This window comes from Lynx rufus, unplaced genomic scaffold (assembly GCF_022079265.1).
Source record: "Lynx rufus isolate CCGP_SWC_20201006 ecotype Redwood Valley unplaced genomic scaffold, mLynRuf1.p SCAF_5, whole genome shotgun sequence".
NCBI lineage: Eukaryota > Metazoa > Chordata > Mammalia > Carnivora > Felidae > Lynx > Lynx rufus.
Window position 1 is genome coordinate 149,690,944 of NW_025814867.1, and position 277,536 is coordinate 149,968,479.

At 44.4% G+C, this 277,536-nt stretch overlaps 7 protein-coding genes and 7 pseudogenes across 8 annotated transcripts; 13 read left to right on the forward strand and 1 right to left on the reverse strand.

Annotated features, from left to right (window-relative positions):
- Positions 1-15,269: 15,269 nt before the first annotated feature.
- Positions 15,270-47,771, reverse strand: SETD4 (SET domain containing 4). Of its 2 annotated transcripts, XM_047099872.1 has the most exons (12): positions 47,489-47,771; positions 44,705-44,873; positions 40,205-40,300; positions 36,329-36,366; positions 33,906-33,994; positions 31,930-32,359; positions 29,684-29,858; positions 27,964-28,045; positions 26,996-27,076; positions 24,377-24,500; positions 23,621-23,751; positions 15,270-15,348 (listed from the first exon to the last, which is right to left on the reverse strand). In XM_047099872.1, the coding sequence occupies exons 2-12, from the start codon at positions 44,775-44,777 to the stop codon at positions 15,270-15,272; spliced, it is 1,398 nt and encodes a 465-aa protein (XP_046955828.1). In that variant the 5' UTR covers positions 44,778-44,873; positions 47,489-47,771. The 2 variants fall into 2 exon arrangements, with proteins under 2 accessions (XP_046955828.1, XP_046955829.1); XM_047099873.1 differs by lacking the exon at positions 15,270-15,348 and having other exon boundaries at positions 23,493-23,751; positions 47,489-47,768.
- A 5,145-nt stretch (positions 47,772-52,916) lies between these two features.
- On the forward strand, positions 52,917-56,679 carry LOC124526450 (carbonyl reductase [NADPH] 1). Its single transcript, XM_047099462.1, has 3 exons — positions 52,917-53,268; positions 53,838-53,945; positions 56,026-56,679. The coding sequence occupies exons 1-3, from the start codon at positions 52,980-52,982 to the stop codon at positions 56,460-56,462; spliced, it is 834 nt and encodes a 277-aa protein (XP_046955418.1). The 5' UTR covers positions 52,917-52,979; the 3' UTR covers positions 56,463-56,679.
- Positions 56,680-58,085: 1,406 nt separating this feature from the next.
- Positions 58,086-65,590, forward strand: LOC124527312 (carbonyl reductase [NADPH] 1-like; annotated as a pseudogene).
- Positions 65,591-77,961: 12,371 nt separating this feature from the next.
- LOC124526890 (carbonyl reductase [NADPH] 1-like) lies at positions 77,962-85,842 on the forward strand. The gene is made up of 3 exons (XM_047100091.1): positions 77,962-78,250; positions 79,040-79,147; positions 85,361-85,842. The coding sequence occupies exons 1-3, from the start codon at positions 77,962-77,964 to the stop codon at positions 85,840-85,842; spliced, it is 879 nt and encodes a 292-aa protein (XP_046956047.1).
- Positions 85,843-88,387: 2,545 nt separating this feature from the next.
- On the forward strand, positions 88,388-124,266 carry LOC124527313 (carbonyl reductase [NADPH] 1-like; annotated as a pseudogene).
- On the forward strand, positions 90,800-91,767 carry LOC124527060 (phosphoribosyl pyrophosphate synthase-associated protein 1-like; annotated as a pseudogene).
- Positions 124,267-126,582: 2,316 nt separating the features above from the next.
- On the forward strand, positions 126,583-134,315 carry LOC124526871 (carbonyl reductase [NADPH] 1-like). The gene is made up of 3 exons (XM_047100058.1): positions 126,583-126,871; positions 127,438-127,545; positions 133,834-134,315. Exons 1-3 carry the CDS (start codon positions 126,583-126,585, stop codon positions 134,313-134,315), a joined length of 879 nt encoding a protein of 292 aa, XP_046956014.1.
- A 2,548-nt stretch (positions 134,316-136,863) lies between these two features.
- On the forward strand, positions 136,864-172,514 carry LOC124527314 (carbonyl reductase [NADPH] 1-like; annotated as a pseudogene).
- Positions 139,158-140,011, forward strand: LOC124527070 (phosphoribosyl pyrophosphate synthase-associated protein 1-like; annotated as a pseudogene).
- A 2,316-nt stretch (positions 172,515-174,830) lies between the features above and the next one.
- LOC124526872 (carbonyl reductase [NADPH] 1-like) lies at positions 174,831-182,567 on the forward strand. The gene is made up of 3 exons (XM_047100059.1): positions 174,831-175,119; positions 175,684-175,791; positions 182,086-182,567. Exons 1-3 carry the CDS (start codon positions 174,831-174,833, stop codon positions 182,565-182,567), a joined length of 879 nt encoding a protein of 292 aa, XP_046956015.1.
- Positions 182,568-185,123: 2,556 nt separating this feature from the next.
- On the forward strand, positions 185,124-221,031 carry LOC124527315 (carbonyl reductase [NADPH] 1-like; annotated as a pseudogene).
- On the forward strand, positions 187,645-188,498 carry LOC124526462 (phosphoribosyl pyrophosphate synthase-associated protein 1-like; annotated as a pseudogene).
- Positions 221,032-223,347: 2,316 nt separating the features above from the next.
- LOC124526858 (carbonyl reductase [NADPH] 1-like) lies at positions 223,348-231,080 on the forward strand. The gene is made up of 3 exons (XM_047100041.1): positions 223,348-223,636; positions 224,200-224,307; positions 230,599-231,080. The coding sequence occupies exons 1-3, from the start codon at positions 223,348-223,350 to the stop codon at positions 231,078-231,080; spliced, it is 879 nt and encodes a 292-aa protein (XP_046955997.1).
- A 35,749-nt stretch (positions 231,081-266,829) lies between these two features.
- Positions 266,830-274,670, forward strand: LOC124526435 (carbonyl reductase [NADPH] 3). Its single transcript, XM_047099428.1, has 3 exons — positions 266,830-267,229; positions 268,992-269,099; positions 274,013-274,670. Exons 1-3 carry the CDS (start codon positions 266,941-266,943, stop codon positions 274,447-274,449), a joined length of 834 nt encoding a protein of 277 aa, XP_046955384.1. The 5' UTR covers positions 266,830-266,940; the 3' UTR covers positions 274,450-274,670.
- The last annotated feature ends 2,866 nt before the right edge of the window (positions 274,671-277,536 follow it).

Below are 277,536 nucleotides of genomic sequence, written 5' to 3' on the forward strand. Positions count from 1 at the left end.
ACCGAGGGTATTGTCTTGGGATGACTCCCTTCCTAGTCGCAAAGAGGCTGCCATAGCTCCAGGCATCACACAGAGATGACATCAACAACATCTAGAAGCACAAAGGTACTATTCCTTCTCAGTTGCCTCTTTTTACATTACAAAAGAGAGCATGAGGAGACCTACATTATGCTACAAAATACAATGAAAAACACCAATACTTCACAAACTCTTCCAAAGAAAAGAAGAGGAAACACTTCCAAACTTTTTTCATGAGGTGAGATTACCTAATCACCCTAATACCAAGACAAAGATATTATAAGAAAACTATAGACCAATATCTTCTATGAAGATAGAAAAATCATCAACAACATCTTAATAAACCCAATCCAGCAACATTTAAAAAGGATTATGACCAAATGGGATTTATCCCAAGAATGCAAAGTTGGCTGATATGAAAATCACTTTATAAGGGGAAAACAGCCTTAGACAATTGGTAAACAAATAGATATGGCTGTGTTACAATAAAACTTTATTTACACACTTCTAGGTATACACCCAAAGAAATTGAAAGCTGCAACTCAAACAGATATTTGTACATCCATGTTCAGAGCAGCATTATTCACAATAAGCAAGAGATAGAAACATCCCACGTGTCCAGCAACTGATGAACAGATAACAAAATATGTTATATACATACAGGGGAATATTATTCAGCCACAAAAAAGACGGAAATCCTGTCACATGCTACAAACTGGATAAACCTTAAGGACATTATGCTAAGTGTAATAAGCAAGTCACAAAAGGACACATACTACATGAGCCCACACCTAGGAGGTAGCTAAAGGAGTCAAGCTCTTAGAAACAAAAAGTAGAACTGTAATTCCCAGGGGGAGAGGGGAGAAGGAAAAGGGGAGGTGTCATTCAATGGGTATAGAGTTTCAGTTTCACAAGAGAAAAGAGTTCTACAGATCTGTTGTACAATGACATGAATACTGAACTGCACATCTGAAAATGGTTAAGATGATTAAGTTTTATGTTATGTGTTTTTCTCACAATAAAAAAAAAGCAGTGATGCAAGTTGAATAAGTTCTGGAGACCTAATGTACAATGCTGTGACTATAGTTAACAATATTATATTGTACATCCGGAATTTGCTAAGAGGGCAGATCGTAAGTGTCCTCGCCACAAAGGGAAAAAAAGATATGGTAAATATGTGAGGTGATGGATATGTTAATTAGCTCGATTGTGGTGATTATTTCATAATGCACAAATGTGACAAATCATCCAGTTGTACACCTTAAACATATGCAATGCTTAAGTCTCAATTAAACCTCAACAAAGAAGAAGAAAAGGAACAATGAAATGCTGATTCACGCCACATCACGGATGAACCTCAGAAACATGATGCCAAGTTAAATGAACCAGACACAAAAGGACACACAGTGTATGACTGCACTGGATGAAATATCTCAAATAGGCAAATTATAGAGACAAAAGGTACATTAGAGACTACCAGGGGCAGAGGTGGGAGGGGAGTTACTGTTTAATGGATACAGAGCTTCCGTTTGGGGTGATGAAGTTTTGGAAACAGGCCGTGGTGATGGTTGCACAGCACTATACTCAATGCCACTAAATTGTACACTTAAAAATGGTTAGAAGGATACCTGGGTGGCCCAGTGGGCTCAGCATCCAATTTTCGGTCTCAGCTCAGGTCATGATCTCACGGTTGGTGGGTTCGAGCTCCACACTGGGTTCTGTGCTGACACCACAGAGCCTGCTTAGGATTATCTGTCTCCCTCTCTCTCTGCCCCTCAACCCCGCCTCTTAAATAAATAAATACACATTAAAAAAATGATTAACTGGGGCGCCTGGGTGGCTCAGTCGGTTAAGCGTGCGACTTCAGCTCAGGTCACGAACCACAATTTTTTTAAGTTTGTATTTAGGAAAAAAACAAACTTCAGTTCCAAAAATAGGGACTGGCAGTTCACTGGCCCCTGATCTAGAGTCTCTATAACACTGAGAGGACTGTTGGTATATCTTTTTGCTCCAGAACTACCCCAGTGTAGGAGATATAAGGTGATACGTACTTGCCATGAACTCTGACGTCCTGTGTCCTTTCCTTACGAGGACGCACGTATACACGTCCGGAACAGGGAGGAAGGTGTCCTTCTATTAGGCTATGTGGCTTTAAAAAGCCTCCACACCCTGTCGTGGAGGCTGTACTGTGTCCCTGGAAAAGAAAACACAGAGGGACTGTCTGGGCAGAGTGCTCAGACCAGCTGTTCAGGACACCCGGGCACGGCTCACCCCAGCACTGTCACGCACGCACTTGTGCTCACGACCTCAGTTGGATCTGCCGGTTCTAATTTGCTGGCTCGATGACACCCTACTTAGGAAAGCATGTCGCTTACAAACGAGACCAAGTGAGGGGGGCATCGCGCATTTGGTGGATGGCTGCCGCCGTCCTTAGGCGTATTTTCAACCAGAAGCAGAAACAGCCTGGTAGAAGCAGACATGAAACGCGAGGCCTGAAGTCATAATTCAATGTAGAACAACCTGCGGGCCGGCGCAGGTTTATTAGATGGCTAATAAAAATAAATCATGGACGTGTTTTTAAAATGACTCCCCATGTGTTGTGGTTACTTCTCAGGCATACTGTAAATTACCTGTGAAGTGCTACTTCCTACAGGGATTTTTTTTTTCTCTCTCTCTCTCAAATACAAAGGGGTTATAAGGCTAAAGAATGCAGACATGCATCACGTCTGCAGAAATCATAAAAAAAGATCAAATGTAATATTTTCTTTCAACATGGATGACTGCTTTGAGATTTTCCATTCAAGCAGCCTTGAACACAGCCTCCAGCGTTTGCCAATTACTCCTGACAAATACCATTTGGGCCTGAGTGATGTTGTAAGTGAAATAAAACAGTGGGAGGGAAAGACCAGAACATGATAAAAGGCATTTTTTTTTTTTTTTGGTCTGCTGAGAACTTACTGTAAGTTATACATTCACGAGGGAAGGCCTTGCTTCCTGCCAGTGATAGACCCCATGTGATTTTGAGTTCTAAGGTGACTTTTGTTTGACAGTTAAGAGGAAGGGAAGACAAAACTCAGTTTTCATGTCCCTTAAAAGGGAGTCGGCTCTGTTTTCCTCCTACACAAAGGAAAAACTGTATATAAACAAAAGAAGGGACACCGGGCACTGTTCCTCATCATTCCACACAAATATAAGCTCATGTGTGAGAATAATGCCGTGAAATCAGCTGTCGGCACGTCCGCCTGGCACCATCTGCGAGCTGGAGCATGTCAGAACCCATCGCAGGTAACCAAAGCCACAAGACAGGAAAGGCACAGCCGGGGTCCAGAGTGCAGTTGTCTGTCCCCCCGCCTCACACACCAGGAACCCCCGGATGGCCCACTTCCTCATTCTTTGAGATTCCAACCAAACTCAGCCCTACTCTTGATCACAGCGCTGCAGAGAATCGGGGAGCGGCCCACAGAAGTGACCGGAAAGAAGCTGCGTGGGGATGAAGCCCATGTGGCATCAAGCGGACCAGGGCCGTGTGCAGCGCAGCCTGCCCTCTTGGGCAAGGAAGGGACTTTGCCTCGTGACCCACTGAGCTGGGCTTTCTTCATCCTTCAGACAGAGAATACGGCACGGCAAGGATGGAATCAGTCCATGCATGGCACCCATCTGGTCCCGCGCTGGCCCCTAGAAGCTAGGCAGACCCCGGAAATAGGTAAACCAGGTAAACACACGGCCAGGCTAAAAGTCCCCGGACTCTCCCGGTCAAGGCCCACCGGTGTTACCCGTGTTAATGCCTCCGCAGTGGCTTGTTGATTTCATGACAACACTGCTGCATTAGTATCTACTGTTTCCCTGTGAATGTGAACCTCAGAAACGTGTGTCAGGGAGACTGGGGTTCCATGGCCAACTGCCCAGCAGCTCCCCAGCATGGGGGGCAGGTGAGAAACTGGCAGCCTCTGTCGGGCTACTCACCTGGCACTGCGGGGGCAACTGCGAACAACCATGCCCCACAGTAAAAGGGGCAAAACCATGATCATTGCTGCGATAAGCTGGCCTTGTGAGTCCTTGTGAGTCCTGCCCGAAGAGTCCGCAGCCCCGCCCCACTCTCTGTAGATGAGCCAGCTCCCAGGGCACCTCGCATCAAGGACCAGCATCCCCCATCTGTGCTAAACGGGTTGCTGATGGTCAGACTGGCCCAGGAGACTGGGAAGGCTCGACCAAACACAATCCCCGGGGCTAGCCGTACTCCTGAGTTACCGCTTTCCTAACTTTTGCAGACACACACATCCTGTTACAGTGCAGATTTCTTTCTTTCTTTCTTTCTTTCTTTCTTTCTTTCTTTCTTTCAATATAATTTGTTGTCAAGTTAACTAGCATACAGCATATACATCGTGCTCTTGGCTTCAGGAATAGATTCCCATGACTCATCGCTCACATACAACACCCGGTGCTCATCCCAACAAGTGCCCTCCTCAATGCCCACCACCCATTTTTCTCTCCCCCTCCACCCCTCCCCCATCAACCCTCACTTTGTTGAGACTCTGCATTTCTAACAAACCCCCAATACTGGTGGTCTGCGTATCAGCCTTTGAGGAGCAGGGTTCTGGGTGACCCCAATAAAAGATGCTGACAGCACTTAGCTTCCTGAGGGATGGTTTCTGGTGGCAGTGGCCTCCGTTATAGACCCCTGCCACTAGCAAAACATAAAGGAAAGAGGGTGGGCTCTAACAGTTGTCCACTGCCAGGACTCGGGCCTACTGGTACCAGAGACGCTGCCTTCTCAATAAAGAAACAGAAGATTTCATCTTTCACACAATCTCTGCTGACGTTCGTGTCCACACGAGCCATGATTCCCAACCTCAGCTGTGCTGCGGCTACCTGCTCTGAGTCTTGACCCACAACGGTCAGAAAGAGCTGGTTACCCCAACATGAATACTCTGGAGCAAGATCTCTTTCCCAAACAGACAGCTGCCACCAGCAAGGCGACTCCAGTCAGATAAAACGGTCATCTGCAGATTTCTCTTGCCCCTCAATTAAGGGGGAAAAAATCCAATATGGTAGTAAGGGGCCTTGTCCAGGCCTTGCCAGCACACCTTAGTTGAAATGCCAAAGAGAAAACAAGCATCCAGTCAGGGCAACTCCAGAATGTGTATCAATAGCGAGAGGTGTAAAAGGAGAAGGGTAATCAAAAGGAAAGAGGTGTGATAGGACCTCCCTGATCTGCAAGGTGAGTTAGTCTTGATCTAAGGACAGATGAATGCAGAAAGTCAGGCGGACCAAAGAAGTCATTTCAGGTGAGGCTGCCTGCGTGGCCACTCTGGGATGCTGTGCTAGGTCACTCAGTTCACATCGCCAGCGGTCTGATCCGGAAGCTGTCGTCCACCTGTGGACAGGGAAGCCCAAGGACATGCTGGTGTTTCCACTCTACCTTGAAGCTCTGTCTTCAGATCAAACGCACACCTCTAACAACAGATGGGCCAGCTCTCCCATCAGTCAGAAGAAACAGCTCCTCTCTAGCTCTCCACAAAATTAGCCCCATTTTCTAATTCCAGAAACATCTGGCAGAAGTGGAGTCACAGGAATACACCCTTTTCTTTGTGTGGGTGGTCAGTTTAAACTCCTTAAAAGCTCCCTGTCCTCTGTTTGCCTGTGTGTCAGTCAGGACCTGAGTCTACCTGCTATCGATGATGTTAGAAATGAAAACCTGCTATCTGCTGTGAGAAACTGTTTCTTTCTCAAAAGTAAGTGCTAAATATCAGCATTTATTTATGGCTTGTCTGAACGCAGGGACAGGGCAGTTTCTGTGTCTTATCAGACCCCTCCCCCATCCCAGCCCCTTCCTCTGAGCACAACGCACCTGGCTAGGCCCCCTATCTGGCAGCTGTCACCTTGAACTAATGTTTATCTGCCTGTGTTTCTCACCCAAGGAGATCCAACACCCCACAGACAATAGGAACCTCTGCATTTCATCCCAGTAGCAACACACGGAGTTGTTTTTGCCTTGTCTGGATCCTACTAACATCTGGAAAAAAAAAAAAAAAAAGATACTCTGTTGCCTCAATTCCACAGAGCCTTGGTGAATGGGAGTCAGCATCCCCAGCCTGGCGGTCTTCTGGTGCCACCTAGTGTACGAAAATGGAAGTGTCTCAAGCTCAGAGCAAAGTCCCACAAAGATTCACAGATCCAGTGTGTATTTTTCAGGCATCAGTCCAAACACTTGGGACTCTTACAGGTGTGACTTGTTTTTAAAAAGTGTTTCAAGAAAATAACTAAAATGCTCTGAACACCTGTTGTGATCTGGCCACTCACACTTAAGCACACTCACTGAACCAAATGTTAAAGCATTTGAGCTTTGGATGAATCTGTTCTCAATATGGATTGGCACCATTTAAAAGGTTATTTCAGCATCATAAATGTGTGTAGTCATATAGCAATGGGCACTCTGTCTCCTGCCTCCCAAACTATTGTCATTGGAGGCATTAAAGTAATACCAGAGTATTCCAGCTAGGACAAGTTAAAGCAGCTTGTTCCTCTAGTGCAGAGGCTCAGAAAGGGAACTATGGCATATACTAGAGTCACCTGGGAGCTTTCAGTTCCCCGATATGTTGGCACATCTAAGACCAATTAAATCAGAGCCTCCAGGTGGGACCCGGGCTCAGCAGTTTTTAAAGCCCTGCCATGTGCAAGAGGGGTAATATCAGTCAGCCAGGAGGGCCAGGGGATCCCAATCTCATCTCGCCCACAGAAACAACAAAAACTGTAAATAAACAATTACAGACCAATGAAAATAACTCAGGGAAAGCTCTGGACTACAACAAAAAAGCAGCAAAACTCCTGCAGAGCTTAAAACCCAAGGGTGGTCACATAGAAAAGCACAGGAAGCATTTTGCCCACATCTCCCCCTCCTCAGGTCAAGAGCAGCGTGGTGCACGGGGATCCACTCAGAGGAAGCTCCTCACGGGGTAAATGAAAGCAGAAGAACCCCAGCAAGCCACACCACTGTGGATGTTTGCAGCCTTTACTACCATGGCCTCCCACAGTCTACACCATTGCTGATCCCAGCTCATGGAGCTGTCCAGCCTCCCCACCACCAAGCCCCTCCTCACAGCTGGGGCTGTCGGTGCAGTAAGATGTGGGGTCCTGCCACTGCTGTGTCCAGCTCTTTGGGATCGAGACTTCGCCCCACCACCTACAAGATGGGTGCTACTACTGCCCTGAGCCCTGCCCTCAACTTTGTCCCATTACAGGGGCTGCTGTGAGCCCCACCCCCAGGTCCCAGGTCAAGGCTGGGAACCTTCATTGATTAGGCTGTGTGGCCACTGCTCTGACCCCCACCCTTCAGGTCCCAGGTGGCTGCTCTGAATCATTATTGCCAGGTCACACTACCTCTGCTCTGATCCCTGTCCCTGGGTTCCAGGTCAAAGCCCTGAACTGTCATTGGCAGGGGCACTGCTATGCCCTGAGTCCTGACATGCTCCCTGGATCCTAACATGTGGCTTTCAGAGGCCATCACTAGGGATGTGCTTCTGCTTTCCTGCAACCTTCCCTGAGGCCAAAGTTGGGGCTTTGACCCACCACCATCCACAGGCTGTACTACTGGCCTCTGCCCCCTGCCCCCCTGGGCCCAAGCTACCGCTGTACCTGCCATCCCAGGGCCTGTGCCACTGCTGCGTCACCCACCTGGCCAGAATCATTGCAAGACCCAGAGACCCACACCCTGGTTTCACAGAGTTCCACGTACACCCACCTTAGACATCAGCGTCACTGCCACGGGCAAATGCATGTGTGCCTCAAGACCCAGGAACAGTGGTAGCTCCACATGGCTCTGATCCCAGGACTCCGAGTGCCAGCATGCCAGACTATATGCCAAGAGGGATCCCCCCTCTGCTAGAACTTTCTCCCATGGGCAAAAATAGGAGAACAGAAGATCCTAGCAATCTTCACCTCTGAATATCCCAAAAGCCTTAGTTACCACTGTCATCCAGTCTTGGCCACAGAAGACCCCCCACAAGTCTGCGCCTACACTGACCTCAAGCTGATGAAGTTGCATGGAGACTACGCTGCTGTGCCTTCCAAGAACCAAAGATGCTGCGTCCCACCCAGCTGGCACCCTTGCAGCCACCTTTTGGTGAAAGTTTTGCCCCACCAAAGCCAATTCAAATGGCTGGAAGAGGTGAATGCACTCCCAAATGTGCAAACATCAACACAAAGTCATCAGAAGCACGAAAAAGCAAACATGGCACCATGAAACGAACATGATTTTCCAGTAACCAGTTCCAAAGAAATGCAGATCTGTGAGTTACCTGAAAAAGAATTTACAATAATCATTTTCAGGAAGCTCTGTGAGCTTCAAGAGAATACAATTTAACGAACTCAGGAAAACAACACATGAACAAAATGAGAAGTTCAACAGAGATATAAATCATTGAAAAAAAGAACCTAACAGAGACTCTGAGTTGAAAGAATACAGTGAATGAAATAAAAAATGCAATAGAAGTCTTCAACATTAGGCTCAATCAGGCAGAAAAAAAGAATCTGGAAACTTGAGGACAGATCAAATTGAAATTATGTAGTCAGAGGAGAAAAAAGAAATTGGAATGAAAAAAAAGTGAGGAAAACCTATGTGAATTATGGAATACATCCAATAAAATAATATCTGCACTATGGGTGACCCAGAAGGAGAAGAGACAGAGAAAGGGACAGAAAATTTACCTAAAGAATGGCTGAACACCCCAAATCTGGGGAAAGTTTGGCCATCCAAGTACATCAAGCTCAAAGGTCCCCAAATAGATACAACCCAAAGAGATCTTCGCCAAGACACAAAATCAAAGACAAAAAGAGAATTTTGAAAACAGCAAGAGACAAAAGATTAATCACATACACATCCAGGGGAATCTCAATAAGTCTATCAGCAGATTTATCAGCAGAAGCCTTGCAGGCCAGGAGAGGAGATAATATATTCAAAGTGCTCAAGGAAAAAAAACTGTCAACCAAAAATATTTTACCCAGCAAAGTTATCCTTGAGCAATGAAGGAGAAATAAAAACTTTCCCAAACAAACAAAAGTTGAGGGACTTTATCACCACCATACCTGCTAAACAAGAAATGCTAAAAGGAGTTTTGAGGCTGAAACAAAAAGACACTAATTAGTAACATGAAAACAAATGAAAATATAAATTCACTAGTAAAGGAAAACATATCATCAAATTCAAAATACTCTAATACTGCAAAGGTTGTGTGTAAATCACTTTGAACTCCAGCATACAGGTTAAGAAACAAAAATGATATGGGGCACCTGGGTGGCTCAGTCAGTTAAGTGTCCGACTTCAGCTCAGGTCATAATCTCACAGTCTGTGAGTTTGAGCCCTGTGTCGGGCTCTGTGCTGACAGCTCAGAGCCTGGAGCCTGCTTCAGTATCTGTGTCTCCCTCTCTCTCTGCCCCTCTCCTGCTCATGCTATGTCTCTCTCTGTCTCAAAAATAAATAAAAACATTAAAAAGAATTTTAAAAAAAAGAAAAAAAGTGATTAAAAAAAAAAAAAAAACTATAGAGGGGCACCTGGGTGGCTCACTTGGTTGAGCACCCAACTTTGGCTCAGGTCATGATCTCACTGTTCATGGGTTCAAGCCCCATGTTGGGCTCTGTGCTGACAGCTCAGAGCCTGGAGCCTGCTTCAGATTCTGTGTCTCCTTCTCTCTCTGCCTCTCCCTTACTCACTCTCTCTCTCTCTCTCTCTCTCTCTCTCTCAAGAATAAATAAACATTAAAAAAAGAAAAAAACCTATAGAAGCAATATTTTGTTAATGGATAGATAATATAAAAAGAGGTAAATTGGTACATGAACAACATAAACTGTGAGTACAAGGAAGTAAACGTGTATAACATTTTTATGCAATTGAAGTTGTCAGTTCAAAATAGTTATAATTATAAGGTGTATTATGAAAGCTTCATGATTACCATAAAGCAAAAAAATCTATAATAGATACACGAATAAAAAAGAGAATGGAAGCAAAGCATACCACTGTAAAAAAAAATCATCAGCTCACAAAGAAACACAGCAAGAGAGGAAGAATGGAACAAAGTAACCACAAAACAATAGAAAGCAATTAACAAAATGGTGATAGTCTTCACCTATCAGTAATCACTCTAAATGTAAATGGTTTAAATTCTATAATTAAAGGCAAAGAATGAATAGACAAAAAATGGATTAAAAAAACAAAACCCAACTAAATGCTGTTCACAAGAAACTCATTTGAGCTTTAAGGACACTTGCAGGCTTAAAGTAAATGGTGGAAAAAGATATTCTGTGCAAATGAAAATCAAAAGACAGCAGGGATAGCTATACTTACATCAGATAAAACAGACTTTAAGTCAAAAACTGTAACAGAGACAAAGAAAATCATTATATAATGCTAAAGGGGTCGATTCACCAAAAGGATATAATTACTGTAAACATCTATGTACTCAATATTGGAAAACTTAAATATATTAATTATTAATAGATCTGAAAGCAAAAATAGACAGCAATGTAGTAATAGTAGGGAACTTCAATACCTTACTTTTAACAGTGGGTAGATCATCCAAAGAAAAAAAATCAGTAAGAAAATAACAGACTGGAATGACACTTTAAACCAAATGTACCTAATAGACATATATAGAACATTCCATCCAACTGCAGCAGAAAACACATTCTTCTCAAGCACAAATAAAACATTGCCAGAATAAATCATATTTTAGGTCACAAAATTAGGATTAAGAAATTTAATAACATTGAAATCATATGAAATATCTTTTCCAACTGCAATGGTTTGAGACTGGAAATCAGTAACAAGAAGAAACCTGGAAAGTTTACAAATATGTGAAATTTCAACAACACACTTCTTAACAACCAATGGGTGAAAGAAATCAAAAAATATCTAGAGGCAAACAAAAATGGAATCACAACACACCAAAACTTATGGGATGCATCCAACCCATAGACAACCTATCGTTACACCTCAGGGAACCAGAAAAAGAAAAACAAATTAAGCCCAAAGTTAGCAGAAGGAAGGAAATAATAAATATTAGAACAGAAATAGATGACATGAGAACTAGAGAAACAATAGAAAATATCAACAAAACTAAGGGTTGGCTTTTTGAAAAGATAAACAATTGACAAACATTTAGGTAGACTAAGAAAAAAAAGAGAGACCTCAATAAAATTGTAAGTGAAAGAAAGACATTATAACTGATACAACAGAAATTCTAAAGATCATAAGAGACAACTGTGATCAATTATATGCCAATAAATTACATAATTTATAAGAAATTGATAAATTCCTAGAAACGCACAACTTACCAAGACTGAATCATGAAGTCATAGAAAATTTGAACAGACCCATAAGAAGCAAGGAGATTGAATTAGTAATCAAAAATCTCCCAACAAATAAAAGCCCAGGACCAGATGGCTTCACAGGTGAATTCTACCAAAATTTAATGAAAAATTAATACCAATCCTTTTCAAACTCTTCTAGAAAATTACAGAGGAAGGAACACTTCCAAACTCATTCTATGAAGCCAGCATGACTGTGATACTGAAGGATACCACAAGCAAAGAAAATTAAAGGCCAATATCCCTGATGAATGCAAAAATCCTCAACAAAATACTAGCAAATCAAATGCAAGAACACATTAAAATGATCACAGGGATTAAAATGATCAAGAGGGATTCATCCATGGGATGCAAAGATGGTTGAACATAAGCAAATCAATAAATGTGATACACCACATGAATAGAATGAAGGATAACAATCATATGATCATTTTAAAAGATGCAGAAAAAGCATCTGACAAAATTCAACATCATTTCATAAAAAAAAAAAAAACCTGTCAACAAATTAAGTATAGAGGAAGTGTTCCTCAGCATAATAGAAGTCATATATGATGAGCCCACAGCTATATCGTATACAGTGATGAAAAGTTAAAAATCTTTTCCTGTAAGATCAGGAATAGACAGCGATGCTTACTCTCACCATTTCCATTTAACATAGTACTGGAAGTCCCAGCCATAGCATTTAGGCAAGAAAAAGAAGTAAAGACATGAAATCAGAAAGGAAGATGTAAAATCACCTGTTTGCAGATGACATGAGCTTATATATAGAAAACCCTAAAGACTCCACCAAAAATCTGTTAGGATGAATAAATAAGTTCAGTAAAGAAGCAGAATATAAAATCAACGTACAGAAATCCATTGTATTTCTATACATTAACAACAAACTATCTGAAAGATGAATTTAAAAAGCAATCCCACTTATAACAGCATCAAAAACAATAAAATACATAGGAATAAATTTAACCAAGGAGATGAAGGACCTGTACACTTAGAACTCTAAGACACTGATGAAAGATATTAAAGAAGATACAAATAAATGAAAAGATATCCCATGTTCATGGATTAGAAGACTTAATACTGTGAAGATGTTCATACTACCCAAATTATCTACAGATTCAATGCAATACTTATCAAAATCCTAATGGTATCATTCACAGAAACAGAAAAAAGTATACAAAAATTTGTAGGGAACTACAAAACGCCCTAAATAGCCAAGGAGATCCTGAAAAAAAAGAAGGAAGAAGAAGAAGAAGAAGAAGAAGAAGAAGAAGAAGAAGAAGAAGAAGAAGAAGGAGAGGAGAAGGAGGAGGAGGAGGGGGAGGAGGGGGGGAGAAGAAGAAGAAGAAGAAGGAAGAGGAGAAGGAGGAGAAGGAGGAGGAGGAGGAGGAGAAGCAAGAGAAGCAGGAGGAGGAGGAGGAGGAGGAGAAGGAAGAGGAGGAGGAGGAGGAGAAGCGGGAGAAGCAGGAGAAGCAGGAGGAGGAGGAGAAGGAGGAGGAGGAGGAGAAGGAGGAGGAGGAGAAGGAAGAGGAGGAGGAGGAGGAGAAGCGGGAGAAGCAGAAGAAGCAGGAGGAGGAGGAGAAGGAGGAGGAGGAAGAGAAGGAAGAGGAGGAGGAGAACAACAACAACAGCAACAACAACAACAAAGTTGGAGGTATCACACTTTCTGATTTCAAGCTATATTACAAGCTATAGTGTGGTACTGGCATAAGAAACCATCATATAAACCAGTGGAAGAGAATAGAGAGCCCAGACAAAAACCCACACATACATGGTCCACTAAATTTTGACAAGGGCACCAAGAACACACAATGGGGAAATGATATTCTCTTCAATAAATGGTGCTGGGAAAACCTGATATCCACATGCAAAGGAGTATAACTGGACCCCTGTCTTACACCACTCACAAAAATTAACTCAAAATAGATCAAAGATTTAAATGTAAGACCTGAAACCATAAAACTCCTAGAGGAAAACATAGCAGAAAAGATCCTTGACATAGGTCTTGGCAACAATTTCTTGGATAAAACATCAAAAGTACAGGCACAAAAACTAAAATAAACAAGTGAGACAGCATCAAACTAAAGAGTTTCTGCATAGCAAGGAAACAGTCAATGAATTGAAAAGGCAACCTACAGGATGGGTGAAAATATTTGCAAACCATATATATGATAAGGGGTTTATATCCAAAACATACAAAGAATTCATACAATAGCAAAAAAGCAGATAATACAATTTAAAAATGGGCACAGGACCTGAACAGACATTCCCCCCACCACAAAAAAAAGACATACAAAAGGTATTTGAAAGGTGCTTAACATCACTAATCATCAGAAAAATGCAAATCAAAACCACAATGAGATATCATCTAATAGGATGGCTATTATCAAAAAGACAAAAGATATCAATGATGGTGAAGATGTGGAGAAGAAGGACACTTATATGCTGTTAGTGGTAACGTATATTGGTATGGCCATTATGGAAAACAGTATGATTCCTTAAAAAATTTTAAATTGAACTACCATACCATCCAGCAATCCCAGTCCTGGGTATATATATCCAAAGGAATTGAAATCAGTATCTTAAAGAGATATCTGCACACCCACCTTCATTACAGCATTATTCAAAATAACCAAGATGAGGAAACAAGGTAAAGTGTGCTTCAACTGATGAATGGGTAAAGAAAATGGAGTATTATTCAGCCACAGAAAGGAAGGAAATCTTGCCGTTTGCAACTACATGGATCAACCTGGAAGGCATTTTGCTAAGTGAAATAAGCCAGACTGAGAAAGACAAATACTGTATGATATCACTTACATGTGGAATATTAAGGGGGGGGGCAGTTTCACAGAAACAGAGAATAGAACGGTGGTTGCAAGGGCCAGGGGAAAATGGGAGCGGCATACATCCAAAAGTACAATTTTTCAGATTAGGAACAGTAAGTGCAGAGGAACTAACATACAGCATGTTGGCTAATTAATGCTATGGTATTGTTTACTTGAAAGTCACTGAGAGCAGATCTTAAGCATTCCCACCACAGAAAGAAAACAAAGTTAACTGTTGACTGTGAGCTGATGGATGTGTTCATTATCTTGCTCTTGGTGATTGTTCTGTAATGTGTACATATATCAAATCATCACGTGTACACTTTAAGTCTGTACAAATGTACTTGTTAATTATTCCTCAATAGAGTTTTTAAAAACGCTGCACATGTGGTTCCCAGGGACTTCAAACGGCTGCTGCGACCCTTACTGTCTGAGGCTTGGGAGGACCCGAGAAGCAAAGATCTATGCTGCCTGTGACAAACACACCCTTAGACTTGACCCTCCCCCCACTCCCCGGGTCAGTGACATCCTGAATTCCCTTTTATCTTGAGCACTTTGAAGTCTCCCTTTGTGACAAGGGCAAAGTTAGAACGGGAATTATTTACTGTCCTAATAATTGCTACATAGACCTTGCACAGTCTTGGTTTTTGCCTTATCTTCTGGCACTAGCAGAAGGCTTCTAAACGCCCATCACCACAGCTGCATAACCAGACAGGGACCCTTGAGATCAAAAGGAGGGCCCCACCCCCAGGACAGAGTTTCTCTGAAATGGGAGAAGGCTGCCTTGCAGGATCACTCACCCCTTCTCGCCCCTCCGCCTTTTGTGGGATGTGGGTGTCACAGTGACAGGGAGGGGGCTGTAAAACTGAAAACCACAGGGAGAGGGCTTGGCCCACAGGGACCTCTGGGGAGGCCCTCTTTCTCCTCGCACCTGGGTGCTGCCTGGCTCCTTGTCGCCAGTCTGCCCAGTGAGGTCGATGAAGTTGCCTACTAGAACATGCAAACAAGGGGCGCCTGGGTGGCTCAGTCAGTTAAGCATCCGATTCTTGGTTTGGGCTCAGGTCATGATCTCACAGTTCGTGGGTTTGAGCCCCTGCTTCGGATCCTCTGTCTCCTTCTCTCTCTACTCCTCCCCAGCTTGCACTCTCTCTAAAAAATAAATAAACATTAAAAAAAAAATTGTCTTAAAGAACATGCAAACAAACCAAGACAAAACAAACCACTTTAAGTTTAAGGGGGTCTCTCCCCACCCTGCACTGGAGGCTGCCCATCTTTGGAGGCAGAAACAAGGTGTAACTGACAAGTGACAGACTTGAATTCAGACTCCTGGGTTCTAATTCCAACTGTTTGATGAGACAGGTCACGTGACCCCTCTATGCCTCAGGTTCTTCATCTATAAAACATGTAACACCTGCCTCATAGAGCTATTGTGAAATTAGATGGGAAAATCCAATGAGAACAAGAAGGCTGGAGCAGGGTGGGGTCTCTGCTCCTGTTCCTTCTCCACCTCTTCCTGGGCTGGGCTACCCCTTCCCTTTCTCCTCCAACTGCCTCACTCCCCACTCTGATTCTTTTCTAGAAGAATATAGTTGGGGAGTCCGTTTGAGAGAATGTCTAGATCTTACACTATGGAAAGAGAATGCAGGACAGTGAAAGGTCTACCAGAATCAGAAAGAAAATCTGGATTCTGATGCTAAATCCAAAGTCCAGAGCAAGCTCCTCAACCTCTTGCGCTGCAACCACAAAATAAGGGGTCTGAGTGGATCAGCTCAAGGACCTCTTGTCACCCCAACCCTCGGACAGTGCATGTATTCAGAGGCCCAGCCTTGGATTCATGTGATCTGGGGTCTGCCTAACAATTGACATCAAGAGTCATGAAAGGACCGACTAAAACCTTGGAACCAGCACCTGAGAGTGGAGGGTGAGGGGGCACAGGCCTCTCCCATTGGAATCTCTACATCCATGGTTCACAAACAGTGGGCACTCAAATCACCTGGGGGCTCACTGAAAATACATATTCCTGGACCTACCCCTAGAGATTCTGATTCTGTGGCTATGGGATGTGCTTGTACAACCTGGCAGTTTCTGATGCCAAAGTCAGGGCACCACATCCTGACAAGCATGCTCTTTGTTTTTGTTTTTATTTATTTAAATTCAAGTTAGTTGACATACAGTAGTTTCAGGAGTAGAACCCAGTGATTCATCACTTACATGGGACACCCAGTTCCCATCCCAACAAGTGCCCTCCTTAATTAATGCCCATCACCCCTTTAGCCCATCCCCCTACCCACCTCCCCTCCAGCAGTCCTCAGTTTGTTCTCTGTATTTAAGAGTCTCTTATGGTTTGCCTCCCTCTGTTTTTATCTCATTTTTCCTTCCCTTCCTCTACGTTCATCTGTCGTGTTTCCCAAATTCCACATGAGCGAAATCATATTTGTCTCTTATTTCATTCAGTATAATACACTCTAGTTTCATCCACCTTGTTGCAAATGGCAAGATTTCATCTTTTTGATTGTTGAGTAGTATTATTCCGTTGTATACATATATACCACATCTTCTTTATCCATTCATCAGTCGATAGACATTTGGGTTCTTTCCAAAGCACACCTGTATCCCTTGGATAAATACCTAGTAGTGCAATTGCTGGGTCGTAGGATAGTTCGATTTTTAATTTTTTCAATTTTAATTTCCATACTGTTTTTCAGAGTGGCTGCAACAGTTTACATTCCCAGCAGCAGTGCAAAAGGGTTCCTCTTTCTCCACATCCTCACCAACATCTGTTGTTGCCCGAGGTGTTCATTTTAGCCATTCTGAAAGGTGTGAGGTGGTATCTCATTGTGGTTTTGATTTGTATTTCCCTGATGAGTGGTATTGAGCACTCTCATGTGTCTGTTAGTCATCTGGATGTCTTCTTTGGAAAAGTGTCTATTCGTGTCTTCTGCGCATCAAGCATGCTCTTAATAAAGGCTTCAACTATGTGTGATGGAAGGTAGCCCCACCCCCACCCCACATGGCTCTGCACTCACCTGCTGAATACCTTTGGCCATGTTACCTCCCTTCTCTGAACCTGTCTGCTCTTCTATAAAGTGTGGTTAATAACACCTCCTCTCAGGGAATGAGTTGTCATTTTTGAAGACAGGTTCCCTGGGCCATGAGTCTGCTCTTCCATATATATACTGAGGAGTCTCTTTGCATATCAAAAGTAGATGCCAGGAGAGAGAGGAGTGATTGATTGATTGATTGAATGATTCATTCATTCATTCATTCATTCAAGAGAACAAATCTACACCTCTATTTACTTTTCAGTCAGTTTAAATCCTTGAGGGGTACAGCATCACACGGATTCTGTGGCCAATGGCTTTAGCATGAAGGTTACTTCGGAATTTGGCACGGACCATGCCATTGTTTCCATGAGCGTGAGGTACCATTTCCCAGATTACTCTGGTTTTATTTGGTTTGCCACCAGGAGTGTTGTTGTTCTTTGCTTTGTACACATAAGCACCTCTCTTGCCTAGATAGAATTCAGTTTCATCTCGAGCATAAACACCTTTTAAGAAGACATGTGTGATCCCTCTGGTTCCAGAGACCCCACTTACAGCCAGCAAAAAATGGCTGTGGACCACAGCCTTCCAGGAGCCCTGTTCCCAGAAGGCCTCCACAGGTTCCAAGATGGCAGAAAGAGAAAGGCCCAGGAGAGAGGGGATTTAAATAGGCAGGACTGTAGCATCTCAGCCCTCCAAATGTTCTTCCAAGGCTGGCTGATCCAGCCACACTTTAATTTTACAAAGTCCTGATCAGGTGAGAGCAGGTGCCTCCCTAAGCCCGGGGGCATCTTTCACAGACACGGTCTTTGCTGTATGAACCCTACAAGCGTGGCATCTAGAGGCCGACCGAGGTTTGAACCCTAGCTCTGCCACTCAGCAGCTGTGTGACCTCAGCAATAACTTTCCCTTTACATTTACAGAATCAGGAAAATATGAACTCAACCGGTCGTGGTAAGGATAAACAAGGTGATCAGTGCAGTGCATGGGTAGAAGGTCTAATGCTATCAGACCATTACTGTCATTGTCAGATTGGCAGACTCTGGACCTTCCTGGAAAACGCATGAGCTGTGAGAAGAGGGGTAGAATCCTCACCAATTAGGCACTAACCTTATTTCTTTAAAAAAGAGCTTTATTGTCGTGTAACTCACAGGCTACACCACTGACCCATTTTAGATGTATGACACAATGGCCACCACCCAATCCCTCCAGCACCCTGGCCCACCCACGGCAGCCACTAATCTACTTCCCATTGCTCTAGATTTGCCCTTTCTGCACATTTCATATAAGTACAATTTTATTTCAAATATTTATTTGAGAAAGAGAGCATACACGCATGAGAGGGGGAGGGGAGGAGAGAGAGGGACAGAGGATCTGAAGCGGGCTCTGCACTGTCAGCACAGAGCCCGACATGAACTCATGAACCATGAGATCACGATCTGAGCCAAAGTGGGACGTTCAACCGACTGAGCCACCCAGGCACCCCTCATACAAATACAATTATATGTGGTCTTTTGTGACGGGGTTCTTTCATTTACCATGTTTTAAGTCTCATCCATGTTGCAGCATGTATGTACTTTGTTCCCTTCTGTGCCTGAACAATATTTCATTTTATGGCAAAATCTCATTTTATTTATCCATTCATCTGCGGATAAACATTTGGGTTGGAGCTGTTATGAATAATGCTGTGACAAACACTGCTATACAAGTGCTATGAACATTCATGTTCACGCTTTTGTGTGGACATGTGTTTTTAGTTCTTGGGAGAGAGGGGAGTTGCTAAGTCAGAAAGACACTGTGCTAAAACTTTTAGGAATTGCCAGACTGGGTTTCCAAGCAGCCACACCGTCTTACTTTCCATCAGCAGTGCCACAGGGTTCCGATTTCCCCGCATCCTCAACACGTTATCTTTTTTATTACAGGTGTCCCAGTGGGTGTGAATGGTAACCTTGCATTTTTATTAAATTCTACTATCTTTTTGTGAGTTTTTACAAATGTACTCGCAGCCTAATGTTAAAACTACGGAATAGTTTATAGAAGGAAAGTAAATGAAATATCCCCTCAAGGAATAGTTGTAACAGGAAAGGAAAGGTTGTAACAGAACAAAGAGAGGGAGCTGCTCTCTGAAAGGTGAAACAGAACAGCCCCAGAGAGAGCACATGGCACTGAAGAATGTGGCACACGGGGAGGTTGTACGTGGCACACTGGCAGGCTTATAGAAAAATGCTTCAGGCCTGCTTGTTCCCTCTTAATGTTCCATTCCCTTTAATTCACAAATGACTTTCTGGATCTGTAAAAAAAAACAAACGGGCCCTTTTTCAACAGGGTGGCATTCCTGACAAAACTCTATATTCAAATGTCAGCTGACTGGGGCGCCTGGGTGGCTCAGTCGGTTAAGCGTCCGACTTGGGCTCAGGTCATGATCTCGCGGTCGGTGAATTCAAGCCCCGCATCGGGCTCTGTGCCGACAGCTCAGTCTGAAACCTGCTTTGGATTCTGTGTCTCCCTCTCTCTCTGACCCTCCCCTGTTCATGCTCTGTCTCTCTCTGTCTCAAAAATAAATAAACGTTAAAAAAATCTTGAAAAAACAAAGAAATGTCAGCTGACAAACCAATTTGGGTTTTATTATTCTTTGCTCCTCCAGATAAGACCTACTACCCAACATTAATCTATCACACAGAATGTGGCTGCTGTTTGCCAACTGAAGAGCTAAAATAAATTCCCTATTTCTGTGCCTTGATGGGCCCTCTCAGGACGTGTCTAGGTGGTTCAGTGAGAGCCATTTTCACAGAATTACAGCTCTGATTGCCTAGGTCATTACCAGTCTCCACCTTCAGGCAGAAGCACTTAAAGTGCCCCAGTCAGAGGAGTGCATCTGCTGTTTTTAGCTTGAAAGATAAGGACAAATAGTTCTTAACTTCTCAATGTCTGTCCCCTCAGGCCAAGTCGGCCAGTGGGAGGCTTACCACCCACAAACTCTGTAACCAGATACCGATGAGGAGAAGGTGTGTTAGTAAGTGACCTCAGGCATGCCTGAGGAGTAAACAGAAAAGTGAGGAGCAAACAGAAAAGGAGGAAGAAGAAAATGGGGGGGTGGGCGTGTAAACTAAGAAGGAAGAAAATCATGCCACTGGGAAAGAGCCTGGCTTTGCCGGCCCTCAAAGGCAGCTGTGTGTCACAGTCAACAGTGGTTTACCCTGTGGGCCAGACTGCCCCACAAGGAGCCACAGGCTCTGCAGACTTTGCAAGAAGTCTGCGGCACACATATGCCCAGCATGGTCTGTAAATGGAAAAGTCTTATTCTGCAGTTTTCCAAATACACATAGATCTGGTGTGGATGATGAAATACTTCTCATTTGTAAATGCGTGAGTAACGATTTTTCTCATTGTCTATTGTTTTTCTAATCACTGGACAACTAGAGCACAACAATGTTCATGTTAAAGGGTGGCTTTGTTTTTGAAAGGTGTAAAAGCACCTTCACGTAGCAGTTCATACGTATGTGTGTGTAAATATATTAATATATATAGGTCCTAAATGTCCACTAATAGGGGACAGGAAAAATAAGTATGGTATAGCACAGGGGTCAGCAAACTATGGCCCAAGACCTGTCTTTGTAAATAGTCTTACTGGAACGCAGCCATTCAACTTGTTTGCATATTGTCGACACGCTGTGCAATAGTCGGGACAAAGGCTGTATGGCTCAGAAAGCTTAAAATGTCTACTATTTGCCCCCGTTAATGTTTGCGGACTCCTGGTATAGCACATCCTGAAACACACTGCAGCGTGCAGGTGCATGCGAGTGAACAGGGAAGGGGGTGGGGGGGGGAGAGAGAGAGAGAGAGAGAGAGAGAGAGAATCCCAAGCAGGCTCCATACTGTCAGCACAGAATCCACCGCATAGCTTGATCCCACGAACCATGAGATCATGACCTAAGCCGAAATCCAGAGTCAGACACTTAACCAACTGAACCACCAGGTGCTCCCCACTGCAGCTACTTAAAAATAAAGTCAACACCAACTGCATATAAGAACAAGGAAAGACGTCCAGACACTGTCTCCTGAGGTGAGTGGGTCCCATTTGTTTGGGTTGCACTCAAGGATAGGAATTCCAGTGCTGGGGAAGCACAAGACCTGGGAGGGAAAACCGAACTCTGGGCACCGATGCCTGAGAGGGGCAGCCCCTACACCATCCGGCCCCAGTCCGTCCCCAACCTTGGAGAGGCCTGGCGGTCCCCCCACAGCTCCAGCCCCTGAAAGACTTCTCCACGTGTCCGTCCCCTGGGGCCAAGGACTGTTGAGGGCTGTGGAGGGAACATCCCCTCTTCCCTCCCTGGTTCTGAAAAGGATAAACAGGGAAAAGAGTAAGGATGGAAGCTCACATATGACCATGGCTTTAGGTCAGTTTGCCCACACTGAGCCCCAGAATCCAGCAGACGTCCCCGCTGAGGTAGAGCTGCGCCAGAAGGCCCGGGCCTCCCGAATGGCATGTTGACGCCCACTGACGTGGAGGCGGCAGGCCCACGCGCATTAACTCCATCCCCACAGCAGGACACAGTAAATCCCGGACACGAACACACCCACGCTGTGGACCCTGACCCCTCCGAGGGCAGGGTGAGTGGGCATTTTTTCTGTAGCACACTAAGTGTGCATTTCTTAGGCAATTTCTTCCCCTTTCTATTCATGACACAGGGTAACCGTGAGGCTTAAAACTCTGCATACCAAGGCCTGAGCACAGCACCTCGCATCTAGCAATGCTAATATTTAGTAAATGTTATTGTCTTATGTTCCGATGGCAGTCCAGTTTTTATAGTAAGGGCATATTTTGCTCCTGTGACCGATGATAGAACACCTGCTCCGACTCCCTCCCAGTGGTTCTGACTGTTGACTGACAGGCAGGAAACCGCTATGAAAAGTGTAAATCCTGAGCCAAACTCTGAGTACTAAAAAAGTACTAATTAGTACACACTTTACATACAAACCATAGTCAGAGGAAAGTCAATAGCCTAAAATGCTTTTATAATTAAGAAAGAAAGAAAGAGAGAAGGAGAGAAGGAGAGAAGGAAGGAAGGAAGGAAGGAAGGAAGGAAGGAAGGAAGGAAGGAAAGAAAGAAAGAAAGAAAGAAAGAAAGAAAGAAAGAAAGAAAGAAAGGACTCTTAATTCAAAATGACCAACTGAGCACAAAAATTCATCTCCTATACCTCCCAAGCCCCCATAAAAATGATAGAAAAGCAGCAGAATAAAAGTGTTAAACACCAGGGCGCCTGGGTGGCTCAGCTGGTTAAGCATCTGACTTCAGCTCAGGTCGTGATCTCACAGTTTGTAAGTTCAAGCCCCGCATCAGGCTCTGTGTTGACAGCTCAGAACCTGGAGCCTGCTTTGGTTTCTGGGTCTCCCTCTCTCTCTGCCCCTCCCCCACTTGAATACACTCTCTCTCTCTCTCTTTCAAAAATAAATATACATTAAAAAAAAAAAAAGTTAAACACCTACCACAAAGAGACTGGGAAAGGAACATGTCTGACAAGAGACTTAAACACATTCTGGAAAACCACAGAGGGAGGTCTGCTGAGGCAGGCCCTACTCTCTCCTATATTTAATGACTGAACTTCCATTCAATCAAACTCACAGAAGGTGCCCCGACTGTCCATCCTATAGCCAGCTCCCTGGTTCCTGGTGAGCAAGGGCAAGAAAGCGAAAGGTGGCAGGCATCCCCTGGGCCTCTACCCAACACGAGTCCCAGTCCCTGGCCCTTCTACATAGGGGGTCCACAATCTCCTTTTCAAATTGGAAATCAGAAGGGAAAATGCAAAGTGATTTGCTCAAGTTCAGTGCAGCTGGGGGCCAAGCCCGGCTGGGACTGGGGCCTGCCCCACACCACCTACCCCATTTCCCACCCGAAGCCACCCACCACCAGCACATCTCTAAACCAAAGTATCAGAGCAGAATAAAAGCACAACTTCTTGCCCTTTTACAGCTGCTGAGTCAGCGGGGAAGTGGGACACCCAGGGAAAGGCCACACACAGAGCCCCTCAGGCCCCCTCTCTCCTTACAGAGCAGTGCTTTCCTCCCACTTCTTTCTACAAAACTGGGGTCTGTTTTGAGAATATTTTTTGAGGTGCTGGGAAGACGACACATCCATCATCACTTACACTCTAGAATCCACAGAGCCTGCCCTGCCCCCTGCAGATGTCCTGCATGTCTGAGAAGCGGCCACCGCTCCATCCCACAAACAAAGAAAAGCAGAAGGAACAAGAGAAGTATACAATGGTTTAATAGAAACCACTCGGTGACTGTAAATGATTCTATACAAAATAAACCTTTAAAACTGGTTACGAAGTCACACCCACCACAGGAGGTGATCAAACGCATTAGGTGAAGTTACCTAAAAGGTGTTTGCAAACTGTTTAGAATCAGAGCAGAGGCCTGCAGAATCTTTAGCTCTTCTGTCCACAATGTTTCTACCAAAGTTAGTTGGTTTACCGAAGCCACTTCTTCATCTTTCATATGAGAAACCTGGAAAGCATTTTAAAATTATTTTTTTCTTGCAGTAAAATATACATAAACATAAAAGTGACCATTCTGACCACTTTTCAGTGTATACTTCAACGGTACTAGGTACACTCACAATGTTATGTGAGCATCGCCACCACCCACCCCACAAGTTTTCCATCGTCTCTAACGGAAATTCTGTACCCTATTAACACTAACTCCCCAGCCCCTGGTAACTTCTACTCTACTTTCTGTAGACTCTGAATTTGCCCATTCTAGATAACTCATATAAGTGGAATCACACAGTATGTGTCTTTTTGTATTCTAGTTTATTTCACCTAGCATAAGGTCTTGAAGATTCATTAAAATTATTTTTCAATCCCAGTAATGTTTTCATTAAAATGAGTTGATTTCTCATTTAATTAAAACATTTGCTAAATAAAAATATTTTTTAAAAAAAAGAGTACTTGAAAATTTATCCAATATAAACACAATGCTAACAGTCAAAAAAACCCCAGAAATTACACCAGTGTTCATCTATTTAAGCATCAAACAATGCCCGAATAAGGTGTAACAACAAGTACAAAATAGGTAACTTCTTAATCAAAACACTTCTTTAGCAGAAGAATGCGATATTCTAGAAGCATACCTTTTGAAGCACTGCATTGGTCTCCTCTATGAAATAATGGCATATTTTCTGGGCTATGTCCAAACTTCTCTTCTCATTTGTATCTGAAATGATTTCTCCAAGAAGTATTTTTTTCCAGCATGTACTAGAACCAAATTGTTCAGTAACATAATGTCAGCAGGCTCTCAAAAAGTAAAGAAGGCTTTTACACCTCAACACAACACACAAACTCTTCTCCTGTTTTTCTAGAAGCATAATAAAACTCACGAACCTCCCTAACCTCCCCCCACAGATTCCCTAACCTCCCCCCACATGCAGCTCCTGTGTTGAAGCAGACAAGGTACAGAAGCAAGAAGGAGGAACAAGCGAGAATAAGAATCAAGGCAACTGCCGCTCTTTTGAGGGCAGGCACTGAACTGTATTGTCATCGCAATCCTGTGTCTGGCACGTAGTTAAGTGGAGTCATGTCCACCAGCCACGGAAACGGAGCAGATGACAGAACAGGAAGGTGAGTTCCAGCCAAAAGGACTAAGGACTAAGGAAAAAGGTAGAAGAAGTTTCCTTCTCTTCAAGTGACTTTCCTAAACTATGGTAAACTGGACAGAACATGTTTCACAAAGTAAAATGCTCTCAAGATGGAAGGAGGAATCTGCGATGAAGCCTTCCCGTACACACAGGTCATTCCCATTTTATAATCCAAATATATGTAGGAAAAGGGGTTGAGGGGGCAAGTGGGGCCAACTTTCTGCAGGCAGAGGAACGTAAGTGCTTCAGGGTAAGCAAGAGGGAGCCACAGCAAGATCTGAACCAGAAGGTGGCAGAGCCAAAACTACATGCTAGAAAGCAGCACCAAGCAGAGAGGAAGAGAGTGGAGGAAGAGATTCTGGATGCAGAGAATCTGAAGTGGAATGGCTTAGGAAGGGAAAAGTAAGGTGACAAGTGTCACATCAGAGCTGAAGTATACACAAGTCACTTAGAAATTCAGAACAGCTGGCAACCCACACAGGGAATAAAGTCTTAAAGGTCTTGAGCTCTAGAGATTACAACTGAAACCTCAGGAGTAGCTAAGTTTTCAAGGAAGGTAGGAAGGATGGATGGATGGATGGATGGATGGATGAATGGAAGGAAGGAAGGAAAGAAGGAAGGAAGGAAGGAAGGAAGGAAGGAAGGAAGGAAGGAAGATATGCTATATGCTATTCCATATATTCACTAGATGCTAGGCACAGTGTTTCATATAAAACAATCATCTAATTGAATTTTCACAATTACCTAGCAAAGAAAGCATTATTATCCCCACGTTAGACACAAAGCAACTGAGAACTGGGAACAGTAAAGAACCCACCCTAAGTGACAAAGCTCAGGAGAGGTAGAAACAGCATGCAAACGCAGAGCCGGCAGAATCCCGGCCTTGGGCTTCTTCTGCCACACCACTCCAGACCATTAGGAGTAAGTCAGAGGGAGGAAAAGCGGTCCAAGGGTGACCTTTGGGAAACAGCCTGTTGTTTTATTTAATTTGAGGTATGTGCCTAAGGACTTATACCTTTTTCCAAGAAGGACTTAAAGACCCTTAACATGAGCACACAGGAGATGAAACAGGTGAGATGAATGCACAGGAAAACAAGACAAAGGAATATCAAGGAAGAAGGAGAAGATACAACCAGGATACACTGCATGCCTTAAAATGCTACACATTTGAAGGAACCACAGACTTGCCTCTGAGTTTTCTAGCAAACAATAAAGAGAAAGAAAGGTATCAGACACAGAATCTACAATGACTGTAAAATAAAAACACCCCATCTGCTGAGAATGAACACAACTCTTTCTGCTGTTGAGACCGGGGAGTAAGTTTTCTCCCTGAGTCCCTACAGAAAAAGAGGTAAGCCATATCTTAACAGCTGCCATTGAATGAGTACCAGCTACTTGGAGGCACAATGCTAAGGGTTATCTCTACGCATCAATTCATTTAGTCCTCCCAACTGCTCAAGGACCGGGTCACCTTCTTCAGCAAGTCCTCTTTTCAAGTGGTTTCTCTCACCTGAGCTTTTGCCAAGTAGTGGACCCGGGCTGAAGGAGCTGCCTGGACCAGGCAACACGCAGCCACGTAAGCGGACAGTCCTTTCCATGCTGGGGGAGGGACTGGCAGCCTGAAGGTAATGTTAAGGAGCTGAACCAGGACGTGTGTCTACACGGGGGGCTCCTCTACCTGCCTCCCCCATGGAAAGGCCTCTCCTTTAGCAGGGGTCTGGATCTGCCCCCGGGGAGGATATAGCTCCCCAAGAAGCGATTTGTCCCCAGGGGAAAACTCGGTACTCAAGAGGCTTCCCCCTGAACAGTGACGATGCATTTTTTTAAAAATATTTCCTCTAAACAATGCAGGTCACCAGGGAAAAATACCTGAGAATAAAAAGTTCTCAGGGCCACGTACTCTGATTATGACTCTAAAACCAGAATTCCAGAAATGGCAAAAACTTAGAAGTGAAACACTCACCACGCGGGCAAGTTCCATAAAGAATAAGCCACCCAGTACACAATGGCATATCTTCCTCCTCCCGGGCTGACTGTTTGAACTTAAGCTAAAAGAAGCCCCTGGGTTATGTCCAGGTTTAAGTTCTGCTCATGACCGACACACGTGAAACTTACAATTCTTCAGCTTCCAGACATAACAACTTAAGCGCTGTGAGTAACCTCCAAGATGGTCCGTCCCATCCAAATGTCAAATTTCTAAAGCATAAGAACAAACAATGACACACCTGTCATTTCAGTACCTCATGACACCGTGGCAATGGCTGAAGAGCCAAACATTTTCTGAAGGGGCTGAACATTATGTAACATTACGTATGGCATCTTGGTCACAATAGTAAAAGAGAAAACTAAGTCCTCAAATACGTAAGAAGAAAGCCAGAGTCAAAACAAAACAAAACAAACAAAAAAACCCCACAAAACTCTTTCTTTAAAAAAAAAAAAAAAAGGTAAAAAACAACCTTCCAACAGATTGTGATAAGGAGCTGAGCCTGGCCAGAGCAAGAGGTCACATGCCACAGGCCCCAGAGATGAAAGGTGAAGAATGTGCATCACCCCAGGCATCAGACAAATGGCAACCACCACAGCCAGACTGCTCTCACACTGCTACTGGATCATTTCAAACTTGGTTTCATTTACAGGAGAAAATCTGAAAGGAGAGCCTCGAACCCTGTGTATCCCACTTGGCGTGGAATCACCTAGCCGCCCCCGCCAGCCCTGCTCCCTGAATGCCTGCAGCACGCCGCAGGGTGACTGAGGGCCAGCGAGGCCTGCGGCAGCCCGATGCCATCCCACCTGACCACGTGCTGAAGGCATGTCGGTCTCCCACCCGATATAAACAGGGCTTTCTTTTGGTTCGATCATTTAATACTTCAAATTTGTATCTTATATTCCCAAATAATCTTCTTGAAAAGCATCTTACACTCTCGTGTGCCCACATCAAACACAATTTAGTACACATAGTAAATGCTCAGCAAATACCTACCTGTCAACTGGAACAAGTCAGGAGGTATCTCAGACCTACAGAAACCCTACCCTCCATTTTCTCATCAAAGTTTCCTGAAGGAATAATGTTAAGAAACACTCACTCTATAAAGTCATGATCCTTTAAAATGGAAATCTTCTTGTTCATCTGTTTATCTGTTGATGGAAGATATTTAACAAGTATATCTATATAAAATAAAAAGATCAAAATGAAATTTAGGGTGTCATTTGACAGACATGCGCGCCTTCTAAAGTTATTCTACCTTCTCAATAATCAAGACGTGTGTGAACAGTTTTACCTAATTCACATCGAAAAGCTCCAGTGGAGTCCAAGTCAATGAATCTTTATTTGGCCCCTGAAAAGCTACAAGAATTCCAGGGCAAGGGACCAAATATCCACAGTCTCAACGCATGTTCCCACTAAGCCAATGAACCCACAAAACCAGGTCGTTAGGACAGTGGCAGGATGCTGGGAAGTTACACTGACCAGAAACACAGGAGCTGTACAAACATGAGGAATTGTTTGGAACATAAAGGTTTCAAGAGCCAGAATTCAAAATTGGATATTTGTGATTGTGATCATAAGCAATAACATGCAAAAATTAAAGTTTTTTGGGGTAACAGGGTAATGCCTGATTTTTCTGTTTTTAAAATTTCTCTTTTGGGGTGTCTGGGTGGCTCAGTCAGTTAAGCGTCAGACTTCAGCGCAGGTCATGACCTCGTGGTCTGTGAGTTCAAGCCCCGCATTGGGCTCTGTACTGACAGCTCGGAGCCTGGAGCCTGCTTTGGATTCTGTGTCTCCCTCTCTCTCTGCCCCTCCCCAGCTTGCTCGCTCTCTCTCTCTCAAAAATAAACATTAAAACCTTTTTTTAATTTTCCCTTCATATTTGTATGCTTTTATTTTTCAATGTAAAAAAACTAAAATGTAAACTTTGTTCAAAACTGACAAATTAATATTTCATGGTCATCAATATTAAAGCTATTCTGATAACAGGAGGTTAATCTCAAAGCTAGTTTTCTAAGAGACCCAGCAAGGCCCAGTTTTTGCTTTTTTAGTTCTATTTTGAGAAATAATATTATTATTCTGCCTACAGGATGGAGTTGTTTTGCCTTGAACAAAAGTTTCCATTTCCATCAGAACTTGTTTTAAAATTATCCCAAATTATGCATTCAGTAAACCTCTGGCCATATTTCTTCATAGCCTAGAAAACTATTTCTCTGCTGCATCAAGAGAAGGGAAGAAATCAATTTTCTATGTACTGTTATTAATATTACATTTGGAATTTCCACAGCATAAATTTAATTGCTCAATTATTTCTTTTAAATAGTAATACCAATGATGGCTAGTTAGTAGGCCGCAAAAAATAGAAATGAAATCAAGATTTCATCATGACATTAAACACCCCAAAATAAGGACTGTGTAAAAGATTTATTCCTGTGATCACCACAGTGCCTCACGCAGTAGGTGCCTAAATAAATTTTTATGTTTTGCTCTCCAATCTATCTTGTACTTAGTGACAGTGACAATGTCTCAGTACAAACATTTCTATTTCTTCTCATCTTTTCAATATTATATTCATTTCCTCAGCGGTTTTCCTTTTCTTCTGTTCTACTGTCCGACCTAACCCAACACAACTTTTCTCAGTTCTTCCTATCCTCGATATCGATGAAGGCTTTGTTGTTTCACTGGCCCTATCTAAGGGAAGATAAATGGTATATATTTTAAGGTTTTGCCATTTTTACTAAAACTTAAAAAAACTATATCCCAAGATGGGGAGGAAAAAAGAGTTATATCATCTTAGTAAGAACAAAGTTGATTCCAACCTTCTGAGACATAAACACAAGCGTGAGGATTATGGATGGAAACGAATCCATACTCCAGGAGCAGTCGCTGATTATCATGAGGGCCATAGCAGATGAACACCTCTTCATGTTTCCTACAGCTTGAAGCTGTTCTAATTTCATAACAGCGAGTTTCCTCATTAAATGCTGCTTCTACCTAGAAAGGAAAATTGTTCAAGTTTTTTTAAAGCCAAGCATACAACTAAAAATATTAAGTTATTGTATTAATTTACGGCAGATGCAGCTTTCAAACACTCATCACTGAATTTAACCACCCGTGGAAAAAGCCACACCTGCACCAGGGCCTCTTGTTTGCCTCCACGTCACCCCTCTGTAAGAGAGGGGGTCCTGCCCAAGGATTCTCGGGATGGCTGCACGCATGACACCTGACAATGGACAGGTAAGACTGACAGCTGTTTACCAGTCACATATACAGCAATAAGGACACACCAGCCACACAGGGCTAACCGGGGGCTATACTCAGGAGCAGTGTGACCAGCAGGGGCCATGGGGAGCAGGATTTGGAGTAATGGGAGGTGACCCCCTGGCTCTCATGGGAAGATGTGATTGCTTGCTTGAATAGTTTCAAGGGCTGGCGGGAAGGTGAAACCCGTTAGGTTGAGGCCAGGTGGGGTGCGCTAGTCTAGCTGATGGGGCCACCGCGGGGGGTGGGGTGCATATCCAGCGAGAGCTGCGAAATCAGCCTAGCCTCTGGGGGCCCTGTGAGACCCAAAGACATCAAGGCAGCACATGAATTTCAGGTTTTACAATTCACAGCCTTTGAGCAGCAGGATATCGGTTGACACAATCACGTGGATTTTGTGACAATTCTGTTAATAGATGAGAAAGGAAAAGTTGACCTACCTGCTCTCCACAATAAGGAGTGGGTACAGGCACGGAGGCCTCCATACTAAGCAGTAAATCCCAGTGAGGGCAAGGACCAGCAACAGGCTGAAATTGCCAGCTTGCCGCACAACAGATGAGGGCTATGGTCTCGAGTTATGGGCCAAAAGCCAGCTGCAACTCTTTAGACCAAGGACCCGCCATCTTTTTTCCATAGAGGGCCAGAGGGCAAATATTTCAGGCTTTGCCAGAGCCCTGGGGCCACATGCCCACAGGCCGTAGTTTGTGATGCCCCTACACTTGGCTGTGAAATAACTAGTTTACAGCACAAATGCACTAACAGCCCAATACAAATAAAGTCACGCCAATGAGGACTCAGTCCCTGTGTCCAGCATCCTATTACACCGCAGGCCCCCAACATTATTTCACTGACATCAATCACAGACACACCCATCTAACCTCCACCTCCTCTGCTTAACACTGCCAGAAACGCATATTTCTACAAAAGAACAAGCAGACAGGCAAAGAGACTGCCTCGGCCTAAGAAAGCACAGTACAGGCCTCCCTGCGCTCTCCTCTCACTGGCATGTGGGCTAACCAGATGCCATCGATCTTCTCCATATGGGGTAGAGTATGAAGAGAACAGCATGGGCAAGGGCCCAGCCAGTGTATCTCAAGTGTACCCTGAGCAGGTTACAGGTAAGCTGACACGTGGCTACCTCTGCCCTCGAAGCCAGGCACTTAACCCCAGCAAGCCTACAAACATCATCATCTCCATTATGTGCCACAGGGGGAAAGGGCTGGGGACGAGATCTAGGACTACCTCCCAAAGAGGGTTTCTTTAATATTTCCCCAACTCCATTTCCCCACAGATATCCATCCATTCAGTAAAGGTTTATCGAATGCCCACTAGGTGCCCGGCCCCGCAACGAGCCCTCTGGTTACAGGGCAAAACAAGGCATAGTCCCCGTCCTCACACAGCTCATGGAGGGGGTCGTAAGTCAGTCAGTGATCGTGGCAAAGGTCAATGCTGACAGCAATGCCACCACACGTGAGAGAGAACAGGGCAGCAATCTGGACCTCAGCCCCCACGCTGGCAGGAGAAGGAGGACGCTGCACCAGAGGTGAGCGTGGGGGGCTGCTGGTTAAGGTCATCCAGGGGACACAGCACTGAGCGCTGTGGGTGAAAACACAGCAAAAAAAAAAAAAAAAAAAGGGACGCCACGAAGGGAAACGGGGCTGGGAGAAAGGACAGAAAATTAGCTGGTGGCAGGCAGGTTTACCTAGTGCCAACAACACCTCTCTCTATGGTTTCAAAGTCACAGGTTCTACACGTCAGAGTCCCTCCTGTCCGAACAGAACGTGCACCCTCGTCAACTGCTCACCTGCACACGGGGGCTGTGGTTCAGCAGATCCAGGTACGGGGCGAGCGCACAGGTGTCTGGCTCCGCGGAAAAGCAGCGCCTCCGCCTGGGCTTCACATACACGGCCCTGGTGTTGACCGTACACCAGGCCCACAGGAGGGCACGGTAGCTAAAGATGCTCCCGACGGCCTCGGAAAACAGAGGCTGCAGGGAAGAGAAAAAGCCTCTGGAGGAAGAAAAGAACTCTCGCACACGGGCTCTCTGCTCTTCGGCCTTTGCTCTCAAGGGTTTGGGAAAAAGATTCACCACTTCTGGCTCCAAGCAAACGGGGCAGGTGTAGGCCTTTGGTAAAATCTCTAGGTAAGGTTTCCAGACGGACTGGTCCCCAGCATGCTTTTCTGAAACCAGAAAGGTACACAGAGCCAGCAGAGGAGACGGAGGAGGCCGCCATCTGTTAAAATGAGAAGTCAAACATAATTTAAATTATTAAATTATTAAAAGGCAGATTAAAAGAATTGCTTTTATTCAAAATATGGAAGGAGCTAGAGACACAGATATCCCAGTGGTGTTTTCTGCTCCCAGAGGAACTGTAGCCAAACTGTGACTACACTCGGAGTTTATTTGACGCACCCGACAGGGGGTCTCTTGCCTCCTCAAACTTTCCTCTCCAGATGGCACCCTGATGTAAGTGCCCCAAAGAAGTCACACTGATAAGCGACAACTGACTCACTAACCCAAAGTTCCAGCTTTGTTTTTAGGGATTCCTTTTTGTAAACAGCTTCTCTGCTTCCAACTTGGTTCTCCAGTTTTAAAGCTTTTGCTCCGTTTCACTTAATTCACTTGGCTAAGCGTATCAAACACGGTAGGGAAAAAAATGGGTGGAAAGAATCTAGACCTGCCCCATCCAATACAGTAACCACTGAGTACTTATAGCTATTTCAGTTTTAGTTTTTTTAATTAAACGTAGCGTTTAAAATTCAATTCCTCAATCATGTAAGCCACATATCAAGCACTCAATAGCCATATGTGGGTAACGGCCACCATACTACACCAGGCAGAGCGAAACACCCATTTCTATCACTGCAAAGCTCTACTGCATGATACTAACCCAGACAGAAATTCAAGAAACTCATTATATATTTGCTAACGTTTTAATTCCTAAATTTACCCACTCTATTACCAATTATACCTTGCAGTATTTTTATTTGCTACCAATAAAAAGATCTTATGTTGCATGAATGTATTTAGAAAAGTTTTCATTAATCTCACAGTCCAGATTCTACACTGCCAATTATCCTACTCAAAATTTCAGAATGATACAGAAAATGTTAATACAAAGAGTATCCTTGCTTCTACTCAGGTCAATAAAGATACATTTGCCTTCAGAAAAACATGTGGAGGAGATTAAAAGTCCAGAATTTACCCTGGATTAAGAAGCAACATAATCTTTCAACCCTCATAATTTAGAAACCCCTTCTGCTAAGGATCTTGCTCACTCTGTCCTCATAAAAGTCCCCCAAAATAAAGGCCCCCTATAACAAAAGCCAGAAAACAGTTCTCAGCTCCTTTTTTGGCCTTCTCTCTTCTCTGCTAAACAAAACTAACTCATAATGTCAACAGCTCTTCATAGTTGAAAGAGAATTCAACCATGTACAGTAAGGGAAAAATAAGAGTAACATTTGTTAAGACCTACTACAATAGAGGAGAACAGGCTACGAGGAGTCAAGGTACTCAGAATGATTTACATCTATTCTTCCATCTTATCTTCATTTTCTGTAAGTAATAGATCAGGATTCAAACCCACATCCAAGGCAGCCTATTAAAAACCTTAAAAATGCAGTTTAAAATGAATCAAGAACAAACTTCAGAGAACAAACATGTATGAGGTGTACGAAGGGGTGGTCCTAACGAACTAGGCCTTAGTTGACATATTTGCTGATGCTGTGGACTTGAGAGGATAAGCACTTGAGCAGACAATCATGTGTGCGGTCACTTACTTAGCGATGTACGCCCCTAAGTAGCTTCTAATCACTGTGTCCGTGGTGAGCAGGCAACTCTCAGGCAACGAAATAATCACCTGTCCCTCCTTACCAAAAAGAAAGTAAAGTTTAGAACACCCACGCTTTGAGAAGGACCTGTGAGTACAAGTTCTGTGAAGTCCTTGAGTCCATGATCACCTCCTAAGAACCCAGCAAAACCCAACCACAGACACCAGAACCCACCGGCGGTCTGGCTCCCACGTCCCTGGGTCAGCGGATGCAGGCGAGACTGCTCCAATGGCAGGGACCGCAACCCCAACAACAATCAAAGGTGACTCATTTGACTGACATCCACTAGCAGTCAGCCTTTCACCAGCGCATATGGAAACACTTTCACAACTCACATCGCATCGTTCCTTCACTTTCTTACACCAGGGAACAGTGCTAGCTGTGGGAAACGACAGAAACCATTCCATCTGGCGAAATGTGTGCATCCAGTGACTGCTCCCAGCAATGGCCTACTCTCCATACCACCTGTGCCAACTAGATAAAGAAAAGGCAGCCCGCCTGCACAAGGATCGCATTTTACTACCTGCAAAAGTGTAGTTTGCATTTCCTCCCACTGAGACAGGAATACAGAAAGAAAAATTAAGATGTCAAGTAACAGACACCAGGAAGAAATAAAGCATTAAGAAGGCTGATGTTAATTAAGATCCTGGCTTTCATTATAACTGGCATCTAAGTTGGTTAAAAGTCTCAGCCAAAAATCTTCTGGGTTCAATTTCTGGTTTCAATATATGTAAATCAAGATCAAGTTGGACGGTCCCTAGAGTCCCCTCCTACTCCAACAGCCCACAATTTCAAAAAGCCACTTAATAAAATGCTCTGTATCTTGACTGGAATAAGTCTCATCATCATCAACACTTAAGAAACTAGACACTTAAAATCTGTGCATTTCACTATGTGTAAAATACACCCCTAATATTCAAAAAGTTTAACGGAAAGCCATATTTGAAAGCAGATGTGAAGCAACTGCCAATCATCATTTCAGAATCTAAACAAAGATGACCTATATTTACTGCTTTATACGTGAGGCGTATTTCTCCTCCGGAAATAGAGCACAGTCAATTATATGTTCTCTCAAAAAATACAAATACTGTGAGCTGCCTAAGTGGCTCAGTCAGTTAAGCATCCGACTCTTGACTTTGGCTCAGGTCATGGTCCCAGCGTTGTGAGATCAAGTCCCAAGTAGGGTTCCATCCTGGGCGTGGAACCTGCTTAGGATTCTCTCTCTCCCTCTCTCTCTGCCCCTCCCCCACTTGTTCTGTCTCTCAAAAAAATAAATAAAAATATTGTACAACAATGTGACTGTACTTAATATTATTGAACCGTACACTTAAAAATGGCTAAAATGGTAAATTCTGTCATATATATTTTACCACAATGTAAAACTTTAAAGTTAAAAAAAATGAAAGTACCATAATAGAGTTATACATTAAATGGTACCACTCTTTAGGCTAAACACGTGTACACAGCTGGATTTTATAAGTAAGGAACTAAAAATAAATTAAGGAATTAACTTCTAGCCTTACAGAAAATCGTGCATTGGATGTCCTTTAAATAGAACAGAAAGAACTAAAATGGACCTGGGGGATCACCTACGTCATCTACCTTGTTTTCCAGGTGAGGAAACAAGCTGGGGGGCTAGGGGTTGGGGGCCTTGAGCTGAAGGCCACCCTGCACCCTGGGACCAGCTCCGAGGCTCTGCCCTCTGCTTCCTCAGGCGGCACTCATATACCACACACAACCTCTCAGATAAGTGTGGCTTCCTCCCCTGGCACATTTAAAATATGACCTGCTTTATACAATTTGCTGTGGCCAGAGATGGCTAGCTGCCAACCTAATGTGCCTTCTCCCCTCCTGCCATTAATGCAATCGTATCTGGAGGTGCCAGGGAAAGGACACGTCTCTCATCCCTCGAAGCCAGCCGGGGCTGTGCACCCAGTCACTGTGGATGCAATGGGGCTGGAATTTCCTTAAAAGAAGGAAGCCTGCCCTTCCTCACCCCCTGGCTCCATGCTGCTGCTCAAGCTCCAAGAGCTAGACCGTGGACCTGAGGGTGTAGGGCTTCCTCTAGGATGTGCACAGAGAGCTGGAAGGAGCCTGGACCTCTAACGGCCTGGGACCACCACACGTGCCCAGGTCTGCCTATCCAGGCTTGCTTACTTGAGAGCAAAATAAACTTCTACTTTGTTTAAGCACTGTTACTTTGGGTTTGTCTCTTATATGCAGCAAACTTAATCCTGACACAATTATATTCAAACCTATTATTAGGTAAAAAATGGCTGTGTGTCTGAAATGTCTTTAATTCACTTGATCTAAACCACAAAAACAAAGCAGCAAAATCTATACTAGGCGTCAAGGAAAAGAGAAATTCTCACCTGCAAGGATGTTTTGCTCATCAGCCCTCTTCCTGTACCTAAGACACAAAAAGAAAAAAAAGGGTAAATCCTACGATATCTTCAAGATCTCAGGGATATCATTTTGAATAACAAAAATGCAATTGAACTTCAAAATTACACAAAGCTGAAGCTGGGCACCTCTCATCCTTTGGCTCCCAGGGGAGAGAGAGGATCAAGGAGCTGTTCTGGGAAATGTCCTGACCTCCTTTTGCATTTATAATCCTTGAAGAGCAAAGAGTCAAGACCTAAAGATAATCGACTTTACACACATCTGCTGAGGTGTCTCTTACAGGACCCTCTGAACTGGACCCTCTCTCCGGGGACCTACCAGCCATGCTGGGGGCCCGCTCTTGATGCCCACCCAAGCTGAGAGGCTGGACCCTCAACCACTTTTACCCACTACCAGCACCAGCTTTCCGGCGATGATCTTGAGACCTCTTTGACTGGCTGGCCAGTAAAACCCACTCAGGTCCCACAAAGACTGCAGACGACACCCTCCCCTCCCCGACCACGAAAGCCATTAGACTCTCCTTGACCAGGTGAGCTCAGCAGGCGCAATCCAGGACCAGCTCCTCCCTGTGAACCAAGGCCTTGGCCAGAGCAGTCACAGCAAGTAATCTCACCAGCTGCACTGTCAACACCACCAACACCCAGAAATTAACCCTTCCAAGCCAAAGGCTGCCTTCCCGTAACAGTCGGACAGCAGCTTTTCTGCCAGGCCTACGTACACTGTGACCTATAATTATTATGAGGTCCAGAACGTTCATCTTTTCAAATTCATACTTCCTCATCTTTTTCTCTCCACTCGGAGGGACTATAATTCAGCAAAGGTCAATCCCTGCAGGACTACTAGGAGCTCCTACTTCATGGATGGATCTTCTTCCTCAAGTCCCGGATCAGGGGTCTGCCAAGTCTGATTTGACGAGTCATAACTCATCTCCCCACCCAGAAGCATACTGTCTGTTCAGTATTTGGTTTTAAGAACTTATTTAAATATCTTCTGTATGTCCCACAGCAGAGTTAATCACCCCTGTGGGCCAGAACCCTTCCTGGAACCAATTACTAATGGGAGGATTTTTTTTCTACAAGGTCATCCTTTAAAAGACCCGCATACTGGGGCGCCTGGGTGGCGCAGTCGGTTAAGCGTCCGACTTCTGCCAGGTCACGATCTCGCGGTCCGTGAGTTCGAGCCCCGTGTCGGGCTCTGGGCTGATGGCTCAGAGCCTGGAGCCTGTTTCCGATTCTGTGTCTCCCTCTCTCTCTGCCCCTCGCCCGTTCATGCTCTGTCTCTCTCTGTCCCAAAAATAAATAAACGTTGGAAAAAAAAATAATAAAATAAAAGACCCGCATACTAATCTAAGTGGAAATTTCTCTTCAAATATGTATACGAACAGAACCTGGCATATGAAATAAATCTGGGAGATACTTCGCCTGTATTTCTACAACATAGTGTTCAATATCAGAAATCTGCACTTACTAAGGCAAGGTAGGAGGTGGCCATTAGGATCTTATAAAAGTAAAGCTTATTACAGACTTCCCAGCACCTTAAAATTTCTGCAATCATAAATCTAACTGGGAGACCCAGATTGGCCAGTGCTTTTGGTGGCAAAAGGAAATAGTAGGGTCAGTACTCAAATCAGGTGAGAGTCTAAAGACTGAATCCTGCTTGCAACCGAGGAGTCTTGCCTTGCCCCTCCACAAACCAAGATTAAGTCCCCAGAATTTTGTACACTTGGACAGACTCCCACAAATGTTCCCTCCCATCAGATTAAGAGCTAAAAATATATAAAGCATTTAGAAAAGATATGTTGAAATCCCAACCCACAATGTGAGGACGTTAGGAAGTGTGGCCTTCGATAAGTGATTAGGTCATAAGGATGGAGTCCTCATGAATGGGACTTGGTGCCTATGGCAGCAGTAGGAAGAGACCAGAAAGCTTGTCTAGCTCCCTGCTCTCCAACACGTGAGGGCCCAGCACGAAGATGGCAATTTGTAAACCCGGAATCAGTCCTCACCAGACACTCAATCTGCCCATGCCATGATCTTGGACTTCCCAGCCCCAAAACCGTGAGAACGAAATTGTTGTTTAAGCTACCCAGTCTATGGTAATTTGCTACAGCAGCCCAAACTGACTAAGACAGAAGGTTCTTTGCCCCCTAGAAATGTAAGTAGTGGGCTCTGATCATTACCAAACCGTTTTGCTTTAGCTTCTCTGTGACCACGAATCTGGAGGTGGGCCCAGAGACAGTTGTTCCCACTAAAAACGGTAACTCTTTACCGCTCTAAATTATAGTTAGATTACTTATTTTCAGGCTTCCCATTTAAGCATATGCCAATCCCTGCTTGGTAATTTTAATCCTATCCTTCTTAAGGCAAAGAGACATCTGAGGCATAGACAGGCCAAAGGCACAAGTCCATGCCTGACACTATGTCCTCTTGATCATCTTGTGAAGAACTCCATCCAGTCAAATCTAAGAGCATGGCTTTTACTATTTTTTGTGCTTGACACACAAAAACAGAAAGTTCAACATTCCGTTAGAGCCTGACAAAAAAAGGTTTACCGTCTTAAATAGGAGTAGTCCTAACAGATAATGGCAAGTATTTTAGCCCAAAGTCACCATGTGTAACTGACGCACAGGGAATAACTACACACATCACCTCATTCAACCAGGCCCACACGTGGTTAATTATTTATCTTGGTGATATATAAGGAAGTTAATCCGTTCAAAGTTAAATTATGTAATGGCTACTGAATCATCTCAGTGGCCAAAAGGAGCACTCAAGAGGCATACGATTTAATTTTCTGTAAGGTAAGTGTGCTGTACCTGCCCTGATGGCACAGCAGTCTCTATGCTACACCAGACCCAGAATCCTTCCGAAAAGCATCTTGGTCCTCTCCACGGACACCTCAAGCCCACTTCTGGATGGAATTGGTGGTATGCAGGCACACACCCAGAGCAAGCTGCCAACTTCTATGAGAGAATGTTCCAGAAGAAAATGCTAATCCAAACTCCACATCAAGCTCCTGAACTTCAGAAAATTACGTTAATTGGCCTCTGCTTAGGTGACTGTTAAAGCTACGGCCACACAGAAGGCACACAGAGGGCTCCTCCTCTAACACTTGGGGAGCACAGCCACAAGCCAGCTGAGGCCTTCCTAAGGACTCCTCTCCTCGAGCCACACCACCAAAGAATGAGCACCTCCACTGGTTGTTTGGAACCTCCTCCTCTTAGAAAACTGTTTTAACTCACCTGGGCTATGGAATAATCCCATCAGCCTGCATGGCTTGAAAACTCCCATGAAACCACCATAAGCATGATGATAAGGACACCAGGTACATTACATAAATGTCTTCCCTATGAAGACCCAGCAAAGACATTTCCTTCAGGTCTCTTCCAGGAATACCTGCACTTCTGCCACGTAAACGATTTAATTTTCTTTACAGAACACAAAGACTCAGGTGTTGATCATATAAAGTGTCTGGCCACTGGAAAGACAAGTCAAATTTGTGGCTCACCTCCCAGGTGTACAATAAGATTTTAGAATCAGGGCTTTTATGTATTTTCTTATCCCTGCCTTCACCTTATTTTTCTATGCTCATTTTCCTTTTATAATTTTTGATATTATTTCACCACTTGGGAACTTCTCCCCATAAGCCACTTCAACTTATTTTTAAAAGAAGGCGAAGGATAAATAAATATGACAGCTACAAAGTAGGAAGCCTGACACACAACAGAAGATGTGCTCCCAGACAGAATACAGACCACCTTGAAGAACTACACGTGTTTTCCTATCACCTGGGCCCACACGTCTCTCATGTGAAAAAAGTCATGAGACTTGAATAACAGGCCTTACCTGGAAAACAAGCAGGTATTAAGTTTGTATCTTCAAACTTTCTATCTTTCAGCCACTTCTTAAGCTCTATAAATTCAGGCTTGTAGCTCTCATTCACTAATCAAGAGAGAAAAGAAAAAATGGAGAATAAGATCAATATGTAATCAGATCACCATTTAAGAAGTAATGGTCTCACACAGTCCTATTATAAAAGAGAATAAATTTTAAAATATGACTAAATAACGTGAACTAGAAAAGAAAAACCATGGTCACCTCAAAGATTCAGGAAAAACATTTGATAAAATCTAACATTCATTCCTGTAAATAATGCCAACAAGGCAAGGATAAAATTTCCTGAATCTGATGAAGACTATCTAACAAAAAACCTACACACCTGATAAAAAATCAGAAAGCAGAATGGTTGTTGCTAGGGGCTAGGGAAGAGTGAAGAATGAGGAGTTACTACTTAATGGGTATAGACTCTCAGTTCTATAAGATGAAAAGAGTTCTGGAGATTCATCACACAACAATACGAATGTACTTAACATTCTTGGAGTATACTTAAAAATGGTTACAATGGTAAATTTTAAGTTATGTGTATTTTATCACAATTAAAAATAATTTTTTAAAAGATCTCAAGTCAGTAACATGAATAAATGGAGAAATATACCTTGTTTATGGATTAGAAGACTCAATATTGTTAAAATGTCAAATTGTCCCCAAAGTGATCTATAGATTCAATATGACCCAATCAAAATTCAAGCAGACATTTTGTATAAATTGACAAAATGATTCTAAAAGCCATATGAAAATGCAAAGGACCTACAATAGTCAAAACCACTTTGAAATACTGATTTCAAAACTTATTATAAGCTATAGTAACCAAGATTATGTAATACTGTCATCAAGACTAATAAAGAAATCAATGGAACAGAAAAGAAAATCCAAAAACAGACTCACAAATATACGAAGAGATGATTTTTTACAAAGGTGCAAAAGCAATTCAGTGGAAAAGGACAGTTTTCTCAATAAATGTTGCTGAAAGAACTGGATCTACATAAGCAAAAAAGGATGCACTTATTCCTATCTTGCACCATCTATAAAAATTAACTCAAAATTAATCACAGACTTAAATATAAAGCCTGAAACTACAAAACTACTACTAGAAAACATGCCAGAAAATCTTTGCAACCCAGGGTTATATAAATTTCTTAGGTACACCGCCAAAAGGAAGATCTCTAAAACAACAAATTGATAAAGAGGACTTTATTAAAATTTTAAATTTCTGTTCTTCAAAAGAAAGACACTGTTAAAAGCATGTAAAGAAATGCCACAGAATAATTGAAAACACTTGCACAACACCTATCTGATCAAAGACTTGTATCCAGAATATCTAAAGAACTCTCAGTAGTCAAGAAAAAGAAAACAAGACATTTTTCCAAAGAAGACATCCAGATGGCCAACATACACATGAGAAGATGCTCAACATCACTCATCATCAGGGAAATGCAAATCAATACCACAATGAGATATTACCTCACACCTGTGATTTTAGAATGGATAAAATCAAAAGCACAATAAACAAAACAAGTATGAGTGAGTATGTGGAGAAAAAGGAATACTTATGCACTGTTGGTAGGAATGTTAACTGGTGCAGCCACTGACAAAGACAGTAAGAAGCTTCCTCAAAAATTTTTTAAAAATAGGATTACCATATGACTCAGTAATTCCACTACTGGGTATTTACCCAAAGAATACAAAAACACTAATTCCAAAAGATATGTGCACCCCTGTGTTTACTGCAGCCTTATTTACAATAGCCAAATTATGAAAGCAGCTCGAGTGGCCACTGACAAGATGAATGGATAAAGAAGAGGTGGTATACACACACACACACACACACACACACACACACACTGCAATACTACTCGACCAAAAAAAAAAAAAAAAAAAGAATGAAATCTTGCTATTTACAACAAAATGGATGGATCTAGAGAGTATAATGCTAAGTGAAATAAGTCATTCAGAGAAAGACAAATACCATATGATTCCACTCATACATGGAATTTAAAAAATAAACAAAGAAAAAAAGATAAAAAAACAGACTCTTAAATATAGAGAACAAACGATGGTTATAGAGGGGAGGTGGGCGGGGGGGAGGGGAAATAGTTGATGGGGATTAAGAGTGCACTTATGATGAACACTGAGTAATGTACAGAATTGTGCAATCACTGTATTGTACACGTGAAATTAGTATAATACTCTACATTAGTTGTACTGGAATTTTAAAAATTAAATAAGCTATAAATAAGTAAAAATTATCATTTTCAGCTCAAAAAACAATAAAAGAATAGTGCAAAAAGATAGATAGAAGAGAATTTACCAACACAGTGTCATAAAAAATCAAGGTGTAGAAATCAACAGCCATCACAAGTACAAATAAGAGCCAGATAGAAGATGTAATGGAAGAGAATGCCTTTCTTACCATAACCAGAAAACAAAATAAAAAAAAGAAGATGAAAAAGAAAACAACCTAATAAAAACATGGGCAAAAGATCTAAACAGTTTACCAAAGAATGCCTATGTAAATAGCAAATAAGCTCACCAGTCATTAGGAAAATACACATCAAAACCACAATATGACAGCACTTCTACCTGTTAGGACGGCTATAATCAAAAAGACAATAAGAAATGTCGGCAAAAATGTGGAGCAACTGGAACTCTCACTAACTGCTGGTGGAAATTATACAACCACACTGAAAAACTGCTTGACAGTTTCTTTTTCTTTAAAAGCTGAACATATATCATATGATCCAGTCTTTCTACTCCTAGGTATTGACCCAAGAGAAGAGAAATCATGTGTCCATGCAAAAGCAAAGACTGTACACAAATGTTCATTAACAGCTTTATTTTTAACAGGCAAGAAAAAAAAATGAAAACAATCCAAATGTACATCAAGAAGACAAACAAATCATGGAATGTATTCAGCAATAAAAAACAATAAATATTGATAAACACAATTATCTCAAAATAACTATGCTAAGTAAAAGAAGCCAAATACTATATATTATTATATGACATACTATATGGTTATATGAAAACATAAAATGCAAATAAATCAATAGTGACAGAAAGCAGATCAGTGGTGGCCTGGATGGGGCTGTTGTTAAAGAGGGGCAAAAGGAAAGGATTACAAGGGTAAACGAGGAAACTTCTTGAGATGGATGGATATGTCCATTATCTTGATATGCGGCATTCACTATATGTCAATTATACTTCAATAAAACTTTTCTAAAAACCCCATCCAAAATATAAGGCTTCCAAAATATGTTACCATAAACTAGAGAATAGATTTTACAGTAAGAGCATTTAATCAGTGAGCATTTAATGAGCAACTACTATATACAGAGCACTATGTTAGAAACAGTGGGGAATGTTCAACATGTTCTTCAACCTCAAAAGTTGACAGCTTAGTTGGGAAATAAGACCTCCATGAGAAACAACTAAAAAACCAGTAAGTAGGCCTTTAAGAATAACACCCAATAAGCATCTTAGCAAAGGGTGACATTAGTAAAAAGTGAAATGGCATTGCCAAAAAAATAAGACCTCAGCTCAGTCTTAAAGGCTGGAGAAAAGCTGAATAAGCAAGGAGAAGGAAAACAGCTGTTCTAGACTGAAGAAGGATTCAGAGGAACAGCAGAGGCAGACATATGTGGGGTGTGTCCAGGGAGCGGCGAGTGGAGAACATACTTCTGGTACATGCAATAGCAGGGTGAAGCCCCCTCGTAAGGAAGGTAATGTTAGGCAGGAGGAGTTCATCTATCATGCAAAACGGAACGAGGATCCCTGGAAGCTTTTAAACCAAAAAGGCAACATGAGAATAGTCCCTTAGGAAAGTCAGACTGAGAGTAACAAATGGAAAAATAAGCAGGGAAGAAAAACAAGGGTGTAGTTAACCCAGCAAAGAACAAGCTGCAATCATCTTTCGGTAGTAGAAGGGAGAGGGGGAAGCTACCTAACAAAAACTAGACAAGATTCAGTAGGACACTAGCTAGAGAGAGAGCAAAGAAAGAAATTGGAAAAGATTGCCTGAGATGGTGCTGACAGGCTTGGGATCAAGTAGGAAAAGTTTTATTAATTTTTATCAAAAATAACAACTGCATTTGTTGGCCAAGCAGTTCCACATACAATGTCTTGCTCAGACTCAGTTATGCTGAATCTGAAATGATGAATTTACATCCAAACGCTGATATTCTACAGGTAGTCTAGGTCAAGAGAAAGGTCAGGACTGGAAACAGAAACCTGGAGTCATTCCCAGAGAAGACACAGGTGAAGCAATGAGAAATACACTGACATTCCCACAAGAGTTTAAAAGAACATAATGGTATTCCTAAAAAGAGTATTAATATTCTCTTTGAACATTGCCCATGGGCCTCTGAGAAAAGCTACATGTGTCTGTTAATACCAATCAACAAAAGATTCCTTTTCTTCATCACTGGCACCAAAAGATCAAAACTGTACCTCCTCTTGATACAGAACTTCTGAAGACTTTCCGTCTTCTGATCCGGCTTGTTCTTCCTCTTCCCATCTTCATATCAAAACTGCAGTTTCTGTTCAGGTGCCCAATCTAATATAAAAGCTTTTTCTTTGCCTTTCTTTCCAGTTGTATGATAAGCACTGTTCTTTGTACCTACAAGGATTTGAATACACAAGCTTATATTATTTGCTAAACCATTTCTCTAGTGTTTTTGTACACAAACCGTTTATACTGTAAGCTAAATCATCATTCCTTATGCAGTAAGGGACTGCCCATTATACTGCTCCCTCTGAAACAGTTTTATGTTAAGGTCCTGCTAAATGCTGATTAATCGTCAAAATCCTCAACTATTTCACCACTGTGTGCTTTGGTGACTTATGTATCTCAATTCAAATCAACATTTACTAAGCACCAACCTAACATACTTGGAAAAAACAACGGCCATAAAGCTTCTATAAGCTAAGTCTTAGAGGAAAAAAACATTCTGGGATGCCTGGGTGGCTCACTTGGTTGAGTCTGACCCTTGATTTCAGCTTACATCATAATCTCACAATTCATGAGCCCTGCTGCGCTGACAGCCAAGAGCCTCCTTGGGACTCTCTGCCCCTCTCTCTCTACTCCTTCCCCACTCGCACACACATGCTCCCTCTCTCTAAGCAGTTTTGTTTTTCTTTAAATGCTCTTTCAATGTGAAGTAAATAATTTGTTCTTAGAACTAGGATCCTGAAATCAATAGAAGTAAATGGGAGTTTGCAACAAATTACAGAGGAAATGACCACCAAGAAGGCAGACAAAACAAAGAAATGATCGTGAAATCTACACTGACTATTGGAATATTACTCAGCACTCAAAAAGAATGAAATCTTGGGGCACCTGGGTGGCTCAGCTGGTTAAGCATCCGACCTCAGCTCAGGTCATGATCTCACAGTCTGTGGGTTCTAGCCCCACATCAGGCTGTGCTGACAGCTCAGAGTCTGGAGCCTGCTTTGGATTCTGTGTCTCCATTATTCTCCGCCTCTCCCCTGCTCACACTCTGTCTCTGTCTCTCTCACTCTCTCAAAAATAAATAAATGTTAAAAAAAATTTTTTTTTAAAGAATGAAGTCTTGCCAATTGCAACAATGATTTCCATATGTGGAATTTGTTTATTTATTTTTGAGAAAGGGGGAGAGGGGCGGAGAGAGAGAGGGAGACTCGGAATCCCAAGCAGGGTCCAGGCTCTGAGCTGTCAGCACAGACCCGACCCAAGGCTCAAACTCAAGAACCCTGAGATCATGACCTAAGGTGAAGTGTGATGCTTAACCAACTGAGCCAGTTAGGTGCCCCAACATATGTGGAATTTAAGAAAGCAGATGGGGACACCTGGGCAGCTCAGTTAAGAGTCTAACTTCAGCTCAGGTCATGATCTCCTGGCTCATGGGTTCGATCCCCGCATCAGGCTATGTACTGACAGCTCAGACACTGGAACCTGCTTCGGAGTCTGTGTCTCCCTCTCTCTCTGCCCCTCCCCTGCTTGCATTCTGTCTCTCTCTCTCTGTCTCTCAAAAATAAACAAACATTAAAAAAAATTTTTTTAATAAAAAGAAACAAAGCAGTGAACATCGGGGGAGGGAGGGAAAAACACAGGATAATAACAGAGAGGGAAGCAAACCATAAGAGATTCTTAAAGACAGAGAACAAACTGAGGGTTGGTGGAGGGGAGGTGGACAGCGGGATGAGCTAAATGGGTGATAAGCATTAAGGAGGGAACCTGCTGGGTGTTACTGTATCATTAAATTATCAATCATTAAATTCTCCTGAAACCAGTACACTCTATGTTAATTAACGTGAATTTAAATTTTAAAAAATGGTATTTTCCTGCTAAAAAATGACCACTGCAGTTTCTACATGGTACTTCTTTGGAAGCATAAAAAATGAAATCCATTAAGCACACCAGCATGATACAGACAATGCAGTGGAGTATTATGCAGCCATTAATAAGAGGAAGGTATGCACTGTGTTCAAGATACATTAAGTTAAAAAAAAATTAAGCTGCAGAATATTCAAAGATCTCTGGGGTTGGCTTTTGACGCATCCTGTACGTTTATAAAACAAGAGGATTTAAGGAAGGTTATTCCAAAGACGTGCCCGGGCAGGGGGCCTTTACTATTACTTTGGCAGCCTCCTGTTCTCTGCCTTACATATGTCTCAACACGTAAGTGACACAACAGGAATATTCCTTAGGGGCGGGCATATGTATGCAGCGTAACCACACGACTGCTTTTAAACTCTTCGACTCCTAAACACCGGACGGAAACGAGGAAGAAGTCCTGGCGCTACGGCGACCCCACCCCCGCGGGGGAAGGCTCGCCCATCTGCCCAAAGTCCCGAGGCCGACCGCGGCCCGTCCCCTCCGGTGCCCAGCGCTCCGCCCGCACCCGGACGCCGGGTGACAGCGCGACGAACGCCACGGGCCTCGCTCCCACAGGCACGGACTCGCACGGGAGGCCGGGTCTCGGCCCCGGCGGTACGAACTCCCGGCCGCAGGCTCCCGCGCACCCCCAGCGCGACTCGACCGCGGTTGAAGGGGCTACACCCGCTGAGGGATGGCCAGGTGACGGGGGTGACGGCCGTCGCAGCGTAACGCCAGGCCTGGTGGGGGTCTGCGAGCTGAGCTGTTCTCTTCACCCCCAACAGTGAAAACATACGGAGAGCTCCAGCGCTCCCGGATCCCGGGACCGGGACCCCGGGGTCACCGCTTTCCGTCTCCCCGTCGGCCTTCCGGCTCACCTCGCGGCGGCGGCGCCGGGCACACCGCACGAGGAAACCAAAATCAGCGCCCCAGAGAAACGTGGGTTAAGGCAAGAGCCCGAGCGTCACACGGAGAGGTCGAGCTGCCGCGCCCGCTTCGAGTCCTGACCAACCCAAGTCCTCAGGCGACCCGCGGAGGTCTAGGGGTGCTGTAGCCCCCGCCTCCTGGCGTGCGACTGCGCCTGCGCCTTCGCCTTCGTGCGCGTGCGCCCAGGTTCCCGGAAACGCCACTGCCGTTCCCCTCCCCGCGGCGCCGGGGTCAGGGGTAAGAAAACCCAGCGGTCCCCGGGCAGGGAAGCTGAGCTCCATACAGGTGGCCTGCGGAGTCCTTCCTTCCCTAATAGAGGGGACGAACCTCCTCCGGCGTGCGTCCTGACCCGGCCCCTAAAGCCGCCAGGCCCCGCCTGGTCCCTCCATCCACCGACTCGGGCCGAGGTAGCGTCCTAGCAGACAGCGTCAGGCCCTACCTGCCAACCTTTGCCTTGACCCCGCCCCGCCCTTCCCTTCCCCGGCCGACCCGGCCTCGCCCCTTTAGTCGGTTAGTCCCGCCCCACTTCACGTTCTTTAGAGTAGCTTTCCCGGTACCAGTTCAAATCCTTCCTGGATATGGAGCTCAATTTCTGCCTCCTCCCCCGCCTTGATTGCCATCTATGCTTAGTGACTTGCTTCCAGAGAGTACATGGTGGAAAGGGGAGAATATTAACTACAGTGGAGAAACCTGGCTGATACTCCCTGGTCACGTGATGAGGATTAATAGTAATCATGTTGATGTTGGGTTCACCATATGTAAGAAGGGTAGTTCATCTCTGGTATTCCTCCCGAAACCTCATAACCCCAGTTCTTCCTTGCGGAAAATACTAGACAAACCCAAAAACACCCGACCAGGTACATTGACAAAAGCTGTCAAGTTCGTGTAAAACAAGTGAACTCTGAGAGTCTCTCATTACGCGGAGAAAATTAAGGAGGCATGACAGTTACATGTAATGCGGTATTCTGGAGGGCATCCCGGAAAGGAAAAAGGGTTCTAAGGGGAAAGCTAGTAAAATCCAAATAAAGCACGGAGCTTAGTCAATACTACTGTTCCATGTTGCTTCCTTGTGACCAATAATAGTAAGATTCTAATAATAGAATTCGATGAGGAGTATATGGAAGTTCTCTAGTACATTTGCCACTTTGCAGCAAATCCATTCTAAAATTACGTTTATTGAAAAGTAAAAGGGGGACTGCAAAACGTTGGTTCAGATTTGAATCTATGATTCATGCCGTCATCAAGGATCAAGGCTCTTTCTAATTTTCACCTGTAGTTTGCTTCCTCATGGTGTCAAGACAGTTTTTCTGCAGCTCCAGCATCACGATCTCACACAAATGCATTCAAGACAGGAAGAAAAGGATCACATGAAACAAGTATTTTCCTTTCATGAGGGAGGAAAATAATGTCTACTACCTTTTTCTAGATGGGAATTGACAAAGATGCTCCCCTTCAGCAAACTCAAGCCAGGCTGCTCTGAGGCTGCTTCTCAACTAGACCTCAACCCTGGCCTATGAAAAGTACAAACTCAGAACAACTGGTTTCATCCACTACCCGCCCCCTACACACACAAATTAAAAGACTTAGCATTATATTTTCAAAAAGCAAACACTAACATAGTTTCTAATAGCTCACAGCCACATCCTTAAGGCGATCCTAGCCCTCTATACCTGCCAAAAGATATGTTTGTTCTAACCAACAATTGATAATGGGCCCTTCAACACCCTTTATTAGAGGATTTACTAAAAAGGATTCACAATTTGAGTCCTTCCTCTGTCCATTTGAGGTATAAGTCTATCTCTTACAACTCAGTAGTGTCTTTCTTAAGGATTTGAAATGTAATCATCAGAAAAGATAGGGCCTCTGTCTCCCAGTCTCTGTGTAGCCCACACAGCTGGCCTAATGGCATTTACACTAACACACTCTTGGTAATTCTTCATTTCCCTGACTCTGCTCAAGCCCCTCCATTCCCCCTCTCTGTGCCCTTATTCTCCCTTTAAAACACTCAGCCACCTCTGTACAAATCCAAGTTAAGTTCATTTCACGCTGGACCCAATTTCCTGTTTCAATAGTATATTACTGATTAAAATCTGTCCTTACCACCTTAACCAGTATCCAGCGTTGTTTATCTTTGATAAAATTAAGTAAATTGCTTAGATTTTCATATCTCCTAAGCAGCTCAGTCACAATTTGATTCTGGGAATTAAAATTCATGCACCACCCTTTTAAGAAGGCTTATTGAACATCTATATAAGCTTAGAATGTAAGAAGAAAAGTCAGTGTCAGAGTTCTGTGAGGGTAAATAATCGTGGGCAGGGGAAGAACTTAAGAGCTTCATAACTTGTCATTTAACAATACTGTTTTCCTACACCTTTTATGTTAATAGACACCATAGAACTGGGTACTTGAGGACAGAACAACTGCTTTGAACCAGTGGGTAGTAAAGATGTGGATTTATTCCACAAATTAAAAGACATGATAAAAATTCTTTCTCCATATAGCAGCCAGGATGATCTCAGACTTGACTCACAACTAACGAGTATCTTCCATGCTAAACATCAGCAGTACTAACAGAGATCTGGGGCCTTCATCTTTACTCTTTTGTTTTCTTTCTCAGGTTGTTCAGAGGTCGGACAAGGTGCTATGTATGGAAAGTGGTGGTGACCTCGCCAAGTACACAACCAGGATCAAAACCCAAACGTGACAGGGAAAAAAAAGATAAAAATCATCAAAACAGAAATTAATTCACTGGCTTTAAATTAGCATGCTTTTCAAAAAAATAAAGTTTCAAAACATTTCCCATACTTAAATCTGTCCTTTCCTTTGTAATGCTTCCCCTGTTCTTATGCTTACAAAGTCCTTTTCCCACAAATTTTAGTTATTTTTCCTTACACTTGTTTTATGGTTACATTTATAAAACTATACATTTAAAAAGTGAGAAAGCACTTTTTTGTCTTGTTAGAAATTAATCAGTGTACATTATGCAATCATTTTTGGGATAATTCTTTCTTACCCCCATAATTGTTAATACCACTTTCATCATAAGCTAAATTCATATTTCCATGTGATATTTTATGCATTGCATTTTCTTGAGCATCCTGCGTCATTGGCCATCAAGTCTTGTGTTGGTACAAGTACCAAAGGGATAAACAAATCAGGCAGAAAATATGATTCGTGGTCCTCTTGTTTTGCCTTTTGAAACAGCAGGCCTCTCACCATGCCCAAAGTTCCCTGCACACTATGTACTATCTCTGTGGCTTAATTTAGTGAATTTAATTCATCCCACTTCCTTTTCACACTGGCTCACCCCAAGTATAGAAGAAAGTAGGGAGTGGTGTGGAGGGAGGCCAGCAAGTGACAGACCAAGTATACACTTTGATAAAGGAGAAAATCCAAAACAAAGCACTTAGTTATCTTGAGTGAAAAAAAAAAAAAATCCCCAAAGGTTACACGGCACAACTCCATCTCTATAACATTTTTGAAACAATAAAATTTTTAAATGAAGAACAGATTACTGCTTCCCAAGGAATTGAGTGGAGGCGGGGGTGGGCAACAGAGAGATGTTTGGCTATAAAAAAGCAACAATGGGAATCTTTGTGCTGATGGAAATGTTTTCAACATCTCTAGTGGTGGACAGACAAACCTAAGCATGTGATAAAATTGTATAGATCCAAATACACAAATAAGTACAAGTAAAACTGAGGAAATCCGAATATGATTGATGGATTGTTTTCATGTGACTATCCTTATTATGATATCCTACTATATTGTTGCAAAATTTTACCATAGATGAAAACTGTGTAGAGCGTAAGGAATCTCTGTATCTTTTTTTACTGCTATATGCAAATCTGCAATTATCTCAAAAATTTGGGTCAAAAAGAAGCAAAGGTGTTTCCCAAATTGTTTGTTTTTTGCAACTAATTGGAAACCCACGTTGAATTGCAACATAATTGGAAACTATCTAAAGCACTGCTTGTAACTTTCTGTTGTAATGGAGATACTATAGATCCGCACTATCCAAAACAGCGGCCACTAATACATGTGACTACTAGCGCTTGAAATATGGCTAATGTAACTAAGCACTGAATTTTAAGTTGTATTATTTTGATTAAATTTACGTTTAAATAGCCACTCATGGCTATCATACCAGGCAGTGCAGAAATGAGATCTGGTTTCATAGTCCCCTTTTCCTCTGTTGTAAATAAGAAATAAGAGGGGCGCCTGGGTGGCTCAGTCGGTTGAGCGTCTGACTTCTCCTCAGGTCACGATCTCACGGTTTGTGAGTTCGAGCCCCGCGTCGAGCTCTGTGCTGATAGCTCAGAGCCTGGAGCCTGCTTCTGCTTCTGTGTCTCCCACTCTCTCTGCCCCTAACCCACTCGCATTCTGTCTCTGTCTCTCTCAAAAAATAAACATTAAAAAAAAATTTTAAGAAAAAAGAAAATTCATTTCCCACCATTGACCTAATTTATGAACTTCTTAGGATCCATTTCCTCACTTTAAAATGGGGAGGGACGCCTGGGTGGCTCAGTTGGTTAAGTGGCCTACCTCAGCTCAGGTCATGATCTCCGGATTCACAGGTTCAAGTCCCGCATGAGGCTCTGTGCTGACAGCTCAGAGCCTGGAGCCTGCTTCAGATTCTGTGTCTCCCTCTCTCTCTGCTGCTCCCCCGCTCACTCCCTCTCTCTCTCAAAAATTAATAAACATTAAAAAATAATAATAAATAAAATGGGGAAAATAAGATGCACCCTGACAAGTTATTTTGAATGTAAGAAAGGGCTTCAAACCCCTCCTTCCACCTGTACACTGCAGAACCTGCATACAAGTAACCTGATGACCCTGCAAGTGTCGAGGGAGGTAACCCTGTAACGATTTAGTGACTGTTCCCCACTCTAATGTGAAAACCAACCAAGGACAAACCGGTAGATTTGCTTTCACATACTTAGGGAAGAAAACAACACACACTTGATCTCCTAGCTTATTCCACAACTATAGTTCCAAACACTTCAAGAGATTTTTTTTCCTCACCCGGAAAAACAAACAAAAAAGTCCCTACAAATGCCCTATTTGTTGAATTACACAAGTCAATGGTTGAATAGTTGAGAGGATACAAAGAAAAACCCTTGGAGAACCAGGGATACAGGCTCAGTTTAGACTCAGTGAGGGACATGGCCAAATAGAATGCTTCTCTCCGCCGCCAAGCGGGCAGCTACCTAACCAGCCTCTGCCACCCTCCGGCCCTTCCCATTCTCTACCACCCCTGGGAGGTTCCGGGGAAGCCACGCCCTAAGGGGGAGGTGCGTCCCGCCCGCGCGCCCCTAGCGCCCTCTAACCTTGCGCAGGCGCGCCGAACTTTGTGCATAAACTCCAGAGGCACCGAGCGCCGCGAACGCCTTCTGAAGGTCCGCTCCCCGCGCAAGTACTTCGTGCACCCCACGCGCAACCATGTCGTCACACACCCGCGTGGCTCTGGTCACCGGGGCCAACAAGGGCATCGGCTTCGCCATCGTGCGCGACCTGTGCCGGCAGTTTTCGGGGGACGTGGTGCTCACGGCGCGGGACGAGGCGCGGGGACAGGCGGCAGTGCAGCGGCTCCGGGCCGAAGGACTGAGCCCCCGCTTCCACCTGCTGGACATCGACGACCTGCAGAGCATCCGCGCCCTGCGCGACTTCCTGCGCAAGGAGTACGGGGGCCTGGACGTGCTGGTCAACAACGCGGGCATCGCCTTCAAGAGTAAGGGGATGGGGGCACGCAGGGGAGGTGGACACCACGGAGCACCTCCAGCCAGGGTGGGCTGCATCTGTTGGGGAAATCGCTGCGGTGGGGCTCTCAGCGCCCGTGGCGTCCAAAATGGCTCCGTAAGGCTGAAGGAGGGGTGGGGGAGAGGGGTGGGGCTGGAGCCAAGTCCCAGGGGAATCACAGCGCTTTTCATTCAGAGTGACCTTTGTGTTTCCTGAGACTCCTCGGATTCTTTCCAGGTTGTCACAGGGTTTCTCTGGGATTGGACTTTAGGGCAGTTGGGTGGATTTTTAATGCATTTTGAAATAAACAAGAAAATGGCACAAATTGGTGAACACAGATCCCGTGTGTGCCCCCTTCACCCACCCTCCCCAAGATGGTGCCATCTTACAACATTCTACAACCTTATCAAATGAGGACATTGTCATTGGCACAATACTATGAACTAGAGGCCAGTTTTACAAAAAATTCACCACATTTCACATGCACTTTTCCTTCATATGCCGTTCTGTGGAATTTTACCACATGGCTGCTATTAACGCTAATCTCTTTCTCCCTGAAAGCTAATGATCCGACACCGTTTCATATTCAAGCAGAAGTGACGATGAAAACAAACTTCTTTGGTACCCGAGACGTGTGCACAGAACTGCTGCCTCTAATGAAACCCCAAGGTAGGTGTGACAAGGGACCCAGGCAGTGGTGTTTCTGGAATGATCTTGCCGCTGCCTCTATGACTTCATCTATGGGCCCTGCTCCCTCTCCCTGCTCAGCCACACCGGCCTCCCTGCTCTGTCCCCACCTGGACAGGTGCCCTTCCACTCAGGACTCTACACACGTGTCCAGCACTCAGCAGTGCCCTCTGTCCCACTGGCCTTTCACAACTGGCTTCTTCTTCTCCTTTATATCTTCATTCCAAACTCTCCTCCCAGAGGCCTTTTTCTGGCTCTGTGTCCTCACAGGTGCACTTCCCTGGGGATTTCTTCCTGGACCCTTCCTTCTCCCTCTCCCTCCCTCTGAGTGATCTTATTCAGGCTAGTGGACTCTTCCCTATCCAAACTTGTTAGGGCCCCCTAAACTCTGTCACCTGCCTAGAACATTCCCAGAGCCCCAGACACACATAGTTCTCCTCCTGCCTCTCTTTCTCCTCAGGACGCCCTGCCCAGGCCAGGTGCAGATCCCTCCCCATCGCCTCCAGAAGGCCTGCACACTCACATGTGCCACAGATGGCCACAGGCCAGTGGTATATCTCCAGGCAGATGAGGCAGCTCTACTGTCCCTCAGGCCTGCTGTCACCTGGAGAGGCCCCCACACCACTGCCTCTGTCCAGGCCTGCTCAGGCTGCCTATATGCACATTTTTTTCAATAAGCATACGTACAGTACTATAAATATATGTTCTTTTATTTACGATTTTCTTAACCTGTTCTATACCTTACTTTATTGTAAGAATAAATCATGTATGTTAATCGACTATTTGTGTCATGGATACGCCTTCAGTCAAAATCAAACTATCAGTAAACTTTTGGGGAAATCAAAAGTTAATGTACATTTTTCTAGGGGCGCCTGGGTGGCGCAGTCGGTTGGGCGTCCGACTTCAGCCAGGTCACGATCTCGCGGTCCGTGGGTTCGAGCCCCGCGTCAGGCTCTGGGCTGATGGCTCAGAGCCTGGAGCCTGTTTCCGATTCTGTGTCTCCCTCTCTCTCTGCCCCTCCCCCGTTCATGCTCTGTCTCTCTCTGTCCCAAAAATAAATAAAAACGTTGAAAAAAAAAATTAAAAAAAAAAAAAAGTTAATGTACATTTTTCTACTGCATGGGGATTCAGCAATTCCTAATCCCTGGGTTGTCAAGGTTCAACTGTATTTGGATCAGGAAGCACAAAACCAGAAGTAGTTAGCAATGCTCCATCGACAGGTGCTCAGGGAAGGACTATTATACAGAAAAACCCAGAATTGAAGGAAGAAAATTATTGATTGAATGTAACTTCAAGCTTAGTTGGTTGTTTGTGATCGGTCGTCCTTAGGTTTCAGTTTTGTAAGTTTGAGGCATTTACAGGCATTGATTTTGGTTTGCTACATATGCCACCAGGTATTAGAGCCACTGCAAAGTAATGGCCTCCTTGTTTAATTAATTTAACAGTATAGAAATTAGCTGACAGTCAAGTAAATCCAGTTTTTCATCAGGCTTGTCATTTTCCATCAGTATTACATCCTGAGCAGACGGTCACTCAGTCTTCCGGTACATTTGCTCATCACTCTCCATAGCATCATATGATTCGTTTATAAATGGTAGTTGAATATTACTAAGAAGTCCAATGTGACACCACGTCACAGTGCAGTAGCACATCTAACAGAAAAATAAGAATCAAGAGATGCTGGCACATTGCTAGAGTCCCACTTGGTCACTCACAGTTGGTTCGGTCCATATCACATGAGCAAATCTGCCACAGAGATGTCACTCAGGTTCTCAGGCCTACATTCATCCTTGTGAGCATGTTCTTATAGGAGCCATTTCCGATTTCCTGTGGAGCATCTGCTCGGCGCCCTCCTCACCAGAGCATTTCTCAGGCATCATTGGAGACATTATGGGTATAACAAGTTTAGGACCGTCCTGTCCTTGACTCATGCAGGCAGTCTTCATTAATGCTCACAGCAAACTCATGATACTTCAGTGGAAATTTTCTAGTACCAAATCTTAGAGAAACTGGAATTCATCTTTCTTTGCCCTTCTCCATAACATTTTGTGTTGTATTTTAGGCAGAGTGGTCAATGTGTCTAGCATAGTGAGCCTCAGATCGCTTAAAAACTGCAGCCCAGGACTGCAGCAGAAGTTCAGAAGTGAAACCATCACAGAGGAGGAGCTGGTGGAGCTCATGAACAAGTTCGTGGAAGACACAAAGAACGGGGTGCACAGGAAGGAGGGCTGGCCTGATACTGCATATGGAGTGACAAAAATTGGTGTCACGGTCCTGTCCAGAATCCATGCCAGGAAACTGAGTGAGCAGAGGAGAGGGGACAAGATCCTCCTGAATGCCTGCTGCCCTGGGTGGGTGAGAACAGACATGGCCGGACCTAGAGCCACTAAAAGCCCAGAAGAAGGAGCAGAGACCCCCGTCTACTTGGCCCTTTTGCCCTCAGATGCTGAGGGACCTCACGGGGAGTTTGTTATGGAGAAGAAAGTTGAACAATGGTGAACCGAATTCATGGTTCCATCTATGGGGCCGTCTGTGAAACCCCCTCCCTTGCCCAAAAGAACTCTTTCCCTGTCAATACTATCCCTATCCAAAACAAAACAAAGTGTAAAATATCCCTACTTGTATTTGAGTAGTCTGCTAATTCTGTGAAAGATTTTTTATTTTAGCTGTGAAAAGGCAGAGAAAAATGAAATCAGTGAAATAACACCAGAAATGAATAAATGGTTCTTTATAAATGCCTGTTTGTACAGACTGTATATGCTAAACCAGCAGAAAAATCTAATACACCTAAGTAGATGAGGAGAAGTTACAGTCTAGTTCAAGAGTAAGCAAACATTATAGAAAGAGACAGATAGTAATACTTTTAGCTTTGCAGGCCACACAGTCCCTATAGGATCTACTCGGATCTGCTGTTGTAGCTGAAAGAACCCAGAGCCAACGCATAAGCCAATGAGCATGGTTGGATGTGCCAGGGAGCATTTTTCACCAGCCTCTGGTATAACCTGGACAACACATCTGCTATGATCTCTTAAAATACCGGATTCCTTGGGAAAAACAATTGCCACGTGTGAAATAGGAGTGAGAACACAAGATACATCCATACGGCGATCTGACACAAGGGGAGGAACTGAGTATAGATTGGGTGTAGATCATGACTCCCAAGTGACTAGCCCCAGGACACCAAAGTGACAGAAGATTCTTCCTGCCCAAACCAAGCCTGGCTCCTGTGGGCCTGAGTGAACACCCACCACCTGCCTCCCTTCACAGGAACATCCCTGTTCTAAAGATGCTTCTACTTACTGATTACATTTCTTTTTTTATATATATATGAAATTTATTGTCAAATTGGTTTCCATACAACACCCAGTGCTCATCCCAACAGGTGCCCTCCTCAATGCCCATCACCCACCCTCCCCGCCCTCCCACCTCCCCATCAACCCTCAGTTTGTTCTCAGATTTTAAGAGTCTCTTACTTTTCACTCTTCACCAGGGATTTTCAGGCTTACCCAAATGAAAGGTGACAGACCCAGAAAGCAAGGGTAGGGTCCGTATTTTAAAAGTTTTTCACTTCAAAGGAGTGAATAATTTCCTCCCTGTGAGCTTGTATTTCTAACCTGACCATGAGGAAACTCCATGTGTAGAGCAGCACAATAGAATCTCAATTGCTACTTTGGCAATCCATCACAAACATCTTTTTTTTTGATACCATAAAAATAACACCATATATATAACATTTATTTACTGTGACCTTGGAAGAACATAAAAAATAGGCAATTTAGGCAAATGGGATTATATAACCATTAAACATTCTAAGCAATGCGTCAGCCCTCAGTGACCTTCATAAACATTCCCTCCCTCTCAGGGCCCACTGGCAGTCACACTGAGGGAGAAGCCCAAAAGTTAGGACAAGACCTAATTCTCTACTTCTCCCTCTTGAATTTCTCTTTAAAAAGCACGGGGATCTTGTCCCCAAAGGCAGTTCTGTGTAAGCAACTAAACTGGATTTTGGAAAGAAAGCAACCTTATCCATTCTGCAGAGGAAGAAGGATACATGCTCAAGACAATATCTGTGCTCCTTTTTTTCTGCTGGGGTTTTCCCAAAATAATTTTAGTTCACCTACCATGAATCTCAACCCCGTATAAATCCATGACCAACCACCTTTATTTTGGGGAGCACAGCATTCCAACCAGAACCAATGCTGGGCCTAGAGGAGGGATCCTAAGAGGACACAGTGCAGCCCCAGGGGAGACAGATTTGGTATAGAGAGCCTTCTGGTACCTTCGCTGTAACTTTCTTGAAAGGATGAAGGCGGGGCCTAGTGTTCTAGGAGTCACAGCACTGAATCCCAGCACACAGTTCTGGGTCCAGGCCTCCGCACCACTGGCTCTCTGGCCCACAACACCATCCGCCCCACACACAGGGCCTCCCTAGCACTCCACACAGTCATGCCGTCACACATCCCACGTGCCACTGGTGACTGGGAACAAGGGCATTGGCCTCGCCATCGCACGCGACCTGTGCCGGCAGCTCTCCAGGGACGTGGTGCTCACGGCACGGGACGAGGCGCGGGGACGGGCGGCCGTGCAGCAGCTCCAGGGCAAGGGCCTGAGTCCGCGCTTCCACCTGCTGGACGTTGACTACCTGCAGAGCATCCGCGCCCTGCGTGACTTCTGCGCAAGGAGTACGGAGGCCTGGATGTGCTGGTGAACAACGCGGGCATTGCCCTTGCTAGTAAGGACATGGGAAGGCCAGGAGACCTCCCTTAGGGGACCAGCCAGGGTGAGTCTGGAGCTGGTGTCTGAACCGCTGCTGTGGGGCCATAGCTCCGAGGGGATCAAGAACACCCACCCTAGGGAAGAAGAAGACTGGAGGCAGAGGGAGAGAGGACCCTCCAGGAACTGCAAGCTTTTTCAGCCAAAGGACCTTGGCATTGCCATAGATCAGACTCTCAGGGACTTCACCTGGGTTTTTTGCATGTTTCTCTCTTTGAGAATCTCCATGAGTCTTTTGTTTGTTTATTTGTATATTTTGAGAGAGAGAGAGAGCAGGGAGGGGAAGAGAGAGAGGGAGAGAGAGAGTCCCAAGTAGGCTCCACACTGTCAGCACAGAGCCCAATGTGGGGCTTGAACTCAAACTGCAATATCATAATCTGAGCAAAGTCAGACGCTGAACCGACTAAGGCCACAAGTGCCCCTCCATGAATTTTGACTGATTTTGAAATAACACAACAAATCCCACAGGGTCATATGCGAGATGCCTTGTGCACCCTTACCTTAGCTTCTTGCAATGGTGCCAAATTACAAAGCTAAATAGCATCACTGGGTGAGATAATTCCCTTTGGAACAAAGTGTACACTAACCTACACACTTGAAAATTGACCAGATTGCACATACAACAAAAATGTTACTGTCACTGCATGGAATCTTCTTAGAAGGCTACTACCTACTAACCTACTCTCTTTCTCCCATACCAGCTAATGACCCCACCCCCTTACATATTCAAGCAGAAGTGATGATGAAAACAAACTTCTTTGGTTCCTGAGACATGTGCACAGAACTGCTGCCTCTAATGAGACCCCAAGGTAGGTGTGATGACTTACAGCAGTACTGTTTCTGGAATGATCTGGCCCTGCCTCTCTGACCTCATCTACGGGCCCTGCTCCCTCTCCCTGCTCAGCCACACCGGCCTCCCTGCTGTGTCCCCACCTGGACAGGTGCCCTTCCCCTCAGGACTCTGTACACACGTGTCCAGCACTCAGCAGTGCCCTCTGTCCCACTGGCCTTTCACAACTGGCTTCTTCTTCTCCTTTATATCTTCATTCCAAACTCTCCTCCCAGAGGCCTTTTTCTGGCTCTGTGTCCTCACAGGTGCACTTCCCTGGGGATTTCTTCCTGGACCCTTCCTTCTCCCTCTCCCCCCCTCTGAGCGATCTTATTCAGGCTAGTGGACTCTTCCCTATCCAAACTTGTTAGGGCCCCCTAAACTCTGTCACCTGCCTAGAACATTGCCAGAGTTCCAGACACACATAGTTCTCTTCCTGCTTCTCCCTCTCCTCAGGATGTCCTCCTTTCCCTCCTCAAATCCCAGCCCTCCAACCTCCCCCCGCCCCACACCTCTACCTAAAACTCTAACACACATCTAGATAACACTTGTGCTTTCCCAATATAATCCTGGTCACAGACCCCACCATCCACCCTCCATGACAAATGAGGTCACCATGCCCACCTCCTGATTATCACTGACCAGGTCCTAACAGTTGCCCTATGGATTTGCCCCCAACCTTCTCCATCCCAACTCTCCAACAAAGACTCAGCTGTCATTTCTGGACAATTGTAACCTTCCAAAGAGACGCTACTTCTTCAGTCTTTTCCTTTCTGGTTATTCCCTGTACTTTCTGGGTGCTCATTTACTCCCAAAAGTCCAGGACCAAAGCCCAATCCTGAGCGTAGCTTCTAGGGATCTCTGTCGTCAGACCTGCCAAAGTCCAGGCCCATCAGTTCCCCTCACCTTGTTCAATGTTTGCACAAAACAAACTGCTATAATTCCCTGGTTGTAAACCACTTTAATATTTACCTCCACGTTAATATGATGGGAGAACCACCACTCGTTTAGTACACTGAGTAAGTGAGGTGACACTTTTAGAAAGATTAGGGTGTCTGGCCTGAGTGAGCACACGCGTATACAGTTTACTCTCAGTTCTGCCCCCACTGCCTCTTCATTCCTGGAAATTTCTACTACTTCTCCTTCTACCACTGGTTTCACGGGCACCCAAAGGGCGGCTCTCAAATGTCCCCTGACCCCTTTACTCACCATAAGGTTGATGTGGGACGAGTTCCTTGTGCCAGCATCACACTTCCTACACGTATCCCTTAGAAGGCAAAACTCACTTCTGGCCGATTGTTTTCTCACCTACAGAACAGTGTGGGTGCCTGCTGTGTATTTGGTCGTGGACCAGAATGAGAAATGAGTGTTCTCCTGCATTTGCTGAGGCAGGCTCTAATCAAACAGTTGATCCTGACTCAGAAAAATTAGACTCAGGGACCTAGAAATGCAAGCTATACTCTCAGTGTAAGAGCAGGGTTTTCTTGACTTTGAAAACAGGAGAGTTCTTCCATTGTTTGGGGGGATGGCAGCCACAGCAGTTCATGTTACCATAACTTTACACCCTTTAGCAAGACTATCTGGGAGAAATCCTAGCTAGCATAACCAAAAGCAAATACTTTCCCACCTCCCACCTACTTTGGAAACCAGGACAGAAAGAACAATCTTGAATGACGTCCACCAGATCTCTCTAGTTCAGAACCTATTCAAAAATCCAATGTCTGCTTCCAATGTCTGCTTTGGTTTTTGGCATGAAAGGACAAACCAAAAGACAGAATCGTGAACCTAAGGTCACAATAGTATATGTTCATTCTTCTTACTTTTTAATCCTTTCTTCAAAAAGAGTTTTACTGAAATAATTTAGCCACAAAAACAAAATACTAAGAGTCTACAACACCCAGCTGCCCACCACCAGTCTTAACCAGGCAATCAGTATCAAGGTCATGTAAACCCTTTCCCACATTCTATATCATTTCCCTCCCCTTCCCCGCAAATTCCTATTCCTGAATGAGAAGGATACTGTCTTTAAGAGGGTAAGCTGTTGTTCCTCTTTATTGTCTTTATCTATGGTTTTATTTCACAAAGATACTAAGATATAAACATCTCTAAGGAATTGAGCAAACTGGAAATCTGAACATTGTTGTTCATCAGATATTAGCTTAAAGTACTAGGTGGAAATACAGTCTTGTTAACGCTGCACTTATCAAGGAAACCTTAAAAAAGGTGTTCTCAACCTTCATTTGAAAAGGTACTGCTTTGCAATATCCTTAGTCTGAAACACCACTAGAGGAATTTGCTTGGAAAATTACAATGGTAAACGTAACTCACTCACACACACCCTCTGACATATTGGTTCTAGAAAGGATAGGTGGCTGGGCATTCTAGATGTGATGTACTGGGCATCTTATATATGGTGCCCATTAATAACATGGAGGAATAATGAATCTCAAGGTCACGAGCACAGCTGGTTGCAGACTGAGGTCATGGGACATCCAAACTAGTGGTTCTTCCCACTACTCAAGGTCCTCAAATCATTTTTACTTGATCCCCCTCTCCAAATGAAGCCTTACCTGGTAAGTTTAGAGAAACAAAATAAGGACTCTGCTTGATTGGGCCTATGTCTTCCTCGTCTCAGGGCCCCAGGTACCTCAGGGAAAACCACAGGAGGCACATTTAAAACCCTGAGGTGTTTTGTGAAAACCCCCTATCAGTCCAGAGACTTAACAACTGGTCCTCTTGATATCAGAAAACATGAATCTTCCAGGGAATGTGATGAATGTGAAATCATCAAAGGTCACAAGAACCAGCTTGAACTTACAGACTCTGAATAGCCTTGAGAATCAAGTAATGCACTTGAAATTTGTGACCCCCAAAGAGATGATATCTAAAATACCCTGCATTGTGTAGATCACTGTGGCTCTGCTTGAGGACAGTGAGGTTTGGAGAGTAGGAGATAGTGAGAGATTTCCTAACAATAGATCCCTGGTCACATACAGAGTAATGGTCTGGATAAACTGTAAGCCCAACACACACCCCGGCCCCACCAGCACAAGAGTCCTTTCTTACCTGGGTAATGTGCTTTTCATAGTGACTGTGAAGGGCAACTGTCACACTACCTCACACACAGTGTCACATACTTATAGTCACACATACAGTCTCTGTCTCACGCACACTCCCATTCACATACATATCACACACTGACATGAACTCACACACCCTTAGCACAAGGACGCTGGGATGGTCCATACACTTCTTAGTATATACGCTGCGTGCATTCTGAAATGACACCTGAAAGCCATGAGTCCACGCTGACGACAAAAATGTTTGGACCAGAGTCTTTGCTGTATAAACTCCACAAGTGCTTCCCATTCCTTCTCATGTGATTCCTGTCCTGAGCTGTCAGACCAGAAGCATCTACCATCTCTCCCAGTTCTAGGAGAAGCCCCCTGACAGCCACCCTGCCTGCTTGGGGATGTGCTCAGTGCATGGGACAGGCCTGAGGAAGAGGGTTTGGTTGCAGCATCTACTACCAGGAATTTACCTACAAAACCTTTTACTCCCCATCACACTTACAGGTAAGCATTTTCACAGCTGATACTAGACTTCCTGAGGTAGAAAATAGAGAATAGAAAAGAGGTCATCACTTCATTACAAACAGCCTACAGAACATTAGTAGAGTTTTCCATTTACTATCTATACTAAAGGTACTTAAGAAACTGGCTCCACACCCTAGGGAGTAAATGCAGCAGTCTTTCTACTATAGCAGTTGCCCAATGTTGGTTCCTCTACTTCTGTCTTATTTCACACACTTCTGTTTTTGAAACTTCAAATCGTTAATATATGTTACTTTTGTTGTGAACGAGGCAAATGATTTTTGAAAATGAAATAAACTAGTGAGAAGTAATAAAATCGGAGAGCTGCTTACTAAAACATCTAACTTTTCTAAAAATATTGTTTAATGTTTATTTATTTTTTAGAGAGAGAGAGAGAGAGAGAGAAAGAGAGAGAGAGCTGTCAGCATAGAGCCAACGCGGGGCTCGAACTCACAAACCACAAGATCATGACCTGAACCAAGATCAAGGGTCAGACATTTAACTGACTGAGTCACCCAGCTGCCCCTAAGTTCCATTAATCTTAGCTTAGTATGTTGTAGATGGAAGGAAGTATGGAGTAACTGACTCCTTTCTCAAAGGTATTCATCTTAGAAACCTGTTACATTAATAAGACAGTTTCTGCAATTCATTTTAATTATCTCTAAACACCACCAATGAGAATCACAGGGTCATGCATTATCTCTTACACTGAATTTGTATGGCACTGACATTCCTTAGTGGGATGGAGCTCAGAGTTAAGTGACCATGACTGTCTTTCCCAGATATTTACATAAAATAGGGATAGTTTCCTAATTTATTGAAGCTCTTATTGTTCGTAAATTCTCATAATTTGTCTATTAGGCTAAAGATACTCATGTAGATGGAAAAATAGTAAACTATTTATACATGTCAATGCAAGTTCACTTTTATGAATAATAACTATATTTTTGAAAAAGAATTAGAACTGTGAGATTGCTTTACACTTTTAACCACTTTACTGAGATACAATTCACATATCATACACTTTACCCGTTTCAGGTATGCAGTTCAGTGGAATTTAGTATATGGACAGACTTGTGGAACAATCACTGCTTTAAGATTAGCATACTGTCATCACCCCAAGGAGAACCTGTGCCCTTAGCACCAGCCCTCTTTTCCCACAATCCCACTGCCTGAAGCACCTCTAATCTATTATCTGTCTGATCATCTACTTCTCTGGACATCCCATATATAGAGAATCACATAATGAGTAGTCTTTTGTGACTGGCCACTTTCTTTTGGGTAATGTTACCAAGATTCATCCATGTTGTAGCATTTCTTTTTATACTATCTTTTTAACACGTGACTGTTCCAATGCCCCTTCCCATAACTATATTGCCTGGTGTTTTCTCACTGCTCCCAAGTTGATGAAATTCCAACATAGAGAAAATACCACACACCTTAGCCCACTGAGGTGATTTGTTTTTACCTGGTTATATCAGAGGGACAGTCCACAAAACACATGCAGTCTGTTCTTCTTCAAAAGGTCATCACTAAAATGATCAGTTGTTTGTTGGTTAATAGGCACTTGTTCATAGAGCACTGCCCATGGGACCATAAGATGTTAAGATGGTTCCAAAGGGGATCTGTGAAGAAAAGTGGCTCTCTACTCATGATTGCAGTGAGCACCGACTTACCTTCTGATAGCACGTTCCTGTATAAGTCACTTTCTTTTCTTTATGGGACATCTGGGCACTGCACACCCCATTAGATCATTTCTCTGCCGTCCTCTGAGACATTATGAGTCTTGCAAGGTTCAATATTGGATTTTGTCCTTCATTTATATAGGAAGACTACATTCACACTCCTAGCAAACTGGTAACTGTCTCCCAAATGGGCAAATCTAAGGGATTTTGGTATTCATCATTCTTACACATGAGATTCTACATGACCATTTGTGTTGTATTTTAGGCAGAGTGGTCACTGTGTCTAGCATAACGAGCTTCATAGTTCTTAACAACTGCAGCTCAGAACTTCAGCAGAAGTTCAGAAGTGAGACTATCACAGAGGAGGAGCTGGTGGGGCTCATGAACAAGTTTGTGGAAGACACAAAGAGCGGGGTACACAGGAAGGAAGGCTGCCCTGATATGAAAGTACTCACATATGGAGTGTCAAAGATGGGTATCACTGTCCTGTCCAGAATCCATGCCAGGAAACTGAGTGAGCAGAGGAGGGGAGACAGGATCCTTCTGAATGCCTGCTGCCCTAGGTGGGTGAGAACAGACATGGGTGGACCTACAGCCCTTAAAAGCCCAGAAGAAGGAGCAGAGACCCCCATCTACTTGGCCCTTTTGCCCTCAGATGATAAGGGGCCTCACGGAGAGTTTGTAATGGAGAAGAAAGTTGAACAATGGGGACCCCCCTCTCAGTTCCCTCCATGGGTCCCATTATGATACTTCCAGGATAGAACAAAAGGACTACACTGTTAACAATGTTCATATCAGAAGAAGTGGAAGAAGAAGGAGGAGGAAAAGGAGGAGGAGGAAGAATCACTGTCCATATTGAGTACTTAAATTGAATTGGCTACTAATTCTGGGAAGTCTTTTGTGATTTCTTCTGTGATATATGAGAAGAAAAAGTGGAATTAATGCCAACCAACAATGAATGAATATCATAGATGAATAAACAATTATAAGTAAATGTCCATGTGTGCAGATTGTTTCTTGCCAACCAGCCCCAAAGTCTAACAGACCCTAAGTTAGGTCAAGAGAAGGGACAGTTTAACTCAGGTGTTGGTAAACATTAGTGAAAGAGCCACATAATGAATATTTTTGCCTTTGCAAGCCAGTGGTCTCTAATCAAATCTGCTTTTGTAGCTTGAAAGTCATCAGAGACAATATATAAACCCATGAATAGGGCTAGATTTCCCTAACTAGCATACTTTATCAGCCTCTACTACAAAATAGACATCGTTGTGGTCTCTTTAAATAGCAAACTCATTGGGGAAAAAAAAACACAATTGCAAGGTGTGAAATGGGAGTGGGCACTAGAGATGCATCCATAAGACAACCTGAGACAAGGAGGAAAAATGAATGAGGATTGGTATCAATGGATATGAAAGAATTACTGTCAAATCTCAAGGTGAATGTGCTATTCGTGTAAGGAGAAACGGTCAAGTCTGTAACATTAACACAGTCCAGCAAAATCTCTACAGAAGGTGAAGGATAGTAACATACTCATCACTACTGAGGCTAGTTTGGAGGATACATGGGTGTCCACAGTCCTATTCTTTCCACTTCTCTCTTTGAAAGCTTTCAAAACAAACATCTGGAAACGAAAAGATCCTGGCTCTGCCACCTACGGGTTGACCTTGAGCAAAATCCTGAATGTTGCTGTATGTCAATCTCCTCAAGTGTACAATTCGGGGGAAGTCTTAGGATTTCCATGAAGGGTAAAGGAACTAATACAGGTGAACAGGCTGAAAACAAGGGCGGTGCAAATTGCCCTCCATAAGCGTCCCCGGACTGGGACCTGACACATCCAGGGCCCTGAGGGGAGCTTCTTACTGCCACACACCCAGCCTGGCTCCCTAGGGGCCTCTGTGAATGCCCACCACCTCCCACCCCTCACAGAAGCATCCAGATTATTCAGACTCCCTCCTCTCATGATTATTTTTCAGTCTTCACCAGGGGTTTTTAGGCTGACAGAAATGAGAACTGATAGGCCCTGCAAAGCAAAGGCACGGTTTTGTTTTTTTCCTTTAAGTTTATTTATTTGGAGAGAGAACATGAGCAGGGGAGGGCAGATAGAAGGGGGAGAGAGAGAATCCCAAGCAGGCTCCTTACTATCATCACAGATTCTGAGGCACAGCACGATCTCACAAGTCATGAGACGAATACCTGAGCCAAAATCAAGAGTTGGACGCTCAACTGACTGAGCCACCAAGACGCCCCATGAGGTAAGGTTTCTATTTGGAAAGAGGTTTCCTGTGGGGCGCCTAGGAGGCTCAGTCGTTAGAGCATGGGACTCTTGATCTCAAGGTTGGTAGTTGGAACCCCACGTTTGGTATAGACATTACTTAAAAACAGCCTTTTAAAAACTAAAATGAAATAAAAAATATAAGTGAGGTTTCCTTTAACGTTTTCTCTTCAAGGCTGTTAATTTCCTTCCTGTTAGCTTGTATTTCTAAAATGAACCTTGAGGAGTATCAATATCAAGGACAAGACATATCACGTCTACTGCTAGTTTAGAAATATATCCCAGCATCACAGGTCTTTTTTCCTCAATACTTTAAAAATAACACCTAATTACATATAATACTTATTAACTGTGACCTTAAAGAAAACAAAAAAGTAGGCACTGCAGGCAAACGGGATTGTGTAACCATTAAATTAAACATTGCAATCATTGCCTTGGCCCACATGAACTTCATAAACATTGCCTCATCTGGGGGCACACTGGGACTCACACTGAGGGAGGAGCCCTGCCCACACCCCAGTCTCAGCCCAGGACCTAATTCTGTTTCTCACCCTTGAGATTCTCCTAAGAAAGCAAGGAGATCTGTATGCTCAATACCGGTTTTGTTGTATGAACAATTTCACTGTATCTTAGAAGGGAACCATTCCCATTCTGCAGATGAAAGGCCTATTCCCAAGATAATTGCTCTCTTTTTCTCCTATAGAGCTTCTCCCAAAATTGTTCCCTCAAAAGCTATGAAACTTTAGCATCCTTTTAACCAATCACCCACAACCTTTGTTTTGGGAAGCACATCAGTACTCCTCAAAGCACTGCTTGGCTCAGAGGAGGGATCCTAAGAGGACAGAATCCTAGTTGGGCTCAGAGTGCAGCCCCAGGAAGGACATATCTGGAATAGCGTTATTAGGGAACCTCCTGGAACATCTGGTCCCTGCTTTCATGGAGGAACGGAGGCAGTGCCTGGGCTCTAGGAATCACAGCACTGGATCCCAGAACACAGTTCTACTGGCATCTCTGACTGTGGCCAGGCCTCCGCACCACTAGCCCTCTGTGTGGCCCACAGCACCATCAGCTCCACACACAGGACCTCGCTAGCCCTCCACACAGCCATGTGTTCAGACACCGTGTGGCACTGGTGACCAGGGCCAACAAGGCATTGGCTTCTCCATCACGTACAACCTGTGCCTGCAGTTCTCGGGCAACATGATGTTCATAGTGCTGGATGAGGCGTGGGGACAGTCGGCTGTGCGACCCTCAGCCAAGGGCCTGAGCCCCTGCTTCCACCTGCTGGACATCAAGGACCTGCAGAGCATCTGCGCCCTGCATGACTTCCTGCCGAAGGAGTACAGGGACCTCACATGTTGGTCAACAACTAGAGCATCATTTTCGAAGGTATCATCTTCGAGGTTAAGAACATTGGAGCTCTTAAGCCAGGAAACCTCTCTTAGGGGACTACCCAGAAGCGGTTGGGGTGGGTGTCTGAAGCGCTGCTGTGGGGCCTACAGCTCTGAGGGGTTCTAGAACAGCCTTCCTAGGGAAAGAGGTCAGATTGGACGTGCAGGGAGAACAGAAACCTCCAGCAGTTGCAAGCCTTTCCAGCCAGAGGACCTTGGCATTGCCATGGATCAGACTCTCAGGGACTTTACCCAGGTTTTTGAAAGATTCTCTCTGTTGGACTTTGTGCATCTCTATGAATTTTTAACTTATTTTGAAATACACAAAAAATGCCAAAGAGTCATATGTAGAAACGCCATTGTGCCCTCTTATCTTAGCTTCTTGCAATGGGTGCCAAATAACAAAGCTACACAACATCAACCAGCCAGATAATACAAGTTGGGACAAACTGTTCACCTATCTACACATTACTGAGAATTGACCAGATTGCACATACAGCAAAAAATTTTAAGGTGACTGGGGAAATCTTCTCAGATGGCTACTTCTTATTAACCTGTTCTCCTTCTCCCCTACCAGCTAATGATCACACACCCTTACATATTCAAGCAGAAGTGACATTGAAAACAAACTTCTTTGGTTCCTGAGACATGTGCACAGAACTGCTGCCTCTAATGCAACCCTAAAGTAGGTGTGATGACTTACAGCGGTACTGTTTCTGGAATGATCTGGCCCTGCCTCTCTGACCGCATCTACAGGCCCTGCTCCCTCTCCCTGCTCAGCCACACCGGCCTCCCTGCTGTGTCCCCACCTGGACAGGTGCCCTTCCCCTCAGGACTCTGTACACACGTGTCCAGCACTCAGCAGTGCCCTCTGTCCCACTGGCCTTTCACAACTGGCTTCTTCTTCTCCTTTATATCTTCATTCCAAACTCTCCTCCCAGAGGCCTTTTTCTGGCTCTGTGTCCTCACAGGTGCACTTCCCTGGGGATTTCTTCCTGGACCCTTTCTTCTCCCTTTCCCTCCTTCTGAGTGGTTTTATTCAGGCTAGTGGATTTGTCCCTATCCAAACTTGTTTAGAGCCTCCTAAAATCCTTCACCTGCCTAGAACATTCCCAGAGCTCCAAACACATAGTTCTCTTCCTGCCTCTCCCTTTCCTCAGGATGTCCTCCCTTCCCTTCTCAAATTGCAGCCCTCCAGTCCCCTACACACACCCCCATCTAAACATCTAAAACATGTCCAGATGACACTTGTACTTTCCTAATACCATCCTGGTCACAGACCCCACCATCCACTCACTATGATAAATGAGCTCACTATGCCCACCTCCTGATTATCACTGACCAGATCCTAACAGTTGTCCTTTGGGTTTGTCCCCACCTTCTCCATTCCAGCTCTTCAAAAGAGACTCGGCTGTCATTTCTGAACCATTGCAACCCTTCCTAAGAGACTCTGCTTCTTCAGTCATTTCCTTTCTGGTTATTCTCTGTACTCTTCGAGTGCTCACTTACTCCCAAAAGTCTTTTAAGAATGAAGTGACCTCTGGGACGCCTGGGTGGCGCAGTCGGTTAAGCGTCCGACTTCAGCCAGGTCACGATCTCGCGGTCCGTGAGTTCGAGCCCCGCGTCGGGCTCTGGGCTGAATGGCTCAGAGCCTGGAGCCTGTTTCCGATTCTGTGTCTCCCTCTCTCTCTGCCCCTCGCCCGTTCATGCTCTGTCTCTCTCTGTCCCAAAAATAAATAAACGTTGGAAAAAAAAATTAAAAAAAAAAAGAATGAAGTGACCTCTAAGGGAGTTGTAATAGCCTATGCAGCATGATATTTTACCATTACCATCCTTTAAATGGGAGCCATCAGGAAACCATAAAAAATCTGCATTGGTTAGAGGAGTTTCCTGTAAATTGTCATGGGGAGTCAAAAGGTAACCTGTCAGTTGCTAGCAATGCCAAATCCTCGGAGTCCAAATACAGTTCTCATTTCAAGATCTCATGCGTTAAGTTTCTGACCTGAGTCTGGGTTAACTGCACTGGTTTCCCTGGAGCCCTTATGTCTCTTTATGGCCCAAGTTTTAACAGGTAGATGCGATCTTCCCGTGAAGTCGGTTGAGAAGGTGAACAGAGAAGCAAATCATCTACATGCTGAGACAAAGGAGAGCCTGCAGAAAACTTACTATCATCCAAATCAGCCTCTAACCATGTGTCAAAACAGAAAGGACTCTCTGTGTAGCCCTGGGACATTACTGTCCCTGTGCATTGCCATTCTTCCCAAGTGAAGGCGAAAAGAGACTGGCTGTCCTTATCAACTAGAATCATAAAAACTGTACTGCATAGGGCTATTACAGTGAAAAATTTGCCTTCAGCGGCAATGGATGTCAGTACGTTTGTTCGTGGGTTGGGACAAATAGGGTGCTGAGGTTAACAATGTTATTGGTTGCTCTGGGGTTTTGGACAAACCTCCATCCTCAGGGGTTAGGGTTTTTTGGTTGTTTGTTTTTTCTGTTTTTTACAGGTAAAACAGGTCTGTTACAATGACTTGTGCAGGGGATGAGACTCTTGAGCCTTGTAATCTATTATGGGCTTGATGCCTTGAAGGGCTTCTCTATTTGTAGGGTGTTGATTAATTTAGGGGAGAGGTTTTGAGGGACCTATGTGAATCTTGATGGGATGTACACTGTGGATTCTGCCCATATGGGTTGATGGTTTTACCCATAAGAGGATGATAGCTGATCCAATAGGAATAGATTAACAGCACCCTCAGACTCAGCTATAGTGCCCTCAGAGAACCCGCATAGGAAAGGTGCCCAAGGGTCACTTATTTTCTCTTGTTGGTGATTTTGGTTACGACTGTCAAATTCTAGAATCCCTTCCCTTTTCTGGGAGTAATTCTGGTATGATACGTTTCCAACAAAACTGAGTGCAAGAAATGGATAGGGGCAGGGGAACTAAGAAGAAAAGGGTGTGTATCTGTGCAAGGGGTGAGACGCAAAGGAAAAGGTTCAGAGACAGGAACCTGTTAAAGTTTATTAGAGATCCCTCTATTTCAATTGTTTTAGTACTCGAGGCGGTGGAGCTGCTTTATAGCAGCGGGGTTAAGCAATGAGAGTGTAGATCCTGTGCCAATAAGGATAGAGAGAGATTCATTCCCAATCTGGAGATGCTTTGCCCAAGCTGATGAAGAGGGAAGATTGGGAAGAGCCCTTATAGTTCCTCAGAGCCCCACCACTGGGAATCAGGAGGACATGGGAAAAGTTGGCTAGTGGGCTAAGGTGCATGAAGTGCTTCCATGTGTTACAGTCTCTTTCCCAAAGTCCTGATACCTTGCAACAGTAGCAGAAATTACACTTCCGGTTCTGTTTTGGGGCCTTCATTGGCTGCACATTAAAAATTTCAGTAGGTCCTTCCTATAGGTGATTCATCTAGGGTGACCCCAAGCTGGTTTTCCAGGTCTGTTAAATCTGGAGTGGCCATAGTTTCCCATGCTATCCTGGTCCTTTTGACTAAAAGGGAAAGATCCCAAATCAGCCCAGTAAGAAACACAGACTGAAATGCTACCCAGGTGGACTCACATCTAAAGGAAGACCAGAAGTTTTCTTTAAAGACATTTTTGAGGGGCGCCTGGGTGGCGCAGTCGGTTAAGCGTCCGACTTCAGCCAGGTCACGATCTCGCGGTCCGTGAGTTCGAGCCCCACATCAGGCTCTGGGCTGATGGCTCGGAGCCTGGAGCCTGTTTCGGATTCTGTGTCTCCCTCTCTCTCTGCCCCTCCCCCGTTCATGCTCTGTCTCTCTCTGTCCCAAAAATAAATAAACGTTGAAAAAAAAATTAAAAAATAAATAAATAAATAAATAAATAAAGACATTTTTGAGTTGACTGCAGTTATTATGAACAGATTCATCATGCCTTTGTATACAACCCTGAATTTTGTTCCAATCAACGGGCTTAGGAAAAGCCACTGTCCTTGCTCAGTGGACATTTCCAGCGAGTATCGTAGCAGAAGTTCAGGGTCTGTTCTTTATATCCTGTTCAAGATGTTCCTGCTGAGCTAGTTTCATCCAATGTTTTGCCTGGCCCTCACCAACAAGCATGTGACCAATTGAGAAACCTGTTGGTAACGTTTGGCTAATTACGTTAAATTCTTCAGCAAACCTATGGGTGTTCTCAGTGACTTTAGGAAACTCTTTGACTCTGAATTCAGCCTTAGTCCAGGGAATATAAGAAATGTGGGGTCTATTTAGATCTTTAGAAGACTTAACTTGAAAGGGGCAGGTTTGAGTAGGTTCAGGAGAGGAGGAAGCAGAAGGAGCTTCAAATGAAAAGGAAAGTTCAGCAAAAGGATCAGAATGAGAGGGCCCAGAGAAAGAGGAAGGTGCAGAGACAGAGGAAGATGGCTGCCTCCTGTCTGTAAACGAAGAAGGTAGAGATGAGGGAAAGAGGCCTCAGAAGCCATTTTGTTTAAAAAAATGTTTTAAGTTTATTTATATATTGGGGCGGGGCGGTCAGAGAGAGAATCCCAAGCTGGCTCCACACTGTCAGCACAGAGCCTGACTCTGGGCTTGACCTCCCAACAGTGAGATTGTGACCTGAGCCAAAACCAAGAGTCGGATGCTTAACCGATTGAGCCACCCAGGTGCCCCATCATTTTGCCTCTTTCAATTGTGTGCCTCAATGAATTTAGAAACAGTACTTTCCAAAGGGGCAAACAGAATCCAAACACATCTGCAAGAGTCAAGTTACCATTTAAATTTTTTTTTTAAGATTATTTATTCTTGAGAGACAGAGAGAGACAGAGCATGAGCAGGGGAGGGGCAGAGAGAGAGGAGGAGACACAGAATCCGAAGCAGACTCCAGGCTCCGAGCTGTCTGCACAGAGCCCAATGCGGGGCTCGAACTCACGAACCGCAAGATCATGACCTGAGCCGAAGCTGGACGCTTAACCGACTGAGCCACCCAGGTGCGCCAAGGTACCATTTAAAATAGACATCTCATTCTTTTTTTGTTTTGATTTTATCTTCTTTCAAGAAGAAACAGTTTTTTAACTTAATTTTGAGTAAACCAAGTTTGGAGATATTGAAAGTCCCCCATTATGGCCACTGAAGTTTCTGAAAGTTTGTAACAAAAAACCTCACTAAAAATGGAATCAGGAGGTGTCTGCAGGGAAAGTTCTCATGCCCTACCACTCCTACTCAATTGCAGGCTCAACTGCAGACTCAACAAGAAGAGACGAACTTGACCTTAGAAGGATTTGACCTTGCCCATGGATACTACTCTACTATACCAGCCAGAGATAGAGACACTTTCCTTTTCCCCCCAGGCAACACTCAGCCACTGAAAAGCCACTGCACTTCAGACACCCAGTTTATGCCAAGGGACTTTTAATTTATAAAAGCCTTCCCAACTGCCCCCTTCCTTCTTAAAAAAGCATACCTGTCCTTTGTTCCCTGGACTTGTCTACAGGTTTTGCTGCAGCTTGATTTTCCTGACTTGCAGTTCTCTTCACTCTTGAATGTATGCATCTGTTACTGGTAAATTAACTGGCAGTTTTACTTTTAAGGTTAACAAGTCCTGAAATGCTTTTGTTTAAGGCGGTCCATTTAGTTAGGAATGTGCCTACAGAACAACCATAGATTTTAAACATAAAATGAGCCATAGTCCCAAAGGGGAGGGGTGTCACGAAGCATTTTCTTGCAGGGGATCCCATTTTCTTTAGCAGTTTTCTGGGAACAACCTAGTTCCAGAATGACTCAGACCAGAGGCCAGCAGGTTCCAAGAGGAATAGTCCAGTACCAAACAGAACTCGGACCCAAGGCTAGTGCATTTCCAACTGGCACAGTTCTAACTGCAACAGTCCAATCCAGAAAAGAATTTAGACAGAAGGCCTATGCAGCTCCAAATGGTACCATTCCAACAGGAACAGTTCAATCCCAAAGCAGAATAGGACCGAAGACCAATGCAGTTCAAACTGGTACTTTTCCAACAGGAGCAGTCCAATCCCAAAAGGAATTAGACCAAACGAGAAAGGAGTTCCGTTAGGAACAGTTTGATTCTGAGAAGGAATCAAAGGCCAAATGAATACTCTCAGAGATCTAAAAAAAGAAAGAAAGAAATCACAGACAAAAAGCATGGAGCTGGAAGTCCAGGAGAAAAGTTTACCCTCAAACCCTATGGTTGGTGAGAAAGCAGTGAGCCCAAACACCTCCATGGATACCACACCTGCTTGCCCACCAGAGTGAGAGGCCTTGGGGATCTTCCCCGGATCCCCACATGTGTCACCAAGGAACGTTAGTTGTAAAAATGTAACCTGCCAGTTATTTCACCAGCAAAGTTGGGTTTCTTGGGGAATAAAGAGAATTGCAATCTGGGAAAACCAAGCTGTGGCAAAACTATAGGCAAGTCCAGGGAACAAAGGACAGGTACATTTTTAAGGAGAAAAGGGGTAAGTCGGGAGGGCTGTTTTAAACTAAAAGTCCAATGGAGTAAACTGGGACTTAGAAGCGTAGTGCTTTTCATTGGCTGGACTGTTGCTCCAGGGATTTAAAACAGGCATATTTTACTCTGTCTGGAGGAGTACAGTTGTGTTCATGTGCAAGGGCAGCTCCCTTGATCAAGTCTCTCTCTCTTCTTGTTGGGACTGCAGTTGACTGGGAGTGGTAGGGCATGAGTTGCTCCCACTGCCGGCTTCCTGACTGCATTTAGTGAGGTTTCCCATTACTGATTTTCCGCAAAAGATAAAGATTGGTGGATTGGAATTGAGCACATGCAGGTACATCTTACTCTCAGTTCTGCCCCCTTTCCCTGTCCTGTCTGAAAAAGTTCTACTATTTGTACCAGTACTGAGTTCACTGAGTTCACCTCAAACAAAGGGCAGCTCTCAAATCTCCCCTGACTCCTTTACTCACCACAACATTGATGTGGGACAAGTTCTTTGTGCCATCACCACACATCCTACACATATCCCCCTTAGAAGGCAAAAATCACTTCTGGCTGACTGTTTTCTCCCTTACTGAATAGTGTCATCGCCTGCTGTGTATTTGGTCGTGGACCTGAATGAGGAATGAGTGTTCTTCTGCATCTGCTAAGGCAGGCTCTAATCAAATATTGATCTTGCCTCAGGAAAACTAGACTCAGGGACATGGAAATGCAAGCTATATTCTCAGCATAAGAGCAGGGTTTTCTTGCCTTTGGAAATAGCAGAGTTCTTCCATTATTTGGGGGGATGGCAGCCACAGTGGTTCATGTTATCAGGACATTACCCTCTTCGGGGAGACTATCTGGGAGAAGTCCTAGCTAGGGCACCCAAAGGAAATACTGTCCGTCCTCCCCCATACTTCAGGACCTTAGATACAAAAAACAATCTTGAATGTTTTGCACCAGATATCTGTGGGGGCAGAACACATCCAAAAAGTCAATGTTTACCTTGTTGTTTACCTTGGAAGGAGAATATCAGAGTAGGATGACCTTATGGATAGGATACCAAAGGATAATAGATGTGGATTTCTTCTTCTTACTTTTTTTTAAAAAATGTAAAAAATGTAAAAAAAAAAACCTTTTTTTAAAAAAATGTAAAAAAATGTAAATTTCTTTCTTTTTAAAAGAAATTTCTTCTTACTTTTTTATTTATTTTGAGAGAGAGAGAGAGAGAGAGAGAGAGCAAGGGAAGGGCAGAGAGAGGGAGATAGAATCCCAAGCAAGTTTTGCAATGTCAGCCCAGATCTAATGTGGAGCTGAAACTGATGAATCATGAGATCGTGACCTGAACCGAAATCAAGATTTGGACGCTTAACCGATTGAGCCACCCAGGTGCCCAACTTCTCCTTACTTTTTAATGCTTTCTGTAAAAACAGTGTTTCTGAAATAATCTAGCCACAGAAGATATAAGAATCTACAGTGACCAGGAGCCCACCCCCTATCTTAACCCATCAATCAATGTCAGGGCCATGGAAACCCCTTCCCACATTCCAGGTCTTTTCCCTCTCATTCCCCCAGAATTCCTCTTCCTGACTTTGGAGAATATTCTCTTTAATGCTCATTAGCTGTTATTCTTCTTTTTTCTCATTAAATTATAATATGCATTTATTTCCAAAATATATTATGGAATGACCATTCTGAGGAATCAAGCACACCTGTGAAATCTGAACACTCTTGTTCATCATACAGTAGCTGTAAAAGTTCTAGGAGCAAAACAGTCTTGTTAAGGCACACACACTATGTAAACCTTAAAGAAGGTGTTATCAACCTTGATTTGAGGTACTGCTTTTCAATGTCCAATAGTCTGTAAAATCACTAGAGGAATCAGCTGGCAGGGGGGAATTACCACAGTAAAGGCACCTCCCTCACACACCCACACTCTGACATATTATACTTCTAGAAAGGTGGGGTGTATGGACATTACTACATTTGATGTGCTAGGCATTTTGTATATTGTCCCCATCAAGAACATGAAGGAAAAACAGATCTCAAGGTCCCATGCACAGCCTGATGTAGACCAAGTTCATGTAGCTTCCAGCCTAATGGTTCTTCTCACTACTCAGGGTCCTCAAATATTTTATGCTGAGGATCCTGTTCCTCAAGTGATTTCTTGCCCAGTAAGGCTAGAGGGACAGCCGATAAAGAAACTCACCTTGACTGGGGCCAATGGCTTCCCACCACAGAGCCCCTTGATACTTTGAAAATAACACCTATTTATATATAACACATTAACTGTAACCTTAAACAGAACCAAAAAGTAGGGATTTCAGGAAAAAGGGGCTAATGTAACCATTAAATCAAACATTCCAAACAATTTGTTGGCCACAGTGAGCTTCATAAACATTCCCTCCCACCCAGGACCCACTGAAAATCACACAGAGGGAGGAGCCCTGTCCAACCCCCATCACAGCACAGGACCTAATTCTCTGTTCCTCACTATCGAGATTCTCCGAAAAAAGTAAAGGGACTGTGTCCTCAGAGGCAGTTCCCCTGTGCAAGCAACTTCACTGCATCTTGGAAGAAAGCAACCTTTCCCATTCTGCAGAGGAAGAAGGACACATTCCCAAGACAATATCTGTACTCCTTTTTTACTTTTGAGGGTTTCCGAAAATAATTTTAACTCGCCTACCATGAATCACTAGCCCCCTATTAATCCCAGGGCCAACCACCTTAGTTTGGGGAGCACATCAGTTGACCTCAAACCATTGCTTGGCTCAGAGGTAGCATCCTAAGAGGACACAGTCCTGGTTGGGCTCAGGGTACAGCCCCAGTAGGTATGGATTTGATACAGCTTCATTAAACTACTGGAACTCTGGCCCCTCCTTTCATAGAGGGTTGGGGGTGGGACCTCAGCTCTAGGAGCCACAGCGCTGGATCCAAGAACACAGTTCTACTGGCATCTCTGACTGTGGCCAGGCCTCCGCACCACTAGCCCTCGGTGTGGCCCACAGCACCATCGGCTCCACACACGGGGTCTCCCTAGCAATCCACACAGTCATGTCGTCACACATCCGCGTAGCGCTGGTGACCGGGGCCAACAAGGGCATTGGCTTCGCCACCGTGCGCAACCTGTGCCAGCAGTTCTTCGGGGATGTGGTGCTTACGGCACGGGACGAGGCGCGGGGACGGGCGGCCGTGCAGCAGCTCCAGGGCGAGGGCCTGAGTCCGCGCTTCCACCTGCTGGACATCGACGACCTGCAGAGCATCCGCGCCCTGCGTGACTTCCTGCGCAAGGAGTACGGGGGCCTGGACGTGCTGGTCAACAACGCGGGCATTGCCTTTGATAGTAAGAACGTGGGAACTCTTAGGCCAGGAGACCTCTCTTAGGGGACCAGCCAGGGTGGGTTTGGGGCTGGTGTCTAAACCGCTGCTCTGGGGTCCAGACCTCTGAGGGCCTCCCTAGGGAAGAAGATGGACTGGAGACACAGGGAGAGCAGGACCTTCCAGCAGTTGCAAGCATTTCCAGCCAGAGGACCTTGGCATTGTCATAGATTAGTCTCTCAGGGATGTCACCCAGGTTTTTGCAAGTGTCTCTCTGACTGGATCTGAGTCATTTGGTAAAGATTTAACCTATTTTGCAATAAACAACAACAAATTTCAACAAGGATACACAGGGCGCCTGGGTGGCGCAGTCGGTTAAGCGTCCGACTTCAGCCAGGTCACCATCTCGCGGTCCGTGAGTTCGAGCCCCGCGTCAGGCTCTGGGCTGATGGCTCGGAGCCTGGAGCCTGTTTCCGATTCTGTGTCTCCCTCTCTCTCTGCCCCTCCCCCGTTCATGCTCTGTCTCTCTCTGTCCCAAAAATAAATAAACGTTGAAAAAAAAATTAAAAAAAAAATAAACAAGGATACACAGAAATACCATTGTGCATCCTTCCTTTAGCCTCCCCACATAGTGCCCACTTACAAAGCTGCACAGCATCAACCAGCCAAATAATTCACACCCAGACAGTGGTGTTACCTAACACAGAAATTGCTGAAAATTCACCAGTTTGCACATAAAAAAAGTTATTGTCACTTCATGGAATGTTTTCACAAGGCTACTACTTACTAACCTATTCTCCTTCTCCCCTACAAGGTCGTGACCCCACCCCCTTACATATTCAAACGCAACTGATATTGAAAACAAACTTCTTTGGTACTCGAGACGTGTGCACAGAACTGCTGCCTCTAATGAAACCCCAAGGTAGGTGTGACAACTTACAGCGGTACTGTTTCTGGAATGATCTGGCCCCCAACTCTCTGACCTCATCTACAGGCCCTGCTCCCTCTCCCTGCTGTATCCCCACCTGCACAGGTGCCCTTCTCTTCAGGACTCTGTACCCACGTGTCCAGCAGTGATCAGTGCCTTCTGTCCTGCTGGCCTTTCACAACTGGCTCTTTCTTCTCCTTCACATCTTCATTTCAAACTCTCCTCACAGAGGCCTTTTCTGCACTGTGTGCCCCTCACAGGTGCACTTCCCTGGGGATTCCTTCCTGGACCCTTTCTTCTCCCTTTCCCTCCCTCTGAGGATTTAATGCAGGCTAGTGGAATTTTCACTATCCAAACATGTCAGGCTCCCCTAAAATCTATCACCTGCCTAGGACATTCCCTAGAACATTCTCTTCCTGTCTCTTCTACTCCTCAGGATGCCCTCCCTTCCCTCCTCAAATCTGACCCTTCCTGCCCCTCACCCTCACCCCCATCTAAATATCTAAAACATGTCCAGATAACACTTGTGCTTTCCTAATATCATCCTGGTCACGGACCATTCCATCCACCCACCATGAAAAATGAGGTCACCATGCCCACCTCCTGATTGTCACAGACCAGGTCCTAGAGTTGTCCTATAGATTTTGTCCCCCAAGCTATCTGCATCCCAACTCTCCTCCAACAGAGACTCAGCTGTTGTTTCTGTACAATTGAAACCTTCCTAGAGACACTGTTTTTTCTCTTTTCCTTTGTGGTTATTCTCTCTACTCCCTGAGTGCTCACTTTCTCGCAAAAGCCCTTCAAGAGCAAAGTCCAATCCTGAGCACAACTCGTAGCGATCTCTGTCGTCAGACCTGCCAAAGTCCAGGCCCATCAACCTCCCTTCACCTTGATCATTGTTTGCACAAACAAACTGCCACAATTCCTTGGCTGTAAACTACTGCAATATTTACCCCCACGTTAATGTGATGGGGAAACCACCACCCATTCAGTACACTGACTAAATAAGCCGACACTTTTAGAAAGATTAGGGTGTCTGGCTTGAATGAGTACATGCGTGTACAGTTTACCCTCAGTTCTGCCTCCATTGCCTCTTCATTCCTGGAAACTTCCATCACTTCTTCTACCACTGGCTTCTCTGGCCCCCAAAGGGCAGCTCTCAAATGTCCCCCGACTCCTTTACTCACCACAGCGTTGATGTTGGGCGAGTCCCGTGTGCCAGCATCACACATCCTACACGTATTCCACTTAAAAGGCAAAAATCATACTCTGGCTGATTGTTTTCTCACTTACTAAGCAGTGTGGGTGCCTGCTGTGTATTAGGCCTCAGGCCAGAATGAGGAATGAGTGTTCTTCTGCATTTGCTAAGGCAGGCTCTAATCAAATATTGATCTTGCCTCAGGAAAACTAGGCTCAGGGACATGGAAATGCAAGCTATATTCCCAGTGTAAGACCAGGGTTCCCTTGCCTTTGGAAATAAGAGAGTTCTTCCATTATTTGAGGGGATGGCAGCCACAGTGGTTCATGTTATCAGAACATTACCCTCTTTGGGGAGACTATCTGGGAGAAGTCCTAGCTAGGGCAGCCAAAGGAAATGCTGTCCTTCCTCCCCCATACTTCAGAAACCAGGATACAAAGAACAACCTCCAAGGACATCCACCAGTCCTCTGTGGGTCAGAACAAATGCAAAAGGCCAACGTGTGCTCTGTTTGTAGGTGTGTAAGGACAAACCAAAAGACATAATTGTGACTTTAAGGATATTGAGAGATAGTAAATGTTGATTTTTCTTATTTTTTTAACCAACTGAATCATCCAGGCACCCCTATTCTTACATTTTTTTCAGATTATTTATTTATTTATTTATTATTTCTTTTGAGAGAGAGAGAGGAAGAGAGAGAGCCAGTAGGGAGAGGCAGAGAGAGCAGGAGAGAGAGAAGCCAGCCCCATGCTTTCATTGCAGAGCCCAAAGGAGCCTTGAACTCATGAGCCAAGAGATCATGACCTGAGCAAAATTAAGAGTTGACGCTTAACCAACTGAGCCACTCAGGGACTCCAATTCTTCTTATATTTTAATCCTCTTTTCAATAACAGTTTTAGTTAAACCATTTAGGCAGAAAATGAAGATAAGAACTTAAAACAACCAGGTGCCTATCACCAGTCTTAACCATGCAATTAGTGTCAAAGTCATATAAATCCCTTCCCACATTCCATATCATTTCACTCTCATTCCACCAAAATTCCTATTCCTGAATTTGAAAGATATTCTCTTTAAAAGGATAAGCTGTTGTTATTCTTTCACTCTTTAAATTATACTCTACATTTATTTCAAAAAGATATTAAGGTATAATCATCTCTAAGGAATTGAACAAACATTGGAAAGCTGAGCACTCTTGCTCATCAGATATAAGCTTAAAATACTAGGCAATAATATGGTCTTATTAAGGCTACTGTTAGCAAAGAAACCTTACAGAAGTTGTTCTCAACCTTTCTTTGAGAAGCTACTGCTTTGCAATATCCTGTAGTCTTAAAAACCACTAGAGAAATTTGGAGAGAAAGTTACAATAGCAAATGTATCTCACTCACACTCACTCTGACATATTGATTCTAGAAAGGATAGGTGGCTGGACATTTCTAGGTGTGATATGCTAGGCATTTTATATATGGTCCCCATTAAGAACCTGGAGGAATAATGGATTTCAAGGTCACAAGCACAGCTAGCTGAAGACCAAGGTCATGTGACATCCAAACTAGTGGTTCTTCCCACTACTCAAGGTCCTCAAATCATTTTCCCTACATATCCCTTCTTCAAATGAAGCCTTATCCAGTAAGGCAAGGGAAACAGAAAATAAAAGGACTCTGCTCTATTGGGCCAAGGCCTTCCTTATAGCAAGACCCCCAGGTACCTCAGGGAAAACCACAGGAGGCACATTTCAAAACTTGAAGTGTTTTCTGAAAAACCCTTATCAGTCAAGACACTAAAGAACTGGTCCTCTTGATATTAGAAAACATGGATCTTCCAGGGAATGTGACAAATGTTAAATCATCAAAGGTCATGAGAACCAGCTTGGGCTTACAGATTCTGAATAGCCTTGAGAGTCAAATGCTGCCCTTGAAGTTTGTGACCCCAGATGAGATGATGTCTAAAATACCTTGTGTTGTGGAGATCACTGTGGCTGTGCTTTCGGACACTGAAGTTTGGAGAGGGAGAGATGTTCCTAAATAGATCCCTGGCCACATACAGAGTAATGGCCTGGATAGACTATAAGCCTGAGACACACGCCAGCCCCACCAGAACAAGAGCCCTTTCGTATCTGGGTGACATGCTTTCACACTGATTGTGACGGGGCAATTCCTTTACACGCTGCCTCATACAGGTCACACACTTACAGTCACACATCCAGTCTCTTTCGCACACACTCACATGCAGACATACGACACACTCAAATGCACTCACACACCCTTATCACAAGGTCTTATGGATGGTCCATAAACTTCTTTTCTTTTACGTTTACTTACTTATATTTGACAGAGAGGGCACGAGTGAGGGAGGGGCAGAGAGCGAGAATGAGCATCCCAAGCAGGCTCCAAACTGTCAGCACGGAGCCCAACGTGGGGCTCCAACCCACGAACCGTGGGATCATGACCTGAGTTGAAATTAAGAATCAGTTGCTTAACTGACTAAGCCATCCAGGCGCCCCACCCTTAAACTTCGTAGCACACGGGCTGCGTGCATTCCAGCTCAGAGTCCTCAAAATGACACATGAAAGCCATGAGTCTACTCTGGAGACTAAATGTTTGGATCAGACTCTTGGCTGTATAAACTCCATAAGTACTTCCTATTCCTGCACTTGTGTTTCCTGTCCTGAGCTGTCACACCAGAAGGGTCTACCATCTCACCCAGCTCTGGCTGACAGCCAGCCTGCCACTTGCAGATGTGGTCAGTGCAGGGGACAGGCCTGGGTTGAGGGAATGGTTGCAGCATCTACTATGAGGAATTTACCTACAAAACCTTTTACTCCCTGTCAGGCTTCCCTCATATACACAGCTGATGTACCATTTTCACACCTGATACTGGACTTCCTGAGAGGGACAACACAGAATAGACAAGAGGGCAACAGCCTACAGACAGTTAGTAGAGTTTCTCCATTACTGACTATACTAAAGGTACAGAAGAAAATGGCTCCAAGCCCCTATGAGTAATGTTGCTGTCTTTCAGGTATACCAGTTACCCAGGGTGGGTTCCTCTGCCCCTGTCTTATTTCATACACTTCTGTGTTTTGCAAATTTGAATCATTAATGTGTATTGTTTTTATTGCGAGACGGGCGGATGATATTTTTGAAAATACAATAAATCTAATTATTGGTCTGTAATAAAACCTGAGAGGTGCTTACTAAAACATTTGACAAATAAGTTCCATTAAACTGACACTTAACATGTTGTAGATGAAAGGAAGGACTGGAATAACTGACCCCTTTCTAAAAGGTGTTTATGCTCTTTCCATAATTTGGCTATTGCTGAAAGTGCTGCTACAAACATTGGGGTACATGTGCCCCTATGCATCAGCACTCCTGTATCCCTCGGGTGAATTCCTAGCAGTGCTATTGCTGGGTCAATGGATAAAGAAGATGTGGTTTATATATATAATGGAATACTACTTGGCAATGAGAAAGAATGAAATCTAGCCATTTGTAGCAATATGGGTGGAACTAGAGGGTATTATGCTAAGTGAAATAAGCCAGGCAGAGAAAGACAGATACCATATATTTTCACTCATATGTGGATCTTGAGAAACTTAACAGAAGACCATGGGGGAGCAGAAGGGGAAAAAAAAGTAACAGAGAGGGAGGGAGGCAAACCATAAGAGACTCTTAAGGACTGAGAACTAAGGGTAGATGGGGGGGTGAGGGAGAGGGGAAAGTGGGTGATGGGCAGAGAGGAGGGCTATAGTGTCATGCATTCTCTTTTTCAAGAAACTTGTATGGCACTGCCATTCCTTAGTGGGATGGAGCTCAGAGTTAACTGACTATGACTGTTCTTCCTGAATATTTTCATAAAACAGGGACAGTTTGCTAATTTTAGTGAAGCTCTTATTGTTCATAAATTCTCATAACCTTTCTATTAGGCTAAAGATACTCATGTAAATAGAAAAATAGTAAACTATTTATACATGTCAATATAAGTTCACTTTTATGAATATTGACTATGTTTTTGAAAAAGAATTAGTGAGAACTGTGAGATTAACACTTTTAACAGATTTACAGAGATACAATTCACACATCCCACACTTCACCCATTTCAGGTATGCAATTCAGTGGAGTTTAGTAAATGGACAGAGGTGTGGAGCAATCACCACTTCAAGATCAACACACTGTCATCACCCCAAGGACAACCTGTGCCCTTAGCACCAGCCCTCTGGTCTCACATTCCCACTGTCCTAGCAACCTCCAATCTATTTTCTGTCTGAACATTTACTTTCCTGGACATCCCATATATAGAGAATCATATAATGAGTAGTCTTTTGTGACTGACCACTTTCTTTTGGGTAATGTTATCAAGATTCATCCATGTAGTAGCATTTCTTTTTATAGCATCTCTTTAACATGTGACTTTTCCATCGCCCCTTCCCGTGACCATATTGCCTGGTGTTTCCTCACTGCTCCCGAGTTGATGAAATCCCAACATAGAGGAAACAGCCACGCACATTAGCCCATGAGGTGATTCTGTTTTTGCCTGGTTACAGCAGAGCAACAGCCCACACCATGCAGTTTTTCTCCTTCAAAAGGTCATCATTAAACTGATCAGTTGTTTGTTGGTTGATAGACACTTGTTCATAGAGCACTGGCCATGGGACCGTAAGATGTTAACATGATCTCAAAGGTGACCTGTGAAGAAAAGTGGTTCTCTACTCACGGTTGCAGTCAGTGCCTCCTTACCTTCAGAGAGCACGTTCCTATATAAATCACTCTCTCCTCTTAATGGGACACCTGAGCACTGCACTCCCCATTAGATCATTTCTCTGATATCATCTGAGACATTATGACTGTTACAAGGTTCAAGACTGTATCGTGTCCATCACCTATATAAGAAGACTACATTAACACTCCTAGGAAACTGGTAATTGTCTCCCAAATGGACAAATGCAGGAATTTTGGTACTCACCATTCTCGTGCATGCAATTCTATGTGACTATTTGTGTTGTATTTTAGGCAGAGTGGTCAATGTGTCTAGCATAATGAGCTTGGTAGCTCTTAAGAACTGCGGCCCAGAACTGCAGCAGAAGTTCAGAAGTGAAACCATCACAGAGGAGGAGCTGGTGGGGCTCATGAACAAGTTTGTGGAAGACGTAAAGAACAGAGTGCACCAAAACGAGGGCTGGCCTGATATGCAAATGTTTACATATGGAGTGTCAAAGATGGGTGTCACCGTCCTGTCCAGAATCTATGCCAGGAAACTGAGTGAGCAGAGGAGGGGAGACAGGATCCTCCTGAATGCCTGCTGCCCTGGGTGGGTGAGAACAGACATGGGTGGACCTACAGCCCTTAAAACCCCAGAAGAAGGAGCAGAGACTCCCGTCTACTTGGCCCTTTTGCCCCCGGATGCCAAGGAGCCTCACGGGGAGTTTGTTATGGAGAAGAAAGTTGAACAATGGGGACGCCCCTCTCAGTTCCCTTCATGGCTCCTGATATGATACAGTCATGATTTGACCAAACAGATTACACTGTCTACAATGTCCTTATCCACGTCAAGTACTCACATTGAATTGGTTACTAATTCTGTGAAGTCTTTTGTGATTTCTTCCATAATATATATGAGAACAAAAAGTGGAATTAATGACCATAATGAATGAACATCATAGATGAATAAACAATTCTAAGTAGATGTCCACATGTGCAGATCACCCCCTGACAACCAGCCCCAAAAATTAACAGAACCTAAGTTAGGTCAAGAGAAGGGACAATTTAACACAGGGGTTCATAAACATTAGTGAATGAGCCAGATGGTGAATATTTTGCCTTTGCACTTGAATGGCCTCCGTTGGACCTACTCAAATCTGCTGTTTAGCTTGAAAGTCACCATAGATGATATATAGACCCATAAGGGGGTGGGATTTCCCTAGCCAGCGTTCTTTATCAGCCTCTACTATGACATTGGCACCCCACCACGAATAGACATCCACAGTGGTCTCATTAAATATCAAAGTCATTGGAGAAAAAGGAGCTGCAAGGTGTGAAATGGGAGTGGGCACTAGAGGTGCATCCATAAGACAACCTGAGACAAGGGGGGAAAGGGAATTAGGATTGGTATCAGTGCATATGAAAGAATTACTGTCAAATCTCAAGGCTAATGTGCTATTCATGTAGGGATAAATGGTCACCAAGTGTGTAACATTAACACGGTTCAGCAAAGCCTCCACAGAAGATGAACATATAAGGAAAGTGAAATACTCATCACGGTTGGGGCTAGTTTGGTGGATACATGGGTGTCCGCAGTCCTATTCTTCCCACTTTTCTCTCTGAGAGCTTTCAAGACAAACATCTGGAAATAAAAAGGTCTTGGCTCTGCTGCCTTACGCGACGACCTTGAGCAAAACCCTGCCTGTTGCTGTCTGTCAATCTCCTCAAGCGTACAATTCAGGGGAACTCATAGGATTGCCGGGAAGAGTAAAGGCACTAATACAGGTGAGCGGGCTGCAAACAAGGGCGGTGCAAAGTGCCCTCCGTAGGCGTCCCCGGACTGGGGCCTGACACCTCCAGGGCCCAGAGGGGAGCTTCTTACTGCCCCACACCCAGCCTGGTTCCCGGGGGGCCTCCCACCACCTCCCACCCCTCACAGAAGCATCCATGTTGTACAGACTTCCTCCCCTCATGATTATTTTTCAGTCTTCACCAGGGGTTTCAGGCTGACAGAAATGAGAACTGATGGACCCTGCAAGCAAGGATTGGGTCCATACTTTATGTCTCTCCCTTCAAGGGCGCTTGAGTGACTCAGTCAGTTGAGTGTCTAACTTTGGCTCAGGTCATTATCTCAAGGTTCATGAGCCCCACATGGGACTCTGCCATCAGCACAGAGCCCACTTCAGATCTTTCTCTCTCTCTCTCTCTCTCTCTCTCTCTCTGACACCCTCCCCTGCTCTTTCTCTTTTTCTCTCTTTCAGAATAAATAAACTTTACACAACCTAAAGTCTTTCCCTTCAAAGGGGCTATTAATTTTCTCTCTGTTATCTGGCTTTTCTAAACTGACTCATGAGGAGCATCAATGTCTAGGACAAAACAATAGCATGTCAACTGCTGGTTTGGAATGTATCCCAGTATCACAGAGATCTCTTTTCCTTGATACCTTAAAAATAACACCAAATTATATATAACACTTATTAACTAAAACCTTGGTCTACACCAAATATAAGCACTTTTAACAAACATAAGTATTTATAACCATTAAAGCAGACATCCCAAGCAATTCCTCAGCCACAGTGAGCTTCACAAACATTCCCTCCCACTCGGGGCCCACTGGGAATCACACTGAGGGAGGAGTCCTGCCCACACCCAAGTCCCAGCACAGGACCTCATTCTCTGTATCTCTCTCTTGAGTTTCTACTGAGAAAGCAGGGGATCTGTGTCCTCAGAAGCACTTCCCTGTACAACCAGTTTCACTGCATCTTAGAAGAAGGCAAACTTTCCCATTCTACAGAGGAAGAAGGGCACATTCCCAACACAATGGCTATATTCCTTTCTTCCTCATGGGGTTTTCCCAAAATATGTTTAGTTCTACCACCATGAATCTCTAGCTCCTATTAGCCTATGACTACCCATTTTCTTTCCGAGGAGCACATCAGTCCGTCCTGAACCATTGCTGAGCTCAGAGGAAGGATCCTAAGAGTGGGGAGTTCTGGTTGGGTTTAAGATACAGACCTGGGAGAGACAGACCTGGTATAGCATCATTAGGGAACCATCTGGAACCTTTGGCCCCTTCTTTGATGGGTGATGGAGGCAGGGCCTCTAGCTCTAGGGGTAACATCCCCAGATACCAGAACACACCTGTGCCAGTGCACGGGGCCCACAGCACACCTCAAGTGTCTTACCATGTCTGCTTTCTGCACTCTAATGCCTCGCTCAGCCTAGTAGACCTACAGCCATGTGGTGCTGGTGACTGGGCCCAACTAGGCTTCACCATCATGGGTGTTCTGTGCCAGCAGGTCTCGGGGAACATGATGCTCCCAACCATGCTTCCCCCTGCCTGACATCCATGACCTGCAGAGCAGCCATGCACTGCTCGACTTCCTACGCAAGGAGTGTGGGGGTCTGGAAGTGCTGGTCAACAACATGGGCATCGTCTTCCAACCCTCCTCTCTCTGTGTGATCTAGTCAGGTTAGTGGAACCTCACTACCTCCAATTCATAAGGCCGGCCTAAAACCTATCACCTGCCTAGAATATTCCAGGATCTCCAGAGCACATATTTGTTTTCCTGCCTCTCCACCTGCACCTATGCCCTCCCTTCCTGCCTCAAATCCCTCTAACCCCATCTAAAACCAACATTTCCTGAGGACACTGCTTTTTCCATTTCCTCCATTCACTATAGCTTCTCTCTGGTTTGTGCTCCTCTGGAAGACTGCAACTTATTAACTAGATTCAGGACCTCCATCAATTTGGTGTTTCTGTGGTAAACCAGGGATAGGACTTCCTACTCTCCCATCTTGCTGATGTGACTCTACAGATGCTTTTTGGCCTGAATCTCCCTGATTCTCTCTTCCCTGAATCTCCAGCCTGCAGGCCTCCCTGCTGATTTTGGACTCGTCAGCCTCCATAATTGTGAGTCATTCCTTACAATTCTTTATTTTTTTTTTAATTTTTTTTTCAACGTTTATTTATTTTTGGGACAGAGAGAGACAGAGCATGAACGGGGGAGGGGCAGAGAGAGAGGGAGACACAGAATCGGAAACAGGCTCCAGGCTCTGAGCCATCAGCCCAGAGCCTGACGCGGGGCTCGAACTCACAGACCGCGAGATCGTGACCTGGCTGAAGTCGGACGCTTAACCGACTGCGCCACCCAGGCGCCCCACAATTCTTTAAAATAAATCTCTCTCGCTCACTCTTTCCCTCTCTTCCTCTAAGCATGTGTATGCACACACACCCTATCAGTTCAGTTTTCTCTGGAGATTCTAGACTGATTAACACATGTGGCAAAAGAACAAATGTTACTCTATATTGTCACAAATGCATTAGGTTGGGATTTCAAGCAGTGGAACCTATCCCGGATTATCTTGGAGGGTCCTCGATGCCATCACATGTACCCTTGTTTACAGAGGTGAGGAAGTTTTGAGGATGAAGAGGAGGCCTGTGAACATGGAAGCAGTTGTGGACTGATGTAGCCATAAGCAAAGAAACACCTTTAGCCACCAGAAGGTGGAAGAGGTAAGGAAGGGTCTTCCCTAGAAACCGGAGAGTGCACAGCCCTGGAAGCACCTTGATTTCAGACCTCTGGCCTCTGGAGCTTCAAGAGACTAGATCGCTGTTGTTTTAACTGGGTACAGTTCGTAATCATTTGTTATGGTAGCCCCGGAAGAGTAAGATCCCCATGTTCCTTGTTTACTTAGCAGTTTGGCCACATTGGTGACTCAGTGTAAGTTTTGGCAGATTACCTTAAAGATCCCCCAGGTAAAAACCTCTGGCATTTCTTCCTGGCAGCTCTCCCTAGGATTACCAGTTGTTCCAAAGTATTGCTCTTGAAGAACAAAGAGTTCGGAAAGTTCTTTGCCTTCAGTCAAAGGCAAGGAACACACACACTCAGCAATTATGTCTCCACTGCTCACTCGCTGTCTGTCTCTCTCTCTCTCTCAAAACTAAATAAACATAAAAAAAAAAAAGATGAGGTCATGCTAGATCAGGAAGGGCCCTAAGTCCAATGACTGGTGTCTTTATAAAAAAGGAGGAGGACACAGAAGAGAAGGCAGGGGTTGGGATGATGTAAACACAAACCAAGGAATCCCAAGGAGAGCCAGCGACCACCTGAAGCTGGAAGAGGCAAGGAAGGATACTTTGCTAGAGTTTTAAGAGGGAGAACGATCCCGTCAATACCTTGATATTGGACTTCTGCTCTCCAGAACCGTGAGAAAATACCTTTCTGTTGTTTTGAGCCCCAGCTTGTGGTACTTTGTAAGATGGTCACAGAAATGGATCCAGACGCCATGTAGTTTGGCCACTAAACCACCAGAGGGCACTGTCTACCAGCAAGTACTGCATACACAGACACGAGGACCCAAAAGAATTACTGAAGTTTACAGACACAGCCATGTCGTGTTCAGATCAAACACTTGTACTTTTGATGACGGTAAACACCTTTAATGTATCACTTAGAAACATTACAACCGTTATCATCTTGCTGGATAATTTTGTGACCTTTGCAACAACTTGGCTGGGAGCTTTTAAAGAACATCCTTGCCCTGCTGTCATTCTGTACCCCAGGGAGGGTATCTGTAGGATCAATTCCACCCCCCCCCAAAAAAAAAAAAAAACAATTTCCCTTCCAGGAATAGATGCATGTCCTTTATTTCCATAGACAGGTCCTACTGGCTCTGAGGTGGCTACAAGGCCGGGTCGCAGTGAGTGTAAGTTCTGCCCCAGTCCTAGGTGGCCTTGGGCATCTTGGTGCTGAACTGGGGAAATCTGTGGTCTATCAAGAGACCAATGGAGCAACAAGACTTGAAATAAAAGAATCTATTCATGGCCACGATATTTTCATTATACAGACAAGAACCAGAGATGTGAATACAGCTGTGATGGAGTTACTGAGCATGGCTTAGGCACTGAAGACAGCCCGTGCCAGGAACATTACTAGAGTCATCCCTTATTTCCCCTACAGCAAGCAGAGCAAGGTGAGGAAGAGGGGTTCATTCCATTGTGTGTAAATTCTTGGCGAACATTCTGGCAAAAGCAGGTTTAACTCACATGATCACCAAAGATCTTCATCAAAAGTAAATACAAGACGTTTGCAGCTTTCCCATGTACAACCTTAGAGCCTCACCCTTTGTGTTGCAGTATAACCAGGAAGAAATTCCGAATTCTAGGAATGCAGTCATCGTAGCAAAGTCTCCTGATGCTCACCAGTCATATGCTGAGAGACTCCATTCGGGGTTAGCTGTAATCCACGCAGAAGCCCAGGGTACAGAGCGGGACATGGATGAAGGTCGTCATTCTCCCCCAGTAGTCAAAAATGCTACTGTCCACCCAGGTCTGGAGTTGCCGCTGATGATGGCCAAAGACAAGCCGCCGGTAACTGTAGTCAGAGATGATGGTGGGCACACTGCATGGTGGATGACATTATGGATGATGCAGGAAGATGTGTTGCTTCTGCGGAGACACTGGAAGAGAGAGGGTTTACAAGATCTATGTCATGGCCACTGAAGGCATCCTGTCTGCAGAGGACCCTGCCTGAGTGAGGAGTCCGCCATTGATGAAGTGGTGGTGACGAATACTGTCCCTCACGGCATGCAGAAGCCGCAGTGTCCCAAGACAGAGACTGCAGATATCAGTCTGATTCTTTCTGAAGCAATTCGGAGAATCCACAATGGGGAGTCCATGGCCTAGCTTTTCCCGAAACATCACTGCGGAGGACTAGGTGCCACAGTTGCCTGGACTGTGGAGCTCCCGAGGAAAACGTGTGGAAAGCGGTGCCATCAACTTACATACAAAGTGCTTCCTTTCAGGGGAGGACTACAAACAGCCTGGAGTCAGATGGTCTGTCTTGCCAGGTTTGGTAGGTAGGAGGCATTAAGATGGTCAAGGGGAAGACAGAGTTCATGGATAAATGGCCTGAAATGTCTGCCAGTGTCATTCTGTCCCTTAAACAAAAGTTACAGACACTTTCCTGAAAAGAATCTCCAAATCTCATTAATATGGAAAAGGGGCAAAAGGCAGATAAGGTCTTAACTCCGTACTTGGCAGTCGTTTCCACCGCAGAGACATGCGTGCGTCGATGTGGATCTTGATTAGGGAAGCTGAGTGCCCTGGCACTGTTGCCAGTCTAGTTGTCCTCTCCCCGGTTAACCTCACACGAGTCTTTTGTGGAAAACCCTAATAGTCTGTGAGAAGCTGCTATGTCCACAGCCAGTGAACAACGAAGCATGTGTGGCACGACCCCTAGCAAGGAGGTCCGATTAGACAGTAGCATCCTTTCTCTCTCAATACCTGTGTTGCTCTTCCATGGAAAAGAAAAGAATCTGTGGTCTTCCTAGTCTGTTCACTACACTGCAGAGCTGTCCACTCTCCCGCCTTCATGGTGACTGACTTCTGTCCAGACTGTGCAGAAAACAATGCCTACAAAATAAAAGGTGTTCCAGGTCCACGGATGGTCCCAAACCCTAGACGTGAGGCTCCATCTGTACGTTCCATCCCCTTCCTGAGCATCAAAGTCAAATCAGTGTTGGAATATTGGACTTAAAAACCTAAAGTTTTAAAATATAGGACTAACTATATACTTTTTCTTGTGTGACAGGGGACACTTTTGTCAACTCAATTACTTAGGGCTGCACTTGACCTTTCTATCCAGCATTTAAAATTACCTAGTCATCGGGTGTCTGGGTGGCTCAGTCGGTTAAGCATCAGACTCTTGATTTCAGCTCAGATCGCGTCCTCATGGTTCGTGAGATCGAGCCCCGTGTCAGGCTCTTCAATGACAGCGTGGAGCCTGCTTGGGATTCTCTCTCTCTGTTCCTCCCCTGCATGTGTGCACGTGCATGCTCTTTCACTCTCTCAAAATTGGTAAAACATTTTTTAAAAATTAAAAAATTACAAAACACATGTTCATGCTCTCTCACTCTCTCACAATTGATAAACATTTTTTTTTAATTAAAAAATAAAATTAAAAAAAACAGACAGGAACTAATTCCTCTGCAAAGAGGTAATAGTATGTTACATATTCACCAGAAATGTACAGAAATGGCAGTTTTTCTAACCTTGGCAATACTGCTCTAGAACAAACAGTGAGGTGGGTCCTAAGGACAGGGCTAAGGGCCCTTAGACCATCATCTCCCAGTTCAGCTGCCTCACCAGTGTTATGGGTAATACAGATCCCCAGTCTTCCAGAAACTCTTCTCCAGCCTAGCATGGGCACAGTTGATTCCCTCTTCAGCCATGGAGTCCAGCCTCTCAGACACAGCCCTGATACTGGTTCATACCAACTGCAGGGAGAACGTCTTCCTCCAAGTCCACAGTGTTCCCAATAAGTATAAGCAGCACCCCTTTTCCCTGAGTCCCTCTGAATACAGAGGCCTGAAACCAATTCCAGGGTGCCACAGGGATAGCCACCGTGGTGGCCTCAAGAACAGCCCTCACACCCAAGCATGTTTGACGAAGGAGCCAAGAATACTCAATGGAGAAAAGACATTATCTTCAAAAAATGGGGCTGGGGGGCATCTGGGTGGCTCAAAGGGATGAGTGTCCGACCCTTGATTTTGGCTCAGCATGTGATCTGGAAGTTTGTGGGACTGAGACCCATGTGGGACTTCAGGCTGACAGTGTGGAGAGTGCTTGGGGTTCGTTGTCTCCCTCTGTCTCTGCCCCTGTCTCTCAAAATAACAAACATTTTTTTTTAATTGTGGTGGGAAAATTGCACAGTCCCATGGAAAAAAAATGAAACTAGACTTCTACCTTACACCACTCACAAAAATTAACTCATAATGGATTGAAGATATTTACATGTAACACCAGAAACCATAGGGCGCCCGGGTGGTTCAGTCGGTTAAGCATCCAACCCTTGGTTTTGGCTCAGAAATCGATATCATTAGTGAGTTCGAGCCTCATGTTGGGCTCTGTGCTAACAGCACAGAGCCTGCTTGGAATACTCTCTCTCCCTCTCTCTCTCTCCCTATGTACTCCTCCCCGGCTCACACACACAGTCTCTCTCTCAAAATAAATAAATAAACTTAATAAAAAACCCTACTCTTGGCAGTGATTTTTTTGACATGATATCTAAAGCACAAACAACCAAACAAAAAACAAACAAGTGGGACTACATCAAATTAAAAATCTTTTCTACAGCAAAGGAAACCATCAACAAGATGAAAAGACAACCTGCAGACTGAGAAGTAATATTTCCAAAACATATATATATATATATATATATAGAGAGAGAGAGAGAGAGAGAGAGAGAGTTAGAGGTAAATATCAAAAATATATTAAAAAATTATACAACACAATAGCAAAAATACCCACAAAAAACCAAATAATCCATTTGAAAAATGGGCAAAGGATTTGAATAGACATTTTTCCAAAGAAAATATACCAATGGCCAACAGGTATATTAAAAGGTACTCAACATCACTCATCACCTGGGAAATGCAAATCAAAGTCGTGAGATACTACCTCAACCTGTTAGAATGATGATCATCAAAAAGACAAGAGATTAAAACAATGCTGGGCAGGATGTCGAGAAATGGGAATTCTTATGCACTGTTGCTACGAATGTAAGTTGATGCAGCCAATATAGAGAACAGCATGAGGTTCCTTTAAAAACTAAAAATAGAGATGATGGCGGAAGAGCATGGAAGTTTTGTGTGTGTCTCACGCCCAGGAAATACAGCCAGACCAACAATAAACCATCCTGCACACCTAGAAAACTGATTGGAGGATTAACACAACAATCTGCACAACCTGAACCACAGAAGTCAGCAGGTATGCGGCGCGGAGAGGTGAACTTGGGGAATGAGAAGTCCCGGTGGGCAGGGAGCTGCTTTTGCGGGCAAAGAGAGGACAGAGACGGGGAGGGGGAGGGGGGATACGGGAAAAGCACCCCTCCCCAAAAGCAGCTGCACACAAAGTGGAAAAGTGGAAACAGCCACAGGGACTAAACTAACAAAGGAGAAAGCAGAGGGTTTAAATTCCATTAAGACCGTAAACAAGGGGAGCACAGAGTCTGCAACTCCGCCGCTCCCTACCTGGAGATGCTCTGGTGGGAACAGCGAATCCCTAGGAACAGAGTGGGGTCTGGCAGGTTCACAGGCCACGCGGGGAGAAGCGGTTCCACTGCTGGAAGGACATTTGGTAGAGGCTGCGAGGCAACCTGGGCCTAGCAGACCCCAGAGAATGGCCACATTTGCTGGTGCTGGAACACGGACGTTAAGGGTGAAGCCTGGTGCCAGATGTGTGTTGTGATTTCCCATAATCCCTGAAACGCTGCTGCTACACTATCTTGCAAACTTTTCCTGAGGCAGGCTGGCACCTGGCCACAGTCTCAGGGCACCGGCAGCAACAGGGTCCAGCAAGCGAGCGTTCCTGAGTGCAGCTGGCATTCAGCCATTGTTCAGTGAGACCCTCCCACAGAGGGGCAGAACGGGTCAAAGCCACAGTCCTTCAGAAGTAAGGGGAAAACAGCCACATCTGAGACAAAATTCGGGGCACAGGTACTGCCTGGGGCTTGGTCGTGGACACCGAAAAAGTGGGGAGTGGACAAAAGTTGAAGACAGAGGACAGGTGCGTGATTGCTGATCCGGGAGAACAGAGTTCCGATACTAGAGACTGGGCAGCTGGGTGACGCCATTTTCACTGCTCCCGCGCCTGCGCAAATGCACCTACGGGCAACACAACAATCCACCTCAGTAGGCTAGCAGCGCCATCTAGTGGAGAACGGAGCCATTACACTAAGCCCTGCCCAACTGGGCCCACCTCACTCTTCAGGAACACAAGTCTCACGACCTGCACAGTTTCTGGACTATAAAGTACTTCATAGTCTGAATTCTAGGGGAAAACAAAGCAATTTCAGTCGTATTTCAATCTGTTAGCAGGTCCACCTATTCAATTTTCTTTGTTTTCTCTCTTTTTCACTTCTTTTTCTTGAATACAGAAAGAGAAAAAATCCATTTTTGTTTTCAATTTTTATTAAAAATATTTAATTTTTTACTATATTTTTTACTTGTGTGTAAATTATTTCAAACTCTCTTTTACTTCCATCACTTTATTTTATTCTCCTTCAGTGTACTCACTTTTTCAAATTTTCAAATGATTTCCTTTTTTTGTTCTTTCCCCCCCCCTTTTTTCTCTAATCTATCAAAATACTTTCAACACCCAGACCAAACACACCTAGTCATTTACTCGATTTTGTGTGTGTGTTTTCAATTTTTTGATCTTACTATTTTTTAATTTTAATTTTTATACCTCATTAATTCCTTTTCTCCCTTCAAAATGATGAAATGAAGGAATTCACCCCAAAAGAAAGAGCACGAAGAAATGACAGCCAGGGATTTAACCAACACAGATACAAGCAAGATGTCTGAACCAGAATTTAGAATCACGATAATAAGAATATTAGCTGGAGTTGAGAATAGACTAGAATCCCTTTCTGCGGAGATAAAAGAAGTAAAAACTAGTCAGGATGAAATTTAAAAAATGCTATAACTGAGCTGCAATCACGAATGGATGCCACGCTGGCAAGGATGGATGAGGCAGAACAGAGAATCAGCAATATAGAGAACAAACTTATGGAGAATAATGAAGCAGAAATAAAGAGGGAGATTAAGGCAAAAGAGCATGATTTAAGAATTAGAGAAATCAGTGACTCATTAAAAAGGAACAACATCAGAATCATAGGGGCCCCAGAAGAGGAAGAGAAAGAAATAGGGGTAGAAGGGTTATGTGAGCAAATCATAGCGGAAAACTTTCCTAACCTAGGGAAAGACACAGACATCAAAATCCAGGAAGCACAGAGGACCCCCATTAGTTTCAACAAACACCAACCATCAACAAGGTATATCATAGTCAAATTCACAAAATACTCAGGCAAGGAGAGAATCATGAAAGCAGCAAGGGAAAAAAAGTCCCTAACCCACAAGGGAAGACAGATCAGGTTTGCAGCAGACCTATCCACAGAAACTTGACAGGCCAGAAAGGAGTGGCAGGATATATTCAATGTGCTGAATCAGAAAAATATGCAGCCAAGAAGTCTTTATCCAGCAAGGCTGTCATTCAAAATAGAAGGAGAGATAAAAAGTTTCCCAGACAAACAAAAATTAAAGAGGTTTGTGACCACTAAACCAGCCCTGCCAGAAATTATAAGGGGGACTCTCTGAGGGGAGAAAAGATGAATATATATATATATATATATATATATATATATATATATATATATACATACCAAAAGCAACAAAGATTAGAAAGGACCAGAGAACACCACCAGAAACTCCAACTCTACAAGCATTGTAATGGTAGTACTCACTCTAAACGTCAGTGGACTCAATGTTCCATTCAAAAGACACAGGCTAACAGAATGGATAAGAAAACAAGATCCATCTATATGCTGTTTACAAGAGACCCACTTGAGACCTAAAGACACCTTCAGATTGAAAATAAGGGGATGGAGAACCATCTATCATGCTATCATGGTCAACAAAAGAAAGCCGGAGTAGCCATACTTACATCAGACAATCTAGACTTTAAAATAAAGACTGTATCAAGAGAGGCAGAAAGGCATTATATCATAATCACGGGGTCTATCCACCAAGAAGACTTAACAATTGTAAACATTTATGCGCCAAATGTGAAAGCACCCAAATATATAAACCAATTAATCACAAACATAAAGAAACTCATTGATAGTAATACCATCATAGTAGGAGACTTCCACACCCCACTCACAGCAATGGACAGATCATCTAATCAAAAAATCAACAGGGAAACAATGGCTTTGAATGACACACTGGACCAGATGGACTTAACAGATATATTCAGAACATTTCATCCTAAAGCAGCAGAATATACATTCTTCTCTGGTGCACATGGACTGTTCTCCAGAATAGACCACATACTGGGACACAAATCAGCCCCCAGCAAGTGCAGAATGATCGAGATCATACCATGCATATATTCAGACCACAACACTATGAAACTCAAAATCAACCACAAGAAAACATTTGGAAAGGTAACAAATTCTTGGACTGAAGAACATCCCATGAGAGAATGAATGGGCTAAGGAAGAAGTTAAAGGGGAAATTAAAAGTATATGGAAGCCAATGAAAATGATAACACCACAACCCAAAACGTCTGGGACGCAGCAAAGGCGGTCATAAGAGGTAAGTATATAGCAATCCAGGCCTTCCTAAAGAAGAAAGATCTTCCTAAAGAAGAAAGAAACAAAGATCTACACAACATAACCTTATGCCTTAAAGAGCTGGAAAAAGAACAGCAAATAAAACCCCAAGCCAGCAGAAGACAGGAAATAATAAAGATTAGAGCAGAAATTAATGCTGTTGAAACCAAAAAACAGTAGAACAGATCAATGAAGCCAGAAGCTGGTTCTTCGAAAGAATCAACAAAATTGATAAACCACTAGTCAGTCTGATCAAAAAGAAAAAGGGAAGGACCCAAATAAATAAAATCAAGAATGAAAGAGGAGAGATCACAACCAACACAGCAGAAATAAAAACAATAATAAGAGAATATTATAAGCAATTATATGCCAATAAAATGGGCAATCTGGAAGAAATGGACAAATTCCTGGAAACATATCCACTACCAAAACTGAAACAAGAAGAAATAGAAAATTTGAACAGACCCATAACCAGTAAAGAAATCGAATTAGTAATCAAAAATCTCCCAAAAAACAAGAGTCCAGGGCCAGATGGCCTTCCAGGGGAATTCTACCAAACATTTAAGGAAGAGTTAACGCCCACTCTCTTGAAGCTGTTCCAAAAAATAGAAATGGAAGGACAACTTCCAAACTCCTTCTATGAAGCCAGCATTACCTTGATTCCAAAACCAGACAGAGACCCCACTAAAAAGGAGATCTATAGACCAATTTCCCTGATGAACATGGATGCGAAAATCCTCAACAAGATATTAGCCAACCGGATCCAACAATATATTAAAAAAGTTATTCACCACGACAAAGTGGGATTTATACCCGGGATGCAGGGCTGGTTCAATGATCGCAAAACAAGTAACATGATTCATCACATCAATAAAAGAAAGGACAAGAACCATATGATCCTCTCAATAGATGCAGAGAAAGCATTTGACAAAATACAGCATCCTTTCTTGATAAAAAAAAAACGCAAGAAAGTAGGGATAGAAGGAGCATACCTCAAGATCATAAAAGCCATATATGAACAACCCAAGGCTCATATCATCCTCAACGGGGAAAAACTGAGAGCTTTCCCCCTAAGGTCAGGAACAAGACAGGGATGTCGACTCTCGCCACTGTTATTCAACATAGTATTGGAAGTCTTGGCCTCTACAATCAGACAACACAAAGAAATAAAAGGCATCCAAATCGACCAGGAGGAGGTCAAACTTTCACTCTTCGCAGATGACACGATACTCTATATGGAAAACCCTAAAGATTCCACCAAAAAACTGCTAGAACTGTTCATGAATTCAGCAAAGCTGCAGGATATAAAATTAACGCACAGAAATCGGATGCATTCCTATACGCCAACAACGAAGCAACAGAAAGAGAAATCAAGGAATCGATCCCATTTACAATTGCCCCCAAAACCATAAAATACCTAGGAATAAATCTAACCTAATAGGTGAAAAATCTATACACTGAAAACTACAGAAAGCTTACGAAAGAAATTGAAGAAAGACACAAAAAAATGGAAAAAGATTCCATGCTCCTGGATAGGAAGAACAAATATTGTTAAAGTGTCGATACTACCCAAAGCAATCTACATATTCAATGCAATCTCTATCAAAATAACATCAGCATTCTTCACAGACCTAGAACAAACAATCCTAAAATTTGTATGGAACCAGAAAAGACCCCGAATAGCCAAAGCAATCTTGAAAAAGAAAAACAAAGCAGGAGCATCACAATCCCGGACTTCAAGCTATACTACAAAGCTGTAATCATCAAGACAGTATGGTTCTGGCACAAGAACAGACACTCAGATCAATGGAACACAATAGAGAACCCAGAAATGGACCCACAAACGTACGGCCAACTAATCTTTGACAAAGCAGGAAAGAATATCCAATGGAATAAAGACAGTCTCTTCAGCAAGTGGTGCTGGGAAAACTGGACAGCGACATGCAGAACAATGAACCTGGACCACTTTCTTACACCACACACAAAAATAAACTCAAAATGGATGAAAGACCTCAGTGTAAGACAGGAAGCCATCAAAATCCTCAAGGAGAAAGCAGGCAAAAACCTCTTTGATCTTGGCCACAGCAACTTCTTACTCAACACGTCTCCAGAGGCAAGGGAAGCAAAAGCAAACATGAACTACTGGGACCTCATCAAAATAAAAAGCTTCTTCACAGCAAAGGAAACAATCAGCAAAACTAAAAGGCAACCGACAGAATGGGAGAAGATATCTGCAAACGACGTATCAGATAAAGGGTTAGTATCCAAAGTCTATAAAGAACTTATCAAACTCAACACCCAAAAAACAAATAATCCAGTGAAGAAATGGGCAAAAGACATGAATAGACACTTCTCCAAAGAAGACATCCAGATGGCCAAGCAACACATGAAAAAATGCTCAACGTCACTCATCATCAGGGAAACACAAATCAAAACCACAATGAGATACCACCTCACACCTGTCAGAATGGCTAACGTTAACAACGCAGGCAACAACAGATGTTGGCGAGGATGCAGAGAAAGAGGATCTCTATTGCATTGTTGGTGGGAATGCAAGCTGCTGCAACCACTGTGGAAAACAGTATGGAGGTTCCTCAAAAAACTAAAAATAGAACTACCCTACAACCCAGCAACTGCACTACTAGGTATTTATCCGAGGGATGCAGGTGTGCTGTTTCGACGGGACACATGCACCCCAATGTTTATAGCAGCACTATCAACAATAGCCAAAGTATGGAAAGAGCCCAAATGTCCACGATGGATGAAAGGATAAAGAAGATGTGGTATATATACATATATACACCACACACACACACACACACACACACACACACACACAGTATTACTCGGCATACAAAAAGAATGAAATCTTGCCATTTGCAACTACGTGGATGGAACTGGAGGGTATTATGCTATGTGAAATTAGTCAGAGAAAGACAAGTATCATATGACTTCACTCATATGAGGACTTTAAGAGACAAAACAGATGAACATAAGGGAAGGGAAACAAAAATAATATAAAAACAGGGAGGGGGACAAAACATAAGACTCATAAATATGGAGAACAAACTTGTGGGAGGAGGGATGGGCTAAATGGGTAAGGGGCACTAAGGAATCTCCTCCTGAAATCTTTGCACTACATGCTAACTAATTTGGATGTAAATTAAAAAAAAAATTAAAATGAAATTCTCATTTAAAAAAAAAAAACTAAAAATAGAGGGGGCGCCTGGGTGGTTCAGTCCGAAGAGCATGCACCTCTTGATCTTGGAGTCATGAGTTCAAGCCCCACTTGGGGTGCAGAGATCACTTAAATAAATAACACTTAGCATCTCTCCTGTCCGTGGGTCCTGGACCTGTGCTTTAATAAAAGTACCTTTTTACACCAAAGACGTCTTAAGAATTATTCCTTGGCTGTCAGCTCCGAATGCCATGAACCCCACCATCATCTCAAACTGCCTCAACTGCAAATATCTTCTCCCATTCCGTTGGTTGCCTTTCAGTTTTGCTGATTGTTTCCTTTGCCGTGCAGAAGCTTTTTATTTTCATGAGTCCCAATAGTTCATTTTTTGTCGCGACCGGCGTGACAAACACCGAGGTCAGGGTCCTGAGGGTAGGGGAATGCAAGAAAAAAGGAGAGAAGAGAAAGTTTGGGAACAGGAGGGTCCCCTGGGCTGATGGCCCAAGTGACGGCTTCATTGTTGCTGTACACAATCTTTTATATCCAGACTCTTATGGGTCAGGCCATTCTAAGAATAAACAGGTTTCACATAATCGCTGCCAACCAAAACATTTAGTTCTGTGTTTCTTGTGCATTTTCTAGACGGGTCACAACAAGACCTTGTTGATAAGATTGCTAGCAAAACACAATTTCCATGTTTGTTTCTATCTGACTCGGGGTAGAAAAAGGAAGGTAGCATTACTGCCAACACCTGCAGACCACAGGCTTCAGGAGTTAACTTTCTCAGCCTTGACAAGGCTTTCGTATGCCCTTGAAAGTGAGGGAATGGGAGGGGGAACCACCGGGTTGGCTAAGTCAACAGGGAACGTTGCTCGACCCGGTCTCAGCCTGGCGCCGGGGCCCGGCCTCCCACATGAATGGGAGGGGGAACCACCGGGTTGGCTTGAGTCAACAGGGAACGTTGCTCGACCCGGTCTCAGCCTGGCACCGGGGCCCGGCCCCCCACAATTTTTGCTTTTGTTTCCATTGCCTCCGGAGACGTGCTGAGAAGTTGCTACAGCTGAGGTCAAAGAGGTTTTGGCCTGCTTTGTCCTTTAGGATTTTGATGGCTTCATGTCTGACATTAGGTATCCTGTTGTTGCCTGGGGCAAGAGGTCAGACTTGCGCACCTTTCCACCTGTGAGACCCTTCCGTTTTGCATTTGGCTTGCCTGTCATTGTTCCCCAACCCTGTGTGGGTTCCAAGTCCTGTGACACCTAGCTGCTAGAATGCCCCCTCCAGCTACAAATGATAAATGACTCAGATCCAACATGGCGGAGCAGTAGGGGGACAAAAAGTTCCCTCGTCCCTCAATCACAACAGGGTTGAGGCCAAAGGACTTTGAATTCCAAGAGTCCGGGCTGCAGAGTGACTGAGACATCTCCAGGGGCCCACAGGGACAACCTGGCATGTCAAAGGTGTGTGATTGTGAACTGGGAGAGATAAAACAGGGAGCATAGGCTCAGATGGGAGGGATCCCCTTCTGTGGCGAGACAAAGGGAAGAGAAGAGGGGCTGTGGAAGTGTAGGACTGTATATGGACTAGAGAAAAACGATGGACCAGGACAGAGAAAGATTCAATCTCTAACCGTGGGGCTTTCAGGGCACCCAGCAGTTTTGCATTTTCTGATTTAACTCTTGGACAATTTTTATTAGATATGTTTTCTTTTTTCCTTTTATCCTTATTTCTTCCCTCCTCTAGTCTGGTTATTCTGTGTGTTGGTTTGCTTAAACAGACATATGTAATCTGTTCTCTTCACACCTGTTCTTTATCTCCTTTATTTTCCTCCCTCTCTGGAGTAAGCCCTATAGTTTCTCTGCCTGATCAATTTTCTTTTCTTTCCTTTTTCCTCGCCCCTGTCATTAATCTCTTTGTATGGGATAAGACCTCTTCCATACACCCCACCCCACCCCATTGGTTTTTTTGTTATTGCTGGTATTTTGTATGTTTTTTGTGGGGTTTTTTGTTTTTCTTTGTTTGCTTGTGTTTTGTTTTGTTTGTTTCCTTTTCCGGGGCTACTTCAAGGCACACCTGGTGGAGGGTCCAAAACATCACTACTGAGTAGGAAGATAAAGCAACCAGGGTCACGACAACAGAGAGCAAGTAACACATTCCAAAAAACACCTGCTGAAAGGCCAGGCCCTGGATAATGTATGACCCGTCTTTAACATAGTACTGCTCATGGGTGTGGGACACATAACAAGCTTTTAAAACACATAAGGAACAGAAAATGAGCCAAAATGGTGAAATGGAAGAACTCTCCTCAAAAGAAATTCCAGGAAGGAATGACAGCTAAAGAATTATCAAAACAGATACAAACAATACAACTGATAAAGAATTTAGAATAATAGTCGTAAGATTAATTACTGGGGTTGAAAAAAACATAGAAGACAGCAGAGAATCTATTGCTATAGACATCAAGGAACTAACAAATAGTCATGATGAATTAAACAATGTTGTAAATGAGGTGCAAAATAAACGAGGTAGTGACAGCGAGGATTGATGGGGCAGAGGGGAGAATAAGCGAAATAGAAGATAAAATTATGGAAAAGATGAAGCTGAGAAAAAGAGAGATAAAAAAATTTCTAGACCACGAGGGGAGACTTTGAGAACTAAGCGATTTGATGAAACATATTATCTGTATCATAGGAGTTCCAGAAGAAGAAGAGAGAGAGAAAGGGGCGGAAGGTGTACTGGAACAAATCATGCTGAGAACGTCCGCAATCTGGGGAAGGAAACAGACACTGAAGTCTAAGAGGCACAGAGAGCTCCCTTCAGACGTAACAGGAATTGATCTTCTGCACAACATATCATAGTGAAACTGGCAAAATACAAAGATGAAGACAGAATTATGAAAGCAGCTAGGAACAAAAGGGCCTTAACCTACAAGGGTAGACACAGAAGGGTACTAGCAGACCTATCTGCTAAAACTTGGCAGTCCAGAGGGAGAGTGGCAGAGGAAATATTCAACGTGATGAATAGGAAAAATATGCAGCCAAGGATCCTTTATCCAGCAAGGCTGTCATTCAGAATAAAAGGAGACATAAACGTTTTCCCAGACAAACAAAACTGAAGGACTTCATCAATACTAAACCAGTCCTACAAGAGATCCAAAGGAGGACTCTGTGAGTGGAATGTTGCAAAGACCACAAAGGACCAGAGACATCACTACAAGCACGAAACCTACAGACAGCACAATGACACAAATCCATATCTTTCAATAATAACACTGAATGTAAATGGACCAAATCCTCCAATCAAAAGACATAGGGTATCAGAATGGATAAAAACAAAAAACAAAAAAAAAAAAACAAAAAACAAGACCCATCTACAAGAGACCCATTTTAAACCTGAGGACACCTTCGGATTGAGAGTGAGGGGATGGAGAACTATCTATCATGCTACTGGAAGTCAAAAGAAAGCTGGAGTAGCCATACCTGTATCAGACAAACTAGATTTTAAAGTAAAGGCTGTAACAAGAGATGAAGAAGGGCATTGTATAATAATTACGAGGTCTATCCATCAAGAAGAGCTAACAATTATAAATGTTTCTGCACCCAATTTGGTGACACCCAAATATATAAAACAATTAACCACAAACACAAGCAATCTTACTGATAAGACTGTGGTAATTTCAGGGGACTTTAATACTCCACTTACAACAATGGACAGATCAACTAGGCAGAAAATCAATAAAGAAACAATGGTCCTGAATGATACACTGAACCAGATAGACTTCACAGATATATTCAGAACTCTTCACCCAAAAGCAGCAGAATGCACATTCTTCTCGAGTGCACATGGAACATTCCCCAAGATACATCACATACTGGGTCACAAAACAGCCCTCAATAAATATAAAAGAACTGAGATCATACCATGCACATTTTCAGATCACAACGCTATGAAACTTGAAATCAACCACAGGAAAAAGTTTGGAAAACCTCCAAATGCATGGAGGTAAATGAACATCCTACTAAAGAATGAATGGGTCAACCAGGCAATTAAAGAAGAAATTAAAAAATACACGGAAACAAATGAAAATGAAAACACGACAGTCCAAACCCTTTGGGATACAACAAAGGCAGTCATAAGAGGAAAGTACATTGCAATCCAGGCCTATCTCAAGAAACAAGAGAAATCCCCAATACAAAATCTGATAGCATATCTAAAGGAACTAGAAGCAGAACAGCAAAGAAACCCCAAGGCCAGGAGAAGAAGAGAAAGAATGAAGATCAGAGCAGAAGTAAACAATATAGAATCCAAAAAACAAAACAAAACAAAACAAAACAAAACAAAACAAAACAAAACAAAAAACCAAAACAGATCAATGAAACTAAGAGCTGGTTCTTGGGGGAAAAAAAAAAAAAACGCCCCAGCAATACAAACAATTATCAGAGAACACCATGAAAAATTATATGCCAACAAACTGGACAACCTGGAAGAAATGGACAAATTCCTAAACATCCACACGCTACCGAAACTCAAACGGGAAGAAATAGAAAATTGGAACAGACCCGTAACCACTGAAGAAATCTAATCAGGTATCAAAACTCTCCCAACAAATAAGAATCCTGGGCCAGATGGCTTCCCTGGGGATTTCTACCAGACATTTAAAGCTGAGACAATACCTATCCTTCCCAAGCTGTTCCAAGAAAACAGAAAGGGAAGGAAAACTTCTGGACTCATTCTGTGAAGCCAGCATTACCTTGATTCCCAAACCAGACAGAGACCCCACAAAAAAGAACTACAGGCCAATATCTCTGATAAACATGGATGCAAAAAATTCTCAACAAGATACTAGCATATCGAATTCAACAGCATATAACAAGAATTATTCACTTGGGATGCCTGGGTGGCTCAGTCGGTTAAGCCTCTGACTTGGCTCAGGTCATGATCTCGCACAAAGGTCATGATTGGCACAAAAACAGACACATAGACCAATGGAAGAAAACAGAGAACCCAGAATTGGACCCACAAATGTACAGCCAACTAATCTTTGACAAAGCAGGAAAGAGTACCCAATGGAAAAAAGACAGTCTCTTTAGGCAATGGTGCTGGGAGAACTGGACAGCAACATTGCAGGAGAATGAACCTGGACCACTTTCTTACACCATACACAAAAATAAACTCAAAATGGATGAAAGACCTAAATGTGAGACAGGAAGCCATCAAAACCCTAGAGGAGAAAGCAGGCAACAACCTCTCTGACCCCAGGCACAGCAATTTCTTACTCAACTCATCACCAAAGGCAAGGAATTAAAAGCAAAAATGAACTATTGGGACCTCATCAAGATAAAACGCTTCTACACTGCAAAGGACACAATCAACAAAACTAAAAGGCAACCAACAGAACGGGAAAAGATATTTGCAAATGACATATCGGATAAAGGACTAGTATCCAAAATCTGTAAGAACGTAACCAAACTACACAGCCGAAAAACAAATAATCAAATGAAGAAATGGGCAGAACACATGTATAGACACTTTTCCAAAGAAGACATCCAGATGGCCAACAGACACATGAAAAGATGCTCAACGTCACTCATCATTAGGGAAATACAAATCGAAGCCCACACTGAGATACCACCTCACAACAGTCAGAGCAGCTAAAATGAACAAATCAGGAAACTATAGATGCTGGCAAGCATGTGGAGAAACAGGAACCCTCTTGCCCTGTTGGTGGGAATGCAAACTGGTGCAGCTGTTCTGGAAAACAGTGTGGAAGTTCCTCAAAAAATTAAAAATGGAACTACCCTATGACCCAGCAAAAGCACTCCTACGAATTTATCCAAAGGATACAGGAATGCTGATTCACAGGGCACATGTACCCCAATGTTTGTATTTGGCTTTTAACAACAGCCAAATTATGGAAAGAGCCTAAATATCCATCAACTGATGAATGGATAAAGAAATGTGGTCTCTCTCTCTCTCTCTCTCTCTCTCTCTCTGTATATATATATATATATATATATATATATATATATATATATATATATACAATAGAATACTACCTGGCAATGAGAAAGAATGAAATCATGCCATTTGAAGCAATGTGGATGGAACTGGAAGGTATTATGCTAAGTGAAATACGTCAGACAGAGAAGGAAACATATCATATGTTTTCACTCATATGTGGATTTTGAGAAACGTAACAGAAGACCGGGGGGAAGGGAAGGGGAAGAAAATAGCTACAAACAGAGAGGGAGGGAGGCAAACCATAAGAGACTCAAATACAGAGAACAAACTGAGGGTGCATTGAGGGGGGTGGGGGAGAGGGGAAAATGGGTGATGGGCATTGAGAAGGGCACTTGTTGGGATGAGCACTTGGTGTTGTGTGTAAGCGATGAACCACGGGAATCTACCTCCAAAACCAAGAGCACACTGTACCCACTATATGTTAGCCAATATGACAATAAATTATATCCAAAAAAATTTTTTAAATAAAAATAAATTTAAAAAAATAAAGTTGGAAAAGGAGACGCATATAATAGTTGGAGAGTTCAGAGCTGCGGACCCAAGGAACATTCCATAATGCTGCTTGATAACAACGTGGCAGTACAAAATCAAAATGATTAAGGAAAATAAAAAAAATAATCAAACAATAAATAAATACATACATACATACATACATACATACATAAAGAAATAAATAAGTAACACTTATCAAAAACTAAAAATAGAACTACCACATGATCCAGCAATTCCACTTCTGGGCATATGGAAAATGGAATCAAAGAGATAGCTGCATTCCCATGCTTATTACAGCATTATTTATCATAGCCAAGACATGGACACAACCTAAGTGTCCACAGACAAATGGATGCAGAAAGTGTAGTATATACACGATGGAACATCATTCAACCACAAAAAAGGAGGATATCCTGCTGTTTGCGACAACACAGATGAACTTACAAGGTCTACGTGATCCCACCGCAGGAAAGCCTCCCTGATTCCCCATGTAAAATATCTACCAAGCCATTATCCTTTGCCACAGCACCCTGCTTCTCCTCTTCAAGGTGCTAATCACAATCGACTTAATCTATGTGTTTGTTGGTTGCCATATGGCCCATCTTTCCACTTGAATATCTGTTCAACAGGGGCAGCAACCTGGTCATCTCCTTTGCCATCATATCACCAGCACCAAGCACAGGGTCAAGGCTCAATGAACATGGAATGGATGGATGGATGGATGGATGGATGGATGGATGAATTTGCACCAAATCTATTTATGAGATGTCCTCCCCCTGTCAGAAGGTGCTTAGTGCTGATGTGCCCTGTCCTTGGTGTCAAGCAGGAACACACTTCCCCATGCTCAACATTGTGCTCCCACACGAGATCCTTATTTGCACTTAACCCACTGTGATATCCACACCTTGGTAACAGTGCTCCAGCACCCATCTTCCCAAGCCCAAGCCTCTTCTCCATCCTTGAAATGTATACCAATGCTTTTCAAGCAGTCTATTTGTGTGGTTCAGAGCAGTGGCCCACGTGCCTTTGAGAAAAGCTACATGTGTCTGTGAATAACCATCAACAAAGGATTCCTTTTTTTTTCATCACTGGCACCAAAAGATCAAAACTGTGCCTCCTCTTGATACAGAACTTCTGAAGAGTTTCCATCTTCTGATCTGGCTTGTTCGTCCTCTTGCCATCTTCATATTAAAATTGCACTTTCTGTTCAGGTGCCCAATCTAATATAAAAGCTTTTTCTTTGCCTTTCTTTCCAGTTGTATGATAAGCACTGTTCTTTGTACTTACAAGGATTTAAATACACAAGCGTATATTATTTGCTAAACCATTACCCTAGTGGTTTTCAACACAAAACATTTATACTGTGAGTTACATCATGATTCCTTGTGCAGTAAGGCACTGCCCATTATACTGCTCCCTTTTTTTTTTTAAACATTTATTTATATTTGAGACAGAGAGAGAGACAGAGCATGAATGGGGGAGGGTCAGAGAGAGGGGGACACAGAATCCGAAACAGGCTAGCTGTCGGCACAGAGCCCGACACGGGCCTCGAACTCACAGACCGTGAAATCATGACCTGAGCCGAAGTCGGCCGCTTAACCAACTGAGCCACCCAGGCGCCCCTATACTGCTCCCTTTAAAACACTTCTACCTTGAGGCGCCTGGGGGGTACAGTTGGTTAAGAGTCGAACTCTTGATCTCAGCTCAGGTCATTATCTTACAGTTTGCGAGTTGGAGCCCCGCATTGGACTCTGTGCTGATGGTGGGGAGCCTGCCTGGAATTTTTTCTCCTTCTCTCTGCCCCTACGCAGCTTGTGTTTCTCTCTCTTTCTCTCCCAAAATAAACAATCAAAAAAATTAATAAAAATAAATAAATAAATAAATAAATAAATGTTTTCTTTTAAGGTCCAACTAAATGCTGATTAATCATCGAAATCCACATAACTGATTTCACAACTGTTTGCTTTGGTGACTTACATATCTCAATACTAATCAACATTTACTAAGCACCAACCAAACATAATTTGAAAAGACAGTAGCCATGAAGCTTCCATCAGCTAGGAAACATTAGAGGAGAAAAAAATCTGGGCTCCTGGGTAGCTCAGTCACTTAAGAATCTGTCTGTTGATTTCCGCTCAGGTCACGATCTCACAATTTGTGACACCAAGCCCCACATCAGCTCTTTGCTACCATTTTAATATATTTTTTTGTGACCCAGCATATGATCTATCTTGGAGAATGTTCCGTGTGCACTCGAGAAGAAAGTATATTCTGTTGCTTTGGGATGCAGAGTTCTAAATATATCTGTCAAGTCCATCTGATCCAATGTCTCATTCAGGGCCCTTGTTTCTTTATTGACCGTGTGTCTAGATGATCTATCCATTTCTGTAAGTGGGGTGTTAAAGTCCCCAGCAATTACCACATTCTTATCAATAAGGTTGCTTATGTTTATGAGTAATTGTTTTATATATTTGGGGGCTCCGGTATTTGGCGCATAGACATTTATAATTGTTAGCTCTTCCTGATGGATAGACCCTGTAACTATTATATAATGTCCTTCTTCATCTCTTGTTACAGCCTTTACTTTAAAGTCTAGTTTGTCTGATATAAGTATGGCTACTCCAGCTTTCTTTTGGCTTCCAGTAGCATGATAAATAGTTCTCCATCCCCTCACTCTGAATCTAAAGGTGTCCTCAGTTCTAAAATGAGTCTCTTGTAGACAGCAAATAGATGGGTCTTGTTTTTTTATCCATTCTGATACCCTATGTCTTTTGGTTGGCGCATTTAATCCATTTACATTCAGTGTTATTATAGAAAGATACGGGTTTAGAGTCATTGTGATGTCTGTATGTTTTATGCTTGTAGTGATGTCTCTGGTACTTTGTCTCACAGGGTCCCCCTTAGGATCTCTTGTAGGGCTGGTTTAGTGGTGACAAATTCCTTCAGTTTTTGTTTGTTTGGGAAGACCTTCATCTCTCCTTCTATTCTAAATGACAGACTTGCTGGATAAAGGATTCTCGGCTGCATATTTTTTTCTGTCTAGCACACTGAAAATCTCGTGCCAATTCTTTCTGGCCTGCCAAGTTTCAAAAGAGAGATCAGTCACGAGTCTTATAGGTCTCCCTTTATATGTGAGGGCACGTTTACCCCTTGCTGCTTTCAGAATTTTCTCTTTATCCTTGTATTTTGCCAGTTTCACTATGATATGTCGTGCAGAAGATCGATTCAAGTTACGTCTGAAGGGAGTTCTCTGTGCCTCTTGGATTTCAATGCCTTTTTCCTTCCCCAGTTCAGGGAAGTTCTCAGCTATAATCTCTTCAAGTACCCCTTCAGCACCTTTCCCTCTCTCTTCCTCCTCTGGGATACCAATTATGCGTATATTATTTCTTTTTAGTGTATCACTTAGTTCTCTAATTTTCCCCTCATACTCCTGGATTTTTTTATCTCTCTTTTTCTCAGCTTCCTCTTTTTCCATAACTTTATCTTCTAGTTCACCTATTCTCTCCTCTGCCTCTTCCATCCGAGCCGTGGTGGTTTGCATTTTGTTTTGCATTTCCTTTAAAGCGTTTTTCAGCTCCTCGTGACTGTTCCTTAGTCCCTTGATCTCTGTAGCAAGAGATTCTCTGCTGTCCTGTATACTGTTTTCCAGCCCAGCGATTAATTTTATGACTATTATTCTAAATTCACTTTCTGTTATATTATTTAAATCCTTTTTGATCAGCTCATTAGCTGTTGTTATTTCCTGGAGATTCTTCTGAGGGGAATTCTTCCGCTTGGTCATTTTGGATAGTCCCTGGTGTGGTGAGGACCTGCAGGGCACTTCCCCTGTGCTGTGGTGTATAACTGGAGTTGGTGGGCGGGGCCGCAGTCAGTCCTGATGTCTGCCCCCAGCCCACCGCTGGGGCCACAGTCAGACTGGTGTGTGCCTTCTCTTCCCCTCTCCTAGGGGCGGGATTCACTGTGGGGTGGCGTGGCCCGTCTGGGCTACTTGCACACTGCCAGGCTTGTGATGCTGGGGATCTGGCGTATTAGCTGGGGTGGGGAGGCAAGGTGCACGGCGGCAGGGGGGGGCAGGCTTAGCTCGCTTCTCCTTAGGTGATCCACTTCAGGAGGGGCCCTGTGGCAGCCGGAGGGAGTCAGATCCGCTGCCGGAGGTTTGGCTCCGCAGAAGCACAGAGTTGGGTGTTTGCGCGGAGCGAGCAATTTCCCTGGCCGAACCGGTTCCCTTTGGGATTTTGGCTGGGGGATGGGCGGGGGAGATGGCGCTGGCGAGCGCCTTTGTTCCCCGCCAAACTGAGCTCTGTCGTCCGGGGACTCCGCAGCTCACCCTCCCTTTGTCCTGCAGCCTTCCCGCTTTCCGAGCAGAGCTGTTAACTTATGACCTCCCAGACGCTAAGTCGCGCTTGCTGTCGGAACACAGTCCGTCAGGCCCCTCCGCTTTTGCAAGCCGGACTCGGGGGCTCTGCTTGGCTGGCGAGCCGCCCCTCCGCCCCGGCTCCCTCCCGCCAGTCCGTGGGGCGCGCACCGCCTCGCCGCCCTTCCTACCCTCTTCCGTGGGCCTCTCGTCTGCACTTGGGTCCGGTGACTCCGTTCTGCTAATCCTCTGGCGGTTTTCTGGGTTATTTAGGCAGGTGTAGGTGGAATCTAAGTGATCAGCAGGACGCGCGGTGAGCCCAGCGTCCTCCTACGCCGCCATCTTCCTGTCCCCTCAATATATTTTTTTTAAAACTCTCTTTTAGGCTCGCCTGGGTGGCTCAGTCGGTTAAGCGTCCGACTTCGGCTCAGGACATGATCTCACAGCTTGTGAGTTCGAGCCCCACGACGGGCTCCGTGCTGACAGCTCAGCCTGTTTCAGATTCTGTGTCTCCTTCTCTCTCTGCCCCTAACCCACTTGCATTTTGTCTCTGTCTCTCTCAAAAATAAATAAACATTAAAAAACAAAACAAAAAAAAAAAACCCTCTTTCAATGTGAAGTAAATAATTTGTTCTTAGAACCAGGATCCTGAAATCAATATAAGTAATGGGTGTTTGCAACAGAGTATGGAGGAATGAGAGCCAAGGAGGCACACAAAGCAAAGAAGTGATCAAAAAATCTAAGATGACTATGGGAATATTACTTGGTACTCAAAAAAAGGAAGTCTTGCCATTTGCAACAACATGGATGGAACTAGAGTGTAGCCCTAAGTGAAATAAATCAGAGAAAGACAAGTATCATATGATTTTACTCATACATGGAATTTCAGAAACACAACAGATGAACATAGGGGAAGGGAAGGAAAAATAAGATAAAAACGGAGGGAGGCAAACCATAAGAGACTCTTAAATACAGAGAACAAACTGAGGGTTGCTGGAGGTTGCACCCACCTCCCCTCCTGAGGGTGATAGGCATCAAGGGGAGTTAAAAGGGTGATAGGCATCAAGGAGGTCATTTGTCAGGATGAGCACTAGGTGTCCTATGTACGTGATGAATCACCGGGTTCTACTCCTGAAAGCGATACGACACTATATGTTAACTAACTTGAACTTAAAAACAATACAAATAGGGGTGCCTGGGTGGCTGAGTCAGTTCAGAGACACTCTTGGGATCAGGTCATGATCTCCCTGTTGGCGAGCTGGAGCCCTGCATCAGGCCGGCTACTGTCAACGCAGAACCAGTTTCAGATCCTCTGCCCCCCTCTCTCTGCTCATCACCTGCACACCCTCTCTCAAAACAGTAAATATTTTAAAAATAAATAAATAAGTAAATAAAACATTTTCTCATAAATACACTAACAAATAAAAAACAATTACGTAGCCAGTAACAAGAAGGTATGCGTTGTATTCAAGATACATTAAGTTAAAAAAAAATTAAGCTGCAGAATATTCAAAGATCTCTGGGGTTGGCTTTTGACGCATCCTGTACGTTTATAAAACAAGAGGATTTAAGGAAGGTTATTCCAAAGACGTGCCCGGGCAGGGGGCCTTTACTATTACTTTGGCAGCCTCCTGTTCTCTGCCTTACATATGTCTCAACACGTAAGTGACACAACAGGAATATTCCTTAGGGGCGGGCATATGTATGCAGCGTAACCACACGACTGCTTTTAAACTCTTCGACTCCTAAACACCGGACGGAAACGAGGAAGAAGTCCTGGCGCTACGGCGACCCCACCCCCGCGGGGGAAGGCTCGCCCATCTGCCCAAAGTCCCGAGGCCAACCGCGGCCCGTCCCCTCCGGTGCCCAGCGCTCCGCCCGCACCCGGACGCCGGGTGACAGCGCGACGAACGCCACGGGCCTCGCTCCCACAGGCACGGACTCGCACGGGAGGCCGGGTCTCGGCCCCGGCGGTACGAACTCCCGGCCGCAGGCTCCCGCGCACCCCCAGCGCGACTCGACCGCGGTTGAAGGGGCTACACCCGCTGAGGGATGGCCAGGTGACGGGGGTGACGGCCGTCGCAGCGTAACGCCAGGCCTGGTGGGGGTCTGCGAGCTGAGCTGTTCTCTTCACCCCCAACAGTGAAAACATACGGAGAGCTCCAGCGCTCCCGGATCCCGGGACCGGGACCCCGGGTTCACCGCTTTCCGTCTCCCCGTCGGCCTTCCGGCTCACCTCGCGGCGGCGGCGCCGGGCACACCGCACGAGGAAACCAAAATCAGCGCCCCAGAGAAACGTGGGTTAAGGCAAGAGCCCGAGCGTCACACGGAGAGGTCGAGCTGCCGCGCCCGCTTCGAGTCCTGACCAACCCAAGTCCTCAGGCGACCCGCGGAGGTCTAGGGGTGCTGTAGCCCCCGCCTCCTGGCGTGCGACTGCGCCTGCGCCGGCGCCTGCGCCTTCGCGTGCGTGTGCGTCCAGGTTCCCGGAAACGCCACGGCCGCTCCTCCCCGGCCCGCGCAGCCGGAGTCACGGATGAGAAGACCCAGCGGTCCCGGGGCGTCAAGGCTGGGTGTGACGGAGTAGAGCTGGCCTGCGGAGGCTTTCCTTCCCTAGTAGAGGGAACGAAACTCCTAGGGCGCGCGTCCCGCGTCGGCTCGGCCAGTAAAGCCGCCAGGCCCCGCCCGATCCCTCCATCTACTGACCTCCGCCTGGCACTCGAGCCCAGGTAGCGTCCGGCCCTACCAGGCAACCTTGGCCTGGACTTCGCCAGGGGAAAGCCAGTAAAATCCAAATAAAGCACGGAGCATAGTCACTACTGCTGTTCGACGTTGCCTTTTTACTTCTGCCAAACGTGACCAATAAAAGTAAGATGTTGATATAGGGAGAATTTGATGACGAGTGCACGGGAATTCTCTACTACATTTGCAACTTTTCAGTGTATTTTTCTAAAATTACGTTTTTTGAAAAGGAAGGGGGGAAGGGGGGCCTGGAAATAGTTGGATCCAGATTTGGACCTATGATTCATGCCGTCATCAAGGATCAAGGCTCTCTCTTAGATTTTCATCTGTTAGTTTGCTTCCTCATGGTGTCAAGACAGTTTTGCTGCAGCTCCAAGTATCACATTCTCACACAAATGCGTTCGAGATAGAAAAGGATCAGATGAAACAAGTATTTTCCTCTTATGAGGGAGGAGAATAATACCTACTCCCATTTCAACATGGGAATTGACAAAGATGCTGTCCTCAGCATTCTCCAGCCAGGCTGTTCTGGGGCTTCTCAACTAGACCTCAGCCCTGACCTATAAAAAGTACAAACTCAGCCCAACTGATTTCATCCACTCCCCCCCCCCCCCACACACACATAGTAAAACACTTAACATCATATTTTTAAAAAGCGAACACAGAGTTTCTTCTTAAAAAATATTTTTTTAGTGTTTACTTATTTTTGAGTGAGACAGAGTGTAAGCAGGGGAGGGGCAGAGACAGAGGGAGACACAGAATCCAAAGCAGGCTCCAGGCTCCGAGCTGTCAGCACAGAGCCTGAGGCGGGCTCGAACTCACGAACTGTGAGATCATGACCTGAGCCAAAGGCAGACACTTGGCAGACTAAGCAACCCAGGTGTCCCTAACATGCTTTTCAACAGCTCAAGCCATATCCCTAAATGACCCTAGCCCTCTATACCTGCCAAAAGAATTTACTATTTGTTCTAACCAACAATTGATCATAGGCCCTTCACCACCCTTTCTTAGAGGATTTACTAAAAAGGATTCACGATTTGCGGGTCCTTCCTTTGTCCATTTGAGGTAGGTATCTATCTCCTACAACCGAGTCGTGTCTTTCTCAAGCACTGGAAAGCCCTTCCTTTGAAATGTAATCATCAGAAAAGATAGGGCCTCGGTCTCCCAGACTCTGTGCGGCACATACAGCTGGCCTCATGGCGTTTACACGACCCACTCTGGGTAATTTTTCACTTCCCTGACTCTACTCAAGCCCCTCCATTCCCCATCTCTACACCCTTATTCACCCTTTAAAACACTCAGCCACCTCTGTACAAATCCAAGTTGAGTTCAGTTCATGCTGGACCCAATTCTCTATTTCAGTAGTATATTACTGATTAAAATCTGCCAAGTCCAAGGGAAATCACAGCACTTTTCATCCAGAGCGACCTTTGGTTTCTCAGACTCCTCGGATTATTTCCAGGTTGTCACATGGTTTCTCTGGGATTGGACTTTAGGGCAGTTGGGTGAATTTTTAATACAGGATGAAATAAACAAGAAAAGGGCACAAATTGGTGAACACAGATCCCATGTGTGCACCTTTCACCCACCCTCCCCAGATGGTGCCATCTTACAACATTCTACAACATCATCAAATGAGGACATTGTCATTGGCACAATACTACTAACTAGAGGCCAATTTTACACAAAATTCACCAGATTTCACGTGCACTCTTCTTCTATATGTCAGTCTGTGGAATTTGGCCACACGGCTGCTATTATGCCTCTCTTTCTCCCGAGAAGCAAGTGATCCGACACCGTTTCACATTCAAGCAGAAGTGATGATGAAAATAAACTTCTCTGGTAGCTGAGGCGTGTGCGCAAAACCGCTGCCTCCAATGAAACCCCAAGGTGGGTGTGATGCTGGGCCCGAGTGGTGGTATTTCTGGCATGATCTAGCAAGTGCCTTCCATTTCGGTCCACTCACATTCGTGTAGGATAGGGCTGCACAGGTCCCAAACGAGCTGGTGTCTCAATACTACACAGTACAGCTACATTCACTGTCTCCCCAGTTTTGCCAGATGGGGAAAGGCACAATATACTCCATTGTGCCCTTAGGAATTCTGACTAAAGTTTTAAAGCTATGGTGCCAGATTCTTGCCCAGAGATAAGCCTTGCTTCCCGTGTCCATAGTTGCAGCTCTGGTCCCGGGACCACTGTATGAGTTAGAAGCAAAGGAAGTTGGGAGGATGTAGGGAAGAATTGTATACTCAGTTCGGTATCCCCTCCCCACCCCCTGTCCCCCACACTCCCCAGCGAAGCCGAAAACTCTGTCCAGTGAGGGATGTCCCTCGGCCCCGCTCATGTTGAGCGTGAATCCTTGCTCGTGAACGTGTGTGAGCCCTACATACCCTTGCCTCCTGCTTGACACAACCAAGGTTTCAGATGCCTGTTACAGTTCTCTGTGGAACCACTTCTCTGCAGGTGAAAATGTGTTGCTTGGCCTGCAGAAACGTATCTCGTCAGCGCAAATTGTTCCCGTATCTTCTGCTCTCCTCTCGCTCTCCACCGGCATCTTCTGCGTACACAAACCCACGTCCAGAAATAGTGTGTTGTCTGGACCATTAGTAGCCTCCCAGGCTACGACCTTCACCCAACTGGCCAGCTGTGGACAGTCTCTCCCATAACCTTCTACAACCTTGGTCTGTCTTACAGAGAAACATAAGGGTCCTCGGCAATTTTTTTGCCTCAGAGGGTGCAAGAGTCCCTGTCCACAATTATCCCATCTCTGCATTGCTGGCTCTCCCCCACCTCCACGCATGTCATGGATTCGCCTGCCACTTCCCACAGACACACTGGAATAGCCACCTGCTTGGCCCAGTCCCATTCCAGTCCTGGAAGCAGTTCTAATGATGAGCACTGGCGTGTCCTAGGCTAATCCCTCCCCTTCATTCCCATTGTGACTTCCACAGGGCCACGCCCAGTATTGGCACCCTTCAATCCCCAGCTTTCCACTGCCTCTCCCCATGACCATATTCTCAGGCTGTAACATTATAGACACGCAAGTTAGAGACCCAAACAGACAGAAATCACCGTGCAATCCGGCCACTCTACTAATTTGCTTTTACCATCCTTGAGCAGAGTAGATGTAGCTGCCCTCCTTAAACCAGTCAGCTCTTTGTTGGTCCGTAGAGATCTGTTTGTAGACCATGGCCCAAGCGACCGTGAAATCCTCGGGTGGTCCCAGAGCTGGCCTTCAGGGGAAAGAGGTACTCCGCTCATGAAGGCAGTGAGTGTCCTTTATATTCTCCTTAGCCTGTTCTTGTAGGAGCCATTTCCGATTTCCTGTGGAGCATCTGCTTGGCGCCCTCCCCACCAGAGCATTTCTCAGGCATCATCGGAGACATTATGGGTATAACAAGTTAAGGACCATCCTGTCCTTGACTCATGCAGGCAGTCTTTATTAATGCTCACAGCAAACTCATGATACTTCAGTGGAAATTTTCTAGTACCAAATCTTAGAGAAACTGGAATTCATCTTTCTTTGCCCTTCTCCATAACATTTTGTGTTGTATTTTAGGCAGATTGGTCGATGTGTGAGCATAGTGAGCCTCAGATCGCTTAAAAACTGCAGCCCAGGACTGCAGCAGAAGTTCAGAAGTGAAACCACCACAGAGGAGGAGCTGGTGGGGCTCATGAACAAGTTCGTGGAAGACACAAAGAACGGGGTGCACAGGAAGGAGGGCTGGCCTGATACTGCATATGGAGTGACAAAAATTGGTGTCACGGTCCTGTCCAGAATCCATGCCAGGAAACTGAGTGAGCAGAGGAGAGGGGACAAGATCCTCCTGAATGCCTGCTGCCCTGGGTGGGTGGGTGAGATCAGACATGGCCGGACCTAAAGGCTCTAAAAACCCAAAAGAAGGAGAGAGACCCTCATCTCCTTGCCCGTTTGCCCTCTGATGCTGAAGGGCCTCATGGGAAGTTTATTAAACAGAAAAAAGTTCAACAGTGGAGAGCTGAATTCACACCTCCATCCATGGGCCCCTCTGTGATACCCCCCTCCCTTGCCCAAAAGGACTCTTTCAATGTCAATAGTATCCCTATCCAAAGGGTGAAATATCCCTACTAGTATTTAATTTCGCTAGGTTGCTAATTCTATAGAGGATTCTTTCTCTTTTTATTTTTATTTTTATTTTTTTCAAACATGAAATTTATTGTCAAATTGCTTTCCATGCAACACCCAGTGCTCATCCCAACAGGTGTCCTCCTCCATAACCAATACCCACCCTCCCCCCTCCTACCCCCCATCAACCCTCAGTTTGTTCTCAGTTTTTAGAGTCTCTTATGTTTTGGCTCCCTCCCGTTCTAACCTCTTTTTTTTTTTCCTTTTTAAAAATTTTTTTCTGTGAAAAGGCAGAGACAAAAGAGATCAGTGAAATAGTGAACACCAGAAATGGATAAATGGTTCTTTATGAATGCCTGTGTGTATAGACTGTATATTCAAAACTTCCTGGAAAATCTAATACACCTAATTAGATCAAGAGAAGTTACATACAGTTTAGTTCAAGGGGAAGCAAACATAGAAAGGGACAAATAAGTGTTTTACATTTGCAGGACACGGAGTCCCTATAGGATCTACTCAGATCTGCTCTTATAGCTGAAAGAACCTAGAGCCAATGAGCATGGTTGGATGTGCCAGGCAGCATTTTTCACCAGCCTCTAGTATATCATGGGCAACACATCTGCTGTTGTCCATGTTCTAACATCCCTGTTCTAAAGGTGCCTCTACTCACTGATTACTTTTCACTCTTCACCAGGGATTTTCAGGCTTACCCAAATGAAAGGTGGTAGACCCAGAAAAGAAGGGTAGGGTCCTCATTTTAAAAGTGTTTCACATCAAAAGGGCTAATGATTTCCTCCCTGTGAACTTGTATTTCTACACTGACTGTGAGGAAACTCAATGTGTAGAGCAACACAGTAGAATCTCAATTGCTACTTTGGCAATCCATGACAAACATCTTCTTTCCGGGATACCATAAAAACAACACTATATACACATATGTACATACATATATATATGTATGTATGTACATATGTGTATATATATATATAACTGCTACAGGCTACAGTCTCCAAGACTTACGAACCATGTGATCATGACCTGTGCTGACCTTGGACACTTAACCGATATAGCCACCCAGGTGCCCTGAAAATTATTCTCTATAGAGAAATAAGCTGTTGCTCCCATTTATTCTCTTTAAATTATTCCATGGTTTTATTTCAAAAAGATATTACAGTATCCTCATCTCTAAGGAATTGAGCAAACGTTGGAAATCTGAACATTCTTCTTCAGATACTAACTTAAAGTAGTAGTTGGAAATACAGTCTTATTAACGCTACACTTAGCAAGGAAACCTTAAAGAAGGTGTTCTCAACACTCATTTAAGAAGGTACTGCTTTGCAACATCCTATAGCCTGAAAAGCTACTGAGGAATTTGGTGGCAAAAATCACAACAGTAAAGGTATCTCACTCACACACACACACTGTCTGACATATTGATTCTAGAGAGGATAGATGGGCGGACATTCTAGATGTAACGTGCTGGGCATTTTATATATGGTCCCCATTAAGAACATGGAGGAATAATGGATCTCAAGGTCACAAGCACATCTGGTTGCAGACGGAGGTCATGTGACATCCAAACTAGTGGATCTTCTCACTCCTCGAGGACCTCACATCATTTTCCCTACATCTCCCTTCTTCAAATGAAGCCTTACAAAGTAATGCCAGAGAAACAGAAAATAAGAGGACTGTGCTTGATCGGGCCAATATCTTCCTTATTACAGGGCCCAGGTATTTCATGGAAAACCACAGGAGGCACATTTTAAAACTTTGAAGTGTTTTCTAAAAATCTCTTGTCAGTCCAGAGGCTTAACAACTGGTCCTCTTGATATTAGAAAACATGAATCTTCCCGGGAATGTGATGAATGTTAAATCATCAAAGGTCATGAAAACCAGCTTGGAATTATAGACTCTGAATAGCCTTGAGAATCAAGTAATGCACTGGAACTTTGTGACCCCAGATGAGATGATGTCTAAAATATCCTGTGTTGTGTAGATCACTGTGGCTCTGCTTGAGATCAGTGAGGTTTGAAGAGTAGGAGACGGTGAGAGATTTCCTAACAATAAATCCCTGGTCACATACACAGTAATGGTTTGGATAAACTGTAAGCCCAACACACACCCTGGCCCGCACCAGCACAAGAGTCCTTTCTTACCTAGGTTACCAGCTTTTCACAGTGACTGTGGCAAGGCAACCCTTTTACATACCACCTCACACACAGTGTCACACACTGTCACACACACAGGCTCTTTCTCAAACACTCACACTCACACATCACTCACTCCCATGCACTCATACACCCATAAAACAAGGACATAGGGATGGCCCATACACTTCTTTGTGCATAGACTGTATGCATTTCAGTTCACAGTCCTCACAATAACTCTTAAAAGCCATGAGTCCACGCTGGAGACAAAATGTTTGGATCAGAATCTCTGCTGTGTAAACTCTACAAATGCTTCCCATTCCTGTGTGTGTCCTGTTCTGAACTGTCAGACCAGAAGGGTCTACCATCTCTCCCAGTTCCAAGGAGAAGTCCCCTAACAGCCCCCCCTGTCCATTTGGGGATGTGGTCAGTGGGTGGGATATGCCTGGGAAGAGAGAATGGTTGTGGCATCCACATCTAGGAATTTCCACACAAAACCTTTTACTCCCCATCTGACTTCTCTCATATACCCCAGTAAGCATTCTCACGGGTGATTCTAAACTTCCTGAGATAAACAATACAGAATAGACAAGAGGTCATCACTCCATTACAAACAACCTACAGAAAATTAGCAGCGATTCTCCCTCTACTGACTATACTAAAGGTACATAAGAAAATGGTTCCAACCCCTGTGAGTAAATGCAGCTGCCTTTCTGGTATACCGGTTACCCAGTGTGGGTTCTTCTGCCCCCATCTTTTTTTATTTCAAACATTTCTATGTGTTGCAATTTTGATTCCTAAAACATATTTTATTTTTATTATTACACAGGCAGATAATATTTTTGAAAGTAAAATAAATATGATTAGTGGTCAGTAACAAAATCTGACAGGTGCTTATTAAACATCTGACAAATATTTTCCATTAAACTTACACTTAACATGCTGTAGATGAAAGGAAGGACTGGAATCACTGACCCCTTTCTAAAAAGTGTTCACCTTAGAAAATAGTTACATTACTAAGAGAGTTTCTTTAACTCATTTTAATTATCTCTAAACACCACTTCATGAGAGTCACAGGGTCATGCATTGTCTCTCCCAGTGAACTTATATGGCACTGCCATTCTGTCTTTCCAGGATATTGACATAAAACAGGGACAGTTTCCTAAATTTCTTGAAGCTCTTATCATTGGTACATTCTCATAACCTTTCTATTGGGCAAAAGATACTCATTTAAATACAAAAATAGTAAACTATTTATACATGTCAATAACAGCTCACTTTTATGAATATCTATATTTTTAAAAAGAATTAGTGACAACTGTGAAATTGGTTTAGACTTTTAACGGTTTTACTGAGATACAATTTACATATCATACACGTCACCCATTTCAAATATGCGATTCAGTGGAGTTTAGTATATGGACAGACTTGTGGAATGATCACCGCTTCAAGATTAGCATACGGTCATCACCCCGAGGAGAACCTGTGCCCTTAGCACCAGCCCTCTTTTCCTGCAATCCCACTATCTGAAGCAACCTCCAGTCTATTTTCTGTCTGAACATTTACTTTTCTGAACATCCTGTATAAAGAAAATCATATAATGAATAGTCACTTTTGTGACTGGCCACTTTCTTGTGGGTAACGTTACCAAGATTCATCCGTGTTGTAGCATTTCTTTTTATAGCACCTCTTTAACATGTCACTGTTCCACAGCCCCTTCCCATGACCATATTGCCTGGTAATTTCTCACTGCTCCCGTTGATGAAATCCCAACATAGAGAAAATAGCCATGCACATTAGCCCATGAGGTGATTTGTTTTTACCTGGTTACAACAGAGCAGCAGCCCACAAAACCATGCAGTCCGTCCTCCTACAAAAGGTAATCAATAAACTGATCAATTGCTTGTTTGTTATAGACAACCATTCATAGAGCACTGGCCATGGGACAATAAGATGTTAAGATGGTCTCAAAGGCGACCTGTGAAGAAAAGTGGTTCTCTACTCATAATTGCAGTGAGTGCCCCCTCACGTTCAGATGGCATGTTCCCATATAAATCACTCTCTTTTCTTTTGTTTTTAATTTATTTTTAGTTTTGAGACAGAGAGAGACAGAGCATGAGCAGGGGAGGGGCAGAGAGAGAGGGAGACACAGAATCCGAAGCAGGCTCCAGGCTCTGAGCTGTCAGCACAGAGCCCGACGCGGGGCTCGGACCCACGGACCATGAGTTCATGACACGAGCCAAAGTCAGCCGCTGAACCGACTAAGCCACCCAGGTGCCCCTCACTCTCTTTTCTTTATGGGACATCTGGGCACTGTGCTCTCCAGTAGATCATTTCTCTCACATCATCTGAGACATTACGAGTGTTACAAAGGTCAAAACTGTATCGTATCCTTCACTTATATAAGAAGACTACATTAACACTCTTAGCATACTGCTAATTGTCTCCCAAATGGACAAATGCAGGAATTTTGGTACTCATCATTCTCATGCATGTGATTCTATGTGACTATTTGTGTTGTATTTTAGGCAGAGTGGTCACTGTGTCTAACGTAACGAGCTTCATAGCTCTTAAGAACTGCAGCTCAGAACTGCAGAACTCCAGAAGTGAGACCATCACAGAGGAGGAGCTGGTGGGGCTCATGAACAAGTTCGTGGAAGACACAAAGAGTGGGGTACACAGGAAGGAGGGCCGGCCTGATACGAGGGCACTCACATATGGAGTGTCAAAGATGGGTGTCACCGTCCTGTCCAGAATCCATGCCGGGAAACTGAGTGAGCAGAGGAGGGGAGACAGGATCCTCCTGAATGCCTGCTCCCCTGGGTGGGTGAGAACAGACATGGGTGGACCTACAGCCCTTAAAAGCCCAGAAGAAGGAGCAGAGACCCCCGTCTACTTGGCCCTTTTGCCCTCAGATGCTAAGGGGCCTCACGGGGAGTTTGTTATGGAGAAGAAAGTTGAACAATGGGGACCCCACCCTCAGTTCCCTCCATGGGACCCATTGTGATACTGCCATGATTTGACCAAAAGAACTCTTACACTGTGAACAATTTCCTTAAGCAAAAAGATAAATAAATAAAAGGAAGAATCAGTGTCCATACCGAGTACTCACAATGAATTGGCTACTAATTTTGTGAAGTCTTTTGTGATTTCTTCTGTGATATATAAGGGGGAAAAATGAAATTGATGAAAATAATAAATGAACATCATAGATGAATAAACAGGTTAAGTAAATGTCCACGTGTGCAAATTGTTTCATGCCAACCAGCCCAAATTCTAACAGACCATAAGCTAGGTCAAGAGAAGGGACAGTTTAACTCAGGGGTTGGTAAACATTAGTGAATGAGCCAAATAGTGAATATTGTTGCCTTTGTACACCAATGGTCTCTGTTGGACCTACTCAAATCTGCCGTTCTAGCTTGAAAGTCAACAGAGACGACTTATAATCTCATGAATGGGGCTGGGTATCCCTAGCCAGCATACTTTATCAGCCTCTACTATGACATGGGCAACCCCACCACAGATAGACATTCACTGTGGTCTCGTTAAATATCAAAGTCATTGGAGGAAAAGGAGCTGCAAGGTGTGAAATGGGAGTGGGCACTAGAGGCATATCCATGACACAACCTGAGACAAGGGGGAAAAGGGAATATGCATTGGTATCAGTGCATATGAAAGAATTACTGTCAAATCTCCTCAAGGCTAATGTGCTATTCACGTAGGGATAAACGGTCACCAAGTGTGTAACATTAACACGGTTCAGCAAAGCCTCCACAGAAGATGAACATATAAGGAAAGTGAAATACTCATCACGGTTGGGGCTAGTTTGGTGGATACATGGGTGTCCGCAGTCCTATTCTTCCCACTTTTCTCTCTGAGAGCTTTCAAGACAAACATCTGGAAATAAAAAGGTCTTGGCTCTGCTGCCTTACGCGACGACCTTGAGCAAAACCCTGCCTGTTGCTGTCTGTCAATCTCCTCAAGCGTACAATTCAGGGGAACTCATAGGATTGCCGAGAAGAGTAAAGGCACTAATACAGGTGAGCGGGCTGCAAACAAGGGCGGTGCAAAGTGCCCTCCGTAGGCGTCCCCGGACTGGGGCCGGACACCTCCAGGGCCCAGAGGGGAGCTTCTTACTGCCCCACACCCAGCCTGGCTCCCGGGGGGCCTCCCACCACCACCCACCCCTCACAGAAGCATCCATGTTGTACAGACTTCCTCCCCTCATGATTATTTTTCAGTCTTCACCAGGGGTTTCAGGCTGACAGAAATGAGAACTGATGGGCCCTGCAAGGAAGTGTTGGGTCCACACTTTAAAAGTCTTTCCCTTCAGAAGGGCTATGATTTTCTCTCTGTTATTTGGCTTTTCTAAACTGACCCACGATGAATAACAAATTCTAGGACAAAACAGTAGCATGTCAACTACTGGGTTGGAAATGTACCCCAGTATCACAGAGATCTTTTTTCCTTGATGCTTTAAAAATAACACCTATTTGTATATAACCCTTAGCAACTGTGACCTTGGACAAACATAAGAAATAGGCAGTATAGGCAAACAGGAGATTATGTAACCATTAGATCAAACATTCCAAGCAACTCCTTGGCTTACACTCCACGGTAAGTGTTCATAAACATTCCCTTCCACTTGGGGCCCACTGGGAATCACACAGAGGGAGGAGCCCTGCTCACACCCCAGTCTCAGCACAGGACCTAATTCTCTGTTTCTCCCTCTTGAGATTCTCCTAAAAGAGCAAAGGGGACAGTGTCCTCAGACCAAAGGGGACTGCGTCCTCAGAGGCAGTTCCCCTGTGCAAGCAACTTCACTGCATCTTGGAAGAAAGCAACCTTTCTCATTCTGCAAAGCAAGAAGGACAGGGGATATTGTCCCAAGACAATATACATACTCCTTCTTTACTTTTGAGGTTTTCCGAAAATAATTTTAACTCGCCTACCATGAATCACTAGCCCCCTATTAACCCAAAGCCAACCACCTTAGTTTGGGGAGCCCATCAGTCGACCTCAAACCATTGCTTGGCTCACAGGTAGCATCCTAAGAGGACACAGTCCTGGTTGGGCTCAAGGTGCAGCCCCATGAAGTACGGATTTGACACAGCGCCATCAGGAAAACTTCTGGCGCTCTGGCCCCTCCTTTCATGGAAGGACAGGGGTGGGGCTTCGGCTCTAGGAGTCACAGCACTGGAACCAAGAACATAGTTCTATTGGCATCTCTGACTCTGGCCAGGTCTCCGCACCACTAGCCCTCGGTGTGGCCCACAGCACCATCGGCTCCACACACAGGGCCTCGCTCGCGTTCCCCACAGCTATGTGTTCACACACCCGCGTGGCCCTGGTGACCGGGGCCAACAAGGGCATCGGCTTGGCCATCGCACGTGACCTGTGCCGGCAGTTCTCCGGGGACGTAGTGCTCACGGCACGGGACGAGGCGCGGGGACGGGCGGCCGTGCAGCAGCTCCAGGGCGAGGGCCTGAGTCCACGCTTCCACCTGCTGGACGTCGATGACCTGCAGAGCATCCGCGCCCTGCGTGACTTCCTGCGCAAGGAGTACGGGGGCCTGGACGTGCTGGTCAACAACGCGGGCATTGCCCTTGATAGTAAGAACGTGGGAACTCTTAGGCCAGGAGACCTCCCTTAGGGGACCAGCCAGGGTGGGTTTGGGGCTGGTGTCTCAACTGCTGCTCTGGGGTCCAGAGCTCTGAGGGGATCTAGAACGGCCTCCCTAGGGAAGAAGATGGACTGGAGACACAGGGAGAGCAGGACCCTCCAGCAGTTGCAAGCATTTCCAGCCAGAGGACCTTCACACTGGCATGGATCAGATTCTCAGGGACCTCACCCAGGTTTCTCCAAGTTCCTTTCTGATTGGGTCTGAGTCATTTGGTAAATATTAACCTATTTTGCAATAAACAACATATTGTAAACAAAGGTACACAGAAAACCCATTGTGCACCCTTCCCTTAGCATCCCCAAGTGGTGCCAAGTTACAAAGCTACACGGCATCAGCCAGCCAGATAATTCACACCGGGACAATAGTGTTACCTAACACAGAAATGGCTGAGAATTCACATTTGCAGATGAAAAAAAAAAAAAATGCTATCGTCACTTCATGGAATATTCTCAGGAGGCAACTGCTTACTGACCTATTCTCCTTCTTCCTTACCAGTTGATGATCACACACCCTTACACATTAAAGCGGAATTGACAATGAAAACAAACTTCTTTGGTACTCGAAACGTGTGCACAGAACTGCTGCCTCTAATGAAACCCCAAGGTAGGTGTGATCAGGGGCCCAAGCAGTGCCATTTCTGGAATGATCTGGCTCTTGCCTCTCTAACCTTATCTAAGGGCCCTGCTCCCTCTCGCTTCTCAGCCACACCCACTTCACTGCTGTGTCCCCACCACACGGGTGCCCTTCTCCTCAGGACTCTGTACACGCGTGTCCAGCAGCGAGCAGTGCCTTCTGTCCTGCTGGCCTTTCACAACTGGCTCTTTCTTCTCCTTCACATCTTCATTTCAAATTCTCCTCACAAAGGCCTTTCCTGCCTCTGTACCCCTCACAGGTGCACTTCCCTGGGAATTCCTTCCTGGACCCTTTCTCTTCCTTCTGCCTTCCTCTGAGTGATTTTATTCAGGCTAGTGGACTCTTCACCATCCAAACTTCTCAGGCTCCCCTAAAAGCTGTCACCTGCCTAGTACATTCCCTAGAGCATTCTCTTCCTACCTCTCCTTCTCCTCAGGATGCCCTCCCTTCCCTCCTCAGATCCAACCCCTCCAGCTGCCCACCCAACCCCCCACCTAAACATCTCAAATGTGTCCAGATGACACCTGTGATTCCCCAATATCATCCTGGTCATGGACCACTCCATCCACCCACCATGAAAAATGAGGTCACCATGCCCACCTCCTGATTATCACTGACAGGTCCCTAACAGTTGTCCTATAGATTTTGTCCCCCAAGCTTCCAACTTGGGGGAAAGCTTCCAGCTTTCTCCATCCCAACTCTCCAACAGAGACTCGGCTGTCATTTCTGGACAATTGAAACCTTCCTAAGAGATGCTGCTTCTTCTGTCTTTTCCTTTCTGGTTATTCTCTGTACTCCCTGAGTGCTCACTTTCTCGCAAAAGCCCTTCAAGAGCAAAGTCCAATCCTGAGCACAACTCGTAGCGATCTCTGTCGTCAGACCTGCCAAAGTCCAGGCCCATCAACCTCCCTTCACCTTGATCATTGTTTGCACAAACAAACTGCCACAATTCCTTGGCTGTAAACTACTGCAATATTTACCCCCACGTTAATGTGATGGGGAAACCACCACCCATTCAGTACACTGACTAAATAAGCCGACACTTTTAGAAAGATTAGGGTGTCTGGCTTGAATGAGTACATGCGTGTACAGTTTACCCTCAGTTCTGCCTCCATTGCCTCTTCATTCCTGGAAACTTCCATCACTTCTTCTACCACTGGCTTCTCTGGCACCCAAAGGGCAGCTCTCAAATGTCCCCCGACTCCTTTACTCACCACAGCGTTGATGTTGGGCGAGTCCCGTGTGCCAGCATCACACATCCTACACGTATTCCACTTAAAAGGCAAAAATCATACTCTGGCTGATTGTTTTCTCACTTACTAAGCAGTGTGGGTGCCTGCTGTGTATTAGGCCTCAGGCCAGAATGAGGAATGAGTGTTCTTCTGCATTTGCTAAGGCAGGCTCTAATCAAATATTGATCTTGCCTCAGGAAAACTAGGCTCAGGGACATGGAAATGCAAGCTATATTCCCAGTGTAAGACCAGGGTTCTCTTGCCTTTGGAAATAAGAGAGTTCTTCCATTATTTGAGGGGATGGCAGCCACAGTGGTTCATGTTATCAGAACATTACCCTCTTTGGGGAGACTATCTGGGAGAAGTCCTAGCTAGGGCAGCCAAAGGAAATGCTGTCCTTCCTCCCCCATACTTCAGAAACCAGGATACAAAGAACAACCTCCAAGGACATCCACCAGTCCTCTGTGGGTCAGAACAAATGCAAAAGGCCAACGTGTGCTCTGTTTGTAGGTGTGTAAGGACAAACCAAAAGACATAATTGTGACTTTAAGGATATTGAGAGATAGTAAATGTTGATTTTTCTTATTTTTTTAACCAACTGAATCATCCAGGCACCCCTATTCTTACATTTTTTTCAGATTATTTATTTATTTATTTATTTATTTATTTATTTATTTATTATTTCTTTTGAGAGAGAGAGAGGAAGAGAGAGAGCCAGTAGGGAGAGGCAGAGAGAGCAGGAGAGAGAGAAGCCAGCCCCATGCTTTCATTGCAGAGCCCAAAGGAGCCTTGAACTCATGAGCCAAGAGATCATGACCTGAGCAAAATTAAGAGTTGACGCTTAACCAACTGAGCCACTCAGGGACTCCAATTCTTCTTATATTTTAATCCTCTTTTCAATAACAGTTTTAGTTAAACCATTTAGGCAGAAAATGAAGATAAGAACTTAAAACAACCAGGTGCCTATCACCAGTCTTAACCATGCAATTAGTGTCAAAGTCATATAAATCCCTTCCCACATTCCATATCATTTCACTCTCATTCCACCAAAATTCCTATTCCTGAATTTGAAAGATATTCTCTTCAAAAGGATAAGCTGTTGTTATTCTTTCACTCTTTAAATTATACTCTACATTTATTTCAAAAAGATATTAAGGTATAATCATCTCTAAGGAATTGAACAAACATTGGAAAGCTGAGCACTCTTGCTCATCAGATATAAGCTTAAAATACTAGGCAATAATATGGTCTTATTAAGGCTACTGTTAGCAAAGAAACCTTACAGAAGTTGTTCTCAACCTTTCTTTGAGAAGCTACTGCTTTGCAATATCCTGTAGTCTTAAAAACCACTAGAGAAATTTGGAGAGAAAGTTACAATAGCAAATGTATCTCACTCACACTCACTCTGACATATTGATTCTAGAAAGGATAGGTGGCTGGACATTTCTAGGTGTGATGTGCTAGGCATTTTATATATGGTCCCCATTAAGAACCTGGAGGAATAATGGATTTCAAGGTCACAAGCACAGCTGGCTGAAGACCAAGGTCATGTGACATCCAAACTAGTGGTTCTTCCCACTACTCAAGGTCCTCAAATCATTTTCCCTACATATCCCTTCTTCAAATGAAGCCTTACCCAGTAATGCAAGGCAAGGGAAACAGAAAATGAAAGGACTCTGTTCTATTGGGCCAAGGCCTTCCTTATAGCAAGACCCCCAGGTACCTCAGGGAAAACCACAGGAGGCACATTTCAAAACTTGAAGTGTTTTCTGAAAAACCCTTATCAGTCAAGACACTAAAGAACTGGTCCTCTTGATATTAGAAAACATGGATCTTCCAGGGAATGTGACAAATGTTAAATCATCAAAGGTCATGAGAACCAGCTTGGGCTTACAGATTCTGAATAGCCTTGAGAGTCAAATGCTGCCCTTGAAGTTTGTGACCCCAGATGAGATGATGTCTAAAATACCTTGTGTTGTGGAGATCACTGTGGCTGTGCTTTCGGACACTGAAGTTTGGAGAGGGAGAGATGTTCCTAAATAGATCCCTGGCCACATACAGAGTAATGGCCTGGATAGACTATAAGCCTGAGACACACGCCAGCCCCACCAGAACAAGAGCCCTTTCGTATCTGGGTGACATGCTTTCACACTGATTGTGACGGGGCAATTCCTTTACACGCTGCCTCACACAGGTCACACACTTACAGTCACACATCCAGTCTCTTTCGCACACACTCACATGCAGACATACGACACACTCAAATGCACTCACACACCCTTATCACAAGGTCTTATGGATGGTCCATAAACTTCTTTTCTTTTACGTTTACTTACTTATATTTGACAGAGAGGGCACGAGTGAGGGAGGGGCAGAGAGCGAGAATGAGCATCCCAAGCAGGCTCCAAACTGTCAGCACGGAGCCCAACGTGGGGCTCCAACCCACGAACCGTGGGATCATGACCTGAGTTGAAATTAAGAATCAGTTGCTTAACTGACTAAGCCATCCAGGCGCCCCACCCTTAAACTTCGTAGCACACGGGCTGCGTGCATTCCAGCTCAGAGTCCTCAAAATGACACATGAAAGCCATGAGTCTACTCTGGAGACTAAATGTTTGGATCAGACTCTTGGCTGTATAAACTCCATAAGTACTTCCTATTCCTGCACTTGTGTTTCCTGTCCTGAGCTGTCACACCAGAAGGGTCTACCATCTCACCCAGCTCTGGCTGACAGCCAGCCTGCCACTTGCAGATGTGGTCAGTGCAGGGGACAGGCCTGGGTTGAGGGAATGGTTGCAGCATCTACTATGAGGAATTTACCTACAAAACCTTTTACTCCCTGTCAGGCTTCCCTCATATACACAGCTGATGTACCATTTTCACACCTGATACTGGACTTCCTGAGAGGGACAACACAGAATAGACAAGAGGGCAACAGCCTACAGACAGTTAGTAGAGTTTCTCCATTACTGACTATACTAAAGGTACAGAAGAAAATGGCTCCAAGCCCCTATGAGTAATGTTGCTGTCTTTCAGGTATACCAGTTACCCAGGGTGGGTTCCTCTGCCCCTGTCTTATTTCATACACTTCTGTGTTTTGCAAATTTGAATCATTAATGTGTATTGTTTTTATTGCGAGACGGGCGGATGATATTTTTGAAAATACAATAAATCTAATTATTGGTCTGTAATAAAACCTGAGAGGTGCTTACTAAAACATTTGACAAATAAGTTCCATTAAACTGACACTTAACATGTTGTAGATGAAAGGAAGGACTGGAATAACTGACCCCTTTCTAAAAGGTGTTTATGCTCTTTCCATAATTTGGCTATTGCTGAAAGTGCTGCTACAAACATTGGGGTACATGTGCCCCTATGCATCAGCACTCCTGTATCCCTCGGGTGAATTCCTAGCAGTGCTATTGCTGGGTCAATGGATAAAGAAGATGTGGTTTATATATATAATGGAATACTACTTGGCAATGAGAAAGAATGAAATCTAGCCATTTGTAGCAATATGGGTGGAACTAGAGGGTATTATGCTAAGTGAAATAAGCCAGGCAGAGAAAGACAGATACCATATATTTTCACTCATATGTGGATCTTGAGAAACTTAACAGAAGACCATGGGGGAGCAGAAGGGGAAAAAAAAGTAACAGAGAGGGAGGGAGGCAAACCATAAGAGACTCTTAAGGACTGAGAACTAAGGGTAGATGGGGGGGTGAGGGAGAGGGGAAAGTGGGTGATGGGCAGAGAGGAGGGCTATAGTGTCATGCATTCTCTTTTTCAAGAAACTTGTATGGCACCGCCATTCCTTAGTGGGATGGAGCTCAGAGTTAACTGACTATGACTGTTCTTCCTGAATATTTTCATAAAACAGGGACAGTTTGCTAATTTTAGTGAAGCTCTTATTGTTCATAAATTCTCATAACCTTTCTATTAGGCTAAAGATACTCATGTAAATAGAAAAATAGTAAACTATTTATACATGTCAATATAAGTTCACTTTTATGAATATTGACTATGTTTTTGAAAAAGAATTAGTGAGAACTGTGAGATTAACACTTTTAACAGATTTACAGAGATACAATTCACACATCCCACACTTCACCCATTTCAGGTATGCAATTCAGTGGAGTTTAGTAAATGGACAGAGGTGTGGAGCAATCACCACTTCAAGATTAGCACACTGTCATCACCCCAAGGACAACCTGTGCCCTTAGCACCAGCCCTCTGGTCTCACATTCCCACTGTCCTAGCAACCTCCAATCTATTTTCTGTCTGAACATTTACTTTTCTGGACATCCCATATATAGAGAATCATATAATGAGTAGTCTTTTGTGACTGACCACTTTCTTTTGGGTAATGTTATCAAGATTCATCCATGTAGTAGCATTTCTTTTTATAGCATCTCTTTAACATGTGACTTTTCCATCGCCCCTTCCCGTGACCATATTGCCTGGTGTTTCCTCACTGCTCCCGAGTTGATGAAATCCCAACATAGAGGAAACAGCCACGCACATTAGCCCATGAGGTGATTTGTTTTTGCCTGGTTACAGCAGAGCAACAGCCCACACCATGCAGTTTTTCTCCTTCAAAAGGTCATCATTAAACTGATCAGTTGTTTGTTGGTTGATAGACACTTGTTCATAGAGCACTGGCCATGGGACCGTAAGATGTTAACATGATCTCAAAGGTGACCTGTGAAGAAAAGTGGTTCTCTACTCACGATTGCAGTCAGTGCCTCCTTACCTTCAGAGAGCACGTTCCTATATAAATCACTCTCTCCTCTAAATGGGACACCTGAGCACTGCACTCCCCATTAGATCATTTCTCTGATATCATCTGAGACATTATGACTGTTACAAGGTTCAAGACTGTATCGTGTCCATCACCTATATAAGAAGACTACATTAACACTCCTAGGAAACTGGTAATTGTCTCCCAAATGGACAAATGCAGGAATTTTGGTACTCACCATTCTCGTGCATGCAATTCTATGTGACTATTTGTGTTGTATTTTAGGCAGAGTGGTCAATGTGTCTAGCATAATGAGCTTGGTAGCTCTTAAGAACTGCGGCCCAGAACTGCAGCAGAAGTTCAGAAGTGAAACCATCACAGAGGAGGAGCTGGTGGGGCTCATGAACAAGTTTGTGGAAGACGTAAAGAACAGAGTGCACCAAAACGAGGGCTGGCCTGATATGCAAATGCTTACATATGGAGTGTCAAAGATGGGTGTCACCGTCCTGTCCAGAATCTATGCCAGGAAACTGAGTGAGCAGAGGAGGGGAGACAGGATCCTCCTGAATGCCTGCTCCCCTGGGTGGGTGAGAACAGACATGGGTGGACCAAAAGCCCTTAAAAGCCCAGAAGAAGGAGCAGAGACTCCCGTCTACTTGGCCCTTTTGCCCCCGGATGCCAAGGAGCCTCACGGGGAGATTGTTATGGAGAAGAAAGTTGAACAATGGGGACCCCACTTTCAGTTCCCTTCATGGCTCCTGATATGATACAGTCATGATTTGACCAAACAGATTACACTGTCTACAATGTCCTTATCCACGTCAAGTACTCACATTGAATTGGTTACTAATTCTGTGAAGTCTTCTGTGATTTCTTCCATAATATATATGAGAACAAAAAGTGGAATTAATGACCATAATGAATGAACATCATAGATGAATAAACAATTCTAAGTAGATGTCCACATGTGCAGATCACCCCCTGACAACCAGCCCCAAAAATTAACAGAACCTAAGTTAGGTCAAGAGAAGGGACAATTTAACACAGGGGTTCATAAACATTAGTGAATGAGCCAGATGGTGAATATTTTGCCTTTGCACTTGAATGGCCTCCGTTGGACCTACTCAAATCTGCTGTTTAGCTTGAAAGTCACCATAGATGATATATAGACCCATAAGGGGGTGGGATTTCCCTAGCCAGCGTTCTTTATCAGCCTCTACTATGACATTGGCACACCACCATGCATAGACATCCGCAGTGGTCTCATTAAATATCAAAGTCATTGGAGAAAAAGGAGCTGCAAGGTGTGAAATGGGAGTGGGCACTAGAGGTGCATCCATAAGACAACCTGAGACAAGGGAGAAAAGGGAATTAGGATTGGTATCAGTGCATATGAAAGAATTACTGTCAAATCTCCTCAAGGCTAATGTGCTATTCACGTAGGGATAAATGGTCACCAAGTGTGTAACATTAACACGGTTCAGCAAAGCCTCCACAGAAGATGAACATATAAGGAAAGTGAAATACTCATCATTGTTGGGGCTAGTTTGGTGGATACATGGGTGTCCGCAGTCCTATTCTTCCCACTTTTCTCTCTGAGAGCTTTCAAGACAAACATCTGGAAATAAAAAGGTCTTGGCTCTGCTGCCTTACGCGACGACCTTGAGCAAAACCCTGCCTGTTGCTGTCTGTCAATCTCCTCAAGCGTACAATTCAGGGGAACTCATAGGATTGCCGGGAAGAGTAAAGGCACTAATACAGGTGAGCGGGCTGCAAACAAGGGCGGTGCAAAGTGCCCTCCGTAGGCGTCCCCGGACTGGGGCCTGACACCTCCAGGGCCCAGAGGGGAGCTTCTTACTGCCCCACACCCAGCCTGGCTCCCGGGGGGCCTCCCACCACCTCCCACCCCTCACAGAAGCATCCATGTTGTACAGACTTCCTCCCCTCATGATTATTTTTCAGTCTTCACCAGGGGTTTCAGGCTGACAGAAATGAGAACTGATGGGCCCTGCAAGCAAGGATTGGGTCCATACTTTATGTCTCTCCCTTCAAGGGCGCTTGAGTGACTCAGTCAGTTGAGTGTCTAACTTTGGCTCAGGTCATTATCTCAAGGTTCATGAGCCCCACATGGGACTCTGCCATTAGCACAGAGCCCACTTCAGATCTTTCTCTCTCTCTCTCTCTCTCTCTCTCTCTCTGTCACCCTCCCCTGCTCTTTCTCTTTTTCTCTCTTTCAGAATAAATAAACTTTAAACAACCTAAAGTCTTTCCCTTCAAAGGGGCTATTAATTTTCTCTCTGTTATCTGGTTTTTCTAAACTGACTCATGAGGAGCATCAATGCCTAGGACAAAACAATAGCATGTCAACTGCTGGTTTGGAATGTATCCCAGTATCACAGAGATCTCTTTTCCTTGATACCTTAAAAATAACACCAAATTATATATAACACTTATTAACTAAAACCTTGGTCTACACCAAATATAAGCACTTTTAACAAACATAAGTATTTATAACCATTAAAGCAGACATCCCAAGCAATTCCTCAGCCACAGTGAGCTTCACAAACATTCCCTCCCACTCGGGGCCCACTGGGAATCACACTGAGGGAGGAGTCCTGCCCACACCCAAGTCCCAGCACAGGACCTCATTCTCTGTATCTCTCTCTTGAGTTTCTACTGAGAAAGCAGGGGATCTGTGTCCTCAGAAGCACTTCCCTGTACAACCAGTTTCACTGCATCTTAGAAGAAGGCAAACTTTCCCATTCTACAGAGGAAGAAGGACACATTCCCAACACAATGGCTATATTCCTTTCTTCCTCATGGGGTTTTCCCAAAATATGTTTAGTTCTACCACCATGAATCTCTAGCTCCTATTAGCCTATGACTACCCATTTTCTTTCCGAGGAGCACATCAGTCCGTCCTGAACCATTGCTGAGCTCAGAGGAAGGATCCTAAGAGTGGGGAGTTCTGGTTGGGTTTAAGATACAGACCTGGGAGAGACAGACCTGGTATAGCATCATTAGGGAACCATCTGGAACCTTTGGCCCCTTCTTTGATGGGTGATGGAGGCAGGGCCTCTAGCTCTAGGGGTAACATCCCCAGATACCAGAACACACCTGTGCCAGTGCACGGGGCCCACAGCACACCTCAAGTGTCTTACCATGTCTGCTTTCTGCACTCTAATGCCTCGCTCAGCCTAGTAGACCTACAGCCATGTGGTGCTGGTGACTGGGCCCAACTAGGCTTCACCATCATGGGTGTTCTGTGCCAGCAGGTCTCGGGGAACATGATGCTCCCAACCATGCTTCCCCCTGCCTGACATCCATGACCTGCAGAGCAGCCATGCACTGCTCGACTTCCTACGCAAGGAGTGTGGGGGTCTGGAAGTGCTGGTCAACAACATGGGCATCGTCTTCCAACCCTCCTCTCTCTGTGTGATCTAGTCAGGTTAGTGGAACCTCACTACCTCCAATTCATAAGGCCGGCCTAAAACCTATCACCTGCCTAGAATATTCCAGGATCTCCAGAGCACATATTTGTTTTCCTGCCTCTCCACCTGCACCTATGCCCTCCCTTCCTGCCTCAAATCCCTCTAACCCCATCTAAAACCAACATTTCCTGAGGACACTGCTTTTTCCATTTCCTCCATTCACTATAGCTTCTCTCTGGTTTGTGCTCCTCTGGAAGACTGCAACTTATTAACTAGATTCAGGACCTCCATCAATTTGGTGTTTCTGTGGTAAACCAGGGATAGGACTTCCTACTCTCCCATCTTGCTGATGTGACTCTACAGATGCTTTTTGGCCTGAATCTCCCTGATTCTCTCTTCCCTGAATCTCCAGCCTGCAGGCCTCCCTGCTGATTTTGGACTCGTCAGCCTCCATAATTGTGAGTCATTCCTTACAATTCTCTAAAATAAATGTCTCTCGCTCACTCTTTCCCTCTCTTCCTCTAAGCATGTGTATGCACACACACCCTATCAGTTCAGTTTTTTCTGGAGATTCTAGACTGATTAACACATGTGGCAAAAGAACAAATGTTACTCTATATTGTCACAAATGCATTAGGTTGGGATTTCAAGCAGTGGAACCTATCCCGGATTATCTTGGAGGGTCCTCGATGCCATCACATGTACCCTTGTTTACAGAGGTGAGGAAGTTTTGAGGATGAAGAGGAGGCCTGTGAACATGGAAGCAGTGAGTGGACTGATGTAGCCATAAGCAAAGAAACACCTTTAGCCACCAGAAGGTGGAAGAGGTAAGGAAGGGTCTTCCCTAGAAACCGGAGAGTGCACAGCCCTGGAAGCACCTTGATTTCAGACCTCTGGCCTCTGGAGCTTCAAGAGACTAGATCGCTGTTGTTTTAACTGGGTACAGTTCGTAATCATTTGTTATGGTAGCCCCGGAAGAGTAAGATCCCCATGTTCCTTGTTTACTTAGCAGTTTGGCCACATTGGTGACTCAGTGTAAGTTTTGGCAGATTACCTTAAAGATCCCCCAGGTAAAAACCTCTGGCATTTCTTCCTGGCAGCTCTCCCTAGGATTACCAGTTGTTCCAAAGTATTGCTCTTGAAGAACAAAGAGTTCGGAAAGTTCTTTGCCTTCAGTCAAAGGCAAGGAACACACACACTCAGCAATTATGTCTCCACTGCTCACTCGCTGTCTGTCTCTCTCTCTCTCAAAACTAAATAAACATAAAAAAAAAAAAAGATGAGGTCATGCTAGATCAGGAAGGGCCCTAAGTCCAATGACTGGTGTCTTTATAAAAAAGGAGGAGGACACAGAAGAGAAGGCAGGGGTTGGGATGATGTAAACACAAACCAAGGAATCCCAAGGAGAGCCAGCGACCACCTGAAGCTGGAAGAGGCAAGGAAGGATACTTTGCTAGAGTTTTAAGAGGGAGAACGACCCCGTCAATACCTTGATATTGGACTTCTGCTCTCCAGAACCGTGAGAAAATACCTTTCTGTTGTTTTGAGCCCTAGCTTGTGGTACTTTGTAAGATGGTCACAGAAATGGATCCAGACGCCATGTAGTTTGGCCACTAAACCACCAGAGGGCACTGTCTACCAGCAAGTACTGCATACACAGACACGAGGACCCAAAAGAATTACTGAAGTTTACAGACACAGCCACGTCCTGTTCAGATCAAACACTTGTACTTTTGATGACGGTAAACACCTTTAATGTATCACTTAGAAACATTACAACCGTTATCATCTTGCTGGATAATTTTGTGACCTTTGCAACAACTTGGCTGGGAGCTTTTAAAGAACATCCTTGCCCTGCTGTCATTCTGTACCCCAGGGAGGGTATCTGTAGGATCAATTCCACCCCCCCCCCAAAAAAAAAAAAAAAAACAATTTCCCTTCCAGGAATAGATGCATGTCCTTTATTTCCATAGACAGGTCCTACTGACTCTGAGGTGGCTACAAGGCCGGGTCGCAGTGAGTGTAAGCTCTGCCCCAGTCCTAGGTGGCCTTGGGCATCTTGGTGCTGAACTGGGGAAATCTGTGGTCTATCAAGAGACCAATGGAGCAACAAGACTTGAAATAAAAGAATCTATTCATGGCCACGATATTTTCATTATACAGACAAGAACCAGAGATGTGAATACAGCTGTGATGGAGTTACTGAGCATGGCTTAGGCACTGAAGACAGCCCGTGCCAGGAACATTACTAGAGTCATCCCTTATTTCCCCTACAGCAAGCAGAGCAAGGTGAGGAAGAGGGGTTCATTCCATTGTGTGTAAATTCTTGGCGAACATTCTGGCAAAAGCAGGTTTAACTCACATGATCACCAAAGATCTTCATCAAAAGTAAATACAAGACGTTTGCAGCTTTCCCATGTACAACCTTAGAGCCTCACCCTTTGTGTTGCAGTATAACCAGGAAGAAATTCCGAATTCTAGGAATGCAGTCATCGTAGCAAAGTCTCCTGATGCTCACCAGTCATATGCTGAGAGACTCCATTCGGGGTTAGCTGTAATCCACGCAGAAGCCCAGGGTACAGAGCGGGACATGGATGAAGGTCGTCATTCTCCCCCAGTAGTCAAAAATGCTACTGTCCACCCAGGTCTGGAGTTGCCGCTGATGATGGCCAAAGACAAGCCGCCGGTAACTGTAGTCAGAGATGATGGTGGGCACACTGCATGGTGGATGACATTATGGATGATGCAGGAAGATGTGTTGCTTCTGCGGAGACACTGGAAGAGAGAGGGTTTACAAGATCTATGTCATGGCCACTGAAGGCATCCTGTCTGCAGAGGACCCTGCCTGAGTGAGGAGTCCGCCATTGATGAGGTGGTGGTGACGAATACTGTCCCTCACGGCATGCAGAAGCCGCAGTGTCCCAAGACAGAGACTGCAGATATCAGTCTGATTCTTTCTGAAGCAATTCGGAGAATCCACAATGGGGAGTCCATGGCCTAGCTTTTCCCGAAACATCACTGCGGAGGACTAGGTGCCACAGTTGCCTGGACTGTGGAGCTCCCGAGGAAAACGTGTGGAAAGCGGTGCCATCAACTTACATACAAAGTGCTTCCTTTCAGGGGAGGACTACAAACAGCCTGGAGTCAGATGGTCTGTCTTGCCAGGTTTGGTAGGTAGGAGGCATTAAGATGGTCAAGGGGAAGACAGAGTTCATGGATAAATGGCCTGAAATGTCTGCCAGTGTCATTCTGTCCCTTAAACAAAAGTTACAGACACTTTCCTGAAAAGAATCTCCAAATCTCATTAATATGGAAAAGGGGCAAAAGGCAGATAAGGTCTTAACTCCGTACTTGGCAGTCGTTTCCACCGCAGAGACATGCGTGCGTCGATGTGGATCTTGATTAGGGAAGCTGAGTGCCCTGGCACTGTTGCCAGTCTAGTTGTCCTCTCCCCGGTTAACCTCACACGAGTCTTTTGTGGAAAACCCTAATAGTCTGTGAGAAGCTGCTATGTCCACAGCCAGTGAACAACGAAGCATGTGTGGCACGACCCCTAGCAAGGAGGTCCGATTAGACAGTAGCATCCTTTCTCTCTCAATACCTGTGTTGCTCTTCCATGGAAAAGAAAAGAATCTGTGGTCTTCCTAGTCTGTTCACTACACTGCAGAGCTGTCCACTCTCCCGCCTTCATGGTGACTGACTTCTGTCCAGACTGTGCAGAAAACAATGCCTACAAAATAAAAGGTGTTCCAGGTCCACGGATGGTCCCAAACCCTAGACGTGAGGCTCCATCTGTACGTTCCATCCCCTTCCTGAGCATCAAAGTCAAATCAGTGTTGGAATATTGGACTTAAAAACCTAAAGTTTTAAAATATAGGACTAACTATATACTTTTTCTTGTGTGACAGGGGACACTTTTGTCAACTCAATTACTTAGGGCTGCACTTGACCTTTCTATCCAGCATTTAAAATTACCTAGTCATCGGGTGTCTGGGTGGCTCAGTCGGTTAAGCATCAGACTCTTGATTTCAGCTCAGATCGCGTCCTCATGGTTCGTGAGATCGAGCCCCGTGTCAGGCTCTTCAATGACAGCGTGGAGCCTGCTTGGGATTCTCTCTCTCTGTTCCTCCCCTGCATGTGTGCACGTGCATGCTCTTTCACTCTCTCAAAATTGGTAAAACATTTTTTAAAAATTAAAAAATTACAAAACACACGTTCATGCTCTCTCACTCTCTCACAATTGATAAACATTTTTTTTTAATTAAAAAATAAAATTAAAAAAAACAGACAGGAACTAATTCCTCTGCAAAGAGGTAATAGTATGTTACATATTCACCAGAAATGTACAGAAATGGCAGTTTTTCTAACCTTGGCAATACTGCTCTAGAACAAACAGTGAGGTGGGTCCTAAGGACAGGGCTAAGGGCCCTTAGACCATCATCTCCCAGTTCAGCTGCCTCACCAGTGTTATGGGTAATACAGATCCCCAGTCTTCCAGAAACTCTTCTCCAGCCTAGCATGGGCACAGTTGATTCCCTCTTCAGCCATGGAGTCCAGCCTCTCAGACACAGCCCTGATACTGGTTCATACCAACTGCAGGGAGAACGTCTTCCTCCAAGTCCACAGTGTTCCCAATAAGTATAAGCAGCACCCCTTTTCCCTGAGTCCCTCTGAATACAGAGGCCTGAAACCAATTCCAGGGTGCCACAGGGATAGCCACCGTGGTGGCCTCAAGAACAGCCCTCACACCCAAGCATGTTTGACGAAGGAGCCAAGAATACTCAATGGAGAAAAGACATTATCTTCAAAAAATGGGGCTGGGGGGCATCTGGGTGGCTCAAAGGGATGAGTGTCCGACCCTTGATTTTGGCTCAGCATGTGATCTGGAAGTTTGTGGGACTGAGACCCATGTGGGACTTCAGGCTGACAGTGTGGAGAGTGCTTGGGGTTCGTTGTCTCCCTCTGTCTCTGCCCCTGTCTCTCAAAATAACAAACATTTTTTTTTAATTGTGGTGGGAAAATTGCACAGTCCCATGGAAAAAAAATGAAACTAGACTTCTACCTTACACCACTCACAAAAATTAACTCATAATGGATTGAAGATATTTACATGTAACACCAGAAACCATAGGGCGCCCGGGTGGTTCAGTCGGTTAAGCATCCAACCCTTGGTTTTGGCTCAGAAATCGATATCATTAGTGAGTTCGAGCCTCATGTTGGGCTCTGTGCTAACAGCACAGAGCCTGCTTGGAATACTCTCTCTCCCTCTCTCTCTCTCCCTATGTACTCCTCCCCGGCTCACACACACAGTCTCTCTCTCAAAATAAATAAATAAACTTAATAAAAAACCCTACTCTTGGCAGTGATTTTTTTGACATGATATCTAAAGCACAAACAACCAAACAAAAAACAAACAAGTGGGACTACATCAAATTAAAAATCTTTTCTACAGCAAAGGAAACCATCAACAAGATGAAAAGACAACCTGCAGACTGAGAAGTAATATTTCCAAAACATATATATATATATATATATATAGAGAGAGAGAGAGAGAGAGAGAGAGAGTTAGAGGTAAATATCAAAAATATATTAAAAAATTATACAACACAATAGCAAAAATACCCACAAAAAACCAAATAATCCATTTGAAAAATGGGCAAAGGATTTGAATAGACATTTTTCCAAAGAAAATATACCAATGGCCAACAGGTATATTAAAAGGTACTCAACATCACTCATCACCTGGGAAATGCAAATCAAAGTCGTGAGATACTACCTCAACCTGTTAGAATGATGATCATCAAAAAGACAAGAGATTAAAACAATGCTGGGCAGGATGTCGAGAAATGGGAATTCTTATGCACTGTTGCTACGAATGTAAGTTGATGCAGCCAATATAGAGAACAGCATGAGGTTCCTTTAAAAACTAAAAATAGAGATGATGGCGGAAGAGCATGGAAGTTTTGTGTGTGTCTCACGCCCAGGAAATACAGCCAGACCAACAATAAACCATCCTGCACACCTAGAAAACTGATTGGAGGATTAACACAACAATCTGCACAACCTGAACCACAGAAGTCAGCAGGTATGCGGCGCGGAGAGGTGAACTTGGGGAATGAGAAGTCCCGGTGGGCAGGGAGCTGCTTTTGCGGGCAAAGAGAGGACAGAGACGGGGAGGGGGAGGGGGGATACGGGAAAAGCACCCCTCCCCAAAAGCAGCTGCACACAAAGTGGAAAAGTGGAAACAGCCACAGGGACTAAACTAACAAAGGAGAAAGCAGAGGGTTTAAATTCCATTAAGACCGTAAACAAGGGGAGCACAGAGTCTGCAACTCCGCCGCTCCCTACCTGGAGATGCTCTGGTGGGAACAGCGAATCCCTAGGAACAGAGTGGGGTCTGGCAGGTTCACAGGCCACGCGGGGAGAAGCGGTTCCACTGCTGGAAGGACATTTGGTAGAGGCTGCGAGGCAACCTGGGCCTAGCAGACCCCAGAGAATGGCCACATTTGCTGGTGCTGGAACACGGACGTTAAGGGTGAAGCCTGGTGCCAGATGTGTGTTGTGATTTCCCATAATCCCTGAAACGCTGCTGCTACACTATCTTGCAAACTTTTCCTGAGGCAGGCTGGCACCTGGCCACAGTCTCAGGGCACCGGCAGCAACAGGGTCCAGCAAGCGAGCGTTCCTGAGTGCAGCTGGCATTCAGCCATTGTTCAGTGAGACCCTCCCACAGAGGGGCAGAACGGGTCAAAGCCACAGTCCTTCAGAAGTAAGGGGAAAACAGCCACATCTGAGACAAAATTCGGGGCACAGGTACTGCCTGGGGCTTGGTCGTGGACACCGAAAAAGTGGGGAGTGGACAAAAGTTGAAGACAGAGGACAGGTGCGTGATTGCTGATCCGGGAGAACAGAGTTCCGATACTAGAGACTGGGCAGCTGGGTGACGCCATTTTCACTGCTCCCGCGCCTGCGCAAATGCACCTACGGGCAACACAACAATCCACCTCAGTAGGCTAGCAGCGCCATCTAGTGGAGAACGGAGCCATTACACTAAGCCCTGCCCAACTGGGCCCACCTCACTCTTCAGGAACACAAGTCTCACGACCTGCACAGTTTCTGGACTATAAAGTACTTCATAGTCTGAATTCTAGGGGAAAACAAAGCAATTTCAGTCGTATTTCAATCTGTTAGCAGGTCCACCTATTCAATTTTCTTTGTTTTCTCTCTTTTTCACTTCTTTTTCTTGAATACAGAAAGAGAAAAAATCCATTTTTATTTTCAATTTTTATTAAAAATATTTAATTTTTTACTATATTTTTTACTTGTGTGTAAATTATTTCAAACTCTCTTTTACTTCCATCACTTTATTTTATTCTCCTTCAGTGTACTCACTTTTTCAAATTTTCAAATGATTTCCTTTTTTTGTTCTTTCCCCCCCACCTTTTTTCTCTAATCTATCAAAATACTTTCAACACCCAGACCAAACACACCTAGTCATTTACTCGATTTTGTGTGTGTGTTTTCAATTTTTTGATCTTACTATTTTTTAATTTTAATTTTTATACCTCATTAATTCCTTTTCTCCCTTCAAAATGATGAAATGAAGGAATTCACCCCAAAAGAAAGAGCACGAAGAAATGACAGCCAGGGATTTAACCAACACAGATACAAGCAAGATGTCTGAACCAGAATTTAGAATCACGATAATAAGAATATTAGCTGGAGTTGAGAATAGACTAGAATCCCTTTCTGCGGAGATAAAAGAAGTAAAAACTAGTCAGGATGAAATTTAAAAAATGCTATAACTGAGCTGCAATCACGAATGGATGCCACGCTGGCAAGGATGGATGAGGCAGAACAGAGAATCAGCAATATAGAGAACAAACTTATGGAGAATAATGAAGCAGAAATAAAGAGGGAGATTAAGGCAAAAGAGCATGATTTAAGAATTAGAGAAATCAGTGACTCATTAAAAAGGAACAACATCAGAATCATAGGGGCCCCAGAAGAGGAAGAGAAAGAAATAGGGGTAGAAGGGTTATGTGAGCAAATCATAGCGGAAAACTTTCCTAACCTAGGGAAAGACACAGACATCAAAATCCAGGAAGCACAGAGGACCCCCATTAGTTTCAACAAACACCAACCATCAACAAGGTATATCATAGTCAAATTCACAAAATACTCAGGCAAGGAGAGAATCATGAAAGCAGCAAGGGAAAAAAAGTCCCTAACCCACAAGGGAAGACAGATCAGGTTTGCAGCAGACCTATCCACAGAAACTTGACAGGCCAGAAAGGAGTGGCAGGATATATTCAATGTGCTGAATCAGAAAAATATGCAGCCAAGAAGTCTTTATCCAGCAAGGCTGTCATTCAAAATAGAAGGAGAGATAAAAAGTTTCCCAGACAAACAAAAATTAAAGAGGTTTGTGACCACTAAACCAGCCCTGCCAGAAATTATAAGGGGGACTCTCTGAGGGGAGAAAAGATGAATATATATATATATATATATATATATATATATATATATATATATACATACATACCAAAAGCAACAAAGATTAGAAAGGACCAGAGAACACCACCAGAAACTCCAACTCTACAAGCATTGTAATGGTAGTACTCACTCTAAACGTCAGTGGACTCAATGTTCCATTCAAAAGACACAGGCTAACAGAATGGATAAGAAAACAAGATCCATCTATATGCTGTTTACAAGAGACCCACTTGAGACCTAAAGACACCTTCAGATTGAAAATAAGGGGATGGAGAACCATCTATCATGCTATCATGGTCAACAAAAGAAAGCCGGAGTAGCCATACTTACATCAGACAATCTAGACTTTAAAATAAAGACTGTATCAAGAGAGGCAGAAAGGCATTATATCATAATCACGGGGTCTATCCACCAAGAAGACTTAACAATTGTAAACATTTATGCGCCAAATGTGAAAGCACCCAAATATATAAACCAATTAATCACAAACATAAAGAAACTCATTGATAGTAATACCATCATAGTAGGAGACTTCCACACCCCACTCACAGCAATGGACAGATCATCTAATCAAAAAATCAACAGGGAAACAATGGCTTTGAATGACACACTGGACCAGATGGACTTAACAGATATATTCAGAACATTTCATCCTAAAGCAGCAGAATATACATTCTTCTCTGGTGCACATGGACTGTTCTCCAGAATAGACCACATACTGGGACACAAATCAGCCCTCAGCAAGTGCAGAATGATCGAGATCATACCATGCATATTTTCAGACCACAACACTATGAAACTCAAAATCAACCACAAGAAAACATTTGGAAAGGTAACAAATTCTTGGACTGAAGAACATCCCATGAGAGAATGAATGGGCTAAGGAAGAAGTTAAAGGGGAAATTAAAAGTATATGGAAGCCAATGAAAATGATAACACCACAACCCAAAACGTCTGGGACGCAGCAAAGGCGGTCATAAGAGGTAAGTATATAGCAATCCAGGCCTTCCTAAAGAAGAAAGATCTTCCTAAAGAAGAAAGAAACAAAGATCTACACAACATAACCTTATGCCTTAAAGAGCTGGAAAAAGAACAGCAAATAAAACCCCAAGCCAGCAGAAGACAGGAAATAATAAAGATTAGAGCAGAAATTAATGCTGTTGAAACCAAAAAACAGTAGAACAGATCAATGAAGCCAGAAGCTGGTTCTTCGAAAGAATCAACAAAATTGATAAACCACTAGTCAGTCTGATCAAAAAGAAAAAGGGAAGGACCCAAATAAATAAAATCAAGAATGAAAGAGGAGAGATCACAACCAACACAGCAGAAATAAAAACAATAATAAGAGAATATTATAAGCAATTATATGCCAATAAAATGGGCAATCTGGAAGAAATGGACAAATTCCTGGAAACATATCCACTACCAAAACTGAAACAGGAAGAAATAGAAAATTTGAACAGACCCATAACCAGTAAAAAAATCGAATTAGTAATCAAAAATCTCCCAAAAAACAAGAGTCCAGGGCCAGATGGCCTTCCAGGGGAATTCTACCAAACATTTAAGGAAGAGTTAACGCCCACTCTCTTGAAGCTGTTCCAAAAAATAGAAATGGAAGGACAACTTCCAAACTCCTTCTATGAAGCCAGCATTACCTTGATTCCAAAACCAGACAGAGACCCCACTAAAAAGGAGATCTATAGACCAATTTCCCTGATGAACATGGATGCAAAAATCCTCAACAAGATATTAGCCAACCGGATCCAACAATATATTAAAAAAGTTATTCACCACGACCAAGTGGGATTTATACCCGGGATGCAGGGCTCAATGGTTCAATGATCGCAAAACAAGTAACATGATTCATCACATCAATAAAAGAAAGGACAAGAACCATATGATCCTCTCAATAGATGCAGAGAAAGCATTTGACAAAATACAGCATCCTTTCTTGATAAAAAAAAACGCAAGAAAGTAGGGATAGAAGGAGCATACCTCAAGATCATAAAAGCCATATATGAACAACCCAAGGCTCATATCATCCTCAACGGGGAAAAACTGAGAGCTTTCCCCCTAAGGTCAGGAACAAGACAGGGATGTCGACTCTCGCCACTGTTATTCAACATAGTATTGGAAGTCTTGGCCTCTACAATCAGACAACACAAAGAAATAAAAGGCATCCAAATCGACCAGGAGGAGGTCAAACTTTCACTCTTCGCAGATGACACGATACTCTATATGGAAAACCCTAAAGATTCTACCAAAAAACTGCTAGAACTGTTCATGAATTCAGCAAAGCTGCAGGATATAAAATTAACGCACAGAAATCGGATGCATTCCTATACGCCAACAACAAAGCAACAGAAAGAGAAATCAAGGAATCGATCCCATTTACAATTGCCCCCAAAACCATAAAATACCTAGGAATAAATCTAACCTAATAGGTGAAAAATCTATACACTGAAAACTACAGAAAGCTTACGAAAGAAATTGAAGAAAGACACAAAAAAATGGAAAAAGATTCCATGCTCCTGGATAGGAAGAACAAATATTGTTAAAGTGTCGATACTACCCAAAGCAATCTACATATTCAATGCAATCTCTATCAAAATAACACCAGCATTCTTCACAGACCTAGAACAAACAATCCTAAAATTTGTATGGAACCAGAAAAGACCCCGAATAGCCAAAGCAATCTTGAAAAAGAAAAACAAAGCAGGAGGCATCACAATCCCGGACTTCAAGCTATACTACAAAGCTGTAATCATCAAGACAGTATGGTTCTGGCACAAGAACAGACACTCAGATCAATGGAACACAATAGAGAACCCAGAAATGGACCCACAAATGTACGGCCAACTAATCTTTGACAAAGCAGGAAAGAATATCCAATGGAATAAAGACAGTCTCTTCAGCAAGTGGTGCTGGGAAAACTGGACAGCGACATGCAGAAAAATGAACCTGGGCCACTTTCTTACACCACACACAAAAATAAACTCAAAATGGATGAAAGACCTCAGTGTAAGACAGGAAGCCATCAAAATCCTCAAGGAGAAAGCAGGCAAAAACCTCTTTGATCTTGGCCACAGCAACTTCTTACTCAACACGTCTCCAGAGGCAAGGGAAGCAAAAGCAAACATGAACTACTGGGACCTCATCAAAATAAAAAGCTTCTTCACAGCAAAGGAAACAATCAGCAAAACTAAAAGGCAACCGACAGAATGGGAGAAGATATCTGCAAACGACGTATCAGATAAAGGGTTAGTATCCAAAGTCTATAAAGAACTTATCAAACTCAACACCCAAAAAACAAATAATCCAGTGAAGAAATGGGCAAAAGACATGAATAGACACTTCTCCAAAGAAGACATCCAGATGGCCAAGCAACACATGAAAAAATGCTCAACGTCACTCATCATCAGGGAAACACAAATCAAAACCACAATGAGATACCACCTCACACCTGTCAGAATGGCTAACGTTAACAACGCAGGCAACAACAGATGTTGGCGAGGATGCAGAGAAAGAGGATCTCTATTGCATTGTTGGTGGGAATGCAAGCTGCTGCAACCACTGTGGAAAACAGTATGGAGGTTCCTCAAAAAACTAAAAATAGAACTACCCTACAACCCAGCAACTGCACTACTAGGTATTTATCCGAGGGATGCAGGTGTGCTGTTTCGACGGGACACATGCACCCCAATGTTTATAGCAGCACTATCAACAATAGCCAAAGTATGGAAAGAGCCCAAATGTCCACGATGGATGAAAGGATAAAGAAGATGTGGTATATATACATATATACACCACACACACACACACACACACACACACACACACACACACAGTATTACTCGGCATACAAAAAGAATGAAATCTTGCCATTTGCAACTACGTGGATGGAACTGGAGGGTATTATGCTATGTGAAATTAGTCAGAGAAAGACAAGTATCATATGACTTCACTCATATGAGGACTTTAAGAGACAAAACAGATGAACATAAGGGAAGGGAAACAAAAATAATATAAAAACAGGGAGGGGGACAAAACATAAGACTCATAAATATGGAGAACAAACTTGTGGGAGGAGGGATGGGCTAAATGGGTAAGGGGCACTAAGGAATCTCCTCCTGAAATCTTTGCACTACATGCTAACTAATTTGGATGTAAATTAAAAAAAAAATTAAAATGAAATTCTCATTTAAAAAAAAAAAACTAAAAATAGAGGGGGCGCCTGGGTGGTTCAGTCCGAAGAGCATGCACCTCTTGATCTTGGAGTCATGAGTTCAAGCCCCACTTGGGGTGCAGAGATCACTTAAATAAATAACACTTAGCATCTCTCCTGTCCGTGGGTCCTGGACCTGTGCTTTAATAAAAGTACCTTTTTACACCAAAGACGTCTTAAGAATTATTCCTTGGCTGTCAGCTCCGAATGCCATGAACCCCACCATCATCTCAAACTGCCTCAACTGCAAATATCTTCTCCCATTCCGTTGGTTGCCTTTCAGTTTTGCTGATTGTTTCCTTTGCCGTGCAGAAGCTTTTTATTTTCATGAGTCCCAATAGTTCATTTTTTGTCGCGACCGGCGTGACAAACACCGAGGTCAGGGTCCTGAGGGTAGGGGAATGCAAGAAAAAAGGAGAGAAGAGAAAGTTTGGGAACAGGAGGGTCCCCTGGGCTGATGGCCCAAGTGACGGCTTCATTGTTGCTGTACACAATCTTTTATATCCAGACTCTTATGGGTCAGGCCATTCTAAGAATAAACAGGTTTCACATAATCGCTGCCAACCAAAACATTTAGTTCTGTGTTTCTTGTGCATTTTCTAGACGGGTCACAACAAGACCTTGTTGATAAGATTGCTAGCAAAACACAATTTCCATGTTTGTTTCTATCTGACTCGGGGTAGAAAAAGGAAGGTAGCATTACTGCCAACACCTGCAGACCACAGGCTTCAGGAGTTAACTTTCTCAGCCTTGACAAGGCTTTCGTATGCCCTTGAAAGTGAGGGAATGGGAGGGGGAACCACCGGGTTGGCTAAGTCAACAGGGAACGTTGCTCGACCCGGTCTCAGCCTGGCGCCGGGGCCCGGCCTCCCACATGAATGGGAGGGGGAACCACCGGGTTGGCTTGAGTCAACAGGGAACGTTGCTCGACCCGGTCTCAGCCTGGCACCGGGGCCCGGCCCCCCACAATTTTTGCTTTTGTTTCCATTGCCTCCGGAGACGTGCTGAGAAGTTGCTACAGCTGAGGTCAAAGAGGTTTTGGCCTGCTTTGTCCTTTAGGATTTTGATGGCTTCATGTCTGACATTAGGTATCCTGTTGTTGCCTGGGGCAAGAGGTCAGACTTGCGCACCTTTCCACCTGTGAGACCCTTCCGTTTTGCATTTGGCTTGCCTGTCATTGTTCCCCAACCCTGTGTGGGTTCCAAGTCCTGTGACACCTAGCTGCTAGAATGCCCCCTCCAGCTACAAATGATAAATGACTCAGATCCAACATGGCGGAGCAGTAGGGGGACAAAAAGTTCCCTCGTCCCTCAATCACAACAGGGTTGAGGCCAAAGGACTTTGAATTCCAAGAGTCCGGGCTGCAGAGTGACTGAGACATCTCCAGGGGCCCACAGGGACAACCTGGCATGTCAAAGGTGTGTGATTGTGAACTGGGAGAGATAAAACAGGGAGCATAGGCTCAGATGGGAGGGATCCCCTTCTGTGGCGAGACAAAGGGAAGAGAAGAGGGGCTGTGGAAGTGTAGGACTGTATATGGACTAGAGAAAAACGATGGACCAGGACAGAGAAAGATTCAATCTCTAACCGTGGGGCTTTCAGGGCACCCAGCAGTTTTGCATTTTCTGATTTAACTCTTGGACAATTTTTATTAGATATGTTTTCTTTTTTCCTTTTATCCTTATTTCTTCCCTCCTCTAGTCTGGTTATTCTGTGTGTTGGTTTGCTTAAACAGACATATGTAATCTGTTCTCTTCACACCTGTTCTTTATCTCCTTTATTTTCCTCCCTCTCTGGAGTAAGCCCTATAGTTTCTCTGCCTGATCAATTTTCTTTTCTTTCCTTTTTCCTCGCCCCTGTCATTAATCTCTTTGTATGGGATAAGACCTCTTCCATACACCCCACCCCACCCCATTGGTTTTTTTGTTATTGCTGGTATTTTGTATGTTTTTTGTGGGGTTTTTTGTTTTTCTTTGTTTGCTTGTGTTTTGTTTTGTTTGTTTCCTTTTCCGGGGCTACTTCAAGGCACACCTGGTGGAGGGTCCAAAACATCACTACTGAGTAGGAAGATAAAGCAACCAGGGTCACGACAACAGAGAGCAAGTAACACATTCCAAAAAACACCTGCTGAAAGGCCAGGCCCTGGATAATGTATGACCCGTCTTTAACATAGTACTGCTCATGGGTGTGGGACACATAACAAGCTTTTAAAACACATAAGGAACAGAAAATGAGCCAAAATGGTGAAATGGAAGAACTCTCCTCAAAAGAAATTCCAGGAAGGAATGACAGCTAAAGAATTATCAAAACAGATATAAACAATACAACTGATAAAGAATTTAGAATAATAGTCGTAAGATTAATTACTGGGGTTGAAAAAAGCATAGAAGACAGCAGAGAATCTATTGCTATAGACATCAAGGAACTAACAAATAGTCATGATGAATTAAACAATGTTGTAAATGAGGTGCAAAATAAACGAGGTAGTGACAGCGAGGATTGATGGGGCAGAGGGGAGAATAAGCGAAATAGAAGATAAAATTATGGAAAAGATGAAGCTGAGAAAAAGAGAGATAAAAAAATTTCTAGACCACGAGGGGAGACTTTGAGAACTAAGCGATTTGATGAAACATATTATCTGTATCATAGGAGTTCCAGAAGAAGAAGAGAGAGAGAAAGGGGCGGAAGGTGTACTGGAACAAATCATGCTGAGAACGTCCGCAATCTGGGGAAGGAAACAGACACTGAAGTCTAAGAGGCACAGAGAGCTCCCTTCAGACGTAACAGGAATTGATCTTCTGCACAACATATCATAGTGAAACTGGCAAAATACAAAGATGAAGACAGAATTATGAAAGCAGCTAGGAACAAAAGGGCCTTAACCTACAAGGGTAGACACAGAAGGGTACTAGCAGACCTATCTGCTAAAACTTGGCAGTCCAGAGGGAGAGTGGCAGAGGAAATATTCAACGTGATGAATAGGAAAAATATGCAGCCAAGGATCCTTTATCCAGCAAGGCTGTCATTCAGAATAAAAGGAGACATAAACGTTTTCCCAGACAAACAAAACTGAAGGACTTCATCAATACTAAACCAGTCCTACAAGAGATCCAAAGGAGGACTCTGAGTGGAATGTTGCAAAGACCACAAAGGACCAGAGACATCACTACAAGCACGAAACCTACAGACAGCACAATGACACAAATCCATATCTTTCAATAATAACACTGAATGTAAATGGACCAAATCCTCCAATCAAAAGACATAGGGTATCAGAATGGATAAAAACAAAAAACAAAAAAAAAAAAAACAAAAAACAAGACCCATCTACAAGAGACCCATTTTAAACCTGAGGACACCTTCGGATTGAGAGTGAGGGGATGGAGAACTATCTATCATGCTACTGGAAGTCAAAAGAAAGCTGGAGTAGCCATACCTGTATCAGACAAACTAGATTTTAAAGTAAAGGCTGTAACAAGAGATGAAGAAGGGCATTGTATAATAATTACGAGGTCTATCCATCAAGAAGAGCTAACAATTATAAATGTTTCTGCACCCAATTTGGTGACACCCAAATATATAAAACAATTAACCACAAACACAAGCAATCTTACTGATAAGACTGTGGTAATTTCAGGGGACTTTAATACTCCACTTACAACAATGGACAGATCAACTAGGCAGAAAATCAATAAAGAAACAATGGTCCTGAATGATACACTGAACCAGATAGACTTCACAGATATATTCAGAACTCTTCACCCAAAAGCAGCAGAATGCACATTCTTCTCGAGTGCACATGGAACATTCCCCAAGATACATCACATACTGGGTCACAAAACAGCCCTCAATAAATATAAAAGAACTGAGATCATACCATGCACATTTTCAGATCACAACGCTATGAAACTTGAAATCAACCACAGGAAAAAGTTTGGAAAACCTCCAAATGCATGGAGGTAAATGAACATCCTACTAAAGAATGAATGGGTCAACCAGGCAATTAAAGAAGAAATTAAAAAATACACGGAAACAAATGAAAATGAAAACACGACAGTCCAAACCCTTTGGGATACAACAAAGGCAGTCATAAGAGGAAAGTACATTGCAATCCAGGCCTATCTCAAGAAACAAGAGAAATCCCCAATACAAAATCTGATAGCATATCTAAAGGAACTAGAAGCAGAACAGCAAAGAAACCCCAAGGCCAGGAGAAGAAGAGAAAGAATGAAGATCAGAGCAGAAGTAAACAATATAGAATCCAAAAAACAAAACAAAACAAAACAAAACAAAACAAAACAAAACAAAAAACCAAAACAGATCAATGAAACTAAGAGCTGGTTCTTGGGGGAAAAAAAAAAAAAACGCCCCAGCAATACAAACAATTATCAGAGAACACCATGAAAAATTATATGCCAACAAACTGGACAACCTGGAAGAAATGGACAAATTCCTAAACATCCACACGCTACCGAAACTCAAACGGGAAGAAATAGAAAATTGGAACAGACCCGTAACCACTGAAGAAATCTAATCAGGTATCAAAACTCTCCCAACAAATAAGAATCCTGGGCCAGATGGCTTCCCTGGGGATTTCTACCAGACATTTAAAGCTGAGACAATACCTATCCTTCCCAAGCTGTTCCAAGAAAACAGAAAGGGAAGGAAAACTTCTGGACTCATTCTGTGAAGCCAGCATTACCTTGATTCCCAAACCAGACAGAGACCCCACAAAAAAGAACTACAGGCCAATATCTCTGATAAACATGGATGCAAAAAATTCTCAACAAGATACTAGCATATCGAATTCAACAGCATATAACAAGAATTATTCACTTGGGATGCCTGGGTGGCTCAGTCGGTTAAGCCTCTGACTTGGCTCAGGTCATGATCTCGCACAAAGGTCATGATTGGCACAAAAACAGACACATAGACCAATGGAAGAAAACAGAGAACCCAGAATTGGACCCACAAATGTACAGCCAACTAATCTTTGACAAAGCAGGAAAGAGTACCCAATGGAAAAAAGACAGTCTCTTTAGGCAATGGTGCTGGGAGAACTGGACAGCAACATTGCAGGAGAATGAACCTGGACCACTTTCTTACACCATACACAAAAATAAACTCAAAATGGATGAAAGACCTAAATGTGAGACAGGAAGCCATCAAAACCCTAGAGGAGAAAGCAGGCAACAACCTCTCTGACCCCAGGCACAGCAATTTCTTACTCAACTCATCACCAAAGGCAAGGAATTAAAAGCAAAAATGAACTATTGGGACCTCATCAAGATAAAACGCTTCTACACTGCAAAGGACACAATCAACAAAACTAAAAGGCAACCAACAGAACGGGAAAAGATATTTGCAAATGACATATCGGATAAAGGACTAGTATCCAAAATCTGTAAGAACGTAACCAAACTACACAGCCGAAAAACAAATAATCAAATGAAGAAATGGGCAGAACACATGTATAGACACTTTTCCAAAGAAGACATCCAGATGGCCAACAGACACATGAAAAGATGCTCAACGTCACTCATCATTAGGGAAATACAAATCGAAGCCCACACTGAGATACCACCTCACAACAGTCAGAGCAGCTAAAATGAACAAATCAGGAAACTATAGATGCTGGCAAGCATGTGGAGAAACAGGAACCCTCTTGCCCTGTTGGTGGGAATGCAAACTGGTGCAGCTGTTCTGGAAAACAGTGTGGAAGTTCCTCAAAAAATTAAAAATGGAACTACCCTATGACCCAGCAAAAGCACTCCTACGAATTTATCCAAAGGATACAGGAATGCTGATTCACAGGGCACATGTACCCCAATGTTTGTATTTGGCTTTTAACAACAGCCAAATTATGGAAAGAGCCTAAATATCCATCAACTGATGAATGGATAAAGAAAATGTGGTCTCTCTCTCTCTCTCTCTCTCTCTCTCTCTCTCTCTCTCTCTATATATATATATATATATACAATAGAATACTACCTGGCAATGAGAAAGAATGAAATCATGCCATTTGAAGCAATGTGGATGGAACTGGAAGGTATTATGCTAAGTGAAATACGTCAGACAGAGAAGGAAACATATCATATGTTTTCACTCATATGTGGATTTTGAGAAACATAACAGAAGACCGGGGGGAAGGGAAGGGGAAGAAAATAGCTACAAACAGAGAGGGAGGGAGGCAAACCATAAGAGACTCAAATACAGAGAACAAACTGAGGGTGCATTGAGGGGGGTGGGGGAGAGGGGAAAATGGGTGATGGGCATTGAGGAGGGCACTTGTTGGGATGAGCACTTGGTGTTGTGTGTAAGCGATGAACCACGGGAATCTACCTCCAAAACCAAGAGCACACTGTACCCACTATATGTTAGCCAATATGACAATAAATTACATCAAAAAAATTTTTTTAAATAAAAATAAATTAAAAAAATAAAGTTGGAAAAGGGGACGCATATAATAGTTGGAGAGTTCAGAGCTGCGGACCCAAGGAACATTCCATAATGCTGCTTGATAACAATGTGGCAGTACAAAATCAAAATGATTAAGGAAAATAAAAAAAATAATCAAACAATAAATAAATACATACATACATACATACATACATACATACATAAAGAAATAAATAAGTAACACTTATCAAAAACTAAAAATAGAACTACCACATGATCCAGCAATTCCACTTCTGGGCATATGGAAAATGGAATCAAAGAGATAGCTGCATTCCCATGCTTATTACAGCATTATTTATCATAGCCAAGACATGGACACAACCTAAGTGTCCACAGACAAATGGATGCAGAAAGTGTAGTATATACACGATGGAACATCATTCAACCACAAAAAAGGAGGATATCCTGCTGTTTGCGACAACACAGATGAACTTACAAGGTCTACGTGATCCCACCGCAGGAAAGCCTCCCTGATTCCCCATGTAAAATATCTACCAAGCCATTATCCTTTGCCACAGCACCCTGCTTCTCCTCTTCAAGGTGCTAATCACAATCGACTTAATCTATGTGTTTGTTGGTTGCCATATGGCCCATCTTTCCACTTGAATATCTGTTCAACAGGGGCAGCAACCTGGTCATCTCCTTTGCCATCATATCACCAGCACCAAGCACAGGGTCAAGGCTCAATGAACATGGAATGGATGGATGGATGGATGGATGGATGGATGGATGAATTTGCACCAAATCTATTTATGAGATGTCCTCCCCCTGTCAGAAGGTGCTTAGTGCTGATGTGCCCTGTCCTTGGTGTCAAGCAGGAACACATTTCCCCATGCTCAACATTGTGCTCCCACACGAGATCCTTATTTGCACTTAACCCACTGTGATATCCACACCTTGGTAACAGTGCTCCAGCACCCGTCTTCCCAAGCCCAAGCCTCTTCTCCATCCTTGAAATGTATACCAATGCTTTTCAAGCAGTCTATTTGTGTGGTTCAGAGCAGTGGCCCACGTGCCTTTGAGAAAAGCTACGTGTGTCTGTGAATAACCATCAACAAAGGATTCCTTTTTTTTTCATCACTGGCACCAAAAGATCAAAACTGTGCCTCCTCTTGATACAGAACTTCTGAAGAGTTTCCATCTTCTGATCTGGCTTGTTCGTCCTCTTGCCATCTTCATATTAAAATTGCACTTTCTGTTCAGGTGCCCAATCTAATATAAAAGCTTTTTCTTTGCCTTTCTTTCCAGTTGTATGATAAGCACTGTTCTTTGTACTTACAAGGATTTAAATACACAAGCGTATATTATTTGCTAAACCATTACCCTAGTGGTTTTCAACACAAAACATTTATACTGTGAGTTACATCATGATTCCTTGTGCAGTAAGGCACTGCCCATTATACTGCTCCCTTTTTTTTTTAAACGTTTATTTATATTTGAGACAGAGAGAGAGACAGAGCATGAATGGGGGGAGGGTCAGAGAGAGGGGGACACAGAATCCGAAACAGGCTCCAGGCTCCTAGCTGTCGGCACAGAGCCCGACACGGGCCTCGAACTCACAGACCGTGAAATCATGACCTGAGCCGAAGTCGGCCGCTTAACCAACTGAGCCACCCAGGCGCCCCTATACTGCTCCCTTTAAAACACTTCTACCTTGAGGCGCCTGGGGGGTACAGTTGGTTAAGAGTCGAACTCTTGATCTCAGCTCAGGTCATTATCTTACAGTTTGCGAGTTGGAGCCCCGCATTGGACTCTGTGCTGATGGTGGGGAGCCTGCCTGGAATTTTTTCTCCTTCTCTCTGCCCCTACGCAGCTTGTGTTTCTCTCTCTTTCTCTCCCAAAATAAACAATCAAAAAAATTAATAAAAATAAATAAATAAATAAATAAATAAATAAATGTTTTCTTTTAAGGTCCAACTAAATGCTGATTAATCATCGAAATCCACATAACTGATTTCACAACTGTTTGCTTTGGTGACTTACATATCTCAATACTAATCAACATTTACTAAGCACCAACCAAACATAATTTGAAAAGACAGTAGCCATGAAGCTTCCATCAGCTAGGAAACATTAGAGGAGAAAAAAATCTGGGCTCCTGGGTAGCTCAGTCACTTAAGAATCTGTCTGTTGATTTCCGCTCAGGTCACGATCTCACAATTTGTGACACCAAGCCCCACATCAGCTCTTTGCTACCATTTTAATATATTTTTTTGTGACCCAGCATATGATCTATCTTGGAGAATGTTCCGTGTGCACTCGAGAAGAAAGTATATTCTGTTGCTTTGGGATGCAGAGTTCTAAATATATCTGTCAAGTCCATCTGATCCAATGTCTCATTCAGGGCCCTTGTTTCTTTATTGACCGTGTGTCTAGATGATCTATCCATTTCTGTAAGTGGGGTGTTAAAGTCCCCAGCAATTACCACATTCTTATCAATAAGGTTGCTTATGTTTATGAGTAATTGTTTTATATATTTGGGGGCTCCGGTATTTGGCGCATAGACATTTATAATTGTTAGCTCTTCCTGATGGATAGACCCTGTAACTATTATATAATGTCCTTCTTCATCTCTTGTTACAGCCTTTACTTTAAAGTCTAGTTTGTCTGATATAAGTATGGCTACTCCAGCTTTCTTTTGGCTTCCAGTAGCATGATAAATAGTTCTCCATCCCCTCACTCTGAATCTAAAGGTGTCCTCAGTTCTAAAATGAGTCTCTTGTAGACAGCAAATAGATGGGTCTTGTTTTTTTATCCATTCTGATACCCTATGTCTTTTGGTTGGCGCATTTAATCCATTTACATTCAGTGTTATTATAGAAAGATACGGGTTTAGAGTCATTGTGATGTCTGTATGTTTTATGCTTGTAGTGATGTCTCTGGTACTTTGTCTCACAGGGTCCCCCTTAGGATCTCTTGTAGGGCTGGTTTAGTGGTGACAAATTCCTTCAGTTTTTGTTTGTTTGGGAAGACCTTCATCTCTCCTTCTATTCTAAATGACAGACTTGCTGGATAAAGGATTCTCGGCTGCATATTTTTTTCTGTCTAGCACACTGAAAATCTCGTGCCAATTCTTTCTGGCCTGCCAAGTTTCAAAAGAGAGATCAGTCACGAGTCTTATAGGTCTCCCTTTATATGTGAGGGCACGTTTACCCCTTGCTGCTTTCAGAATTTTCTCTTTATCCTTGTATTTTGCCAGTTTCACTATGATATGTCGTGCAGAAGATCGATTCAAGTTACGTCTGAAGGGAGTTCTCTGTGCCTCTTGGATTTCAATGCCTTTTTCCTTCCCCAGTTCAGGGAAGTTCTCAGCTATAATCTCTTCAAGTACCCCTTCAGCACCTTTCCCTCTCTCTTCCTCCTCTGGGATACCAATTATGCGTATATTATTTCTTTTTAGTGTATCACTTAGTTCTCTAATTTTCCCCTCATACTCCTGGATTTTTTTATCTCTCTTTTTCTCAGCTTCCTCTTTTTCCATAACTTTATCTTCTAGTTCACCTATTCTCTCCTCTGCCTCTTCCATCCGAGCCGTGGTGGTTTGCATTTTGTTTTGCATTTCCTTTAAAGCGTTTTTCAGCTCCTCGTGACTGTTCCTTAGTCCCTTGATCTCTGTAGCAAGAGATTCTCTGCTGTCCTGTATACTGTTTTCCAGCCCAGCGATTAATTTTATGACTATTATTCTAAATTCACTTTCTGTTATATTATTTAAATCCTTTTTGATCAGCTCATTAGCTGTTGTTATTTCCTGGAGATTCTTCTGAGGGGAATTCTTCCGCTTGGTCATTTTGGATAGTCCCTGGTGTGGTGAGGACCTGCAGGGCACTTCCCCTGTGCTGTGGTGTATAACTGGAGTTGGTGGGCGGGGCCGCAGTCAGTCCTGATGTCTGCCCCCAGCCCACCGCTGGGGCCACAGTCAGACTGGTGTGTGCCTTCTCTTCCCCTCTCCTAGGGGCGGGATTCACTGTGGGGTGGCGTGGCCCGTCTGGGCTACTTGCACACTGCCAGGCTTGTGATGCTGGGGATCTGGCGTATTAGCTGGGGTGGGGAGGCAAGGTGCACGGCGGCAGGGGGGGGCAGGCTTAGCTCGCTTCTCCTTAGGTGATCCACTTCAGGAGGGGCCCTGTGGCAGCCGGAGGGAGTCAGATCCGCTGCCGGAGGTTTGGCTCCGCAGAAGCACAGAGTTGGGTGTTTGCGCGGAGCGAGCAATTTCCCTGGCCGAACCGGTTCCCTTTGGGATTTTGGCTGGGGGATGGGCGGGGGAGATGGCGCTGGCGAGCGCCTTTGTTCCCCGCCAAACTGAGCTCTGTCGTCCGGGGACTCCGCAGCTCACCCTCCCTTTGTCCTGCAGCCTTCCCGCTTTCCGAGCAGAGCTGTTAACTTATGACCTCCCAGACGCTAAGTCGCGCTTGCTGTCGGAACACAGTCCGTCAGGCCCCTCCGCTTTTGCAAGCCGGACTCGGGGGCTCTGCTTGGCTGGCGAGCCGCCCCTCCGCCCCGGCTCCCTCCCGCCAGTCCGTGGGGCGCGCACCGCCTCGCCGCCCTTCCTACCCTCTTCCGTGGGCCTCTCGTCTGCACTTGGGTCCGGTGACTCCGTTCTGCTAATCCTCTGGCGGTTTTCTGGGTTATTTAGGCAGGTGTAGGTGGAATCTAAGTGATCAGCAGGACGCGCGGTGAGCCCAGCGTCCTCCTACGCCGCCATCTTCCTGTCCCCTCAATATATTTTTTTTAAAACTCTCTTTTAGGCTCGCCTGGGTGGCTCAGTCGGTTAAGCGTCCGACTTCGGCTCAGGACATGATCTCACAGCTTGTGAGTTCGAGCCCCACGACGGGCTCCGTGCTGACAGCTCAGCCTGTTTCAGATTCTGTGTCTCCTTCTCTCTCTGCCCCTAACCCACTTGCATTTTGTCTCTGTCTCTCTCAAAAATAAATAAACATTAAAAAACAAAACAAAAAAAAAAACCCTCTTTCAATGTGAAGTAAATAATTTGTTCTTAGAACCAGGATCCTGAAATCAATATAAGTAATGGGTGTTTGCAACAGAGTATGGAGGAATGAGAGCCAAGGAGGCACACAAAGCAAAGAAGTGATCAAAAAATCTAAGATGACTATGGGAATATTACTTGGTACTCAAAAAAAGGAAGTCTTGCCATTTGCAACAACATGGATGGAACTAGAGTGTAGCCCTAAGTGAAATAAATCAGAGAAAGACAAGTATCATATGATTTTACTCATACATGGAATTTCAGAAACACAACAGATGAACATAGGGGAAGGGAAGGAAAAATAAGATAAAAACGGAGGGAGGCAAACCATAAGAGACTCTTAAATACAGAGAACAAACTGAGGGTTGCTGGAGGTTGCACCCACCTCCCCTCCTGAGGGTGATAGGCATCAAGGGGAGTTAAAAGGGTGATAGGCATCAAGGAGGTCATTTGTCAGGATGAGCACTAGGTGTCCTATGTACGTGATGAATCACCGGGTTCTACTCCTGAAAGCGATACGACACTATATGTTAACTAACTTGAACTTAAAAACAATACAAATAGGGGTGCCTGGGTGGCTGAGTCAGTTCAGAGACACTCTTGGGATCAGGTCATGATCTCCCTGTTGGCGAGCTGGAGCCCTGCATCAGGCCGGCTACTGTCAACGCAGAACCAGTTTCAGATCCTCTGCCCCCCTCTCTCTGCTCATCACCTGCACACCCTCTCTCAAAACAGTAAATATTTTAAAAATAAATAAATAAGTAAATAAAACATTTTCTCATAAATACACTAACAAATAAAAAACAATTACGTAGCCAGTAACAAGAAGGTATGCGTTGTATTCAAGATACATTAAGTTAAAAAAAAATTAAGCTGCAGAATATTCAAAGATCTCTGGGGTTGGCTTTTGACGCATCCTGTACGTTTATAAAACAAGAGGATTTAAGGAAGGTTATTCCAAAGACGTGCCCGGGCAGGGGGCCTTTACTATTACTTTGGCAGCCTCCTGTTCTCTGCCTTACATATGTCTCAACACGTAAGTGACACAACAGGAATATTCCTTAGGGGCGGGCATATGTATGCAGCGTAACCACACGACTGCTTTTAAACTCTTCGACTCCTAAACACCGGACGGAAACGAGGAAGAAGTCCTGGCGCTACGGCGACCCCACCCCCGCGGGGGAAGGCTCGCCCATCTGCCCAAAGTCCCGAGGCCAACCGCGGCCCGTCCCCTCCGGTGCCCAGCGCTCCGCCCGCACCCGGACGCCGGGTGACAGCGCGACGAACGCCACGGGCCTCGCTCCCACAGGCACGGACTCGCACGGGAGGCCGGGTCTCGGCCCCGGCGGTACGAACTCCCGGCCGCAGGCTCCCGCGCACCCCCAGCGCGACTCGACCGCGGTTGAAGGGGCTACACCCGCTGAGGGATGGCCAGGTGACGGGGGTGACGGCCGTCGCAGCGTAACGCCAGGCCTGGTGGGGGTCTGCGAGCCGAGCTGTTCTCTTCACCCCCAACAGTGAAAACATACGGAGAGCTCCAGCGCTCCCGGATCCCGGGACCGGGACCCCGGGTTCACCGCTTTCCGTCTCCCCGTCGGCCTTCCGGCTCACCTCGCGGCGGCGGCGCCGGGCACACCGCACGAGGAAACCAAAATCAGCGCCCCAGAGAAACGTGGGTTAAGGCAAGAGCCCGAGCGTCACACGGAGAGGTCGAGCTGCCGCGCCCGCTTCGAGTCCTGACCAACCCAAGTCCTCAGGCGACCCGCGGAGGTCTAGGGGTGCTGTAGCCCCCGCCTCCTGGCGTGCGACTGCGCCTGCGCCGGCGCCTGCGCCTTCGCGTGCGTGTGCGTCCAGGTTCCCGGAAACGCCACGGCCGCTCCTCCCCGGCCCGCGCAGCCGGAGTCACGGATGAGAAGACCCAGCGGTCCCGGGGCGTCAAGGCTGGGTGTGACGGAGTAGAGCTGGCCTGCGGAGGCTTTCCTTCCCTAGTAGAGGGAACGAAACTCCTAGGGCGCGCGTCCCGCGTCGGCTCGGCCAGTAAAGCCGCCAGGCCCCGCCCGATCCCTCCATCTACTGACCTCCGCCTGGCACTCGAGCCCAGGTAGCGTCCGGCCCTACCAGGCAACCTTGGCCTGGACTTCGCCAGGGGAAAGCCAGTAAAATCCAAATAAAGCACGGAGCATAGTCACTACTGCTGTTCGACGTTGCCTTTTTACTTCTGCCAAACGTGACCAATAAAAGTAAGATGTTGATATAGGGAGAATTTGATGACGAGTGCACGGGAATTCTCTACTACATTTGCAACTTTTCAGTGTATTTTTCTAAAATTACGTTTTTTGAAAAGGAAGGGGGGAAGGGGGGCCTGGAAATAGTTGGATCCAGATTTGGACCTATGATTCATGCCGTCATCAAGGATCAAGGCTCTCTCTTAGATTTTCATCTGTTAGTTTGCTTCCTCATGGTGTCAAGACAGTTTTGCTGCAGCTCCAAGTATCACATTCTCACACAAATGCGTTCGAGATAGAAAAGGATCAGATGAAACAAGTATTTTCCTCTTATGAGGGAGGAGAATAATACCTACTCCCATTTCAACATGGGAATTGACAAAGATGCTGTCCTCAGCATTCTCCAGCCAGGCTGTTCTGGGGCTTCTCAACTAGACCTCAGCCCTGACCTATAAAAAGTACAAACTCAGCCCAACTGATTTCATCCACTCCCCCCCCCCCCACACACACATAGTAAAACACTTAACATCATATTTTTAAAAAGCGAACACAGAGTTTCTTCTTAAAAAATATTTTTTTAGTGTTTACTTATTTTTGAGTGAGACAGAGTGTAAGCAGGGGAGGGGCAGAGACAGAGGGAGACACAGAATCCAAAGCAGGCTCCAGGCTCCGAGCTGTCAGCACAGAGCCTGAGGCGGGCTCGAACTCACGAACTGTGAGATCATGACCTGAGCCAAAGGCAGACACTTGGCAGACTAAGCAACCCAGGTGTCCCTAACATGCTTTTCAACAGCTCAAGCCATATCCCTAAATGACCCTAGCCCTCTATACCTGCCAAAAGAATTTACTATTTGTTCTAACCAACAATTGATCATAGGCCCTTCACCACCCTTTCTTAGAGGATTTACTAAAAAGGATTCACGATTTGCGGGTCCTTCCTTTGTCCATTTGAGGTAGGTATCTATCTCCTACAACCGAGTCGTGTCTTTCTCAAGCACTGGAAAGCCCTTCCTTTGAAATGTAATCATCAGAAAAGATAGGGCCTCGGTCTCCCAGACTCTGTGCGGCACATACAGCTGGCCTCATGGCGTTTACACGACCCACTCTGGGTAATTTTTCACTTCCCTGACTCTACTCAAGCCCCTCCATTCCCCATCTCTACACCCTTATTCACCCTTTAAAACACTCAGCCACCTCTGTACAAATCCAAGTTGAGTTCAGTTCATGCTGGACCCAATTCTCTATTTCAGTAGTATATTACTGATTAAAATCTGCCAAGTCCAAGGGAAATCACAGCACTTTTCATCCAGAGCGACCTTTGGTTTCTCAGACTCCTCGGATTATTTCCAGGTTGTCACATGGTTTCTCTGGGATTGGACTTTAGGGCAGTTGGGTGAATTTTTAATACAGGATGAAATAAACAAGAAAAGGGCACAAATTGGTGAACACAGATCCCATGTGTGCACCTTTCACCCACCCTCCCCAGATGGTGCCATCTTACAACATTCTACAACATCATCAAATGAGGACATTGTCATTGGCACAATACTACTAACTAGAGGCCAATTTTACACAAAATTCACCAGATTTCACGTGCACTCTTCTTCTATATGTCAGTCTGTGGAATTTGGCCACACGGCTGCTATTATGCCTCTCTTTCTCCCGAGAAGCAAGTGATCCGACACCGTTTCACATTCAAGCAGAAGTGATGATGAAAATAAACTTCTCTGGTAGCTGAGGCGTGTGCGCAAAACCGCTGCCTCCAATGAAACCCCAAGGTGGGTGTGATGCTGGGCCCGAGTGGTGGTATTTCTGGCATGATCTAGCAAGTGCCTTCCATTTCGGTCCACTCACATTCGTGTAGGATAGGGCTGCACAGGTCCCAAACGAGCTGGTGTCTCAATACTACACAGTACAGCTACATTCACTGTCTCCCCAGTTTTGCCAGATGGGGAAAGGCACAATATACTCCATTGTGCCCTTAGGAATTCTGACTAAAGTTTTAAAGCTATGGTGCCAGATTCTTGCCCAGAGATAAGCCTTGCTTCCCGTGTCCATAGTTGCAGCTCTGGTCCCGGGACCACTGTATGAGTTAGAAGCAAAGGAAGTTGGGAGGATGTAGGGAAGAATTGTATACTCAGTTCGGTATCCCCTCCCCACCCCCTGTCCCCCACACTCCCCAGCGAAGCCGAAAACTCTGTCCAGTGAGGGATGTCCCTCGGCCCCGCTCATGTTGAGCGTGAATCCTTGCTCGTGAACGTGTGTGAGCCCTACATACCCTTGCCTCCTGCTTGACACAACCAAGGTTTCAGATGCCTGTTACAGTTCTCTGTGGAACCACTTCTCTGCAGGTGAAAATGTGTTGCTTGGCCTGCAGAAACGTATCTCGTCAGCGCAAATTGTTCCCGTATCTTCTGCTCTCCTCTCGCTCTCCACCGGCATCTTCTGCGTACACAAACCCACGTCCAGAAATAGTGTGTTGTCTGGACCATTAGTAGCCTCCCAGGCTACGACCTTCACCCAACTGGCCAGCTGTGGACAGTCTCTCCCATAACCTTCTACAACCTTGGTCTGTCTTACAGAGAAACATAAGGGTCCTCGGCAATTTTTTTGCCTCAGAGGGTGCAAGAGTCCCTGTCCACAATTATCCCATCTGTGCATTGCTGGCTCTCCCCCACCTCCACGCATGTCATGGATTCGCCTGCCACTTCCCACAGACACACTGGAATAGCCACCTGCTTGGCCCAGTCCCATTCCAGTCCTGGAAGCAGTTCTAATGATGAGCACTGGCGTGTCCTAGGCTAATCCCTCCCCTTCATTCCCATTGTGACTTCCACAGGGCCACGCCCAGTATTGGCACCCTTCAATCCCCAGCTTTCCACTGCCTCTCCCCATGACCATATTCTCAGGCTGTAACATTATAGACACGCAAGTTAGAGACCCAAACAGACAGAAATCACCGTGCAATCCGGCCACTCTACTAATTTGCTTTTACCATCCTTGAGCAGAGTAGATGTAGCTGCCCTCCTTAAACCAGTCAGCTCTTTGTTGGTCCGTAGAGATCTGTTTGTAGACCATGGCCCAAGCGACCGTGAAATCCTCGGGTGGTCCCAGAGCTGGCCTTCAGGGGAAAGAGGTACTCCGCTCATGAAGGCAGTGAGTGTCCTTTATATTCTCCTTAGCCTGTTCTTGTAGGAGCCATTTCCGATTTCCTGTGGAGCATCTGCTTGGCGCCCTCCCCACCAGAGCATTTCTCAGGCATCATCGGAGACATTATGGGTATAACAAGTTAAGGACCATCCTGTCCTTGACTCATGCAGGCAGTCTTTATTAATGCTCACAGCAAACTCATGATACTTCAGTGGAAATTTTCTAGTACCAAATCTTAGAGAAACTGGAATTCATCTTTCTTTGCCCTTCTCCATAACATTTTGTGTTGTATTTTAGGCAGATTGGTCGATGTGTGAGCATAGTGAGCCTCAGATCGCTTAAAAACTGCAGCCCAGGACTGCAGCAGAAGTTCAGAAGTGAAACCACCACAGAGGAGGAGCTGGTGGGGCTCATGAACAAGTTCGTGGAAGACACAAAGAACGGGGTGCACAGGAAGGAGGGCTGGCCTGATACTGCATATGGAGTGACAAAAATTGGTGTCACGGTCCTGTCCAGAATCCATGCCAGGAAACTGAGTGAGCAGAGGAGAGGGGACAAGATCCTCCTGAATGCCTGCTGCCCTGGGTGGGTGGGTGAGATCAGACATGGCCGGACCTAAAGGCTCTAAAAACCCAAAAGAAGGAGAGAGACCCTCATCTCCTTGCCCGTTTGCCCTCTGATGCTGAAGGGCCTCATGGGAAGTTTATTAAACAGAAAAAAGTTCAACAGTGGAGAGCTGAATTCACACCTCCATCCATGGGCCCCTCTGTGATACCCCCCTCCCTTGCCCAAAAGGACTCTTTCAATGTCAATAGTATCCCTATCCAAAGGGTGAAATATCCCTACTAGTATTTAATTTCGCTAGGTTGCTAATTCTATAGAGGATTCTTTCTCTTTTTATTTTTATTTTTATTTTTTTCAAACATGAAATTTATTGTCAAATTGCTTTCCATGCAACACCCAGTGCTCATCCCAACAGGTGTCCTCCTCCATAACCAATACCCACCCTCCCCCCTCCTACCCCCCATCAACCCTCAGTTTGTTCTCAGTTTTTAGAGTCTCTTATGTTTTGGCTCCCTCCCGTTCTAACCTCTTTTTTTTTTTCCTTTTTAAAAATTTTTTTCTGTGAAAAGGCAGAGACAAAAGAGATCAGTGAAATAGTGAACACCAGAAATGGATAAATGGTTCTTTATGAATGCCTGTGTGTATAGACTGTATATTCAAAACTTCCTGGAAAATCTAATACACCTAATTAGATCAAGAGAAGTTACATACAGTTTAGTTCAAGGGGAAGCAAACATAGAAAGGGACAAATAAGTGTTTTACATTTGCAGGACACGGAGTCCCTATAGGATCTACTCAGATCTGCTCTTATAGCTGAAAGAACCTAGAGCCAATGAGCATGGTTGGATGTGCCAGGCAGCATTTTTCACCAGCCTCTAGTATATCATGGGCAACACATCTGCTGTTGTCCATGTTCTAACATCCCTGTTCTAAAGGTGCCTCTACTCACTGATTACTTTTCACTCTTCACCAGGGATTTTCAGGCTTACCCAAATGAAAGGTGGTAGACCCAGAAAAGAAGGGTAGGGTCCTCATTTTAAAAGTGTTTCACATCAAAAGGGCTAATGATTTCCTCCCTGTGAACTTGTATTTCTACACTGACTGTGAGGAAACTCAATGTGTAGAGCAACACAGTAGAATCTCAATTGCTACTTTGGCAATCCATGACAAACATCTTCTTTCCGGGATACCATAAAAACAACACTATATACACATATGTACATACATATATATATGTATGTATGTACATATGTGTATATATATATATAACTGCTACAGGCTACAGTCTCCAAGACTTACGAACCATGTGATCATGACCTGTGCTGACCTTGGACACTTAACCGATATAGCCACCCAGGTGCCCTGAAAATTATTCTCTATAGAGAAATAAGCTGTTGCTCCCATTTATTCTCTTTAAATTATTCCATGGTTTTATTTCAAAAAGATATTACAGTATCCTCATCTCTAAGGAATTGAGCAAACGTTGGAAATCTGAACATTCTTCTTCAGATACTAACTTAAAGTAGTAGTTGGAAATACAGTCTTATTAACGCTACACTTAGCAAGGAAACCTTAAAGAAGGTGTTCTCAACACTCATTTAAGAAGGTACTGCTTTGCAACATCCTATAGCCTGAAAAGCTACTGAGGAATTTGGTGGCAAAAATCACAACAGTAAAGGTATCTCACTCACACACACACACTGTCTGACATATTGATTCTAGAGAGGATAGATGGGCGGACATTCTAGATGTAACGTGCTGGGCATTTTATATATGGTCCCCATTAAGAACATGGAGGAATAATGGATCTCAAGGTCACAAGCACATCTGGTTGCAGACGGAGGTCATGTGACATCCAAACTAGTGGATCTTCTCACTCCTCGAGGACCTCACATCATTTTCCCTACATCTCCCTTCTTCAAATGAAGCCTTACAAAGTAATGCCAGAGAAACAGAAAATAAGAGGACTGTGCTTGATCGGGCCAATATCTTCCTTATTACAGGGCCCAGGTATTTCATGGAAAACCACAGGAGGCACATTTTAAAACTTTGAAGTGTTTTCTAAAAATCTCTTGTCAGTCCAGAGGCTTAACAACTGGTCCTCTTGATATTAGAAAACATGAATCTTCCCGGGAATGTGATGAATGTTAAATCATCAAAGGTCATGAAAACCAGCTTGGAATTATAGACTCTGAATAGCCTTGAGAATCAAGTAATGCACTGGAACTTTGTGACCCCAGATGAGATGATGTCTAAAATATCCTGTGTTGTGTAGATCACTGTGGCTCTGCTTGAGATCAGTGAGGTTTGAAGAGTAGGAGACGGTGAGAGATTTCCTAACAATAAATTCCTGGTCACATACACAGTAATGGTTTGGATAAACTGTAAGCCCAACACACACCCTGGCCCGCACAGCACAAGAGTCCTTTCTTACCTAGGTTACCAGCTTTTCACAGTGACTGTGGCAAGGCAACCCTTTTACATACCACCTCACACACAGTGTCACACACTGTCACACACACAGGCTCTTTCTCAAACACTCACACTCACACATCACTCACTCCCATGCACTCATACACCCATAAAACAAGGACATAGGGATGGCCCATACACTTCTTTGTGCATAGACTGTATGCATTTCAGTTCACAGTCCTCACAATAACTCTTAAAAGCCACGAGTCCACGCTGGAGACAAAATGTTTGGATCAGAATCTCTGCTGTGTAAACTCTACAAATGCTTCCCATTCCTGTGTGTGTCCTGTTCTGAACTGTCAGACCAGAAGGGTCTACCATCTCTCCCAGTTCCAAGGAGAAGTCCCCTAACAGCCCCCCCTGTCCATTTGGGGATGTGCTCAGTGGGTGGGATATGCCTGGGAAGAGAGAATGGTTGTGGCATCCACATCTAGGAATTTCCACACAAAACCTTTTACTCCCCATCTGACTTCTCTCATATACCCCAGTAAGCATTCTCACAGGTGATTCTAAACTTCCTGAGATAAACAATACAGAATAGACAAGAGGTCATCACTCCATTACAAACAACCTACAGAAAATTAGCAGCGATTCTCCCTCTACTGACTATACTAAAGGTACATAAGAAAATGGTTCCAACCCCTGTGAGTAAATGCAGCTGCCTTTCTGGTATACCGGTTACCCAGTGTGGGTTCTTCTGCCCCCATCTTTTTTTATTTCAAACATTTCTATGTGTTGCAATTTTGATTCCTAAAACATATTTTATTTTTATTATTACACAGGCAGATAATATTTTTGAAAGTAAAATAAATATGATTAGTGGTCAGTAACAAAATCTGACAGGTGCTTATTAAACATCTGACAAATATTTTCCATTAAACTTACACTTAACATGCTGTAGATGAAAGGAAGGACTGGAATCACTGACCCCTTTCTAAAAAGTGTTCACCTTAGAAAATAGTTACATTACTAAGAGAGTTTCTTTAACTCATTTTAATTATCTCTAAACACCACTTCATGAGAGTCACAGGGTCATGCATTGTCTCTCCCAGTGAACTTATATGGCACTGCCATTCTGTCTTTCCAGGATATTGACATAAAACAGGGACAGTTTCCTAAATTTCTTGAAGCTCTTATCATTGGTACATTCTCATAACCTTTCTATTGGGCAAGAGATACTCATTTAAATACAAAAATAGTAAACTATTTATACATGTCAATAACAGCTCACTTTTATGAATATCTATATTTTTAAAAAGAATTAGTGACAACTGTGAAATTGGTTTAGACTTTTAACGGTTTTACTGAGATACAATTTACATATCATACACGTCACCCATTTCAAATATGCGATTCAGTGGAGTTTAGTATATGGACAGACTTGTGGAATGATCACCGCTTCAAGATTAGCATACGGTCATCACCCCGAGGAGAACCTGTGCCCTTAGCACCAGCCCTCTTTTCCTGCAATCCCACTATCTGAAGCAACCTCCAGTCTATTTTCTGTCTGAACATTTACTTTTCTGAACATCCTGTATAAAGAAAATCATATAATGAATAGTCACTTTTGTGACTGGCCACTTTCTTGTGGGTAACGTTACCAAGATTCATCCGTGTTGTAGCATTTCTTTTTATAGCACCTCTTTAACATGTCACTGTTCCACAGCCCCTTCCCATGACCATATTGCCTGGTAATTTCTCACTGCTCCCGTTGATGAAATCCCAACATAGAGAAAATAGCCATGCACATTAGCCCATGAGGTGATTTGTTTTTACCTGGTTACAACAGAGCAGCAGCCCACAAAACCATGCAGTCCGTCCTCCTACAAAAGGTAATCAATAAACTGATCAATTGCTTGTTTGTTATAGACAACCATTCATAGAGCACTGGCCATGGGACAATAAGATGTTAAGATGGTCTCAAAGGCGACCTGTGAAGAAAAGTGGTTCTCTACTCATAATTGCAGTGAGTGCCCCCTCACGTTCAGATGGCATGTTCCCATATAAATCACTCTCTTTTCTTTTGTTTTTAATTTATTTTTAGTTTTGAGACAGAGAGAGACAGAGCATGAGCAGGGGAGGGGCAGAGAGAGAGGGAGACACAGAATCCGAAGCAGGCTCCAGGCTCTGAGCTGTCAGCACAGAGCCCGACGCGGGGCTCGGACCCACGGACCATGAGTTCATGACACGAGCCAAAGTCAGCCGCTGAACCGACTAAGCCACCCAGGTGCCCCTCACTCTCTTTTCTTTATGGGACATCTGGGCACTGTGCTCTCCAGTAGATCATTTCTCTCACATCATCTGAGACATTACGAGTGTTACAAAGGTCAAAACTGTATCGTATCCTTCACTTATATAAGAAGACTACATTAACACTCTTAGCATACTGCTAATTGTCTCCCAAATGGACAAATGCAGGAATTTTGGTACTCATCATTCTCATGCATGTGATTCTATGTGACTATTTGTGTTGTATTTTAGGCAGAGTGGTCACTGTGTCTAACGTAACGAGCTTCATAGCTCTTAAGAACTGCAGCTCAGAACTGCAGAACTCCAGAAGTGAGACCATCACAGAGGAGGAGCTGGTGGGGCTCATGAACAAGTTCGTGGAAGACACAAAGAGTGGGGTACACAGGAAGGAGGGCCGGCCTGATACGAGGGCACTCACATATGGAGTGTCAAAGATGGGTGTCACCGTCCTGTCCAGAATCCATGCCGGGAAACTGAGTGAGCAGAGGAGGGGAGACAGGATCCTCCTGAATGCCTGCTCCCCTGGGTGGGTGAGAACAGACATGGGTGGACCTACAGCCATTAAAAGCCCAGAAGAAGGAGCAGAGACCCCCGTCTACTTGGCCCTTTTGCCCTCAGATGCTAAGGGGCCTCACGGGGAGTTTGTTATGGAGAAGAAAGTTGAACAATGGGGACCCCACCCTCAGTTCCCTCCATGGGACCCATTGTGATACTGCCATGATTTGACCAAAAGAACTCTTACACTGTGAACAATTTCCTTAAGCAAAAAGATGAATAAATAAAAGGAAGAATCAGTGTCCATACCGAATACTCACAATGAATTGGCTACTAATTCTGTGAAGTCTTTTGTGATTTCTTCTGTGATATATAAGGGGGAAAAATGAAATTGATGAAAATAATAAATGAACATCATAGATGAATAAACAGGTTAAGTAAATGTCCACGTGTGCAAATTGTTTCATGCCAACCAGCCCAAATTCTAACAGACCATAAGCTAGGTCAAGAGAAGGGACAGTTTAACTCAGGGGTTGGTAAACATTAGTGAATGAGCCAAATAGTGAATATTGTTGCCTTTGTACACCAATGGTCTCTGTTGGACCTACTCAAATCTGCCGTTCTAGCTTGAAAGTCAACAGAGACGACTTATAATCTCATGAATGGGGCTGGGTATCCCTAGCCAGCATACTTTATCAGCCTCTACTATGACATGGGCAACCCCACCACAGATAGACATTCACTGTGGTCTCGTTAAATATCAAAGTCATTGGAGGAAAAGGAGCTGCAAGGTGTGAAATGGGAGTGGGCACTAGAGGCATATCCATGACACAACCTGAGACAAGGGGGAAAAGGGAATATGCATTGGTATCAGTGCATATGAAAGAATTACTGTCAAATCTCCTCAAGGCTAATGTGCTATTCATGTAGGGATAAACGGTCACCAAGTGTGTAACATTAACACGGTTCAGCAAAGCCTCCACAGAAGATGAACATATAAGGAAAGTGAAATACTCATCACGGTTGGGGCTAGTTTGGTGGATACATGGGTGTCCGCAGTCCTATTCTTCCCACTTTTCTCTCTGAGAGCTTTCAAGACAAACATCTGGAAATAAAAAGGTCTTGGCTCTGCTGCCTTACGCGACGACCTTGAGCAAAACCCTGCCTGTTGCTGTCTGTCAATCTCCTCAAGCGTACAATTCAGGGGAACTCATAGGATTGCCGAGAAGAGTAAAGGCACTAATACAGGTGAGCGGGCTGCAAACAAGGGCGGTGCAAAGTGCCCTCCGTAGGCGTCCCCGGACTGGGGCCGGACACCTCCAGGGCCCAGAGGGGAGCTTCTTACTGCCCCACACCCAGCCTGGCTCCCGGGGGGCCTCCCACCACCTCCCACCCCTCACAGAAGCATCCATGTTGTACAGACTTCCTCCCCTCATGATTATTTTTCAGTCTTCACCAGGGGTTTCAGGCTGACAGAAATGAGAACTGATGGGCCCTGCAAGGAAGTGTTGGGTCCACACTTTAAAAGTCTTTCCCTTCAGAAGGGCTATGATTTTCTCTCTGTTATTTGGCTTTTCTAAACTGACCCACGATGAATAACAAATTCTAGGACAAAACAGTAGCATGTCAACTACTGGGTTGGAAATGTACCCCAGTATCACAGAGATCTTTTTTCCTTGATGCTTTAAAAATAACACCTATTTGTATATAACCCTTAGCAACTGTGACCTTGGACAAACATAAGAAATAGGCAGTATAGGCAAACAGGAGATTATGTAACCATTAGATCAAACATTCCAAGCAACTCCTTGGCTTACACTCCACGGTAAGTGTTCATAAACATTCCCTTCCACTTGGGGCCCACTGGGAATCACACAGAGGGAGGAGCCCTGCTCACACCCCAGTCTCAGCACAGGACCTAATTCTCTGTTTCTCCCTCTTGAGATTCTCCTAAAAGAGCAAAGGGGACAGTGTCCTCAGACCAAAGGGGACTGCGTCCTCAGAGGCAGTTCCCCTGTGCAAGCAACTTCACTGCATCTTGGAAGAAAGCAACCTTTCTCATTCTGCAAAGCAAGAAGGACAGGGGATATTGTCCCAAGACAATATACATACTCCTTCTTTACTTTTGAGGTTTTCCGAAAATAATTTTAACTCGCCTACCATGAATCACTAGCCCCCTATTAACCCAAAGCCAACCACCTTAGTTTGGGGAGCCCATCAGTCGACCTCAAACCATTGCTTGGTTCACAGGTAGCATCCTAAGAGGACACAGTCCTGGTTGGGCTCAAGGTGCAGCCCCATGAAGTACGGATTTGACACAGCGCCATCAGGAAAACTTCTGGCGCTCTGGCCCCTCCTTTCATGGAAGGACAGGGGTGGGGCTTTGGCTCTAGGAGTCACAGCACTGGAACCAAGAACATAGTTCTATTGGCATCTCTGACTCTGGCCAGGTCTCCGCACCACTAGCCCTCGGTGTGGCCCACAGCACCATCGGCTCCACACACAGGGCCTCGCTCGCGTTCCCCACAGCTATGTGTTCACACACCCGCGTGGCCCTGGTGACCGGGGCCAACAAGGGCATCGGCTTGGCCATCGCACGTGACCTGTGCCGGCAGTTCTCCGGGGACGTGGTGCTCACGGCACGGGACGAGGCGCGGGGACGGGCGGCCATGCAGCAGCTCCAGGGCGAGGGCCTGAGTCCGCGCTTCCACCTGCTGGACGTCGATGACCTGCAGAGCATCCGCGCCCTGCGTGACTTCCTGCGCAAGGAGTACGGGGGCCTGGACGTGCTGGTCAACAACGCGGGCATTGCCCTTGATAGTAAGAACGTGGGAACTCTTAGGCCAGGAGACCTCCCTTAGGGGACCAGCCAGGGTGGGTTTGGGGCTGGTGTCTCAACTGCTGCTCTGGGGTCCAGAGCTCTGAGGGGATCTAGAACGGCCTCCCTAGGGAAGAAGATGGACTGGAGACACAGGGAGAGCAGGACCCTCCAGCAGTTGCAAGCATTTCCAGCCAGAGGACCTTCACACTGGCGTGGATCAGATTCTCAGGGACCTCACCCAGGTTTCTCCAAGTTCCTTTCTGATTGGGTCTGAGTCATTTGGTAAATATTAACCTATTTTGCAATAAACAACATATTGTAAACAAAGGTACACAGAAAACCCATTGTGCACCCTTCCCTTAGCATCCCCAAGTGGTGCCAAGTTACAAAGCTACACGGCATCAGCCAGCCAGATAATTCACACCGGGACAATAGTGTTACCTAACACAGAAATGGCTGAGAATTCACATTTGCAGATGAAAAAAAAAAAATGCTATCGTCACTTCATGGAATATTCTCAGGAGGCAACTGCTTACTGACCTATTCTCCTTCTTCCTTACCAGTTGATGATCACACACCCTTACACATTAAAGCGGAATTGACAATGAAAACAAACTTCTTTGGTACTCGAAACGTGTGCACAGAACTGCTGCCTCTAATGAAACCCCAAGGTAGGTGTGATCAGGGGCCCAAGCAGTGCCATTTCTGGAATGATCTGGCTCTTGCCTCTCTAACCTTATCTAAGGGCCCTGCTCCCTCTCGCTTCTCAGCCACACCCACTTCACTGCTGTGTCCCCACCACACGGGTGCCCTTCTCCTCAGGACTCTGTACACGCGTGTCCAGCAGCGAGCAGTGCCTTCTGTCCTGCTGGCCTTTCACAACTGGCTCTTTCTTCTCCTTCACATCTTCATTTCAAATTCTCCTCACAAAGGCCTTTCCTGCCTCTGTACCCCTCACAGGTGCACTTCCCTGGGAATTCCTTCCTGGACCCTTTCTCTTCCTTCTGCCTTCCTCTGAGTGATTTTATTCAGGCTAGTGGACTCTTCACCATCCAAACTTCTCAGGCTCCCCTAAAAGCTGTCACCTGCCTAGTACATTCCCTAGAGCATTCTCTTCCTACCTCTCCTTCTCCTCAGGATGCCCTCCCTTCCCTCCTCAGATCCGACCCCTCCAGCTGCCCACCCAACCCCCCACCTAAACATCTCAAATGTGTCCAGATGACACCTGTGATTCCCCAATATCATCCTGGTCATGGACCACTCCATCCACCCACCATGAAAAATGAGGTCACCATGCCCACCTCCTGATTATCACTGACCAGGTCCCTAACAGTTGTCCTATAGATTTTGTCCCCCAAGCTTCCAACTTGGGGGAAAGCTTCCAGCTTTCTCCATCCCAACTCTCCAACAGAGACTCGGCTGTCATTTCTGGACAATTGAAACCTTCCTAAGAGATGCTGCTTCTTCTGTCTTTTCCTTTCTGGTTATTCTCTGTACTCCCTGAGTGCTCACTTTCTCGCAAAAGCCCTTCAAGAGCAAAGTCCAATCCTGAGCACAACTCGTAGCGATCTCTGTCGTCAGACCTGCCAAAGTCCAGGCCCATCAACCTCCCTTCACCTTGATCATTGTTTGCACAAACAAACTGCCACAATTCCTTGGCTGTAAACTACTGCAATATTTACCCCCACGTTAATGTGATGGGGAAACCACCACCCATTCAGTACACTGACTAAATAAGCCGACACTTTTAGAAAGATTAGGGTGTCTGGCTTGAATGAGTACATGCGTGTACAGTTTACCCTCAGTTCTGCCTCCATTGCCTCTTCATTCCTGGAAACTTCCATCACTTCTTCTACCACTGGCTTCTCTGGCCCCCAAAGGGCAGCTCTCAAATGTCCCCCGACTCCTTTACTCACCACAGCGTTGATGTTGGGCGAGTCCCGTGTGCCAGCATCACACATCCTACACGTATTCCACTTAAAAGGCAAAAATCATACTCTGGCTGATTGTTTTCTCACTTACTAAGCAGTGTGGGTGCCTGCTGTGTATTAGGCCTCAGGCCAGAATGAGGAATGAGTGTTCTTCTGCATTTGCTAAGGCAGGCTCTAATCAAATATTGATCTTGCCTCAGGAAAACTAGGCTCAGGGACATGGAAATGCAAGCTATATTCCCAGTGTAAGACCAGGGTTCCCTTGCCTTTGGAAATAAGAGAGTTCTTCCATTATTTGAGGGGATGGCAGCCACAGTGGTTCATGTTATCAGAACATTACCCCTTTGGGGAGACTATCTGGGAGAAGTCCTAGCTAGGGCAGCCAAAGGAAATGCTGTCCTTCCTCCCCCATACTTCAGAAACCAGGATACAAAGAACAACCTCCAAGGACATCCACCAGTCCTCTGTGGGTCAGAACAAATGCAAAAGGCCAACGTGTGCTCTGTTTGTAGGTGTGTAAGGACAAACCAAAAGACATAATTGTGACTTTAAGGATATTGAAAGATAGTAAATGTTGATTTTTCTTATTTTTTTAACCAACTGAATCATCCAGGCACCCCTATTCTTACATTTTTTTCAGATTATTTATTTATTTATTTATTTATTTATTTATTTATTTATTTATTATTTCTTTTGAGAGAGAGAGAGGAAGAGAGAGAGCCAGTAGGGAGAGGCAGAGAGAGCAGGAGAGAGAGAGAAGCCAGCCCCATGCTTTCATTGCAGAGCCCAAAGGAGCCTTGAACTCATGAGCCAAGAGATCATGACCTGAGCAAAATTAAGAGTTGACGCTTAACCAACTGAGCCACTCAGGGACTCCAATTCTTCTTATATTTTAATCCTCTTTTCAATAACAGTTTTAGTTAAACCATTTAGGCAGAAAATGAAGATAAGAACTTAAAACAACCAGGTGCCTATCACCAGTCTTAACCATGCAATTAGTGTCAAAGTCATATAAATCCCTTCCCACATTCCATATCATTTCACTCTCATTCCACCAAAATTCCTATTCCTGAATTTGAAAGATATTCTCTTTAAAAGGATAAGCTGTTGTTATTCTTTCACTCTTTAAATTATACTCTACATTTATTTCAAAAAGATATTAAGGTATAATCATCTCTAAGGAATTGAACAAACATTGGAAAGCTGAGCACTCTTGCTCATCAGATATAAGCTTAAAATACTAGGCAATAATATGGTCTTATTAAGGCTACTGTTAGCAAAGAAACCTTACAGAAGTTGTTCTCAACCTTTCTTTGAGAAGCTACTGCTTTGCAATATCCTGTAGTCTTAAAAACCACTAGAGAAATTTGGAGAGAAAGTTACAATAGCAAATGTATCTCACTCACACTCACTCTGACATATTGATTCTAGAAAGGATAGGTGGCTGGACATTTCTAGGTGTGATGTGCTAGGCATTTTATATATGGTCCCCATTAAGAACCTGGAGGAATAATGGATTTCAAGGTCACAAGCACAGCTGGCTGAAGACCAAGGTCATGTGACATCCAAACTAGTGGTTCTTCCCACTACTCAAGGTCCTCAAATCATTTTCCCTACATATCCCTTCTTCAAATGAAGCCTTACCCAGTAATGCAAGGCAAGGGAAACAGAAAATGAAAGGACTCTGTTCTATTGGGCCAAGGCCTTCCTTATAGCAAGACCCCCAGGTACCTCAGGGAAAACCACAGGAGGCACATTTCAAAACTTGAAGTGTTTTCTGAAAAACCCTTATCAGTCAAGACACTAAAGAACTGGTCCTCTTGATATTAGAAAACATGGATCTTCCAGGGAATGTGACAAATGTTAAATCATCAAAGGTCATGAGAACCAGCTTGGGCTTACAGATTCTGAATAGCCTTGAGAGTCAAATGCTGCCCTTGAAGTTTGTGACCCCAGATGAGATGATGTCTAAAATACCTTGTGTTGTGGAGATCACTGTGGCTGTGCTTTCGGACACTGAAGTTTGGAGAGGGAGAGATGTTCCTAAATAGATCCCTGGCCACATACAGAGTAATGGCCTGGATAGACTATAAGCCTGAGACACACGCCAGCCCCACCAGAACAAGAGCCCTTTCGTATCTGGGTGACATGCTTTCACACTGATTGTGACGGGGCAATTCCTTTACACGCTGCCTCATACAGGTCACACACTTACAGTCACACATCCAGTCTCTTTCGCACACACTCACATGCAGACATACGACACACTCAAATGCACTCACACACCCTTATCACAAGGTCTTATGGATGGTCCATAAACTTCTTTTCTTTTACGTTTACTTACTTATATTTGACAGAGAGGGCACGAGTGAGGGAGGGGCAGAGAGCGAGAATGAGCATCCCAAGCAGGCTCCAAACTGTCAGCACGGAGCCCAACGTGGGGCTCCAACCCACGAACCGTGAGATCATGACCTGAGTTGAAATTAAGAATCAGTTGCTTAACTGACTAAGCCATCCAGGCACCCCACCCTTAAACTTCGTAGCACACGGGCTGCGTGCATTCCAGCTCAGAGTCCTCAAAATGACACATGAAAGCCATGAGTCTATTCTGGAGACTAAATGTTTGGATCAGACTCTTGGCTGTATAAACTCCATAAGTACTTCCTATTCCTGCACTTGTGTTTCCTGTCCTGAGCTGTCACACCAGAAGGGTCTACCATCTCACCCAGCTCTGGCTGACAGCCAGCCTGCCACTTGCAGATGTGGTCAGTGCAGGGGACAGGCCTGGGTTGAGGGAATGGTTGCAGCATCTACTATGAGGAATTTACCTACAAAACCTTTTACTCCCTGTCAGGCTTCCCTCATATACACAGCTGATGTACCATTTTCACACCTGATACTGGACTTCCTGAGAGGGACAACACAGAATAGACAAGAGGGCAACAGCCTACAGACAGTTAGTAGAGTTTCTCCATTACTGACTATACTAAAGGTACAGAAGAAAATGGCTCCAAGCCCCTATGAGTAATGTTGCTGTCTTTCAGGTATACCAGTTACCCAGGGTGGGTTCCTCTGCCCCTGTCTTATTTCATACACTTCTGTGTTTTGCAAATTTGAATCATTAATGTGTATTGTTTTTATTGTGAGACGGGCGGATGATATTTTTGAAAATACAATAAATCTAATTATTGGTCTGTAATAAAACCTGAGAGGTGCTTACTAAAACATTTGACAAATAAGTTCCATTAAACTGACACTTAACATGTTGTAGATGAAAGGAAGGACTGGAATAACTGACCCCTTTCTAAAAGGTGTTTATGCTCTTTCCATAATTTGGCTATTGCTGAAAGTGCTGCTACAAACATTGGGGTACATGTGCCCCTATGCATCAGCACTCCTGTATCCCTCGGGTGAATTCCTAGCAGTGCTATTGCTGGGTCAATGGATAAAGAAGATGTGGTTTATATATATAATGGAATACTACTTGGCAATGAGAAAGAATGAAATCTAGCCATTTGTAGCAATATGGGTGGAACTAGAGGGTATTATGCTAAGTGAAATAAGCCAGGCAGAGAAAGACAGATACCATATATTTTCACTCATATGTGGATCTTGAGAAACTTAACAGAAGACCATGGGGGAGCAGAAGGGGAAAAAAAAGTAACAGAGAGGGAGGGAGGCAAACCATAAGAGACTCTTAAGGACTGAGAACTAAGGGTAGATGGGGGGGTGAGGGAGAGGGGAAAGTGGGTGATGGGCAGAGAGGAGGGCTATAGTGTCATGCATTCTCTTTTTCAAGAAACTTGTATGGCACCGCCATTCCTTAGTGGGATGGAGCTCAGAGTTAACTGACTATGACTGTTCTTCCTGAATATTTTCATAAAACAGGGACAGTTTGCTAATTTTAGTGAAGCTCTTATTGTTCATAAATTCTCATAACCTTTCTATTAGGCTAAAGATACTCATGTAAATAGAAAAATAGTAAACTATTTATACATGTCAATATAAGTTCACTTTTATGAATATTGACTATGTTTTTGAAAAAGAATTAGTGAGAACTGTGAGATTAACACTTTTAACAGATTTACAGAGATACAATTCACACATCCCACACTTCACCCATTTCAGGTATGCAATTCAGTGGAGTTTAGTAAATGGACAGAGGTGTGGAGCAATCACCACTTCAAGATTAGCACACTGTCATCACCCCAAGGACAACCTGTGCCCTTAGCACCAGCCCTCTGGTCTCACATTCCCACTGTCCTAGCAACCTCCAATCTATTTTCTGTCTGAACATTTACTTTCCTGGACATCCCATATATAGAGAATCATATAATGAGTAGTCCTTTGTGACTGACCACTTTCTTTTGGGTAATGTTATCAAGATTCATCCATGTAGTAGCATTTCTTTTTATAGCATCTCTTTAACATGTGACTTTTCCATCGCCCCTTCCCGTGACCATATTGCCTGGTGTTTCCTCACTGCTCCCGAGTTGATGAAATCCCAACATAGAGGAAACAGCCACGCACATTAGCCCATGAGGTGATTTGGTTTTGCCTGGTTACAGCAGAGCAACAGCCCACACCATGCAGTTTTTCTCCTTCAAAAGGTCATCATTAAACTGATCAGTTGTTTGTTGGTTGATAGACACTTGTTCATAGAGCACTGGCCATGGGACCGTAAGATGTTAACATGATCTCAAAGGTGACCTGTGAAGAAAAGTGGTTCTCTACTCACGATTGCAGTCAGTGCCTCCTTACCTTCAGAGAGCACGTTCCTATATAAATCACTCTCTCCTCTAAATGGGACACCTGAGCACTGCACTCCCCATTAGATCATTTCTCTGATATCATCTGAGACATTATGACTGTTACAAGGTTCAAGACTGTATCGTGTCCATCACCTATATAAGAAGACTACATTAACACTCCTAGGAAACTGGTAATTGTCTCCCAAATGGACAAATGCAGGAATTTTGGTACTCACCATTCTCGTGCATGCAATTCTATGTGACTATTTGTGTTGTATTTTAGGCAGAGTGGTCAATGTGTCTAGCATAATGAGCTTGGTAGCTCTTAAGAACTGCGGCCCAGAACTGCAGCAGAAGTTCAGAAGTGAAACCATCACAGAGGAGGAGCTGGTGGGGCTCATGAACAAGTTTGTGGAAGACGTAAAGAACAGAGTGCACCAAAACGAGGGCTGGCCTGATATGCAAATGCTTACATATGGAGTGTCAAAGATGGGTGTCACCGTCCTGTCCAGAATCTATGCCAGGAAACTGAGTGAGCAGAGGAGGGGAGACAGGATCCTCCTGAATGCCTGCTCCCCTGGGTGGGTGAGAACAGACATGGGTGGACCAAAAGCCCTTAAAAGCCCAGAAGAAGGAGCAGAGACTCCCGTCTACTTGGCCCTTTTGCCCCCGGATGCCAAGGAGCCTCACGGGGAGATTGTTATGGAGAAGAAAGTTGAACAATGGGGACCCCACTTTCAGTTCCCTTCATGGCTCCTGATATGATACAGTCATGATTTGACCAAACAGATTACACTGTCTACAATGTCCTTATCCACGTCAAGTACTCACATTGAATTGGTTACTAATTCTGTGAAGTCTTCTGTGATTTCTTCCATAATATATATGAGAACAAAAAGTGGAATTAATGACCATAATGAATGAACATCATAGATGAATAAACAATTCTAAGTAGATGTCCACATGTGCAGATCACCCCCTGCCAACCAGCCCCAAAAATTAACAGAACCTAAGTTAGGTCAAGAGAAGGGACAATTTAACACAGGGGTTCATAAACATTAGTGAATGAGCCAGATGGTGAATATTTTGCCTTTGCACTTGAATGGCCTCCGTTGGACCTACTCAAATCTGCTGTTTAGCTTGAAAGTCACCATAGATGATATATAGACCCATAAGGGGGTGGGATTTCCCTAGCCAGCGTTCTTTATCAGCCTCTACTATGACATTGGCACACCACCATGCATAGACATCCGCAGTGGTCTCATTAAATATCAAAGTCATTGGAGAAAAAGGAGCTGCAAGGTGTGAAATGGGAGTGGGCACTAGAGGTGCATCCATAAGACAACCTGAGACAAGGGAGAAAAGGGAATTAGGATTGGTATCAGTGCATATGAAAGAATTACTGTCAAATCTCCTCAAGGCTAATGTGCTATTCACGTAGGGATAAATGGTCACCAAGTGTGTAACATTAACACGGTTCAGCAAAGCCTCCACAGAAGATGAACATATAAGGAAAGTGAAATACTCATCACGGTTGGGGCTAGTTTGGTGGATACATGGGTGTCCGCAGTCCTATTCTTCCCACTTTTCTCTCTGAGAGCTTTCAAGACAAACATCTGGAAATAAAAAGGTCTTGGCTCTGCTGCCTTACGCGACGACCTTGAGCAAAACCCTGCCTGTTGCTGTCAATCTCCTCAAGCGTACAATTCAGGGGAACTCATAGGATTGCCAGGAAGAGTAAAGGCACTAATACAGGTGAGCAGGCTGCAAACAAGGGCGGTGCAAAGTGCCCTCCGTAGGCGTCCCCGGACTGGGGCCTGACACCTCCAGGGCCCAGAGGGGAGCTTCTTACTGCCCCACACCCAGCCTGGCTCCCGGGGGGCCTCCCACCACCTCCCACCCCTCACAGAAGCATCCATGTTGTACAGACTTCCTCCCCTCATGATTATTTTTCAGTCTTCACCAGGGGTTTCAGGCTGACAGAAATGAGAACTGATGGGCCCTGCAAGCAAGGATTGGGTCCATACTTTATGTCTCTCCCTTCAAGGGCGCTTGAGTGACTCAGTCAGTTGAGTGTCTAACTTTGGCTCAGGTCATTATCTCAAGGTTCATGAGCCCCACATGGGACTCTGCCATCAGCACAGAGCCCACTTCAGATCTTTCTCTCTCTCTCTCTCTCTCTCTCTCTCTCTCTCTCTCTCTCTGACACCCTCCCCTGCTCTTTCTCTTTTTCTCTCTTTCAGAATAAATAAACTTTACACAACCTAAAGTCTTTCCCTTCAAAGGGGCTATTAATTTTCTCTCTGTTATCTGGCTTTTCTAAACTGACTCATGAGGAGCATCAATGTCTAGGACAAAACAATAGCATGTCAACTGCTGGTTTGGAATGTATCCCAGTATCACAGAGATCTCTTTTCCTTGATACCTTAAAAATAACACCAAATTATATATAACACTTATTAACTAAAACCTTGGTCTACACCAAATATAAGCACTTTTAACAAACATAAGTATTTATAACCATTAAAGCAGACATCCCAAGCAATTCCTCAGCCACAGTGAGCTTCACAAACATTCCCTCCCACTCGGGGCCCACTGGGAATCACACTGAGGGAGGAGTCCTGCCCACACCTAAGTCCCAGCACAGGACCTCATTCTCTGTATCTCTCTCTTGAGTTTCTACTGAGAAAGCAGGGGATCTGTGTCCTCAGAAGCACTTCCCTGTACAACCAGTTTCACTGCATCTTAGAAGAAGGCAAACTTTCCCATTCTACAGAGGAAGAAGGGCACATTCCCAACACAATGGCTATATTCCTTTCTTCCTCATGGGGTTTTCCCAAAATATGTTTAGTTCTACCACCATGAATCTCTAGCTCCTATTAGCCTATGACTACCCATTTTCTTTCCGAGGAGCACATCAGTCCGTCCTGAACCATTGCTGAGCTCAGAGGAAGGATCCTAAGAGTGGGGAGTTCTGGTTGGGTTTAAGATACAGACCTGGGAGAGACAGACCTGGTATAGCATCATTAGGGAACCATCTGGAACCTTTGGCCCCTTCTTTGATGGGTGATGGAGGCAGGGCCTCTAGCTCTAGGGGTAACATCCCCAGATACCAGAACACACCTGTGCCAGTGCACGGGGCCCACAGCACACCTCAAGTGTCTTACCATGTCTGCTTTCTGCACTCTAATGCCTCGCTCAGCCTAGTAGACCTACAGCCATGTGGTGCTGGTGACTGGGCCCAACTAGGCTTCACCATCATGGGTGTTCTGTGCCAGCAGGTCTCGGGGAACATGATGCTCCCAACCATGCTTCCCCCTGCCTGACATCCATGACCTGCAGAGCAGCCATGCACTGCTCGACTTCCTACGCAAGGAGTGTGGGGGTCTGGAAGTGCTGGTCAACAACATGGGCATCGTCTTCCAACCCTCCTCTCTCTGTGTGATCTAGTCAGGTTAGTGGAACCTCACTACCTCCAATTCATAAGGCCGGCCTAAAACCTATCACCTGCCTAGAATATTCCAGGATCTCCAGAGCACATATTTGTTTTCCTGCCTCTCCACCTGCACCTATGCCCTCCCTTCCTGCCTCAAATCCCTCTAACCCCATCTAAAACCAACATTTCCTGAGGACACTGCTTTTTCCATTTCCTCCATTCACTATAGCTTCTCTCTGGTTTGTGCTCCTCTGGAAGACTGCAACTTATTAACTAGATTCAGGACCTCCATCAATTTGGTGTTTCTGTGGTAAACCAGGGATAGGACTTCCTACTCTCCCATCTTGCTGATGTGACTCTACAGATGCTTTTTGGCCTGAATCTCCCTGATTCTCTCTTCCCTGAATCTCCAGCCTGCAGGCCTCCCTGCTGATTTTGGACTCGTCAGCCTCCATAATTGTGAGTCATTCCTTACAATTCTTTATTTTTTTTTTAATTTTTTTTTCAACGTTTATTTATTTTTGGGACAGAGAGAGACAGAGCATGAACGGGGGAGGGGCAGAGAGAGAGGGAGACACAGAATCGGAAACAGGCTCCAGGCTCTGAGCCATCAGCCCAGAGCCTGACGCGGGGCTCGAACTCACAGACCGCGAGATCGTGACCTGGCTGAAGTCGGACGCTTAACCTCTGCGCCACCCAGGCGCCCCACAATTCTTTAAAATAAATCTCTCTCGCTCACTCTTTCCCTCTCTTCCTCTAAGCATGTGTATGCACACACACCCTATCAGTTCAGTTTTCTCTGGAGATTCTAGACTGATTAACACATGTGGCAAAAGAACAAATGTTACTCTATATTGTCACAAATGCATTAGGTTGGGATTTCAAGCAGTGGAACCTATTCCGTGTTATCTTGGAGGGTCCTCGATGCCATCACATGTACCCTTGTTTACAGAGGTGAGGAAGTTTTGAGGATGAAGAGGAGGCCTGTGAACATGGAAGCAGTGAGTGGACTGATGTAGCCATAAGCAAAGAAACACCTTTAGCCACCAGAAGGTGGAAGAGGTAAGGAAGGGTCTTCCCTAGAAACCGGAGAGTGCACAGCCCTGGAAGCACCTTGATTTCAGACCTCTGGCCTCTGGAGCTTCAAGAGACTAGATCGCTGTTGTTTTAACTGGGTACAGTTCGTAATCATTTGTTATGGTAGCCCCGGAAGAGTAAGATCCCCATGTTCCTTGTTTACTTAGCAGTTTGGCCACATTGGTGACTCAGTGTAAGTTTTGGCAGATTACCTTAAAGATCCCCCAGGTAAAAACCTCTGGCATTTCTTCCTGGCAGCTCTCCCTAGGATTACCAGTTGTTCCAAAGTATTGCTCTTGAAGAACAAAGAGTTCGGAAAGTTCTTTGCCTTCAGTCAAAGGCAAGGAACACACACACTCAGCAATTATGTCTCCACTGCTCACTCGCTGTCTGTCTCTCTCTCTCTCAAAACTAAATAAACATAAAAAAAAAGATGAGGTCATGCTAGATCAGGAAGGGTCCTAAGTCCAATGACTGGTGTCTTTATAAAAAAGGAGGAGGACACAGAAGAGAAGGCAGGGGTTGGGATGATGTAAACACAAACCAAGGAATCCCAAGGAGAGCCAGCGACCACCTGAAGCTGGAAGAGGCAAGGAAGGATACTTTGCTAGAGTTTTAAGAGGGAGAACGATCCCGTCAATACCTTGATATTGGACTTCTGCTCTCCAGAACCGTGAGAAAATACCTTTCTGTTGTTTTGAGCCCCAGCTTGTGGTACTTTGTAAGATGGTCACAGAAATGGATCCAGACGCCATGTAGTTTGGCCACTAAACCACCAGAGGGCACTGTCTACCAGCAAGTACTGCATACACAGACACGAGGACCCAAAAGAATTACTGAAGTTTACAGACACAGCCATGTCGTGTTCAGATCAAACACTTGTACTTTTGATGACGGTAAACACCTTTAATGTATCACTTAGAAACATTACAACCGTTATCATCTTGCTGGATAATTTTGTGACCTTTGCAACAACTTGGCTGGAAGCTTTTAAAGAACATCCTTGCCCTGCTGTCATTCTGTACCCCAGGGAGGGTATCTGTAGGATCAATTCCACCCCCCCCCAAAAAAAAAAAAAAACAATTTCCCTTCCAGGAATAGATGCATGTCCTTTATTTCCATAGACAGGTCCTACTGGCTCTGAGGTGGCTACAAGGCCGGGTCGCAGTGAGTGTAAGTTCTGCCCCAGTCCTAGGTGGCCTTGGGCATCTTGGTGCTGAACTGGGGAAATCTGTGGTCTATCAAGAGACCAATGGAGCAACAAGACTTGAAATAAAAGAATCTATTCATGGCCACGATATTTTCATTATACAGACAAGAACCAGAGATGTGAATACAGCTGTGATGGAGTTACTGAGCATGGCTTAGGCACTGAAGACAGCCCGTGCCAGGAACATTACTAGAGTCATCCCTTATTTCCCCTACAGCAAGCAGAGCAAGGTGAGGAAGAGGGGTTCATTCCATTGTGTGTAAATTCTTGGCGAACATTCTGGCAAAAGCAGGTTTAACTCACATGATCACCAAAGATCTTCATCAAAAGTAAATACAAGAAGTTTGCAGCTTTCCCATGTACAACCTTAGAGCCTCACCCTTTGTGTTGCAGTATAACCAGGAAGAAATTCCGAATTCTAGGAATGCAGTCATCATAGCAAAGTCTCCTGATGCTCACCAGTCATATGCTGAGAGACTCCATTCGGGGTTAGCTGTAATCCACGCAGAAGCCCAGGGTACAGAGCAGGACATGGATGAAGGTCGTCATTCTCCCCCAGTAGTCAAAAATGCTACTGCCCACCCAGGTCTGGAGTTGCCGCTGATGATGGCCAAAGACAAGCCGCCGGTAACTGTAGTCAGAGATGATGGTGGGCACACTGCATGGTGGATGACATTATGGATGATGCAGGAAGATGTGTTGCTTCTGCGGAGACACTGGAAGAGAGAGGGTTTACAAGATCTATGTCATGGCCACTGAAGGCATCCTGTCTGCAGAGGACCCTGCCTGAGTGAGGAGTCCGCCACTGATGAGGTGGTGGTGACGAATACTGTCCCTCACGGCATGCAGAAGCCGCAGTGTCCCAAGATAGAGACTGCGGATATCAGTCTGATTCTTTCTGAAGCAATTCGGAGAATCCACAATGGGGAGTCCATGGCCTACCTTTTCCGGAAACATCACTGCGGAGGACTAGGTGCCACAGTTGCCTGGACTGTGGAGCTCCCGAGGAAAACGTGTGGAAAGCGGTGCCATCAACTTACATACAAAGTGTTTCCTTTCAGGGGAGGACTACAAACAGCCTGGAGTCAGATGGTCTGTCTTGCCAGGTTTGGTAGGTAGGAGGCATTAAGATGGTCAAGGGGAAGACAGAGTTCATGGATAAATGGCCTGAAATGTCTGCCAGTGTCATTCTGTCCCTTAAACAAAAGTTACAGACACTTTCCTGAAAAGAATCTCCAAATCTCATTAATATGGAAAAGGGGCAAAAGGCAGATAAGGTCTTAACTCCGTACTTGGCAGTCGTTTCCACCGCAGAGACATGCGTGTGTCGATGTGGATCTTGATTAGGGAAGCTGAGTGCCCTGGCACTGTTGCCAGTCTAGTTGTCCTCTCCCCGGTTAACCTCACACGAGTCTTTTGTGGAAAACCCTAATAGTCTGTGAGAAGCTGCTATGTCCACAGCCAGTGAACAACGAAGCATGTGTGGCACGACCCCTAGCAAGGAGGTCCGATTAGACAGTAGCATCCTTTCTCTCTCAATACCTGTGTTGCTCTTCCATGGAAAAGAAAAGAATCTGTGGTCTTCCTAGTCTGTTCACTACACTGCAGAGCTGTCCACTCTCCCGCCTTCATGGTGACTGACTTCTGTCCAGACTGTGCAGAAAACAATGCCTACAAAATAAAAGGTGTTCCAGGTCCACGGATGGTCCCAAACCCTAGACGTGAGGCTCCATCTGTACGTTCCATCCCCTTCCTGAGCATCAAAGTCAAATCAGTGTTGGAATATTGGACTTAAAAACCTAAAGTTTTAAAATATAGGACTAACTATATACTTTTTCTTGTGTGACAGGGGACACTTTTGTCAACTCAATTACTTAGGGCTGCACTTGACCTTTCTATCCAGCATTTAAAATTACCTAGTCATCGGGTGTCTGGGTGGCTCAGTCGGTTAAGCATCAGACTCTTGATTTCAGCTCAGATCGCGTCCTCATGGTTCGTGAGATCGAGCCCCGTGTCAGGCTCTTCAATGACAGCGTGAAGCCTGCTTGGGATTCTCTCTCTCTGTTCCTCCCCTGCATGTGTGCACGTGCATGCTCTTTCACGCTCTCAAAATTGGTAAAACATTTTTTAAAAATTAAAAAATTACAAAACACATGTTCATGCTCTCTCACTCTCTCACAGTTGATAAACATTTTTTTTTAATTAAAAAATAAAATTAAAAAAAACAGTCGGGAACTAATTCCTCTGCAAAGAGGTAATAGTATGTTACATATTCACCAGAAATGTACAGAAATGGCAGTTTTTCTAACCTTGGCAATACTGCTCTAGAACAAACAGTGAGGTGGGTCCTAAGGACAGGGCTAAGGGCCCTTAGACCATCATCTCCCAGTTCAGCTGCCTCACCAGTGTTATGGGTAATACAGATCCCCAGTCTTCCAGAAACTCTTCTCCAGCCTAGCATGGGCACAGTTGATTCCCTCTTCAGCCATGGAGTCCAGCCTCTCAGACACAGCCCTGATACTGGTTCATACCAACTGCAGGGAGAACGTCTTCCTCCAAGTCCACAGTGTTCCCAATAAGTATAAGCAGCACCCCTTTTCCCTGAGTCCCTCTGAATACAGAGGCCTGAAACCAATTCCAGGGTGCCACAGGGATAGCCACCGTGGTGGCCTCAAGAACAGCCCTCACACCCAAGCATGTTTGACGAAGGAGCCAAGAATACTCAATGGAGAAAAGACATTATCTTCAAAAAATGGGGCTGGGGGGCATCTGGGTGGCTCAAAGGGATGAGTGTCCGACCCTTGATTTTGGCTCAGCATGTGATCTGGAAGTTTGTGGGACTGAGACCCATGTGGGACTTCAGGCTGACAGTGTGGAGAGTGCTTGGGGTTCGTTGTCTCCCTCTGTCTCTGCCCCTGTCTCTCAAAATAACAAACATTTTTTTTTAATTGTGGTGGGAAAATTGCACAGTCCCATGGAAAAAAAATGAAACTAGACTTCTACCTTACACCACTCACAAAAATTAACTCATAATGGATTGAAGATATTTACATGTAACACCAGAAACCATAGGGCGCCCGGGTGGTTCAGTCGGTTAAGCATCCAACCCTTGGTTTTGGCTCAGAAATCGATATCATTAGTGAGTTCGAGCCTCATGTTGGGCTCTGTGCTAACAGCACAGAGCCTGCTTGGAATACTCTCTCTCCCTCTCTCTCTCCCTATCTACTCCTCCCCGGCTCACACACACAGTCTCTCTCTCAAAATAAATAAATAAACTTAATAAAAAACCCTACTCTTGGCAGTGATTTTTTTGACATGATATCTAAAGCACAAACAACCAAACAAAAAACAAACAAGTGGGACTACATCAAATTAAAAATCTTTTCTACAGCAAAGGAAACCATCAACAAGATGAAAAGACAACCTGCAGACTGAGAAGTAATATTTCCAAAACATATATATATATATATATATATATATAGAGAGAGAGAGAGAGAGAGAGAGAGAGAGTTAGAGGTAAATATCAAAAATATATTAAAAAATTATACAACACAATAGCAAAAATACCCACAAAAAACCAAATAATCCATTTGAAAAATGGGCAAAGGATTTGAATAGACATTTTTCCAAAGAAAATATACCAATGGCCAACAGGTATATTAAAAGGTACTCAACATCACTCATCACCTGGGAAATGCAAATCAAAGTCGTGAGATACTACCTCAACCTGTTAGAATGATGATCATCAAAAAGACAAGAGATTAAAACAATGCTGGGCAGGATGTCGAGAAATGGGAATTCTTATGCACTGTTGCTACGAATGTAAGTTGATGCAGCCAATATAGAGAACAGCATGAGGTTCCTTTAAAAACTAAACATAGAGATGATGGCAGAAGAGCATGGAAGTTTTGTGTGTGTCTCACGCCCATGAAATACAGCCAGACCAACAATAAACCATCCTGCACACCTAGAAAACTGATTGGAGGATTAACACAACAATCTGCACAACCTGAACCACAGAAGTCAGCAGGTATGCGGCGCGGAGAGGTGAACTTGGGGAATGAGAAGTCCCGGTGGGCAGGGAGCTGCTTTTGCGGGCAAAGAGAGGACAGAGACGGGGAGGGGGAGGGGGGATATGGGAAAAGCACCCCTCCCCAAAAGCAGCTGCACACAAAGTGGAAAAGTGGAAACAGCCACAGGGACTAAACTAACAAAGGAGAAAGCAGAGGGTTTAAATTCCATTAAGACCGTAAACAAGGGGAGCACAGAGTCTGCAACTCCGCCGCTCCATACCTGGAGATGCTCTGGTGGGAACAGCGAATCCCTAGGAACAGAGTGGGGTCTGGCAGGTTCACAGGCCACGCGGGGAGAAGCGGTTCCACTGCTGGAAGGACATTTGGTAGAGGCTGCGAGGTAACCTGGGCCTAGCAGACCCCAGAGAATGGCCACATTTGCTGGTGCTGGAACACGGTCGTTAAGGGTGAAGCCTGGTGCCAGATGTGTGTTGTGATTTCCCATAATCCCTGAAACGCTGCTGCTACACTATCTTGCAAACTTTTCCTGAGGCAGGCTGGCACCTGGCCACAGTCTCAGGGCACCGGCAGCAACAGGGTCCAGCAAGCGAGCGTTCCTGAGTGCAGCTGGCATTCAGCCATTGTTCAGTGAGACCCTCCCACAGAGGGGCAGAACGGGTCAAAGCCACAGTCCTTCAGAAGTAAGGGGAAAACAGCCACATCTGAGACAAAATTCGGGGCACAGGTACTGCCTGGGGCTTGGTCGTGGACACCGAAAAAGTGGGGAGTGGACAAAAGTTGAAGACAGAGGACAGGTGCGTGATTGCTGATCCGGGAGAACAGAGTTCCGATACTAGAGACTGGGCAGCTGGGTGACGCCATTTTCACTGCTCCCGCGCCTGCGCAAATGCACCTACGGGCATCACAACAATCCACCTCAGTAGGCTAGCAGCGCCATTTAGTGGAGAACGGAGCCATTACACTAAGCCCTGCCCAACTGGGCCCACCTCACTCTTCAGGAACACAAGTCTCACGACCTGCTCAGTTTCTGGACTATAAAGTACTTCATAGTCTGAATTCTAGGGGAAAACAAAGCAATTTCAGTCGTATTTCAATCTGTTAGCAGGTCCACCTATTCAATTTTCTTTGTTTTCTCTCTTTTTCACTTCTTTTTCTTGAATACAGAAAGAGAAAAAATCCATTTTTATTTTCAATTTTTATTAAAAATATTTAATTTTTTACTATATTTTTTACTTGTGTGTAAATTATTTCAAACTCTCTTTTACTTCCATCACTTTATTTTATTCTCCTTCAGTGTACTCACTTTTTCAAATTTTCAAATGATTTCCTTTTTTTGTTCTTTCCCCCCCACCTTTTTTCTCTAATCTATCAAAATACTTTCAACACCCAGACCAAACACACCTAGTCATTTACTCGATTTTGTGTGTGTGTTTTCAATTTTTTGATCTTACTATTTTTTAATTTTAATTTTTTTACCTCATTAATTCCTTTTCTCCCTTCAAAATGATGAAATGAAGGAATTCACCCCAAAAGAAAGAGCACGAAGAAATGACAGCCAGGGATTTAACCAACACAGATACAAGCAAGATGTCTGAACCAGAATTTAGAATCACGATAATAAGAATATTAGCTGGAGTTGAGAATAGACTAGAATCCCTTTCTGCGGAGATAAAAGAAGTAAAAACTAGTCAGGATGAAATTTAAAAAATGCTATAACTGAGCTGCAATCACGAATGGATGCCACGCTGGCAAGGATGGATGAGGCAGAACAGAGAATCAGCAATATAGAGAACAAACTTATGGAGAATAATGAAGCAGAAATAAAGAGGGAGATTAAGGCAAAAGAGCATGATTTAAGAATTAGAGAAATCAGTGACTCATTAAAAAGGAACAACATCAGAATCATAGGGGCCCCAGAAGAGGAAGAGAAAGAAATAGGGGTAGAAGGGTTATGTGAGCAAATCATAGCGGAAAACTTTCCTAACCTAGGGAAAGACACAGACATCAAAATCCAGGAAGCACAGAGGACCCCCATTAGTTTCAACAAACACCAACCATCAACAAGGTATATCATAGTCAAATTCACAAAATACTCAGGCAAGGAGAGAATCATGAAAGCAGCAAGGGAAAAAAAAGTCCCTAACCCACAAGGGAAGACAGATCAGGTTTGCAGCAGACCTATCCACAGAAACTTGACAGGCCAGAAAGGAGTGGCAGGATATATTCAATGTGCTGAATCAGAAAAATATGCAGCCAAGAAGTCTTTATCCAGCAAGGCTGTCATTCAAAATAGAAGGAGAGATAAAAAGTTTCCCAGACAAACAAAAATTAAAGAGGTTTGTGACCACTAAACCAGCCCTGCCAGAAATTATAAGGGGGACTCTCTGAGGGGAGAAAAGATGAATATATATATATATATATATATATATATATATATATATATATATACATACCAAAAGCAACAAACATTAGAAAGGACCAGAGAACACCACCAGAAACTCCAACTCTACAAGCATTGTAATGGTAGTACTCACTCTAAACGTCAGTGGACTCAATGTTCCATTCAAAAGACACAGGCTAACAGAATGGATAAGAAAACAAGATCCATCTATATGCTGTTTACAAGAGACCCACTTGAGACCTAAAGACACCTTCAGATTGAAAATAAGGGGATGGAGAACCATCTATCATGCTATCATGGTCAACAAAAGAAAGCCGGAGTAGCCATACTTACATCAGACAATCTAGACTTTAAAATAAAGACTGTATCAAGAGAGGCAGAAAGGCATTATATCATAATCACGGGGTCTATCCACCAAGAAGACTTAACAATTGTAAACATTTATGCGCCAAATGTGAAAGCACCCAAGTATATAAACCAATTAATCACAAACATAAAGAAACTCATTGATAGTCATACCATCATAGTAGGAGACTTCCACACCCCACTCACAGCAATGGACAGATCATCTAATCAAAAAATCAACAGGGAAACAATGGCTTTGAATGACACACTGGACCAGATGGACTTAACAGATATATTCAGAACATTTCATCCTAAAGCAGCAGAATATACATTCTTCTCTGGTGCACATGGACTGTTCTCCAGAATAGACCACATACTGGGACACAAATCAGCCCCCAGCAAGTGCAGAATGATCGAGATCATACCATGCATATTTTCAGACCACAACACTATGAAACTCAAAATCAACCACAAGAAAACATTTGGAAAGGTAACAAATTCTTGGACTGAAGAACATCCCATGAGAGAATGAATGGGCTAAGGAAGAAGTTAAAGGGGAAATTAAAAGTATATGGAAGCCAATGAAAATGATAACACCACAACCCAAAACGTCTGGGACGCAGCAAAGGCGGTCATAAGAGGTAAGTATATAGCAATCCAGGCCTTCCTAAAGAAGAAAGATCTTCCTAAAGAAGAAAGAAACAAAGATCTACACAACATAACCTTATGCCTTAAAGAGCTGGAAAAAGAACAGCAAATAAAACCCCAAGCCAGCAGAAGACAGGAAATAATAAAGATTAGAGCAGAAATTAATGCTGTTGAAACCAAAAAACAGTAGAACAGATCAATGAAGCCAGAAGCTGGTTCTTCGAAAGAATCAACAAAATTGATAAACCACTAGTCAGTCTGATCAAAAAGAAAAAGGGAAGGACCCAAATAAATAAAATCAAGAATGAAAGAGGAGAGATCACAACCAACACAGCAGAAATAAAAACAATAATAAGAGAATATTATAAGCAATTATATGCCAATAAAATGGGCAATCTGGAAGAAATGGACAAATTCCTGGAAACATATCCACTACCAAAACTGAAACAAGAAGAAATAGAAAATTTGAACAGACCCATAACCAGTAAAGAAATCGAATTAGTAATCAAAAATCTCCCAAAAAACAAGAGTCCAGGGCCAGATGGCCTTCCAGGGGAATTCTACCAAACATTTAAGGAAGAGTTAACGCCCACTCTCTTGAAGCTGTTCCAAAAAATAGAAATGGAAGGACAACTTCCAAACTCCTTCTATGAAGCCAGCATTACCTTGATTCCAAAACCAGACAGAGACCCCACTAAAAAGGAGATCTATAGACCAATTTCCCTGATGAACATGGATGCGAAAATCCTCAACAAGATATTAGCCAACCGGATCCAACAATATATTAAAAAAGTTATTCACCACGACCAAGTGGGATTTATACCCGGGATGCAGGGCTCAATGGTTCAATGATCGCAAAACAAGTAACATGATTCATCACATCAATAAAAGAAAGGACAAGAACCATATGATCCTCTCAATAGATGCAGAGAAAGCATTTGACAAAATACAGCATCCTTTCTTGATAAAAAAAAAACGCAAGAAAGTAGGGATAGAAGGAGCATACCTCAAGATCATAAAAGCCATATATGAACAACCCAAGGCTCATATCATCCTCAACGGGGAAAAACTGAGAGCTTTCCCCCTAAGGTCAGGAACAAGACAGGGATGTCGACTCTCGCCACTGTTATTCAACATAGTATTGGAAGTCTTGGCCTCTACAATCAGACAACACAAAGAAATAAAAGGCATCCAAATCGACCAGGAGGAGGTCAAACTTTCACTCTTCGCAGATGACACGATACTCTATATGGAAAACCCTAAAGATTCCACCAAAAAACTGCTAGAACTGTTCATGAATTCAGCAAAGCTGCAGGATATAAAATTAACGCACAGAAATCGGATGCATTCCTATACGCCAACAACGAAGCAACAGAAAGAGAAATCAAGGAATCGATCCCATTTACAATTGCCCCCAAAACCATAAAATACCTAGGAATAAATCTAACCTAATAGGTGAAAAATCTATACACTGAAAACTACAGAAAGCTTACGAAAGAAATTGAAGAAAGACACAAAAAAATGGAAAAAGATTCCATGCTCCTGGATAGGAAGAACAAATATTGTTAAAGTGTCGATACTACCCAAAGCAATCTACATATTCAATGCAATCTCTATCAAAATAACACCAGCATTCTTCACAGACCTAGAACAAACAATCCTAAAATTTGTATGGAACCAGAAAAGACCCCGAATAGCCAAAGCAATCTTGAAAAAGAAAAACAAAGCAGGAGCATCACAATCCCGGACTTCAAGCTATACTACAAAGCTGTAATCATCAAGACAGTATGGTTCTGGCACAAGAACAGACACTCAGATCAATGGAACACAATAGAGAACCCAGAAATGGACCCACAAACGTACGGCCAACTAATCTTTGACAAAGCAGGAAAGAATATCCAATGGAATAAAGACAGTCTCTTCAGCAAGTGGTGCTGGGAAAACTGGACAGCGACATGCAGAACAATGAACCTGGACCACTTTCTTACACCACACACAAAAATAAACTCAAAATGGATGAAAGACCTCAGTGTAAGACAGGAAGCCATCAAAATCCTCAAGGAGAAAGCAGGCAAAAACCTCTTTGATCTTGGCCACAGCAACTTCTTACTCAACACGTCTCCAGAGGCAAGGGAAGCAAAAGCAAACATGAACTACTGGGACCTCATCAAAATAAAAAGCTTCTTCACAGCAAAGGAAACAATCAGCAAAACTAAAAGGCAACCGACAGAATGGGAGAAGATATCTGCAAACGACGTATCAGATAAAGGGTTAGTATCCAAAGTCTATAAAGAACTTATCAAACTCAACACCCAAAAAACAAATAATCCAGTGAAGAAATGGGCAAAAGACATGAATAGACACTTCTCCAAAGAAGACATCCAGATGGCCAAGCAACACATGAAAAAATGCTCAACGTCACTCATCATCAGGGAAACACAAATCAAAACCACAATGAGATACCACCTCACACCTGTCAGAATGGCTAACGTTAACAACGCAGGCAACAACAGATGTTGGCGAGGATGCAGAGAAAGAGGATCTCTATTGCATTGTTGGTGGGAATGCAAGCTGCTGCAACCACTGTGGAAAATAGTATGGAAGTTCCTCAAAAAACTAAAAATAGAACTACCCTACAACCCAGCAACTGCACTACTAGGTATTTATCCGAGGGATGCAGGTGTGCTGTTTCGACGGGACACATGCACCCCAATGTTTATAGCAGCACTATCAACAATAGCCAAAGTATGGAAAGAGCCCAAATGTCCACGATGGATGAAAGGATAAAGAAGATGTGGTATATATACATATATACACCACACACACACACACACACACACACACACACACACACACAGTATTACTCGGCATACAAAAAGAATGAAATCTTGCCATTTGCAACTACGTGGATGGAACTGGAGGGTATTATGCTATGTGAAATTAGTCAGAGAAAGACAAGTATCATATGACTTCACTCATATGAGGACTTTAAGAGACAAAACAGATGAACATAAGGGAAGGGAAACAAAAATAATATAAAAACAGGGAGGGGGACAAAACATAAGACTCATAAATATGGAGAACAAACTTGTGGGAGGAGGGATGGGCTAAATGGGTAAGGGGCACTAAGGAATCTCCTCCTGAAATCTTTGCACTACATGCTAACTAATTTGGATGTAAATTAAAAAAAAAATTAAAATGAAATTCTCATTTAAAAAAAAAAAACTAAAAATAGAGGGGGCGCCTGGGTGGTTCAGTCCGAAGAGCATGCACCTCTTGATCTTGGAGTCATGAGTTCAAGCCCCACTTGGGGTGCAGAGATCACTTAAATAAATAACACTTAGCATCTCTCCTGTCCGTGGGTCCTGGACCTGTGCTTTAATAAAAGTACCTTTTTACACCAAAGACGTCTTAAGAATTATTCCTTGGCTGTCAGCTCCGAATGCCATGAACCCCACCATCATCTCAAACTGCCTCAACTGCAAATATCTTCTCCCATTCCGTTGGTTGCCTTTCAGTTTTGCTGATTGTTTCCTTTGCCGTGCAGAAGCTTTTTATTTTCATGAGTCCCAATAGTTCATTTTTTGTCGCGACCGGCGTGACAAACACCGAGGTCAGGGTCCTGAGGGTAGGGGAATGCAAGAAAAAAGGAGAGAAGAGAAAGTTTGGGAACAGGAGGGTCCCCTGGGCTGATGGCCCAAGTGACGGCTTCATTGTTGCTGTACACAATCTTTTATATCCAGACTCTTATGGGTCAGGCCATTCTAAGAATAAACAGGTTTCACATAATCGCTGCCAACCAAAACATTTAGTTCTGTGTTTCTTGTGCATTTTCTAGACGGGTCACAACAAGACCTTGTTGATAAGATTGCTAGCAAAACACAATTTCCATGTTTGTTTCTATCTGACTCGGGGTAGAAAAAGGAAGGTAGCATTACTGCCAACACCTGCAGACCACAGGCTTCAGGAGTTAACTTTCTCAGCCTTGACAAGGCTTTCGTATGCCCTTGAAAGTGAGGGAATGGGAGGGGGAACCACCGGGTTGGCTAAGTCAACAGGGAACGTTGCTCGACCCGGTCTCAGCCTGGCGCCGGGGCCCGGCCTCCCACATGAATGGGAGGGGGAACCACCGGGTTGGCTTGAGTCAACAGGGAACGTTGCTCGACCCGGTCTCAGCCTGGCACCGGGGCCCGGCCCCCCACAATTTTTGCTTTTGTTTCCATTGCCTCCGGAGACGTGCTGAGAAGTTGCTACAGCTGAGGTCAAAGAGGTTTTGGCCTGCTTTGTCCTTTAGGATTTTGATGGCTTCATGTCTGACATTAGGTATCCTGTTGTTGCCTGGGGCAAGAGGTCAGACTTGCGCACCTTTCCACCTGTGAGACCCTTCCGTTTTGCATTTGGCTTGCCTGTCATTGTTCCCCAACCCTGTGTGGGTTCCAAGTCCTGTGACACCTAGCTGCTAGAATGCCCCCTCCAGCTACAAATGATAAATGACTCAGATCCAACATGGCGGAGCAGTAGGGGGACAAAAAGTTCCCTCGTCCCTCAATCACAACAGGGTTGAGGCCAAAGGACTTTGAATTCCAAGAGTCCGGGCTGCAGAGTGACTGAGACATCTCCAGGGGCCCACAGGGACAACCTGGCATGTCAAAGGTGTGTGATTGTGAACTGGGAGAGATAAAACAGGGAGCATAGGCTCAGATGGGAGGGATCCCCTTCTGTGGCGAGACAAAGGGAAGAGAAGAGGGGCTGTGGAAGTGTAGGACTGTATATGGACTAGAGAAAAACGATGGACCAGGACAGAGAAAGATTCAATCTCTAACCGTGGGGCTTTCAGGGCACCCAGCAGTTTTGCATTTTCTGATTTAACTCTTGGACAATTTTTATTAGATATGTTTTCTTTTTTCCTTTTATCCTTATTTCTTCCCTCCTCTAGTCTGGTTATTCTGTGTGTTGGTTTGCTTAAACAGACATATGTAATCTGTTCTCTTCACACCTGTTCTTTATCTCCTTTATTTTCCTCCCTCTCTGGAGTAAGCCCTATAGTTTCTCTGCCTGATCAATTTTCTTTTCTTTCCTTTTTCCTCGCCCCTGTCATTAATCTCTTTGTATGGGATAAGACCTCTTCCATACACCCCACCCCACCCCATTGTTTTTTTTGTTATTGCTGGTATTTTGTATGTTTTTTGTGGGTTTTTTTGTTTTTCTTTGTTTGCTTGTGTTTTGTTTTGTTTGTTTCCTTTTCCGGGGCTACTTCAAGGCACACCTGGTGGAGGGTCCAAAACATCACTATTGAGTAGGAAGATAAAGCAACCAGGGTCACGACAACAGAGAGCAAGTAACACATTCCAAAAAACACCTGCTGAAAGGCCAGGCCCTGGATAATGTATGACCCCTCTTTAACATAGTACTGCTCATGGGTGTGGGACACATAACAAGCTTTTAAAACACATAAGGAACAGAAAATGAGCCAAAATGGTGAAATGGAAGAACTCTCCTCAAAAGAAATTCCAGGAAGGAATGACAGCTAAAGAATTATCAAAACAGATATAAACAATACAACTGATAAAGAATTTAGAATAATAGTCGTAAGATTAATTACTGGGGTTGAAAAAAGCATAGAAGACAGCAGAGAATCTATTGCTATAGACATCAAGGAACTAACAAATAGTCATGATGAATTAAACAATGTTGTAAATGAGGTGCAAAATAAACGAGGTAGTGACAGCGAGGATTGATGGGGCAGAGGGGAGAATAAGCGAAATAGAAGATAAAATTATGGAAAAGATGAAGCTGAGAAAAAGAGAGATAAAAAAATTTCTAGACCACGAGGGGAGACTTTGAGAACTAAGCGATTTGATGAAACATATTATCTGTATCATAGGAGTTCCAGAAGAAGAAGAGAGAGAGAAAGGGGCGGAAGGTGTACTGGAACAAATCATGCTGAGAACGTCCGCAATCTGGGGAAGGAAACAGACACTGAAGTCTAAGAGGCACAGAGAGCTCCCTTCAGACGTAACAGGAATTGATCTTCTGCACAACATATCATAGTGAAACTGGCAAAATACAAAGATGAAGACAGAATTATGAAAGCAGCTAGGAACAAAAGGGCCTTAACCTACAAGGGTAGACACAGAAGGGTACTAGCAGACCTATCTGCTAAAACTTGGCAGTCCAGAGGGAGAGTGGCAGAGGAAATATTCAACGTGATGAATAGGAAAAATATGCAGCCAAGGATCCTTTATCCAGCAAGGCTGTCATTCAGAATAAAAGGAGACATAAACGTTTTCCCAGACAAACAAAACTGAAGGACTTCATCAATACTAAACCAGTCCTACAAGAGATCCAAAGGAGGACTCTGTGAGTGGAATGTTGCAAAGACCACAAAGGACCAGAGACATCACTACAAGCACGAAACCTACAGACAGCACAATGACACAAATCCATATCTTTCAATAATAACACTGAATGTAAATGGACCAAATCCTCCAATCAAAAGACATAGGGTATCAGAATGGATAAAAACAAAAAACAAAAAAAAAAACAAAAAACAAGACCCATCTACAAGAGACCCATTTTAAACCTGAGGACACCTTCGGATTGAGAGTGAGGGGATGGAGAACTATCTATCATGCTACTGGAAGTCAAAAGAAAGCTGGAGTAGCCATACCTGTATCAGACAAACTAGATTTTAAAGTAAAGGCTGTAACAAGAGATGAAGAAGGGCATTGTATAATAATTACGAGGTCTATCCATCAAGAAGAGCTAACAATTATAAATGTTTCTGCACCCAATTTGGTGACACCCAAATATATAAAACAATTAACCACAAACACAAGCAATCTTACTGATAAGACTGTGGTAATTTCAGGGGACTTTAATACTCCACTTACAACAATGGACAGATCAACTAGGCAGAAAATCAATAAAGAAACAATGGTCCTGAATGATACACTGAACCAGATAGACTTCACAGATATATTCAGAACTCTTCACCCAAAAGCAGCAGAATGCACATTCTTCTCGAGTGCACATGGAACATTCCCCAAGATACATCACATACTGGGTCACAAAACAGCCCTCAATAAATATAAAAGAACTGAGATCATACCATGCACATTTTCAGATCACAACGCTATGAAACTTGAAATCAACCACAGGAAAAAGTTTGGAAAACCTCCAAATGCATGGAGGTAAATGAACATCCTACTAAAGAATGAATGGGTCAACCAGGCAATTAAAGAAGAAATTAAAAAATACACGGAAACAAATGAAAATGAAAACACGACAGTCCAAACCCTTTGGGATACAACAAAGGCAGTCATAAGAGGAAAGTACATTGCAATCCAGGCCTATCTCAAGAAACAAGAGAAATTCCCAATACAAAATCTGATAGCATATCTAAAGGAACTAGAAGCAGAACAGCAAAGAAACCCCAAGGCCAGGAGAAGAAGAGAAAGAATGAAGATCAGAGCAGAAGTAAACAATATAGAATCCAAAAAACAAAACAAAACAAAACAAAACAAAACAAAACAAAAAACCAAAACAGATCAATGAAACTAAGAGCTGGTTCTTGGGGGAAAAAAAAAAAAAACGCCCCAGCAATACAAACAATTATCAGAGAACACCATGAAAAATTATATGCCAACAAACTGGACAACCTGGAAGAAATGGACAAATTCCTAAACATCCACACGCTACCGAAACTCAAACGGGAAGAAATAGAAAATTGGAACAGACCCGTAACCACTGAAGAAATCTAATCAGGTATCAAAACTCTCCCAACAAATAAGAATCCTGGGCCAGATGGCTTCCCTGGGGATTTCTACCAGACATTTAAAGCTGAGACAATACCTATCCTTCCCAAGCTGTTCCAAGAAAACAGAAAGGGAAGGAAAACTTCTGGACTCATTCTGTGAAGCCAGCATTACCTTGATTCCCAAACCAGACAGAGACCCCACAAAAAAGAACTACAGGCCAATATCTCTGATAAACATGGATGCAAAAAATTCTCAACAAGATACTAGCATATCGAATTCAACAGCATATAACAAGAATTATTCACTTGGGATGCCTGGGTGGCTCAGTCGGTTAAGCCTCTGACTTGGCTCAGGTCATGATCTCGCACAAAGGTCATGATTGGCACAAAAACAGACACATAGACCAATGGAAGAAAACAGAGAACCCAGAATTGGACCCACAAATGTACAGCCAACTAATCTTTGACAAAGCAGGAAAGAGTACCCAATGGAAAAAAGACAGTCTCTTTAGGCAATGGTGCTGGGAGAACTGGACAGCAACATTGCAGGAGAATGAACCTGGACCACTTTCTTACACCATACACAAAAAGAAACTCAAAATGGATGAAAGACCTAAATGTGAGACAGGAAGCCATCAAAACCCTAGAGGAGAAAGCAGGCAACAACCTCTCTGACCCCAGGCACAGTAATTTCTTACTCAACTCATCACCAAAGGCAAGGAATTAAAAGCAAAAATGAACTATTGGGACCTCATCAAGATAAAACGCTTCTACACTGCAAAGGACACAATCAACAAAACTAAAAGGCAACCAACAGAACGGGAAAAGATATTTGCAAATGACATATCGGATAAAGGACTAGTATCCAAAATCTGTAAGAACGTAACCAAACTACACAGCCGAAAAACAAATAATCAAATGAAGAAATGGGCAGAACACATGTATAGACACTTTTCCAAAGAAGACATCCAGATGGCCAACAGACACATGAAAAGATGCTCAACGTCACTCATCATTAGGGAAATACAAATCGAAGCCCACACTGAGATACCACCTCACAACAGTCAGAGCAGCTAAAATGAACAAATCAGGAAACTATAGATGCTGGCAAGCATGTGGAGAAACAGGAACCCTCTTGCCCTGTTGGTGGGAATGCAAACTGGTGCAGCTGTTCTGGAAAACAGTGTGGAAGTTCCTCAAAAAATTAAAAATGGAACTACCCTATGACCCAGCAAAAGCACTCCTACGAATTTATCCAAAGGATACAGGAATGCTGATTCACAGGGCACATGTACCCCAATGTTTGTATTTGGCTTTTAACAACAGCCAAATTATGGAAAGAGCCTAAATATCCATCAACTGATGAATGGATAAAGAAAATGTGGTCTCTCTCTCTCTCTCTCTCTCTCTCTGTATATATATATATATATATATATATATATATATATATATATATATATATATGTATATATATATATATATATATATATACACAATAGAATACTACCTGGCAATGAGAAAGAATGAAATCATGCCATTTGAAGCAATGTGGATGGAACTGGAAGGTATTATGCTAAGTGAAATACGTCAGACAGAGAAGGAAACATATCATATGTTTTCACTCATATGTGGATTTTGAGAAACGTAACAGAAGACCGGGGGGAAGGGAAGGGGAAGAAAATAGCTACAAACAGAGAGGGAGGGAGGCAAACCATAAGAGACTCAAATACAGAGAACAAACTGAGGGTGCATTGAGGGGGGTGGGGGAGAGGGGAAAATGGGTGATGGGCATTGAGGAGGGCACTTGTTGGGATGAGCACTTGGTGTTGTGTGTAAGCGATGAACCACGGGAATCTACCTCCAAAACCAAGAGCACACTGTACCCACTATATGTTAGCCAATATGACAATAAATTATATCCAAAAAAATTTTTTAAATAAAAATAAATTTAAAAAAATAAAGTTGGAAAAGGAGACGCATATAATAGTTGGAGAGTTCAGAGCTGCGGACCCAAGGAACATTCCATAATGCTGCTTGATAACAATGTGGCAGTACAAAATCAAAATGATTATAAGGAAAATAAAAAAAATAATCAAACAATAAATAAATAAATAAATACATACATACATACATACATACATAAAGAAATAAATAAGTAACACTTATCAAAAACTAAAAATAGAACTACCACATGATCCAGCAATTCCACTTCTGGGCATATGGAAAATGGAATCAAAGAGATAGCTGCATTCCCATGCTTATTACAGCATTATTTATCATAGCCAAGACATGGACACAACCTAAGTGTCCACAGACAAATGGATGCAGAAAGTGTAGTATATACACGATGGAACATCATTCAACCACAAAAAAGGAGGATATCCTGCTGTTTGCGACAACACAGATGAACTTACAAGGTCTACGTGATCCCACCGCAGGAAAGCCTCCCTGATTCCCCATGTAAAATATCTACCAAGCCATTATCCTTTGCCACAGCACCCTGCTTCTCCTCTTCAAGGTGCTAATCACAATCGACTTAATCTATGTGTTTGTTGGTTGCCATATGGCCCATCTTTCCACTTGAATATCTGTTCAACAGGGGCAGCAACCTGGTCATCTCCTTTGCCATCATATCACCAGCACCAACCACAGGGTCAAGGCTCAATGAACATGGAATGGATGGATGGATGGATGGATGGATGGATGGATGGATGAATTTGCACCAAATCTATTTATGAGATGTCCTCCCCCTATCAGAAGGTGCTTAGTGCTGATGTGCCTTGTCCTTGGTGTCAAGCAGGAACACATTTCCCCATGCTCAACATTGTGCTCCCACACGAGATCCTTATTTGCACTTAACCCACTGTGATATCCACACCTTGGTAACAGTGCTCCAGCACCCGTCTTCCCAAGCCCAAGCCTCTTCTCCATCCTTGAAATGTATACCAATGCTTTTCAAGCAGTCTATTTGTGTGGTTCAGAGCAGTGGCCCACGTGCCTTTGAGAAAAGCTACGTGTGTCTGTGAATAACCATCAACAAAGGATTCCTTTTTTTTTCATCACTGGCACCAAAAGATCAAAACTGTGCCTCCTCTTGATACAGAACTTCTGAAGAGTTTCCATCTTCTGATCTGGCTTGTTCGTCCTCTTGCCATCTTCATATTAAAATTGCACTTTCTGTTCAGGTGCCCAATCTAATATAAAAGCTTTTTCTTTGCCTTTCTTTCCAGTTGTATGATAAGCACTGTTCTTTGTACTTACAAGGATTTAAATACACAAGCGTATATTATTTGCTAAACCATTACCCTAGTGGTTTTCAACACAAAACATTTATACTGTGAGTTACATCATGATTCCTTGTGCAGTAAGGCACTGCCCGTTATACTGCTCCCTTTTTTTTTAAACGTTTATTTATATTTGAGACAGAGAGAGAGACAGAGCATGAATGGGGGAGGGTCAGAGAGAGGGGGACACAGAATCCGAAACAGGCTAGCTGTCGGCACAGAGCCCGACACGGGCCTCGAACTCACAGACCGTGAAATCATGACCTGAGCCGAAGTCGGCCGCTTAACCAACTGAGCCACCCAGGCGCCCCTATACTGCTCCCTTTAAAACACTTCTACCTTGAGGCGCCTGGGGGGTACAGTTGGTTAAGAGTCGAACTCTTGATCTCAGCTCAGGTCATTATCTTACAGTTTGCGAGTTGGAGCCCCGCATTGGACTCTGTGCTGATGGTGGGGAGCCTGCCTGGAATTTTTTCTCCTTCTCTCTGCCCCTACGCAGCTTGTGTTTCTCTCTCTTTCTCTCCCAAAATAAACAATCAAAAAAATTAATAAAAATAAATAAATAAATAAATAAATGTTTTCTTTTAAGGTCCAACTAAATGCTGATTAATCATCGAAATCCACATAACTGATTTCACAACTGTTTGCTTTGGTGACTTACATATCTCAATACTAATCAACATTTACTAAGCACCAACCAAACATAATTTGAAAAGACAGTAGCCATGAAGCTTCCATCAGCTAGGAAACATTAGAGGAGAAAAAAATCTGGGCTCCTGGGTAGCTCAGTCACTTAAGAATCTGTCTGTTGATTTCCGCTCAGGTCACGATCTCACAATTTGTGACACCAAGCCCCACATCAGCTCTTTGCTACCATTTTAATATATTTTTTTGTGACCCAGCATATGATCTATCTTGGAGAATGTTCCGTGTGCACTCGAGAAGAAAGTATATTCTGTTGCTTTGGGATGCAGAGTTCTAAATATATCTGTCAAGTCCATCTGATCCAATGTCTCATTCAGGGCCCTTGTTTCTTTATTGACCGTGTGTCTAGATGATCTATCCATTTCTGTAAGTGGGGTGTTAAAGTCCCCAGCAATTACCACATTCTTATCAATAAGGTTGCTTCTGTTTATGAGTAATTGTTTTATATATTTGGGGGCTCCGGTATTCGGCGCATAGACATTTATAATTGTTAGCTCTTCCTGATGGATAGACCCTGTAACTATTATATAATGTCCTTCTTCATCTCTTGTTACAGCCTTTACTTTAAAGTCTAGTTTGTCTGATATAAGTATGGCTACTCCAGCTTTCTTTTGGCTTCCAGTAGCATGATAAATAGTTCTCCATCCCCTCACTCTGAATCTAAAGGTGTCCTCAGTTCTAAAATGAGTCTCTTGTAGACAGCAAATAGATGGGTCTTGTTTTTTTATCCATTCTGATACCCTATGTCTTTTGGTTGGCGCATTTAATCCATTTACATTCAGTGTTATTATAGAAAGATACGGGTTTAGAGTCATTGTGATGTCTGTATGTTTTATGCTTGTAGTGATGTCTCTGGTACTTTGTCTCACAGGGTCCCCCTTAGGGTCTCTTGTAGGGCTGGTTTAGTGGTGACAAATTCCTTCAGTTTTTGTTTGTTTGGGAAGACCTTCATCTCTCCTTCTATTCTAAATGACAGACTTGCTGGATAAAGGATTCTCGGCTGCATATTTTTTTCTGTCTAGCACACTGAAAATCTCGTGCCAATTCTTTCTGGCCTGCCAAGTTTCAAAAGAGAGATCAGTCACGAGTCTTATAGGTCTCCCTTTATATGTGAGGGCACGTTTACCCCTTGCTGCTTTCAGAATTTTCTCTTTATCCTTGTATTTTGCCAGTTTCACTATGATATGTCGTGCAGAAGATCGATTCAAGTTACGTCTGAAGGGAGTTCTCTGTGCCTCTTGGATTTCAATGCCTTTTTCCTTCCCCAGTTCAGGGAAGTTCTCAGCTATAATCTCTTCAAGTACCCCTTCAGCACCTTTCCCTCTCTCTTCCTCCTCTGGGATACCAATTATGCGTATATTATTTCTTTTTAGTGTATCACTTAGTTCTCTAATTTTCCCCTCATACTCCTGGATTTTTTTATCTCTCTTTTTCTCAGCTTCCTCTTTTTCCATAACTTTATCTTCTAGTTCACCTATTCTCTCCTCTGCCTCTTCCATCCGAGCCGTGGTGGTTTGCATTTTGTTTTGCATTTCCTTTAAAGCGTTTTTCAGCTCCTCGTGACTGTTCCTTAGTCCCTTGATCTCTGTAGCAAGAGATTCGCTGCTGTGCTGTATACTGTTTTCCAGCCCAGCGATTAATTTTATGACTATTATTCTAAATTCACTTTCTGTTATATTATTTAAATCCTTTTTGATCAGCTCATTAGCTGTTGTTATTTCCTGGAGATTCTTCTGAGGGGAATTCTTCCGCTTGGTCATTTTGGATAGTCCCTGGTGTGGTGAGGACCTGCAGGGCACTTCCCCTGTGCTGTGGTGTATAACTGGAGTTGGTGGGCGGGGCCGCAGTCAGTCCTGATGTCTGCCCCCAGCCCACCGCTGGGGCCACAGTCAGACTGGTGTGTGCCTTCTCTTCCCCTCTCCTAGGGGCGGGATTCACTGTGGGGTGGCGTGGCCCGTCTGGGCTACTTGCACACTGCCAGGCTTGTGATGCTGGGGATCTGGCGTATTAGCTGGGGTGGGGAGGCAAGGTGCACGGCGGCAGGGGGGGGCAGGCTTAGCTCGCTTCTCCTTAGGTGATCCACTTCAGGAGGGGCCCTGTGGCAGCCGGAGGGAGTCAGATCCGCTGCCGGAGGTTTGGCTCCGCAGAAGCACAGAGTTGGGTGTTTGCGCGGAGCGAGCAATTTCCCTGGCCGAACCGGTTCCCTTTGGGATTTTGGCTGGGGGATGGGCGGGGGAGATGGCGCTGGCGAGCGCCTTTGTTCCCCGCCAAACTGAGCTCTGTCGTCCGGGGGCTCCGCAGCTCACCCTCCCTTTGTCCTCCAGCCTTCCCGCTTTCCGAGCAGAGCTGTTAACTTATGACCTCCCAGACGCTAAGTCGCGCTTGCTGTCGGAACACAGTCCGTCAGGCCCCTCGGCTTTTGCAAGCCGGACTCGGGGGCTCTGCTTGGCTGGCGAGCCGCCCCTCCGCCCCGGCTCCCTCCCGCCAGTCCGTGGGGCGCGCACCGCCTCGCCGCCCTTCCTACCCTCTTCCGTGGGCCTCTCGTCTGCACTTGGGTCCGGTGACTCCGTTCTGCTAATCCTCTGGCGGTTTTCTGGGTTATTTAGGCAGGTGTAGGTGGAATCTAAGTGATCAGCAGGACGCGCGGTGAGCCCAGCGTCCTCCTACGCCGCCATCTTCCTGTCCCCTCAATATGTTTTTTTTAAAACTCTCTTTTAGGCTCGCCTGGGTGGCTCAGTCGGTTAAGCATCCGACTTCGGCTCAGGACATGATCTCACAGCTTGTGAGTTCGAGCCCCACGACGGGCTCCGTGCTGACAGCTCAGCCTGTTTCAGATTCTGTGTCTCCTTCTCTCTCTGCCCCTAACCCACTTGCATTTTGTCTCTGTCTCTCTCAAAAATAAATAAACATTAAAAAACAAAACAAAAAAAAAACCCTCTTTCAATGTGAAGTAAATAATTTGTTCTTAGAACCAGGATCCTGAAATCAATATAAGTAATGGGTGTTTGCAACAGAGTATGGAGGAATGAGAGCCAAGGAGGCACACAAAGCAAAGAAGTGATCAAAAAATCTAAGATGACTATGGGAATATTACTTGGTACTCAAAAAAAGGAAGTCTTGCCATTTGCAACAACATGGATGGAACTAGAGTGTAGCCCTAAGTGAAATAAATCAGAGAAAGACAAGTATCATATGATTTTACTCATACATGGAATTTCAGAAACACAACAGATGAACATAGGGGAAGGGAAGGAAAAATAAGATAAAAACGGAGGGAGGCAAACCATAAGAGACTCTTAAATACAGAGAATAAACTGAGGGTTGCTGGAGGTTGCACCCACCTCCCCTCCTGAGGGTGATAGGCATCAGGGGGAGTTAAAAGGGTGATAGGCATCAAGGAGGTCATTTGTCAGGATGAGCACTAGGTGTCCTATGTACGTGATGAATCACCGGGTTCTACTCCTGAAAGCGATACCACACTATATGTTAACTAACTTGAACTTAAAAACAATACAAATAGGGGTGCCTGGGTGGCTGAGTCAGTTCAGAGACACTCTTGGGATCAGGTCATGATCTCCCTGTTGGCGAGCTGGAGCCCTGCATCAGGCCGGCTACTGTCAACGCAGAACCAGTTTCAGATCCTCTGCCCCCCTCTCTCTGCTCATCACCTGCACACCCTCTCTCAAAACAGTAAATATTTTAAAAATAAATAAATAAGTAAATAAAACATTTTCTCATAAATACACTAACAAATAAAAAACAATTACGTAGCCAGTAACAAGAAGGTATGCGTTATATTCAAGATACATTAAGTTAAAAAAAAATTAAGCTGCAGAATATTCAAAGATCTCTGGGGTTGGCTTTTGACGCATCCTGTACGTTTATAAAACAAGAGGATTTAAGGAAGGTTATTCCAAAGACGTGCCCGGGCAGGGGGCCTTTACTATTACTTTGGCAGCCTCCTGTTCTCTGCCTTACATATGTCTCAACACGTAAGTGACACAACAGGAATATTCCTTAGGGGCGGGCATATGTATGCAGCGTAACCACACGACTGCTTTTAAACTCTTCGACTCCTAAACACCGGACGGAAACGAGGAAGAAGTCCTGGCGCTACGGCGACCCCACCCCCGCGGGGGAAGGCTCGCCCATCTGCCCAAAGTCCCGAGGCCAACCGCGGCCCGTCCCCTCCGGTGCCCAGCGCTCCGCCCGCACCCGGACGCCGGGTGACAGCGCGACGAACGCCACGGGCCTCGCTCCCACAGGCACGGACTCGCACGGGAGGCCGGGTCTCGGCCCCGGCGGTACGAACTCCCGGCCGCAGGCTCCCGCGCACCCCCAGCGCGACTCGACCGCGGTTGAAGGGGCTACACCCGCTGAGGGATGGCCAGGTGACGGGGGTGACGGCCGTCGCAGCGTAACGCCAGGCCTGGTGGGGGTCTGCGAGCTGAGCTGTTCTCTTCACCCCCAACAGTGAAAACATACGGAGAGCTCCAGCGCTCCCGGATCCCGGGACCGGGACCCCGGGTTCACCGCTTTCCGTCTCCCCGTCGGCCTTCCGGCTCACCTCGCGGCGGCGGCGCCGGGCACACCGCACGAGGAAACCAAAATCAGCGCCCCAGAGAAACGTGGGTTAAGGCAAGAGCCCGAGCGTCACACGGAGAGGTCGAGCTGCCGCGCCCGCTTCGAGTCCTGACCAACCCAAGTCCTCAGGCGACCCGCGGAGGTCTAGCGGTGATGTAGCCCCCGCCTCCTGGCGTGCGACTGCGCCTGCGCCGGCGCCTGCGCCTTCGCGTGCGTGTGCGTCCAGGTTCCCGGAAACGCCACGGCCGCTCCTCCCCGGCCCGCGCAGCCGGAGTCACGGATGAGAAGACCCAGCGGTCCCGGGGCGTCAAGGCTGGGTGTGACAGAGTAGAGCTGGCCTGCGGAGGCTTTCCTTCCCTAGTAGAGGGAACGAAACTCCTAGGGCGCGCGTCCCGCGTCGGCTCGGCCAGTAAAGCCGCCAGGCCCCGCCCGATCCCTCCATCTACTGACCTCCGCTTGGCACTCGAGCCCAGGTAGCGTCCGGCCCTACCAGGCAACCTTGGCCTGGACTTCGCCAGGGGAAAGCCAGTAAAATCCAAATAAAGCACGGAGCATAGTCACTACTGCTGTTCGACGTTGCCTTTTTACTTCTGCCAAACGTGACCAATAAAAGTAAGATGTTGATATAGGGAGAATTTGATGACGAGTGCACGGGAATTCTCTACTACATTTGCAACTTTTCAGTGTATTTTTCTAAAATTACGTTTTTTGAAAAGGAAGGGGGGAAGGGGGGCCTGGAAATAGTTGGATCCAGATTTGGACCTATGATTCATGCCGTCATCAAGGATCAAGGCTCTCTCTAATTTTCATCTGTTAGTTTGCTTCCTCATGGTGTCAAGACAGTTTTGCTGCAGCTCCAAGTATCACATTCTCACACAAATGCGTTCGAGATAGAAAAGGATCAGATGAAACAAGTATTTTCCTCTTATGAGGGAGGAGAATAATACCTACTCCCATTTCAACATGGGAATTGACAAAGATGCTGTCCTCAGCATTCTCCAGCCAGGCTGTTCTGGGGCTTCTCAACTAGACCTCAGCCCTGACCTATAAAAAGTACAAACTCAGCCCAACTGATTTCATCCACTCCCCCCCCCCACACACACACATAGTAAAACACTTAACATCATATTTTTAAAAAGCGAACACAGAGTTTCTTCTTAAAAAATATTTTTTTAGTGTTTACTTATTTTTGAGTGAGACAGAGTGTAAGCAGGGGAGGGGCAGAGACAGAGGGAGACACAGAATCCAAAGCAGGCTCCAGGCTCCGAGCTGTCAGCACAGAGCCTGAGGCGGGCTCGAACTCACGAACTGTGAGATCATGACCTGAGCCAAAGGCAGACACTTGGCAGACTAAGCAACCCAGGTGTCCCTAACATGCTTTTCAACAGCTCAAGCCATATCCCTAAATGACCCTAGCCCTCTATACCTGCCAAAAGAATTTACTATTTGTTCTAACCAACAATTGATCATAGGCCCTTCACCACCCTTTCTTAGAGGATTTACTAAAAAGGATTCACGATTTGCGGGTCCTTCCTTTGTCCATTTGAGGTAGGTATCTATCTCCTACAACCGAGTCGTGTCTTTCTCAAGCACTGGAAAGCCCTTCCTTTGAAATGTAATCATCAGAAAAGATAGGGCCTCGGTCTCCCAGACTCTGTGCGGCACATACAGCTGGCCTCATGGCGTTTACACGACCCACTCTGGGTAATTTTTCACTTCCCTGACTCTACTCAAGCCCCTCCATTCCCCATCTCTACACCCTTATTCACCCTTTAAAACACTCAGCCACCTCTGTACAAATCCAAGTCGAGTTCAGTTCATGCTGGACCCAATTCTCTATTTCAGTAGTATATTACTGATTAAAATCTGCCAAGTCCAAGGGAAATCACAGCACTTTTCATCCAGAGCGACCTTTGGTTTCTCAGACTCCTCGGATTATTTCCAGGTTGTCACATGGTTTCTCTGGGATTGGACTTTAGGGCAGTTGGGTGAATTTTTAATACAGGATGAAATAAACAAGAAAAGGGCACAAATTGGTGAACACAGATCCCATGTGTGCACCTTTCACCCACCCTCCCCAGATGGTGCCATCTTACAACATTCTACAACATCATCAAATGAGGACATTGTCATTGGCACAATACTACTAACTAGAGGCCAATTTTACACAAAATTCACCAGATTTCACGTGCACTCTTCTTCTATATGTCAGTCTGTGGAATTTGGCCACACGGCTGCTATTATGCCTCTCTTTCTCCCGAGAAGCAAGTGATCCGACACCGTTTCACATTCAAGCAGAAGTGATGATGAAAATAAACTTCTCTGGTAGCTGAGGCGTGTGCGCAAAACCGCTGCCTCCAATGAAACCCCAAGGTGGGTGTGATGCTGGGCCCGAGTGGTGGTATTTCTGGCATGATCTAGCAAGTGCCTTCCATTTCGGTCCACTCACATTCGTGTAGGATAGGGCTGCACAGGTCCCAAACGAGCTGGTGTCTCAATACTACACAGTACAGCTACATTCACTGTCTCCCCAGTTTTGCCAGATGGGGAAAGGCACAATATACTCCATTGTGCCCTTAGGAATTCTGACTAAAGTTTTAAAGCTATGGTGCCAGATTCTTGCCCAGAGATAAGCCTTGCTTCCCGTGTCCATAGTTGCAGCTCTGGTCCCGGGACCACTGTATGAGTTAGAAGCAAAGGAAGTTGGGAGGATGTAGGGAAGAATTGTATACTCAGTTCGGTATCCCCTCCCCACCCCCTGTCCCCCACACTCCCCAGCGAAGCCGAAAACTCTGTCCAGTGAGGGATGTCCCTCGGCCCCGCTCATGTTGAGCGTGAATCCTTGCTCGTGAACGTGTGTGAGCCCTACATACCCTTGCCTCCTGCTTGACACAACCAAGGTTTCAGATGCCTGTTACAGTTCTCTGTGGAACCACTTCTCTGCAGGTGAAAATGTGTTGCTTGGCCTGCAGAAACGTATCTCGTCAGCGCAAATTGTTCCCGTATCTTCTGCTCTCCTCTCGCTCTCCACCGGCATCTTCTGCGTACACAAACCCACGTCCAGAAATAGTGTGTTGTCTGGACCATTAGTAGCCTCCCAGGCTACGACCTTCACCCAACTGGCCAGCTGTGGACAGTCTCTCCCATAACCTTCTACAACCTTGGTCTGTCTTACAGAGAAACATAAGGGTCCTCGGCAATTTTTTTGCCTCAGAGGGTGCAAGAGTCCCTGTCCACAATTATCCCATCTCTGCATTGCTGGCTCTCCCCCACCTCCACGCATGTCATGGATTCGCCTGCCACTTCCCACAGACACACTGGAATAGCCACCTGCTTGGCCCAGTCCCATTCCAGTCCTGGAAGCAGTTCTAATGATGAGCACTGGCGTGTCCTAGGCTAATCCCTCCCCTTCATTCCCATTGTGACTTCCACAGGGCCACGCCCAGTATTGGCACCCTTCAATCCCCAGCTTTCCACTGCCTCTCCCCAAGACCATATTCTCAGGCCGTAACATTATAGACACGCAAGTTAGAGACCCAAACAGACAGAAATCACCGTGCAAGTCCGGCCACTCTACTAATTTGCTTTTACCATCCTTGAGCAGAGTAGATGTAGCTGCCCTCCTTAAACCAGTCAGCTCCTTGTTGGTCCGTAGAGATCTGTTTGTAGACCATGGCCCAAGCGACCGTGAAATCCTCGGGTGGTCCCAGAGCTGGCCTTCAGGGGAAGGAGGTACTCCGCTCATGAAGGCAGTGAGTGTCCTTTATATTCTCCTTAGCCTGTTCTTGTAGGAGCCATTTCCGATTTCCTGTGGAGCATCTGCTTGGCGCCCTCCCCACCAGAGCATTTCTCAGGCATCATCGGAGACATTATGGGTATAACAAGTTAAGGACCATCCTGTCCTTGACTCATGCAGGCAGTCTTTATTAATGCTCACAGCAAACTCATGATACTTCAGTGGAAATTTTCTAGTACCAAATCTTAGAGAAACTGGAATTCATCTTTCTTTGCCCTTCTCCATAACATTTTGTGTTGTATTTTAGGCAGATTGGTCGATGTGTGAGCATAGTGAGCCTCAGATCGCTTAAAAACTGCAGCCCAGGACTGCAGCAGAAGTTCAGAAGTGAAACCACCACAGAGGAGGAGCTGGTGGGGCTCATGAACAAGTTCGTGGAAGACACAAAGAACGGGGTGCACAGGAAGGAGGGCTGGCCTGATACTGCATATGGAGTGACAAAAATTGGTGTCACGGTCCTGTCCAGAATCCATGCCAGGAAACTGAGTGAGCAGAGGAGAGGGGACAAGATCCTCCTGAATGCCTGCTGCCCTGGGTGGGTGGGTGAGATCAGACATGGCCGGACCTAAAGGCTCTAAAAACCCAAAAGAAGGAGAGAGACCCTCATCTCCTTGCCCGTTTGCCCTCTGATGCTGAAGGGCCTCATGGGAAGTTTATTAAACAGAAAAAAGTTCAACAGTGGAGAGCTGAATTCACACCTCCATCCATGGGCCCCTCTGTGATACCCCCCTCCCTTGCCCAAAAGGACTCTTTCAATGTCAATAGTATCCCTATCCAAAGGGTGAAATATCCCTACTAGTATTTAATTTCGCTAGGTTGCTAATTCTATAGAGGATTCTTTCTCTTTTTATTTTTATTTTTATTTTTTTCAAACATGAAATTTATTGTCAAATTGCTTTCCATGCAACACCCAGTGCTCATCCCAACAGGTGTCCTCCTCCATAACCAATACCCACCCTCCCCCCTCCTACCCCCCATCAACCCTCAGTTTGTTCTCAGTTTTTAGAGTCTCTTATGTTTTGGCTCCCTCCCGTTCTAACCTCTTTTTTTTTTTTCCTTTTTAAAAATTTTTTTCTGTGAAAAGGCAGAGACAAAAGAGATCAGTGAAATAGTGAACACCAGAAATGGATAAATGGTTCTTTATGAATGCCTGTGTGTATAGACTGTATATTCAAAACTTCCTGGAAAATCTAATACACCTAATTAGATCAAGAGAAGTTACATACAGTTTAGTTCAAGGGGAAGCAAACATAGAAAGGGACAAATAAGTGTTTTACATTTGCAGGACACGGAGTCCCTATAGGATCTACTCAGATCTGCTCTTATAGCTGAAAGAACCTAGAGCCAATGAGCATGGTTGGATGTGCCAGGCAGCATTTTTCACCAGCCTCTAGTATATCATGGGCAACACATCTGCTGTTGTCCATGTTCTAACATCCCTGTTCTAAAGGTGCCTCTACTCACTGATTACTTTTCACTCTTCACCAGGGATTTTCAGGCTTACCCAAATGAAAGGTGGTAGACCCAGAAAAGAAGGGTAGGGTCCTCATTTTAAAAGTGTTTCACATCAAAAGGGCTAATGATTTCCTCCCTGTGAACTTGTATTTCTACACTGACTGTGAGGAAACTCAATGTGTAGAGCAACACAGTAGAATCTCAATTGCTACTTTGGCAATCCATGACAAACATCTTCTTTCCGGGATACCATAAAAACAACACTATATACACATATGTACATACATATATATATGTATGTATGTACATATGTGTATATATATATATATAACTGCTACAGGCTACAGTCTCCAAGACTTACGAACCATGTGATCATGACCTGTGCTGACCTTGGACACTTAACCGATATAGCCACCCAGGTGCCCTGAAAATTATTCTCTATAGAGAAATAAGCTGTTGCTCCCATTTATTCTCTTTAAATTATTCCATGGTTTTATTTCAAAAAGATATTACAGTATCCTCATCTCTAAGGAATTGAGCAAACGTTGGAAATCTGAACATTCTTCTTCAGATACTAACTTAAAGTAGTAGTTGGAAATACAGTCTTATTAACGCTACACTTAGCAAGGAAACCTTAAAGAAGGTGTTCTCAACACTCATTTAAGAAGGTACTGCTTTGCAACATCCTATAGCCTGAAAAGCTACTGAGGAATTTGGTGGCAAAAATCACAACAGTAAAGGTATCTCACTCACACACACACACTGTCTGACATATTGATTCTAGAGAGGATAGATGGGCGGACATTCTAGATGTAACGTGCTGGGCATTTTATATATGGTCCCCATTAAGAACATGGAGGAATAATGGATCTCAAGGTCACAAGCACATCTGGTTGCAGACGGAGGTCATGTGACATCCAAACTAGTGGATCTTCTCACTCCTCGAGGACCTCACATCATTTTCCCTACATCTCCCTTCTTCAAATGAAGCCTTACAAAGTAATGCCAGAGAAACAGAAAATAAGAGGACTGTGCTTGATCGGGCCAATATCTTCCTTATTACAGGGCCCAGGTATTTCATGGAAAACCACAGGAGGCACATTTTAAAACTTTGAAGTGTTTTCTAAAAATCTCTTGTCAGTCCAGAGGCTTAACAACTGGTCCTCTTGATATTAGAAAACATGAATCTTCCCGGGAATGTGATGAATGTTAAATCATCAAAGGTCATGAAAACCAGCTTGGAATTATAGACTCTGAATAGCCTTGAGAATCAAGTAATGCACTGGAACTTTGTGACCCCAGATGAGATGATGTCTAAAATATCCTGTGTTGTGTAGATCACTGTGGCTCTGCTTGAGATCAGTGAGGTTTGAAGAGTAGGAGACGGTGAGAGATTTCCTAACAATAAATCCCTGGTCACATACACAGTAATGGTTTGGATAAACTGTAAGCCCAACACACACCCTGGCCCGCACCAGCACAAGAGTCCTTTCTTACCTAGGTTACCAGCTTTTCACAGTGACTGTGGCAAGGCAACCCTTTTACATACCACCTCACACACAGTGTCACACACTGTCACACACACAGGCTCTTTCTCAAACACTCACACTCACACATCACTCACTCCCATGCACTCATACACCCATAAAACAAGGACATAGGGATGGCCCATACACTTCTTTGTGCATAGACTGTATGCATTTCAGTTCACAGTCCTCACAATAACTCTTAAAAGCCATGAGTCCACGCTGGAGACAAAATGTTTGGATCAGAATCTCTGCTGTGTAAACTCTACAAATGCTTCCCATTCCTGTGTGTGTCCTGTTCTGAACTGTCAGACCAGAAGGGTCTACCATCTCTCCCAGTTCCAAGGAGAAGTCCCCTAACAGCCCCCCCCGTCCATTTGGGGATGTGGTCAGTGGGTGGGATATGCCTGGGAAGAGAGAATGGTTGTGGCATCCACATCTAGGAATTTCCACACAAAACCTTTTACTCCCCATCTGACTTCTCTCATATACCCCAGTAAGCATTCTCACGGGTGATTCTAAACTTCCTGAGATAAACAATACAGAATAGACAAGAGGTCATCACTCCATTACAAACAACCTACAGAAAATTAGCAGCGATTCTCCCTCTACTGACTATACTAAAGGTACATAAGAAAATGGTTCCAACCCCTGTGAGTAAATGCAGCTGCCTTTCTGGTATACCGGTTACCCAGTGTGGGTTCTTCTGCCCCCATCTTTTTTTATTTCAAACATTTCTATGTGTTGCAATTTTGATTCCTAAAACATATTTTATTTTTATTATTACACAGGCAGATAATATTTTTGAAAGTAAAATAAATATGATTAGTGGTCAGTAACAAAATCTGACAGGTGCTTATTAAACATCTGACAAATATTTTCCATTAAACTTACACTTAACATGCTGTAGATGAAAGGAAGGACTGGAATCACTGACCCCTTTCTAAAAAGTGTTCACCTTAGAAAATAGTTACATTACTAAGAGAGTTTCTTTAACTCATTTTAATTATCTCTAAACACCACTTCATGAGAGTCACAGGGTCATGCATTGTCTCTCCCAGTGAACTTATATGGCACTGCCATTCTGTCTTTCCAGGATATTGACATAAAACAGGGACAGTTTCCTAAATTTCTTGAAGCTCTTTTCATTGGTACATTCTCATAACCTTTCTATTGGGCAAAAGATACTCATTTAAATACAAAAATAGTAAACTATTTATACATGTCAATAACAGCTCACTTTTATGAATATCTATATTTTTAAAAAGAATTAGTGACAACTGTGAAATTGGTTTAGACTTTTAACGGTTTTACTGAGATACAATTTACATATCATACACGTCACCCATTTCAAATATGCGATTCAGTGGAGTTTAGTATATGGACAGACTTGTGGAATGATCACCGCTTCAAGATTAGCATACGGTCATCACCCCGAGGAGAACCTGTGCCCTTAGCACCAGCCCTCTTTTCCTGCAATCCCACTATCTGAAGCAACCTCCAGTCTATTTTCTGTCTGAACATTTACTTTTCTGAACATCCTGTATAAAGAAAATCATATAATGAATAGTCACTTTTGTGACTGGCCACTTTCTTGTGGGTAACGTTACCAAGATTCATCCGTGTTGTAGCATTTCTTTTTATAGCACCTCTTTAACATGTCACTGTTCCACAGCCCCTTCCCATGACCATATTGCCTGGTAATTTCTCACTGCTCCCGTTGATGAAATCCCAACATAGAGAAAATAGCCATGCACATTAGCCCATGAGGTGATTTGTTTTTACCTGGTTACAACAGAGCAGCAGCCCACAAAACCATGCAGTCCGTCCTCCTACAAAAGGTAATCAATAAACTGATCAATTGCTTGTTTGTTATAGACAACCATTCATAGAGCACTGGCCATGGGACAATAAGATGTTAAGATGGTCTCAAAGGCGACCTGTGAAGAAAAGTGGTTCTCTACTCATAATTGCAGTGAGTGCCCCCTCACGTTCAGATGGCATGTTCCCATATAAATCACTCTCTTTTCTTTTGTTTTTAATTTATTTTTAGTTTTGAGACAGAGAGAGACAGAGCATGAGCAGGGGAGGGGCAGAGAGAGAGGGAGACACAGAATCCGAAGCAGGCTCCAGGCTCTGAGCTGTCAGCACAGAGCCCGACGCGGGGCTCGGACCCACGGACCATGAGTTCATGACACGAGCCAAAGTCAGCCGCTGAACCGACTAAGCCACCCAGGTGCCCCTCACTCTCTTTTCTTTATGGGACATCTGGGCACTGTGCTCTCCAGTAGATCATTTCTCTGACATCATCTGAGACATTACGAGTGTTACAAAGGTCAAAACTGTATCATATCCTTCACTTATATAAGAAGACTACATTAACACTCTTAGCATACTGCTAATTGTCTCCCAAATGGACAAATGCAGGAATTTTGGTACTCATCATTCTCATGCATGTGATTCTATGTGACTATTTGTGTTGTATTTTAGGCAGAGTGGTCACTGTGTCTAACGTAACGAGCTTCATAGCTCTTAAGAACTGCAGCTCAGAACTGCAGAACTCCAGAAGTGAGACCATCACAGAGGAGGAGCTGGTGGGGCTCATGAACAAGTTCGTGGAAGACACAAAGAGTGGGGTACACAGGAAGGAGGGCCGGCCTGATACGAGGGCACTCACATATGGAGTGTCAAAGATGGGTGTCACCGTCCTGTCCAGAATCCATGCCGGGAAACTGAGTGAGCAGAGGAGGGGAGACAGGATCCTCCTGAATGCCTGCTCCCCTGGGTGGGTGAGAACAGACATGGGTGGACCTACAGCCATTAAAAGCCCAGAAGAAGGAGCAGAGACCCCCGTCTACTTGGCCCTTTTGCCCTCAGATGCTAAGGGGCCTCACGGGGAGTTTGTTATGGAGAAGAAAGTTGAACAATGGGGACCCCACCCTCAGTTCCCTCCATGGGACCCATTGTGATACTGCCATGATTTGACCAAAAGAACTCTTACACTGTGAACAATTTCCTTAAGCAAAAAGATGAATAAATAAAAGGAAGAATCAGTGTCCATACCGAATACTCACAATGAATTGGCTACTAATTCTGTGAAGTCTTTTGTGATTTCTTCTGTGATATATAAGGGGGAAAAATGAAATTGATGAAAATAATAAATGAACATCATAGATGAATAAACAGGTTAAGTAAATGTCCACGTGTGCAAATTGTTTCATGCCAACCAGCCCAAATTCTAACAGACCATAAGCTAGGTCAAGAGAAGGGACAGTTTAACTCAGGGGTTGGTAAACATTAGTGAATGAGCCAAATAGTGAATATTGTTGCCTTTGTACACCAATGGTCTCTGTTGGACCTACTCAAATCTGCCGTTCTAGCTTGAAAGTCAACAGAGACGACTTATAATCTCATGAATGGGGCTGGGTATCCCTAGCCAGCATACTTTATCAGCCTCTACTATGACATGGGCAACCCCACCACAGATAGACATTCACTGTGGTCTCGTTAAATATCAAAGTCATTGGAGGAAAAGGAGCTGCAAGGTGTGAAATGGGAGTGGGCACTAGAGGTGCATCCATAAGACAACCTGAGACAAAGGGGGAAAGGGAATTAGGATTGGTATCAGTGCATATGAAAGAATTACTGTCAAATCTCCTCAAGGCTAATGTGCTATTCATGTAGGGATAAACGGTCACCAAGTGTGTAACATTAACACGGTTCAGCAAAGCCTCCACAGAAGATGAACATATAAGGAAAGTGAAATACTCATCACGGTTGGGGCTAGTTTGGTGGATACATGGGTGTCCGCAGTCCTATTCTTCCCACTTTTCTCTCTGAGAGCTTTCAAGACAAACATCTGGAAATAAAAAGGTCTTGGCTCTGCTGCCTTACGCGACGACCTTGAGCAAAACCCTGCCTGTTGCTGTCTGTCAATCTCCTCAAGCGTACAATTCAGGGGAACTCATAGGATTGCCGAGAAGAGTAAAGGCACTAATACAGGTGAGCGGGCTGCAAACAAGGGCGGTGCAAAGTGCCCTCCGTAGGCGTCCCCGGACTGGGGCCGGACACCTCCAGGGCCCAGAGGGGAGCTTCTTACTGCCCCACACCCAGCCTGGCTCCCGGGGGGCCTCCCACCACCTCCCACCCCTCACAGAAGCATCCATGTTGTACAGACTTCCTCCCCTCATGATTATTTTTCAGTCTTCACCAGGGGTTTCAGGCTGACAGAAATGAGAACTGATGGGCCCTGCAAGGAAGTGTTGGGTCCACACTTTAAAAGTCTTTCCCTTCAGAAGGGCTATGATTTTCTCTCTGTTATTTGGCTTTTCTAAACTGACCCACGATGAATAACAAATTCTAGGACAAAACAGTAGCATGTCAACTACTGGGTTGGAAATGTACCCCAGTATCACAGAGATCTTTTTTCCTTGATGCTTTAAAAATAACACCTATTTGTATATAACCCTTAGCAACTGTGGCCTTGGACAAACATAAGAAATAGGCAGTATAGGCAAACAGGAGATTATGTAACCATTAGATCAAACATTCCAAGCAACTCCTTGGCTTACACTCCACGGTAAGTGTTCATAAACATTCCCTTCCACTTGGGGCCCACTGGGAATCACACAGAGGGAGGAGCCCTGCTCACACCCCAGTCTCAGCACAGGACCTAATTCTCTGTTTCTCCCTCTTGAGATTCTCCTAAAAGAGCAAAGGGGACAGTGTCCTCAGACCAAAGGGGACTGCGTCCTCAGAGGCAGTTCCCCTGTGCAAGCAACTTCACTGCATCTTGGAAGAAAGCAACCTTTCTCATTCTGCAAAGCAAGAAGGACAGGGGATATTGTCCCAAGACAATATACATACTCCTTCTTTACTTTTGAGGTTTTCCGAAAATAATTTTAACTCGCCTACCATGAATCACTAGCCCCCTATTAACCCAAAGCCAACCACCTTAGTTTGGGGAGCCCATCAGTCGACCTCAAACCATTGCTTGGCTCACAGGTAGCATCCTAAGAGGACACAGTCCTGGTTGGGCTCAAGGTGCAGCCCCATGAAGTACGGATTTGACACAGCGCCATCAGGAAAACTTCTGGCGCTCTGGCCCCTCCTTTCATGGAAGGACAGGGGTGGGGCTTCGGCTCTAGGAGTCACAGCACTGGAACCAAGAACATAGTTCTATTGGCATCTCTGACTCTGGCCAGGTCTCCGCACCACTAGCCCTCGGTGTGGCCCACAGCACCATCGGCTCCACACACAGGGCCTCGCTCGCGTTCCCCACAGCTATGTGTTCACACACCCGCGTGGCCCTGGTGACCGGGGCCAACAAGGGCATCGGCTTGGCCATCGCACGTGACCTGTGCCGGCAGTTCTCCGGGGACGTGGTGCTCACGGCACGGGACGAGGCGCGGGGACGGGCGGCCGTGCAGCAGCTCCAGGGCGAGGGCCTGAGTCCGCGCTTCCACCTGCTGGACGTCGATGACCTGCAGAGCATCCGCGCCCTGCGTGACTTCCTGCGCAAGGAGTACGGGGGCCTGGACGTGCTGGTCAACAACGCGGGCATTGCCCTTGATAGTAAGAACGTGGGAACTCTTAGGCCAGGAGACCTCCCTTAGGGGACCAGCCAGGGTGGGTTTGGGGCTGGTGTCTCAACTGCTGCTCTGGGGTCCAGAGCTCTGAGGGGATCTAGAACGGCCTCCCTAGGGAAGAAGATGGACTGGAGACACAGGGAGAGCAGGACCCTCCAGCAGTTGCAAGCATTTCCAGCCAGAGGACCTTCACACTGGCGTGGATCAGATTCTCAGGGACCTCACCCAGGTTTCTCCAAGTTCCTTTCTGATTGGGTCTGAGTCATTTGGTAAATATTAACCTATTTTGCAATAAACAACATATTGTAAACAAAGGTACACAGAAAACCCATTGTGCACCCTTCCCTTAGCATCCCCAAGTGGTGCCAAGTTACAAAGCTACACGGCATCAGCCAGCCAGATAATTCACACCGGGACAATAGTGTTACCTAACACAGAAATGGCTGAGAATTCACATTTGCAGATGAAAAAAAAAAATGCTATCGTCACTTCATGGAATATTCTCAGGAGGCAACTGCTTACTGACCTATTCTCCTTCTTCCTTACCAGTTGATGATCACACACCCTTACACATTAAAGCGGAATTGACAATGAAAACAAACTTCTTTGGTACTCGAAACGTGTGCACAGAACTGCTGCCTCTAATGAAACCCCAAGGTAGGTGTGATCAGGGGCCCAAGCAGTGCCATTTCTGGAATGATCTGGCTCTTGCCTCTCTAACCTTATCTAAGGGCCCTGCTCCCTCTCGCTTCTCAGCCACACCCACTTCACTGCTGTGTCCCCACCACACGGGTGCCCTTCTCCTCAGGACTCTGTACACGCGTGTCCAGCAGCGAGCAGTGCCTTCTGTCCTGCTGGCCTTTCACAACTGGCTCTTTCTTCTCCTTCACATCTTCATTTCAAATTCTCCTCACAAAGGCCTTTCCTGCCTCTGTACCCCTCACAGGTGCACTTCCCTGGGAATTCCTTCCTGGACCCTTTCTCTTCCTTCTGCCTTCCTCTGAGTGATTTTATTCAGGCTAGTGGACTCTTCACCATCCAAACTTCTCAGGCTCCCCTAAAAGCTGTCACCTGCCTAGTACATTCCCTAGAGCATTCTCTTCCTACCTCTCCTTCTCCTCAGGATGCCCTCCCTTCCCTCCTCAGATCCGACCCCTCCAGCTGCCCACCCAACCCCCCACCTAAACATCTCAAATGTGTCCAGATGACACCTGTGATTCCCCAATATCATCCTGGTCATGGACCACTCCATCCACCCACCATGAAAAATGAGGTCACCATGCCCACCTCCTGATTATCACTGACCAGGTCCCTAACAGTTGTCCTATAGATTTTGTCCCCCAAGCTTCCAACTTGGGGGAAAGCTTCCAGCTTTCTCCATCCCAACTCTCCAACAGAGACTCGGCTGTCATTTCTGGACAATTGAAACCTTCCTAAGAGATGCTGCTTCTTCTGTCTTTTCCTTTCTGGTTATTCTCTGTACTCCCTGAGTGCTCACTTTCTCGCAAAAGCCCTTCAAGAGCAAAGTCCAATCCTGAGCACAACTCGTAGCGATCTCTGTCGTCAGACCTGCCAAAGTCCAGGCCCATCAACCTCCCTTCACCTTGATCATTGTTTGCACAAACAAACTGCCACAATTCCTTGGCTGTAAACTACTGCAATATTTACCCCCACGTTAATGTGATGGGGAAACCACCACCCATTCAGTACACTGACTAAATAAGCCGACACTTTTAGAAAGATTAGGGTGTCTGGCTTGAATGAGTACATGCGTGTACAGTTTACCCTCAGTTCTGCCTCCATTGCCTCTTCATTCCTGGAAACTTCCATCACTTCTTCTACCACTGGCTTCTCTGGCCCCCAAAGGGCAGCTCTCAAATGTCCCCCGACTCCTTTACTCACCACAGCGTTGATGTTGGGCGAGTCCCGTGTGCCAGCATCACACATCCTACACGTATTCCACTTAAAAGGCAAAAATCATACTCTGGCTGATTGTTTTCTCACTTACTAAGCAGTGTGGGTGCCTGCTGTGTATTAGGCCTCAGGCCAGAATGAGGAATGAGTGTTCTTCTGCATTTGCTAAGGCAGGCTCTAATCAAATATTGATCTTGCCTCAGGAAAACTAGGCTCAGGGACATGGAAATGCAAGCTATATTCCCAGTGTAAGACCAGGGTTCCCTTGCCTTTGGAAATAAGAGAGTTCTTCCATTATTTGAGGGGATGGCAGCCACAGTGGTTCATGTTATCAGAACATTACCCTCTTTGGGGAGACTATCTGGGAGAAGTCCTAGCTAGGGCAGCCAAAGGAAATGCTGTCCTTCCTCCCCCATACTTCAGAAACCAGGATACAAAGAACAACCTCCAAGGACATCCACCAGTCCTCTGTGGGTCAGAACAAATGCAAAAGGCCAACGTGTGCTCTGTTTGTAGGTGTGTAAGGACAAACCAAAAGACATAATTGTGACTTTAAGGATATTGAGAGATAGTAAATGTTGATTTTTCTTATTTTTTTAACCAACTGAATCATCCAGGCACCCCTATTCTTACATTTTTTTCAGATTATTTATTTATTTATTTATTTATTTATTTATTTATTTATTATTTCTTTTGAGAGAGAGAGAGGAAGAGAGAGAGCCAGTAGGGAGAGGCAGAGAGAGCAGGAGAGAGAGAGAAGCCAGCCCCATGCTTTCATTGCAGAGCCCAAAGGAGCCTTGAACTCATGAGCCAAGAGATCATGACCTGAGCAAAATTAAGAGTTGACGCTTAACCAACTGAGCCACTCAGGGACTCCAATTCTTCTTATATTCTAATCCTCTTTTCAATAACAGTTTTAGTTAAACCATTTAGGCAGAAAATGAAGATAAGAACTTAAAACAACCAGGTGCCTATCACCAGTCTTAACCATGCAATTAGTGTCAAAGTCATATAAATCCCTTCCCACATTCCATATCATTTCACTCTCATTCCACCAAAATTCCTATTCCTGAATTTGAAAGATATTCTCTTTAAAAGGATAAGCTGTTGTTATTCTTTCACTCTTTAAATTATACTCTACATTTATTTCAAAAAGATATTAAGGTATAATCATCTCTAAGGAATTGAACAAACATTGGAAAGCTGAGCACTCTTGCTCATCAGATATAAGCTTAAAATACTAGGCAATAATATGGTCTTATTAAGGCTACTGTTAGCAAAGAAACCTTACAGAAGTTGTTCTCAACCTTTCTTTGAGAAGCTACTGCTTTGCAATATCCTGTAGTCTTAAAAACCACTAGAGAAATTTGGAGAGAAAGTTACAATAGCAAATGTATCTCACTCACACTCACTCTGACATATTGATTCTAGAAAGGATAGGTGGCTGGACATTTCTAGGTGTGATGTGCTAGGCATTTTATATATGGTCCCCATTAAGAACCTGGAGGAATAATGGATTTCAAGGTCACAAGCACAGCTGGCTGAAGACCAAGGTCATGTGACATCCAAACTAGTGGTTCTTCCCACTACTCAAGGTCCTCAAATCATTTTCCCTACATATCCCTTCTTCAAATGAAGCCTTACCCAGTAATGCAAGGCAAGGGAAACAGAAAATGAAAGGACTCTGTTCTATTGGGCCAAGGCCTTCCTTATAGCAAGACCCCCAGGTACCTCAGGGAAAACCACAGGAGGCACATTTCAAAACTTGAAGTGTTTTCTGAAAAACCCTTATCAGTCAAGACACTAAAGAACTGGTCCTCTTGATATTAGAAAACATGGATCTTCCAGGGAATGTGACAAATGTTAAATCATCAAAGGTCATGAGAACCAGCTTGGGCTTACAGATTCTGAATAGCCTTGAGAGTCAAATGCTGCCCTTGAAGTTTGTGACCCCAGATGAGATGATGTCTAAAATACCTTGTGTTGTGGAGATCACTGTGGCTGTGCTTTCGGACACTGAAGTTTGGAGAGGGAGAGATGTTCCTAAATAGATCCCTGGCCACATACAGAGTAATGGCCTGGATAGACTATAAGCCTGAGACACACGCCAGCCCCACCAGAACAAGAGCCCTTTCGTATCTGGGTGACATGCTTTCACACTGATTGTGACGGGGCAATTCCTTTACACGCTGCCTCATACAGGTCACACACTTACAGTCACACATCCAGTCTCTTTCGCACACACTCACATGCAGACATACGACACACTCAAATGCACTCACACACCCTTATCACAAGGTCTTATGGATGGTCCATAAACTTCTTTTCTTTTACGTTTACTTACTTATATTTGACAGAGAGGGCACGAGTGAGGGAGGGGCAGAGAGCGAGAATGAGCATCCCAAGCAGGCTCCAAACTGTCAGCACGGAGCCCAACGTGGGGCTCCAACCCACGAACCGTGAGATCATGACCTGAGTTGAAATTAAGAATCAGTTGCTTAACTGACTAAGCCATCCAGGCACCCCACCCTTAAACTTCGTAGCACACGGGCTGCGTGCATTCCAGCTCAGAGTCCTCAAAATGACACATGAAAGCCATGAGTCTATTCTGGAGACTAAATGTTTGGATCAGACTCTTGGCTGTATAAACTCCATAAGTACTTCCTATTCCTGCACTTGTGTTTCCTGTCCTGAGCTGTCACACCAGAAGGGTCTACCATCTCACCCAGCTCTGGCTGACAGCCAGCCTGCCACTTGCAGATGTGGTCAGTGCAGGGGACAGGCCTGGGTTGAGGGAATGGTTGCAGCATCTACTATGAGGAATTTACCTACAAAACCTTTTACTCCCTGTCAGGCTTCCCTCATATACACAGCTGATGTACCATTTTCACACCTGATACTGGACTTCCTGAGAGGGACAACACAGAATAGACAAGAGGGCAACAGCCTACAGACAGTTAGTAGAGTTTCTCCATTACTGACTATACTAAAGGTACAGAAGAAAATGGCTCCAAGCCCCTATGAATAATGTTGCTGTCTTTCAGGTATACCAGTTACCCAGGGTGGGTTCCTCTGCCCCTGTCTTATTTCATACACTTCTGTGTTTTGCAAATTTGAATCATTAATGTGTATTGTTTTTATTGCGAGACGGGCGGATGATATTTTTGAAAATACAATAAATCTAATTATTGGTCTGTAATAAAACCTGAGAGGTGCTTACTAAAACATTTGACAAATAAGTTCCATTAAACTGACACTTAACATGTTGTAGATGAAAGGAAGGACTGGAATAACTGACCCCTTTCTAAAAGGTGTTTATGCTCTTTCCATAATTTGGCTATTGCTGAAAGTGCTGCTACAAACATTGGGGTACATGTGCCCCTATGCATCAGCACTCCTGTATCCCTCGGGTGAATTCCTAGCAGTGCTATTGCTGGGTCAATGGATAAAGAAGATGTGGTTTATATATATAATGGAATACTACTTGGCAATGAGAAAGAATGAAATCTAGCCATTTGTAGCAATATGGGTGGAACTAGAGGGTATTATGCTAAGTGAAATAAGCCAGGCAGAGAAAGACAGATACCATATATTTTCACTCATATGTGGATCTTGAGAAACTTAACAGAAGACCATGGGGGAGCAGAAGGGGAAAAAAAAGTAACAGAGAGGGAGGAAGGCAAACCATAAGAGACTCTTAAGGACTGAGAACTAAGGGTAGATGGGGGGGTGAGGGAGAGGGGAAAGTGGGTGATGGGCAGAGAGGAGGGCTATAGTGTCATGCATTCTCTTTTTCAAGAAACTTGTATGGCACTGCCATTCCTTAGTGGGATGGAGCTCAGAGTTAACTGACTATGACTGTTCTTCCTGAATATTTTCATAAAACAGGGACAGTTTGCTAATTTTAGTGAAGCTCTTATTGTTCATAAATTCTCATAACCTTTCTATTAGGCTAAAGATACTCATGTAAATAGAAAAATAGTAAACTATTTATACATGTCAATATAAGTTCACTTTTATGAATATTGACTATATTTTTGAAAAAGAATTAGTGAGAACTGTGAGATTAACACTTTTAACAGATTTACAGAGATACAATTCACACATCCCACACTTCACCCATTTCAGGTATGCAATTCAGTGGAGTTTAGTAAATGGACAGAGGTGTGGAGCAATCACCACTTCAAGATCAACACACTGTCATCACCCCAAGGACAACCTGTGCCCTTAGCACCAGCCCTCTGGTCTCACATTCCCACTGTCCTAGCAACCTCCAATCTATTTTCTGTCTGAACATTTACTTTCCTGGACATCCCATATATAGAGAATCATATAATGAGTAGTCTTTTGTGACTGACCACTTTCTTTTGGGTAATGTTATCAAGATTCATCCATGTAGTAGCATTTCTTTTTATAGCATCTCTTTAACATGTGACTTTTCCATCGCCCCTTCCCGTGACCATATTGCCTGGTGTTTCCTCACTGCTCCCGAGTTGATGAAATCCCAACATAGAGGAAACAGCCACGCACATTAGCCCATGAGGTGATTTGTTTTTGCCTGGTTACAGCAGAGCAACAGCCCACACCATGCAGTTTTTCTCCTTCAAAAGGTCATCATTAAACTGATCAGTTGTTTGTTGGTTGATAGACACTTGTTCATAGAGCACTGGCCATGGGACCGTAAGATGTTAACATGATCTCAAAGGTGACCTGTGAAGAAAAGTGGTTCTCTACTCACGATTGCAGTCAGTGCCTCCTTACCTTCAGAGAGCACGTTCCTATATAAATCACTCTCTCCTCTAAATGGGACACCTGAGCACTGCACTCCCCATTAGATCATTTCTCTGATATCATCTGAGACATTATGACTGTTACAAGGTTCAAGACTGTATCGTGTCCATCACCTATATAAGAAGACTACATTAACACTCCTAGGAAACTGGTAATTGTCTCCCAAATGGACAAATGCAGGAATTTTGGTACTCACCATTCTCGTGCATGCAATTCTATGTGACTATTTGTGTTGTATTTTAGGCAGAGTGGTCAATGTGTCTAGCATAATGAGCTTGGTAGCTCTTAAGAACTGCGGCCCAGAACTGCAGCAGAAGTTCAGAAGTGAAACCATCACAGAGGAGGAGCTGGTGGGGCTCATGAACAAGTTTGTGGAAGACGTAAAGAACAGAGTGCACCAAAACGAGGGCTGGCCTGATATGCAAATGCTTACATATGGAGTGTCAAAGATGGGTGTCACCGTCCTGTCCAGAATCTATGCCAGGAAACTGAGTGAGCAGAGGAGGGGAGACAGGATCCTCCTGAATGCCTGCTCCCCTGGGTGGGTGAGAACAGACATGGGTGGACCTACAGCCATTAAAAGCCCAGAAGAAGGAGCAGAGACTCCCGTCTACTTGGCCCTTTTGCCCCCGGATGCCAAGGAGCCTCACGGGGAGATTGTTATGGAGAAGAAAGTTGAACAATGGGGACCCCACTTTCAGTTCCCTTCATGGCTCCCGATATGATACAGTCATGATTTGACCAAACAGATTACACTGTCTACAATGTCCTTATCCACGTCAAGTACTCACATTGAATTGGTTACTAATTCTGTGAAGTCTTCTGTGATTTCTTCCATAATATATATGAGAACAAAAAGTGGAATTAATGACCATAATGAATGAACATCATAGATGAATAAACAATTCTAAGTAGATGTCCACATGTGCAGATCACCCCCTGCCAACCAGCCCCAAAAATTAACAGAACCTAAGTTAGGTCAAGAGAAGGGACAATTTAACACAGGGGTTCATAAACATTAGTGAATGAGCCAGATGGTGAATATTTTGCCTTTGCACTTGAATGGCCTCCGTTGGACCTACTCAAATCTGCTGTTTAGCTTGAAAGTCACCATAGATGATATATAGACCCATAAGGGGGTGGGATTTCCCTAGCCAGCGTTCTTTATCAGCCTCTACTATGACATTGGCACACCACCATGCATAGACATCCGCAGTGGTCTCATTAAATATCAAAGTCATTGGAGAAAAAGGAGCTGCAAGGTGTGAAATGGGAGTGGGCACTAGAGGTGCATCCATAAGACAACCTGAGACAAAGGGGGAAAGGGAATTAGGATTGGTATCAGTGCATATGAAAGAATTACTGTCAAATCTCCTCAAGGCTAATGTGCTATTCACGTAGGGATAAACGGTCACCAAGTGTGTAACATTAACACGGTTCAGCAAAGCCTCCACAGAAGATGAACATATAAGGAAAGTGAAATACTCATCACGGTTGGGGCTAGTTTGGTGGATACATGGGTGTCTGCAGTCCTATTCTTCCCACTTTTCTCTCTGAGAGCTTTCAAGACAAACATCTGGAAATAAAAAGGTCTTGGCTCTGCTGCCTTACGCGACGACCTTGAGCAAAACCCTGCCTGTTGCTGTCTGTCAATCTCCTCAAGCGTACAATTCAGGGGAACTCATAGGATTGCCGGGAAGAGTAAAGGCACTAATACAGGTGAGCGGGCTGCAAACAAGGGCGGTGCAAAGTGCCCTCCGTAGGCGTCCCCGGACTGGGGCCTGACACCTCCAGGGCCCAGAGGGGAGCTTCTTACTGCCCCACACCCAGCCTGGCTCCCGGGGGGCCTCCCACCACCTCCCACCCCTCACAGAAGCATCCATGTTGTACAGACTTCCTCCCCTCATGATTATTTTTCAGTCTTCACCAGGGGTTTCAGGCTGACAGAAATGAGAACTGATGGGCCCTGCAAGCAAGGATTGGGTCCATACTTTATGTCTCTCCCTTCAAGGGCGCTTGAGTGACTCAGTCAGTTGAGTGTCTAACTTTGGCTCAGGTCATTATCTCAAGGTTCATGAGCCCCACATGGGACTCTGCCATCAGCACAGAGCCCACTTCAGATCTCTCTCTCTCTCTCTCTCTCTCTCTCTCTCTCTCTCTGACACCCTCCCCTGCTCTTTCTCTTTTTCTCTCTTTCAGAATAAATAAACTTTACACAACCTAAAGTCTTTCCCTTCAAAGGGGCTATTAATTTTCTCTCTGTTATCTGGCTTTTCTAAACTGACTCATGAGGAGCATCAATGTCTAGGACAAAACAATAGCATGTCAACTGCTGGTTTGGAATGTATCCCAGTATCACAGAGATCTCTTTTCCTTGATACCTTAAAAATAACACCAAATTATATATAACACTTATTAACTAAAACCTTGGTCTACACCAAATATAAGCACTTTTAACAAACATAAGTATTTATAACCATTAAAGCAGACATCCCAAGCAATTCCTCAGCCACAGTGAGCTTCACAAACATTCCCTCCCACTCGGGGCCCACTGGGAATCACACTGAGGGAGGAGTCCTGCCCACACCTAAGTCCCAGCACAGGACCTCATTCTCTGTATCTCTCTCTTGAGTTTCTACTGAGAAAGCAGGGGATCTGTGTCCTCAGAAGCACTTCCCTGTACAACCAGTTTCACTGCATCTTAGAAGAAGGCAAACTTTCCCATTCTACAGAGGAAGAAGGACACATTCCCAACACAATGGCTATATTCCTTTCTTCCTCATGGGGTTTTCCCAAAATATGTTTAGTTCTACCACCATGAATCTCTAGCTCCTATTAGCCTATGACTACCCATTTTCTTTCCGAGGAGCACATCAGTCCGTCCTGAACCATTGCTGAGCTCAGAGGAAGGATCCTAAGAGTGGGGAGTTCTGGTTGGGTTTAAGATACAGACCTGGGAGAGACAGACCTGGTATAGCATCATTAGGGAACCATCTGGAACCTTTGGCCCCTTCTTTGATGGGTGATGGAGGCAGGGCCTCTAGCTCTAGGGGTAACATCCCCAGATACCAGAACACACCTGTGCCAGTGCACGGGGCCCACAGCACACCTCAAGTGTCTTACCATGTCTGCTTTCTGCACTCTAATGCCTCGCTCAGCCTAGTAGACCTACAACCATGTGGTGCTGGTGACTGGGCCCAACTAGGCTTCACCATCATGGGTGTTCTGTGCCAGCAGGTCTCGGGGAACATGATGCTCCCAACCATGCTTCCCCCTGCCTGACATCCATGACCTGCAGAGCAGCCATGCACTGCTCGACTTCCTACGCAAGGAGTGTGGGGGTCTGGAAGTGCTGGTCAACAACATGGGCATCGTCTTCCAACCCTCCTCTCTCTGTGTGATCTAGTCAGGTTAGTGGAACCTCACTACCTCCAATTCATAAGGCCGGCCTAAAACCTATCACCTGCCTAGAATATTCCAGGATCTCCAGAGCACATATTTGTTTTCCTGCCTCTCCACCTGCACCTATGCCCTCCCTTCCTGCCTCAAATCCCTCTAACCCCATCTAAAACCAACATTTCCTGAGGACACTGCTTTTTCCATTTCCTCCATTCACTATAGCTTCTCTCTGGTTTGTGCTCCTCTGGAAGACTGCAACTTATTAACTAGATTCAGGACCCCCATCAGTTTGGTGTTTCTGTGGGTAAACCAGGGATAGGACTTCCTACTGTCACCTTGCTGATTTTAGTCTTCAGATGGTTTTTGCTTAAAGCTGAAAGGTCAACTCTTCCCTGAACCTCTAGCCTGCAGGCCTGCCTTGCTGATTTGGATTTGTCAGCTTCCAAAATTGTGACTCATTTCTTATAATTCCTTAAAATAAATCTCTCACTCACTCTTTTCCTCTCTTCCTTTATGCATGTGTACACACACACACACACACACACCCTATCAGTTCATTTTTCTCTGGAGATTCTAGATTGGTTAATACATATGGCAAAAGAAAAACTACTACTCTATATTGGAACAGATGCATTAAATTGGGATTTCCAGCAGAGGAACCTACCCTGGATTATCTTGGAGGGCTCTCAAAGCCATCACATGTACCCTTATTGATAGAGGCAGAGGAAGTTTTGAGGATGAAGAGGAGTCATGTGACCATGGAAGCAGTGAGTGGACTGATGTAGCCACAAGGAAAGAAACACCTTTAGCCACCAGAAGGTGGAAGAGGTAAGGAAGGGTCTTCCCTAGAAACCGGAGAGTGCACAGCCCTGGAAGCACCTTGATTTCAGACCTCTGGCCTCTGGAGCTTCAAGAGACTAGATCGCTGTTGTTTTAACTGGGTACAGTTCGTAATCATTTGTTATGGTAGCCCCGGAAGAGTAAGATCCCCATGTTCCTTGTTTACTTAGCAGTTTGGCCACATTGGTGACTCAGTGTAAGTTTTGGCAGATTACCTTAAAGATCCCCCAGGTAAAAACCTCTGGCATTTCTTCCTGGCAGCTCTCCCTAGGATTACCAGTTGTACCAAAGTATTGCTCTTGAAGAACAAAGAGTTCGGAAAGTTCTTTGCCTTCGGTCAAAGGCAAGGAACACACACACTCAGCAATTATGTTTCTCCTTCTGCGAGTGCTCTTGGTCTCTGTCGTAGGGTTCCCACCTCTCCCTATACACAGAACATGCTATCCAGTGGGACAGGACACTGTCAGCTCTGCGTGCAGTTTGAGAAGAGAGCTTACCACATGGACCTGGGTCCAGGAGCAGGTGACTTTGAAACCTCTTGCCTATCAGTGACAAGTACAGTTTCCTAAATGCAGAGTCTAAGCAAGTGTCCATGAGCTGGGAAGAGATCAGGGGGAAAGAAGTAGTGGGAACAAGAGAGGTTTTGTACAGGTTGGCCGAGTAACAAACATGCAGTAGTGGCAATATCATAATTCAGGGGGAAGCGGTTGATGGTAGAGCCATGCATAGAACATAGTGATATAACAAAAGCAGTTTACAAAATTGTTCTGTAACTTGTTCTGGAAATTCTGAAAACACCAGAATATCTGTGGCTTCCATTTAATTTCTATCAAGAGGCCCAAGCTCCTTCCCATTGGACTCAGCAACAGCTTGCTTGGTCTTGTGTTCCAGAAAGTTAAGACTATAAACAGTAAACTGTTTAAACACAGACTATTTCAACAACTGACCTAGTTTACAAATTCTTATCCATCTCTGCCCAGATCCCAGACTCAATAACTCCTGCCTTCAAACTCACCTATGGCTAACTCTTTACCAAAAAACAAACAACAATAACAGAAACAAAAACCCAGACTCTTATAAAACCCAATTGCTCAAATTATTGAGGAGATAGTTTGGTGATTTCATTTGGTCAGTGGAACTTTTGACTGACAAGTTTCTAATAAACTCAGCTTGTGGGGTTTTCTTTTCAATCACAAAAGTTTTCCTGGTGCTTTTATGGGGATGTTCAACGGACTTAGAGGTCCAGTGATATAGCCAAAATCTCCTCATCCATTTTGGCCCAAGATCCGACATCATTAACAGCATACATCCCCAAAACCCCTGAGTACCCCTATCTGAGGTCCTCAGCTGTCATTGCCACTGTGTCTCCAACATTAAGCCTGAGTTCCCATTCCTTTTCCTTGAACTCCTTAGCTGAGATTATTTTAAATTCAATCAGTATCCTTCAAGAATTGTTCAACTTCCAATACTAATCCAACTTCTATTCAAATTCCTTGTTGGAAATCTGATTAAGCATTTATTGACAACTTATTCTTCTTTTTACCACTCATGATGTTTTCTGTCTATAAGAGGAAGCTCTTAGTAAGGTAGGGAGCCTACAGAGGTCTGAAAAGTCTACCTCTAAACTGGCCGTGAGGATAAATGAATAAAAAGTCTTACTACTCTGCCTTCCTTTCTTAGACACCTCTACCTTCGATTGCCCATCAAAACTTTACAACAGCTTTTAGTTTGCTCTGTATGAAAGAAATTCCTTCTAGCAGAAATCTTCTCACCACACTCCATCTTCCAGGGCCATTGATTTATCATTTCAATGACTGGAAATGCCTCAACTTCAGGTTGAGGGGCCCAAGACATGGGTTTTATAGAAGTAACACTTCCTACTGACGGCTAGCTAATTCCACATGGATTCACCTGCTAACTAACTCATCTACAATTCTACCTGGCAGAAGTCTGGCTTGTTACATGTATTCCCACTTAATCCCAACGCCCTCCTATGTGCCATAATATATGCCATAATTCTACCAAGGGTAATATGAACTTGCAATGGCCACTATGGTGATATTTTGATATGACAAAAATATATGATCTAAGGGGTACATTAAAAAACAGACTAAACAAACCCCTAATATTTTGGTCAACACTTTTGATTGGTATGAGTAAGCTTCAAAAAGAAATTCAGACTCAAAATTGGACATTTACAATATAGCTTAGCCAAAGCTAATGAAAATGGGTCAAGCTTAAAACTGTGTATCCATTAGACTCATCATAAGCAAACACATACCATGTGTAAACCTCCCTCTTTTTCCCACCCACATGCCTTCTCTAACTTCCGCCTCTACCTAGGTATGACTCCCTTTCCTTTCCCTCTAGTCTACCTGAATCATGAAAGGCTCAATAGCCCCTTAAAGTCAGACAACTGGAAACCTTAAAATAGACTTGAGGGACTTCTAGGTGGCTCAGTTGGTTGAGTGTCTGACTGTTGTTTTTTGACTCAGGTCACGATCTCACGGATTGTGAGTTTGAACACCATGCTAGGCTCTGTGCTGGAGGTGCAGAGTTGGCTTGGGATTCTCTCTCTCTCCCTGTCTCTTTCTGCCCCTCCCCTGCTCGCTCACTCTCTCTCTCAAAATAAATAAATAAACTTTACTGGCGACATAGGTAGGTAGGAAGGTAGGTAGGTAGATAAAAAAAAAAACAGATTTGAAATCATTGCCTGGGTCAGAATTCAGAGACATCAATGACTATCTTAATGTTTATTGAGAAACTCAAAATAGTCTTATGAAATTATAATTCTGGACTGCCAGGCTTATATTGACTTGCACACTGGTGGGCTTCTCAGATGCCAAATCTTAGATGAAAACGACTCGCTAGGATGAAACCACACAAAATGTTAGGACACCTGAATTCTGGAGGACAGCCTATTAGGTCAACAAGGCTATCAGAATAGAAGACAAGCTCCTAAGGATCACATCAGAAACATCCCCTGTAAACACTGACTAGACTCTTCCTCAGTTTTATAAATAAGACAAAGATCAAACTATGGTCAATTCAAAGACAGATTATTAAGCAACACTTAGTATAGATGCTAAGGTCAGTCTCAGTGTAGACCTGTTTTTGTGGTTTCTCAATGAATGAAAACCTTAATAGAATATTTGACTAGGAAAAGCAAGTTAGGGTGGAAAATAACTCCCTTCCCTCAACTACAGCACACAAAAGAATACCTTTAGAGGGGAAGAGAACAAACCCAGGATAAAACTCAGAATAAATTTAAGATTTTCCAGTGTAAAAAATGACATGTTTCCCATAAAAATAATTGCTGGAACCATAAACAAGGAGATTCCCAGGCAAGTGCACTTGTCCATACTGCAAGCAAAAGGAGGGATGGGAAAAATAATTAACTTGTATTAGCTATGAAATAAAAAGAAAGGATTAAGAAGCCTAAACAGAAAAACAGCATCCAATTTCATGTTGTACCTTTAAGTTCATGTGGAAACATTTATCTAAATATAAAGGACCACCATACGAATTTATAATTGATGTGGGTATTGGGCTGAATAGGGTCCTCAAAAAAATCATGTCAATGCTGAGCCTGTGGATGTAACCTTGTTTGGAAACTGGGTCGTCAAGTAAACATGATGTCATACTGGATTACAAGAAGGCCTTATGAAGACACTGAGGACCTCACGTAACAAGAATCCCACATAACAAGAGAGTTGGAGATTAGGGTGGGGCTTCTACAAACCAACGGGATGCCAATAATTGCTGACAACCACCAAAGCCTAGGAAGAGGCATGGAAGGATTCTTCTCTAGAGCCTTCAGAGGTACCATGGCCCTGTCAATGCCCTGCTCTTTGACTTTAATCCTCCAGAACTGAGAGAATATTTTTCTTTTCTTTTAAGCCACCCAGTCTGTGGTACTTTGTCATGGCAAACATGGAAAATGAATACAATATGGATACTACCAAAAACAGTGAACCTACCACTGTCACAGAACCTTTCCTTCTGAAGTGGACGCCAGCCCACCAATTCTGAACTCCCATTTCCAAACGCATAATTATCACTTTTGGACTTTAACAGGATAATCCTTCTTTGTGACACCTCATCTGCTCATTTAAGAGAGAAAAGCCACTCACTAAGCCAAGGGAATTGCCAGATGAAATGACCTTCCAAGAGTTCCTCTTGAAATTCCTAAAGATTTCCTTATTTATAATCAAGTTAAAATTAATTTAGACACTAACTTACCACTGCCTTATGTTTAAATTAACCCCAAATGGAGGTACTCTGGACTGCTTTGGGACAAAGAATTCCAATGACAGTAGCAGAATTATTGGAGCTGAACTCATTAAGGACTGATCCACGTACCTTGAAATTTCACAGTAACCTCAAAGACCAGAAAGCAAAGACATAAAGACCTGTAATGCAAATTATGATAGAAAATGAATCACGCCTTACAGGAATCTGAGAAATCCAATAGACAAAATTATCAATTTGTGCAGGATTTCTGAAGTATAAACACAAATAGGCATACCTGATTTTTCAGTGGTAGCTAGCCCCAATACTATCCTATCCTTAATGCCACCTGAAGCCACTTTCTTTAGTCATAGACCTGTCCACTGCCTTCTTTAGCACCCTCTAGGTCAGGACACCAGTGCCTGTTTATTGAGCTTGGTAAGAGATAAAGTGGTAAGAAAGTACTTATACTAGTGCAGGATTCCTCTCTTATATGGATTATATCAGGAAAAGTTGGTCTCCTTGACTATGGATCTCCCTGCTGATCTCTACTGTGTATCTCACTGTCTAGTGCTCACCTACCGTTGTTGACTTGTGTCAAACCTGTAAGACACAATCAGACAACCTCATAAGGGTATTTGGGCCAAAAGTGGGTCACTGGATGGCCCCAATGACTGTTAATGGATTTGTTCTGCAAATAAAAAAAAAGAAGAAAGGAAGGGAAAGGAAAGGAAAGGAAAGGAAAGGAAAGGAAAGGAAAGGAAAGGAAAGGAAGGGAAAGGAAGGGAAAGGAAGGGAAAGGAAGGGAAAGGAAGGGAAAGGAAAGGAAGGGAAAGGAAGGGAAAGGAAGGGAAAGGAGGAAAGAAACCAACTTGTTAGGTACTGCTCACAAATTAAACAGGGACTTAGCATCTCAATAAACTGATGCCCACTGTCAAGAAATTCCCTGATATCCCTGTGGATCCATTTGGCTCACTCATTTTCCCTCTTAAGAAAAAGCAGTCTTTAGACCTCCTACTTCAAAGAATAGAAAATCTGAAACCTCAAATTTTAACTCCAACAGAAAATTCTGGGCTGCTTTATTCTGTCCTCAGGCATACCCATCTCACACTTTAAAGAAGGTCAAAAATGTGGTGCCAAAAACTCTACATGCTGTGGTTCAGAGATTGACAGCAGAACCTGACAGTGCCACTAAGGCTAAGGATCTCCTTGCCTGAGAAATTCATAAGATTGCACAGGCAGTAGGATAAAACAGAGCCATCCTAGACATATTACTGCCTTCTCAAGGCAGACCATGTGCCATCTTTAGGAAAAAATGTACTTCCATCCCTATGGAAATCTGTTCTTTGATGGTTAATGTTAGTTAAAGAGATCTGGAAACAAAGACATTAGAAAATTCAGTAATATGGGGGCACCTGGGTGACTCAGTTGGTCAAGAATTCGACTCTTGGTTTCACTCAGGTCATGATATTGCCATTTTATGGGTTAGAGCCCTGCATTGGGCTCTGCGCTGGCAGCACAGAGCCTGCTTGGGATTCTTTCTCTCCTTCTCTCTCTGCCCCTCCCCTACTAACACTGTCTCTGTTTCCTTCAAAATAACTAAATACACTTTTTAAAAAATTAATGTTTATTTATTTTTGAGAGACACAGAGAGAGCGTGAGCAGGGGAGGGGCAGAGAGAGAGGGAGATCCAGAATCTGAAGCAGGCTCCAGGCTCTGAGCTGTCAGCACAGAGCCTGATGCAGGGCTTGAACTCCTGAAGCACAAGACCATGACCTGAGTGAAGTTGGACACTTAACCAGGGACCCCAAAATAAATAAACTTAAAAAAAAAAGGAAAGAAAATTGGATAATCTGGATAATACCCCATATTTGGTTCAACAGGCTCTTCGAATTGGAGGTAAGATCTGTTTTCTTGGCTTCAAGTAGACATCCTTGGCTTAGAAGTAGACTACCAAGTCAGTATTTGTTAATGTCACAATGATCAAATATATGATCGCACAGAATCTTAAATTTTGCCACACAGCTGCTGTTTTATCAGCTGATCTTGTTGACAGAAGCAAAACATGTCTACTAAACTCAGGTGATCTCCATCGTGACTGTGTACTTAACCCAGTGGCATAGCTCTAGATTGATCACATGGTCAAGGATATGGTCTGTCCCATAGACATGATAGAAGTATCCAAAAATTATGACTGAGAAAAAGGTGAGGAATTTATATCAGCCAACCAGATAAACTAGAGAGAATCTACACACTTTAAATACAGTCAGGCTGTTGAAGCCAAGACAGCTTGAGCAACAGTTTGCTTGGTGGATTCCTATGTTTCCAAAGAATAAGCTCAGGGAAAAACTATTCAGATACAAACAATTTCAACACCTCTCCTAGTTTATAAATTCTGACCACCTTCAGTTTAGATCTCCATGTCTAATTTCTCCCCATGATTAACAATTCAAACAAAACTTTATAAAACCCAATAATTCATAAACAAACAAACCTCAATAGTTCAAGACCCTGGGGGGGGGGGCTATTACAAGACCAGTGCTCTAACCCCTGAGCTATGGAGCCAGGGGGGTGCTATTAGACGGAACTTATTCAACCAGTGGCTCCCTTGCCTGGCAAGTTTCTGATAAACTTAAGCTTTTCTTATTTCTTTTTTAGTAACCATATGACTTTACTGATAGTTTCATATGAGGTCTTTGACAGCACCTTGGGCAATTATCAGAAAATGTAGGGGTGCCTGGGTGGCTCAGTTAGTTAAACATCTGACTCTGGATTTCAGCTCAGGTCATGATCTCACAGTTGGTGAGATCAAGCTCCACAGTGGGCTCTGTGCTGACAAGATGGAGCCCACTTGGGATTCTCTCTCTCCCTCGCTCTTTGCCTCTCTCTCTCTCTCAAAATAAATAAACATTTTTTAAAAAGAAATCAGAAAAAATAAATATGGCTTTGTATTCCCTTGAACTTGCTTTCCTCCATGCTATATATAACCAACTATTCTGGGATGGGGAATAGAAGAATAAGGAGGTGGTTTTCTGATTGCATATTCCCTTACTTTTCCCAATCTCCAACAACACTATGCTATGTAACTCAAAACTCAGAAGCAAAACTGGCTGTAAGCCATGGTCATTAATAGGGTAGAGTACATCCTCCAGTAGTACAGTTGGGAAAAAAAAAGCATTGAAACTACCGGATTATAAATCACCAGTGCAAACTTATATATGTAGGTGATATGACAAAAAGTTACTATAATTGGTTTTTTTAAAACTATGACTTCCAGAAGTAACTCGAAAGGAAAAAAGGAAAAAAAAAAAAAACCTCTCCAGGTCACTGTTCTCACCTCTTTCTCCCATGTGATATTATCTGATTCCTGAGTGGGTAAGACTGTGTGTGCCTGAGTGAGTGTGTGTGTGTGTGTGTGTGTGTGTGTGTGTGTGTACATACAGGTGCAAAGCATCAGAGGTAGCGAGTGGAGGTGGGGCGAGGCAACATTGTGGTGTGAGACCTGGAACTCCCAGCACCATTCACATTGTCGGTGCTGCTAGTGCTATTTCCCACTCCCCTCAATCCCATATCCTAAAGCGCTGCTGTCCTTCATGCACATCCATTCCATGCTAAAAGCCTTGAAGGACCACCACTACCGGGAATGAAACCAACTCTTGCCAAGGCTGGTCTTTAATGATAATTGTGAAGGACAGAGAAACAGCCTCTAACAAAGCGTTGGTTCGAACACTGGCCCTTGTACTCACAGAGAGCAAGGAGAGACCAAAGAAAGGGGCAGACCACTCCAGACTGGTTAGGTGGCAGGTTTAATAGGCAGGAGAACTTACTGACAAGCCTGGTCTTGGGTATCCACAAGATGAGTAGATCTCTGCACCTGCCCAACAGAATCTTAGAAGTTTTTAGAGAGGCCCTAACTGGTTTCACTCCCATGCCCAGTCCAGATGTTCTCTGCAACATCCTACTCTCTCAAGGCTACGTCCATGAAAACAGTTCCCATGGTGGGGGTGGGGGGCCAGAGCATACACCGAAGGACAGGGGAGGGGTGAGGAGCCTTCAATTGCCCACATCTGACTCGAGGGTCAACCAGCGGGCATGCCCTCTCCATTACCTCCTCCAACAGAATCCTGTGAGAATTTTCAAATTCTTAGGATCTAGGCATTAACTTACATCTCCACCGAGACACAAAGGATGACCAAGCATGGGGAAACTATCCTGGTGTTCAGGAGGAAAGTCAGAAGTTTCAAATAGAAGACACACAAGACACAAATCCAGGAGGCAGTTTAGAAGAACACGCATCCTGCAAGTTGCAAGCCGCTGATATTGAAGAACATAGTTCTGAATCCAGTTTACGTCTACCTAATGGTTTAGACCCCTATTCACTGCAAGGTGCAGAAAACCAGACAAGGAAAATTACAGAATTCTCATGGTTTTTTGCCAATATGAAATGAAGGTTCAGAATCATGTTTAGCTGCCAAAGACTCCTGACCCAGCCCGTTGCTATTTTGGTCCAAAAACCATCACGGTAATGGCACTGCATTTGGGACACTGTAACCTCATCCTCTAAATCAGGCAGCTGTACTGAAGGTGTTCAGTGGAGGTAACCAACAGCAGAATTCAGGGAGTTGACCTCCATTCCGAGGGCCACCTTAGGTGGGTGCCATCAAGACCAGTTTTCAGGATGTCTCCTCCTCAAAAGCCATTGTCCCTCACAAGAAGCTCTATACTGAGAGCACGGTGCTCCCTACCCAGATGACATTCAGGCAGAAGCCATCAGAGGCCGGCTTCCGCTGGAGCAAGAAGTCTTCGATCTTCCCGCAGATGAGATCTCACCACAGAACTAAGGTTTCCTGCTACTCGAAGCCAGCCCCTCTGCCCCATCAAGATGCACAGGCTAACCCGGGCACAGACATGACCATCCTTAAATTGACGGGCTCTATCTCCAGCACCTACCTCTCCCTAGACCGGAGGCACCAAGGGGTCCTTCTGCCCAGGTCTCTATGCTAACCAGGCTCAGGGTTTTCAGCACTAGCTGCAGATCAGGGCCTTTGGGGCCAAGGAGAGTCTAGGCATTAAACCCAGAAACAAAATCCAGGTCCCAGCTGTGCTGCCCCACTTCCCCACAGGCACAGTCAGAGTCCTGCAGCCAGCAGTCGGGTTCCTCTGCCCACCACTCTGGTCTCAACTGCCCCCATGACCATTGGGCTGTCACCATCCTGGGCACACTGGCCTTTACTGTCAGAGTCAGCACTCAGGACTCCCAGGAGTCCTCCGGGTCACCTTCTTCAAGCTCTTTGTACTCTTGGCTCACACTCTGTGTTCTGACTGCCCCCGGAGTTGGCCACCCACCAGGGCTTTGCCCCCAAAACCAGCCTGCAGCACAACCAGAACCATTTTCCACAGCATCTCTAACATCACTGCGCCTACCACCTCCAGCCTACGCTCCCATTTGTCAGCTTAAATTGTCCAGCACAGCAGATAAGCCAGGTCCTCCCACGGACAGCCTCAGAGACTCACACGCCTCTAAAAATAGTGACACCCCGCGTCCACACTGGACCTAGCCTACTCCTTCTAGCTAGCTAGCTAGAAGGAGACCCCTTCTCGTGATGCAGATTTCACTGTCCCATTTAGAGATATGTAGCAGTCTCTATCCCAAAGATATCTTCGGTCACGGCTCTTAAACCCATAAAATCTCTTTCATTATATCAGTTTCTATTCTCAGCACACACCCCCTTCCATTTCATGGAATTATCTTGATGTTTCTAAAAATAAAAGGCTTGGGTGGGAGAAGATCACAAGTCCCACAGAACGGGGTCAAGTAGCACTTTTTGAGCACCTACTATGCTCTTTACCTTTGCTTTTTGCCTTCAATTTGGGATCCTACTAGCAGAGCTCTTTAGCTTTTTTAAACTTTTACTTTCCTATTGGAAAATAGGAAGCCACATTTGACAAAACATCCTTTTAATTTGTGTGGTGCCAACTTGGGTTTCATCAAAAATGAGTTTACCGATTCCTGCCAATCGTGTCGTAACCCTTAAGGCATTCACTTAGAGATCAGCTCACAAGAGTCACAGATTTCTGGTATACCTTCATTTGATTTGCTATGCATCTTGCTTTTCTGGAGTTGGTCCTATTTGGGGAAATCAGAGTGGGATTCTAGAATTCAGTATTGCACAAAAAGTAAATATGCAAGATACACTTCTTTCTTACCTGGAACAAGCGTTGGAGGCATCTAAGTAAGGACTGGTAAACTGAGACACAATTAGGAAAGTTGTTGGGGAAATGCACTAACCAGGGAGGTGGATGTTATTATTAACAGCTAACATTTATCCGATCCTTAGGCACCCACTAGGTGTGCCTTTTTAGAGATGTTTATGGAGATTCTTCTACAGTCCTCATGATACTTCCTTGAGCTGGTACTATTATAAGCCCATTTCACAGGGGAGAAAACAGGTTTCAAATTTAATGGGACTCCAAAGAAATCAGTGAAACTGAGTGCAACTAGTCAGTATGCTAAAGCCTTATCATCATTCAGCCTTATGGGGGATCAAGACGAAGGAACACGTGGGCAAAGTGAAAACCCTGAGAGGAGGACAGACCCTAAAGAGTGAGAGAGGCGCCCTCTAGTGACCATCGTGGTGATTGGAAGCAGTTGGATTTTTTCATTTTTTTTTTTATATTTTAATTTTTAAAACCGTCACATTAGCTAACATACAGTGTATACAATGTAGTCTCGGCTTCAGGACTAGATTCCCATGATTCATCACTTACAACACCCAGTGGTCATTCCAACAAGTGCCCTCCTCAATGCCCATCTCCCATGTTCCCCACCCTCCAACCCCCATCAACCCTCAGTTTGTTCTGTGTATTTAAGAGTCTCTTATGGTATGCCTCCCTCTCTGTTGGTAAATTAATTTTAATTACCTTCCCCTATGGTCTTCTGTCAAAAAGAAATTTTTTTTAAGTTAATTCTACATGGGGCTTGAACTCAACCCACAGATCAAGAGTTGCACTGTAGCCAGGTGCCCCTGGATATTTTCTTCAATTAAGTAGTATTATAGATATGTGCTCAAGAAAACTAACAATACAATGCTGATGAATCACCACTCCATTTAAGACCTTTAAATTGTTTCTTCATTTTACATAAATACATGCACACTAATAAAAAAAAAAAAACAAAGCCAATGAGAGATATACAGTGTAAAGTCAGCCTTGATATCCCCCATGACCCAGTTCTCCCCATAAATAAATACTATTGCCAGTTACTTGTGTGCCCCTCCAGAGAGTGTCTGTTTAAATAAATGTTTTCTACACACAATGGTGCATACTTTAGGCAGAATAATGCCTTCTCCTCAGAAGGTCCACATCCTAATCCCCAGAAGCTGTGAATGTATTACTTTACAGGACAAAAGGGACTTTCCAGGGGTCTTTCAGGTTAAGGATTTTGAGATGAGATTATCCTGGATGATCCAGGTGGGCCCAATGTCATCATATACTAATCCTTAAAGCTGAGAATTTTTCTGGGTTGTGACCAGATGTGGCTATGGAAGGATGGTCAGAGATGCAATGTTGCTGGCATTGAAAAGGCAGGAAGCCACGGATACAGGCAGCCCCTAGAAGCTGGCAAAGGTAAAACAAAGAGAAAGAAAATAAAAAATTATTCTCCCCTAGAAACTCCAGAAAGGAATGCAGCCAGGCTGACACCTTAATTTTAGCCCAACCGAGACCTGCATCAGACTTCCCACCTAAGGAAACGGAAGATAATAAATCTGTGGTCATTAAGCCAGTTTGTGGGAATCTGCTGCAGCTACAATAGAAAACTAATGTGCACACTATAAGGTGCCTGGCTTTTCTCCTTAATATATTTTGAAGCCTCGTCCATTTCGTTACATTTAGAGCTGCCTTATTCCTTTTTTTGTTTTTAAGTTAATTTTATTTTTGGGAGAGAGGGAGAGCGAGCACCTGTGCTAGCGGGGGAGGGGCAGAGGGAGAGAAAGAATCCCAAGCAGGCTCTGTGCTGTCAGCACAGGGCTCCTTCCTCGAACCGTGGGATCCTGACCTGAGCCAAATTCAAGAGCCGAACGCTTGACCGACTGAGCCACCCAGGCGTCCCACCTGTTGTATTTTTAGTAACGGCTACAAAGCATCCCATCATATGGGTCTTTAACCATTCTATTAAGGATGGTCATTAGCCTGTGTGAGTCTCACAGGAGTTCTAAATAAATCTGAAATGTGGTAATTCCCAAGTTCTCTCATTTGATAGCACACACAGACGTGCTAATGTTTATATAACACGCTGCAGTGAGCCTGAGGCACAGAGACCTTTTACGCGGAGCCTTGATAGAAAAGGTGACGGCATTTTCTTTATATTACATAATTACAAGAATAAAACACGAAACGCTAAGGAGGATATTGAATATTGAATTAGTATAAAACTTCTAAAGTCTTCAATTTTTTAAGTGAGAAAATTGACTTTTTTTTCAATTAGTATTTTAACATCAGGCTGTATGCTTGAGACAGTCAATTCCCATTGAGTTTCCCTGCAAACTGTGCGTTAGTAACTACAGAACTGCTAATACTTAGGGTTAGGTTCCTGCAAGTCTCTGGTCAGAACATTTTCAGCAGAGATGCCACATGTGTTACATGGCTCATTTGCCAACACCCTCCCAAAACAAGCCAGTTTCATGAACACTGAACACCTCTCCTCCATGCAATCCTTTTATTTTGAGATGCGTGAGTTTGCCTGTCCTAGCCAAGGGTATAACAGTGCTCCTGATCCTGGGTAACATGACTGTAAGTTTCTTTGGTTTTCAGCCTCACAACAATCCTCTCCACTACAATTCTAATTGTTTTTCTTTTCTTAAAATAGTCATCTCCTAGGGGCACCTGGGTGGCTCAGTTGGTTCAGCATCTGACTTGATTTTGGCTCAGGTCATGATCTCATGGGTCCTGGATGGAGCCTTCTGTTGGGCTCTGCACTGACAGTGTGGAGCCTGCTTGGGATTCTCTCTCTGCCCCTCCTCCACTCTAAATCAATCAATCAATCAATCAATCAATCAGGAAAGAGTCATCTCCTAAATCCACAAACTTAGCCCCCTTTCTATTTTCTCTGCTTCATCACACACTATAGTTGTTACTGTAGCACTTTCCAGAGCGGCCTTATATACAGATCTGCACGTTTATTCTTCCTTTTTCTGGATGCATCCTGTTGTTCATTCATTACCATCAAACTCACAGCCAACAGCACCAAAACATGATGAGTGGCAGAATATGCCACCCCAACATGGGTTACTTTGAGCTGAAGGCCCTGGAAAACAGCAGATGCAGGGAAGTCTATGACCTTCCTCATCTGCCTGAACACATCTCCTCCAGAAGGAACTCCGTCCTCATCCAGCCCCTCCTGGGGGTGTCTTCGGCAAGGAAGATGGACTCTCATCACAGGAGACGAGACTAGAAGTCGGCACCGCACCCACATACACCATGTCCCAAACTATCAGACCCTCATCAAGTCTCCTGAGGGTCCCTTTGGCTTTCCTAAAACCATCTGCTGTCCCCCGAGAGGCCTACCTCCCCTCTCCTTCCCCGACGAAGATGGCATTTAATCCTGAGATCTAAGCCACCTCGGGGAGTTACTCATAGTTCCCTGGGTATCTCCCATGTGTACGTGAGGTAGACGTTGTTTATACACTTCGGTTTGTCTTCTCTTGTTACTCTGTTATTTCAGGGGTCTCGGCTAAGACTCAGAAGGGCAGAGGGGCAATTATTTTGCCTTTCCTCACAAACTCTTGCCCGAAGGAAGACTATCTAACATGGATTTTCTCCATAAAGCACACCACAGCCTTCCCGAGCTTAGGAAACTACACAGCACCTCCGCACTACACTTGGGCCATTTCCAACAGCAGAATCACCAACGAAAAGCACAGAAATATTACACTCGGGCCACTTCCACAGCAGAATCGCCAACGAAGAGCACAGAAATTAAAAAAAGAAACAAAACAAAAAACCCCATGTCCCTGAATGAACCACAAAAAGGACACTTGTATGCGGTATGAGAGAAGAAACAGGAACACAGAGGGTCACTCTTTTGACCTTAGCTGGGTACCTGCACTTTGAAAGACTCACATGCTTTGCCACTCTGTTCATATCTGCGATGGGTGTGAAAGCCTTGGGAGCGGTGATTTGGGGGTTGGCGAGTAGGCAATTGACAAACAGGGGTTCATGAATAATGAGGACCAGGTGTATATGCAATCCCAGATCAAGATGACTTTCTAAAGATGATCTCTTCCCCTTTTTTCAGAGTTACCCTCATGGACAACTTCATTTGCACAAGTAGGCAGTAACAAGAGACTGTGTTTCCCCGTCTTCCAGAGATTCTCTGGTCTTGCCATGAACAGGTTTCAGATAATTCAATCTCTTTAATGCAGAGTTCAGGGAAATGATCCATTCTTTAACTCTAGCAGCCTTTGTTTGTATTCTCCGACTAGTGTTTTCTTGCGATACTGCCCATGGATTTTATATCCAGTCAAAATTTGAGATTTTCCATCCCAAATCAGCACTCCCCAGATGTGAGTCACAAAAAAATGCAAGTACATGTAACTAAATTTTGCAGGGGCTACATTAAAGTAAAAAGAAACTGGTAAAATTCCTTTTAACGTATTTAACCCAACACAACCAAAAATGTCATCGTTGCAACATGTAATGAGTATGAAGAAGGCTGGTAAGATAATTCACAATTTTTAACTAAGTCATTAATTTTAACATTTATGGGATATCTCTATTTAGACTAGTTACATTTCAAGTGTTTGATAGTCATATCTGGTTGGTGGCTACCATATTGAATAGCATAGTTTTATTACAAAATAACAGTGAAGCCTCTCCTCAAGAATGTACAGATGTTACTCTCCCATCTAATTCTTTTTTAGGATTCACTTTATCAGCCTCATTAGTGATTGCTAGTACACAATTTCTAAACTCTTTCAAAGGCTGCACTTTTGCTTTAAATATCCAAACTTTTTCAATATACATTCATATATAGGTATACACACATACAAAAGATATGTTCACATGGTCCATGCAATTTTCCTTAAGCTCAGGTGTTCAGATGACAGTTAAAAAACACACTTACTTAGGGGTACCTGGATGGCTCAGTCGATTAAGCATCCGACTTCAGCTCAGGTCATGATCTCATGGTTCCTGAGTCCGAGCCTCGCGTTGGGCTCTGTGGTGACAGCTGGGAGCCTGGACCCCGCCTCAGATTCTGTATCTCCCTCTCTCTGCCCCTCCCCCACTCATGCTTGTCTCTGTCTTCCAAAAAGAAATAAACATTAAACACACACACACACACAGAGCTGACCTAATCTTTACTGCTTCATGAGCCACTTCAAATGATTTTTGGACCGTGTCAGCCTGGGGAGTCAGATGATTTCCCAGCTTAGCCAGTCAAGACTGTCGTGAGAGCCCTGCCTATTGTTCATATCCTGTGCAGGCTCCTCCCACAGTGGATCAGAGTGTCTGTGTGACCAGGCAACAGGGCAAAGCGATGACATGTGACGTGTGGACCTAGACCACAAAAGACATTTGGCTTCTTTCTCACTTTCTCTGGATCACTCACTCTGGAGGAAGCCAGCCGCCAACCTTGAAGATACTCAAGCTGCCTAGGAAGCGTCCACTTGGCCCAGAAACCCAGGCCTCCAAACCAAGGCCTATGAGTCAGTCATATGGGAAGGGATCCTCTAGCCCCAGTAAAGCCTTTGCATGACTGCAGCTCCAACTCACAAGTGTAACCTCCAGAGACACCTTCAGCCAGAACCACCCAGCTAAGCCACTCCCAAATTCCTGCTCCATGGAAACTGAGAAAATACAAGTGTCTTCATTTAGACCATGGTGTTTTGGAGTAATGTGTTATGCAACAATAAGTTACTAATACACAGCTTTGATTTAAAATTAAAATTGGTAAGGGGTACTACCTCTATAAACTTCTATTTAGATATAAAGTACTTATGGGATCGAAGACATATGGTTTCACAGATTTGATATTTCAGAAAAATGTGTTTTACAGCAGCCATTTCTTTTCTTTTCTTTTCTTTTTTTATTTTTTTGAGAGGAGGAGTACGAGCACGGGCATGCAAGCAGGGAAGGGGCAGAGAGGAGGAGAAACAATCCCAAGCAGGCTCTGCACTGTCAGCATGGAGCCTTGATGAGGCGCTCGATCTCAATCAAGTTGGGAGCTTAATCAACTGAGCTACCCAGGTGCCCCTACATCAGACATTTCTTAAGAACACTTTAAAACAAATCAACTTTTTAAAAAATTTAAGCATACCTGAGCAAGTTAGAATACTGAAATGTTTTATTTAAAATTCTGAAAAAGTTGGGACACCTGGATGGCTCTGTCAGTTGAGCATCCAACCCTTGATTTTGGCTCATCAGGTCATCAACCCTCGGTTGTGGGATCAAGCCCTCGGTTGTGGGACTCCCTCTCTCTCTCCCTCTTCCTCTCTCCCCCGCTTGCACTCTCTCTCTATAATAAATAAACAAATAAATATTTAAAAGTTTAAAAATAAAATATAATTCTGAAAAACTGATGAAATAATTACATTTATACATACTTTTGAAAAATGGATTTTGAAAGCCATACATCTATAAGATCTTTGTTGTATCCACTTTATTATGTTCAATTAATACTTCAAGAGATAAATATTTCAATGACCTCAAAGTTCATTATAAAGTCCTATCAAGAACCAGACTTGCTAAACTTCAAAAGTCAATACAACACAAATGAACCCTGAAACAGTATATTAAGTGAAAGAAGTCAGTCACAAGACCACACATCTGATGGTTCCATTCAAATGAAAAGTCCATAATAGGCAAATCTACAGACAGAAATTACATTAGTGGTTGCCCAGGGCTGGGGGGGCATGGGTGTAACTACTAATGGGTATTGGGCTTCTTTCTGGGGGTAATGAAAATGTTCTCAATTTATGGTGATGCATACTCAATTCTCTGAACATACTGAAAACCACTGAATTGTATGCTTTAAATGGGTACATTGTTCAGTATGTGAATTTTATCTCAATAAAGCTGTTTTTTTTTTAAAAAGGGGGGGAGGGTTCAGAGAAGAAGAGTTGCTAAATAGCAGAAGATAAATATATCTTTTGACAGAAGCACAAAAGTTATTTTCCAAGGAATGTGATGTCTGGAAATTGATTGCTGAAGAATCTTTTCTTCTTATAGACTGCTGATAATTGAGTGTAGCCATCACCTGTTGAAACATAGAGGTATAGAAAGCAGGAGACAGCTATGAAAGAAAATCAATGTGGCTATCTAGATGATTTAAGTCTGTTTTCTTCTTCTTCTCCTCCTCCTCCTCCTCCTCCTCCTCCTCCTCCTCCTCCTCCTCCTTCTCTTCCTTCTCCTTCTCCTTCTTCGTTTATTTATTTTGAGAGAGAGAGACCATGAGCAGAGGAGGAGCAGAGAAAGAGGGAGAGAGAGAATCCTAAATGGGCTCCACATTGCCAGTGCAGAGCCCCCACAGGGCTAGATCTCACAAACCAAGAGATCATGACCTGAGCCAAGACCAAGAGTCAGACACTTAACCCACTGAGCCACCCAGGTGCCTGAAATCTGTTTTCAAAATGTCTCCACCAAACTTGACTCTGGAATGGGTTATGGTGCAAAGTACTGAAAACAGCATCAGACCCTGGGCAAGAACTCAGCAGATTAGCCATTGTCTATTTTACAAGCCAGGGAGGAGAAGATCTTTTAAAGATTCTGTAAGAGGTTGAATAGTGTCCCCCCCCCCACCCGCCCGGAATTCATGTCCACTGTGGCCTTATTTATAAAAAGGGTCTTTGTAGATGTAATTAGTTAAGATGAGGTCATGCTAGATCAGGGAGGGCCCTAAGTCCAATGACTGGTGTCTTTATAAAAAAGGAGGAGGACACAGGAGAGAAGGCAGGGGTTGGGATGATGTAACCACAAACCAAGGAATCCCAAGGAGAGCCAGCGACCACCTGAAGCTGGAAGAGGCAAGGAAGGATACTTTGCTAGAGTTTTAAGAGGGAGAACGACCCCGTCAACACCTTGATATTGGACTTCTGCTCTCCAGAACCGTGAGAAAATACCTTTCTGTTGTTTCAAGCCCCAGCTTGTGGTACTTTGTAAGATGGTCACAGAAATGGATCCAGACGCCATGTAGTTTGGCCACTAAACCACCAGAGGGCACTGTCTACCAGCAAGTACTGCATACACAGACACCAGGACCCAAAAGAATTACTGAAGTTTACAGACACAGCCATGTCGTGTTCAGATCAAACACTTGTACTTTTGACGACGGTAAACACCTTTAATGTATCACTTAGAAACATTACAACCGTTATCATCTTGCTGGATAATTTTGTGACCTTTGCAACAACTTGGCTGGGAGCTTTTAAAGAACATCCTTGCCCTGCTGTCATTCTGTACCCCAGGGAGGGTATCTGTAGGATCAATTCCCCCAACAATTTCCCTTCCAGGAATGGGTGCATGTCCTTCATTTCCATAGACAGGGACTAAATCCTCTGCAAGGAGGTAATATTGTGTTACATACTCACCAGAAATGTACAAAAATGGCGGTTTTTCTAACCTTGGCAATACTGCTCTAGAACAAACAGTGAGGTGGGTCCCAAGGACAAGGCTAAGGGCCCTAAGACCATCATCTCCCAGTTCAGCTGCCTCATGAGTGTGATGGGTCCTACAGATCCCCAGTCTTCCGGAAACTTTTCTAGCCTAAAATGGCTGATTCCTTTTCAGGCATGGAGTCCAACCTCTCAGACACAGCCCTGATACTGGTTCATACCAACTGCAGGGAGAACGTCTTCCTCCAAGTCCACAGTGTTCCCAACAAGTATAAGCAGCACCCCTTTTCCCTGAGTCCCTCTGAATAGAGAGGCCTGAAACCAATTCCAGGGTGCCACAGGGATAGCCACCGTGGTGGCCTCAAGAACAGCCCTCACACCCAAGCATATTTGACGAAGGAGCCAAGAATGCTCAATGGAGAAAAGACATTATCTTCAGAAAATGATGCGGGGAAAATTGGATAGTCACATGAAAAAAAATGAAACTAGGCTCCTATCTTATACCACTCACAAAAGTTAACTCAAAATGGATTGAAGACATTTTAAGTGTAAGACTAGAAACCATAAAACAGAAGAAAAGTAGGACAAAACTCCTTGACATGGGTCTTGGCAATGATTTTTTTGATAGGATATAAAAAACCAATAGGTAAGACTATATCAAATTAAAAGTCTTCTGTGCAGCAAAGAAAACCATCAACAAGATGAAAAGACAACTTACAGAATGAGAAAAAATATTTGCAAGCCATATATATACCTGATTAGAGATTAATATAAAAAATATATTAAAAAGTCATACAACTCAATAGCAAAAACAAAAAAACAAAAAAAAAAGCCCAAATAATCCACCTAAAAAATGGGCAAAGGATCTGAATAGACATTTTTCCAAAGAAGATATGCAAATGGACAACAGGTACATTAAAAGGTGCTCAACATCACTCATCACCCAGGAAATGCAAATCAAAACCATGAGATATCACCTCACACCGGTTAGAATGATTATCATCAAAAAGACAAGAGATAAAAAGTGCTGGTGAGGATGTGGAGAAAGGGGAACCCTTATTCACTGCTGGTAAGAATGTAGGTTGATGCAGCCACTATAGTAAATAGTATGGAAGTTCCTTTAAAAACTAAAAGTAGGGGGTGCCTGTGTGGCTCAGTAGGTTGAGTATCCAACTTCGGCTCAGGTCATGATCTCACTGTGAGTTCGAGCTCCACGTCGGGCTCTGTGCTGACAGCTGACAGCCTGGACCCTGCTTCCAATTCTGTGTCTCCTTCTCTCTCTGCCCCTCCCCTGCTCACACTTCATCTGTTTCTCAAAAATAATAAATAAACATTAAAAAAAAAACTAAAAATAGAGGGGAGCCTGGCTGGCTCAGTCAGAAGAGACTCTTGGGGTCATGAGTTCAAGATCCACATGGGGTGTAGAGATTACTTATATAAATAAAACTTTAAAAAAATAATTAAATATAGAACTACCATCTGATCCAGCAATTCTACTTCTGGGTATATGGGAAATGGAATCACGAGATAGCTGCATTCCCATGTTTATTACAGCGTTATTTATCATAGCCAAGACATGGACACAACCTAAGTGTCCACAGACAGATGGATAAAGAGAGTGCAGTATATACACGATGGATTATCATTCAACCACGAGAAGAAGGAAATCCTGCTGTTTGTGACAACATGGATAAAATTTGAAGACATTATGCTAAGTAACAAAGTAAGTCAGACAGAAAAAGGCAAACACTCTATGATCGCATTTAAATGTGGAATCTAAAACACACACACATACACACACACACACAGAGGACAGATTGGGTAAAGGTGGTCAAAAGGTACAAACTTCCAGTTATAAGATGAACAAGCCTTGGGGATGTCGTGCACAGCATGGTGACTACAGTCAGCAATACTGTATTATGTATTTGAAGTTGCTAGGAAAGTGGGTGGTAAAATTTTCATCACTAGAAAAAATGTTTGTAACTAGGTACAGTGATGGATGTTAATTAAACTTAGTATGGTGATCATTTCACAGTACCTACATACGTCAAATCATTATGTTTTATACTTTAAACTTACACAAAACTAGGGGCACCTGGCTGGCTCAGTCAGTTGAGCATCCAACTTTGGCTCAGGTCGCTATCTTATAGTTTGTGAGGTCAAGCCCCACGTCAGGCTCTGTGCTGACAGTTCAGATACCTGTGTCTCCCTCTCTCTGCCCCTCCCACGCTAACTCTCTCTCTCTCTCTCTCTCTCTCTCTCAAAACTAAACGTTAAAAAAAAACTTACACAAAACTGTATGTCAGTCTTCTGGAGTGCTTTTTGTGGCAAAATGCCCCCCCAGCTCCCTCAATCTGGGTATCAAGTAACCGAGGTGTCAAACTTGACTCTCCTTTGCCTCCATTGTCCACCTGCCATCAAGTCTTGTGGGTTTATTGTCCAAAATAGTTCTCAAACTTCTACATGTGCCCCCATCTGTACCACCGTCCCTTAGCTACCATCAGCTCTTCCCCAGATAGCTGCAAACAGCTTCCAAACTGGTCCCTGCTTTGACTCCTATGCAATCCATTACGCAAATGACAACCCAAGGAGCTTTCTGCATTACAAACGGATCGTGTGACATCCCTCCCCTGCTTCGGCCCCTCAGTAGCTCCCCACATGCTTAGAGCAGACTCCAAGTTTCTTACCATGGTCAACAAAGCCCTGCATGATCTGCCCTCACAGCTCTCTGATCTCCACGACCAGCATTTGCCCTTTATGCATGGTGGTTCAGCCATGCTCTCTATTAGGGTTTTCCCAGAAGCAGTCCTCAAGACAAGGATTTTGGTTCAAGTAGATAATTTGAGAGAAGATCCCAGGAAGCGTGGTGAGGGAGTGGGAACAGGGTACACGAATGAGGGGATTCCTTCTGTGCACAACTGGGGCTCAGCTCTGCCAGGCGCCCTCTGTGTGGACATGCCTCAGAGTCATCCCAGCTCAGAGCAAGGAACGTGGGGGGTTTATCCACCGTGTCCCATCGCTCACTGGCGAGCATGGCTCTGGAGATGGAACTTCCCAGTGCTCTGTCAGGTGCCCGTCCGGGGCTGGAGAACACTCTTAGGAAGACACGGGAAGCCATGACTGCCCGGATCAACTGGGGGGTCTGTTTGGAATACCATCAGCACCTGCTCCTTCAGGACTGCTCACCGTGTGGCGTTCAGACCAGCTACCCTCCCCAAAATGTAACCTGTGACGAGGTGAGGGGTTTGGGCCCGAACGTGGACCAGCTACATCATTAAAACACACCACTAGATTCTGCTGACGTTTTATTGACAGCAAGACTTTCTCAGTGAGCCAAGCATCACGTTACTGTGCACTCCGGTGTAAGCTCCTGACAGGTCATAGCCTGGCACAGTCACAGACAGGTACTTTGAATAGCCCTGTATATTATCCTAGAACATTTCGAGTTTATTCTGACCTCATGATCTCTATCTTCACATTCCTGCTGCCTGAAGCCATATTCTCCTGGCTCCTTCCCAGCCTTCATGTTGTCTATGCGACCCCACCTCGGGAAGGTCTCCCTGATTCCCCATGCAAAATATCTACCCACCTATTATCTTTACCTTCTTCAAGGTGCTACTCACAATCGATTTAATCTATGTGTTTGTGGATTGGCATATGGTCCATCTTTCCACTTGAATATATGTTCAGTGGAGGCAGCAAACTGGTCGTCTCCTTTGCCATCATATCACCAGCACCGAGCACAGGGTCAAGGCTCAATGAACATGGAATGGACGGATGGATGGATGGATGAATGGATGGATGAATGAATTTGCACCAAATCCATTTATGGGATGTCCTCCCCCTGTCAGAAGGTGCTTAGTGCTGATGTGTCCTGACCTTGGTCTCAAAGGAACACACTTCCCCAAGCTCAACATTGTGCTCCCACACGAGACCCCAAATTGCACTTCACCCACTGCGATAGTCACACCTTGGTAACAGTGCTCCAGCATCCGACTTCCCAACTCAAGCCTCTTCTCCATCCTTGAAGCGTAATGACAGTACCAATGCCTTTGAAGCAGTCCACCTGTGTAGGTAAGAGCACTGGCTTAGGAACTAGACACACACAGCTTCAAACCCCAGCTCTGCCCCTGAACAGTTGAGAACTTGGGTAGATGAGTTCACCCCTGTGAGCCTCAATGTTCTCACCAGGGTTGTTGTAGGGATTAAAGAAGACCACCTGTATACAGTGGGGGTTTTCAGCCTGGGCACTAGTGACATTTTCAGCTGGGTAATTCTTGGCTGGGGTAGGACTGGGGGACTGTCCTGTACATTGTAGAATGTTTAGCAGCGTCCCCGGTCTCTACCCACTAGATACCAGTAGCAAAATTCCCAACATCATGTTGACAACCAAAAAATGTCTCCAGACATTGTCAAATGTTCCCTCGGGGGAATGAGGGCACAAAATCACTGCTGCTCGATAGCCACTGGTGTAGAGTCTTTAACACGGTACCTGGCAAGTTTATTGCACTATGTACCTCAGTTTCCTTACCTGTAAAATGGGCATAAGAATGGTGCTTAACTATAGATTGGCGTAAGGAGTAAATGAGACAACGTAAGAGATGTAAATGGGTAATACAATATGAAGGACTAAATAAGTGACTACAGTGTAGAGGGCTTAGCAGAACCTTACACATGCTAGAGATTTTAAAACAAGAGGCTACCATGTGAGGTGACGAATGTGTTAATTAACTTGACTGTGGTAATCATTTCACAGTGTGGATGCATATTAAATTGTCATGTTGTGTACCTTAAAAAAAAAAATCTCACCGTACAGCCTAAATCTAGACAACTTTTATTTGTCCGTCATACTCAATAAAGCTGGCGAAACAACAAAAATATGCTGTTTTGTGTAAAGAAAAATGAATAACACAATTAACTATTCATATCATAAAAAAAATGTTCTATGTCTGTCATAGCTCAGTAAAGCTGGAAAAAGATAGGATACTTTTGGGTAGTTTAATAGAAATAAGACATGAGTGGACCGGTTAGTGGCACTCCTCTCGGTACTGGTCAGGACAGTAACGTGGCAGAGAGGGCGCCTGGGTGGTTCATTCACTCGAGTGTCCGACTTCGGCTCAGGTCACGATCTCACGGTTCGGGAGTTTGAGCCCCGCATCAGACTCGCTGCTATTAATGCGGAGGCTGCTCGGGATTCTCCGTCTTCCTCTCTCTCTGCCCCTCCCCCTCTTGTGCTCTTTCTCTCAAAAATAAATAAACTTAAAAAGAAAATAATGTAGGAGAGAGGAAATTAAACTAGGAATTTGAAGACTTGATTGTATTCCAGTTCAGGCATCAACAGGCAGTATGACCAGAGGCCTTAATCTCCTCATGTGCAAGCGAACTGGGCCAGACGGTTTCTGCAACAATTCTGCTTTTGGAAAGCAGTAGAATGTGTACGCCCACGTTCGCTACAGCATCATTCACAATAGCCAAGAGGAGAAAACGTGGTGTATACATACAATGCAATATTACTGCCAGAGAGAGAGACAGTGCGTGTGCATGAGCTGGGGCGGGCAGAGAGAGGGACACAGCATCTGAAGCGAGCAGGCTCGGTGCTCTCTGAGAGCAGAGAGCCTGACGCGGGGCTCGAACTCACGAACCGCGAGATCATGACCTGAGCCGAAGTCAGATGTTTGACCCACTGAGCCACCCAGGCGCCCCGCCGGGCTAAAAAAAGGGGGCCCCATCACGCACTACAACACAGATGAACCTTGAAGACATCATGCTGATTGAAATAAGCCGATCGTACAAAGACCACCGCTGAGTGATTCCGCTTTGATGAGGTCCCTCAAGTGGATGAAGGTGTAGACACAGAAAGTAGAACGTGGTTATGAGGGGCTGGGGGAGAGGGGTGAACAGGGAGTTGTTCGAGGGGTCTAGAGTTTCAAGTGAGAAAAGATGAAAAAGTTCTAGAGGTCTGTTCCACAATATGCGCATGTACTACCCACTCGCAAATGGTTAGGACGTTCTACTTCATGGGGAGTTCCTTACAACAAAAAAAATAGAAGAAGGAGGGGGGAGGAGGAGGAGGAGGAGAAGAGGGGAAGAGGAAGAAGAAGAGGCAGAGGAGGAGGAGGAGGAGGAGCCACCACACTAGCTTATCCCATCTCCCAGGGATGACCAATCCCCAAGCTCTGTGCTCAGGCACACTGCCCAGAGGACAGGAAGGAGTGGGGGGGAGGAGGGGCGGTGCGGAGCAGGCAGGCAGCGCCTGCCAGGATCTGCCTTCTCCCCGCCGCCTCCCTGGCACTCGCAGCACCACAGTTGTGACCCCCAACCACTCCACTGTCCACACCTAGGAGGGCCAGGGGCTGGAAAACTGGGGATGGAGAAGAGGAGAGGAGCAGTGACCAAACCGCGTTGACCTCTTCATTTGACTCAGGAATCGGACCTTCCCCTGGCTTTCCAGAAAGACCCCAGGCCCCATTCCTGCCCCGGCTTGCCTCGAGCATCGCAAATGTCCGACGAGCTGAGGGAGTCAACAGCGCTTCCTCTAAGGCAAGGCTGGAGACCGGTCCTCCTCCCACCTCTGCCCACGTTATCTGCCTCCAGCAAAGCGAGGTGGGCACTTCTGACGGTGCCTGGTGCCACTCCGGTTATCCAGGAGGACCTCAACAAGCACACGGCTGTGTTGGTTTGAGAGGACTGTCTGCCTCCCCTCGCTGGAGAACGTAACGGCAATGATCAAATGCTCCCGTTCGCAAGCGCTGCTCTAAGTGCTTTTATGATCCTAACTCACTCGACCCTCATACCAATCACGAGAACGAAGCGCTATAATCGTTTCCGTTTTACAAATGGCCAAACTGAGGCTTGCCCGAGACCGCACAGCCAGGAAGCAGCAAAGCCAAGAGCAGCTCCATGGGAGCGGGGAGCTTTCTTTCCCCTGCCTGTTCATTCCTCGATATGCTCGGAGCCTAACTGGTGCTCAGATATTCACCAGAGGGATGCAGATGAATGAGTGCCACGTACACCCAGTCATCTAGATGAAAATGTGCCTTCTGCAGGAGAACTAGGGACGTCCCATGTTGCTGGCGAACACTTTGGTTCTTGCCATGATGATTTAAGAAACCCAAAGGGATAGTAGCCTCACTGAGTGCAAAGCCAGTTTTAAAAGAATCGCAGCTGTAAAAAACCACCAGAACCCCTAACTCTTCTGAACAGGTACCCACGGCTCTTCAGCTGGTGGCGGTTTGGATCAGGCCCGGGAGCTTGCCCTTCCCTTCTGCTTTTTAGTTGACATAGACCCAGCAACCAGGTCAAGTTTTGCATGAGACAGAGGATGTCAAGCAGCTTGTTCCCTTCAATTCGCTCTTCCTCAATCCTCGGGAAATAGATCAAAGCTTTTTTCCCCCCCAAACCAGTCCTTTTCCTTAAAAATGCGTTCATGATGCAAACCCTCCATGTGATGCTGTGCTGGGTACAAGACTGTTTTCCTGCCATCCTGGAGGTGAGGCAAGAACCCTCTGAGGAAACGCTGATCAGTTTCCAATGGCTACCACGGCAAACTACCACAAACCCGGTGGCTTATGGCAACACACATTCTGGAGATCCTAAGTCCTGAAGTCAAGATGTCAACAGGGGGCACCTGCCTGGCTTAGTTGGTTAAGAATCTGACTTCAGCTCAGGTCATGATCTCATCCCGGGTTGTGGGTTGTGAGTTCGAGCCCTACATCGGGCTCTGTGCTGACAGCTCAGAGCCTGGAGCCTGCTTCGGATTCTGTCTCCCTCTTGCCCCTCCCCGACTCATTCTCATTCCCGCACACGCTCTCTCTCTCTCTCTCCCTCTCTCTCTCTCTCTCACACACACACACACACACACACACACACACACACACACACACACACAAATAAATAAACATTAAAAAAAAAAAAGATGTCAACAGAGCTGCATTATTTCTGAAGTGGGGTTTTTCCAGCTTCTAGAAACTGCCTGGGTTCCTGACCCTTCCTCTGTCTTCAGACCCAGCTGTATGGCATCTTTCAATTTCTCTCTCTCTCTCTCTCTCTCTCTCCTGTTTTTTCATCTCCTTCTCGGCTTTTGGCCTTCCGGCTTCCCTTTAATAAGAACCCTTGTTGCACGGGGGTGGCTGGCTCCGTCAGTAGAGCATGCAACTCTTGAGTTCAGGGTCATGAATTCAAACCCCACACTGGGCATAATTACTAAAATAACAGCAGAAAATTCCAAATAAAAGGCAGTGATAATACAGAAAAAAAATCAGGAGGAAAATACAAGCCAAAATTGAAATCTAACATTTCCTTTATGAGGAAGACAGACTCTGAGAGACAATCACCTGCAATGGCTTTAGGAGACGAATAAAATCTGTTTCCTAATATTCAAAGGGTTACTGCTAAAGGCAACAAAAATTTTAAAAAGAATTTGGGTTTCTATTCTTTGAGATTCAGTCAAAAATCAATTTGGAAGTCAAAAACTACCCCATTCCAAAAACAGTAATTAACAAAAGTACAACTGAGAAAAATAACATTTTGGGGGGAAAGTGGAGAAAACCTTTACATAATAATAAAATAAAATGTAACTAAGGATGCTTGGGATTACACTGGGCCCAGCAAGGTAGTCCAGGGTGATCACCCCATTACAAGATCCCCAACTGAATCACCTCTGCAAAGTCCCCTTTGCCCAGTAAAGTAACATTCACAGGTTCTGGGGATTAGGACATGAACATCTGGCGGGGAGGTGCTTATTCTGTCTACCACAATAACCTGTGCAAACCCTCAGCCTCTCTCTTTTGAAAACACCAACTCTCTTGAAGATCGCGTCACTTCTAACCCACAACCTGCCTTGCCACTATAACCCAATGGCCGCCAACCTTTGCTGCGCATTTGAATCACCAAGAGAGATTTTAAGACTCCCAGTCCTTGAGTTACACTCAGACCAATTCAATCACAATGTCCAGGGATGGAGCCAGGCATCTGTATTTGCTTTTTTAAAGAGATCCCCAGGAGATCTTAACATGAAAGACTTGGGATCCATTGCTATGAGCGACACACGACACACTTCTATCAAGCCAGGCTCCCACACCCCTTCTTTCATGGGTGTCACAGGGACCTGCCACATAATTTACAGGGCCCAGTGCAAAATGAAGATGGGGGGCCCTTATTTAAAACTCAAGAATTCCAGGACAGGAACAGAAGAAGGGCACTCACCTTGAGTCCAGCACGACTCAGTATCTTTGTCCCCTCCAAGCCTGGCCTCATCTCTGATAAGGTCAGGAGCCATGTGCAGGATCCATCCAGTATCCTGGCTTTCCAGTCCCTTGACTTTCATCACACCAACGAGATTTCCCTGCCCCCTCCATGTAGTTCCCCACACATTTTCTGAGCCCTCCATCTCAAAGCATCCCACACTGACCCCCAGGACCTGGCTTCCTCCAGAGGTGTCCTAACCTTGGAGACCTCTCCTTCCATCAACGCTACTGTTCTTCCCTGTTATCAATCTCCAACTTCCTCAGGTCCTATGCTCCACCCTTTGAGGCCACAGCCCTGCATTATAATCCTTTCCATGCAAACACCCTTCAGGCTGCGTGTGAGCGTGGCAAAACACCAACCCTCCACCATCACCACTGTTTCCAGCCTGTGTAAGCAGCTAGGCATGAGGCGGGGGAGGCGAGAGGGGGGGCGGGGGGAATGGCAGGAAGCTGCCCATGTTGTCGTGACATTTATGACCACAGATCATAAATGGCGGCGCCCCGGCTCCACAGACAATGCTGCCTAGTTCCCTAATACATTCACCTTCACACTCCACAAGATGGCTATTACTTCCTCAAATCTCTCAGACTGAAACCTCTGGCCGACTTTAAATGGCTCATCCTTCAAAGAGTAAATAATGCCATCAAGAAGAACCACCTAGCGAGTCCCACACACTCTGCTTTCCTCCCGTGATAAAAGTCCTGCTCCAATGACAAGCCCCCATCTGAGTTCTAGATCCCAACTACACCGGCCTCCCACACATTTTAGTCTTGAATTATTCCCTTCCTCTCCTTCATCAATAATCTCTCCCTTTGAGATTATTACCGTTGCACAAAACATGCTTTAATAGCTCTCTCCCAGCTTTTAAAACTTTTTTTTTGAGAGAGAGAGAGAGAAAGCCTGCGCACGTAAGCAGGAGAGGCGCAGAAGGAGAGACAGTCAGAGAATCTTAAACAGGCTCCACACCCAGCTCAGAGCCCAACGCTGGGCTCAATCTCATAACCATGAAATCATGACCCGAGCTGAAATCCAGAGTCAGACACTACACTGACTGGGCCACCCAGGCACCCCTAAAACTCTTTAAAAAGAATTCAGGTCTTATATGGCATGTTCTCTGATTATAATATAATTAAGTTAGAAATTAGTAACAGCCAGATATCTGGAAAATATCCAAATAGTTGGAAATTTAAGAATATACTTCTGGTGCATCTGGCTGGCTCAGTCAGTAGAGCATGCGACTCTTGATCTCAGGGTTAGGAGTCAGAACCCCAGATGGGGTATAAAGATTACTTAAAAATAAAATCTTCTAAAAATTTTTGTTAAATATAAGTTTCTAAATACCCTTAGTCAAAGAATACGTCAATAGGTAAATTAGAAAGTATTTTAAACTGACTAAAATTGAAAAGTCAACATATCAAGATTTGTGTGCTGTTATTCCACTAACAGCAGTACTTAAAGGGAAAATAATAGCCCTTAACACCTATATAGAAAAAGAAAAAAGATCTCAAATCAATGGCCTCAGCTTCCATGGTAAAGAAACTAGAAAAAGAGAAAATAAAACCCAAAATGAGCAAAAGAAAGGAAATAATTTGGGACACCTGGGTGGTTCAGTCAATTAAGCATCCAACTCTTCTTGATTTGTGTTCAGGTCATGATCTCACGGTTCATGGGATCAATCCCCGCATTGGGCTCTGCACTGATGGCATGGAACCTGCTTGGAATTCCCTCTCTTCTTCTGTCCCTCCCCTGCTCGCATACTCTCTCTCTCCCATAAATAAATAAACAAACATTTAAAAAAAGAAGAAAGGAAATAAAAGTTAGAACAGAAATATAATATAATCAGGGGTTGCCTGGGTGGCTCAGTTGGATAAGTGTCTGACTTCGGGTCAGGTTATGATCTCATGGTTCGTGGGTTCAAGCCCCGTGTTGGGCTCTGTGCTGACAGCTCAGAGCCTGGATCCTGCTTCTGATTCTGTGTATCTCTCTCTCTCTCTCTCTCTCTCTCTCTCTCTCTCTGCCCCTCTCCCACTTATACTCTCTCTCTCTCAAAAATAAACATTTTTAAAAATATGTATATAATCAGAAAAAAAAAGAGGAAAAATAAAATAAAACCAAAAGATGCTTGTTTGAGGGGGAACAAAATCAATAAAATTGATAAACCTCTAGCCAGAGCAGGAAAAAAAAAAAATATGAAACACAAATTACCAATATCAGGAATAAGGGAGGTGGCATCACTACCAATATTAAAAGGACTAATAAAAGCATATTATGGGGGTGCCTGGGTGACTCAGTCAGTTAAACATCCAACTCTTGATTTTGGCTCAGGTCACGATCTCACAGTTCATGAGTTCGAGACCTGCATCCGGCTCTGTGCTGGCAGTGAGGAGCCTGCTTGGGATTCTTTCTCTCTCTCTCCCTCTATCTCTGTCCTACCTGCTCATGCTCTCTCAAAATGAATAAATAAAACATTTTAAAAAGAGCATATGATGAACAACTTGTCAACAGGATCAACAACTTAGATGAAATAAACAAATTTTTTGAAAAACGTGAATTAAGCTCACTCAAAAAGAAAGAGAAAACCTGAATAGCCCTACATCTTTTTTTTTTTTTTTATGGTGAAAAAAATTTGTGTTTAGATTTAGTCAGCCGGACTCAGTTTAGATGATCCCAATTTTGTTGGCAACATCCAAAGTTGAACGTATATGCCTTTTCTCCATCAGGCCTGATCAGAGTGTTGACCTCAGCCACATCAATGTCATAGAGCTTCTTCACAGCCTGTTTGATCTGGTGCTTGTTGGCCTTAACATCCACAATGAACACAAATGTCCTCTATTTTCTTCATGGCTGACTCTGTAGTCAGGGGGAACTTGATGATGGCATAGTAGTCAAGCTTGTTTCTCCTGGGGGTACTCTTTTGAGGATATTTGAGCTGCCTTTGGAGACACGGTGTCTTAGGCGATCAGAATGTAGGTGATGTGAGGATCTGTGTGTGTGTGTGTGTGTGTGTGAGAGAGAGAGAGAGAGACCGTGGATGCCTTTCAGCACCGCTTTCTTGCCTTTCAAAGCCTTTGCTCTGGCTTCTGCTTTGGGAGGGGTAGGGGCTTCCTTCTTCCCTTTCTACACCATCTTCAGAAAAGGCTAGTCCCACAACTTTAAAATAAAGTTCCAAATAATTTTTAGAGAGAAAAAAATATATTGGTTGAGCTACAGTAAGGGACCACCCAGCAAGAACCCACTTTCCTGATCTTGTTTGTTGATTTGATAGAGAAGGGTAGAGGCAAGGTGACAGACACCAGCAGCTTAGCCAACTCTGCTTGGGAAAAGCTGAGTCATAATGAGGTCGCAGCTCTCCATAAATCTAAGTGTCACCAATCAAACACCCTCAGATTACACTAAAGAAGACGCATGGGGGAGTTCTGATTGTCTGTGCAGACCTTGACACACCAGGGGATTCATTTCTGTTTGAACTTTGCAGGTGCACAGTTTTCACTGGGAGAAAAAAAAAAAAAAATATATATATATATATATATAGCCTCCTTGGACAGACCTAAAATGCAGACACTTAGCACCCAAATGAGTTATGTAAGGATTAAATAAAAACATTCCAATAAGAGGCTTGGCACACAGTAAGAGCTTCATAAACACTCCCTCTCACTCGGGGGCCGGCTGGCAATCACACACAGCAATGAACCCTGCCCGCACCTGAAAATCTACTCATAAGACCTTTCTTTTTTCCTTGAGTTTAAGGAAACGGGAGAACCTATGTCCTGAGAGGCAGTTACCGTGTCTAAATCATTTCGCTGCATTTGAGGAAAAAGCAAACATTTTCATTTTGCAGTGGATGATGGGCGCACGCCCAAGAAAATTACTCAGCCCTTGTTTTTCTCCTTTTGGGGTTTTCCTAGAATAGTTTCAGTCCAACTGCAATGAATCTCTAGATCCCATCACCATCGGTTTGGGCTTTGGGAAATCGACTAACCGCTCCACCCCGCAGACCACCGCTGGGCTCAGACGCGGGATCAAAAGGGCGCAGCGCCGGGAAGGGGCGGACTCCGGAGTGGGGCGTTACGAAACCTTCGGGAACGGACGGCCACTCCTCGCAGGGGAGGGACCGAGGGCCGGGCCTCGTTCTCTAGAAGTCGCAGCACTGGATCCCAGAACTCAGTTCTCTGTGGCTTCTCTGTGTCCGAGCCTCCGCAGCGAGCTCCCTAGTGGCTCACAGCCCGGGCCGCTCTCCACGCGCCAAGTGCCTTCCCCGGCCATGTCGTCCTGCAGCCGCGTGGCGCTGGTGACCGGGGCCAACAAAGGCATCGGCTTCGCCATCGCGCGCGACCTGTGCCGGCAATTTTCGGGGGACGTGGTGCTCACGGCGCGGGACGCGGCGCGGGGCCGGGCGGCAGTGCAGCAGCTCCAGGCCGAGGGCCTGAGCCCCCGCTTCCACCTGCTGGACATCGACGACCTGCAGAACATCCGCGCCCTGCGCGACTTTCTGCGCAAGGAGTACGGGGGCCTCAACGTGCTGGTCAACAACGCGGGCATCGCCTTCCAGCGTAGGTCGGGGGTGGGTCTCTGGGGGCGCCAAGGGTTCGGGGCAGAGAGCCGCGGGCGCCCCCTACTTGTGGGCTGGAGTGATCGCGGAGCGCAGCGCCGGCCCTTCAGGATGCGCTCAACATTGGCCTCCCTCGGCGGCTTCTCGCTTTCCGCGGAGTCGCGGGAGAGGTTCGCTTAGCGCGAAGCTGGCGGGGCGCAGCCCTGGGCCCTCCCGGAGCCGTCGGCTGCTGCGGTTTGCCAGAAAACCCGCCTCCTGGGAGGGGGCCACGCCCTGCTAAGCTCATCAGCTTTCTGTCTAAAGCAAAAAACATTTTCCCTGCGAAGGGTCTCCAGCTCACTTTGGGCTTTCGCTTTCCTTGAAAGGGAGCTTTCATAGAAGCCCGGAGGCATCTGCTCGGGACAGGAAATGGATCGCTGAGACGCGATCAGCGCGCACTTGCACAATAGTGGACTTGAGATTTTGTTTAATGGAAAGCTTTGATAGGCTCAGCCAGAAAGGAAGCGAGCCTTGTTCCCTCCCCCAGGGAATTTGTTTGTCATCAAACATACATTTTAAGTGTGATTTTAAGTATCATCTTTGGCGGTGGGGGGGGGGGAGGTCAAGGATATTGCTCTACTGATCTACTGAGAAAGTTGTTGAGCCGCCGTGTGGTGGAGGTAGAAAGAATAACCAAGCCAGACTCACCTACAACCTAGTGGAGACGAGAAACCCAACAGGCAGAAGGGAGTAAAAACTGCCGTGAGGCCTTGAATGACCAGCCCCCCGGCTTGAACCCTCACCGAAGCTGTGCACCCGCACCTCCAAGTCAGCGGGTCCGCTTTCCGGAAGCGCGGGTGGGAGGTGGCAGACACCCGCTGGTACAACCCTCAGCCCCTGGCTGAAGGATTGATGGATAAATACGCCGCTTCCCGGACCAAGCGTGCAGGAACGCGGGTCCGCTGGCAGCCCTTGCCCCCTCAAAAGCGTGGGCGGTGGACCAACAGCACGTGCAGCCCCAGGCACTCGCTGGGATCGCAGGATCTCGGGCCTCACCCCACACCCGCTGAATCAGAATTTCATTTTAACAGGATTGCCAGGTGCCTCCCGTACCCTTTCAAGATTGAGCCGCTGCCCTGAAAGCCAGGAATGCTCAAAGTGGGGCCAGACCTGTAGCTGTAGCGTCACCCGAGAACGCGTTAAAAATGCAAATTCTGGAGCCCCACCCGACACCTTCTCAATCCCAAACTCTGGGGGCGGAGCCCAGAAAGCTGTGTTTTAACAGGCCCTGCAGGTGATTCAGATACACCCTTGAAGCTCGGATCCGGTGGCTTAAAAAATCGTTTTAAAGTTAGCTTGTTTTAGGGGCGCCTGGGTGGCTCAGTTGGTTGAGGCTGGGCCTTCAGGTCAGGTCATGACCTCGGGGTTCGGGAGTTCGAGCCCCGCGTCGGGCTCTGTGCTGACGGCCTGGAGCCCACTTCGGAGTCTGTGTCTCCCTCTCTCTCTCTCTGCCCTCCCCCACTCAAGCTCCGTCTCTCTCAAAAATAAACTACAAAAATATAATAATAAAGTTAGCTAGTTTTTCCTTTAATTAGAGATAAAATCTAGGGCGCCTGGCTAGCTCTGTCCGTAGAGCATGAGGTTCTTGATCTTGGGGTTGTGAGTTCCAGCCCCACCTTCCGCGCAGAGATTGGTTAAATAAACTTGAGAGAGGGATAAGATTCACTTTGTTATATACATTTCAAGGGGAAATGCATGACTTTGTTTCCTTCTCTTTTTGGAAGCTGATGATCCAACACCCTTTGACATTCGAGCTGAGATAACACTGAAGACAAACTTTTTTGCCACAAGGAATGTCTGCATAGAATTACTGCCAATAATAAAACCTCATGGTAAGTCCAGCCATATGTCTGCCCCTCCCCTGCTCATTCTCATTCTCTCTCTCTCTCTCTCTGTCTCAAAAATAAAAATAAAAAAAGATGTATAATGGGGCGCCTGGGTGGTTCAGCTGGTTGAGCATCCGATTCTTGATCTCAGCTCAGGTCTTGATCTCAGGGTCGTGAGTTCAAGCCCCAGTTTGGGCTCCACGCTGGGCGTGAAGCCTACTTAAAAATAAAATGAAAGATATGTTTGATACATGGCAGTGCTCTTTGGTCCCATGATATGAACTCAACCCTAGAATAATAGGTGTTACAAGTCCCCAAAGGCCTCTTGCCTTTGAGCAACCTCAGTGGGTCCTTCTCAGCTCCTCAGGGTGGTGGGGCCACACCAGCTCATTTGGGAGCCTGGCAGGGAAGGCTCTGTTTTAGCATCATTATGACTTTCCCTGTGTTCCTTTCTTCACTTTGTCAAGCTAATGAAGAACCTCCCAAAGAAATATTTCTTTATTAGGAAGTATCTTGCCCACACTCCCAAGTATTCAATAACTTTTATTACTTTTTCCACAAATACTGGAGGGCCTACCATAACCCAGGGTGCTGGGGACACAGTGGTAAGCACTGTGAACAGGGACAATCCTGACCATGGAGCACTGAGTCCAGTGGACAAGACCCTCATTGACAAAGAATCCTACAACTGTACCGGGAGGGGGCAGAGAAGGCTCGCTTCCTTGACGATTCTCTTTCCCAGGAAGGCAGCTGTGATTCTTAGGAAGAAAAACTCTGTGGTTCTTATAAGAAATGTGCTTTTCTTGGGGTGCCTGGGTGGCTCAGTCGGTTGAGCATCTGACTGTTGATTTCAGCTCAGGTCTTGATCCCAGGGTCGTGGGGTCGGAGCCCTGCATTGGGCTCTGTGCTGAGTGTGGAACCTGCTTAAGATTCTCTCGCTCTCGCTCTCGCTCTCTCTCTCTCCCTCCCCCTCTCCCCAGCTCATGCTTGCTGTCTCCCAAAAAAAAAGAAAAAAAAAGTGCTTTTCTTAATTTAACATTTTGAATAAAGATGATCTCTAGTGCAAAAATCTTAAAATCTAAAAAGATGTTTGGTGAGAGCTGCACTCAGACTCATGCTCCCCCACTTGCCCAATTCCTGTCCCCAGTCTCTACAGGCGATTCCCTTTGTCTTTTCCCAGTGGGATGAGATCACAGAAAGCCGGCAGGCAGAGTTGCTGGGACTGGCTGAAGGAAGCCTTGCTTGGTTCTAGGTGCGTGGAGTTGCTGAGTGCTCAGGGCCAAGGGCATAGTTTTTAAATGCAAATCTAAGTTATGTATGTGTGTGTGTGTATCCCTTTTTTACATAATGGGAACATTAAGTATAATGTTTGCTACTATGCTTTTTTTCACTATCTCTGGGACTCTTTCTAGATCAAGACAGAAAGCTTTCTTATTTTTTTTACAGCTGCATAGTATTCCATTTGCAAGGGTGATGTCTACCAAGTGTCTAGAAGTCTTCTCTCTATGGGTTTTAGAATCCTAGAATTGGAAAACTACAAGGTATTGAAGAAACTTGACATTCCTATGACTTCATTTTACGAGAAGGAAATTGAGACCCAAAGACATGAACGCAGTCAGGTAGTGATAGATCTGGAAACAGTGTTCAGGTTTCCTGACTTCACCCCTCAATCAAATCAGGATAATTAGTTCCAGTGAAGGGAAGGATCTTAACGCCAAACAATTGCAAAACAAGCCATTTTGAAAGATGAAAGGCAGCTTGGAGGAGGGTGGAGCTCGGGCATCAACCCAGAAGCAGATGAATCACTGGCTTCAACCAGTTCTCTGTAACAGTAATTCCCAACTTGGGAATCTGGTTTACAACACATTGAGAATACTTGTGAATTTTCAGTAAAACTCACGTTTACCCAGAAGGCAAAAAGCGAGGATCCTTGCCTCTTGATTTGTAGGGAATCTCTACCCATGCAAAACTGACTTAAATGTCACATTTGATTTGGCTTTATAATACCTCCTTATTTAAAAAAAATTTTTTTTAATGTTTGTTCGTTTTTGATGGACAGGGTGTGAGCAGGGGCGGGGCAGAGAGAGAGGGAGACGCAGAATCTGAAGCAGGCTCCAGGCTGTCAGTACAGAGGCTGAAGCCTGGCTTGAACCCACGAGCTGTGAGATCATGACCTAGGCCGAAGTCGGACGCTTAACCGACTGAGCCACCCAGGCGCCCCTATAATACCTCTTTAAAAGAAAGTTACTTCTGGGACCCCTGGGTGGCTCAGTGGGTTAAGTGTCTGACTTTAGCTCAGGTCATGATCTCACGGTTAGTGGGTTCCACCCCTGCTTTAGGCTCTGTGCTGACAGCTCCGAGCCTGGAGCCTGTTTCAGATTCTGTGTCTCCCTCTCCCGCTGGCACTTGGTGTGTATCTCTCTCAAAAATATATGCACAGTTAAAAAAAAATTTTTAAGTTACCAAACCTTTTGCTTGTTCATTCAAGATTCTGAGTGAATAAGTTAATCCAACGTTTACCCACTAGGGGGAGCTACTTGTCCACTCTTTCTAAGAATGGCTAGGGGTTGTTTCAGGACCAGGGGGCCCACCTGGACCTCAGCAAATGGTGGTGGTTGTGTGGGTGCAGCCCTTCTCAGGACTGATTGCACCCAGCTGGCTGCTGAGATGGTCATCCCTTGGCCTCACTGATGATCACCTGAGATGTCACCTGAGATCAGAGGACACCTCTGACTCTTAGAAAGTTTTTTATTTCTACCAAAGGCAAAGAGTAGCACCCCTATGTTCATTTTTCTTTCTTTCTTTACCCTTTTGAATTTAATTCCTTGTAGCAACCAGGCAATTAAGAACAAATTTGTTTAGGGTGCCCGGGTGGCCCAGTTGATTAGGTGTCTGACTCTTGATGTCTGCTTGGATCTCCATCTCAGGGTTGTGAGTTCAAGCCCCACGCTGGCTTAAAAAAAAGAAAAAAGGGGGGCGCCTGGGTGGCTCAGTCGGTTAAGCGTCCGACTTCGGCTCAGGTCATGATCTCATGGTCTGTGAGTTCGAGCCCCGCGTCGGGCTCTGTACTGACAGCTCGGAGCCTGGAGCCTGCTTCCGATTCTGTGTCTCCCTCTCTGTCTCTGACCGTCCCCCATTCATGCTCTGTCTCTCTCTGTCTCAAAAATAAATAAACGTTAAAAAAAAAAAAACAAACAAAGCTGCTTAGAAAGTAATGAAGAACACAATTTCATCAAAGTAGTATTCCTGGCCAAAGCATTGAAGTGAATCTAATTAGAAAACCATGCCAGTCCAAATGGGAGAAATACTACAAAATAATAGCCTAGAGTCTTCAAAAAGATCATTGTTAACTACTCTAGGTTAAAACTAAAGAGCTATGACTGCTAAATACAATCCGTGATCCTACGTTGGAGCCTGGATGAAAACAAAAACTATAAAGAAAGACTATTGAGATAATTGGACCCTTTGAATACGGACTGTACTTCAGATAATAGTGTTATATCATGATAAATGTCTTGAGGGTGATCACTCTTGTGGTTATGTAAGGTAATACCCTTGTTACCGTATATAAAGTGCTTAGGGCAAAGTTTTATGATACTTGTCTGCAATTAAGACAAAGAGAAAGCAAATGTGGCCAAATGTTAATAATTGAGGGGCTTAGGTGAAGGGCATACGGGTATGTATTGAACTATTCTTGCAATTTCTCTGTAGGCTTCAAATTTTTCACAGTTCAAAGTTGGGAAGGAAATATGTATTACAAGAGAGGAAGAAAATACTGAAGAGTCTTAGGTACCTGGGGATAAGTGAGTGCTCATATTCAAGACAGAGTGAGGCCATCTCTGTGTGCAGTTGGCCCACAAAGATATCTAGTAGAATGTACAACACACACACCCCCAACCCCATGGTGAATGAATGCCACTCAGAAAATGCAATAAAATCCACCTATCCTAGTGGATACAGAAAGAGTGGATTCGGGATAATATGTAAGAAAAGAACCCCCTAAATGTGGTGTCTTTTTTTTTTTATGTTTATTCATTTTTTGAGAGTGAGAATGAGTGGGGGAGGGGCAGTGAGAGAAGGGGACAGAGGATCCGAAGTGGGCTTTGTGCTGACAGCAGACAGCTCCATGTGGGGCTCGAACTCATGAACCATGAGATCATGACCTGAACTGAAGTCGGACACTCAACCGACTGAGCCACCCAGGTAACGCAACGTGGTGTCTTCTGATGTTAGGTGAACTGTGTAAATTCACACACTGGTTTTGGGATTTCCAATCAATGTTTCCAGCCGTCTTCTAGTTTCTGGCCTGCATGTTTTTTCATAGACATAACCGTCTTTTTAATAGCCGTGAATTATGGTTAATGTGAATATTAACTCATTAATTATATTTAATTATTAATGATGGGCTAAAGAAAGTGAAGAAAATCAAAACTGGGATGGAGAATCAACCCACTCCATGTGTGAGAGTACCCATCATTCAGGATAGACAGGGTCATCGTAAGGCATTGCTTGGCCCTGATATTTGGCAGTTGGAGGCAAAGAGGTGGTGCCCAGGGCCCTAGGAAATTGTGCAAACCAGTAAACAGCTTTAATCCTTGGGGTGAGGGTGCTGTCTCTGGGAAACCAAGTTCACAGGCGCCTGGAGTGTTTGTGTGTGTGTAGTGGGATGTTTTATAAAACTGCCCACTGGAGAATCACTGCCCTTTAGCCCCTGTTACTGATGGAAATGTGTCCTTTCCTTTGGGGGAGGAGAGCACAAAATAATGTTAAAGCCCACTGGGTCCCTTCTAGAGTCTTTTTTTTTTTTTTTTTTTAACCAGCAATTAAACCTGCAGTATCAATCAATTGCATGTTAGGTATAGTCACCCAACAATCGTTTATCTGTGACCTGCTTCCATATATTTACTATTCTGTTTCAGGCAGGGTGGTGAATATCAGCAGTTTAGAGGGCTCCAAAGCTCTTGAAAATTGCAGTCCAGATCTACAGAAGAAGTTCCGATGCGAGACGCTCACAGAAGGGGACCTGGTGGACCTCATGAAAAAGTTTGTGGAGGATGCAAACAACGAAGTGCACGAGAGGGAAGGCTGGCCCAACTCGGCTTATGGGGTGTCCAAGCTGGGGGTCACGGTCTTATCAAGGATCTTGGCCCGGCGTCTGGATGAGAAGAGAAAAGCGGACAGGATTCTGCTGAACGCATGCTGCCCGGGGTGGGTAAAAACGGACCTGGGTGGGCCTTGCGGCCCCAGGACTGTGGAGGAGGGAGCTGAGACCCCTGTCTACTTGGCCCTCCTGCCTCCAGATGCTACCGAGCCTCATGGCCAACTGGTCCATGACAAAGTCGTCCAAAACTGGTGAATGTCTGCTTTGGTGCTTAATGCTTAATAAACGTTTGTGGAGTGAATGAGTGAATTCTGGTGGTATAGTCGACTTCATTTTCTGTCGACTAGAATCTCCCTGTGAGAAAGCGGGTCTCGTCTAGAATCGGGCCGAGAGATTTTACTGTGCCCAGACTCTAACCTGAGATGGAGAAGAACCTGGTCCAGTGGTTCTCCAGTGTCAGAGGGCATCACAATTACCTGGAGGGCATGTTAAAACATTGCTCAGAACTGGGGCACAAAGATGTGCACTTCTGACAAGTTCCTGGGTGCTGCTGGTGTTGGTCGAACGAGAGCCCTCAGGGCTACGGAGTGGGCTGCAGCCGTGTTCCAGCAATCCCATGCTGTTTCTAGGTTGTTGACTCTTCGAGGATGTGATTCCTCCTCCATTTCTATTGTTCTGCAATCCTGCTTTGTACCACATTCTGTTTCATTATATTTGGGCACATTTGAACGGGTTCTTATGAAGCAGTATGGCTTGAAGGACTCAGGAGGAATGTCCTTTTTTTTCACTGGGATACGATTTCTTCCATACTGGGTTTTTCACTTGGGGTTTTGCATTCTGTGTTCCCAGAATGTTTGCAAAGTTGCCCTGCCCCTTCTTTCAAATTGCCCCGGCATAGGCAACTTTGTGCAGACCATCTCTGCTCTCGCAGAGGCAGATGTCTTCTCCCTGACCTGTTCCTGCTCCCCTACAGCCCAGGGTGATTCTTGAGCGTTCCTGGGCCTTTTGTAGTCTCTCCGACAACCAACTCCACATTCACTGCTTCCAAATGGGACTGGCTTTGTAATCAGCCCCCTTGGTTCTGGTTATACCCTGTAGAAGAAGGACTTGGAGACTAAAGAATCTTACGAAAGAGACGTACACTTGTGAGGCAAGTTTGCTAGGGCGTCAAGACCTCAGAAGGAATGGCTAGCCAAACAACAGAAATGCAACAGGTGCAAGATGGACAAATGACAAAGGAAAGAAACCACAAATTTACCAAGTTTATGATGGGTTGTTCACGGTGAGATACAGCAATGTTGTCACCTGATCATGACCACAAAGGTCACATCATATCACCTGACAACAGCATTGCAGAAATAAGATGATGCTGGCTTCCATTTGATAATAAGTACAGTATGGGAGTACCCAAGATTTCCCTCATTTGGCGGACCAGGACTACTCAGGTAACCCTGTTAGGTCTGGTCTGTCACAGCGTGCAAAGTGTTTCTTCGTCTTGACTCTCCAACGTAACGACGGCAGCATGGCAAAGTGTCGTGTAGCTCCTGACAACCCACACCTCACTTCTTCATCCACTTTGGGTGGAGGACATCTGAATCCCACCCAGATTACATCTCACTTCCTTTAGCCATCTCTATATTGCCTGATTAAACCCAGCTTGCTCTTACATTCATCTCAGACCATAGCTCCTAGGACATTTTTAATGCCTTCTTGTCTGGCTCTAAAAACATTTTGATGGTTTTCAATATGTTGCCTCAATAGCTTTCATACTCTGGTCTCCCTCTGCAGCCAGCCTCCAGAACGCTGCCAATGGCAGGCAAGAGGTCTGGGACCATGGAGCACTTTTAGGTTCTGCCTAATGGGGTCACAGACAGGAAATGCACAAGTAAACAGGCCATTTCCTTTTATTTCTTCTCCCTTTTTTCTCTCTAGCCAATCACCTTGACATCTTGGGATCAGTGTGTAGCCTGCTTAAAAGACCCTTGGTGGTAAACTGCTGACCAGAACGGTGTGTCTCATTTTTTTATGGAAAGGTCATAGGAGACGATTATTAGATGGTCTGCCCAGCACCCTCCCCCGCTGCTTCCTCCCATGTTTGCAGCTGCAACAGCCACAAAGTGACTTTGCCCTGCTAGCCTCTGTTGACTGTTCCAGCTGTAAGCCTGTCTTCTAAAGAGGAGGAGCAGCTGGACTGCATCAGGAAAAGCTCCAAGCTGTTACTGTGAGTGGCCATGCCTCACACCATATGGTTGAGGAAGCAGAGGGAACCAAGCATAGCCTGAAAAGGAAGAAACCAATTCTCGAGGGACGCACTTACAAAATGGCCCCAAGAGAGACTGTCCCACCTCCCCAGAGTGGCATCCCTTAGCTGGCCTCAGGCTATTCCTTTCGTTTTATTTTAGAGAGAGATTGAGAGCATGAGTGGGGGAGAGAAGCAGAGAGAACGTTAAGCAGGCTCCATCTTCAGCACAGAGCCTGAAGCGGGGCTCGATCCCACGACCCTGGGATCATGACCTGAGTCAAAATCAAGAGTCAGATGCTCAACTGACTGAGCCACCCAGGCGCCCAAGAAATGTCACTTTCCTCAAGCTAGTTTGAATTATGTTATTGCTTGAAACGAAAAGGAACCTAATACATGTGCATGAAATATTTCATTGTGGTCTGTAGTGAAAAAAAAAAATTGGGCTTAGAATCAGAAGGGAAAAAAGAAAAAAATTCATGAGTTGAGAACCATGGCATACGAGGCCATACGTCATGCTCAATATTTACCCTACATTGTTTTATGTATTTCTCATGGCAGTTCTTTGAGATAGGTATTAATATCATTTAAATGAGTCATTATCATTCAAATAAGGAAAAAAGGCTTGGAGAAATTGACTAACTTGCCCAAGATCACACAGCTAAGAGCCAAGAGCCAGGATCATCCAGGACTAAGGCCAGTTCCTTGGCTTTTCTTGGTGCCAAGTGCTTGGCACATCCAACTTCACTATGAGGAGTCTGGAGACCAGGGCAACTCCCTCGGTGTAAAAATTAAGGGGGATGATATGTCAAATCTAAGTGATTTGTAAGCCATATGATTATTAGATCCCTAACGTAGCCTTTGTATGAACTTTTCCATAAGGTAGGCAAATGAAATATGGTTTAAAAGTGGCATATTTTAAATGGATTATCCCATTATGTGTGTTTCTTAGGTACCAAATTGAGCCAGTGACCCTCTCTGAATCAACGTCTCTGTGACATACTTTCCTAAGTTGACACGTGTGTTAAGCCCGCATACAGAATCAGGTGTAGGCCTGGCCTTTGGGCTTCTCCCTCACCTACTGAGCTGCAACAAGGATTGTG

Bases quoted from the DNA above. Each gene is read 5' to 3' on its own strand.
- LOC124526871 (XM_047100058.1), top strand. From the start codon at position 126,583: ATGTGTTCACACACCCGCGTGGCCCTGGTGACCGGGGCCAACAAGGGC. The intron at 126,872-127,437 runs GTAAGAACGTGG...CTTCCTTACCAG, and splicing joins CGCGGGCATTGCCCTTGATA to TTGATGATCACACACCCTTA. The intron at 127,546-133,833 runs GTAGGTGTGATC...GTTGTATTTTAG, and splicing joins GCCTCTAATGAAACCCCAAG to GCAGAGTGGTCAATGTGTCT.
- LOC124526858 (XM_047100041.1), top strand. From the start codon at position 223,348: ATGTGTTCACACACCCGCGTGGCCCTGGTGACCGGGGCCAACAAGGGC. The intron at 223,637-224,199 runs GTAAGAACGTGG...CTTCCTTACCAG, and splicing joins CGCGGGCATTGCCCTTGATA to TTGATGATCACACACCCTTA. The intron at 224,308-230,598 runs GTAGGTGTGATC...GTTGTATTTTAG, and splicing joins GCCTCTAATGAAACCCCAAG to GCAGAGTGGTCAATGTGTCT.
- LOC124526435 (XM_047099428.1), top strand. From the start codon at position 266,941: ATGTCGTCCTGCAGCCGCGTGGCGCTGGTGACCGGGGCCAACAAAGGC. The intron at 267,230-268,991 runs GTAGGTCGGGGG...TCTTTTTGGAAG, and splicing joins CGCGGGCATCGCCTTCCAGC to CTGATGATCCAACACCCTTT. The intron at 269,100-274,012 runs GTAAGTCCAGCC...ATTCTGTTTCAG, and splicing joins GCCAATAATAAAACCTCATG to GCAGGGTGGTGAATATCAGC.
- LOC124526450 (XM_047099462.1), top strand. From the start codon at position 52,980: ATGTCGTCACACACCCGCGTGGCTCTGGTCACCGGGGCCAACAAGGGC. The intron at 53,269-53,837 runs GTAAGGGGATGG...TCTCCCTGAAAG, and splicing joins CGCGGGCATCGCCTTCAAGA to CTAATGATCCGACACCGTTT. The intron at 53,946-56,025 runs GTAGGTGTGACA...GTTGTATTTTAG, and splicing joins GCCTCTAATGAAACCCCAAG to GCAGAGTGGTCAATGTGTCT.
- LOC124526872 (XM_047100059.1), top strand. From the start codon at position 174,831: ATGTGTTCACACACCCGCGTGGCCCTGGTGACCGGGGCCAACAAGGGC. The intron at 175,120-175,683 runs GTAAGAACGTGG...CTTCCTTACCAG, and splicing joins CGCGGGCATTGCCCTTGATA to TTGATGATCACACACCCTTA. The intron at 175,792-182,085 runs GTAGGTGTGATC...GTTGTATTTTAG, and splicing joins GCCTCTAATGAAACCCCAAG to GCAGAGTGGTCAATGTGTCT.
- LOC124526890 (XM_047100091.1), top strand. From the start codon at position 77,962: ATGTCGTCACACATCCGCGTAGCGCTGGTGACCGGGGCCAACAAGGGC. The intron at 78,251-79,039 runs GTAAGAACGTGG...CTCCCCTACAAG, and splicing joins CGCGGGCATTGCCTTTGATA to GTCGTGACCCCACCCCCTTA. The intron at 79,148-85,360 runs GTAGGTGTGACA...GTTGTATTTTAG, and splicing joins GCCTCTAATGAAACCCCAAG to GCAGAGTGGTCAATGTGTCT.
- SETD4 (XM_047099872.1), bottom strand. From the start codon at position 44,777: ATGAAGATGGGAAGAGGAAGAACAAGCCGGATCAGAAGACGGAAAGTC. The intron at 36,367-40,204 runs GTAAGGCCTGTT...TTTGTGTCTTAG, and splicing joins AATACCTGCTTGTTTTCCAG to GTACAGGAAGAGGGCTGATG. The intron at 32,360-33,905 runs GTAAGTGACCGC...TCATTTTAACAG, and splicing joins TTAGGGGCGTACATCGCTAA to ATGGCGGCCTCCTCCGTCTC.